The sequence below is a fragment of the Manis javanica genome, chromosome 6, assembly GCF_040802235.1.
Source record: "Manis javanica isolate MJ-LG chromosome 6, MJ_LKY, whole genome shotgun sequence".
Lineage (NCBI taxonomy): Eukaryota > Metazoa > Chordata > Mammalia > Pholidota > Manidae > Manis > Manis javanica.
The window spans coordinates 136,679,478-136,967,835 of NC_133161.1; the positions used below are offsets into that span (position 1 = coordinate 136,679,478).

The following is a 288,358-nucleotide window of genomic DNA, read 5'->3' on the forward strand; positions in this document are numbered from 1 at the left end:
ACTTGGTCAAAGGATGTTGGCCAGGGTACTTCCCTATAGAGTTACTGTATTTTTCCCTGGGCAATTAACATGAATCTGGGGAGAGATACTTTGATACTATGCAGATATCCTATTCTTCCTTATTCTTTGGCTTACTAATTTTAGCAGTTGGTTGTAGATTTCACCTTGAGCAATAATTACTGTGGTGTTCTAACCATGATTTCACTCATGTCTTCTACATTTGTTAATTGGGATTCCTTTGAAAGAATTGTCCCTTCTCCTTCTCCTATTTTGTCTCTCCCTTTCTCCCTCCTATCTTTCCTCCCTCCCTATTTTCCTTCCTTTCTTTCTGTATGAACTCAGGGATATTTATTTTATTGTTTGGATTGCAATCCATGACTATAATTTATTTTGTTGCTCAATTGTTCCATTTTGGGTCACTGGGGGCTCTCTCAGGTTGACTCCTGTATCTTTTTGACCTGTTCATCCTTCTTGAAGTTTTTCCTTTGGCATCTCCTTACTTGCCGGCACCTCACAACACTTCAGGATTACCAGCCCTGGAGTCATCTGCTTCTCTAAGGAGCCTTGTTTCCATGTATTCAGAATGGTATTTAGAAACCAAGATTCGGCAATTATTTGTGCCCCTTACTACCTGGTGTTACTGTCTCTAGGCCCTTTCAACAGACAGAGTGAGGAAATACATATATGCATATTAACTTAAATATACACACACTCTCTCTATTTCTTTCTGTGTTTCCCTACCTGTGTCTTAGTCAGCTAGGGCTGTCATAATAAAACACCATAGATGGGGTGGCTTAAACATCAGAAACTTTTTTCTCACAGTTCTGGAGGTTGGAAGTCCGGGATGAAGGTGCTGACTGGGCTGGTTTCTTCTGAGGCCTCCCTCCTTGGCTTGCAGATGGCTGTCCCCTTGCGTGTCCTCACATGGTCTTCTCTCTATTCAGGCACATCCCTGGTGTCTCTCCCTTCTTACACGGACACCTGTCATCTTGAATCAGGACCCTGTCTTTATGATCTCATTTAACCCCAGTTACTTTCATACAGGCCCTGTCTCTAACTACAGTCCCATTGTAGGTAGGGCTTCAACATCTGAATGATATAGTCCATAATAATCTGAATAGATATTTAAAAATGAGGTAATGCCAGTGTCTCCAAAGCCAGTCCAGTGCCATAAGGCTCATGTTTCCTCTTTGCTTATTTGTGATTTCTTTCTCCAACAGTGAGAAACCTGGCACTTATTATTTATAATATATTTATTTTTTTGTTCAACCATAATATACCTATGCAGTCATTTTGGGATTGCTAATCCATACCCTTGGGAGAAACAGATTCACCTAACTTAAAGTACAGTATTTACGTGTGGTTCTTTTTGGTTTTAGCCTTACAGTATCTGGTCAACACACTGCTTCCCAGAGTTATCTAGGGCATCTTTGTTCCTCCACCTTTTGGTGTGGTTACATCATTCATTTGTAGTTCAGTTGTCATAGTCTGCATTCCATCTAGGTTCCCCTGAAATTGGGGTTGAGTTTTAAAGTTTGTAAAAAGACAGATTCACTCTTTGTGGTGTTCATTTCTATGATTTTGACAAATGCATGGTGTCACCACAGAACTATAAAGCCATTCCATCACCCCCAGATTCTCCTGTGCTGCCCTTCCTCCTGTCTCCAAGCCCTCACAACCACTGGGATTTGTGTTTCATCCCCAGAGTTTTGCCTGTTTCACAGTGTCACATAAACGGAGTCATACAATATGTAGCCTTGGGTCTAGCTTCTTTCACTTTAGCAAAATGCATTTCAGATTCATTCACGTTGTGCTTTGAAGTGACAGCTGTCCTTTTCATTGCCTAGTACTATCCCATTTGGCCACATTTTATTTCTTCATTCACCTACTGAAGGACATTTAGGCTGTTTACAATTTTTGGTGAATATGAACAAAGCTATAAACATGTGCATACAGGTTTTTGGTAGTATGTAAGTTTTTGATTTGCTTGGATAAATGAAGTAGGTTTTCTGGGCTTTATGGCAAGGGAACATTTAGCTGTATAAAAAATTCTTAAACTGTTTTCTGAAGTGACTACTTCCCAGCATTTGGTTTTAATTTGAATATCCTTAGCAACTAATAATGCTGCACATCTTTTCATATGTGTGCTTACATCCATACATCTTTGGAGAAGTGTTTTTTCAAATCTTTCTTTATTTTCAGATGTCCGATATTTCGTTGTTTTGTTCTTACTGTTGAGTTTTGAGAGTTCTTCATATACTCTGAAAACATATCTCTATCAGATTTGTGTTTGCAAATATTTTCTTCCATTTTATGGCTTGTCTTCTCTTTTCATGAAGTTTTTCTCCAAAGCAAGAGTTTTAAATCTTGATACAGTCCAATTTATATATATTCTTTAATGAATCTCGCTTTTGTTGTCATATCTAAAAACTCTTTGCTAAACCCAAAGAGGTGCAGATATTCCTGTACATTTTTGTTCTAAAAGTTTGATAGCTTCAAATTTTACATTTAAGTCTATGATCTACTTTGAATTAATTTTTGTGTAAAGTGTGAGGTGTGTGTAGTGGCTTATTATTTAATTAGTTGATTCATTTTGCCTACAGATAGCTAAATGTTACAGCACCATTTGTTAAAAAGACTTTTCCATTTATTGAACTGCCTTAGTACCTGTGTCAAAAACCAGTTGACTGTATTTATGTGGGTCTGTTTGTGAGTTCTGTATTCTGTTTCACTCATCTATGTGTCTCATCTTTTGCCAATACCATGTTGTCTTGATTACTGTAGCTTTATAGTTAGTCTTGAAATCATAGTGTGTGTGGATAGCGTGAGTTCTGTGACTTTCTTCTTTGCGGGATTATTTTGGTTATTCGAGTGTCTTTACTTTTTTATATAAATTCTAGAATCACCTTTTTGATTTCTCAACAAGACCACTGCTGTTGTGATAGGGATTGTGATGAATCTATAGTAAAACTGAGGGAACTGATATCTCATCCATATTGAAAAACAGAAGCATTTGAGTGCATAGTTTAAGGAATTTATATGTACAGCCCTGCTATTCATTTCTGCATCTGATCCTGTTGTGCTATTTTTGTTCAACTTTGTCACAAATGGCTAAGATGAGCCATAAATAACAATATTTAACATCACATAAATGGTTCAGGACTGAGATATAAAATATAAACATAAATTTACCCTGGGTGATTAAGAGCCATAAGTCTCCAGAGATGTGAACGATCACGCAATGCTGCACACACACAGACTTATTTGTCCCTATGTTTTGATTATATTTGCAATGAAAAAGAACATCTTTCCTTTTTTTTTCCTACTGAAAAACTCCTTGAGGAAAGAAAGATATGTAGAAATTTGAGTATATATTAAAGGTTCAAAATTCATTGACAAACAGTGCTGTCAAGAATGATTTAATAATTACTGTTAAACCACCATCACTAACAGTACAGTGAGGTAATATAGTGTGGTGGTTAAGATTCCAGTTTTTAGTCAAATAAATATAGGTTTGTGTAATGGCTTTGCTACGTACTGGCTGTATGACCATGGCCAATTACTTAGCTCTCCTAAGCCTCAGTTTCCCCATCATTAAAGTAAGGAGAGTAACAAAGGATTCTAAAATGTCAAAGAGTTCTAATAAAGATTATTTTATGTATAAAAGTCCTTAGCACAATGTCTGGAACTTAATTCTCAAAAAATATTCGCTATATTAATAGACAGTTTTTATCTTAAGTGTTTCAAATATTTTTATTATAATTGATGAAATTTGGTTATACCAAACTCTAAAGAATCCAGCAGGGACAGTTGCAAAGCATACCTATTCTGAAATGCAGTAACATCCTGAGAACTTTTAATAAAAAGATCACTAAGTTATTTGCATTGAAATCAGTCTACTTGTAAGGGGTATATTCATAAATTGTCATTTATTAGAAAAACTGAAAGTAGAGGTAACTGAATGCTGACCGATTTTTAAGCAGAGCTAGGCAGCATGATGCTCTAATAGTTTTCTTGAACTAGTTATTAATATAAGAAAGCTCCCTTTAGTTTATGGGCGCACACATATACATACATACACACACATTGTGGTGGGTTGAAAGTGAGTTGTGTTTGGCTTTAGGAATTCATCTAGTGCAATTTAAAAACAAACCTGTTTCACTGCTTTAAAAAAATCCTTTACCTTCTTATTACTTTTGCATGATTGTAAGAAAATGAAAAATGCTGCCTCTACTGAGCCCAAATGTTCATCATCTAGGTGTAGACGTGTCGTCCTACGGCTCCCATACCTGTGCAGACGCAGATGTAGCACAGAAAAGAACCTTTGATTGTGAGGTGTTGGTAAAAGGTGTCTCCATCACCCCTCCGTAGGACTTTGTCCTTCCAATTTTAGATCCGTAATATGTCAGTGTTGGTAAAAACTGAGGACAAAAAGGAGAAGAAGTGCATTCAGATCTTTCCATTTGGCCAGGAGCGTGGCTGGACCACACCACCTGATTCTCAGCCCAGACTTTTGTGTGTGACTTGAATCTCTTGAGTCAGTGTTTCAGGAAGCTCAGGTCAGCCCCTCAATGGTGACTGGGCAGCGTGGCTAGTGGGGATCCAGACCCAGTTCACAAGGACTTCAGGAAATGCAATGAGCCATCTGAGCCCTAGAGGATTTGTTCAGGTGCAAGCCCAGCTGGGGGCTTTGGGACCTGGAAGAGCTTGAAGCACCCTGGGCTCTCCATGGTGGGTAAGTTTAAGTCTCTCTTCTCCGATTCCATTTCCTGCCTCTAACTGCCACAGCTTGATCGTTGACACTTAGCCACCCGTGACTGTTGAGGGAAATAGAGGGAAAATTGAGCTGCAGCATTCATCTCCTCTCCTGGCACAAGGGGCAGGGCTCCAGATAACTGACCCCCAGCCAGCGCTTGTCACTCAATGCCACCCTCTGTTTTAAAACCATTCTGCTAGGATCCTGGGACAGAGATTCTGAGAACCTTGAAGAAGAGCTCCTTCTGCACTTAATTTTTTTTTTTTAAACTCTGCGATGGGGAACTCAGATTGTGATGGAGAAAGGCAAAGCAATGCAGAATACAAGCATGATGTTTAATTCCAGGGAGGGAGCCAACGAGTGAATCTTGAGAACAGGAGATCAGGCAAGCCTTTGCCCTGGGAGTTACAGTTATCCAGGGCTGGTCTCCTAGACATTCACCTCTGCTCTTTGATCACTGGGAACTTACACAAGCCATTCTCCCCAGACCCGGGCCCCTGTTTTCTGGTTTCTAAGTGGGGCTACTACCTGCCATTGGAATGAGGTGAGGATGGCCGCAGGTAGCAGAGGTCCCAAATACACATTCAAGGCCCATGTGTAGAGAACTATGACTTAAAAGTGGACTCAAATAATTCACTGATAGCTAAGAATACCCTGTTGACACAGGCCTGTCTGCACCCTCTGAGTTTTCATTTTTACGTGCAAAAATTTATGTTTTTCCATTTTTGTTGGCTAGGGTTCTGTTATTTGAAGGTAAGGTGTGGGAAGTCCTTCAGAGCTTCAATGGGAGACAGGGAATCGGATATAGTTTTTCTCTCTGGAAGGAACTTTCATCAAGATTTAACAAAAAAATGTTTAGGTTCTGCTTGCTACTGTAACCTCTAGTCTTCTGCCAAATGGCAACACAACAAAGAAAGCCTCCTTTTCAAGTTTCTGGTTAATAAAACAACACAACGCAAGACAAATAAACAGAAACAGAAGGCTTGAGCTCACATAACTCAGGGAGCACATGTGTGGTGCGGACTGAGGAGGAGCTGCTCAGCTCCGAGGGGTAGAGGCTGTGCTCAGGAGGCCACTGCATCTCGGACCTGGGCCTGAGATCCACAACCCACTGGGCACATTCCTCAGAAGAAATAGCAGGTCTAGGAAAATCTCACAAACAAGTGGCTTCTTTTTGTTCTTTTGAATACCCCACCTCCCACCCCCCAACTTGGGCTGTTTTGCTCACGGAGCTTTGAGTTGGTGATTGAGTTTCTGGAGGATCTAGCTACAGACATGCTTGTTGAATGGTTCTTAACTTAATGTAGAAAGAGTGGATGTGACTGGAGGGGCGGTGGGGCAGGTGATTCAGGAGCGTTTGGGTAGAAATCAATGGGTCGCTGACTTATTTAGGCCAGCCTTCTCTGGCTTCTGTTCTTTCCTTAGGGATATTATTTCTCAGAACTCTCCCTTGACTGGGGAGGGCTTGAGCCTTGAGCTAGAATGAAGGGGAGGGGAAGGCTGCAGAGGAGCCCACTGCATGCAGGGCCGGGGTCTGGGGGTCCTACAGGGAAGGACCTGGGAAGCTCGTCTGCTCTTGCTGCTGTCCCTTCCCACCCATGGTGGGTCTGGGCACTGCTCAGAGAGTAATGTAGCAGCAAAACCTCCCCATCCACTCCATGCTTCTCTTCCTCCTCTTTTCTTCTTCAACTGCCTTCCACCAGGACAAGCAGGGCAGTGGCTTTCCCCACGGCATTGAACTTGATCCCTAAACCTATGAAGGAAGCATTTCCCAGTAGTCATTTGTCCTAGGCATGCAAGGAAGGGTTCTCAGCTCTTCATCTCTGTTCTCAGGGCACGTCTTCAGGCAATTACAAGGCAGTTTCTGTGGATCAGCTGCTGCTAAAACCTGGAAACAAAGAGTAACCCCAACACTTGAAGAGCTGCTGAGGATTTATGATGTTTCAGAGGAGGAACTGTTCATGAAAGGCTGATGAGCCATCTTCTCTGCAACGTGTTAAATAACAAACACAGGGTTAGAGCTGCTTTTTGTTACTTGGAAATGACAGGAAAGGCCACAAAGCAGTTGGTGCAAAGGCTTTGTCTTTGGAATCCAGCTACATGGGATTTTCATCTTCTTGAGTATCTCATGCATCTAGCTTCTCTTCCTTCAGACCTGTGGTTTCTCTTGTTTTAGATCAATGTCTCCGGGAGATCTTCTGTAGTGTACTATTCAGTTTTCTAACTCCCCAAACTGTACTTCCTTGTTGAGGGCTTTGTTAGATTATCTAAATCTCTTTTTTTGGATGATCACCACAAAGAAAGTAGATGCTGGACATTGCCCCCAATGGGAAGTTTAAGCCTTAGAAACTGTAAAGGGTTTGATGGCTGCCTTTTTGTCTTCCTTCCCTTCCGGAGCGAGTCTTAGCACACTGCATACCTCTTCCCTGTGCCTGAGCTTCTCAGGACAGTTGAGCCATCCTCAGCTCCAGGGATGGGCTATGATCTGATCACAGAGATCAGGGCAATTCCATCCTGCTTGAACACATTTGGGTCAAGAGTGGTCATGTGACCTTACTCTGTTTGGGGCAGAGATTGAAGAGGTTTCTGTGAATGTTCTTTCTCACTTTTAAGAGAAGCACTAAATAGCTACTTTCTTTCTCTGCCTCAGTTTCTGCTGGTGGCCATTTTATGACCATAAGGGAAGCTGCTCTGGGAACAAAGCTGATGTCCAGGGGAAGACAGCTTGAAAGGCTCTCTAGGAAATGTAGCCAGAGTCCTGACTGCATGTTCTTGGAATCAGGCTAACCCCTGGATATCCAGTTATATGAGCAAATAAAATTCCTTATTTTCAAGCCATCTGAGTCAGCTGAAAGCATCCTAATCAATCTAGGTAGGGGTTTAGACTCTCAGCATGGCATAGGGTGGGCCTGCTGAGAGAGAACTCGGGTAGGCACCCAAGGATCTTGCCTAGAATCCTAGGCCACCATGTACTGCTCATGTGTCCAGGAACAAATCTGGTCAACCCTCCATGTTTGAGGATTCTCTCCATGTTACAGGAGTGTGATAATTTCTGTATCTATGTCACAAGGCTGAGTGAGGATCAGGTAACTCAAAGCTTCACACTTGTATAAATTGCTGCTATTAGCATCATTTGTCACTTCAACCTGTTATTCCATTATCATGAAAATGACAGCAGCTAACTTACTGAGATACTATTAAGTATCAGGCCCTGTGCTCATTGCTTTAGTGACTTAACTCATTTAATCTGCATTGCTATCCTATAAAGTATACTATGATCTCACTTAGCAGATGAAGGAATAGCATTAGAAAAATTAATATGATTGCCAAAACATGTGCTTAGGAAATTGTCAGTTCCAAAAATGCCACCAGTCCCAACTTCTGCATTAGATTTACGCCCATTTTCGGTGTTTTACCACTGATGCCGCCGTTATCTAGCTTCTGCTTAAGACTTTAAGCTACTACAAATTTCCCCTTCACAATTAGCTCCTGGACTTACTTACTGCACTCAGAAAAGAAATCATTTGTGCTAGAGATGGTTTACACAACACTTCTAGGAGCTTGTGTGTGTGTGTTGCAGTATTAATGGATATAGGAGGTGCCTCAAATATTTTGTGCCTATTAAAATGAATGCACTTGCTGGGATCATGTCTGTGACAGTGACTTGCTGGTTACAAATTGTAGCTGTAAGTGATCTTAGGTAGAAACAGATTTAGAGCAATAAGGGAGGGCCTCCTTACTGTCTAGACCAACAGTTGTCAAGTGGAGACAGTTTTGCACCCCTCAACCCACAGAGGACTATTGGCAATGTCTGGGCCCATTTTGACTGTCACAGCTAGGAGGTCATGGTGTGCTGTCAGCATCTACTGTCCAGAGATGCTGCTTGACATTGTCCAGTGCCCAGGACAGTCACCACAACAAAGAATTATCCAGTCTCAAATGATAACAGCACAGGTGAGGAGAGTGCCTGGTCTAGTCCCAAGGACCAGTGCTGAGTTTTTCTTTCTATGCCTTTCCTGCTTGGTTAGGAGTCAACCAACCCAGTCTGCTCTGGGTGCTGTAGGAGTGTCCTGGGACATTCACATATTGGCACTCCCAGGGAGGCTCAGCAAAGTCTTGGAGCCTGGCCAGGTGTCCTTCTACTAGAAAAGCCACAGGCTTTTTGCAAGACACCGAGGATGAGAGGCTCTTACCTGAAAGAGTTGAAGTCAGCTGAGATGCACCTCCTGAATGGTGTGGGGTGGGCTTCAGACACTCAGGTTCTCCTGGGGCCCCTGGTACAGGTAGCTGCTGGTGGTGCCTGCTTGGCTCTGCCTGAGTTCCTCTCTCTCCTACTTATTCCCTTCATTTTACTTCTATGGTCTTGCCCTCTGACAATTCCAAGGTCCTGACCTGAGCATCTTTGCTTCTCTACTACCAACCCAAGTTACCGTGACCGAGTCTCTTTAGGGTAGAGAGTACGGTCATTTTTTTCTCATTTTAATTCTCTCTCTCATCTTTGCTCTGACCCACATCACGTCCTGTTACACTGAGGACTTTCCCTTTTGATTCCCAAGAGTTTAGATTAGAACTTTAAAAAGAATAGAATAATCAACTTTCTTTTTTTTTAAATTATCTTGCTATTGAAGTTCAAAATTTCCTAGCCATGTGGATACCACCAAATAACTGGGACACTCAGGACATACAACAAAGAAAGAAAACCACGAAGATGAATATGTCAAGATCTTATTTCACTACATCAGAGATTTCATAAGTTTTTTTTCCCCCTATACTTTGGAGTTAGGAAGGAGGTAGTGGTGGTAGAGGACAGTTTTATGGGTTTAACCAGATGTTAGAGACATCTGGTAACTAGATGTTTGTTTTCTAAGCATTTTTGAATGTTACGCTCAGAGGATGGGAACTGGGAGGTGAACAGTGGCTGCTGTGGCCACTCGAATAGACAGCATTTCCTCTGAGACTAGAGATGAGGGGCAGGAGGAGTACGGGTGGTTTTGGCCAGGCAGAAGGTCACTTTTACCTTTCTGTGCCTCCATTTCTTTATTTGAAGACAAGATTCTACCTATCCCTGATAGCTACCAAAATGATTCTAGCTATAATTTACAGAGTTCTTGTAATAAGACAGGAATTGTACTAAATGCTTTGCTTCTATTTTTTTATCTACATTCAGTTCTCATGTGCTAGAACCTGTGATACTCTGTAGAGATGGCTTCTAACTCTTGTAGACTTTACAGCATTCTCTTTCTCCATTATTTGGATGTATGTCATTCTTTAGACTTAAAACATACCGTTCACGCATTTAGGAATATTATTGTCACCAACCCCAGTATAATATTGTTTGTTTTCCCACATGGTGTTGATTATTTTTCTTAATTTGTCTAGACTGATTAGTCCAATGTCTCAGAAAAGTTGCTAGGTTAAGGGTATTCTGTGGACTGTAAAAGTCTTCATGTGAAATGAAATTTCCCATCCTAGAGTCAAAACTTGGGAACTTTGTTTTATAAACTCCAGGTTCCAGCAAGGTGAATCAATTGATATCTTTGAAGAAAGGGATAGACGTTTTTGGAGGAATTATCTCTTAGACTTGAGTCTTTGTTCCATCAAAGGCAGCCTTGGGGAATATACTGGATGTGTGGGTTTGAAGGACAATGGAAGATTGTGAACAGTATTCTAGTTCTTCCCAAACGCTATAGCCAACACCATGGGACTGTTGTCCCAGTGAACTATAGGTGACTTCTAATGGGAGATGCCTAGAGTTAGATGTGGTCATTGGCAACAGGGAGAAAGTTCTGAGATATACTGGAAAGAAGCAAAGATGGATGACATATGTTGAAGGAAACTAAATCCAGGCAGTCTTTCAAGGAAAAGAGTAGTGGGTTGAATATAAGTAGAAGGAAAAATTCAAAGGCTAAGAAGGTGGGAGAGGGGCTTGACCAGGGGACCAGAGCCCAGTGGCCCAGCTGGGGTCTAGAAGAATCTGAGAGATGCAGATCAGAATAAAACCCTTGTCAATGGTCCAGATAACACCGCCCCCCACCCCCCACCATCCTAGTTACCTAGGATGCAGCCCTCGGAGAATCCAGTACAGAACCTGGTATGATCTGTGATCCAGGGCTGGAGAATTGGCGACACAAATGAGCAAGCCTGTGCCCTGAGGGCTCTCTTGCCCTTTGAGCTCCAATAGGATCTGTCGTTTGAGGACTAGAGACTTACTGCAACTCAGAGGATTTGCAAGGCCACGGCCTTGGAGGAGGAGGGCTTACCTGTGCTCAGATGGGCACAAGCAGGCCACAATCAGTGCCTTGTTTTCTTAAACTGGTAGGAAGGATTTGATTTGTCAGGAATGTCCTCAGCTTCAGAGAATGGGGAGGGGTGCAGAGTGGGTGAACAAGACTAAGACATACAGTGCAAGGCAAAGTATTTTGGAAGTTTCTCTGCACAATGACATGTACATACCTCCTCTGCTTTTAGGAAAAGAAAGTGACCCTAAAACAAACAAACATGCAAAAAATGTCAGGAGTTTTGAAAAAGTTTATAAAGCAGCTCTGAAGACCAAAGAGACCTGAAAGAATTCACCTCTTACTCCCCCCATTTTTCTGACATTTGTCTTCAGTGTCAAGCGGCCAGGTAGATCGAGAACTGACTGCAAAGCAGGACCTCCTGGCTTTTGTCACATCCCATGAAGGGGAAGGCTTTTCTAAAACTTGGGAATCTTAAAACTTGGAAGGATAGTTTGTGAATGGATTGTTATAATAAGCAAAGAAAACAGAATGATTACCTTCTATGAGGTCAAATTTAATATACAGTTTAAATACTCTTACCACTTAGGATCAACCAAATATTTTCAACTCTATAAAGTTTCCATTATTTCATTTAGCCAGAGAAATCTGCCAAGTAATATTTTACTAAGCCTGAAAAAATTTTAACTAGCCCTTTCCCTATCTGTTAAGTTCAAAGAGATAATATAGTTCATGTTTCAATACTCCATAAAGTTTAGTCCTAGAAATGTGGATTATATTTTCAGTATTTATTAGCTTTTTTCTTTGTCTTTTGACTTATTTTAGGTCCATGGACATGTGCTTTTATTGAATGATAGGCTTAATTCATGAATTAAGTCTGGATGACTCTTGCGTCTTCTTATTCATAAAGATCGTTTAAGATGAAAGGCATTAAAATAAGGTATATTTCAGATATGTAAGCATCTGTTTAATACAGCCCCTCTCTATATTGCTTATTTCTGGTGCTGGGTATCAAAGAAAAAAAAATGAAAAGTTGGCACTGTTCTCTTAAAAATACGTCAGGGCCCCCAACTCTTTAACAACACAGGAAATGTCAAATATTATATGGATATAAATAACTCAGTAAAACAGGGTTACAAGAACATCTGGCTTTGCACAGTTCCACGCACTCGGCTGGCGCAAAGATATTTCAGTAATACTATCCAGTCGCTGGACTGTGTGAGACTGTGGGGCACAGGAGGGAATCTGAGTGTCGAGTGAAAAATGTGCTTGTAAAAGGGTCTGAGTTGTTATCTGTCTAATCCGTCCTAATCTGTTCAGTCATTTGCTCTGGGGGCTCTTGAGAGGGAACACTGACCCCCTCTGGAAGCCAATCTTTTAGACAGATACCCTGGAGCCCCAGGGTTAGGGACAGAGGGCAGAGGGTTAATGACCCTTGAGACACAACCCTCCCCCCTACCATCCCCGGCAATGATATAACCTAAGAGATCATTTTTAAAAGGGACATCTCAATTTTCTGAGGAACGTGAAGCTTTAGCTCAGTTCTAACGTTGTGGAAACAACCCGAAGGGGAAAAGGGTGACAAACGTCTCTTTCAGTTCTTTCCTGTTTTACCCTCCCCCTGCTAGTCTCTGCGCGTTAGCTGCCCTCCTCTCTGCTGCATCATGCTCTCCATGGACCCTAGGCTTTCCTTCTGTCCTTCAGACCTGACTCCCTTGGGTTTGGGCAAGCTACCCTTGGGGGAAAGCACTTTGTGCACTTCAGACTATTTGGCGTTCATTTCACTTATACACACTGAAAAGGGAAAGTAAAACCCACCAAAAATATACACAAAAACTTCACACAAGGCCCTTAAGGTTTATGGTTTTCCTGCATCTCAGTTACAATGTTTAGCATTATTAAGCATAAGAAAGAGCAATGGTACCCACCTCAAAAGAAGGCAAAACCAATGTAATGATAGGTATACTTTACATCCTTTTGGGCTCATTCCCAATAACTCTTTTATTTATATATTCTGCTAATATTGGGTAAGTACCATGTGTCAAGCATTGTAGCAGGAAAAAACTCAAGGTCAAAACTCTTTCCCTGCCTTCAAGGAGCTTACAATTTAGTGGAGGAGTCAACACATGGAAGTGAACAGTTGCAGTAGAATAGAATAGTATAGAATACAATACAATACAATGCAGTGAGCCACAACACGACATGACACCACACAATGCGATATGATACAATATATTCAAAAATAAAGTGAAGCAAAAAAAATAAAAAATAAAAAATAAATAAAGTGAAGCACTGTAAGAAAATAAATCACTTGCTTAAATATCTCCTACCAACCTTTTGACTATCTTTCTACCCCTTCAAAAGTCTTTCTGGAAATCACTTGATCATCTATCAAAATCAAGTGTAGGTGGGGGAAGCACGGGGAGCTTGACCGCTGAATGGCCATGCTGCCCAGCACTGGTACAGGAAGTGGAGGTAAAGCTGATTTCTCTCTGCTGCAGTTGGGGAAATTGTATTGAGCTGAAAGAAATTCCCTTGTTTGGAGTGCAGTGGGTGAGCAGGCATGATAATCTAGTTCTTGTAGTATTTCCTGAAACCCCAAAGTGCTACCCTTAAGGCATATCTTTCTGTGGTCTTTCTCAAATAACCTATTGTATCATGAATCAATCTGTTAATTTAACTACTGTGTATCTGCAGAGCGCCACCTAGGAGTAAAGGTCTGACAAGCCCTAGCTTTCAAGGGGCTCTGTCAGGTGCAGGGAAAGCCATGTAAATAGACAATGACAACACACTGTGGTAAGTGTTGGGGATCTGCGTCGGAGATTAGAGGAAGATAAAGAAAGATCTGGTTGGAATGCAAAACCCAAGGTGGATGGGTTGAAAGTCTTTCGTATGTATCAAAGTAATTCTCAAACTAAATATTCAGATGTTAATTGCATTTTCCATTTGAAATCATCCTGATTGGCTAGGTACTTCATTTACTTTCATTTTAAAAGGATGATTTCCCAGTTGTTTTTCACTGTGTCCTCTGTAGACTTGACTGAAAAGGAATGACCAATTAGTTCCCCTGAATTACAGACTCTACCTAGCCCCTGTGTTTAGTTCTCTACAACACTGAGAGGGTGACTGCTTAGGTTTATTTGTTGGCTGGGTCCCAGCCCTGGCCCACTGGGCCCAGCCCTGGATGAACACTGTTGAACATTGCTAAGCAACCTGCTCTTCTGCTGATTTCTTGCATCCACTCTCTCCTTTCTATTCTAGGGGTTTGAACAGAACAGACTGCCCCCCAGACACCATTGAGATCGTGACACAGGCCAGTACACTTCAGTAAATTCAAACTGACAGAATCCCCTGCCTTCTGCTATTGCAAAAGTGGCTTGGTGTAGCAAGACGCCAGCTCAGAGCCCCGGGCTGCCACTGAAGGTTCTTGGCCCTCTCTGCAGAGATGGGAGTGCCTGGAGGCTGAACGCCTTGGCAGGGTTGAGATAAACACTCAGGTTAAGGCATTTTTCATCTGTTTAACCAGATCTCATTATATTGTCAAACAAGACTGCAGTGCTCACAAGAAACAGCCACGGTATTCTTGCTGAGAGTTGGGATGAGAGGTAAGAATTTATTTTTTCCACTGAGGTTAATTTCCCTGATGCTGGGATGCCAAGGAAAGTTTTCACTGGGAGGGAAGCAGGGGTGGAGATGGAGGGGTGGAGGGGGTAAGCTGTTGGAGACTTTAAAGGAAAGCCTGATGGCATTTCATAGTCCTGCCCTGCCTGGTGTTGGGGGAGAAAAGAGGACTTCAGTAATAATCTTGCCCATATCCTGTGCGTAAAACTCCCTTGTCTAGGCCACCTGTAGAACCTATCCCTTATCAAATATTTCTTTGCTATATTAGTCTCTTATGCTCCCCTCTGTTGACACTGGGAAAACGCCGCTTTGTTTTTCTTGTTTTTCTTTTTTTAAAAAATAACTTCTCATCTTTTCCAGGATGAGTCATTCTTGATGATGCTCAAAAACCAGGTAAACTATCATGCGACGCAGCCAGCAGTCCAAATGTATAGGAGTAGTGGCGGTACACGTGAGAATACAGCTGGTCCTACAAGGTGGTCTCGCTGAATAATAGAACATCTGCATTTTAGAAAATCCAAACAAATGTCTGGGAAGTGAATCTTTTAACCACTGACTTCTGTGATAATCCCACTTGATACTTGCATAGTGCATTTCACACTTTTGGCTCATTTTTCTCTTAATCATAAACCTCTGTGATGTAAATAGAAAAAAATTAAACCTATTCTTTATGCAGAAAATATTTGAGCTACTAGCTTGTGTGCATGATCCTACTACACTCCTCTCCCACTTCTGCAACAACTTAAAACTTCTCTGCTGTCTCGAACCTCTACTACCCCCACTTCACCCCCACACCCTACAGTTGATCCTGGGTCGTAGTTCACTGAGGAACAGAAGCCAACAGCTGGCAACCTCTCTAACTTTCTGCCACCAATCTGAATTTTATATCTGCTCCCGTATTTCCCTTCCTCCTTCCTATGACAGTGGAGAAGGGTTTCTTAGGTAGCTGTTCTACAGAGCAGGAAATGTGCAGAATGACCTGAGGAACTGTCCGATATCTTCCACCTAGTCAAAGGCAGCAGCAGTATTTGAGCTTAGATCTCCTGATTTTTGGTCCCAATACTCTTTGTCTTTCCTATTCCACTTTTTAATAAAGTACTTTTTTAAGAGCAGTTTTAGGCTTACAATAAAATTGAGGAGAAGGTGCTGAGGTTTCCCATGTAACCCCTGCTCTCATAATTATCAACATTATCACCAGAATGGGACATGTTTCTTTTTAATCAAGGATGAACCTTTGCTGACACATCAAAATTACTCAAAGTCTATTATTTATCTAAGGTTTCATTCTTGGTATTATATATTCAGTGGGTTAGGACAAGTGCATAATGACATATGTCCATCATTATACATCATGCAGAGTGTTTTCCTTGCCCTAAAAATCCTCTGTGCTCTGCCTATTTATCCCTCCAGCCCACTCCTGGCAACCACCATCTTTTACTGTCTCCATAGTTTTGCCATTTCCAGAATGTCATATAATTGAAATCATAGTATGTAGCCTTCTCAGATTGGCTTCTTTTGCTTAGAAATATGCTCTTAAGGTTCCTCCATGTCTTTGCATGGCTTGATAACTCATTTCTTTGTAGTGCTGAATACTATTCTATTTCTGAATGTATCACAGCTTATCCATTCACCTACTGAAGGACAACTTGATTGCTTCCAAGCTTGACGATTATGAACAAAGCTACCATAAACATCTGTGCAGGTTGCTGTGTGGACATCAGTCTTCAATTCTTTCAACACCAAGGAGCATGATAGCTGGATTGCATGGCAGGAGTATGTTTAGTTTTGCAAGAAACTGCCCAACTGTCTTCCAAAGTGGCTGTACCATTTTTGCATTTCCGCCAGCAGTTAATGAGAGTTTCTGTTTCTCCGCATCTTTGCCAGCATTTGATGTTGTCAATATTCTGGATTTTGGCCATTTATTAGGAATATGGTGGTATCTTGTTGTTTTAATTTGCATTTCCCTGATGACTTATGATGTGGAGCAGTTCATACTCTTTCTTATTTGCCATCTGTATATCTTCTTTGATGAGATATCTGTGAAGGTCTTTGGCCCATTTTTTAATCAGGTTGTTTTTTTCTTATGGTTGAGTTTTAAGAGTTTTTTGAGTATTTTAGATAACTGTCCTAGATCAGGTGTGTCTTTTGCAAATATTTCCTCACAGTGTATGACTTGTCTTCTAATTCTCATATTGTCTTTCACAGAGCAGAAGTGTTTAATTTTAATGAAATTAATCATTTTTAATTATTTCCTTCATGGATCATGACTTTGGTGTTGTATCTAAAAAAGGCATCATCATACCCAACATCATCTAGGTTTTCTCCCATGTTATCTTTCAGGAGTTTTATATTTAAATTTATATTTGATTTTATACTTAGGTCTACGATCCATTTTGAGTTAATTTTTGTGAAAAGTGTAGGAGTCTGTGTTTAGACTCATTTTTTTTCAGCACCGTTTGTTGAAAAAACCGTCTTTGTTCCATTGTATTGCCTTTGCTCCTTTGTCAAAAATCAGTTGGCTACACGTGTATAGGTCTATTTCTGGCTCTATTCTGTTCCATGGATATATTTTTCTCTTCTTCTGCAAACCACACTGTCTTGATTATTGTAGTTTTATAGTCTTGAAATAGGGTAGCCCCAGTCCTCTAACTTTGTTCTCCTTCAGTATTGTGTTGGCTATTCTGGGCCTTTTGCCCCTCCATATAAACTTTAGGATCATGGTCAATATTCATAAATAATTGGCTGGGATTTTGATTAGGATTGCATTGAATCTATAGGTCAGATTGAGAAGGACTGACATCTTATCCACGATATGTCTCCATTTATGTATCTCTTATTTGGCTTTTTCTTAAGAGTTTAATGGTTCTTCATATAGATCTTACATGTATTTTGTTATAGTTACACCTATTATACTTTTCTTGGAACATTAATATAAATGATATTGTGTTTTTAATTTCAAATTCTGCTTGTTCATGGTTGGTATATAGGAAAGCAATTGACTCTTGTATGTTAACCATATATACTACAACTTTACTATAATCTCTTATTGATTACAGGAGTGTTTTCCTTGATTTATTTGGATGTTCTATATAAATGCTGATATAATTTCCAACAAAGATAGTTTTATGTCTTCCTTTCCAATTTGCATACTTTTCTTTCCTTACTGCATTAGTATTGTGTCCAATATGATGTTGAAACGAGTTGTGAGAGGAAACCTCTTTGTCTTATACCAATGCCCTCTTCACTGCATTTTAGGGCTTTTTAATCTTTTAAATTAGGAAAGCAAGTATTTTATGTTAAAATGTTTATAGCAGGCATGTCTGTCAAGCATTCATTCCCTCCTTGTCCATTTCCAACAGCCCTGAATTTGTTTGGTGGTCTGTATGGTCTTTGGGAATCTGACTGGACCTCCAGCTCTACCTATGGAGAAATTAACTAGCAGCATCCTCCAGCCACAGTGATAGGTTTAGAATTAAGTTTGTGCCCTAAACTGCTCCAATTAGAGTGGACCACAGATGCTTTCTCTCCTTTGTTATGGTATGATGTAAGGATGAGAAGCCTGGAGCCACTGCAGCCATTTGCCGCTATGAGGGAAGTAAATCTGGAGATGAAACTAAACACAGAAATTGACCAAGCATAAAATATTCACAGGAAATGAAATCAGGGCCCTGATTAAACCATAACCAAACAATCTCAGGTATGTCAGCCATAAATTCCTTTTACTGTGTAAACCACTTTGAGTTTGGTTTTCTGTAGCCTATAACAGAAAGCATACTTGACAGACAACCTCTTTTTGATTAACATATTTTTCTTACAAATAACTTAGAAAATTCTGAAAAATATAAAAAAGAAAATAAAAATCATAATTCTATTACTCAGAATAAGTGTCATTACATCTTGGGGATTCCTGTCTAGTTTTTATTGAAGAAGAGGTAGAAATTACAGTTTTTATTGTACAAAGTCTGATATCCTGATTTTTTCTCCAGAACATTGTTTTATGAAAATGTACATGTCCTTATTTAATCATTAAAAAAGCCTTTTTAAATGGCAGCATGTTTAAACCACTTATATTTATTTCAGAGTTGCTGAGATTGAATTGAACATTATTTAGGTTTATGTTTTGTGTATTTTTTTCTAATTTTTTACAAGTTCATTTTTTGTCGCTTGTGTTATCTAAAATAGTTTTTAGATTTACTTTTCATTAAACAAACACTTATTGAGACTTACTACATGCCAGTGATGGACCCTGGGACAATGAGTAAAATCCAACAGCCGTCCTTGTCCTCATGAGGCTCACAGGCTGGTGCAGAAAGCAAACGTAGGTCAGAGCTTTACAACGATGAATGCATTATCACACAATGATGCTTGTGTTAAGAAGGGAAATGTGTGTGGTGAGCCAACTGTGTAGAATACATCTAGACCTGTGGATAGACAGCAGGGAGGGCTTGTGAAGTTAAGGGGAGGTTTCCATGCAGAAATGATGGTCGAGTAGGTTAGGCAGAAAGCTGGAGTGAGGGAGGACATGGGGCAGGGAGATCCTTCTCTGCACAAGAAAAAGAATGAGGAAAGGCCATTGTGAGGCAGTAGCTAGGCACATCTGAGGAACTGAAGGTCACCACAGTTGGAATGCAGGGAGTGGGAGGAGAGGGTTGGGGTGGGCCTGTGGGGAGGGGTGGGGTGGGCCGAGGGAAAGGGTGGTGGGGCAGAGGTAGGGCGGAGGTGGATGGAGTTGGTAGAAGGGCAAGGACCAGACCAGAAAGGACCCTCTCTTTCTCTTTTTTTCTGTATTTCTCCTAAGACACAAGGGAGGGAAGTCATCACAGAGTCTGGTCAGGGTGACAGCACAGATCTGCAATTGGGGAACCTCACTCAGGACAACAGATGGGCGGGTCCAGCTGGGAGGCCTCTGGGGAGGCTGGCGCTGGTCTGGTGGGTGCAGGTGGAGGCAGAGGTGAGGAGGTGGATGACTAGGACATGGTGAAAGCCCCGGGAATGGGGCTGAGCCCTGGAGAGCTGTGGAGAATGGTAGTGAGGTGAGCAAGGGGCGTGGGTGCTGAGAGAAGGCAGCAGGTGTGGCCGGGAAAGACAGACGTGGGGATGTTGCGTGGACTGGGCTGTGGGCTGCACTACCAGGAAAGGTCTAGGCTAGAGAAACACATCTTAAATCACCAAAGAAGAGAGAGAAATTGCACTCACGAGCATGGAGGAGATTGTCCTTCACGAAGGAGAATGTGAGTGAGATTCCTACTCACAAAACGGACCCAGGCAGATCTTCAGGAGTACTGATTTTTTTTCTAAATGAAGTATAGGTGATATATAATATTATATTAGTTTCAGGTGTACAACATAGTGATTTGAGAGTTATATGCATTACTAAGTGCTCACCACAATAAGTTTAGTTACCATCTGTTATTATACAGTTATTACAGTATTATGGACTATTTTTCCTATGTTGTACTTTCATCACTGCGACTTATTTATTTTATAACTGGAAGCTTGTTGTTCTTTATCCCCTTCACCTATTTCACCCCTCCTCCCACAACGCCTCTCCTCCAGCAGCCGCCAGTTCCTTCTCCAAATTTATGAGTCTGTTTCTATTTTCTTTTGTTTGTCTGTTTTGTTTTTTACATTGTACATGTAAATGAAATCATATGCTATTTGTCTTTCTCTGCTTGGCTTATTTTACTTAGCAATAACACTCCCAGCAAATGGCAAGATTTCATTATGACTGAGTAATACTCCATCACACAAACACACACACACACCCCGCATTTTCTTTATCCATTCACCCATTTATCTATTGATGGACAGTCAGGTTACCCAGGAGCACCGACATTAATGGCTGGGTAGGGAGGGTGAGCGTCCAAAGTCCTACTGAAAAGAGTGGCAGAGAATTCAGAGAAAAAGCTGAACAGTGTGGAGTCTCAGCATGTTAAGGAAGAGAATGCATAAAGAAATGCAGCGTCCTCACAGGTATCTAAAGCTGTGTAAAGCCAGTGTGGATGAGGACTAAAAGTGTCTGCTAGATTTAGAGGCATTTCTACCTTTGGCGACCCTAGGGAGAATGATTTCAGAGAAGTGGTGCGGCAGAAGCTTGACTGTTGTGATTTGAGGAGTGGTTAGGAGAAAACGGAATGGAGATGGTTTTTATGAAAAACTTGCAGGAATTTTGCTGAAAAGGAGAGCCGAGAGGTAGGGCTACTGTGGTCTCAACCCTGTCTGTGTGCTAGAATCATGTGAGGTGCTTTAAAAAAATCCCTTTGTCAAGGCCACTCTCCAAACCAGTTACATTAGAACCTCTGGCAGTTAGACCCAAACATAGAGATAGTTTATAAAGCTCCCAGGTGGTTTTATTGTGCGATTTAGACTGACAAACACCACGTTAGAAGGAGATGTGGGTCACAAATAAATACAAATGTAAGGATCGCAGAGACTTGAACATGCTTATTTATTGATGGGAAGGTCCTGTGTGGGGGAGGGAAGAGAAGGCACGGTTGACTGTGAAATCCTGAGCTGGAGAGGAGAGAAAGGCCTTGGAAAGCAGTGGTTTATTCATTTGTGGAGTATAAAAACAAAGCAAAAGAGAAGGAACAGAATAGCAGTGGACATAGACACTGAAAAGGGTCTAGTGGTTACCAAAGGGGAGGGGCTGGGAGGGAGAAGGGGATTAAGGGGCACAATAATTCACAATCACAGTATAGGTAGGTCCCTGGGACGGTAGTACAGCACAGAGAACACAGTTAAGGACTCTGTAACATCTTACTATGTTGATAGACAGTGACCGCACTGGAGGGGGTGAGGAACTTGATAATATGGGTGAAAGTTAAACCACTGTGTTGTATATTTAAAATCATCATAAGATTGTAGATCAATGATACTTTAATAAATAAAAAAATAAAAAATAAAAATTTAAACATTAAAATAATATAAAATGTCAATATTATGTTGATAATTGTGGGACCTAGATGATGGATGTATGAGGATTCACTATCTTATTCTTTCTACTTTGTGTATGCTCAAAATTTTCCACAATAAAAAGGTTTTTTAAGTAAAAAAAGAAAGAAAGCAGTGGTTTAGAAGGAACATATTATACTTTTAACAGTATTATTGGTTACCTTGACATTTTTTTCAAAACAGTTTTAATCTACATTTTTAAAATTACCCAGAGTCAAGAGTGAAGTTGCTTTTTGAAGAATTTCCTATAGAAGGTAATGCAATTTTGCCATTTTAACTTTTTCTGAGTTCTTAATCCAGATGATGGTTACAAAATACTTAATTTTTATACTTTGTATTTTCTTTCTTAAAACCACTCTGACATTTATATTTAATATTGTAATAATGGTTTAAAGCAATTATTTAGGTTTAACTCTGAGTGTAATTCATTTCAATGCTGTTTGCCTGTATATTGACGCCGTGGCATCCCCATACTTGAGTTCTGAAATTCCTCCCTCATGTAGTACAGGTGTTCAAAAAAAAAAACATAATATGTTTTCTGAATTCTTGAATAACTGAGAATGTTTTCTTACTATCTTCACAAATTAGAGACAACATCAATGAGCATATCATTCTTTTATTTCGGTATTCTCCATAAACACTCTGCCAGTCTTGTTTTCTGTTCCACTGTAGGTAACATAATTTCCTACCTGCATTCTTACAGGGTTATTCTCATGTTTATAATCTGTTATTCATATGTTTACAATAAATTCCCAGAATGGCTACTTGTTGATTTAGCCTGAGACATGGTGAATACTTTTGTCTCAAGGGACATTTTTTTTATCCCCTCAAAAAAGTGTTCTTTAGTTATGATTCTGATTATTATTCTGGTTTGGGTAGTTTTGGTTCATTCTTCAGGTTCTCATGCTTATCCCAGCACTTTATTCTTTGTCTTCCTTGTCTGATATATTTTCCCTGTTTTCATTTTGACCATTTTCCTTTGAATTCTGGGAGAACTTTTAAGTTTATTCTCTAAATACCAATTGGTTTTTCTGCAATTTCAATTTTACTTTATTCTGACTTCAATGTAATTCTGCCACTTCTATTGGCCCTTGAACAACATGGGGGTTAGGGGAACCCATGCCCCATGTGCTCATAAATCCATGTATAATTTTTGATTTCCTCCAAAACTTAACTACTAATAACGTACTGTTGATGGGAAGCCTCACTGATAACATAAACTGTCGATTAAGACATATTTTGTATGTTATATGTATTATGTACTGTTTTCTTACAATAAAGTAAACTAGAGAAAAGAAAATGTTTTTTTCAAAATTGTTGCAAATCTTCAAAATTATTTCCAGCATATTTCTGAAAAGCAATGCATGTATGAGTGAATCGATGCTATTCAAACCCATGTTGTGCAAGGGTCAACTGTGCATTTTTTATTAATTTGTTATCTTCCATTATTCTACCTACTCATCTCCGATCTCTTTATAGCATTAATGTTTTATCATAGAGGCCATATCTTCTTCATATAAAAATTGCCATTTTAAAACTCTGATATTTTTCAGAGCTTTTAAGGTAATGTGCCCTTACTCATGCTCTGCAAATGTTTTTTCTCCTAAGGTGCATGGCTAACCAAACAAAATGTTTGCAAATATTCAAAGTGTGCAGATTGCCTGCATATGCCCTCTGATTCCTTGGGCACTTGTTAAATTTTCTTTCTATTTCAGTAGATGTATGTCAAGCTGGTACACATTCAGGGCTTATCTAAATTCCCAGTGTCTACCAGTTCTTTGTCTAGCTTGCCCTGTTGGCACAGAAGAGGATTTTCCTCTGCCTTTGGTTTGCTCTGCTCCATTTAACTGAACAGAGAGGCTACATGAAAGCCTGTAAACTCCAGCATTTATGGCAACCAGACTGTCCTTGCTTCTGTCACTGTACATCCCCTATTGAGCTTTCTGTCTGATGCTCATGCCTCACAGGAGGCAATGCACTGCTTCTAGTCCCCTGCGCCCAGCTTCTGTCCCATTTTATCCTTGGGTTTGCAGTCTCTAATTCATTGTGGAAGCTCGATGTGATGCTGATGTGAGCGTGGAGAGAGCTGGGACAGCAGCATGCTCTGGGACGGGAGTGCCCGTATTACCCAGGAGAGCTGACTGCTTTCCCCCACTGGTGCTGGTCTTGCAGCCCAGAAGCAAAGGCGAGTGACGGGCAGATTTGCCTTGCTCCCCACACCACCAACTGCTTGTCAGTCTAATTCTACCAGACTTAGAGCCAGTGGAAGTCATCTCAGATTCTCCCAAAAGTCTTGCTATTTGGTATTGTGAATGTTTGTCTTTCTAGCTTAATAAGAATGCTAAATGGGAGTCTGGCAAAGTCTTAAATGGCGGACTTAAATTGAAACCAGCTGCTATTTCTTACTTTTATTTTAAAATTTGAGTGCTGGGGCTACAGAAATAAATCTTAATCAATTAAGGTGGAAGCTTTTAGTAGAGGTGAGGAAATGGTGAGAGTCGTTGATATGCAGCAGGAGGTCTGTGGTCGTGGAACCCTCAGTGTTCCGTAAGCTTTTCGTTTTGCTGCACTCTGAAGGACTCCTACAACCTGATTCTCTTCTGCCTCTTAAATTGCGTAGAGCTCCCCTTTCTTGAGGATTCTCGTATCTCCTACATCTCGCAAAACTGTTCCATTACTTCTAGTTGGCTGTTTAAAATGTGCTTAAGAATCAGTGCTGCCAGGTCTAATTGTGTGGGAAGAAATCAAGGGAGGGGGTGCTGCAAACAGAGTCTTTTGAGCAGACATGTGCCCACCACACATTGCACTTAGCCAGCTCCCTCATAGATATACCTAAGGCTCAGCAGAAGGGAAGAGCCTGGGCATCTTGGTAGACTGTTCTCCAGTAGCACATAGTGCATTTGGAAGTCAGAGGTCATTCGATTCATTTAACAGTTAGCAATATTTACTGAGAACCACCCATGTGTCAGGCACTGATAGAGGTATTGGGGATACAAGAGTGAACTTGTCACATTCTCTGCCTATAAGCAGTTTGGAGTTTGCTGGTGGAGCTAGAAAAGTAAAGGGAATTACATGTGGTAAGGCCTGAAATTGACCAAAGTCCATGGTACCAAGGAAAAGCAAGGGTGGGACAAAGTACGAATCTCAGCGCATCAAGGAAGACTTCCTAAAGTGATGCATAAACTCTAGAGAGAAAAGGACATATAGAAGAGAATCAATATATTTGAAGACTCTAGTATAGGAAAATATATTCCTGAGTTGAAACAAGACCTAAGTCTACAAAATCAAAGAGGGCACCCAGATCCAGTCAAGCTGAATTAAAAAAAAAAACAAACACCTGCGGTGAGCAGTCAACAACACATACTGTGGAGCCGTACCTTTCAGATTTGAAGCCTGTCTCCACCACTTAGGAGCCGTCTGAATTTAGGCCATGTACTTAATCTCTGAGCCTCAGTTTCTTCACCTGTAAAATGGACATAATATTTACCTTGAAATGTTGTGAGGATTAGAAGAATTAATATATGAAAGTTTGTTTAGAGTAATGCCCAGCAAATAGTAGGTGCCCAGTATGTGTTGGACATTGATAGCACATTGTTGTAAAATAACAGAGCTTCAAAGTAAAGAGGAGAAAGAACACATTATATATACATGTGAAACATTAGGATTGGTATCTAACTTCTCATTCTGTAACAGCAAAAGTTCGAGGAGAAGGTCAAAGAATCCAACAACTAATGAATCTAAACAGGAACCAAATGGATTAATAGTAGACTGTCTAGAAATGTATAGTAGGTGCTAGATAACAATTCTTCAAATAAAGGTATTGGCCATAGAGACTGTATGGGAAATTCTAATAATGTCCTAGAATTAAACAATTTCGACAAAATAAGCTAGTGAAATGGGAAAGGTAAGATGCCATAAAGATCATTTTGGGGGTAAGGAGGAGTAGGGAAAAGTAGAATGTTCTAAATATCTCATATTGGAATATGGGGAGAGGTGCAGAGAAAAGACATGTTGGCAGAAAAAATAGTTGGTGTTTGTTCTTAAACAATAGTACAGAATTATGTGCCTGATTAGGGTCACTTAGCAAAGAAAGCTTTTAATATTCACTTTAATATTCACTTTAATTTATGGTTTTGATATGAAGTGTTCAAAATGTTCACACCTGGAGCACAATTTTAGTTTATCTTTCAGTAAGTGCTATCAGTTGCGCATGCATTATTTGAAAATCCTGATTATGACCATATAATTAATGATCTGACCAAACTGTAGGCATGACAAAGTTTACGTAACAAATATAAAACAATTTATTATTTGTCTTTGTCTTTATCTTATTCTCACCCAAACATTGTTCCATTAAGAGATCTATCAATTAAATTATTAATTTAAATAATTAAATTCAGTTGTCTAGTATTATGCTAACTTTCAATATTATAAAGACGATAGCATTACACGTTTTAAAAAAGGTTGTCATTGTAAAGGTTTGTTTATCAAATCAGGAGGCTAGAATATATACATTTACCAGTTTCTTAGCTTGAGTTAAACTTGTAAACATTTAGATGTTTGGTGCGTTGGCCTCCATTTGTACTCTAGACCTGGACCCTGTCACTTGAAACTTAGCTACCACTGTGCTGTTAATGTAGTGTCAGAGAGAAACTGCTTGGGTGAACATTTTAGAATTGAGCATCTATCAGTAATTCCCGTATCAAATGGTTATAACATATACTTGCCTTCCAGAAATCATTTTGTTCCTGTAACATGGAGATTGTATTTAAATTATTTATTTTTTTTCATGTATTGTGAAAAGGGAGATTTTAGCACAAAGTTGGAAAGAACAGAAGCCTTTAAATTGTGGGGGGAAAAATCTGAATTAATGAGGAATTTCTAGCACTTTCGTCCACAGAGCCGTTTTGCCAGCATATTGAAAAGCTTATTCTTCAGTGTTCAAGGTTTTGTAGAGAAAACCTCAGTTTATGAATATTTTGGAGTAGCTGTGACTGCTTTCCACAAGGTGTCCCTGTCAATCAGTTGCTTCAGGGCATCATGTCTTGCTCATCTTTCTACCTCCAGATCTAGAATAGCTGATACCAAGTAAATGTGTGTTGAACTGGAAGTTTCTAAAAGTTCCAAGAGGCAATACTGTGTAGTGGTAAGGACTTGGGGTCTGGAGCCAGATGGCCTTGCATCCAGAGCCTGTTTGTGACATTCATTTCCTGGCTGTCCTTGGGCAAGAACTCCATCCCTTTTTGTGTCTGTTCTCTTGTCTATAGAATACTAGTACAAACCTCAGAGGGTGAATGCAGAGATTAGATGGGTTAATACATCCAAAGTGCACTTTATCAGGAGGCACGCGATAAGCACGTGCTGTTATTATTAAGCATGACCAATATTTGAGTCAATTTGGCAAATAGTAATCAAATATCTGTTTTGTGCCAGGTTGATAGAGGGCAAATGCACGTCCATTTTATGTCAGGCATTGTGCTTTGCTGCGGGTATCTGAGTGAACAGGACCTAGCCTCTGCCTTGTTTGGGATAATATGGTAAGGGATTCAGATAAGCAATCAGGGGGGTCACAGAACAGTTTATTTATATCATGGTCCTGGAAGCTGGGGGCACACACAGAACGGGTCCCCCCAGTTTGGGCAGTCAGAAATTATTTCATAAGAAAGTGGAGTCAAAACCATGATAGAGTTTTTATGCTTCAGGAGGGAAGTGAGGAATCAAGATCCCTTCAAGCTTCAATGGCATTAGACTGTGTTTGCCTGAAAATGTTAGGTATTTAAGGAGGAAGCAATGGGGGTGGGGGGACTTACACATCTAGATCATTGTCTCGATGCTCCTCTGTGTGGCCTCGGAGGTGACAGCTACAGTGACCACAGTCTCTGGGGTCCCCATTTAGGGTGGCCAGTTCATGGCCAGCCAAGCACCATCTCTGGGTTTTCAGAGTGTTGATTTCTCCTCTGAAACGTTTTTTCCTCTTCTAGAGGCTTCCTCCCATTTCCTGTTTCCATCAGCACCAACGGAACGTTCAGCTCATGGAAGAAGCAGTTGGAACGGGGAGTCGGGTTGCATGAACACTCCCCAGGGGGGCTCTTTCTCCTCCTTCTCTCCTCTTGCTTCCTTCCTCCTTTTCCCTTATCTCTCTGCTCCAGGCCCCACTTGCCCAAATTCTCAGACTCTGCCTGTAAATTCCAAACGAGGATTTCAGAGACCTTGAGCTCAAGGGCCTCTAGTAGGGGCCGGGACCCCAGGGGTCTACTCCAGCTTTGGAGAAAGCCGTTATTTTGGTGCAGTCGTGTGCAAGCAGTATAAACCCTGTAGATAATTAAAAAGCTCTAAAATTCCCTTCTGCTTTACAAATATAGCCCCTGGCAGAGGGATCAACATTTTATAACCCCGACTCACTGGGGTTAAGGCACTAAAGAGTGCTGACATGTCTAATATTAAATAAGTGGTAGGCACAGTATGAGCTAGCCTCTCTGCTGCCACCCCACCTCAGGGTCCTGCAGGCATGGGACCCAAAGCAAGTGATTTTTATAGGCTCTTAGGGAATGAGAATGGAGGTATTGCCTGAAGGATGGGGATATATGCCACAGTGGAGGGTCCCTGCTGGCATGGGCTTTGAGCATCTGGAAATGGAAGCAGCCCAGGTTCCTCTCTCCTTTCCTTTCTTCCTATTTGTCTCTCTCTTTCTCTCTTCTCCCATTACTTCATCTCTCCATTTATTCATCTATTGCTCTAATGAGAATCTTGAGTGCATCTCCAGCCAGGCAATGCTGTGTCTACCTTCTGGGGACTCAGGGATGAATACCTCCCGGGGGAGCTCAGTGTGGTGGGAAGGATGGAGCAAATGGACATCTGACTGTGCAGTAGGAGGTGCTATGGAAGCTGGGGGCACCCTATGCCCTTTCTGGTGGGGTCAGGGACATTTTCACAGGATGCTTGAAAGTGAAGATTTTTCAGGCAGACTTAGTGTGGGAGGGACTCCGGCTGAAGCCCCCCGGAAAGCCTGCCATGGTCAGGAAGGGAGAGCAGCTCCCTGTGCTCGGGGTGCAGCCCGAGTGAGGGGTGGAGGAGATGAGGTGCGAGGAGGGCCCTGCATCCTGTCACTGTCTCAGGGGGGCAGAGGCACCGAGGGGCTGTAGCAGAAGGCGCAGGATGACACCCTAGTAAGCATCCCTGTGGTGTGGAAATCAGGTCTACAACACTAGGTTTTTTTAAATAAAATACACACTTTTGTGTTTAGGGACGAGGAAGTGACAAGGGGGATGTTAAGCCACGAGCACCGAAGAGGGAAGCACGTCTGAAGGGAGATGTGGGCTTTCCTCTTGGCTGGGCGTCTGGAGAGAACAGAGGGCCTGCACAGGGCCTCTCCTTCCAGCCTGGGGCTGCGGCACCATCAGAATCACACGCAGTGAAAATACGACAACTGTGGACACATTGTCACTGTGGTAATTAAAACCAAAATCCAGTTAATTCGGGTTTTATTTTTCTAGGATTTTCCTGTTTGGCTTCACAATTCCTGAGTGACCTAGTGCTTGTCACAGCCTCCTGTCCCTTTGGACTGCCTGTGCCAACCTCTGCCTCGTCGGAATTCATCCCTCTGTAGGAAGAAGGAAAGGAAGCTGAAAGCGGGTCCCCTGCCAGTGGCCGGCTCTGGGGAGCGGCTGCTGGGTCAGGCACAGAGATTCCTCGGTGGGTGGCCCGCTCTTACCTATTCCATTTCCCTTCAGACACCATGGACTCTTAGGAGAGCACCTGGGGGTCTTCACGGGCCCACCTGCAGCATGTGGGAATACGGCCCACGTGTGTCACTCTCTTGAGTGTGCCCAGCAGGCCCTCAGCTGGGCACACTCAGCAAGGTCCCATCAAAGCTGCAGGTAATGGGAAAATAATCCAGTGGAAAGGGGAGGGGAAGAAGCAAATGTATGTCTGGTCAGCGGCTCCTGTTGGTTTTGGCACCTCAAGAGTGAGATTCCCAAGCTGTCTGTGGCGGCTCCGAGGGGCAGGCAGGCCACGGGGACGCTCAGCAGCTCTCTCAGGTTCTTTTGCCATCCCTGCTAAGCTGTGTCATTTACTTACTCTTACATTTCAGTGGCTTCTAATTTATGGAAACAGGTGGGGAGAAAGGGAAAGGAGGAGGAGGTCTCTCTGAACGACAGCTCTTTCAAGCGGCTGGTAGGGGGACAGGGACCTGCAGGCAGAGCACGCGGCCACCAGGCGGCGGGCGGGCTCCGGGGCCGACGGAGCCCCGGGGCTGCTGGGCGGCAGGCAGTCTGAGTCCTGCAGACGACAGCGGTGCGCGGTGGGCGTGCCAGGCGGAAAACTCCCAGAAACGAGGGCCCCCGGATGCTTTATAACGTCTGGCACGTGGGAGGCGTTCAATAAGTGCTTGTTGGTGCTACGAGTAAATCCTCGAGCTCGGACTGCTGGTGGTTCAGGTTCTCCCAGGGCTGATCATTCAGACAATGAAACCAGAACTTGAATGTACTGGACTCGCTCCTCTTCCGGCAAAAGCAGGACACGTTTGTGCGGCTTGATTCTGTTTCTTGTTTTAGAGCCTGTCTGCTTGTGTCTAAAGCCTCTTGCTAAAATACTGCCCATGCTAGTCTGTGAGTTCTGAGACTAGGCAGTGTATTCACTTTACTCTTTCTGCACCTTGGGGCGCCACCCAGCTGAGGACGGTCAGTTTTGCAGGGTGGCAGGTCGCGATGGCCTGAACCTGCACGTCACCAAGCATGAGTGCTCCTGTGTTTTGTGCCCTGGGCACCTAGCTTCCCTGGTGACAGCCCTGGTCCCTCATCGCTGCTCCCAGCATGGAGACAGCTCATCCGGAGCAGATTCTAGGGGACAGAGCACATGGAAAATAGGAGGCCATTACCTGAGGGACAGAGGCAGCTATGATGGCTTTTTCTGCCAGCCCCAAAGCAGGATTTAATCCTATCTTGAGCCCAGGGCCACTTTGGGCTCCAAAGTGATTTGGACCAAAGTTCAGGTATTTGAGGTCAGCTACACGCAGCCGTGTTGCTCAGCCCTGTGACCCCAGGTCACTGCAGGCCCGGTGCCCTCCCTGCTCCTTGGCCCTTCTTTTCCCTCTGCCCCCTCAGCCTCCTGCTCCTCTTGAGGTTGCCCCCCCTCGCTCTCACTCTGCCTCCCCAGCACTTGCCACGTGGCCTCAGGACTCCTCTGTCCAACTTTTCATTACCCTCTACCATTTGGTAACTATATTAAAAACCCCTACAATTTTACAACTAAAATTCATGGTCTCCGAACCCAGCTGGGACTCCAAGTTCCCATCAACCCTCCACCTGACTGTGCTCAGCTCCTGCTTCCATGACCCTCCCTGCCTGGCTCAACCTTCTCCCCCTCGCCTCAAGTGTCCTTTACCTGGTTCTCACCACTGCTCCTGTTCCCATTGCATAGAAAACGAGTGAGGTTGTCTTTTCCACGTGTCCACAGACTGCTTAGATGTGTCCGTAGCCCTTGTCCCTACATATACTTCCCTCCTTCCCAGTCAGCTCCCAGCAGAAGGGGCCGAACCCTTACCTGTGTGTAGTTGTGCCCTGACTCTGTGAAAACCTGTCTCTTTCTGTGTCTTCCAAGAGCCACACTTCCTTTTTCTGTGTCTTTAGCGCCCCACACACTATTGCGTGCTTTCCTCAGCTTATGAATGTGCAACATTCCCTCTCATTCCTACACCCCCTCTCTCAACTATCTCTCACTCCCAAGTTTTCCTCTGCTTTTCATGCCCTCTTCTCCAGGGGGGTGTTCATTTGCTGTGTCCGTTCTCTCACCCTGACCCAGTCCAAACTATGTCTGGTCCCACTGATGCCAGCCTCTCCGGGAGCACCAAAGGGGAAACTACTGTAAAGATGTGAACTGATGCCCAGGAAGTTCTTCGATTAGTAAATTGAAGGTGAAGCTTAAATTCAGACGTAGGCTTATTGAATCTAATATCTATGCTTTTCCCATGACCGGCAGCTGGGAGGCACTGCTGGTGGGTACTTAGATGCCTCGGTGGATATCAGTAGAAAGTCAGGCCTTTGGGGTGGGGGTGGGGGTAGTGTAGGCATTAGAGGCAAGGACACTAGTTAGAATGGTTTTCTGGTTATAATTCTGGCTAATCCCTTTCCAATCCTCACTTCCCACTCTGCCCAGGAAAACTCACAGACACATACCCACAAAGACCTGCAAACACCTGCATGTGTTATGTTCACTATTCATCTCACATGCTTAGAGGAACACACCATAAGCCCCCAACAATTCCTTGTAAAAGGCATGAAAGACCAGGCTGGAGAGGAGAATGCCAATGATTTGCTCCCGGGTGTGTGAGTGGGTGGAAAGCTCTCTCCTGGCCTCACCACCCCTCTGGTCGTGAGGAAACCTTTCCTGAGGCCCCACTCCAGGGACTGCTGAGCCCGAGGTGACGGACAAGGAGGAGTCTGTGTTCGAGAAACAGCACCACGGTGCGCAGGCCGCAGATCAGTCAGGCTGGGCAGCCCACCTCCACCAGCAGCTGCTCCCATCAGTCCCTTGACCGGCCTGGAGAATGGGATGAAGCGGCATCCACCTGGTGGGGGGCTGGGGAGTTGTTAGGTGCAAATGCTGCAGCCGTGGGTTTGGGGATGATGGTGGTGACGGGATGATGAGGACGGGGACACCCAGTGAGCAGTGATTGAGCCCCTACTGCATTCCGGGAACTGTGCCAGGCAGGGAAGCATAGGGATAAACCAGACACAGCCCCCACCCTTGGGAGTGGGAGCCTGGCCTTCCTCAAACCTGGAGGTCACTGCAAAGCCCTGAGACTCTGTGGCCTGAGTACGCTGGTCCTTCCTAACAAGTGGACACGCCAGCCTGGCAAGAGCCTTTGAGGAGACACCCTCCAGAAAGTCAGGGAGCCCCAGTTCCTGCTCCTTCCCAGAAAGAGAACTGTCAGAGGCTTTGGAGTCTGTCTGGGGCAGCCGGGCTGTGAGAAGCCACGGGGTGGAGACCCGGAGGGGATTACATTACCTGACTTGGAGCCCCTGCTTGGTAACAGGAGTGCATGAGGCCATCACTCTCCTCCTCTGCTTGGAGAAGCAGGCACTGGAGGGGCGGGGGCTGGCAAGGCTGCAGGCTTTAGGACCGTCCCTGGGCTTGAGGTCAGTTCAGCAGCTCCCAGGGTTTTTAGGAGAATCGTTATGCTTTCTTGATGAGCATAGCAATCCCTCTATTTGGTCCTTTTTGCCAAATGGACTCTTTACTTCTTCTCTGTACCCGGGGTGCCCTGGTGACTGGGACCTGCTGCCCTCAGGGTTTGTTGGGACAAGTCACCCATGGCCAGGTTCCAAGTGGACTGGGCTTCAGGCTTCTGGATCCTGGTCAGTTATTCTATTTACATCTTATAGGGACCATTGTTTTATTATGGGCATTTAAAAAGAAATTACAGAGATGCTAGAAGTCTGGGCCTTTTGGGGCACAAATCATTTTTCACCTGCGCAGCTGTCACCTCTTCCATCACGAGGGTCACCCAGGATGGCTGGGTTGATGCAATTTATCTTTCTTAAAAACCTTATGTGCTCTAAATGTGAGTTTAGTAATGCCTTTCTTAACATCTTTGCTTTTCATCTTTTTGCCCCTGTTTTGTTGCAAGCCTCCTTCCAGTTGGATTCTAGTTGCCTCTAAGTCCCAGAGAAAAGTACAGAATTTTCTGTGCAGTGATTACGTGCTTTAAGTTGATATGGGCCTCTGTGGCCAGCAACTCTGGTCCTAAGTGCATCATACGGTCTTCAGGAAAGTGCTGATAAATGACATTTAGATAAAATCTAAGGCTAAAGGAAAATGTCATTGGCTGCTTGGGAGGCCACTGCCCTGCTGCTTTGCCCCTGTGTCATTCTAAACCCAGAGCAGGTGTGCATCTTAAGGGAGTCCCAGGTTTCTCTTGTAAACCCTCAACATCGTCTAAAACTCTAAGGAGGCCCTGCCTTGCAAACCCTCAGCCTGGCACACAGGGCCCTCTCACACCCCCTCCTCTGGCCTTTCCAGACTTGGCTTCCACTGCTTCCCGCTGCATGCTCCGGTCCAGGAAACAGCCCTGGCCCCCCACCCTGCTGCCCTCCCTCCCCCAGGCCTCTGCAGCTGACACCCTCCTTCTATCTCACTGCTGTCTTCCCAGTTCTATCTAATGGGTGGTCCTCTCCCCTAGTTCAAGAGCTCCTCTTCGGAGAAGGCTCTGTGTGTCTTCTGACAGGATGGCCACTGCCCTGCTCTGCCCCTCTGGCAGTGACCCTCTGCCCACATTAGAGCCACATGTGCCCAGCTCTCTACTGCAGCTGGCTCTGAGCAGCTCATGGAAAGGGACAGCCTTGTGTCCAGTTTTGTCCCCAGCAGCCCTCCAGCACAGTGCCTGGCGCCCAGCACAGGAGCCAGGAAGAGTTTGCTGAATGACACGGTGGTCCAGGGTGTGCACAACAATGAGGGACAGAGCAGCACGCTCTGACTTGTCAGAGGCTAGAGGGCCTGCCTGGGTCAGGGGTGGTGGTTTGGGACCCTGCCTGTTTCCAGCAGCTCTTGTGGCATCTCGGCCATGGGCTGTGTTGCACCACCAGTATTTGAGCAGAAGAGGTCTCTCTGGCTGCAGAGCACGGGCTCCCATAGCTGCAGGCAAGGGCAGCCTCTGAGAGGGGCATCTAGGAAGGGACCAGGGTCAGGCTTCCTTGAGAGTCTGGTGTATGTCCTTTTCCTGCCATACTGAAGAAACTGTACCTCTTTTTTCTCCAAAGAAGTGCCCCCTAAATTTGGCCTCGCTTTGGGAGACATGTTCCAAGACACCTTCTCTATAGAAGATAGCTTCTCTCTTCTCTGCTTCTACTCGTACTGTTCTTCAAAGTAAAGTATATAGAGAAGTGGTTTCTCCTTATGACCACATTTACGTGTGTGTGTGTGTGTGTGTATGACAGGTATCACTGGAAAGTCCTCCCTGAGCTGAATTGTTTTCCTCTTGTCACAAATTAATGTCAACAATAAGAATACCAAGACTTTATAGTTAAGAGTTCATGTAATTTTTTTTTATTTTTACATAATTTATTTGTGGATGTGGTATGCCAACTGCCCAAATACTGTTTACTGGTTTCTTTAGTCCTTAATTAGACACTTTATTTTCATTTGGTATTTCCCCCCATTGAGATATCACCTCACATCTGTCAGGATAGCCATTATCAAAAAAAGAGATGACAGCAAGTGTTGGCAAGAATATGGAGAAACTGAAACCCTATATGCTGTTGGTGGGGATGCAGAATGGGGCAGCCACTTTGGAAAGCAATGTGGAGGTGCCTCAGAAAATTAGAAATCGAACCACCATAGGATCCAGCAATCCCACTTCTGGGCATTTGTTCAAAAGAATTGAAATAAGGATCTTGAAGAAATATCGGCATTCCCCTGTTCATTGCTGCTCTGTTCCCAGGAGCAAAGATACAGGAACACCCTAAATGTCCATTGACAGATGAATGGATCAGAAAATGTGGTCCATACATATATATGATGGGATATTATTTGGCCTTAAAAAAGAAGGAAATTCTGCCATATGCAACCACATGAATGAACCTGGAAGACATTATGCTAAGTGAAATAAGCCAGTCACACACAGTAATCAAATTTTAAAATGCAGTGAGCATCCTCTTAATTATCTCTTTTTAAATTTTTTTATTAAGGTATCACTGATACACACACTCTTATGAAGGCCTGTTTCATGAGGTCTGCTCTGTTCTCCAGGTGTATGCAGTCTGGCCCAGCCTTCTTTCCTGTCCCTCTTTTAGGATTAGTTGTATTAACTGTATTTTCGTATTATATGTGGTTTTAGGAGGAGTTCTCTGTCTCACCTCTCACGCCACCATCTTTAATTCCCGCACCTTAATTATCTCTTTTAACCAATTACCTAAATATGTAGGAACTTTTGTTGCTGGGTGCTACATCATTTTATATTCTCTCTCCCACCTAACAGTGGAAAGTAGAGCTTAGCCCGCCTACCTAGAGATCCCATTGTACCCATGTACATTCTTTCTTCTTATGCTACCTCTAGCTGAGTGTGGGAGAAACATAAGCAAGATGTTATAGGGTGGACAAGTAAGCCCAGAGCATGTGTCAGAACACTAGAGAGCCTGAAGACCACCTCTCTGCCTGCAAGCCTATTTACTTACCACATTGTAAAGACTCCTAACCAGCCTTCCCATTAAGAAGGTTCCCAGAACCCACAGCAAGGGCATGGCTGAAGGGAAAACCCGAAGGTCTTGGTGTTCATGCCTACTGTCCATAATATTCTAAGTCTCTCTCAAGGGTTACCAGAAATGATTTAAATGTCATTGACCCATATATGTTCTTAAGGATCACTAACCACTTCTATTTGCTGATGAAAAAATGTCCTGAGAGTCGAAGTGATTGGTTTGTCTAGTAGATTCCATGAGAATCTTAGGTTGGCATAGTGCCTGGGAGGGTACTTCCGTAGACCTATTCTCCAGATGAGGAAACTGAGACACAGAGAAGTCAAATGTTCTGCCCTTGGTTGTGCATATGGAAGCGGTCCACCAAGAATCATAGCTAGTACTTATTGAGAATTTATTTGGTGTGAGGCTCAGAGTCAGGCAGGCGCCATTTTTCCTCCCTGTCCCCCAAGGCCCAGCTGGGGAGGTACGGGAGGCAGTGTGATGTGTGACCGAGTCCAGGCCCACAACCGCACCACCACGGTTCAGACCTGGTGCTGACAACTACCAGCTACTCAGTTTCCTCATCTGTAAAGGTAATAGTAATAGCACATGAGTCAGAGGGTTTTACAAGGATTATGTGGCCTAACACCTGCTAAGCACTTAGAACAGAGCCTGCCATGTAGTAAGTGACCCCAAAATTCTACTTAGCATTCTGCATTACACTCAGTAAAAGGGAATCTGAGTTAGAGAAGTTAAGTAACTTGTCTTTGCTGGAATTCACGCCAAGGCCTGTTTTATGCCAAAGCCCAATCGCTTTTCGACTGCGGTGGCACATACATAAACAGCTTGTTGGGTCCCATCTGGGTGGTAATGCCGCTGTTTGGTTTGCTGGGTCTGCCTCTGGGTCGGACAGGGCTCCAGGGCCCCTCAGTGCATCCTCTTCAACTGCGCCCTCCCCGTTCGCCTTTAGAGGGCGCCATTGAGCTGTATTCACCAAGGTCCAGGCCAAAGGACCTCAGCACGATTTGAAACAACCGCGGAAAGAAAGGAAAAACTCGAAGGCAGACTTCCAAACTGCTGAGGCTTTTGGCTTTATGACAAAACAGTTCTTAAACAGCAAAATTGCTCCCGTACAGGAATGAGAGGACTTTTCAGAAGTCAAGGGTAGGGCAATGTGTGTTGTTTCATTTCTTTGCCCCATGTACTTTCAAAAGAAAATGATAAAGCTACCTTCAAAACACTCACACGGACACCCGTAACGCGGGAGGCACTACAAGCGTCAGACGCTCAGCCTTAACCTTGTCAGGGAAGGTGTTTTATGGCCTGGCTGTCCACCGACAGCATAAAACAAATGTTTGCCTCTGGTTAATGCTAACAGGACTCTAACACGTCAGAGAGAGTGGAAGCTCTGGAAAATAATTGGGACCTATTTTTCCTTTGCTTCTTTGCCAAACCTGAGGCCCCAAGCTAGGTGAATTCCTTGGAAGCTTTCGATGGCAAAGCCAGGGGGTCTCAGTGTTTGCAGTACCAGCTGAGCTTGCCTGGGTCATTGCCCTGTCCGTGTCCCTGCTGCCCTGATGCCAGCCTCTGGGGTCAGCCTCCTTGGGGTCAGGGTCTGGCGTCTTGGAGAATTATCAAAGGCCCTGTGATCATTCTTTTATCCCATAAACGGTGCACACCTGTGTGGCCGCTTTTTCTCTTTCTCCTCTCAGGCAAAAGCCAAGTGTGGAAGAGAGCTACCCTGCTCTGAAGAAAACGTGCCCGATTCCACTGCTTCTGGAGGTCATTTGACAAATACTTTGTGACCACCTGAAAATGGAGGGGCCTTAAAGCGCATTAACCCACTTGGTCTCACCAGCAGCCTCTTGTGATCACCCTTGTTAGTAGGGTGGGGCGGGTAAGGGGGCTTAAGTGTCACTTGGTGACTAGAGGGGCTTTGTGGAGGTTCCAGCTCTTGAACTAAGCCCAGTCACTCGATGACCAGACTCTCACATGTTATGTGGCAGCCTCCCCATCATTCTTCTCTCCCTCTTTTCCTTTCCACTCATGGCTGCTTTCTCCTCATGCAGGGCTGCCCAGGGGTGTGCTGATAAGACCAGCTTTGCTCTGTCCCCCTTGCCGCAGCCCTGACTCCTGCCTTCTCTCACTCTCCAAGTTCATCTTCATCAAAAAGTGTCCTTGCTTCTGGCAGAACCATCAGGGCCAATCTGGTGGCATCTGGGGCACACTCAGCAGGCCGCTCTAGATCTTCCCAGGACCCCTTCCTGGTCTTAGCCTTCCTGGCTTCCTGCAGCCCCGATCTGAATTCTTCCATTCTGTAAAATGCAAATGCCTCCATAAAGGATGGCTAGTATAGTTCTTAATGTCTTCATGTGATCTAGTTCACAGCTTTTCTCTTCACTGAAAAAAATTCAGAGTGGAGCAGAAGGAGGAGGCAACCAGGAAAAGAAGGCATGAGGGGCTACCTTTCAGGGCAGACCCTGGTGCTGAGCAGGAGGGTTCTGTGATCTCCCCAGTGCCGTGAAGTGTGCTGAGCTCCAGGCCGATGAGGCTTGTTCCAGAACACAGACTCCCCACTCTCTGCACCTCCCACGTGAGCCGGTCTCTGCAGAGCAGGTGGAGGCCAGAGTGGAATGTTAATCAGTCACCCCACAAACACTCTGAGAGCACCAGTGCGTTCTGACAGCACGTTGTTTTCTGACATGCAGTGTGGGTGATCGTGAAACGTGCCTCAGTGATGCTGAAAGACTCCAATCTGATTCTAAAAAACACCTGATTCTATTTTCAGAAGGCTCGGTTGAGGAAATGGAGCTTACCTTCTAAAGGACTTTAGAGAAGGAACATCTAAACCTTCAGTATGTAAAAAGCCCGAAAACTGTATCTTGTTTCTGAAATTAACAGACATACAGTTAAGAGTTTACAGATTTTGGCTGGGGTTTCTCCTTTCATTTGCTTATGAAATGTTTCTGCTCCTAACCTTGGAGGAGAAATTTCACACCTGCCTCTGAACTGATCATTACTTTGGATGCTGACCTTATACCCAGTTCCATTTGAGGGAACACTTTCAGGATCTCTCATCAAGTGCGATCTTCAGGACTTAAATCCTGGAGACCTTCTAAGCATCACATGCCTCCCTGCTCGGTTAGTAACCCTGATTCAGAAAACACAGCCTCTGAAGGCCACCGAGGTGTGATCGTGTGTGAGACATCTGAGCAGTGCCCAGGGTCACTGGGCAACCCCAACACCAATGGCCTGGCCAGAAGTGGCCTGGTGTATTTTTTTGCCCAGGCAGGAGGCAGCTGGATTCCAACTTACTGCAAACAGGTCACACGCAATGACCAGGAGCACAGATGGGGCATCACAATGTCAAGCAGCACTCCGCATCCATGTCCCTATTTCTTCCCTAGTGTTCAGCCAGGGTGGTCCTGATAAGAGCTCCGTTGCCAATGGAGTTTTTACTTACAGCCTGTGTGCAGTGGTGGCTCCTGCGCTCATGGGGGTGAGGGCGTGGGGAACAGGCCCCACATGTTATGTGGCAGCCTCCCCATCATTCTTCTCTCCCCCCCTTTCCTTTCCACTGTTCCCACTTGGGTGGTTTTCTCTGTCAATCCCCCTTCCCCCTAGGTGATGAAGTCCCCACCATGCTTGCTCCTCATAACATTTTCAGTAAGGATGGAGGACCGGCCCACTCCTTCCAGTGGTCAGGCTATGCAGAACCCCAGCAGAGACGGTCACTCAGATTAGCAAGAAGAGCAGGGGTTTCTTTTGATCTCAGGGATGAGCGGGTGCTAGAGCCAGGTGCTAATCAGACTGGTCAGCAAGACCTGGCCAGGCTCACAGCCTCCGCTGGGTCCCCAGGCATCTCCAGAGCCCAGCCGATCTCCCTGCGCACGCCAGCGGGGCCAGCTCGGTGTGGGGAGGCTGGCTGTCAGCGGGGCAGGGGGCCTGGCAAACCCAATTTCTTGTTCTGAATTTCTTCCGTCGAATCTGCTGGATTAGAGCTTGGCAGCCAACCCCACCCGCTTAACAATTCATGGCATGTGATTGCTCTTTCCTTTTCATTTTATTTAGTAACTGGGTTCAGCCCAGGAAACCCTGGCTTCCAATCCTTGAGTGTTTTGACTCAGGGACCGTAAACTGTCTGATTTCTTGGACAAACACAATCTTGAGGAGTTTTACTCTTTTCACAATGGCCGGGCTATGTGAATGTCATGGCTCCCCATTCAGACTTTTGCAGTTTTTTTACCCCTTCCTACAGACGTCAATCTACTTAAAATAAATATTCCCTTTGGTTTTGGGGGCCCTTTCCTTTGAATTACTCACCTCTGTCTCTGGGGTTGGAAGGCAGCTGGGAAGCAGAGATAGGGTTTATAGTGATTTTCACACCGAGTGGGAGAAAAAAGCCAACACTGAGAAACCCAGCTCCCATTCAGATCTGGGCTTTACCTGTAACTTTGAAGATTCTACTCCTTTGCTCTTTGGGGCCATCTGCCTGTACTTTTCCTGTTTGGGGTGGCTACTAACTGTCTCCCGGCTCCAACTTCCCCTCCTCTGTGACCCCCACACAGCCAGGTGGCATTGCCTTTCTGAAGCAAGTCTGGTCATATCTCCCCTCCTTCCCTCCACTGGAGACCTCTGAGGACTCAGGAAAAGTCCCACGACTCAGCCAGGCAAAGCGAGCCCTTCACAGCACGGCCCTGCCTGCCTTCTCGGTCTCTTTTCTCGTCACTTCCCCCGTGCGCTCCAGGATGCAGGCCTCCAGCCCGCGGGGGCTCTCACCTGCTGCCGTGGCATGCGTGAGTTCTTCTGCCTAAAACACCAGTTCCTCTTCCTCGTTGGATTCCTCCTTGCCTGTAGAGACCGATGTCGGTTTTCATGGTGGGAGTTCTCTACCCCCTGCAGGAGAACACCCCCAGCTTTGCATTTTCACTTCTAGGTCTTCCCCATCCAACAGCTGCCATCTGACTATTGACATTGTCATTTCAATCCAAATAGACTGCCAACTGCTCTTCACTCTTTTTCTTTTTCTCCTTCTTTGTCTTCTTCTTCATCTCTTCCTCCCCTTGTTTAGTAGCTAATGATACTTTGGAATCTCTGCTGGGCTTCATTTGGTACCCAAAGTTCTACCAAAAAAAAAAAAAAGGTTTCCATGCTAATTTTTGCACTATCGTTTATCGGCCACGCCTAGGCACCTCCACTACAGTATCGTACCACCCTGTGAGTCAGATGCTATTTTCTCATTTTTACAGGGGAAAGACTGAGGCTCAGTGAATTTAAATTATTTTTTCAAGGGCGCACTGTTAGCATATCACTTGCTATAGTTCATACTTGGGTCTTCCTGACCCCAAAGCCTGGGCTTTGTGAGCTACTCCTTACCACCTGCCCAGTGACTCAGGGTGTGAACGCAGGCCTGGGAGGACCTGGGCCCCCCTTTTGGTTCCCCTGCAGCTCACTGGGTGCTCTTGACCTTTCTGTGCCTCAGTCCTCCATGTGTGAGATGGAAACTCTAAATGCAGTCTTCAGATGGTTGCTAAGTGCAACAGGTTCATAATAGATCATCTGCAAATTGTTAGGCATTATAGTAAAGTAAGACCATGAGTACTTTACCCCTTCCCCATTCTTATTCCCTATCCCACCCTGAATTTACTGTGTTTTCCTGGCCAAAGAAATTCACCCCTGGGGGAGGTCAGCTGCAATCAGTCTGGGTTGCTAGGTGCAAACCAGGGGTTTGCCTCTGTGAACTGTGGTCAGGCAGGAGCGGGCCAGGCAGATTTTGGTGTAGGAATGCTTAGAGAACATGTGGAGGCTAGGTAACACCGCACGCAGGGTGGAAAGCATGATGGAGACAGAGTGTTGGGTGGAATGGTAGCCCAAGTATATGTGTGTGTGTGTGTGTGTGTGTGTGTGTGTGTGTGTGTGGCTGGGGAGGGCCCTGGCAGGTAGGTAGCATGCTGTGGACTGGCACCACTAAAGGCCAGGCAGAGCAGGTGCTGAGTGGGCACCCAGAACGTGGGATCTGATGGCTGTGTGCATTCCCAGTACTAGTCGGCATAAACTGTGGAGGGGCTTCTCTCCCCTTGTTTCCTGTTCTTTATTCCTCTCTGTTCTTCCAGAGAATCCCCTGGAATCAGTCAGTGCACATTTATTAGAGTGCCTACTGTGTGCGAAGCAATAAGGGTGGTACATGCTGGTAAGACACAGGCCCTGTCCTTGAGACGCTTAGGCAGGGAAGGGATAAATTTCTACAAAGACTCACTCTTCTAAACACTGTTTATTGAGCGCATTACTATTTTTCAGCAGTGAGATGGGGGAAGTCCAATGGCAAACAAGATGTCTGGTGATGATAGTTGCTGTTATTCAGTAAAAGAACGCAGGACAGAGGGTAAGCAGGGTACGTACCGGAGCACATGTGCTGCTCCTATGCGGCGGTCAGAGGAGGCCTCACTGAGCACGGCGCACACCTGCCCCAAAGCCAGATCTCAGCTAGCCAGTGCTGTCAGCTAGCTAGTGTGTCCACGGTTACGGTGGCTTCACTCCCTTACTGAAATGGGACACGTGGCCTGACAGCTGGGTGCTCTTTCTGGACACATTGGGACTGGCGATTTGAAACAGGGTCCTGCCTGGAAACTCCAGGGTGCATTGTTGCCCTACTGACCTGCTGGCACACTTGGATCCCAGATCACCTGCTCAGAAGCTTCCCACTGTCAGGTCTTTTCCTTGGTTAAACAGGGAATGCAATACACAGTGGGAAAGCTGGCTCCCCCCATCAGCTAGCACGTGTCTCTGATTCTGTCTCCTCCTTCACCACTGCTTCTTTCTTCCATGCTGTGGAAAGGTGACTGAGGCTGCTCAGCCCAGAGGCTCACTAAATGCTGCGCCCGCCCTCTCCAGCTCCCAGCGCCTAACCCTGTGCCTTCTCTGCTCCTAAGCACATGGCCCAGCAGGTGAGAAAAGCTTCCAGTCGGGAGTGATCCTGTCTCACCCTATCTGCACCAGGTATGCTGAAGTCAGAAGAGGACTGTTTGTCAAAGCTCACTGGGGCCCAGAATATGTCTCTGAATTTCTACCCACCTCTTTTCTTCAAAAACAGGAAGTCATCTCAGGCCAGTGTAAATCAGCCCCACACCCAGGTTTAGATTTCATTAGTGCTCAGAAAGTTGGCTTAAGACTTGGCAAGTTTGGTATCTGGAGCCTGGGCCATTTTCTTTTTGTCTTCTTCCAGACTTCTAGATTGTGCATCCTGGCCTGTGGATCCTGACTTGAGCTTCTTGAGGGAGACCTAGAAGAAAAGACACTGGTGTGTTTGGAGAACCTGCCCAAGGATTTGAAGAGTACATTCATTCTGCAAGTAGGCAGTGGTCTACGGTGTTTGGAATGAAGGATAAGGCCTCGTTCCAGAATCCATGGTGGATTTAATTTCTGGAATCCATCTGTTATCTGTTTGATCCTCCCGCCTCACAGCCAGTGACACACACATTCATGTATTTCATCACCAAGTGTGACAATCCTGCAAAAATACCACTTTTTCTTTTTATGAGGAATGCTTCTAGGTTCATCCTAAACTGTTAATGTTGTCTGGGGAGATTATGACATAGACCCAAGGACCCAGGGCAGGAAGAAAGGCATGTGCCCAGGGAACCACTCCTGAAGCATGTTGGACTGTTCATGTCAAGATAAGCACAGTCTCAGAAGGCAGGAGAGCTCGGCCTGAGTTAGTGCCGCAGGCTGGGTGGTGAAGCTTTCCCTCTTCCCTCCACCATCTAGGCCCCTATCCTACCCCTTCCTCCCTCTCCCCGTCTCCATTCATTCTGATCTCTCTCCCATTCATTCTGAATTCCTTTCTGCGGAAATAAGAGACCTCCAGAACTGGGAGATGGAATGAGTAATGAATAGATGTGCCCCTTGCCCTGTCACCGGTGACATATCCCTGCCACCAGCCCCCCTCCCTTGGATTATCCATTGCTGAGAAATGCCATGGTGCTGAAAGGAATCCCAAGATGGAACTGGTTGTTGGGGAGAGAAGAGAGGCAGTTAGGCCAAGCCCCGATGCATCTGAGAAGGGATGCTACGGATGGGATTTGTGCTGGGGGCTTGGGGGCTGTCATCTCAGGTCCTGGCCATCTCCATCTCCTCTCAGAGGTACCCGGGGAGACAGACTTCTCCCAGCAGTCTGCTGCCCCTTGCCTGTCCCAACTCCATCTCTGGGACTCCCAATGTGTTCCTTCTTGGAAACACATGTGGCAAGGACTCTGGACCCCTCCAGGCCCTAAAATGCAGTGAGGCCAGGAGGAGGGTGACCTACTGGGCCCCAGAGCTCCCTCTGTGAAAGAAGCTGAGAAAGTTTACAGCTTTGTCTTGGGACATTCACTAAGTTTTAAGAGGCAAATCACATCTGATGCAACATGAACCCACCGCCGAGCAGTGAGACGCATAGGTTCCCAGGCTCTGAGACCCTATGGGAAATTGCCTATAGGGCCCCTCAGCCTGGGAAACTGGCCTAGGGGTTTTACAGAGTGACTAATATCCTACAGGGATCAGTTGGGTCCCAGGACTTGCATCGGGGTCAGCAGACCAGCCCCTCTGGGCAACACCCCTGGGATTATTTAAGCCCATCTGGAAGAAACTAGTCTCTGAGCCTGACTGAGGACTTATTTCTCTTTCCCACCTCTCACCCAGCTGTGTCAGTTATGCATCATTTTATATTTTCTGTTGAGAAATTCCACAGCACCTAAAAGGCCAGCAGGGAGACTGAAACTGCAGCCAAAGGTATGTGTGTGTTGGGTTGAGGGGAAGAGCGTGCTGCCGAGAGGGAGGCGGGGGAGAGGGGAGTGCAGAAGGGAATGGTCAGGAAGGAGCTGGGTCTCCAAGATTTAATACTGTAATATTACAATTAATAATCCTGTGACATTTGACACTACATAACCACATTATAGATATTGGTATTATAGAACATTATAGAATCGAATGAAACAGTGTCACAGAAATAAAACATCTTTCTCCCCCATTTGGGGACGTCCAGCTGAGGACGTTTTGTGTTCAGGTGTTTAATCTGTTGTCTCTGACCTGAGGCCTCTTCCCCACTGCTTCACCAAACATGGCACCTGCTTGGTTACTGGGGCCTGGAGAGCAAAGGTTCTCCACATCCGTAATCACTGTGAGCTTCTGAAATCCTTAATTTTATACCGCCAGCCTGCATCCCTGGAGTGGATAACATCACAAGACTTCGGTTGATGCTCTTCTGCATTAAGGACAGGTAAAGCTTGGAGCTGAACAGGTCCAGGGAGGCAGAGGGGCGAAGTGGAAATGCTAGGCATCTGGAGGATGCTAAAATGATTTTTAATTCAGACCCGTTGGGCATAGGGCTCTGTTAACCCCTCCTAGATTCAGTTTCTCCCTGTGGATGTGAGAGCACCTCTGCGGGTCTCATGTGTTGCACTGCATATACTGCAACAATGCAATGGGAATTGTTCTTATAGGCTGGGAAAACTGTCTCATTTTGTCAGCTGCCACTAGACCTGAGACTGGCACTTTGTACGAGGGAGTGGTTCTGTAAATACTTGAGCAGAACGGACAAACCACTCAGGACCCTAAACCCCAAGTGTCTGGACTCAGAGTCAGGGCTCTTTAGAGCTGACTTCACCTTGCTCCTTTCCTGAGCAGGCTTCTCTGCTTTCAGTCATAGACAGCAGGGACTCCCCGTGGTCCTTGCTTCTGAGATGGGCTCTGTGGAGGGGGTGACAGGGATTCAGGAGGCTTAGCTCGCCTTGCCTCTCTAGGAGCAGCTGCTTGTCTGACTGAGAAGCTGAGCTGGGGTTCTATTCAGAAGAGGAACCGGCAGATTAAGCTCCATCCCCAGCAGGCCTGGCCAGAGGTTGATAAGTGATCTTCAGAGATGTCAGAGGAGCTGTCTGTCTCTGCTTCCTTGCAAAACCATGACTCAGGAATGTTGCTCACATCCTCAGGATGGCATGGAGGCTAAAAATATACCACAACCAAAAAGAGCCTTGAGAGAGTCCAGAGCAAGGAGATGGGAGGTGGAAGGATGCCAGTGGGGCTGGAAGAAGGAGGGAAAGATGAGAAAGAGAGAAAGAGACCCTCAATAAGTGTGAGAGACAGTCAGCACCTTGACATGGGAGAGAGGAGATAGAGGACCGAGAGAGACTGAGAGAAGTCACGTGTATGACATACAAACACGCAATTCCCACTTGAGATGATGCAGCAGGCAGGCTAGATAGAGGCTTAGCTCCAGGTCACAGCTGCTCTCCTCGTCCCTAACTGGAGCACCCCCACTGTTCACGGCTGGGCTTCATCTTCCTCTGAGATGTTATAAATGTCTTTAGTTCTCTGCTGGGGCCCCTGATTCTATGTCTCTGGCTCTAGTCTCTCAGCCGATATTGGCCAGTATCTTCATCTGCCTCTAGCAGTGGGTTTCCATGGTAATTCTGAGGCTTCCTCAGCATCCAAAGGAGGAGCTGGGGCGCTGAGGGGCGGAGCTCATGGCACACCTGGTTTAAACATGTGCATGTCCCTTTTAATCTGCTGTGTGTATTAGGTTCCTCCTAAGATTCTGTTTATTGCTCAAAAATAGTTTGGCCACCATTGACTTTAAGGTTGAACCTGTCTGCTGAAATTTAAAAGCTCTCCAATTAAATGCGCCCATCCCCATTTGCTCCCCATCACCCCCTTTTCCTTTGGGATTGCAATCATACCTCCCTCCCCATTCAGACTCCAGCTCCAGGAGCACACTGGGGTCCTAATATGCCCGCACACAAGATCCAGCTGCTGCCTCCGAAATGCCTCCTAGGGGTGGCCCTCTTGCCCTTGCTGCTGCCGCCCCGTGGGTCCCACCGTCTTGGGGTCTAGACTGCTACAGCGTCTAACTGGCTGCTTTCTGCTGCACATTGCTGTTTCACTGAACTTCTTTTTCCACCTATGTTACTTTTGAGCTCCCCTGGCCTTGTCTGAGAATCCCCTGCCCAGAATTCAGAAAATCTTCCTGGGGCCCTGCCATTTGGAGCCATCCCACCACCACCAGGCTGTCCACCCCTCTTGGGGTACAGCCTCCCTCAGCCCTGCTTTCTCCTCCCCACCTGGAAGTGCTCCCCCAACTTTTCAGCTAAGCCAGTCTTTGGTTTTCCTCAAGTCCAACCTTCTGTTTCCCTTGCCAAGACTCCCCAAATTAGTTTAGCCCATGTTTTTTTGGGATCCTTGCAATCTTTCAGTCTGTGATACATAGGTTAGCATTTGTTTATGCACAGGTTAACCCAGCTCCTGCTCCCCCACTGATGCTACCGACACTGCCCCAGGCCCTGGCGGGGAGGCCCATGGGCCTCTGGTTCTGCAGAGCTCAACTCCCTTTCAAAGGCACCCAGGCCTCCTAGGCAGGCTCACTGGTCCCTGCCTCCAGCCTCAGGTGGGTGAAGGGCTCGCCTTTACACAGATGCAGATCTACAGCTTTGGATCACTTTCAATGTCCAGGGCCTTGACTCTACAAGCAAGATTAGTGGCCGCAGCCCTTCTGTTTTCCCATCCTCGCTGGAGCTACCCAGTCAAGGTCACATCACTGCACTGTAGCCACACTGACCTCTCTGTCTCTCGGATAGGCTGGGCTACTTCCACCAGGTCTTCCCATGAGACATTCCTTCCACCATCTCTGCCTGGGCTGCTCCTACTCACCCTTTACTTCCTAGGGGAACACTGAAAGTCACTTAGTAGGGACACTTCTCCTGACTGAGCCAGAGTCCTCTGCATATACACTCCAAGCATCCCAGGCTTTTCTTCCATAGTGCTTACCGCAGGTGCCCATCAGATGGCTAGGCCATCGTTTACCCACTTCTCCAGTGGCCCGTGTGCATGTTTTGGACAGGGACCTAGTCTCTATTGTTGTCTGCTTGGCTCCTAGCCCTGAGCATCCAGTGCCTGGCTCAGAAGAGAGTGTATTTGTCGAAAACCATAGAAAACGTACTTTGGACTTGACTTGGGAGTTTGGGGGCCGACCGGTCCAGAGGCCCGGAGGAAGTGCTCTGTCTCCCAGATACACCGCTGGGGTTGTTGGCCTTTTTGTTTCTTGCAGAGAAGACACCCCTGCCCCTCCGCGTCTCCCTCACTCCTTGCAATACGTTATCAGCCTCTGGCTTAAATTCTCCACTCCTCCAGTGTCCATGGCACACCTTCCTTTGTATCCCCATCCCTGCCTCCTACCCTTGCCCACCTCTCCCAGCCCTGGCACAGGCTGGAGGCTGGCAGACAAACATTGAAGACAATGTGTCTGCTAGTCCTGCCCAGCTATTCTCTGCTCTGGTTTCTTTCTGTCTCTTGGCTCCATGGGAGGCTTCTCACACTAAGCAGGTGGAGAAGCAGGCACAGATCTGGAGGCAGAGTTAGAAATCAGGAAAGGGAGAGGAACCCCAGCAGGGTGCAGCTCTGAGAAAGGCAGTGCAGAGCCCAGGGGGAGCAGGAAAGAGACCTGCACAGGACAAGTCTCAGCCGCCAAGCTCTGTGGTGCCTTCGCTCAGCCATGTGTCACCTCTGGCCAGTGGTTCCTGAGCACCCACCATCCTCCCTGTCCTCACAGAGCTCACAGTCTAACGGGGCCTCAGACCCCCAAAGAGGATGACAAAAAACAGATGGATCTTAGAGCCAGGAGGGAGCCGAAAGGGTCCTGCAGTGGGACCTGTGGGACCCTGCTTTAGGACATGAAGGTCAAGGGCAGGAATAATCACCCTCATCTTGTTTCCTGCCTCCATCCCTCTGACTGTCCCTCTTTCAATGACTTTTCTTTCTTTGCTCACCTCTGATCCACTCTCATTCAAGCCCATCCCTGTTTCCTGCTTTCCAAGTTCTCTCCCTGCTGGACCTTGTCAATCTTTGGTTTCTATTTATCAACAGCTTTGAAAACCTAGAAGCTTTCCTTTTCTTTTGCACTTGGCTTTTTCCAGCTGGAGTCCCAGGCTCTGGGTCATCCCGCTGATCCCCAGATCTCACAGACACGGCAGGTCAGAAAAGACCTTAAAAGTAAGCATGCCGGGTCCTTTGCTCTTTTCTCTCATTGTCTCTCTCCCCCTCATTGGCCACTGCCCCATTCTTTTCTCTTCGGATTCTCTCCTCACTTCCTGGTGTTTCTCTCCCATCTGTCCTGCAGAATGACAAGTGGTCACAAGACGGGAAGGAGAGTCTCTCTTAGGGCAGCTCATCTTGTCCCCAGGTACATGGGAAGAGCTTGTTTCAATTTGTCACGTGGGTTGTGTTGGTGTGCACAATTCTATGCCTGTCACTTCATCCTTCCCCACTTTTGTCCTTTGCTTCTTTGTTCTGTCAAACTTAGGGAGGAGAGGAACTAGGCAATTTGCTTTTCCTTTTCTGGTGAAGGGAAATGCAGGCATGGGAAGACCCAGAAATGTCTGTACTGTGCTTTTTGGCATGTGGTACCTAGCTCTGTGAAATCCTCCCTCCCTTTCTTGATTGATGTAAGATACTTCAGGTGGAGGAAAATTGCATGTAATGTTTGAATGGTCTTTCTCCCCCTATTGTTAAGAAAGCTAGGCTCAGTGGCTGGCTAAGTTGGCAAGCCTAGGGATACTAATACCTAAGGATTGTGTGGGCTGGATGGGAACCACAGTGTGGCCATTTATTAGCTGTGCAACCTTGGGAAAGTTACTTCATTTTTCTGAGCCTCATTTTCTCATTTGTCAAATGGAGACAAAGTAGTCATTATTTCATAGATTGTATGTGAGCACTGAATCTGTTGAAGTATCTAAAGTACTTAGCATGGTGCTAAATTCATATACCTCATTTCAATTTTTAAACACCTATGAAAGACCTCACATTTGATTCTGTGTTGTACAGAGAGCCTGGGTCATGCCTTTGCGGAGAAAGGGGAGAAGCAGCTAGGATTGGGGAGGTTGGATTACAGATGTGGTCCCCTCCCCTGCTTAGGGGGCCTGGGTCTGAGCCGGGGATTGGGAGGGCCTGCAGGCAGGCCCCTCTCTCCAGGAGCTGGGAGCACATGAAAGCCTGTCATACCTCAGGAACCCGCCCCGCTGTGCCAAGCATCTGGACGCTCTTAGATCTCTGTCTGGATTCCTTCTGCTTGTCTTGTGGAATCACTTATCAGCAGCGGCAGACCAGAGCTTTGGCTTCCCCCTCAGTGGCCCATCCCCGCTGCCTTCCTATCCATAAACACCATGGGGCAGGGGACAGGAAGGCCGCTCAGGGGCCTGCAGACAAGGCGGCCCTGGGCTCTCCCTGTTCGCCCCCCTGACCGTGCTGCTGTCTGGATGCTAAAGCAGGGCCTCCTTTTGTGTCCGGCTGCCCTGGGCTCCCACATCTTCAGCTGAGAGGTGTTTTATGGATCACACAGAGGTTTCAGAAGGGTTTGGGATGGGTGACCGTTGAGAGCCTCAACTCACCACACCGTTCCTGTCCAAATCCTCCTGCCGCCGAAGCCCTTCCCTCAGGGTTAGCGGCCCCTCTCCGGGGCTGGAAGAGCCCTTCTCTTCCTCACGTCAGTCATGTCCTGGTGAATCTGAGGGGAGCGCCGCCTCATCCTGGGCGGGTGGGTGCCCAGGAGGCGGCCCAGGCCGTGGCAGCGGCTCGGGTACTGCCACGAGCAGGGACCGTCTGGGGGGATGAGGCTTTCAGACACCCCTCAGGTCAGCCTGGGCTCACTGCTGGCTGTGGGGCGCAGTCCCTCTCCCTTGCTCTGCTCGTCTGTGGGCCTCTGGGTGCTGCTGCGCTTGGCTTTCCTCCTGAGACACAGGGTCTGCTCAGCACCTGCCGACGGCCTGTCTCCTCTCCTCTGCTTTGGAGGGACTGCGGCTCTCGGCTCTTTTCATTCTCCGCTCCTGCTCGGTGTCCTCATCCGGGCTCGTGGCTTTAGAGGCACCCAGCGGCTGGTGATGGCCATTTGTCACTCAGGCCCCCACTCCCTTCATGTTCTGGGCGCACACGTGAAATTCTCAAAACAGACACGGGATCTACAGCTGCAGGGGGACCAGTGCCCCTACACCCCTCTGTGCTTTCATCCTGGGCCCACAGCCCCAGAGTCGCGTGGCTTCTCTGTTCCTTGCAAGAACGTCCAGTGTGTCAGCAAATCCTGTTGGCTCTGCTTTTAAACTGTCTCCAGGGTCTGGCAGTGTCTCGTCCCCTGCTCTGCCACCCTCGCAGTCTAAGCCATGTCCTGTTGCACTACAGGGGCTTCTCCGCCCGTCTCCCCACACCCTCGTTCTCCCTGGCTCTTGCCTCTCAGAAGAAGCCAGAGTGGAAGGACCACTCTTCTTCCCCTCTCCCTGAAGTCCCCCAAATGTTCCCTCCCAATGTGGCCACTCTGACATCCTACAGGACAGTGCTGCCCCCGCTCTGCCCTGCCCCGTTGCCCTGCTTGGTCTTGCCCCTCGGTGTTGGCATCACTGTTCCTGATGCTTTCTGCTGTCTGGCTCCTCTCCCCCGGCTGTCAGCACCCCCGGAGGACGGACCTTTGTCTTTGTGTCCCAGGAGCCTGATGACGCATGACAGGCTGTCTGTAGTGGACAGACATTGCTGTGTTAGAAGGCTGGCTGCCTCTCACCCTCAGGCTGTGGCCTGAATGCAGCTTCCTGAGGGATATCCCGCACAGAATAGTGGCCTCTGTCCCCTCTCTTGGGGCTCTGTCAGACCCTCCTGCCGAGCTTACGCCACAATTTGTAAATACATGTTTACTCCTGCTCTGATGTATTGCCAGCTGCCTCCTCTCTGACTGCCACCTTATCAGAGCGTGTTTGCTTTATTCTCTATGGTGTTCCTGGTATCTGGCGTAGACCTACAGAGAGTACAGGCTCAGTAAATATCAATTGAATAAATGTGAAAGAAACACTTTTATGTGTCATCTTATTTCATAGCACTCTGTGACATAAGTACTATTATAATACTGTGTTTTTTTTGGATTGAGGAATTTGAGGCTCAGAGAGGTTGAGTAACTGGCCCATAGACACCAAGCTAGTGCGTGTGTGCATGTGGGGGTGAGTATATGAGCATCTGTGCCCTTTCTCCAGTACTGCACTGAGGCGGCTGCCTTGCCTGGCTACCCAGGCCCACTGAATGCTGCTTGAAGAGACTCCTCCACCCTTCAGGGCACTTTGTCCTCAATAGACCTCCTGTGGAGGCCCCAGGGCACAGCACCGTGAGGTCCCATGACTGCCTACTGCCCTCTGGGCCGTACCAATTCCATGGCTTCTCAGGGAACAAAGGGCCCAAAGTTCCTGGCCACAGAGCACATGGATGTGGGAGATTTGGGGCATTGCATGGCAGATGTAGCCCCTTGGCTTCCTCTCACCACGGGATCAGTCCCGTCTAGATCTTGCCACCGAGCAGGGGGCAGTTGCCCAGGCTTGACTCAGTGATGTGAGCCCACGTGGGCATAGCCGAGAGGGCCCGACTGTCCTTCCTGTTCCTTTCCACCCGCAGCAGGCATGAGGCCCATGTCTGCATCCTGCAGGGAATACACTGGTCCTTTCCACAGAAAGGGAAAGTGTGAGGAGAAAGCAAAACAAGGGGCTCATTGACAGCAGATGGGAAGACCAAGGCCGCACTCCCAAGCCAGGTGGAAAGGGTCCTGAAGCCCTGACAAGGGAGGCAAGGAAGATGCCTACCTGCCATGCCCACAGCCAGAGCCTGTTCCAGCTGCCTATATGGTGGCAACCCCCTAGGGCAGCCCCCTTTGGCAGCCCCTGCTTTCCCGGTAGGCTCAGGCCTGCCTCCTGGGTGTTCAGTGATGGCTCTGCATGGGCCTCATGAGGATGGCAGGCCTGTTCCTTGCTGCAGGGAGGGCCTTCCAGCAGCTGGACAGTGGGGCTGGGACTGTGACAGGCACCCGGGCTTGGAAATTGCAGCAGAGCCAGGAATCTGTTGGCCATTGTCCACTCCAGTTGGTAATGCCTGGCCTGATGTATGGAAGCTGACAGCTTATCTTTTGTCTCCCAGGACAGGCAAGGTGAGAAGAAAATGGCAAATTAAATGGATTCACTTTAAAAATTATACTCTCTGGATGGATGGTAATTATAGATTTGCTTTGTTTATGCCACCGTATTCCTATTATGTTAATATGTGTGTGCAAATTAGTTAGTAGTTTAAAACCTATACATACTTAAGGTACTCTACAAGAAGATATGTCAAAGAAATAATCAGTCCTCCCATGTTTCCTTCCATATGCTACATCTGTAGCTTTTCTTCTTTCTTCCTAATTACAACCCTTAAATAGAATTCGTGCCTCATATCGAATTTACCGAGTATCATAATTCCTCCAGGTGGTAAAGATACCTCAAGACAAATGCTGGGCATAGAAGCCACAGGGCATAAATCTGCAAAGAAGTAAAAAGCTAACCTTTTCAAACAATATGGCTTCTCTCTCACTTACCAACTTTACATTTCCCTGTATGGCCCCGGAAGATGACTGGTTAGCCAGAGACAGGTAAGATTCCTCAAGGGAGGAACAACCTAAGACAGGCACAGTCGCAGGGGGGCCATCAGGTGAGAATTTGGGGATCAACAGAGGTGAGGCTCAGAACCTCACCCCCCCTGCTTTGAGAGAAATCTTCTGCATCCGTGGATGTCTTGCTGCCCTTGTCTAGCCTGGATTAATACTTAGTCCATAGGCACACACCTGATCATCTACATTTGCCCTCTTACAGCACTAAACTATGTTTTCTACCTTTATCTTGCATCTACCTACCACTTCAGCATTTTATTAAAAATAAAAATAATAATAAAGGGAGAAATGTGGGATCAACATATAAATCAAGTACAAAAATCAAACGAATATTCATATTTGACCTGATTGTTTATAGGTCATAATGCGTGATCAAAACCGAAAGTTTCTGTGATGACTACCCTTGTACTGTTCACCATGTAAGAATTTATTCACTATGTAAGAATTCGTTCACCATGTAAGAACTTGTTTGTTATGCTTCAGAAGATTGGAGACTGACGAGAATTAGGCTTGAGATGGATTAATGATTGTACATTGAGCATTGACCCCCCTATACTGAATTTTATTGTTGTTAACAACCATTTGATCAATAAATATGAGAGATGCCCTCTCAAAAAAAAAATTATACTCTCTGAAGCTTTTCCCTCCATTTACAATATTGGACACAATCATTTTGACCCATTTGATGCTAAGCTGCTTTCCTCTTCTAAATTGTGCATGCTCGTGCTTCACTAGTTGCGTGCACTTTGCTCATCAGAAGCACTGCCGAGGGCCAGAACTGTTGCACAGGGGCTGGGAAAGCGTGAGGTGCGAGCCCTTGACTGAGGAGGGGACTCAGGAGCTGGGAGCACAGCCGGAGTATTCATTATGGCTTCCCAGCTTGGCTAACACACATACACACACACACACACACACACTCACACACACACTCTCTCTCTCTCACACATACATACTCACACACACACACACACACACACACACTCACACACACACACTCTCTCACACACACACACACACACTCTCTCTCTCTCTCTCACACATACACACTCACACACACACACACACACACACACACTCACATGCACTTTATTTGCAACAAGCAATCCCTAAAGCAGCCCATTCAATGCTGTTGCTATTCTATCAGATAAATACAGATCTGTAAATAGACTTGGCAGTTTGTTTCAAAAAGTGACAAGTGTGCAGAAATGATTTCACAGATGAGCTAAAATGCTGGCCTGCTCTGTGTTGTTTGCTCAGATGTTCCCGCATCTCCTGGATTGTGGCCTTTCAGGCAGATCAGGTGAGGGTTTTACAACTATGTAGGGATCGTCGCTCACCTTAACTGGCGTTTGGCTGTGTTGTCTTGGATGAAATGTTAACCTGTATCTTTTTTGTTAAAGTCTTTTCAGAGTTTACTAATACCAACTGGCATCTACTGAGAGAGAGGGAGTGAGAGACAGGGAAAGAGAAGTAGGAAGGAAGGGAGGGGTGCAGGGAAGGAAAACAAAGAACGTGAGCCTTCTCTCCTGGCTCCTGGCATGGCCAACCTTTGGCTGTGGGCAGGGCAAGCCACAGTAGTGATGAAGACAGGGTGGCTCCAGCCTCTGGCTCTGCTCTTACGTCACAGAAGTGGCACCCACCTCCCCGTGCCCGTGCAGTAGCTGGGCTAGCCGCCACTACCTTTTGATCCAGTCACAAGTTACGATGGACAGAAAACATGACAACCAGTTTCTCCCTGAACCTGCTCGGGCCATTCTACACAAACGGCGAGACAGCACAGTCACCGAGAGTCGGGCCTCGGGGAGGGTTCCATTCACCAAGTCCGGCCCTCTATCAGCCTTGTGCTGCTGGCCCCTCTCACCCTCACCTGTCCACACTTGTGCTTACAGGTGGGGTCCAGGGCCCATCTGCATCTGAGATGCTCCCGACAAGGGCACCAGCAGGCTATGAATTTGGCTCCATCGCCAATCATAAGACAGTAAAGACCGTAGTGTCTTGAGGCCAAAAAGCATGTGCCATAAGAGGCCAGTAGACACAGATCACCCTTTGTGCTCCAATCTCAGTGTCACACACCCCCTCACCTATTGTGCCAACTGCTCCTTGGCATCAAGAGATTGCCTTGATTTTTTTTTCCTGATCCTCAAGTCAGCTGCACTGACTGAAGGCTTGTCCTAGAGAGGAAAGGTGCCCTGTGCCTTCTCTTCCCCTGGGGGACTGGACCCAGCTTTCTGTGACTGAGTCTTGGACCTGTGGTTGAATGTCCCAGCTCCCAGAACTGCAGGTGGTGCTGACTGTGCCCAGCCTGGCCCCTCAGCCCACCTGTAGCCCTGGGCTAAACTCAGTGCTGACCTCCTGCTGCTGCACAGAGCCAGCCCTGGCCCTGGGCACCTTCCCAGACCACACCCCCAAGGCTTCCTTTTCCTGCTACCTTTGTTGCAAGGCCCAGTGGTTTTTGTACCAGTGCTTGTTCACATGAGCATAGCTTCAACTCACAGGTGAGAAGATAGAGGCAGAGAGGTGAGATGTCTTGCCAGGGATCCTCAGCTAGTTGGAAGCATCGTCTGGACAGTACCCCTAGTCTTTAGACCTCGTGTCTGGGAGTTTCCCCCCCGGAGACCAGCAAACATGATCACTTCATGTGCTTTAGCCAGGGGTGAGCCAGGATGCAATTTGCAATAGCCCTAATGAGGAGTTCAATTTCATTAGGTAATGAGCCAGATTCTCTCTGGTCACAAGCCCCTCCCTGGAGCAAGATCAGCATCTTCGGCTATTCCAGATGCTTTCTGGTGAGTGCAAACTCCCATGTTCTGTGCCACCTGTACAAGGGTGAGCCCTGTGAATGCTCAGACAGACCACAGAACCCAGTCAGACCTACTCGAGCTGACCTATTCAGGCACCCAGCACAGCTACACTGTCAAATACCAGCCACCCCACACCGGGCTCCTCATGTGGCTCTCCCTGCCAACCCACCACGAGACATTTACCGGTCTCTGCACACACCACACCAGCCTGCCACTGCAGGTGGTAATTTGCATGGGGTAGCTAAGCCGCTCCCATGAGGTTTTGCCTATCTAAGTTTCTTTTCTGATCTTGGGAGATGAACAGCCTCCTTAAAAAGAAAGAAAAACAAGACACTAGTCATTCTCTACTTGGACCCCGGCCTTAAGGTGTTTCAAAGCCTCCCATGGCTATTTCTGGCCCCATTGTCATTGGGGTCTGAGAGGAAGGCCTGATGGCAATTCTTTGCTTTAAAGGCAGAAACATAACATTGTTTCTCCTGGCTTTGATTTAATGACCAAAAACAGTTATAGGAAACTGTTCAGCAGATGTTTTATGAAACTCAGAAAAGATTGGGTCTTTAGAAGTGCTATTTTTAGACAAATGCTTCCTACCATTGGGGGTTTGGTGCTCACAAAAGGGCCAGAAAGTGGGGGGTGAGAGAGAGAGACTTGGCCAGAGCTTGGAACATTTGGATGATCACATTTTCTTTTTCCTTGCATTTCAATGTGAATTAAGTGTACCTGGGAATCTATGGAGGATGGGATGTAGCAGTGGTTCCAGGGAGGAAGGGTTGATGTTAGAATTTCCTTTCTAAAGCAAAGGTTTGCTGGCTGCAAGGGAAATCTGGATTTTACATGATTCTCCACCTCCTACTTAATGTTGCCGCAACACAGAAGAGCTTTTGTTCCCACACTTCCCTTTCTTGCCTCTCTGCCTGAATTAACCTCTCCACCTCTCATCCCATCCCTGTCTTCCTTTCCCTCCTGCCTCTTTTCCCTGTTTCCCTCTAAGTCATCATGCATGTTCAGGGCAGGTACTTCCTCCTCCAGGAAGCCTTCCCTGAATTCTCTAGGATGAATTTGTGCTCATCTTTTGCAACATGCTGGTCGTATTTCAAACACAGCATTTACTGCCTTGTTTTACAGTCTGTACATCAGGCTGTAAGCTCATTGAGGCTGGAGACTCTGTCTTAATTATCTGTTCAAATTTCTCATCTAGCATTGCTTCGTACAGTAACGGGCACAGAATAAATTGTTTAGTGAGCGAAGGGACTGATGGAAGAATAAATGGAAAAAGCAGGTTAGGGAATTCTATCTGATTAAAAAGGTTTTACTTCACCTACAGGAGCAAAAATTCATCTTATTTGGTCTCTGCTGTTAAAAAAACCCCCACAAAATCTGTGACTGCTATAATATAATAAAATAATCATTATATGTTGAGGTGGTTATTACCATTTCCAGGAAATTGAGGCTTTAGGACAATAAGCTAACATGAGGTGACATGAGTGCATTCAACTTCAGCTATTTATTCCCAATCTTTTGCTTTCTCCACTGTACTGGGGAGATGGGACCCTGGGGCCCTGCTTTAAGAAAGCTCTGGGAGCTTGGGCCAGGCGGGATCCCCTGGTAAGGGAGAAGGCCCAGGAAAGGGAGGTGCCTCCTTCACTGCTCTTTCTGGGGCTGCATCCATCCGGAACAAGAGGGCAAGTGTGGTCACCCCCAGATGAAGACAGGCCAATGGCCTTCCATGTGTCACTTGTCCTGTGGCCTCTGGCCAATGTCTCTAAGTCAAGTGAACAGAACAAAGGCCAGTCACCTCCAACTTTCTGGAATGTCCTGGTACTCAGCCCCAGAAAAATAAAGTGCTCACTGCATTTGATCCCCTCTTTCATCACAGTCTACCAGCTTTCTCAAGCTCTTGTCGAGCACTTTCCAGAGAGCATTTTTCACTGGCTGAGGTTTAGGTAAATTCTGCTACCTGGAAAAAGAATCATCATGGCTTGTATGAGGGCCAGTGGCAACCTCACTGTGCTCTGGGCAAGCGTTTGACAGTTTCCTGCAAGCTGAACCCAGGCAGCGCTGCCTTTTATTTTCCATGACCCTTAGTGAATGTTCCCATATCCTTTTATTTTCTTAGAGCTATTCTTCTTTTTGAAGACTTACTATGTTATAGTTACTGTGCTAAGTGCACCCGAAAATGATCTCATCTTTCTTTAAGACTATTTTTTAAAGTGTGTAAAATAAAAATGCTTCCTTATCATGAAGACACATTATTATCTTCTGTGTCTTCAATAATTCTAAGAGCTGAGTTCCAGTCTTACCCTCCTATTCCAGATGAGAAAACTGGAATGGTTCAAGAGGTTAGGGAACTTGCTCAGAGTCACCCAGCATGTGAGCAAAATGCTAGAATCCAAGCTCAGGTCTGATGCCAGAAGCCAAGCTCTGAAAGTCTTCAACTTCCCAGGGGTTTTGGACTGTGGTTGCCCTGAAGCACTCTCTCTGTGGGACCTTCTTTTTCCAATCTTTGCACCCTGTCTCAGATGAAATCTATTTTTAACTCTTCCCAAAGTTCTCTGCCCCATTCTCAGATGATTCATGGCATTTCTTCTTCTTACTATTAAAATCTGTAGGCAAAGACAGAGACTTTCACTGCTAAGTTAAAGTGACCTCAAAGTGGAAGAAATATCAAAAGATGTGACACACCACTGGCTTTGAGTGGTGCTTTTCTAGAAACAGGAACAACAGCATATTACAGAGAGCTAGCAAAGTACTGTCCAGTAGAGGTAGCTTTTCCCAGGGCATTGCCAACACAATTGATTTACCTCCAATGAATCTGCTATGATGGAGCCATTGGTACAAAGCTCTGTTTGCTGAGCACCTCTGTACCAGTCAGGCATGGCTAGGTTATGCTGTGGGGAAAGATGTCAGACCTCAGTGGCTTGAAGCAACCCTTTTTACTCATGCAACATGACCTTTGTAGGTTGGCAGGGGGCTTTGTTCCACATCTCTGAGTCACTCAGGGTCCTAGGCTGATAAGCAGCTGTCACCTGACACGTGCCAGAGAGAAAAACAGCATGGTTGAAACTATCCATGCGTTCTCCAAGCTTCTGCCAGAAGTGCTCTAATTTCATCTAAGTCCTAAGGCCCCTCTCAATTTCAAGGCTGCGGGGAAGTGAGATTCCACCACGTGCCCAGTTTGGGGAAGAACTGCAGCATTTGGTGAACAAATCTGATGTGCCCCATATTGGGTCAGGTTTTTTTGAACAAAAAACACCAGTCTTGTTGCTGCCCTCAAAGAATTTGTACATAGCTGGGGAACGAAGACTTTTCACTCATCCAATGATTGAAGAGCATTGTAAATTGGTATAAAATAATGCATTCTGCTGAACCACAAGGGAAGGAAGAGTAGGATTTCAGATACAGTGTTTCAAGTCTTGAGGAGAAAAATGAGAAGACTCTGATCTGAAAAAAAAATCCAAAAAGCCCTAGATAGTGTGATGTTCAAATAGAAAGAGCAATTAAACAGATTTAGGGGGATGAAAGGGCCCTTGGAGATGATCAGGTTTAGTTTCTCTAGCTCTTCCTTCATCTCACTCTTCGAAGCTTCCACTGAAAATTTACATCAGCTTGTTACTCATTCCCTGGTAAACTACAAGCTCTAAGAACAGGTATCACTTTATCTTTTATTTTCAGTTCTTATCAAATATCTGGGACACAAGAAGGGCTTATTACATGTTGTTTGGATGAGATAATCCTGCTAAGCCCATTTTATAACAGGTTTCTTAGAAGAGAGAGTGTCTGAAGACCACCCAGAGAGAGTCACCAGCTTCAGCGGCCTCACAGGAACCTCCTCTGTGAAGGCTTTCAGCCCTTCTGTGCTTTCCCCAGCAGAGCAGCTCTTTCTTATGCAGCCCCGCCACACACTTGCCCTTCTCTGCACATCTTCTTACCTACACCTTTTTCCTGGCCATCCCAAGAAGAAAGGACCCTGATCTTCTACAATAGCAACTGGTTAGAATAAATATACTTCTCCTACTCAGATCAAGGCCAGCATGGCCAAGAATCCTAAAAACACAGACTTGTTAATTCTGGGGCTCTCTAGGTATCCTCTGCCCACCACTGTTTCTTTTGCAGAAACTGAGGCTTAGAGAGTTGGAGACCCTCTCAAAGCCTCATTGACTTCGCTGGGAGATTTGGGCTGGAATCCATGTCTTTTGACTCACATTTCACTGCTCTTTATATTTATAGAGGCATATTTCTGTTCAGAGTTGTTGATAAGCTTTACATTGACACCTAAGATATTATATTTTTCTCTCTACATCAAGACAACATGTAAAGCAATGCAGAAGTGACTGAAGGGAATCAAAATAATGTGGTTTACATGCCAGGAGAAGACCCATCCCTGTAAATAGGAGATCTCATAGGAAACTTCTGCTCAGCAAGAAAACTGCACCTACATGAGTGAATCAGTGTGCACGGGGTGGATCCTGGATAAAGCAGACCATCTCTTTCAGATGGCATGAATGGACAGGCTACCATTTTCATTAGAAGTTGTCATAGTTGTATGGAAAACAGATTTGACTCAGATCCCAACTGTATCTGATTTCTGAGCTTCAGTTTTGCTATCTGTGAAATAGGTGAATAATTCTGCCTGGTCTAATTTATATGGTTGTCTTATACATCAAATAAGGCAGCGAGAGGGAAGGTGTTTGATGAACTATACACAGATACCAACTGTTGCTAGACCCTGATTCATAGAAGGCAGCACCCAAGAGATTATTTCCTCTTCTGAGCATGAGGCAGGGATAGGAAGAAAGCGGAATTTTCCAAGGACATTGACCGTGACCATGCCTACTAGTTTGGCCATCATTTAAGGTTTTGATAGGAAAGATGCTAAAAGGAGAAGGTCGGGGAGTGGGGCGGAGAACCAAGGAGGGTGGGGAAGGAAAACAACTGCCTTGCGGTAGAGTTAAAATTATCTGATGAATAACAGCAATGATATTGCCTCTCACTTCTCTTCTCTAAAAGCACTGGTTCTCCAAAAATAAACCAAGAACAGAGAGGCAGTATACATTGTGGCCAATAATAGGGGCTTAAATCAGACTAACTTGAACTTGAATTCAGATTCACTTGCATGTGACCTTAGGCAGATTGTTTAACCTCTCTTAACTTCATTTTTTTCTTTCAACAAATTGGGAGTAATAAAACACCACCTCCCTTAATGGTTGTTAAATGAGATAATGCATGTCAAATGTGTAGCTCAGTGCCAGACAAGTAGTAAGCATGCAGTAATGTAAGCTATTATTACTAGTATTAACAACACAGTGATTAGTAGGCAAATGCTTCTTGAATTTGAGCTGAGACATTATTCACCTAGGCTGCCCCCCATACAAATGAACCAAGAATCCTTATGTACTTTCTCCTTGCCCTCCTCCCTGATAAACTTGGGCTCCTTTTCAATCGGCCTTAGTTAATTAAAATTTCATTGAGCATTTCTTAACATTGGCTACAATCAAAGGCAAATGAGACAATTAATTTGCCCATAAGGAGCTCAGTGAATGAGGACCAATTTAAGGACTTCCCAAGTTAACAGACTTTTCTTAATTTCTGATGGCCCCGTGGGACATGACAGTAGGAATATGCTATACTCTCAATGTCCTGTTAAGGTTGTCACAGCTGCACACTTCAGCGCCCTGATAGTAGATGAGGTCCTAGCACAGCCTTGTATGGAAGTGCAAGCTTTGCTTCCTGAAAACCTCCTTTGCATTGTTATAACTGGTATCATAATTAACTAAGGTGAGACTCTATTTCCTGTTTTTTGAAGCCATGTTTGCTGTAACCTAGGATAAATAAACCCTGAAGCAGTCATTAGACCAGGAAGGGTTTTTAGGGCCTATATCCTGTCCTGGCAGGCAGTTGGAATCAGATGAGCTCATGGATCTTTCCATGGTAACTGCTATGACAGCTGCCATGTTAATAATGGTAGCAGCATCAAAACAGCAAGCTGTCCAGTGAGAAAAAGGTTGAATTTTAATTTCCATCAGCACAGGAAAACAAGACATCAAGGCAGCCATATTATTCTGTTCATCTAGACATTAAAATTAGAATAGAAGGTATTTGAACCCAGCTATTAGAGGGTGTGTAGCAGACTCATGACCAGAGGGGATAAGTAACACACACACACAAAGAAAGAAAACATAGTAATAATGTAACAATAAGCCCCTTGGAATTATATTTTAGATCTGAAGGAAAAACTTGTAGTCCTACACCTCCCTTTTTTGGTGGTAGGGCTTCAGTGAGATAGAAAATCTGAGTGGCAGCAATACATCGCTGAGTGTCCGTAGAAGAGGAAATCATCACAGTGTTGAGATTCAGTCCTCCAGTTCTGTGTAAAGAAGACAGGCTTCAGGTCTCTCCCATACTAGAGCAAAGTTGCCCCAAAACTTAACTCCCAGCCAGGTGGCTAGAATTTCTGTTGTCAAGCATTTGTATGCTGGTCAGAGAATGACATCTACTGGTAATGTGGTCTGGGGAATAGACCACAAAACAAGAAGACCAAAGAATAGAATGTAGTCCTATCTGTGCAAATTGGCTATGATCCAAATCAAATCTGAACTTTGATTTCGTTATTTATTAAATGGAGAAAACACACTTGCCCCACCAATTTATCTGGAGGACAAACCAGCTAAAAGTGCATGAGTTTTGAACTTAGACTCTACACATGTGGGAAATAATTCATCTTCCACTCTTTCCACCCTATGGTTTTGTCTCTTGGCTTGCCTGGGCTGTAGAACTTTCTGGCTGCCTTCTCAAGCTATGTTCTGGCTGCAGGGCGACTGGAAGAGGCAGGGTTGGCATTCAGAGAGAGCATCTGTCCCATGGATGTGGGTGGCATATAACAGAGCCAGGAGGGCTATTACTCTTGTTGGCTCCCTTCCTCTGTTCCCAGGTCCCTTGATGGGACCATTTTCTCATCTACTTTTGAGTTTTAGTGGGTGTGCATAGGTGCTGCATAGAGTTTTTCCCTTTTATAAGCCTGACCACAGAGGATCCAGTTGTGTGGTCACCCTTTCTAAATCTCCCTGGTCTGGTGGGAGGATGGCCATTGGGAACATTTTAAAGCTATTTGCTCTAAAACTGATGCTGCAAGTCAATCAGAAGCCTGAATTTGGCTTTCCAGGCAGGGTTTGCCGAAGAACAAAGATCTGATTCATTCCAACTCATTGGCTGCCTTATTTGTAATTTTCCCCCCTTAATATTATAAATGCAGGCAACCAGGAATGCAGGCATCGCAGATGAGTATTTGCACAAATCATTTTTGTTCTCCATTTTCTGTATATTTCCTGTCCATCCGCATCTCCAACCCAATGTACCCCATGGAAACACCATCACTCTGGGGAGAGGAACTGGAGGGCTCTTTGTTTAGAAGAGAGGAGAGCCATGCTTGTGATGATGGTGGGAGAGGGATTTTGCAGGGTCCCTTCCACTGTCTTCTCAGAGCCCAATGCAGTAGAATGGTGGTTACCCAGAGTCTGTTCACAATGCCTAAGCTCCGTACACATCACCCATGTCAGCATTTTTGAGGTGTGTTCTGAGCTGTGTGGGTGGCTGGCTGCAGAGTATTCAGGAAGTCAGTAGCTTCCTCAGATCTTGGTGCAGAAATCTGATTCTGCTATAGGGAGCATTGGAGCTGTTGACTTAGAAGTCATACTGAGTAATTTAAACAGCATTTGGCACATTCATTTGCATGCTAAATATTCATAAAAACCTTCCTGCTCATCTCCACAATTCCTGGTTCACATAGTCTAAAAACAACCATTGGCAGGGCTTCCTATAGCTTAGGATTTGAATTTCTCATCTCCTTGGGTGGGACACTGAATAAAGGAGTATAACATTATGGGCAAGGGCCTCATTGAAGGGTAGGAAGATGGAGGCATAGGAAATGTTTAAGATTTGTGTAAGATTATTGTTTCTTATTATTTCAAATTCTATAGTCCTTCCAAAGGTCCTCATTGCCTCCGTGTCAACCAAATCAGAAAAATAAAGCCAAATATTCATTTTAGAATTTCTTAGATTAATCTCATCCTGACATACCACATGTCATAGAGGAAAAGGTTACAGGTCAGCACCTCCTAATACAAATTGTATCCTCTTTTAAAAAGCTGAGTTTTTTTTTTCATTTTATTTTGGTATCATTAATCTACAATTACATGAAGGACATTATGTTCACTAGGCTCCCCCCTTCACCAAGTCCCTCCCACATACCCATTCACAGTCACTGTCCATCAACATAGTAAGATGCTAAGATGTTGTAAAATCACTACTTGTCTTCTCTGTGTTGCACAGCCCTCCCCATGCCCCCCCCCACACTATACATGTTAATCGTAATGCCCCCTTTCTTTTTTCCCACCCTTATCCCTCCCTTCCCACCTGTCCTCCCCAGTCCCTTTCCCTTTGGTAACTGTTAGTCCATTCTCGGGTTCTATGCTTCTGCTGCTATTTTGTTCCTTCAGTTTTCTTTTGTTCTTATACTCCACATATGAGTGAAATCCTTTGGTACTTGTCTTTCTCCGCCTGGCTTATTTCACTGAGCATAATACCCTCTAGCTCCATCCATGTTGTTGCAAATGGTAAGGTCTGTTTTTTTCTTATGCTGAGTAATATTCCATTGTGTATATGTACCACATCTTCTTTATCCATTCATCTACTGATGGACATTCAGGTTGCTTCCATATCTTGGCTATTGTAAATAGTGCAGTGATAAACATAGGGGTGCATCTGTCTTTTTCAAACTGGAGTGCTGCATTCTTAGGGTAAATTCCTACAAGTGGAATTCCTGGGTCAAATGGTATTTCTATTTTGAGCATTTTGAGGAACCTCCATACTTCTTTCCACAATGGTTGAATTAATTTACATTCCCACCAGCAGTGTAGGAGGGTTCCCCTTTCTCCACAACCTTGCCAACATTTGTTGTTGTTTGTCTTTTGGATGTTGGCCATCCTTACTGGTGTGAGATGATATCTCATTGTGGTTTGAATTTGCATTTCTCTGATGACAAGCGATGTGGAGCATCTTTTCATGTGTCTGTTGGCCATCTGAATTTCTTCTTTGGAGAACTGTCTGTTCAGCTCCTCTGTCCATTTTTTAATTGGATTATTTGCTTTTTGTTTGTTGAGGTGTGTGAGCTCTTTATATATTTTGGATGTCAACCCTTTGTCGGATCTGTCATTTATGAATATATTCTCCCATGCTGTAGGATACCTTTTTGTTCTATTGATGGCATCCTTTGCTGTACAGAAGCTTTCAGCTTGATATAGCCCCATTTGTTCATTTTTGAAAAGCTGAGGTTTTTTAAGTATGAAAAATAAACATAGAAAAATTTGCAAGATTGAGAAAAGTCAAATGGAGCACAGTATTATGAAATGAAATATGAAAGTCAACGGTCCCATCCCATAGCCAGTCACACTCTCAAGAGGCAAACCCTATTTCTAATTTTGTTTTTTTGTAGTTAATTCCATATTATATACACTTTTATTGCTATTGCTTCATTATATCAACTTTAAGCCATACTGATTGACCTTCAATACAAAAGATAAAATATGTAGCTCACTCGCACTAGAACCAATCCCAAGTTCCCAATCTTTAAGTCATTTTTCAGTTTTTTAGTTTTCTTTTAGTTATTACAGCTTTGAGTAATATGCCTCAATTATTTATTTCTTGATTCATTTTTAGACAATATCTCAGGTTTCATATCATGTGAAATGAGGAAATTAGCATTCTTGTGTTTCTACCTTTTTACATACTCTTTAGCTCCTGATATCATCAAAGTTATATTTGCATTCAATTTTCCAAGCCTAATGAAGTCATTCATGGTTTGTCTACAGAGTAGTTCTAAAAATTGAAATCCCACTTGTTTTAAAATTATTATATATTCGTATTTAGATGGTTCACCACAGAATCAAGTTGTGTAATTAGTCTTCATAGAACAAGATACAATTCTGTGTCACTAAATCTGTTTGTCACTGAAAAATATTCCAAATGTTAAGATCAAATGAGTTATCTTTCTTCTTTTTTTAAAAAAATTAAGGTATCATTGATATACAATCTTATGAAGGTTTCACATGAACAACATTGTGGTTTCAACATTCACCTATAGTATCAAGTCCCACCGCCCCCACCATTGCAGTCACTGTCTATCAGTGTAGTAAGATGCTATAGAGTCATTACTTGTCTTCTCTGTCTTCTCTGTGTTGTACTGCCTTCCCCGTGATGTACCTATATTGTGAGTGCTAATTATAGTGCCCATTAATTCCCTTCTCCTCCCATCCCATCCACTCTTCTTCTTTGGTAACTGCTAGTTTCTTCTTGGAGTCTGTGAGTCTGCTGCTATTTTGTTCCTTCAGTTTTGCTTTGTTGTTATACTCCACAAATGAGTGAAATCATTTGGTATTTGTCTTTCTCTGCCTGGCTTATTTCACTGATCATAATACCCTCTAGCTCCATCCATGTGGTTGCAAATGGTAGAATTTGTTTCTTTCTAATGGCTGAGTAGTATTCCATTGTGTATATGTACCACATTTTCTTTATCCACTCATCTGCTGATGGACACTTAGGTTGCTTCCATATCTTGGTTATTGTAAATAGTGCTGCAGTAAACATAGGGGTACATAGGTCTTTCTGAGTCTGAGAACTTGTTTTCTTTGGGTAAATTCCTAGAAGTGGAATTCCTGGGTCAAATGGTATTTCTATTTTTAGTTTTTTGAGGAAACCTCCATATTGCTTTCCACAATGGTTGGACTAATTTAAATTTCAGTGTAAGAGGGTACCCCTTTCTCAACATCCTCACCAGCATTTGTTGTTTCTTGTCTTTTGGATATTGGCTATCCTAACTGGTATGATGTGATGTATCTCATTGTGTTTTTAATTTGTATTTCCCTGATGATTAGCAATGTGGAGCATCTTTTCATGTGCCTGTGGCAATGAGTTATTTTTCTTATATTCCATAAATTAGTTAAAATTAGATCACATTCTATTTTTCATCATATGACTTTCTTATATAACGTTTTGTTTTCCCTGGTGTTTTTTATTGCTTTTCTTTTTTCTTATTAATTAAAGCAGCTTATATTTTCACCTTTCATCTAACATTTTTAAATTAAAGTATCATTAATATACAATCTTATGTTGGTTTTAAATGTACATCACAGTGGTTCAGCACAAGTCCCCATGATCAAATTATATTGTGGTTGAGAATTATTGCACCCTTTTATCCCTCTCCCCCTCCTCCCTGCCCTTGCCCCAACCCTTCCCCCTTTGTAACCACTAGTTGCTTCTCAGTGTCTATGAATCTGTTGCTGTTTTATTCCTTATGTTTTTCTTTGTTTTTTTCTTATGGCTGAATAATATTCCATTGTGTATATGTATCACATCTTCTTTATCCATTCATCTACTGATGGACACTTAGGTTGCTTCCATGTCTTGGCTATTGCATATAGTGCAGCAATAAACATAGGGATGCATGTATCTTTTAGAATCAGGGATTTTGTTTTCTTCAGGTAAGTTCCTGGAAATGGAATTCCTGGGTCAAATGGTATTTCTATTTTCAGTTTTTTGAGGAACCTCCATACTGCTTTCCATGGCAGTTGGACCAGCTTGCATTCCCATCAACAGTATAGGAGGATTCCTATTTCTCTGCATACTCACCAGCATTTGTTGTTTCTTGTCTTTTGAATAGTGGCCATTACAACTGGTGTGAGCTGGTACCTCATTGTGGTTTTAATTTGCATTTCCCTGATGATTAGTGATTTGGAGCATCTTTTCATGTGCTTATTGGCTATTTGTATTTCTTCTTTGGAGAAGTGTCTATTCAGGTCCTCTGCCTATTTTTAAATCAGGTGTTGAGGCATAAGTGTGTTTCTAGATTTTGGATGTTAACACTTTATCAGACAAATCGTTTATGAATGTGTTCTCCTGTACTGTAGGCTGACTTTTTGTTCTCCTGATGGTGTCCTTTGTTGTACAAAAGCTTTTTAGTTTGATATAATCCCACTTGTTAATTTTTTAAATTTTGTTTCCCTTGCCTGAGGAGATGTGTCTGGGAAAAAATTTCTCATGATTATATTCAAGAGATTTTTGCCTATGTTTTCTTCAAAGAGTTTTATGGTTTCATGACTTACATTCAGGTCTTTGATCCATTTTGAGTTTACTTTTGTGTATGGAGTTGGACAATAATCCAGTTTCATTCTCTTACATGCTGTCCAGTTTTACCAACACCAGTTGTTGAAGAGTCTGTCATTTCTCCATTATAAATCCATGACTCCTTTATTGTATATTAATTGACCATATATGCATGAGTTTGTATCTGGGCTCTTTATTCTATTCCATTGATCTATGGGTCTGTTTTTATTTTCCAGTACCAAATTACCTTGATTACTGTGGCTTCATAGTGGAGCTTCAAGTCAGGAAAGACAAAGCCCCCCATCTTTGGCTTTCTTTCTTGGGATTGCTTTGGCTATTCGGGGTCTTTTGTGGTTCCATGTGAATTTTAGAACTATTTGTTCCAGTTCATTGAAGAATGCTGTTAGTATTTTGATAGGGATTGCACTGAATCTGTAAATTGTTTTGGGCAGGATGGTCATTTTGACAATATTAATTCTTCCTGTCCATAAGGATGGAATAGATTTTCATTTATTGGTGTCTTCTTTAATTTCTCTCAAGAGTGTCTTGTAGTTTTCAGAGTATGTTTTTTTTCACCTTCATCCAACTTTTAATAATTATATGTTGCAAGGTTTTAAAATATATATTTCTGTTAAAGACATTCTCATGTTTTTTTTTTTTTTTTTATTGAAGGGTAGTTGACACACAGTATTACATTAGTTTCAGGTGTACAACACAGTGATTTAACATTTATATACATGATAATTCTAGCTACCAGCTATCACCATACAAAGTTGTTACAATATTTTGACTATATTCCTTATGCTATACATTACATCCCAGTCACTTATTTATTTTACAATTGGAAGTCTGTACTTTTTTTTTGTTTGTTTTTTGAGAGAGCATCTCTCATATTTATTGATCAAATGGTTGTTAACAACAATAAAATTCTGTATAGGGGACTCAATGTTCAATCATTAATCCACCCCAAGCCTAATTCTCGTCAGTCTCCAATCTTCTGAAGCATAATGAACAAGTTCTTACATGGAGAACAAATTCTTACATAGTGAATAAGTTACATGGTGAACAGTACAAGGGCAGTCATCACAGAAACTTTTGGTTTTGATCATGCATTATGAACTATAAACAATAAGGTCAAATATGAATATTTGTTTGATTTTTATACTTGATTTATATGTGGATACCACATTTCTCTCTTTATTATTATTATTTTTAATAAAATGCTGAAGTGGTAGGTAGATGCAAGATAAAGGTAGAAAACATAGTTTAGTGTTGTAAGAGAGCAAATGCAGATGATCAGGTGTGTGCCTGTAGACTAAGTGTTAATCCAAGCTAGACAAGGGCAATAAAACATCCACGGATGCAGAAGATTTCTCTCAAAACAGGGGGGGTGAGGTTCTAAGCCTCACCTCTGTTGATCCCCAATTTCTCACCTGATGGCCCCCCTGCAACTGTGCCTGTCTTAGGTTGTTCCTCCCTTGAGGAATCTTACCCGTCTCTGGCTAACCAGTCATCTTCTGGGGCCATACAGGGAAATGTAAAGTTGGTAAGTGAGAGAGAAGCCATATTGTTTGAAAAGGTTAGCTTTTTACTTCTTTGCATATTTATGCCCTGTGGCATTCTCATGTTTTTTATACCAACTGTACTATTATGTCCTGGATAAGGGATCCACTGTTTGTTTCTTTGATCTTATTTTCTCCTCTTTCATTTGCTATATTATTATTCAGAAAGGCTTCATGGGACATAATCTTTCACATTCTCTCTATGCCCAAAATGATTTTTATTTTGTTATTATACTTGATTGATAGTTTTTGCTATAGAATTTTAGGTTCAAAATAATTTTGCTTCAAAATCTTCAAAAGATTATTTTATTATCCATTAATATCCCATGCTGCTGTTTTAAAGTCTGATGCCAATTTTATTCTCATTCTTTGCCTCTTCTTTCTAAAATCTTTTTGTATCTTCTCTTATTCTTCAACGATACTTTAATTTTAAAGTATTAAAATCTCTCAAACATTTTCTTCTAATATTTTCTCCTTCTTATTTTCTCTCTTCTCTTTTGGGAAATCTCCTGAGGTGAATATTGGACATCCTGGATTGATTTTCTATGTCTCACAAAGTATATTATTTGATACTTTGTTATCTTTACATTTTTGTTCTTTGTCAAGAGACTTTTTTTACTTTTTATCAGGCATGTCATTAAATTTTTATTGGGAAATGATTTTTGAAAACATTTTCAACAATTCAATCATTCATTCATTCATCATTCACTTGTTTAGTAAATGTTTATTGAGTTCTGGTTATATGCCAGGCATTTTTCTAGGGAATACAGCAATAAACAAAACTTGCAAAGTATCTTTCCTTTTGATAAGAAAAGAGACAAACAATAAACAAATTAATAAATAGATAAACACTATGTCAGATGGTAAAATAAAGCAGTATAAGGTGAATAGGGAGTATGGAGTGTGGGGATGGATGGTTTTATTTTACACAGTATAGTCAGGCAAGACCTCACTGGTAAGTTAGTATATTATGTGACATGCATGAAGTGAAAGAGGGAACTGCATAGAACTGAAGCAGGAAGAGAAAGTGCAAAGGCTCTGAGATAGGAGCTTCTTTGCTCTCTCATCCTTTTACATAGTAGTCCAAAAAGGCACTTTAGGAAATTCTTGACTATATCTAAAATTCAAAGATACTCATAATTTGTTGCATTGGAGGCTGTCACAAGATCCATTTGCAACTAACATAAGGCTCTACAATAAATTAAAACCTATGCATATTTTCAATCATCTAAACCTGTACTGAGAAGACACCAAGTGAGATACTGGAGATAGGAAGACAAGTAAGTCACAGTCCAAAGAACTAATTTGTAAATTAGAAAATACTTATCAGATGGATTTATGTACAAAGTAATTGGGAATGTGAATAACTGGTTCCACAGTGATGTTGTTGGTAAGAGAGATGTCAGGCCGGGACAATTCAGAGAAGGGACATGGGGTTTGGATTGTGTTATGGACGAGGATAGAGGAGGATATTCCAAATGAGAGTAACCACAGGAATACCAATAACATATAGAAAATTCCCACCAAGAACTTTTATTCAGTTCAATCTAGTTTCTGGAGGTCTGAGAGCAGCATAAGTATATTAACTTACACTTCCTCCTGCCCCAAGGGAAAGAGTCTCAGAAAAGAAGGAATTAGAAGGTAGCAGGGCCAGAAGAGGACCCTCAGCGAATGGTCACTAGCACATGGCTTTCCTGTGATTTTTAAAACACAGAGTTGCCAAGTGTGTGTGGCCTTGGGTCGGACAGGGAACCCAGACAGGCCGATGCGAGACAGGGAACCCAGAACTGGATTAAACATCAGGAGTCTGTGGTCTAACACCAGCGGGGCAGCTTTGGTCAGATTACTATTCCATAGCTACATCTGCTGAAGTTTGAAACAACTAATTTTGTAACATTGCTAAATATTTAAATGCTGTTCCTCTGTTGCACCCAAGCTCACCTTCCTATGACTTCCATCAACTAGGCCTAGTTCAGTGCTTTGGAAACATGACACTTCCTATTCTACATTACAGCCTTTTACTATTTAAACATAGTGGGAGGATCATCATAATGCTGGATTCACAGCTCCTTAGAGCTGGATGGAACCTTAGCTGTTGTCTAGCCCAGTGCAAGACACTTACGTGCAAGCATCCCTGCTGGTCGGTCCCACAACTCCATTGCAATGTGTCCAGTGGTTTTCCAGGCATTCATTTCTTTTTTGAATGGCTCCAAATGTTCAAAAGCTTTGTAAATGTTCAAAAACCCTTAATCATTTTATCTGAACCATGCTTTCCTTAATGTTTATCTACTGATCCACGTTCTGTGACTCTTGCCTATTATAAGGCAGTTTCAGTCCCAACAATGAAATACTACATCAGACTGCTGCAGTGAGACAAGGCAGGATTCATCTGAGCTATCATAAACAAAATCTCCAGCTCCTTTCATATGCAAAGAGTTTTGCTTTCAAAGCATTCTCTTTCTCTATTATCTCATTTTATTTTTAAACATCTCAATGAGAAAAGACCTGTTAGGGGCATAGGCATTGGTAGAGCGAAGTGCCTCCTCCAATAAATATCACTGCTGTGTTTAGCAACATTGACAAGGATGAGAGAGAGTGATCAAGAAGTGAATGTCTCCCAAGATACCCAGTGATCTGAGCCATCATTCTTTGGAATCTTGCTCACTGATACGTGGGAATATCAGCACCTCCTGATAATGGAACATGCAGGGGCTATTCTTCACTCCCCTCCTATTTCACACCAGAATTACAAATGTCTGGGGTTCATGGAATTCATGATAAAAGCAAAACATCAGAAGCTTCTTCATATCTTCTCTATGGATGTGCTTCAGAGGACTCTGGTGAGACGTTGGCTCTTCTTGAGATACCCAAATTGCAGACTCCAAAATACATGCAGAGATAAAATTCAAATCTATACTTAGTCGCTTGATCTGTGTTCATCTTGCTCCAGTTACGTGAGCAGCTTGGGCACGTGAATGGGCAGGGAGTTGGGAGAAGGGTTTCCTTCCTTTCAGGCAATGGGCATGAAAAATACCTTAAGAACTCAGTGGTGCAGGATTGCACGTGGAAGTTTCAGGAAACCTGGCAAATCTCTGTAGGAACTACTGTATCAGACCTCGGAATTCCTTTAGATTTCAAACCCTGGGCAGACCCAGTCCCCATCCATTTTCATAGGCTACGGTGGAGAAACATTGTCTCTTCCTAGCTTCCCTTTGATGTGGAACACAAAATCCTTACTGGCCCCTTTAAAAGAGGAAGAGATTAACATTTCTGTTTTTGGTCCAAAGACAATGAATGTACCTTCTATATTTTCTCATGGTAGAGTAAGACTGAGTAAGTAAGTAAGGCAGAGACTTACTTGAAGCTCCAGGAGTCAATTTTTGTCAGTTTCTACACCAGGGGCATGTTGCTCAGATGAGCCTGGTGGCAGGAGCATGCGTGAAAGTACCTGCCTTGTGCCTGGAACTCAAAACAGACCTTGCCCTTCCCAGCAGGAGAGTGGAGCCGAGTTTGCAGAAGTGTGGAAGAAGCCGACCACCCATCTTCTGAAGAGCAGATCAAAGGCATCGCATTTCATTGTTCCAGGGGAAAGGAAATGGAAAAATAAAAAAATAATAAATCAAAGGATAAAGGGAAAGGGGAAATTCCTCTCATATGGAGTGTACATAGTAGGCAACGTGGAGCAGTTCAGAAACTGTGTATACTCGATTTATGTATCAGGAGTCCTCCTCCTGGACTTTCTAGAAATCAACTATGCAACCCTTGTCTTCATAGATGAGAAAAACAACACCCAGAGACCTTGCCTCGGATTCCAGGTCTCATGATTCTTTAATTACTAGAAGCAGCTGATAAAATGGAGGCTTTGTCCTATGCTACATTTATAGGCTTTTAAGTGGTACACACGAGCATACCAGGCAGCTTGTAAAAAACACTGTAGAAGGCAACCATTTAATGGCATTAAAAGCAGGTTAAGATTTACGACTATGAAGAAAATAGGTTAAAATACATGTGCAATATGATTTATTTTATTTTCTATAAAATAAAAAATACCTATTTACATAGAAAGATTGGAAAGAAATTATCCACTGAAATGTTGTCACTGGCTATCTCCGGTTGGGTGGTATACATAAATTTAATCTTCTGTTTTACTTTCCCATATTTCTCGAATTTTTAACATAAACATGTATTACTTTGGGATTAAAAAAGATAATGAGTTAGAAAAAAAAGGGTTAGAAAGCAGAATTTTTCTTGGATGCAAGATTAAAGTCCTTGAATTTCAATCTTGGAGAGTGATGTAAGAGGAAGAGCATAATTTTAATATAAATTCCTCCCTCTAGGCTTCCTTGGACTTTGATCACCTTTAGAGCTGACCTCTGCAGTCTAGACAAGCACCAGCCAGCACTTCCGCGCCTGATCCGTTAGAGGACTTTGCCGTACTTGAAGCAAGGACCTGTAATGATTGTTTGCTTCTACTCTTATAGTTTCTGTTGGCCCTCTTCAGAAGTATCTGTTATCTAAACACCCAGAATTTCTAAATACTTATTTTCGAAATGCCACCAAAATAAGATAAAAAAAGAAGTGCTGGACTGTATCATGTTGGGCTTTGGCCAGGAATGAGCTGTGATCAAGTTGCAGTAGCCCTAATTAGTAGCTCAATTCCATTAGATAATGAACCAGATTCTTTCTGGTCACAAGCTCTCCCTGGGAAGCAAGATCAGTGTCTTTGGCTATTCCAGATGCTTCTGGTTGGTGCAAAGGTTGAGTTCAAGTTTATGTGATTTCCTTAGCTGGCTCTTAAAGAAATGAAGATGTTTGTAACTGATTTTTATGTTTATGGGGGAGTTAAAATACTGGAATATACAACCAAAGTGTTTATTTCCATCTCTATGCTCATCCCATTTCAGATCAATACTGGGACCCCATTTGTACCTACCTGGGCACTTTGAAGAGTTTTCTGGGGTCAGTAGCCACTTACAAGAATGAGTGACATAGCTCAGAGGTTTTTCAGACTTGAAAACTCCTGGATAACCAGGAGGGACATAAAACCCAAAAGTCTAGATTCAGTACAGCAGTCACAAGTCATTTGCTTCTATTTTACTTAAGGAAAAATCAGATGAGGGATGTAGTGAGGCAACTGCTCAAAAACAGTAAGGGACAAACACACCAGGTTTGGACTGAACTACCCAGATAACAGACATAAAGAAATCTGGTGTGAAGTGGTGACTCATTCTTTCTGTTTACACAGTCTGAATTTTTTCGTTAATTGTCAGTTCTTCACTTCACTCTGTGCTACTTAAATGATGAATTATTTTCCTGGCAGGTTTATTTAGGCATTGACTGGAACAAAGCTCATGCTGTAACAGTTGTGTGATGTGTACTTCAGGGACAACATTGGGTGCCAGAATTCGGCACCATGTTTTGTGACAACAGCAGGAACAATGAAAGAAGAATTAAAGGTCAAAGGACCAAAGTTAAGAAATTATAGGTAAACTAGATAATATATTCCCAACATTCAAATATGCATCTGTTGATCTATTCAACCATCCATCCATCCACCACCCACCCAGCCATCCATCTATCCATCTAAGCATTCATTCATCCATCTATCAAATATTCATGTAGACTTTAAGTTTCAGGCACAGGGATAAGAGTTGTAGGAATAATGGTAAACAAGGTTGATCCATTTCTTACCCCCATGGTTTTACAATAAACAAAGGAGCAGACATAGAATTCAGGTCAAAGCCAGATACATATGAATATCTGAGACATGTGGATCTTCTTAGTTCGTCTCCCTGGTCCCTGAGTTTAGCAACTGTCTTGGCTCTGTTGAGGAAGGAAGGGGAATATCCAGGATAAAGACTTCTGCAGCCAACCTGGCATTTGGTTGGTGTGATGTTCCAAAAAAAACTCAGTGGCAAACCAGTCTACTTCTAATCATTCATCAGCACCAGGCCAAAATAATAAGCTTGTTAATAACTGATGAATGCAGCTTTCTAGAGATCTCTCAATGTGTTTATGGCTGTAGCTGACTGTGGTTACTGGACTTCTGGTCCTAAGCATGTTTGATGATCTTTTATGCAGCATTGGATTGCTCTTCCCTTTCCTTAGTTTACTGGGGTCTGAGCTCTCCACTGAACCTCAGGCAGTTGGTGTGAAAATGAGAGAATTACTCCATCAACAGTTCAATTAGTCTGAATGTTGCTTTTTTAGTACTCGTCACCCTAGCTCCAAACACAGGCACACACACTCACGCATGGGGATCAACACGCAGCTGACAATGGTTCCTACAGATAGCTGACCATGTAGCTTTGAAGAGATGTGGCGAATTTATTTATTGGCTTTCTCTTAGCCAACAGCCTAATCTCTGATTCCCTTTACTCACCTGAAAGGTGATGAGATGGCAGAACTCCTAAGATTCTTCCGAAATCACAAACTCATGGCTGCTAGAAATATTGGTCACAGCGAACCTGTTCTGGGCAGCCTATCTTGTCTGAACAGATGCTCTGAGTTAGTCCAGGCATTGGGCACAGGTAGAGGGGTGTCCAGGGCATAGACAGTGCCCACCTGGAGCGGAGGCAGTGGCTTCAGCACCCTGGGAAAAGCAGAGCTGGACTGCCTCCCAGGAGCCCTTACAGAGGCATGAAGGAGGGGGAGTTCAGGACCACTTTATCCACTACAGATCAGGAAATGTAATAATGGTCTCAGTGTCCCTCCACTGGAAGTGGTTTGCCTTGTAAATCAGAACTGGAAAGCATGCTTAGGGAAATTCAGGTCGGCCCTTTGGTCATCTTGAGGAGAAGGCCTGGTTACACCCATGGGCTCACCCTATTATCCTGGGAAGGTGACATGTCAACATCTCTTGGTGTGAGCCACCCAGACACGGCTGCAGCCGTCCTACAGACTCAGCAGGGCTCTCCTCGCAAGGCCGTCCTGATTCCATTGGTGCTGCCTTAGTCTCTTCTCTTTGGAACAGCAAACTAGAACTCCAGCCAGAAGGGAGAATGGTCCCCTGCTTCTCCTCTGGGGATTCCTGGAGTGTGGCGAGGATGACCCAGAGTTGGGAAATAGAAACCTTGGGCCTAGCCCTGGCCCTGCCATGGAAAACAAAGGTTAATATTTATTGAGTACCAACTCAAAGAACTAAATGTTTAGCACTCACAATCTCTTTCATCCTCACAATAATCCCTTTGGTGTATGTGTCGTTATCTTCATTTTACATATGATGAAACTGAAGATCAGAAATCTTATAATCCCTATAGTAAAAGGAAAAAGCAAGGCTGGGATTCGACTCGGGGTAGTTTAACCTATGAGTCTGTGCTATAATACTGTGCTCCCCTCTAACCCTAATTAGGCCAATAAAGTCCCATACTTAAAAATAAAATTCTGCTTTTTTCCTTCTTATTATAAATAAAACACACCATTGTATGAAATTAGAAAACAGTAATATACAACAAGAATAAAACATTCCCATACCACCAGAAAGGACTACTTGATATTTAAGGGTTTTGTACTTTTATATTTCAAACAAGTGGCGTCATACTGCATATACTATAATATTATAACCTGTCAGGCCATAACTTTATACTCATTTAGTTCCTGGTAATGTGCATTATTCAGGCCCTTAACGTGATATGAAAATGTTGAAAGCACAGACCCTGCTCTCCCAGAATCAAGTCTAGTTGGAGAGATATGGCAGGAAGAAAACATGGAAAATTAAATAGCATATCGTGGCCACAGATGAACAAGAAGATGTTCATGGAAAAAAGTGCAGGACAAGGAGACTGGGATGTCTGGGAGGGACACAGAGGGACAAGGACTCCAGCTGGAACTTAGCAGATACGACAGAGTGTTACAATGTGGCTGCTGAAATAAAAGAGGCACAAAATCTCAGTCATAATGTAAATTAGCCATGGGGATGAAAGTACAGCATAGAGACTATACTCATTTGTCTGTAACATCTTTCTGTGTTGACAGTAACTACACTAGCTGGGATAAGCATTTACTAATGTAGGTAACTGTCGAATCATCTGCTGTATACCTGAAACCGATATAATATTGTATATCAACTATGCTTCAATAAAAAAGAGAAAAGAAATGAATGAGAAAGTTCTGCTAGGGCCGACGTGGAAAGATGACACCAGTAAACTCCCGGCCCAGAGCTTGATAGCAAGCCCCTGAGTGATACATATAACATAATCCCATGAAAAAGCTGTAGGAAAAAGTCTGGGGGCGGTGGGCGCTGCATATCAAACTGTAAACAGGAGTTGACCTTTTGTGTGAAATTGGTTGAGAGGGGGCAGGGATGGAGGTTTTGTGTTTTTATTTCATCCTCTTCTGGATTGTTTGAATAGGTTTTCATACATACTCATTTTGTAATTACAATTAAGATGTAAGAATAACTTTGTAGGATTAGATTGACAGAGAGAAAAAGTAAAGGTATTTTGAGGGAGTGGGGAGCAGGGGGAAGAATGACAAACATACAGAGAAAGGCGTGGGGTCCGAGCAGGAGTGGCTAAGATGGGTTTCCACTGGCTGTATTTCTCCCCACAGTCATCCCTTCTGGCTCTGCTGGAATTTTTTGAATTTATGGAATCTAAAGGATGTTCAGCAAGGCCAGGAAGGGAAAACATCTTTCTCAAGCCTTATCTAAGCTCCTTTCAGGGTGTCCACTGGGGGCCCTGACTCCAGCCCGCTGTACATGGTAGGGAGGAGGACACGCAGCCATGCAGCACACGGCACGGGGGCCTGGGAGGACCGTGCCACGAACTCGAGCTTCTCTGGCTCCCAGAAGCACCAGCACCTGGGAGCCAGATGTGCACGTGTGCCACTGTTGCTCTGTCTGTGGCTCAAGACAAAGGCTTGGCTTTTGATCATGCAATGGAGATAAATTCATTACAAAGTACAGGATAAGAAGTTCCAGAGCTGGAGCGAGAATAGACAAAGGTTCCCTGCTCCTAACTTCCCTTTCATCTTATCTTCTGGGGCCTCCCGATATTTGGTGATGACTACCCTTGTGACGGTATCTGGATTTCACCCCCACACAGTTTTGATAATTGGTTTAGATACCGCTTCCTTGAGTATATATGTAGTGCTCTGAAGCATCAGATGTTTTTTCTAAGCGGGATGGAAGGGAAGAAGAGATAATACGGGAAATGCAGCAAATGGATGTTTTGCTTTGTTTCTTATTAAATGTAATGCCATTGTTCAGTCCAGACTCAACTTTTTTGCTGAGATGCTTTAAAGAGTCATTAGAGATGCTGTGAAGGGGATCCCTACATTTTGGGCAGTTGGGTGCAAGTGTTGATGGTTAGAAGGGTCAGGTACCCATGCGAGGCTAAGACTCCTGGAATTCATCTTCTCCATTTTTCCTCCTGGGAGATATTGACTTGCAATGTGGCTTGTAATGCTGAGAGAAGGAAAATGATTTCTTTACAGTAACAACAGCAAGTAGCTTAGTGGTGACTCTAGAATTTCAGGTCTGATTCCAACTGTGTCTAAGCTATATTGAAACTACCCTCCTTTAGGATGGGCTATGGAGATGCTCTTTCAGAGAAGCCAACAACCCTTTTAATGTCACTCTTTCACATGGGAGTCAAATGGTATACTGTCCTCTAGGTTTTAACATTTTTTCTTGAGGATCTTAAAATACATAGTCCTCTCAATGGAGGTCCTTCTCTGCAGAAGTTAATACCACAGAGCATGGAAAAGAACAACCAGTATTGCCTTTTGAGTTGCATTATATTGTCATCAAATTGAACAATAATCTCACTTACCTTGAGAAGCTGGCTGGTATTGTTGGCTCCGCTTTGACAGATGACACAGTGAGTGGCTCCATGCCATGGTTGAGGGGAGAGGGGGGTCTTGTGCTCCCCTGTACCTGTTAATACCCTCTTCTTATGCAGGACCCTTTTTCTTTGCTGTGCATCATCCCTGTGGGCCTTAATGCATTCCTTCTGCAGAAGGCCTGCTTCACCCCAGTGCTGTACATTATTTTGTCAGGATTTTGTTTCCTTTAGTAAAATACATGTAACATAAAACTTACCATCTAAACCATGTTAAGTGTACAATTCAGTGGCATAAGTAACCATCACCACCGTCCATCTTTAGAACTTTTTCATCATTGTGAACTAAACCTCTGTCCCCACCAAACACTACCCCCACGCATTCCCCCCTCCCTTCAGCCCCCAGTAACTTCTATTCTATTTTCCATCTCTATGAATTTGACTATTTTAGGTAACTTGTATACATGGAATCATATGATATTCGTCCTTTTCTGGCTTATTTCATTTAGTATGCTGTGCTCAATGTTCATCCACACTATAGCATGCATCAGAATTTCATTCCTTTATAAAGCTGAATAATATTCCATTATTTATATACCAAATTTTGTTTATCTATTCATCTATCCATGGATATTTGGGTTGTTTCTACATTTTGGCTATTGTGACTATTGTTGCTATGAACACTGCTGTGCAGATATCTGTTTGAGTCCCTGCTTTCAGTTCTTTTGGGTGGATACCTCGAAGTGGAATTCTGGATCCTGTAGTAAATTCTATGTTTAATTCTATGTTTCTTTGGTGGCTGCGACATTTCACATTCTCACCATCAGTGTGGAAGGGTTCCAATTTCTCCATAGCATCACCAACTCTTATTTTCTGGCTGTTTTGTTGTTGTGTTGTTTGGTAATAATCATCCTTATAGGTGTGAAGTGGCATCTCATTGTGGTTTTGATGAGCATTTCCCTAATGATTGTGATGCTGACCGTCCCTTCAGGTGCTTAATGGCCATTTGTATATCTTTGGAGAAGTGTCTGCTCAACATATCTTGCCTGTGTTTTAATACTGGTGTTTGTTTTTGTTTTTGTTGCTGTCACTGTTATTGAGCTGTAAGAGCTACTTGTATATTCTGAGTTTAATGCCTTACCAAGGATTTGAAAACATTTTCTCCCATTCTGTGTCCTTTGATGTACAAAAGTTTTTAATTTTGATGAAGTCCAGCTTATCTAGTTTTTCTTTTGTTGCCTGTGCTTTTGGTGTCAGTGCCAATAAATCATTGCCAAACTCAATGTCATAAAGTTTCCCTTATGCTTTCTTCTAAGAATTTTATAATTTTAGCTCTTATGTTCAGGTCTTTGATCCATTTTGAGTTAGGTTTTGTATATAGTGTAAGGTAATGGTCTAACTTCATCCTTTTGAATGTTGGAGACAGACCCGAAGCTATATTCAAGGTACTGTTTAAAACAAAACTTACTGCTGTCTTGGGCATTCTCCAAGCAAGTTACAGCAGTGGGCCTTACTGTGCATGGTTAAGATTTCTAGCCTATGCACATCTGCACCAAGACAGGCTGTGGCAAAGGATGGAGCTGAAGGCCTAAAGGGTTGTTGTCTATATGAACTTCATGCAGACAACGCCAGACCCTGGATAGCCTCAATACACTTGCAGGGCAAGAATCCAAGTTTTCTCTACAATGTTTTTCTTTTAACTCTCTTGCAAACATAGTGAATATAATTATAATTAGTTGTGATTGGTTTAATTGGCCATGGGCTTTTTAAGTGGGGCAGCATGCAGGAATTGGCTACAGGGGATCAGCTGAAGCTTCTGTAGTTCTCTTCATAGACTTGTCTCATAGCCTGGATTGCCATTGATTGGTATGGTTGATTTATGCGTCTGTCTTGCTGCTATAGTATGAACTTGTTATACTGCCTGGCACAGACATTTATTAAAGATAACCAAACCAATAGCACTATCTCTTCTTTTCTTCTAAACCATGTTAATGTGCAGTGGTAAAAGATGAGTAGTAAAATCTTACTGTAATCACATCACCCTCTGAACTGCATTGCTAGCTTTATACAATGAAAGATAATGATGACGTTGCTCTGGGTGACATATATTAGGTTTTCACAGACTTTCAAAGTTGAGCATTTGTGTCTTTCTTAGGAAGATATCAAAGCCATCCATAGTAAATTTTAAGCCCCACCCATTTCTCAAAGAAAATGGAACCTTTTATGATAAAAGTCTTAAATTAAGCAGCCAAATACTGACTTAAAAAAAAATTGTGATGAAATCACCCCATTCAAAGAAACAATATTACACTGTAACATTCTGACCATGGTTCTAAATATGTGAATATAAGATGCTGTATATTTTCATCTAGAACAGATACAAGATTTTCACATGTTACATTTTCTCTCAATGAGGCATATGTGAATATTTCTGCCCTTTTATTCCTGCCTCATGGACTATGTATCAGAGACCCTAAATCTTTTTTAGAGATCTATTTTAGAGATCTCCTAAAACCAGACTTCTATTTTCAGAAATCCTCACTTTCTGTTTTATAACTATTTCCTTTTTCTTAGGAAATGCCACATTTCACATCAGGTTAATAGAGATAAACAAGAAGCTTGAGCAGGTGACTGGGCGGTTAGACAGCCTCCTTTCTGCCAGCCTTTTCACACCTGATTCTACAGCTGTCTCTCCCTGTCCCCACCCCTGGCCTAGGTTCAATGGGGACCCATTGAGAAAGTCAAGAAAGGCAAACCATGAATATTCACATATTCAGCAGAGAGTAAATCTGACGCATCAGCAAGGGATGAGATACAGTGTTCTCCCACTGGGCTAGTTACCTTTGGCTCATCTCCCCATCACTCCTCACGGCTGAGTTACATTTAATTGAAGGATAATTAGAAGGATAGAAAATTAGGTATGATTTGGTGTTACCGCAGTCAGTAACGACATTTGCTTTTGCATCTAGACCGACACGCCTGCCCCGTGGTGTCAGGGGCTGGAGGAACACTGCCTTTTTCCAGCTTTCCCTGGCTTGACCACACCCCCCAATTTAAGGAGGCAGCTCTATTAGAAACATTATGGTCTTTGCATCCTCTCTAGCCACCGAGCGGTGGATTCCCTCAGGTAGTTGGAAGGAGACCACAGACATTGAGCGGACCCCATTCAGGCTCTACTCTTCACCCGTCTCCCGGCAAAGTAGTAAGTGAGGTGTGAGTTTCTGCCAAAACCTTTATGCCGTCTATTTTCAATTTCCTTTTTTCTTTTGTTTCTTTCTGTGCAATTAAACAGTAAGTTGATGGGGGATTTTGGGGGCACAAGCGAGTTTTCTCTCTTCAGATTTTTCTGTGTTTTCCATTTAATTGTTTAATAATTCTCCAAGACACTTTCTAACCTTGTTAGTGTAGCCTGAGATTAAGACTATGTTTCATTCTTTCCCCTGCTCTATAAAAACAAAAACATGCATGTTTTAGATACTTGTAGATTGTCAGAAACTCTGAATTTTCTTTGCATCCTGGAGCAGTTCCAAAGAAATAAAGCTGTAGTTAAGCAGAGAGATTTCTCACTTTTTCTCTTTCATTTCTAGCGAGCCTACTGCTTTACATCTTTTTTTTTTCTTCCTTCTGCCTAACAGTTTAATGAACTGCTTTTATGAAGAGGAAATCGCTTTAGGTTTGAATTCTTGCAAGCCCAAATAGCCTTTTCGGTGTGGTTTTCCCTGCCGTGACTCCCAGTTCTCCAAGCTAAACCTTGTGCTGCAGACTTTAGTGGAGGCAGGAGGTTGATTCAAAGTCAGGGGGGCATTTTTTCCTTTCACCACTGCAGAACTGGACTTCAGCGGCCTTGCTATGGAAAAGCAGGGGTTGTGGATGCCCATTCCCCCCAACTTGATTTTATCCGGCAATCCCACTGTATTTGTGGCTTCTCATCTGCTATTAAAACGTCTGTGTTACTCCCTTTTTACATGGACAGACTCTTTAAAAAGATGCTAGGTTATCGAGATCAAGGTATTCAATTGTAGGTTTTCCTTATTACCTTTTGGGTTTTTTTTATTAATTCATTTTTTTAAAACCTCAAGGCCATTTCCCCCCCTACTTCATCCCACTACTGGGCAACTGAGAAGAGGTAATCTGTTAAGCAACAAAAAGTGCAGGTTCTAGAATGATCACTGCACCTCCCTTTGGATTTGGGGATGACTGACACTTAAGTTCTTTTATCAGCTGTGGTTCTGGATCGCAGCGCCTCCTTTTTCTCTGAAGAGAAAGCCCTTTGCGTTTGCTTGCGTGGGCTCTGCACAGAGGGATGCCTGGTGGCTGCTGCTACTGCTGAGACACTTTAGGTACCTGTAGATCCTGAAAGGAGGGAGGGAGAGCTAATGAGTTCATGTCTGCAAAGTGCTTTGAAGATGAAAAGACCTTTTCATGTGTTCAGCATTGTAGTTATTAATATTAATATTTGAAGAAGCATGCTGCTTCTAATTGTAAATCAACAACTCCCATCCTTGCCAACTCAGTAGTAAAAAAATAAACAGCAAAGACAGCCACGCAGCCTCCTCCATCCGGGTTCCGCTGCTGAGGATTTGGGAAGTCAAGGGGCTGATTACAGAGGGGGCATCTTTGCTTTACAGGCTTCTTGCCCCAAGGTGCTAGTTGGTAGAGGGAACAGCAGGGCCACCTGGGGGAGGGTGGGAAAAAGAGTGTAATCCTTCAACATCTGGTAGTCTGTGACCTTGGAGAACCGCCTGAGAACATGGACCTGGCTGGCCAATGGGCTACCTCAGACTTTAATGGAGCTTAAAGGCAAGTAGGGTCACAACAGGAACTGGTGCTAGATCTGGAGTCAGGGAAGTGACTGGCGACTTGGGTACTGTTAGATTGATTTTCTGGCTGAGAACAAATTCTTTAATATAACTGGGTCTGATTTGCTTCATCTCTAAAATGTGCATAATGATTTGCACCCCACCTATTTCACAGCGATGAGAGAATGGAAGCATAAAAGTGTCCAGAAGGATGACGGACAGTCTGAAGTAATATTGTAACAAATCTGGTGTGTGTAGGTACAGGGCCCCAGGACAGGGTGAAGCAGAAGTTAACCAAATGCTACAACTGGAAACAAATAATTGGCCCTGACATTTCTCTCCGATCACACACACAACCTCAGTGTCCTTGCCTCATCTCTGATGGCGGATTCAAGTTCTGCCACACCTCATAATCTTGTTTATTGTTTTCCGCAGCAACTGTCTTTTTCTAATTAATTATTCAAAAGTCCCAGTTCTGCATCAGATAGCAGGGAGGCTTACAGCTCAGAGGCTGGGGCCTTGTCCCTCCTTTTCTTCCCTCCCTCTTACCCTTGTCTCTCTTTCTTCCTTATGGAAATTAAAAAGTATTTAGTATTTGAACAACATGAGGTGGCATGCAGCAATTTATTGGCATTTGAGGCAAATCTTGTGAGTTTCTCCAATTCTGGGCAAATTTAAATATGAAAACAGCAGATTTTTTGCCTCTTCATCTCCTTTTTCCATGCTCTGCTGAAATTGCAGCTTTAGGGAACTCGACCTTTTAATCTTGATGAATCTCTGGATATAATCCACTTCCCTGGAGGAAGGATATGAATCCCCAGGGTTTACTGAGCACTTAGTATGTCCCAGGGCCCTTGCTTAGTTGCTTTGCACAGACTAGTTCATTTAATGTACAAAGAAGTCTTTGAGGTGGACCCTCTTGCTGTTCCCGTTTAACAGATGAGGATGCTGAGGTTTGACAATATAACCAGTCGAGTGGTGGGACTCGGTCAGAACCAAGGGAATGTGAGTCCAGAGCCTGTAGTTGGAGTTGTAGCTCACAGGAAACTTAAGACACTTAGACAAGGTTAGTCTGGGTTTTCTGCTCAGACTGGTGATTTGCTTCTTTCTGGGAGAATATTGTGCATTAGGCCTTTTTCCCAAAGGCAAACCTGTGGATTAATTATTTGTTGTTCAAAAGATACTGCCTCTGGAGAAAGGCTACAAGGTCTGCTTGACTGAGTCAGTGAATCTCTCCTGCATTCCCTCTTGTGACAAACATCCATCAGTAGAATTTCTCCGCTGTGCCCAGCCTTGTGTTGGGTGCTGCGATGGATACAGAAGGACCAATAATGTAAGTTCCATTTTTAAATTAACCTAACTAATTTTGGGAGGCAAGATCTTCCTGAAAAGAGATTAAAAATAAAAGAGAATATAATTGTCAAGCAAGGTGATACAGTCTCTAACTGACTGGGGAGTTCAGATGGAAAAAATGGCAGCAGAGCTGTGAGGAAAGGATGTTTCTGATCAAGTTTTTCTCAAAGAAGAGGGTAGATGAGCTTCCTCCGGCTGATCAAGTCCTGGTGCCGTGCCATCTCAGGGACTTAGAGGGGACCGTTGGGGTGAATGAAAGGTAGCAAACATACAATGAAGTAGACAGGAAAATATTCTCAGCAGGGGAAATAAAGCGTACTTTTTATTTTCACATTCAAGAGATGTGGAAGAGTAGAAAACCGCAGTACTGCAGCCTTTCATTTTTAAAGTTCTTTAACTTTTCATTCTGAAATAATTTTGATTCATAAAAAGTTGCAAGACATAGTACAAAGTTTCCAAAAGATGTAAGTTCTTTAAAATTGTGAAAAACAATCATGTAAATTATTCTCCTTAATCATCTTTCGGCGTCTGCAGTGGCCCTGCATCCAAAAGGATTCCTGTCAATAGGGTTTGAGCAGCAATGACAGTTCCTTGAGCTTAGAAGTAAATAACTAAGACACCGGCTTCTCAGTGAAGGCAAGGAGCCCTGTCAGATATGTCCCTCACCGGCTGCATGCGCAGGCCCTGAGCAGCACATTCTGCCTGAGCGGGCTCATTTTCAGCCAAGTTAAAAATCGAACTTCTGATCAGCCTGTGGCCCAGATGTGTTCTTGCCTGTTCCCCAGTGGGCTCTGCCTCCTGAACACCTGCTTTGTTATAATTACTCATGAACTTAACCAAGGTAGTCCAGGCACTGCCTACCTACTCATAGTGAGACCCTCTGACCAGGAGCGGCAGCAGCGTGCGGGATCTTGTTAGAAATGCAGAAGGTCAGATCTGACCTCAGACTTGCTGACTCAGCCCTGCAGTGCGAAGTGATTTCCAGGTGATTCCTATGCAAATCAGCTTGGGAAGCAGGGCTCTGCAGAAAAACGAGAAACAAACAAATTTTTAAACTGAGCAAACAGAAACCCTCGTGCAAGTTTCCATAGTGGCTGACTATTTCCTTCTATCTACATCTAATTGCTTAAGTGTTACTCCACAGAGTACTGACATTTATATCAAAAGACGTTGGTTTAACTCAGGAAGCTACCATATTTCCCCATTTGAGCTATGCAATCTTTCAATGAGTTTGTTCCCCACTGTAAGAAAAATGCTTACTTCTTGGTTTTATGCATAACAATGGCACAAACAGAGTGCCATTCAACAGAAATTGTGGCTCTATTCTCCTGTGAAATTCTTGACTAATGCTACTCAGCCTATGATTATGAAAGGGAATCCTTTTCTGAGTATTTAAATGCAAGTCCTTTAGAAAAAGAGGTAAGGGAGTTAGGCCATCTGGATTCTAGCTCTGATACCTGAATAAATAACCTCTGCCACCTGGGGCCGTAAAAATAATAATTAATAAAATCTACTACTACTATAATTAATAAATATTTACTAATGCCAGTCACTGTGATAAAGCGGCAGTGATAATAATCATTACTTATTGACCATTTTATCACGTGTAAAGCACTCTGCTAAGAACTTTTTACAAAACCCCCTTCAATAATCCTGAAGGGGTTGGCATTATTATCTCCATTTTATAGTTGAGAAAATGAAGACTGTGAGGTTAAGGAATTTGCCCATGGCCATATTCTCAGTGTGGAGCCCCAGGTTAATGCATTGTCTGTAACTCAGAGCTCTTTACCACTCTGGGAAACACATAATCAACCTCTCTGAGCTCAGTTTATCCAAATAAAAAAAATGGTAGAGGTGATGAAGTTTGTCCAAATCCAAAATTCTTTGAATTTGCCAAATCCCTCTATATAAAAATGCCAGCAAGCTGTTTAGTATTATGCTGAGAAATTTGAACCTTACAATTTGGGCAATAAAACAAACGGAACTCTGCCATGAAAATCACAATCAGACATAGTCCAAGAAGTTGCTTGCTGGATCTGAGAGATCTAAGGCAGCTGGTGTCCTTTAGTTCAATTTTAAACTGGCATCGTTAAAACTATACTGTCCCCATTTGTTCTTCTCTTAATATCTGTCTCTTTTTATGGTGTCTCTTGGTTTTGTTGAGAGCTTCTTAAGAACCAGAACCATATCTAAATTCTAGATAGTTTCTGACTTGCTCCACATGCTGCGAGTTGAAAAGTAATTATGTAAAATTCTAGGTTCTTTAGGGATTTCTTTGGCATCAACAATTGGGTTAAAGTTGACATTTAAGTCTTAAAACCTTTCTTTGGGTTTGACTTGTCCAGGAATTTCATATACCATGACCTCTGCTCCATCTGTCCTGTGAAACAAAGAGTATTTAACATCATTCCCCCACTAACTGTTTTTTTCCAAATTTTTTAGTAAAATACAATCCTAATTTATTTATTCAGTTATTCATGGAGCAGCTACTATGCGCATGTTACTGACATGTGTCTGAAGGCCAGTAGTCATCATTTACTGAGTTTCATGGTTAATTAATAGGATTTGAGGAATAGCGTTTGAAGACAAGGCTGTGACCACTTTCATTGTAAAAGTTTCTTGAATGTTACCTTTAGTCTTCTAGACGATGTTTCCATGATATTGACTAGAGTGTTCTCTGAGATTAGGATTGGCATTGTGCTCATAAAATTCTTGGACATATAAGTGCAGGCAGGTTTTGATGTAGTCCCTTGATGTTTATGAGAGACAACACCATTCTGCCCATTATTCACAATGCCATTCCAGCAGTGGGACTGGGAAGAATATGTTTCCAGAAGGAGGAAACATAAAATAATCTACAAGGCTCTCCTTGTTTCTTAATTGCAGTGATACAGCAGACCAAAACCATTTCATATTCTCTCTGTTTTTCAGGACATATTTATGAGTTACTCCTTGAGAAAGGGCAACACAACATACTCTTATTATAACACATGGCTCCATTTTTAGGATTCCAAGAACGACTAGTTGAGCTATGTCAGTTCATACAGAACTTGAAAGTGTTATGCTTAATTAGGAGATGGGACCTTTTTTAGAGTAATAGGAGATGGATATGAGTCATTTCAGGCCTCAGTTCAAGTAACACTTGTTGGATGAACTATTGGTAAAGTTGAGAAGAAACAAGGCTGAATGTTTACTGTGAGTGGCTGCTTTGTGAACTGGTGAAAGAGCTGGTGGATTTAGTTTAAGACACAGAAGCCAGTAGCACATAAATCAGAACACTGTCTTTATGGGTCAGGGTTGCCTAGTTAAAATAAAGGAGGAAAGTTTATCGTAATGCTGGAATACTTAGTCAAGAAAATGAGATTCTTCCAGATTTAAGAGTGAGACACTGAAACCATCTTCACATTTTCCAATCATTTTTCTTTTCTACTTAGTCTTACCACAAAATTTCCTCGGGAGAGTGAGGAATGGCCAGTTACCGAAATACACTTAAATTTGAGTTCTTGGGGGATTGGTCTTGGTGGCTCTTGAAACACTGCCAGCTCAGGGGAGAGTTCTAGTGCGATGATTTGAGAAACACCAATGGACTAGGCATGAGAACTAGAAAGAAAATGATGGAAGAGGATAGATAAACTCATCAGTCTGGTACAGCCCTTAGTTTAGAGAAAAATATGATTCTGCCTGCAGTTAACATTAAAGAAACCTAGCATAGGTTTTCATATGGACACATGTCATCACAGGCGATGGCTCTTTTTTGGTCCTAGAGAGGTCTTCACTCTCTTAGATATACCCAGGCTCTGAGACATAGCTCTTGCTCATACCAACTCCATTTCATGTACAGGCTCTTCCATTTAGTTAACAAATGTGTTTCATGTATGCTATATGCTATTAAATAAGCATAGTCCCCACTCTCAACCAACTTGAGATTCAGGAGCAGAAATGGACATATATTGCAGGAAATACTATAAACCAAATAGCAGATACCAAAGTAGGTACATTGTTAGAGTGAATCCCATGGAGGAGGATCAAGGATGCCAATCTAACTGCTTAGGAGGTTCAGGGAAAGCTTCCTGAAAGAGGTAGTGAACAGTCTCAATGTTTAAAAACAGATTTATATGGCATTCAGAAAGAAGAAACTCAAACTCTATTCATTGGAGATTAAAGATGTTGCCCGGACAACATGGACAACAGTAGTATCTTCAGATTTGCAAAGGTGCTGTCACGGGAATCATGTTTCCTTTAATGACTAGTCCTTTTGGAAGCCAAATTCTTTTTCTTCTGCATTCCAGAAGGGCATCTACCCTTTTAGTAGAAATCAATAAGAATCCTAAATTGTTGATATTAGGAGAAACACTCCTTGCAAATCTATTTAAATTTTGCATACCTTTCAGAGAGGAAAGACATTGGAAAAAACTACATTGTGTACATTTTTTTGGTCAGAGCTCTACTGCACTGCTGTATTCCCCATGTGCAATCTTCACACACTTAGGATATATTGTAGCTATAATTCCTGACCAATGACACCAACACGGAGACCAGGGGGGTAAGGTCAAATTTAAAACACAATGCCTTTGTTGGCCACGGTATAATTTTGGCTTCTCTGGTATGGAAGACAGTTTGTCAATATGTATTCATATAGAGAATGTACACATTCTTTGTCCCAACAAGACCACTTTTAGGCATTTAATGAGAATAGAAATTATTTTAGAACTTCTATAATGACAAGGAATTGGAGACAAGTTAATTATCTAATAATAAGAGGCTCATTGAAAAAAGAATAAAGCATACATACAACAGAATACTGGGCAGTTGTAAACCTTGGGTATAGATCTATATTTATTGACATAGAACATGTCCATAGCATTATGTCAAACAAATGCTGATGAAAAAAGCAGATTACAAAAGAGTGTGTAAAGAATAATATTGTAAGGGTGAAATTATGGTCAGGGGTATATGTTATATTTATGTTGGCATAGATACACTAAATACCCAGGAGAATGTTAACCAAGTATTAGTACAGTTATCTCTAGTGATTGGTGAGATTTCAGGTGATTTGGGCATTCATTTTAAACTTCTTTGCATTTTCACAGAATTTTTTTCAATAAATATGGATTTTGGCAAAAGCAATGATTTTGAAAAGAAAAAAAAATTTAAGTGTAGTGTATTGGGTTATTTACCTAGACATAGTCTTTCTTGAAGAGCCTGTAACCCAAATGAAAAATCCTTAACTGACGTCACACTTATCATCCAGAAATGCAGCCAAGCAGGGACAGAGTTGGTGTGAACTGGATTCAGCATCCATTAAGGCCTTGTCTGTCTGACATTCCCTACTCTTCGGTGGCCTTGGCCTGAAACACCTCCCTCCCTCCCCATGCTGTCTTCATTCTGGACGTCTCTCAACCTGCCCCTGGAGAGGCCTGGGTGGAAGGAAGCATCAGCCTGCAGATCCTGGTCCTATTACTAAGCTGATGCAGGGGGGAAAAGCTCCAGAGTGGGCACATGCATTATAAAGACTAGAGCTCTCCTCAGGGCCCCAAGGAACACTAGTCCTTTAAAGTGCTTTACTGGTTGTGAGACCCCCCCTGCAGAAACCAGGTTGTCACCTTTTTTGTTCTCTGCACAGATGGCCCATTTTTATTTTGAAAATCCAGGATGGTGAGGACAGAGAAGCACAGGAAAAGTGGCAAAAGACCTAGAGACTGTAAACAGCATTACCTGAGTTTTTCTCCTCATTGATGATAGAAAAAAGGGGCATTAAGTGAGTTCAAGGGTGTGTACAAGTTTTCTAACTTACACTCCTTCATCCAACAGTGATTTGGGGGCCATCCAACTGCCCACACTGATCTCCGGATACAGAGAAGAAACAGGCTGAATCTTTGCTGGAAAGGCTTCCCTTCTAATGGGTGGGAGTGGGGGAGACAGTAAACCAGCAGTCAGAGGGTGTAGGGTGCTGCTGTTTGTATGGGGTGGGGGTAAAGGCTTCTTTGACAAGGTAGCATTGAATAGCTCGTGAACCAAGGAAAACTTCTCATTTTGAAATGGAACAGGAAGCAAACCTATTATTTCAAGTGGATTTTTATGCAGATCCACAACCTCTCAGATTCTCTGATTTGAATCATGTGTAGTTACTTCTGATCCACCTCTTAACATGTTCAGTCTCAGGAGACCAATTCATTCATTCATTCACTAATTAAAAAAAGAAAAGAATTCTACTATGCCCCATAGTCTTTCTAAATTCTGGAGAACAAAGATGAAAATGATGAAGTGCCTACTACAAATAGCTCAGAGTTCAGTGGGAGAGGCAAATAGAAACAGATGTTTGTAAAAAAGTACGTTATGCACAGTGGTAGAAACACAGGTGGGGAGTAGAGAGACGGGGCAGCTGGCCCTGAATGGGGTGAAGGGTGGTTTTAGAAGGAGTCCTGGTGGTGAAAACTTCTGAGATGAGTCTAAAAGCTTGAGGTGAGGGGGTTCAACAGCTGAGGAGCAGGAGGATAGCCGGACATTTATCTCAAGACGATCACAGGAGAAGGGCAGGGAAGTAAGACAGCACCACGTGCGTAAGGGAATGACAGGTCGTGTCACGGGAGTGGACAGTGCACTGGTGCATGGGGATGGGTGGGGCTGGCGAGGCGGCAACCCAGATGGCAGAGGCTGAGACAGACCATGACCGGGAGCTGGCAGCCTCCTGAGGATACAGTCACTTCAGACACATTTATTCTGCTGCTTGCGCATCACCGGTCTCATTCATGAAAAATGGACCGAGCTCTTTACAGCTCTGTCACCAAGGGTTCAGATCATTTCTGTATTCTGTCAAGCCCATGGATGCTGCTAGGCTGGCGAGTAAATCTTAAATCACACAGTTGTTTTGCATTTAGGTAATAAACATGTATAATGCCAAGACAAAAAAAAAGTTGGTCAGGCTGACGTTCAAATAGCTCTTGTGTGGGAGGGAATTCTCTTTGGCCAACACGTCAAGAAAAAAAGAAAATAAAAATAAAAAGATCATCCAAACACTTCTTTTGCATTTTCTGAAAGGGTTTACGTCTCCAGCAGCTGTTCTGTGTCACAATCTACAAGTGGGAAAAGGGTGGGTTCTTTTTTTTCTGTCTCCAAAAAATAATAAAGCAGTAATCCATTTCTGTCCCAGAGTTATTTCCTGAGATGAGAGCCCCGGCAACTCCTTCTTTTCAGCTTCCTCCCTGGGCGAAGGGCTTTTCCCCCAGGGAAGTGTCATTCACATAGAATGTAGCTTCGAGAACACAGCCCAGCACAGAATCTCCATATGTGGGGCCACAGGTTTCCTCCCTCACCCCGTCAATTGCAAAGAGAAAGCATATTTCCACTGGACCTTTTCCCCAGCTGTGTGGAGTGTTGCCGTGAGGAGGAGTGTGGTCTGGCTGGCAGACTGAAGCTCTCGGTGCCTTTGGGCTGGCTCCAGGACAAGGCTGCCAATTCCCAAATCCTTTCTCTTACAGATATATATGTAGAACAGGAATTCAGAAGGCTAAAGGTCTTTTGCTGCTTGAGGGAGTCGAGGGGTGATTTACAGGGCCATATGGTCACACTTCACATTGTGCAACCTTCTGTGATTTCCTATTGCCCCAGACCTGCATCGCTGACTGCTTATCATTTCTTTCCATCTTACCGGTAAACTACTCATCACATGATACATCGTTATATGTAGGTTTGTCTTTCCCATTGCCTGAAGATAACTCAGTCTTTCTCAGCTGTCTCCTGAGTCTGTTAAAACGTGAAGCCCATGAAGTCAGGGATTTTTGTTCACCCGTGTGTCTCCGGGGCCCAGGACAGCGCCTGGCACATAGCATACACAGAGCCATGAATTACTGAGCAAATAAACAAGTTCCTAATAAAGGAAGCCTTCAGTGTTTTTGTTGAAAAAATGACCAAGGTCTGTGATGACTCAGGAAATTCACGGGACTCTTCCGGATCAAATCAAAGAACTGTGTGGCTTGCATAAAGCAGCATTCCTATACCTGGACGTTTCCCAAAGGTCTAGGTGGGCCTGCAGGGCCCTGGGGGGGATGACCAGCTTTTCCCTAGGGAATGTCATCATGGTTAGTCTTTAGTTGGTCTGACGCCATCCATGCTGTTAACTTTTAAGTCTGATCCATGAGTAGATCAAAGGCTTTGAGCTGGGTGTGTAGAAATCAATGATTCATTAGGACTTTAAAACTCGGTTTTAAGATTTTTTAATTTAAAAATTAGTCTTTAGCAGCTCACTATTTTTTAGAAACACACAGTGAATAGGTGACCACTGATACAGATGTTAACCATATCTTTGACCAGAGTTCTTTGATCTTTTTCTACTTTTCAGCTTCACCACTGGGAAGTTCCTGGGACCATTTGACTGCACTGGAGATCAATTCCCCGAAAACACAAGGACAGAAATCTTGATGAACATAGCCTAGCTATCCTTAGTCACTTTGTTTTTTAGAATTGTTATTATTTGGCTGCGTTCCGCTTTTGAAGGAAAGACATCCTAAGAAGGTAAAATTGTAGTTAAAGACAATAAGCCCAGTTCTGATTAACACTGTTATGTCTTCAAAAGGTTTTCCACTTAATTCTCTCAACCACTTATTAGTTGCTCTGTGATTGTAGCCCTTAGTGTAATTTTATATTGCTGAGCCTGTTTACGCCATTTAAATACATTTCATATGAAAGTAGACATTCCCCTTAGCTGTCATGCTGTATCAAGATGGTGAATTAAAACTTCAAACTGAACATAAGACATACAGTACTGCTTATTTATCTTGAAATGTGTCAGCGACTTTAAATATTAGCAAGAATAAAAGAAAAGGACAGACAGACAAACTGAAAAGCAGTTACTTTGGAATTAAAATGTCACTACTTAGCAATAGGAATTTGGCCTCTGAATGATACGCGTAGGAATTTAGTCTTCTAAACCATTCAAGAAAGACATTTTTCAGTGTGTAATTTTGAATTTATTAAAGTGTGTGAACTGAGGCACTTTAGAAGACATTTAGATAAACAGAAAAGTTTGATATATAAACGATTTTCTGGTGACCGACAGCTCGCTGGAAAATCCCTTCAAGCCAGAACATTCCTCCATTGTTCCCGTCATGTAGGCTTTCGCTGTTGATAATAGCTCTCAACAAGGATTATTTAATAGTCTTCTTTTCCCCTGAGTGAATGATGTTCAACCCCTGTTTGGGGGCTCCTCTCTCTTGATCTGTGTCTTGGGGTCCAGGTTGACATGTCCCTTGGGTAGAGCTTTTCCATCTTTCTCTTTAATCCTTTTTCTACTTATTCCTTTATCAATTAAGTTATTCCACAACTCTGCATTGAGTTCCGGCTGTGTGCCAGGCCTAGTTGGGGTGGAGGGAGGGTATTACCCCGGTGGAGATGTTATGCTAAAAACCTCACGGGAGAGAGCTCGTCCCTGCCCAGACGCCCTGCTCCAGGGTCTTTTTTTGTAGAATCTTGTAGAGCTTTTTGTTGGCAGCATGCAGAGGCTATCCATTATCCATGCCACCTTGCAGTCAGGGGATTGGTTCTGTCCGGGGTCTTTATCTTTCTGAATTTTCCTTCCCTTCTCTGTAACACAGAGAGGTGAATGGGAAGGCTCCTTAGGAGCCGTCCTGGGGTTTCCAGCCTACACATTGGCACCCGCAGTGGCTCAGTGAAGGCTTGCTCCCCACAGGTGCTGCAAGTACCATGAGCTACTTCGTGGATTCCTCAGTGAGTGGGCCTGGCCCCTACGCAATGGTGCGTCCTGCAGTGGTGGTAAGTGGGGTCCTTCCCCTGGTCTCCCCTGGCCCACCCATCCCTCTCTCCTCGCCTGCGGTCCCACACTCTGAGGTCTGCTAGACAAAGAAGCCAGGGACCCGACTCCGAAGTTAGAATCAGCTTTGAACCTTTTGGAGGACCTAAATTCTGAGATTATCCATTCTTTCATCAGCCTATAAAGTAGAAATCCAAGACTGATGGATTTTCTGGGAAGACTTTTTAGTATGTTTGTGTTTCAGAGAATATGAGTCAAACACGATTAGGGGCTAAAGCAAGGTGATTTTTCACTGCTCAGTTCATTTGGCAAAGTTGTTTCACATATTGATGGACTTCAGACTTATTGTTCACATAATTTAACTTATTTTTGGCCTCATACATAGAAGCTAAATAGCACAAGCTTTCTAATCACAGATTTGAAAACTGGAAATGAAATGCGGCAGTAAGTTTATAGGGACATTTCATGAATCCTAGAATAAGAGGAGTAAGTAAAGGAGCTTTAAAATAGGACTAGATGAAGTTTTTTACCCTTAGGGAAGAAGAATCCCCTATGTGCTGATCTATAGAAATGCTTAGATAAATTTCTTATATACTGTGTGAAATAATGTCCCATAATAATGTCATTGATCAATTTCAATGTTTAATGAAACTTGTTTGTTAACAGATATACCATTAACTATTCATCCTAAATTCTGTATGTTTTTATACAAAGGTGGCCATCATAAATGTTGAACTTTTTTTACTTACTCTGGAAATGGACAGATAAGTTGACCTTTAACCCTTATCAGTTCATTTCAGGGTCTAACTAGACATTGATTGACCAGAGTTCTTCTCTGATTCTGTCATTTCAGTGCCTTCCCTGAGGTTCTGCAGAATTTTTCATACTGATACCCTTAAATTAACCATACGACTCACTGTCATTACATATCGAAAGATCTGATGTGTTTGAAAATGATATTCCATAGGTTTGAAAAAATAATCAAAAGCCCTTCTATGTTCATGGGATGATTAACACATCTTTCTTTACTGGCTGTTCTGTGACACATATGTCTTCTTTTTTAAATGGCTTCTGTTTTCATATAAACACCATGCACTATTCTCAAAAATTAGAATCAGAAAAAAGTTTAGATTACAGTTTATATCAGAAATAATATTTAAAAACACACACATAAACACACAAGTCCAGACCAAGAGTCACTCACTCAGTTTTGCTTAATACAAATTGCCAAGGGACTTGGACTTTAAGATCATATAAAGGGCTGGAAAAGTTGCCAAGGCAAGTTTCTGCCTGCTTCTTGCAGAGGTTATCATCTAAGCTCAGCACAAATTACACTAATTTTTCTTAAAGATGATATTGTAGAGGTTTGTTAAAATAAATAAAGATACTGTGATTTCAGGGCAAGATGTGTCATTGGCTTGGGAAAGTAGAAGTAGAAGCCAGGCTGTTAATTCTCTTTACCGAGGTTTTAATCAAATTAAACGAGATTAATAACTTCTCTAAAAAAAGCAATGCCATGCAAATGTGTACTTCTTTATTTTAGAAACAAATATATTTTATTATAAGTGTACAAGCTGCAGGTATAATACCAAATTATCCTAGATGGGGTATCGGAAATTGCATGAGATCAAAAAGACTGAAAACCAAGTCTAAGTGCATGTTTTCAACTAAAGACCCCATCCCAACTGAATACAGTGGGTGTTTTTAATGCATTTTGAATGGTTTCCACTGGTTTCAAAACAAAGAATCCATTTACCCAAACCACCAACAGCCATATCTGAAAAGCATTATCAACATGTGGGATCCTTTTCACAACAAATTTCAAAATTGCTTGGGTAAAAACAGAAGGTTGCATACAAGAACTGCTAAGTCATTCTAGCATTTTCATTCCTGACCTCTTTCTGGGCCTCAGTGTCCCCATCACTGGACCTAGCTAGGAAACCTTTCAGAACTATAGAGTAAGCTGAAAAGTGCTTTCACTGCTTCACATATGTGACTATCTAATAAAAACAAATAAATAAATAAAATTTATTGGTACAAACTCAAGTTCAGTAAACCAGCTCCTACAGATAACCTTCCACTTTAGGCTGGGCTATGATAAACAGTCAGAGAAATCTGTAAATTGCAGAATAGAACCTTTGGGGCATTGGCAGCAGAGAAACTGACAAATATCATGTTCACCATCCCAGTTTGAGATTGCATGCAGGAGTGAGCACAGCTTTATGACCGTTCCCAGACACGAAGTTCAAAGCCCCCGGGTCCTGAGTAGTCCCCATTCTCTTGGAGCCTCTCTGTCTGGAGCAACCAATGGTGCTTAATCCAGTGATCTAAGTCCTGCCCGGGCCCTGGCCTCTGATTTAGTTGGACTGTGCCACCAAGAAACTCTGTTCTGGGTATGGGAAGTTGGAGGGTGGCAGGAAGACCATAAGATCTGTGGGAGTTCAGTGTGATGACTTTGCCCCCTCCCCCCAGGGGATATACGATGATGTTTGTGATCGTCAGTTTGGGGGTTGGGGTGCTTTTGGCATCTAGAGGGTAAAGGCCAGGGACATAGCTAAACAGCCCACGGTACACAGCACAGTCCCCTGCAACAAAGAATAAGCCAGCCTCAAATGTCAGTAGTGTAAGACAGAGAAGCCCTGGCCTGGAGTAGCCATGGATCAGGTTTGAAGGCAGGATGATATTATGTGTGCAGACTGGTCTGAGCAAGTCTCTGTTGTCTATAAACTATTGCTTTAGAAAGAGGAATGTTAAAAAAAGAAGAAAACTGATAATATATTTGTGTTCTGAGGGGCTCTGCGTAATACACTGCTTTCATTGTCCCAGTAGCAATCTTCTAAATCTGATAGGGATATTTTCTTGCCCCTGAAGATTGCTAAATCTAATTTGTAAATTAGGGGTAGCATTAATTGGTAATAACTGATCACTGACTGTACCAGATGAATGCTTAAAACTAATCACAGCAACAGATTAAAATTCATGCCTCTGCCAGGTGATCACCTGGCGATTTACACAAAACTCACATTATCTGCCTCGGGGTCACTTTGTCCAAACCAGAACACATGTTTCCCCTCTTCTGAGATCAGCCCTTCGGAGAGACTATAATGAATGAAGTGATGTCACAGGCGGGAAGGGAGAACAACAACACTTTGGGAAGTTGTCTGGCCATTGTGTGGGAGGGGGCCACGTTTCCAGGTACTTACATGGGCTGTGTGTCAGGGGCTGTGTCATCTGAGGGGAGGAAGTGCTCTTTCCTGTTATGCTACCTCAGCAAGCCCCTGGCCAGCCCTGGAAGTCCCTCTCAGCTCTGGTCCCTTCGTCCTCCCGTGCGTCATCCTCTTTCGTGCCACCAAGCCAGCAGAGCTGGGGGAGGGTAGGAATGGGAGGGGTGAGCCCTAGTTTTGACCAAACATGTCCCAGTCCTTGGCTACCTTGCAAGCAAGGAGGATGTGTGGTGGAGGTCCTTGGGGACTACTGACCCCAGGGCCATGCGAGCTTTAGGAAGCACCTTGAACTGTTGAGAGGAAGGGAGTGCCACGGCCCACTCACTCCTCTCAGAGGCCAGGGCCTTGGGAATGTGGTGTAGGCTGGGGCAAGAGGGCCACTCAGAGCACCAGGCCACAAGGGGGGCAGCGATGCCCAAGAGGCTCAGTGGCTGTTCCAAATGTTTGTAGGATAAGACTTGGGGAGTAGGGAAGATCCCTTGGAGTGTGAGGTGGAGTAATTGCATGCAAGGCTTGCCACTCTTTCACTCTGTAGGTCAAATGCTCTTCTGTTGTCTTCTAATTGCGGTGACTATATTTCTGAATGAAAACAAGGGTTTCAGAACCTGCCTGACAGAAGATTTTTTTTGATTTGTGAATTTACTATGTGAAAGATTTCCAGGTTGTTTACATGGCGTCACAGTTATTAGAACCTTAATTGCTATGATTGTATGGGTAACGTGCTATAAAGTCAGGGCTATTTCAGGTGTGCGATCACTGAATGAATAGGGTGATGGAAACATGGCAAGCTGGAGGTCAGCGTGGAGGTGGCAGCCGGGAGGGTGTCAGCCACCGGCTAGTTGTAGGCATCGGCCTTTGTCCTTCCTTGGCTGTTCCAGTGGGCCTTGTGGGGCTGCTGGGCCTTCTGAATCTCTAGTATGGTGTCTGCAAAGGGGAACCTCATGGCCGTGGGGCTTGGCTCAATGCCTTGTGAAAGTGAGCTCCAGACCACTGCCCTCAGACGCAGCTCCCGTCTCAGATTTTTGAGACTGACTGGATCTAGCCAGTCACTTCCTGGTTTGAGTAAATCTTCTTTTGTACATTTTCTTTCTTCCTTCCGTCTTTGATTGATTGATTATTTTTGGACCCATAACTCTGTTTCCACTTTGTGATTCTCTGGTGAGATGGAAAGGGGACCCACCTTGCTCCTGCCTTTTTCACAACAGACACTAGACAGAGCCTTCAGTCCTGGGCCAGGCAGATGTGGAGTGCAGCCCAGCCAATTAAATGGAAAGCACTCGGGCTCTGGAGTCAGAAAGACCAGCCTGGGTTACATTCTGGTCTGTCACTCCTTGGCCATGTGACTTTGGACCAGTTACTTAACTTCTCTGAGCCTCAGTGTCCTCATCTGTCAAATAGGCAGAGTGTGTGAAGTCACTGTGATGGTCACATGAGAACATGCTGTACAGCACCTGCCGCTAACATGGCCTCTGTTACTCCCCTTTCCCTCATGTTCACCATCTCTTTAATGTTTTTCTCTGGATTTTTTTATTGTGTTGGATGGATACATGGGAGGAGGAGTGGAGAGGATTCCAGTTATGGTCCACACAGGGGTGTTGCCAGAATAAGATAGGTCTACTTGGGTAAAGATGGAGACATTCTGATTGGGAAACCTTGCTTCGTCACTGCGCTGCGCTAAAAACAGCTCCCTTGCCACCAGATCAAAGTTTTCTTGTAATGGGCTGGTGGTTTACAACGTCACTGTGTAAACAGACCTGGTTCTCTTATCTTGAGTAATTGCAGTTTAATTGGGCCTCCTTGGGAAGCAATTCCCTTCTTACCCAGGGCTGTTCACACACTCTTCATGTCCACCCCACATGCCTCAGAATCCTAGTCTTGGAGTGGTCCCAGGGGGGTCTGTGCTGTCCCTGGGCTTCTTGGGAAGGGCCTGTGCATCTTACTGTGCGGCTCGGCACAGACATCCTTTCCTGCTCTCTGGGAATCCTGGGCAATAATCGATAAAGCATTTTGGATTAAGAAGTAGGGATACACAAAAAGAAATTGGGAATGTAAATGGAAATTAGAAAAGAAAGTTTTTTCTTGTTCCTTGGTATGGTGATCGCTTTACTGGAGAGATTGCAGGAACCTATGTTTAGGAAAATTATTTGTAGTTATAATTTTCAGTGTTCATCAGAAAAACTGAAGGAAAAAGGAGTGGTAAGTATATTTTTCCAGCACCTTAGAAAGTGGGGTTTTCCTAGGATAACGGGTTCAGTTAGTACCATCTAGAGACTTTTGTAGCCAGACCGCAATGTAAGGGTATCATCCAATATCAGGAAATTAAGGTCCTAAGGGGTAAAGTGAGATGCCTTCAGAGCTGGCAAGAGGTACAGCGTGGTCCTGACCTCCTGACTCCTGGCCTAGGAAGCACCTTGCTACTGAATTCACCTTAGTCATTTGTTAGCTCCGTGGTGATCTGTAAGAACTTGTAACTGGCTTTCATTTGGGCATCTCTAGGCCTTGTTTATGGTGAACTGGCCTCCCCTGCTTTAAGAAAGAGACACGCTCCATTTCCTAGACTGCCGAGCAACTGGAACAACTGCCCAGTCTTAGCCAGGGTGCCTTCTCCCCTCCAAGTCCCACGGTCCCGGACGAGGTCTGTGTCTGTCCTACCTGCCATGTCCACGCAGTGTATTACTGAGCTGTCCCCCCGCTGTCACTAGGAGTTGGAAGGCTTCACACTAAGTGAGAGATGCTGACAAATGACACATATCTGCAGATCTCTCAGCAAGAGCGCGGCACCTGGGCCATGTGAGGCTCAGAGGCTCTCTGCCCTTTCCCGGCGCGAGCACCAACCAGGTGTCACTGCACGCTTGGTGTGCGGGCAGGGGCTGTGGTCTCAGGGGGACGTGAAGAGCTGCTGAGCTGGTCACACCGACTTGGGGTGCTATCCTAGGGGGCCCGCAAGGGCGGCCTCAGCCGCTGCCCGTGGAGAAGCCAAGCCAGGCTTTTCCTGAGGAGCAGAATTCCATGTTCCCGTCTCTGCAGCTCGCTCTGTGCCTGGGACGTTTTTCTCTCTCAGAAACTTGTCAGGCCCGCCCTTTCACCAAGGCCCAAGCCCATTACTCTTATTGTTTTAAAAAGAATTTCCTGGCCTTGAGACTAAAATTAAAAGTCCCCTTTGAGAGTTTCCTCTTTTGTCTGTTCCTGCCCCTCCTGGTGGCTGCCCCGCCCTTCCCTCCCACCTCCTGGGCAGCAGGCTCCGGAGGGCTTGGCACTGAGGGAGGGAGCATTTCTGTTGGCTCCGCCCCTCCCTCCCCTCAGGGGGCAGGGCAGGTGTGCCCTCCTGCAGCACAGGGGCCCCGGTGTCCCTCCAAAGGCCAGGTGCCCTCTACCCAAATGGTTTCCTTGACATTGCCAGTAGCGCCCTCGAGGGCACGCTGGACTGCAGGGACAGGAGGCGCTGGCTCATCTAGCATCTTCTGAGGAGGGGGAAGCCCAGACTTGACTCGGAGTCTGCAGGGTTGTTTAGCCTGGTGATGGGGTGAAAGGTTTTAAGCTGAGAAACTGACCATTTATTGCACAAACTTTTACTGAGCACCTACCAGACAAGAGCCCCTTTCTCTACTGAAAAACGGGGAATTCCCTAAAATCAGCGTATGAGCCTCGTTTTAGGGAAGAATTCAACAATATAAAGCTTTCATAAATTTTAAGAGGGTATCATGTATCCTGAATCCAAATCATGACTGACAACTTCTGGCTCTGTAGGCTTCTGCACCCTGGGGTGTCTGTCTATCAGATGAAGATTGTCAGTTACGAGGTTAGGGGTAAGAATGTGGATGGATCAGCAGAAGGGGGCTTCAAGCTGGAAAAGAACTTGGGAATCATTGAGGCCACCACCCTCCCCAGGAAGCAGAAGCTTAAAGAGGTTAAGTGACCGGCTGGAGGTTCCGCAGCTCCCCAAGGGCAGAGCAGGACCTGAATCCAGGTTCCCAGATTTCCAGGCTTCTGTCTTCCTGCTAGAGCACATTGGTATCGATGACATTCCTGGAATAACACAGTTATCCGAGGGCTGGGGGATGGCACACCACTGTGCCCGCCCATCCAGTGTTAACGCAGCTTCGCCTCTGGTGTAAAAAAAATGTTTTTCAAGCAGCAGCATTTAGAAATATTTATTGTGTATTATATGTCAATGGCTCTGCACTAAGATTAGACCCTAGGATTCGGAAGCCAATCAAAAAAAAGACAGATTTGCTCCCACAGAGTTTTGCACTGACACACAGGAAGTGAGGAGGGCGTTAAAAAGCAAACAGCTGGACATTTAAGGCTGCTTGACTAAAGACCGAAATACACTTGAAAAATAGATCTCACATACGCTTGTAGACATGCAGACTCCAAGTGTTTGTGATTTAGTGTTATTAAGTATTCCCCTATTCCCTCTTTTTCAATCTTGGGGTGGTAGGAGAGAGGCAGAGAGAAGGAAGTATCTGAGCGAAGCCTCTGGCTGAGAGACTGGCAGGGCTGGGTAGCAAAGGTGAGGAGACACTCAGACGGACAGACGCATGTGTGGAGGGAAGCTGGAGGCCCTGGTTCTGAAGCATGGAGGAGGGGCTGGGGAGAGGTAATGGACTGGCCAAGACCTTACCTGGAGGGCTAAGACCTTACCTGGAGGGCGAGTGGAGGGGGTCAACGGTGCTGGTGACTGTTGGGGCCGGCTCGCTGTTACAGAAGAGCAGGGATAAGCCTGTGTCCACTATCCTAATAACTTCCAAGTTTCAGCAGCTTCATTTCATTCCTTTCCAGGATCAGAGAGGCAAAGCATTTAGGCTGTGTCCCCTGATAGCCTCTGAGAGGACAGAGAGAGCAGTGGGGTTCCCTAGGTGGCCGTTGCTGTGTGTGACAAAGCAGAGCAAAGATGTGTGCTTTCCTGAGATGCCTGGGGGACCCAGCCCCTCCAGGGCTGCCTGGCCAGCACCCTCTTCTTAGCGGCCGCTTGCTCACCACCCTTGTTCCGAAGCTCTGCCCTTGACTTCTGAGACATTCTGCACTTTTCTGTGTTTCCTCCTATGTCTTGGTTGTTTTCTCCCCTCATTTCTCCTCTTCACTGTAGGTAATTTCCAGACCCAGTTTTGATCCTTTCTCTTTTGGGACTAACTGCCATTTTTCTTGAATCTACACTCTGAGTAGATCCTTCCTGCTCCAAGATCTAATTCCACCTTTCCTGGCTTTTCCCATCAGGCACCCCCACCAGGGACCCCACCAAGGGGCGCTGCCATCCCCCCCATCTGGATGCAACCCGAAGTGAAATGGACCCCCACCACTCTGAGTTACGTCCTTACACTGTTTTCATTTACTGTGGTTAAAGCAAGCGACCTCAGCATTGTCTTGGGCTCTTGGACCCCCCTCTTTCCTTTCTTCCCGTCAGTCCTAAAATCCTGCTGATTCTTCCTTTCCAACACCTTAAATTTCTTGTTTCCTCTTCACCTCTGCACTCATGGCCTTAATCCAACTCTGTCTTCACAACTGGACTCCTGCCCAGCATGGGAACCTGGGGACACGAGTGAGACACTCACACAGGGCCAAAACATCAGGGGCGCCCCAAAGCAGTAATCAAGCTAATGACACCTTAAGGGAATATTTTCAAACATCCAAATTAATGCAAAGTCACTATAAACAATAAAGACTTTAAATACATTTAGGGTTAATAGAACTGGCTTTCCCGTTGTGCTTCAGCCTCCAATATGGCTCTGCGCCTGCTACCACCGGCGTCAGCTTCCTCCCCCCAGCTCCTGCCCCACCAGTCCACCAGTCCCACTTAACACGGTTAAAGGAGCCTTTCTAGAGCATCCTGTTGCACAGGTCACTTCCTCTAATGTGACCTTGGAAGCCTTTCTCCTGAAGCTGAATCCCTGTCTGGTATTCATGACCCTTGACTCTGGGATCTTGCCCAGTCCCTCCAGCTTTACTCTGTTCCAGTTATCCTACATTCACAAGCCTGCTCACTGCCAGGAGCACACTTTCCCCTCACACCTGTCACCACCTTTATTTCCCCATGGCACCTCTGTCCATCTTTCTCATCCTTCCCTACACAGCAGTATGTATATTAAGGGTCTCATCTTCTTTGGCTCTCTAGGTCCATCACCAAAAGTTGAGGCTACATCTTACTCAGCCTTTCAGTTATTATCTTACTTGGCTTCCTCCAGGATGTTGTACCTGCTGCTCCCCTCCCCTTGCATATGGGTACTTAACCCTGTCTCAGACCCTCACAGCAACTTCCTGTTTACTTGTCAATATGCTCCTAAGGGTAAAGTTTGTTTCTTGCTCATACTGTATTCTTAGCCTCCAACAGAATACTTGGCATAGACCGGGTGCATGGTATATTCCATAAGCACTTCATGAGTGCTCGTTGCTGCCATCCATCTAGCACCTACCATGGGACAGCAGACAGCCTTGTTGAGCACTGTGTACTAGAGCCACACAGGATTTGTGGTGCACATGTAAGAGAGAAGACAGTCTGAAATTGAACATGCCTGGTTAGAATTCTATCTCCACTCTGTTATTAGCCACGTGGACTTTGGAAATTTACATGCTCTCTTAGAGCCTCCGTTTGCTCTTCTGTAAAATGGAGATAAAAATCCTAATCTTGTACCACTGTGACTCTTAAATGCAACCATCACTGCACAATGCTTAGCACACCAAGTGGTATAGAGCAGGTGTGCAATGCATGTTAGTTTCCTTCAGTGATCGATCACCTGTGGGATACTGTGTGAGGACCTTTCAGGGGGTTTCCTTAAAACTGTGATGGGGATTGGAAGTGTGCTTTGCATCTCATGAGCTTACCTGCAATTGCAACCAGGAAAACAAGTCAACCGAGAGACTCAGACTTGTTTTGGGTGGTGCCCTTTGAAAGTAATGAGCTGGGGGGTTGTGTTGTCCATATACCTGACCTGTTAATAACCTGCTTCTCTCTACTCAACGGAGACAGTTTCGTAATGAATTGGAACTAGCTGTGTGGTTCTCTTGAGTAAAAACGTTCTTTTCATACTCTATAAAATAGGGGTTCAGTCAGTTTGTGAAACGTCTAATAAGCAAGCAGGGGTCTAGATAACAAAAATCATGCTGCTCCCAGGAACCTCCACTAGCAAAGGTGTCTGGGGTTCATGGTAGGCTTGGGGCCTTATCTCCTGCTCCTTAAGCACAGTGTCCTCTGGCTCCACTGAGAACAGCCAGAGAGGCAAGGCAATAATGCATCTTAAAAATAGAGTTCCACTCATAAAATAAAAAGTGAACTATCCCTGACAACAAAGAGCCTGGGTCAGGGGCAGGAGAGATGCCAAGGAGAAGGCCCTCCAGTAAACTCAGGCTGATGTGGCCTGTGGTTGTTGATCGAAGGCTTCAAGGTGACTCGCTGTACAGCCATGTCATTGCTCAGGTCTGGAGCCTCACTGCTTTATCCCTAACCCCGCAACCTCTCCTCTGCCTTCTATCTCTCTCCTGCATGTTGTATCCAGACCATTTTCCTGCAATACTTTTTTGCATGCTTCCCTTTGCCTCCAGTGACCTTTCCTTAGCAGAGAAAGCATTAACTTTCAAACCTGGAAGAGGCTCTCCTCAGGTTTCCACCACCTTCTCAGGGCCTGTAACCAACTACCCACTACCTACTCACAAGGATCCTACTTGTACAACCTACTGCCATCTTACAAGGAGCTTCTGGTTTAGGCAAATCATGCCCACACACCCCCAAAAGAAGACAGGGCTGGACAATGTAGAGTTTCCCTTCATACCATTTAGAATGAACAGGTTTTCCCTCAAGACCCTATTCCTATAGCTCTGAGGCTGGACATTGAATTTTGAGAAAGACTCTAGAGAAATATGAAAAGGTGGGGTTTGATATTGAGAACACACAGCTAGTCTAGGAAGTGCTTTTCAAATGGACTCCATTGCAAAGTATTATCGAAACCTACTTTTCCTTGGGAATTCAAAAGAAAACCTTAGTGTAGTTGCTTCGGGAACTTACAATATTAAATACAATGCCAGCTAGAGGGTTCTAAGCCAGAACTGAAGGCATGTTTTTGGCGGAAGCTCAGTAGAGTGTTCTTGACAGTGATTTCTCTGAACCTCTTGGTCCCAAACACAAGCGGCTAGCAGAGGTGTCTCTTCCACTTCATTCTCCTGCTTCTCCCAGCATGCCCTGCTACAGAAGCCAAACATGTGGCTCTATGACAAGTCAAGGTAACTCCGTTCAGTCCTGGGGGTGTCATTACATTCTCAGTACCTTTACTCCAGTTGGAAGATGAATTGCCCCAAAGTCAACTTCATCCAGTCCAAGTTTGATTGGTTTATTGAATATTATGGAAAATATGGCCCAAAGTACTGTGCACAAAGCACCTTCTATAGCTTGGGTCTGGTTGTCATTGTTCTCTGCACCCATATACTCTCTTCCATTATTTTTACTGAGCTTAAGTGAATGGACAATTGCAAAATGTGGACAAGTGCAGAGTGATCGAATCTATCATAATGGTGTACTGCAGCTCAAGGGATGGAAGGGTTAGCAAGCTACTCTTTAGGGATGAGAATAGCCCCTGAGGAGTTACATTTAATAATTAGTGCCTTAATAGCAATAAATTTAATCATATCACATTCTAGCCAAGTTTAATTATCTTAATAGAGATTTTTTTTTTTAAGGTGGAGGGTCCATAGAGGAGAGAAAGAATATATAAGGAAAAAAGAAAAGTAGAGGATGGGTCATTGTAGACTCCTAAACTCAGAAAATCTCTTTTCTATGAATCTGCTGCTTCTTGTTTTGTGTCTTAATTTTTAACCCTCTTGACCAATTCCAGGAATGTTAGGCATTTCTTATTAAAATAATACCTACTTAATTAGATTTTGCATACATGATTTATTACATGCATTTTATATACTATAATTTCACTGCAAGCATTTCATGTTTTATTTTACTTTATAAATAATTTTCTTACATATAGTATGTCAACTAATCCTTTTACCATATGGGGTAGGTATTGTTATTCCCATCTTAGAATTGAGTAAACTGAGGTTTAGATAAAGAAACAGGCCTAGGTCCCCCATTAGTAAGTAGTGGAACCAGGATTTGAATCCGTGTCTACCTGGCTTCAAAGAACAGGGTCTTAAACACTACAAAACATGGCCTCCCACTTTGGACATCTGTCTTCCTTAGAGAGTATTGGGTGGATACTATATTTTATGGATTTCATAAAACTGATAAGAAATGAGCACAAGTCTCCAGATATTGAGAGAAACAGTATCACTAAAACCTAGGCACATTGATTAACTGAAAAATGATATAGGTCCATTTTGCTTTTCCTTTGGTATCTGTTACCTATTGGTTCTGTCATATTGGAATGTCATGTAAGAAAACCTTTCATGGTGTTTTTACAGAATAAAATAACATACAAAGCTAAAAGCCAGAATTGTATAAAGATGACAAAGACTCTGTCTTGCTCTTAACCATGGTTCCTTATTTGAAAATAAGAAAAGGTAGTCCTCCAAATGCTTGAAGAAATGGATGAAACAAATATATACATAGTTTAAGTCAGAAATCCTGCTCACTCCCTGTGTCTTTTTTTTGGGGGGGGGGAGTGATTAATAAATGATTCTATTCTGTTATCATCTATGGACGATTTCTATTTATACATAGCTGGATTATATCAAGTCATTGGTCCATGAGAGCTAAACTATAGAAATTTTGCTCTTGATGTATTTCCTTTTTTTCTCTGGCCACAGAGGCAGGGACCTATCAATTCTTATGAAGATCCTCGGATCGCCTGTGGTTTCCAGTCCAGTTATCACCCACAAAGAGCTTGCTACCCCTTCTGGGACGAGATGGCTACTCAGGAAGTTCCTACTGGTCTTGAACACTGTGGCTCAGGTAGGAACATAAACAAAGGCTGAGAATGAGGATAGAATTGAAGGACAAATGGGGATTTGATGAGGGCTGCATTCTCTGAAATAACAGCCGCCATGGCTTATGTGGGTACGAGATGCTATTGTTCTCTGGTGGAAAGTCCCAGGCTGTCTTGATAAGTTTGAGTTACTTTATTTTCTAAGGACAGGAAGACTAAACTCTAGGAATGTGCCCAAGAGAGGTTACTTCAGGTCTGCAATTTGTAAATCTGTCTAGTGTGCGTTTCCTCAGCCTGCCTGTTGACACAGCACCTAGAAGTTTTGCCGTCAGAGTATGAGCTGTGTAAATGGAGGGTGTGCGAATTAGCCTTCTTTTCTTTCCACCGTTCTCTGACCTCTGCTTGTGCCCACCTGCCTCTGGCTTCTTTCCCCCCTCCCCTCTGTCTCTCAGCAACATTCCCTTCACTCCTGATTCTTTGGGCACAGTGCTGCCCCCTGGGGAAGGCATCATGCTCCTCTAGAGAACTAACGGACCCGTGCTCCCAAAGACCCTAGAAGTTCCAAGTCCTTACTTCCCTTCTCTTTTGCAGGAGTCACTGTTTCTCACAGACTCCATTTGTCTTTGTTTACCTGCTAGCTTCTTTTGTTTGTTTGTTTTTAATACAGAATATAAAACTTGAAGTTGGGGATTCTGAATGAGACCAAGTTATGATAATAAATCCAAATTCCAAAAAAAGCCAGTTAAAATCTGTGTTTTCTCCCAGGATGAATTCACAGCATAAGAAATTTCATTTCTATCATGTTTTGAAAGTATGTAATTTCGAGGAATTCCATAGGGGGAAAGCCATGGAAACGAAATGCCACTTTTTTGTTCAGTGTCTCTTTATCCCATAAAATTATACAGTAAACTACTTTTGTAATAGTGGTGAAATAAAAGAAACATTTACTTTTTTTCCCCACGCGTTGTCTTTGGCCAGAAATGTACACAGAGGTAGAGAGCAAGAAGGAGTTGTCCTTGATGGGGCTTGGGGAAGGCATGGGAGTTGCTTTCTAGCTGCTTAGCTCTTCCTCTAGGGCAAAATGAAATCGATTCCTCTGTTCAAAATTCTCTTGACTCAATAGCCATTTTGACCTTTGAAGAATTCTTGGGCACTGCCCTGGATTCCAAATACCATAACATTAATGTTGTTACTTTCTGCTTGGTATCTCAGTTCCTCCCAGGCATAAACACGAATGTCTCAGCTAGCTATCCACGTCAAGAGGAGGCGAGGGAAGATTCGGCACCTGTTTACAGGTTACACTTAAGGACTTAAAATTTCAAGAAATGAAAAAAGTAATCCTTCAAAATTCTAAACGAATTAGATCTCATTAGTATCAGCAAAAGGTCAGAATAGTTATATTTGTCTGATTTTTGAAACCTATTAATGCCACTTGGCTCAAGTCTTGTCTCTCCCAGCGTAACAGAGGTTGAAGCTACCAATTACTGTGACACTTGCAGCTGTTGATGGTGCCTCTGTGTGCTACAAGTTACATCTTACTAGTAGCTGAGGTCACCTCCACACCCGCCCATAGCCTTAAGATCAGAATGTCTCTTCTTCGCAGCAGAAAGACATGGTCCTCCTCTTTCTTAGCTCAGAGGTACATAAATTCCCAGGTGGAGGTGACTTTTCATTCTCCTCCTTGTCAGGATTCGCAAAGGCAAAAGAGTTATTTCAGGGCCAATGAGACAGTGGCTGTGATGCATGTGAAGAACCTCTTAGGATGAAGCTGCTTTAAAATGCAAGGACTAACAGCAGGGCAATACCATCCTCTTCTTATAGGTTATTTTATCGTTGCTAGAAGGAAGCTGGGGTCACCCAGACTAGTGGTTTGGGGGTAGGATGGGAGGATGGGGACGCATAACAACCAGTTCTAAAATGATCTGGATTGTCATCAGCTGCAGCTCAGAAATGCTAGAAATCTGCCACGGGGGAGGATTGCCTTGGTGGCAAAGGCGATGTCTGTAGTTCCATCCGTCCTAGGCTTCCTCTGATGGAAATATCTGGCAAGATCCCTGAGCTCTTCCAGCTCCTCTGCCTTTGCACTGTCCAGATGAAGGAGATGCAACATTATTTCCGGGCTGTGGTCCAGCCTCCTGTGATGGGCGTCCTTTGGAAGGAGTCCGTGGGGTTAAGGGGAAGGGAGATGAAGACACGGACCAGCCAATGATTTCTCCAGCTGCAGTGCATTTCCTTGGAGATGTGTGGAGTAAGAAGAAAGAGAGAAAAAAATACTCTACATTTTTTCATCTTCTTTTATCCTATTTATAACTTCAGCTTCCTTCCCGTCCTCCGTCTCAGGGCCACTCCCCACCCCCGCTCTCATCTCACGTTTTGTGCTCTAGAAGGGATGAATGAACTTCTTTTCCAAGTACTACGCATCTCTCAGTGCCTGGAATGCCCGACAGGAGGGGCCGTGGAGGACTGGGTAGGCCCCTTAGTCTGAATGTGGTTCCTATTTAGAAAGGGACAGAGGTGAGGAGAAGGAGGCGGAATGCAGGAAGGGAGAGCATAACACTGGAAGAAAGCGTGAGCCGGGGAGAGCCTTAGCAGGTGACTGGGAGCCAATGCTCAGTAACCAGGATGAGTCCAGACCTGGGTACAACAGAACAGATGGTAAAAGAGATGCTGGGGAAGGAAGAAGAGGTGTGTGAAAAAGAAAGTAAAGGTGGGCGGTAGCAGAGAGGTGGAGAATAATGGGTAGAGAAAATGAAAGATGAATGAGAAGGGGAAAGAAGGGGAGCCTGGAAAAAGACGAGGCGAGAAGGGGAGGGGAAGATGACATGCCACAGCAGAGCAGATGAATCTGAGGACATTAACTCCACGGCTATAAAGGGAAGGCACATTTGCATGCGACTGCCTGTGCAGCTGTACTTGTCTTCATGACAATCTTGTAGTCATCATTTTCTTTCATTCCTACCTCCTCCTCTGTCCGCCCCTCTCCCTCCCTCCTCCCTATCAGCCTGGAGCCATTAGCAAGAGCCAATGGGACGGAGAGCCGGTGTTCTGCATGAATGAATGGCCCTTTCTGTCTCAGCTTCTCAGCATCCCTCTGTCAGGGCGTCTTGTGAATCAATGGAGCCCCTTACACAAGACAGGGCTGTGAAATGTCTGTTACTGTTTATAGTGTTACTGGAGGGGAGCCACCAACCCTGCCTTCTCTCTGTTCCCGTCTCCCAACCTCAGCCCCTTCTCTCAATCATCATAGCAAGAATCATTTTTTTAGGCCAGTCTCTTGCTCCTTGTCTCTAGAACTCACTAGCATTTCACTGCCATTAACTATTAGAGCCAGTTCCTTTCCACAGCCCCATTGAAAAGGGATAGAGTAGATGGAAAACCATTTTTAGATAGATGCAGTGAGTTGAGAGTGGTGCTAGACCAGCTGGAGCCACACAATGCCTGTTTCCCATTGAGAATGAGAAAACTGACATCAGAAACCCAACTGATCACCCAGATCACAAGACCAGAGTCCATCTCATCCACTGACAGCTGTCCATACTTGATTTTAACCTCATAGTTAGGATGATTATGAATGATAGTCGTGTTATCATAAAAATGATGCGTATGTGGCACCCTTCCAGAGCAAAACACTATCAAATTGTTTTTCACTTAAGGGATGGATTTGTCTTGAATGGGCCATACTTATGGATATGATGTCATAACCAAACTTAACTTTTACAAAATAGTTGCTTGAAGCTGGAAAGCAGTTTGCAGCTACAGAACACAGTAAACCCAACTGAACTGCCTGGAAATGAACCTATTGTCTCATTACCATGGTCCTTGTTTGAGAAGCAATACTTTTTTTCCTTTTCCTGCAATGCTATTTGGTATGTTTTTAGTTACTGAACATAGTAAAAAGCTCATCTACCCATATTCAAAGCCTCCCCTTCACTTCTCATTCTTCATGAGATAAGAAGTATATATACATATTAATGGTAAAGAATTCAGGCTCTGGAACCCAGATTGCTTGGGTGTGCACATCAATTCTTCCTAACTGCCTGACCTTAGGGAATTTACTGCAGTTTCCTCATCTGCAGCAGTAGTTCTCAAAGTGTGTTAGTCACCTGGCGGGCTTCTTCAAACACAGGTTGGGGGTGGAGGGTCCTATCTCCATGGTTTCTGATTCAGTCTGTCTAGGGTAAGACTCAAGAATTTGCATTTCTTACAAGTTGGTGCTGCTATTGCTGGTCCAGAGACCACACTTTGAAAACTACTAGGTTAATATATATAAAGCTTAAGTCAGTGCTGTCACTTAGGAAGCATGATAAGAATGTTTGCTATTATAACTCATTATCCTGAAGTGCTTAGGAGTCCAAAAATGGCTGGGTATCCCTGAGTCAGAAAGCAATCCACTGATTGGTTGAACACTGCTGGTGACCAGAGCCACATACTGGAAACAGAGAAGATAAATGGTGAAAAGGGGATATTCATACCTTGTTTCTGAGCAACTTTTGTACGTGAGAATACCTTTATAGGATGGAAGAAATGGTTCTTACATGAAATATTACCCTTGTTTATGAGCTAAAGGTTGGCAATATAAATGTGTGATTTTGGTTTCACTATTTAAAATTCAAAATCAATTTACCAGGAAAATGGTGGAAATAAAGAATGTCTTTCCAAATGAACTTTGGAAGTTCAAGTGGAAGAGATATTGAGAGTCCAAGCCCATTGTTTCTCCTGTGGCTTTCTCAGACGACCAGGCGGCTGGGAGAGATCAAGCCTGGCCCAGTGTTTGGAAAGGTCTCTATCCACAACCAGGTGGGAAGTTTCAGTGGGAAAACAGATGCCTCCAATTTGGCTTTCAAGTGTTGAGAACACGGAGGGGATGCCAGAGAGACCTGTTAAACGGAGATTCACCTTGCTCTGAAACGTTTATTCTCATAGCAGGTTTGTTCTTTCAACTAACCATCTCAGATGTCCCTGGGGTTTGAAAAAACAGTATTTTAACCTCTATCTGCTGCACATATCTGCTCTTTCCTCATTCAGGGTGTGTTTTCCTTTTCTAGAGGACCTGTTTCAGTTTCTTTGTTCTTCAATCAGTTCTAATCCTGTGTGTGTGTGTGTGTTTCTGGGGTGTTGTAATGTGCACTATTCCACTCAGGGAAAACTGTGACCTTCTCAGATTCTGACTTGATAGTTGCGGCATTTGGGAAGGAGGAGGCTGCAAGCCCGTCTCAGGTTTTGGCCGTTCACAGAAGGCTGTGGCTGGGGCCCAGCTGCTCTGGCAAGCTACTGCCAGGGGACTAAGGGAAGCTTGATGCAGGAACACCCTCTCCCCACCCACATCCCATGTCAGAGAGGGCCAGAGGTTGAAGGAGGAAACGCCGGAGGAATGAGAAGCAGGATCTGCCTCGCCAAGTAGTGCATTAGGAAGAGAATCCATACGCAGAACACCCCTCCTGCGTCTCGCCGTATCACAGTGTTCTTCTCTTCCTGAGATTTCCATGAATGCCTGGCCCCCTTCTCCATAACTGAAGGACATGCTTCTGGCTGTGGACTGAATTTGCTTCTATTTAGCAATGTGACAGGGCCTCCTTTCTACTCCCACCTCCTGCTCCCTTGGTAGCTTTTGAGCCTGCACCGTCTCATATTCAGTTTACAAGACCTTTCAGTGTCAGTTTTTGAGTTTAAGCAGAGGGGTGTTGATTCCAAGCAAAGGGTTTAGCGTGGAATGGTGATGAGAGCAAGGACACGCCTGGGGTCTTTTCCCGCCCCTTGCAGCGGGGTACTTACCCTTACTTCAAAGCAGCCTTGTGCCCATCAAGCAGACTAGTGCACTAACAGTTCATGGCCTGGAGCAGGTGAGCACGGAGTGCTACATTCCTCCTTCCTTTCAGCCTGACTCGAGTGTGAATTTGAGTCAAAGAAACTGGACCACCCAACCCTTATCCAAATGTGTCTTGCCCACTCTCATCCTGCCCAAGGAATGTGTAAAGGTGTTTATAGACCCCTGGGTCCTTGGGAGGGAAGATAACCCAGGGGAAGAAACCCAGGCCCTGCCGGGCTGGCCGAGTTACAATCAGAAGGTGGGCATTCTGCTGGCCGCCCTCCGATTCGCCGCTTCTCAAAAACCCTAGGAAGTAACAGCATTGCTCTGGAAATCCCAGGGGGGCAGGGAAAAAAAAAGTTCTCCTAACTTTTTCAAACCACAAATATTTGGGCCGAGTTGGGAAAAAGTCCCCGGGGCACCGAGTTCTTATTTGATTCAAGCAGTTTGACCCCTCCCCTGGACCTCCGGGAGCGGGGGCTGGGGAGCGGGATGCGCGCCTGGCGTCAGCCTGCTCTGCGCCCCCGCGGCCCGCGGGCCGGACTGCTGCGCACCGGGGTGGGGGAGGCCGAGCTTGGGGGCCGAGCGGAGGCCAGAGGGGGGATCCTGGGGGGGCCGTGTGGGAGCTGCGGCCGCTGGAGGAGAGGCCGGCGGGAGAGCGCGGGGGTGGGGGACGCGCAGAGCCGGCCTGTTTTTCCCAGTATCTGGCCGGGAGAGACTTCGTCTCTCTCCAGATGTTCGCAGTGTTTATAGCGGCTGAAGCAGGAGCCCCCGACTCCCTCGTTAATACGTTTCTTTCCTGCGCTGCAGCCAGGGGTCTCAGCCCGAGCCTGCAGCTGGAGAGGCCTGCCGGGGGAGGGCTCGGGGAAGGCGCCCCGCCTCTGCATCCCGCACCCCGCACCCCGCCTCCCTCCTCTGCAGTCTCCCAAAATACACGAGCACACAAAAAGAAAAACACCAGCAGATTTTTTATTTCAGAGAGTAAACACTTGGGCCGTGGGGGTCTGGAGGTTATGGGAAAAGAGGAAACCATCAGGCTAATCAGGCAGGCACACACTTCCCCTGCTGAAATAAAACAGAAAGCATTGCTCCGCGGGGCGGGCAGGTTAACCCCGGCGCTGCCAGCGGCGTGGGCGCGGGCCCAGCCAGCCGGGGTGGGGCGGCCGCCACGCGGGTTTTAGATCCGGATCCTGGCCGCGAGCGGAGAAGAGAGGAGTCGACTGCCCTCTGGGCCTGCCTGCCTGCCTCCCATTCCGTGTGCTGGCCTATCCGGCCCCAGCAGCGCTTTAGGAAGAGACGGTTGGAACAAGAGATTCTGGGCTTAGATTTAGTTTTGCAAGAGGTTGGAGGGAGTTCTAGATTGGTTGGGGAGATGGAGAGATAGGTGAGGGGGAGGAACAATCTGCCCCTCGCACGTGTGGACCGGGACGCACCCTTCAGACGCTAGTAGGAGCTTTCTTGGGGCTGATTTTGGCTTAACGTTTTAGCCCTGCCGCCTACCAGCTCTTCAAACAGTCGAATCACAGACCCCTTCCGAGCCTCAGTTTCCTCATTTGTAACAGAAAGGTGCCTACCACACAGAATTGTGGTGAGGAGCACAAAACAATACTGAGTGTTGAAATGGCAGGCCGGCACCAAAGCATGGTTGCCAATTTATGAGTTGATAGATGACAGTGGCCAGCGGCCTCTTTCCCACCCCCCATTCACTTTTCCTCCCTTCCTTTCCCTATTAAATGCCTTCAGCCTCCATCTTCACTCGCCCCCACCTTGCTGCCTGTCTGGAGAGCATAAATATCTCATGGACCAAAAGTCATAGGTCAAACATGAGACCTAATTGCGCCCTGAGAGAAACCACCTTTCCACTGATAGAGAGGGCAACCTCTGGCCCTCTGCGAGGCCGCCGGTGTGCGTGGTCCTTCAGCTTTCCGTTCACACCCCCTGTATCATGATGGCCATCCCCTTCCCACATTACTTTTTTTTAAAGTAGGGTGTGCTTCTCCCACTCCATTTCTGAACATCCCAATTAGATTCACTCATGACCCCCAAGGAAATGTTTGATTCCTTGGGATTTTCTTGCTCTTTAAGAAAACAGACTTTTGAAACTTCTGTTCGCCTTGCAGGTGGCATTAAAAACCAGATACAAAGCTCCTCATTTCTGAAGTTGTTTTACCAGTGTTTCTCAGCAAGTCTGAGGAGACTCACTGAAGTGGTGCTTGAGAAACAGAGACACCAATGACCAAATACCTCCAAAATCAGTGTTCTAGCTGACTTTCCATTTGTCACTTGCTTTCCTATCTGCTTCATACACTTTTCAAAGTCAATCCTGACAACTTTCTGCCAAGTCCAGATTCTCATGGAGAAGGGGTGCTTCACCCAGATAAGTCTCAGAAATAGGTGAACCCTCTGAAATTGTGTGCAAGGATTTTTCTAAGTGTGTAGCTTTCTTCTGATTCTCAAAGTGGTCCAGGAGTCCCAAAAGGTTAAAAACTACTGCCCCAAGGGAAACGGGGTCTCTGTACTTGTAGCACCTGCCTGTTGCACTCACTGTGCCAGGCATAGTTGTAGGAGTAAATTGAACTCAGATACTTACATCAGTTTCCTTCCTATCAATCCCTTCTCTCCGCTCTAGTCAGTCCCAAGAATGTATTTTAATCTGGGAGCTGTTTCCATACCCTTGTCTGGGAGACTCTGGGCTTTGAAGCCTTGCCTGAAGTCCAGCCACCTCTCTGCTTTTTCTTTTCAACTTCTTTTGTTTCAGGTTTTTCAGGATGATCCCTCCAAGGTGGGGGTGGGCCCACTTTGGGCCACTTCTGAGCTCCAGAGGAAAGTCACTGTGATCTGCTTCTCACAGCCTTGCCAGTGAACAGTGGAGTTCCCCAGCACTGCTATCATGCTGGGCGGAAAAGGAATGGTAGAAACGATGCCTCTGAAGCGGGCCAGAAGTCCAGAGCTAACACTCTCTGGCAGCAATGTATACAGACATAACTAGAGCACATAAGCCTCTTAGAAAATTGCCACTTACTTAGACCACCTTTGGAGTCCTAGCCCTCACTCTTATGTTTAGCTTCTCTGGGAACCATGAACTGTTATATCACTGCCACAAACTAACTTAGGCAAGTGGAGACCATTTTCAGAAGTCTCAAATCTCGCCGGAGAGCTTACCCCACCCTGGATCAGCTACTTAAAACTGCCCAGTGACATCTTAGCATTTCCTTCTTTGGTCATTACAGATGGATGTTCTTAACTGAGAGGGCTTAGGGCTTGCATCCCGTGGAGGGGTTGAATATTGGGTTTTGTAATGGCAGTGGCTGAAATGCCTGTGGTCTGTTCCTGGAAAGTTGAATAAAGATTGGAAAGAACAGAAAAGTTGTGTTTGCCTCAACCGTATCTGAAATACGTGTTTCATCAGTACTTTGTGCTTTGAAAAAGTCTGAGTTTTAAGTTCCTGGACAAAACCAACCTGTCATGATGCAAATTCATCTGACTTTGAGTGGGTTTATTTTCAACATGGTTCAGATCCCTCAGAATTTCCATGTAGATTTCCCTGTTTATCTCTGTTTCTTGTTACTTCTCTACAAATCAATAAAAAGAAATTAAGGCTATAGAGTAAAAATAGTTCATATCTCATTCTTCAATTTTAAATAATCTTATTATAGAAAGTCCAAGAGAAGGGCTTCCTTCTTCCTTGAACAGCTTGAGAGGTGGAGTAATTGCTGTTCATTTAACGCTTTCTATGTGCTGATGAACACACATATGGTAGAATCTTTTACTGTTATAATATTCCCAGATGGGTGATGTTATTCCTATTGTATAGATGAGATGAACAAGGCTTAGAGAGGTAAATTCACTTCCCCCAAAGAAGTTGAACTGTAATTCTGGGCAGTAGGCAGAGGGTCTGTTCAGCTGGGACCTCTTCCAAAGCCCATGGCCTTCAACTATGCACAGCCTTGGCCTGCCCGGACAGTTTGTAAGGTCTTCGTTGTTGTCTCATCCCTGCAGGCTGCTGTCCATCATGTAGGATAAGAGTATAAGCTTTCCTAGTTTTCCCACAAATCAGAGACCCATGAAAATCTGCTGAAGATGGAATAGGGCAAATGGACCTCTGTGGCTTATCTTTTGGACCTTTTCTCCGGTTTCTTTTGGTCCAACATTGGTTATTTAAGGGCCTGAAAGGAACTCAGCAAATTGCAAGGCTGCTTCATAGAATGGGTCTTCCTTTTGTTCTGGGCATTCCCTTAGGGTCAGTTACCCAAGTATTGCCCTCCCTTTGCCCCCTTACTCCTTCTCCACCAGCTAGTTCTGTGAGCAGACACAGCTGCTGAGCAAGACTAAATCCTAAGAAGTTTCTGGAAGGTTATACCCTTGAAGCTCTCCACAGTGTACACAGCACGTGCTGAAGTTTACACAGACTTCTCAGACCTCTGAATAGAGAGACTAATTGTGGGGAAGCTGCTTTTCAGCACACAGGATGGGCTGTTCTCTGTGGGTTTTACTATCAAAAGGCTTTTAAAAGTGCAGTGTAGCCATTGTTGAATATTTCACAATGAATTAAATACCATTTCTCTCCTCGCAGCTGTTCCATGTGAGTGAGCGTAGAGTTTTTTTTTTTTTCCTGGCAGAAGCCGTCTGCTGTATAAACCTAAGCGCTGGGGTAATGAGATTATTTGTGTGCGAATTCTTTAGGAAAAGCATTTCTTTATTTTAAACTCAATGTGATGCCTGGCTGCTGCTCTGGAGACGGGAGAGTGAGTGAGCTTTGGAAGAGAATAGAATTGAAATGTCTCTGAGCACAAATGGGAAAAGGCAGGGGTGAGGGGTGAGGGATGTGGCTTCTAGCCACAGCACATTTATCCACATTTCCCCTGGGCTGTCGGCATCTCTCAGCCCTAGTGACTGGGCTATGGAGGAGGGAAATTCCATATTCTTTTTTTTTTTTGTAAACAATTAATCACTTTTCCATCTCCCTTTTCAAATTCCTTCCTCGTCTCATGAGTTTTTGTGTTTTTCTGTCCACGTATTTTTATATCAAAGAGCATTTACAAACTTTAAATTGTCAAATATACAGATAAACAGCTTTCTGAGAACATTTAGGTTGGTTTCTGCGATTAGGACATATTGGACCTTACAGGTGCTATGCCCAGTAAGTGCTGTACCAAGTACCCACTCATCTCCCCTGGCTTAAATTACTTTTCCTCTTCACATTTTTCATTGCCTTTTGTAGAAATTGAACTTCAGGTAAGCACTGAGTTGGAACTAAATATAAAACCAATTAAGATTAAGTACTGTGTAGCCTTCACTGTTCTTAAAGTATCATTGGGAGTTACCATCTGTTCTTTAGATCTATTGAAGACTAAGAAAAAGATGGGAATAAATGGGAGAAGAGGGATTTAAATTAGCTATGGTGAAATTCAACTCGGAAATCCATTATTCAAGGAGTTTGTGAAATTGCCTCTCCCCTCAGATAACTTTCAGGATATTTCATAAGTTGTTTAAATAATTTTTATTAGCCTTCTACTTCTATCACATTAGATATAAATATCAAAACCTTTTAAGGGAACTTCAGGGGGATGTTTTAGGAGATTATCAAGTGGGAAAGAGCAGGTCAGGTATGAAAAGAAAGCTACAGACTTTGGGGATAATCTTTCACTTCTGTCTCTGCAAGTGAGGAAAAAAGAGGTCTCGGCTAGGCAGGCTGATAGGGGAACTCAACCAGGGAGATTTGGGGGAAAAGGTAGAAAATGTGCAATGTAATTCTGCTATTGATCACTTACTCTTTGCATTTCCCATCTGCCAGTGTCTATGGCAGAGTGGGCAGGTGGAAATTCTTCCCTCCCTGTAACAAAAGTAAAAGATCTGCTGGAAAGGCAACAGAGAATCTATGCAGTTTGGTTGCTTTTAAACACATTATTACTCCCCTCTTCCTGGCTGTCTACTAGTACTTTGCCATGTGTATGATAAAGTGCATATGCCATGTTTTTTTTATTATTTTAAATAATTATTATAAAAATAATATGGCTCTTAAAGAAAATTTGTCAATCACAGAATAGTTAGAGGAGGAAATGGCAGTTTTGTCCCATTAGTTACTGGTTAACATCATTGAAGTCTCGTCCATGAATTTTTTTCTGTGAATAGTTCATTGCATATCACAAAGTTATCTCAAAGTTGGATCTGAGCTCACCACTTTCTCTCTGGCCACTGCAACCTATTCTTGACCTCTTCCTGTCTTGGTGAGTGTCCAGTTGTCTCCCAATCACTAGGTTAGAAAACTGGTAGGTTTTATTGACTCCCTCCTTTCTGCCTTAACGTTGTGTTGGATAAGGTTCTTTTTGTTTGCAAGTGCCAGAAATCTGGCTCAACTAGCTTAAGTTTAAGTGGGAATTTATTGTCTTATAGAACTGAGATGTCTAGGGAAAGAGTCCAACTGGGAAGCTGTAGGAAATCGAATAGTCTTGTCGAGTCCTTTTTACACCCCTCTCTCCCTGCTCCTCTCCCCCGCTTCCCTCTCCTCCTGTCTACCTTCCCCTTTCCCCTCTCCTCCCCCTTCTCTCCTTCCTCCTCTCTTCCTAGCCCACTCCTTTACTTTAGTAGAGGAAGGGAGGTGGGAAGGGTCTATACTGGAAGAAGAGGGAAAAACTAGGGAGAGAAAAGCAGTAGATGATTACCATATCATTGTGTTTATTTGGCCATAAGTCCTGTTAATTTTATCTTCTAAATATCTCTTGAATATATAACATCTTCTCTGTTATTATCTTCAGTACCTTAGTTCAGGCCCCAGTTGCATTCCCCAAGTACTGGGACTACCTGTGTTAAAGAGATGATCACTGATATGTTGCAATCACTGATATGTCTCTTTCCTGTTGGTCTGTATGCACCTTTGTCCTGTCATGTTCCTAGTACCTAGCAGAATGCCTGAATTGGCATAGATGCTCAGTTAAGTTATGTTGGATAAATAAACCAGGGTTCTTAAATTGATCTGTAAGGGTGATTGTGATAACCACCCAGAGTTTTAAACAATCAAGAAGTTACTGGGCTAACGTCCAAAATATATGAAGAACTCACATGACTCAACACCAAGAAAACAAATAATCCAATTAAAAAAACGGGCAGATGACCTGAATGGACACTTTTCCAAAGAAGACATACAAACTGCCAACGTGCAGGTTCCTCAAAAACTAAAAATAGAAATACCATACAACCCAGTAATTCACCTTCTAGGAATTTACCCAAAGAAAATAAAATCTCTGATTCAAAAAGATATATACATATATGAACATGGAATGCTCTCCAGAATAGATCACTTATTAGGATCCAAAAATGCCTCAATAAATTAAAAAAGATTGAAGTTGTATCAAATGTATTTTAAGTTCACAATGATATGAAAATAGAAATAAATTACATGAAATAACCCCCCAACACATGGAGGCTAAACAATATGTTCTAAATAATCACTGGATCAGTGAACAAATCAAAGAAAAAAATCTGGCAATATATGGAGACAAATGAAAACAAAAATACAATGGTTCAAAATATGTGGGATGCCACAAAAGTGGTTCTAAGAGGAAAGTAATACAGGCCTACCTCAAGAAGTAAGAACAATCCCAAACAAACAGTCTAAGTTCACAACTAAGAAACTAGAAAAATAAGAACAAATGAAACCCAAAGTTAGTAGAAGGAGGGACTTAATAAAGACCAGAGCAGAAATAAATAAAATGAAAAAGAATAAAATAATAGAAAAATCAGTGAAACCAAGAGTGGTTCCTTGAGAAGATAAACAAAATAGACAAACCTCTAGCCAGACTTACCAAGAAAAAGAGAGAACACAAATAAAAATAATCAGAAATGAAAAAGGAATAGTTAAACTGACACCACAGAAATACAAAGAATTGTTATTCTATGAAAAATTATGCACTAATAAATTGGACAAATGAGAAGAAATGGACAAATTCCTAGACAAGTAAAACCTTCCAAGACTGACCAAGAAAGAAACAGAAAATCTGAACAGACCAATTATGAAATTGATGAAATTGAATTGGTGATCAAAAAACTCCCAACAAACAAAATTCCAGACTCAGATGGCTTAACAGCTTAATTCTACCAAACATTTAAAAGAGAGCTAATACCCATACTTCTTAAAGTATTCCAATAAGTAGAAGAGGAAGGAATACTTCTGGACTCATTGTATGAGGTCAGTATCACTCTAAAATGAAAACCAGACAAAAACACTACAAGAAAAGAAAATTATAGACCAATATTCCTGATGAACATAGATGCAAAAATCCTCAACAAAATAGCAAAACAAATTAAAAAATACATTAAAAGGATCATTAATCACAACCAAGTGGGATTTATTCCAGGAATGGAAAGATGGTACAATATTTGTAAATCAATCAATGTAATTTGACACCACATTAACAAAAAGGGGGATGAAAACCACATGATCATCTCAATAGATGCTAAAAAAGCATTTAACAAAATTCAAGATCCATTTATGATAAAAACTGTAAAAAAAAATGGGTATGGAGGGAAAGTACCTCAACATAATAAAGAGCATGTACAACAAACCTACAGCTAACACCGTACTCAATTGTGAAAAGCTGAAAGTTTTTCCTCAGATCAGGAACAAGATAAAGATGTCTACTCTTACCACTTTTATTCAACATAGTGGTGGAGGTCCTAGCCATGGCAACCAGACACAATAAAGAGATAAAAGGCATCCAGATTGGTAAAGAAGAAGTAAAACTGTTACTATTTGCAGATGCATGATATTATATTATATATAAAAAACCTAAAGACTCCACCAAAAGACTAATAGAACTAATAACTTGATTCAGTAAAATTGCAGGATACAAAATTAATACACAGAAATTGGTTGCATTCCCATATTAACAATGAATTAGCAGAAAGAGAAGTCAGGAAAACAATTCCACTTACAATTGTATCCAAAAAAACTACAAAAAACCTAGGAATAAATCTAACCAAGGAGGTGAAAGACCTGTACTCTGAAAACTTACAAGACACTCATAAGGGAAATTAAAGAAGACACCAATAAATAGAAATCTATGCCATGCTCATGGATAGGGAAAATTAATATTGTTAAAATGTCCATCCTTCCTGAAGCAATTTACAGATTCAGTGCAATTTCTATCAAAATACCAATGGCATTTTTCAATGAACCAGAGCAGATAATCCTAAAATTCATATGGAATCACAAAAGACCCTGAATAGACAAAGGAATCCTGAGAAGAACAAAGCTGGGAAGAATTGCACCCTCTGATTTCAAGCTATACAACAAAGCTATAGTAATAAAACAGAGTGTTATTGGCACAACACATCTACAGCTCAACAGAATGGAATAGAGAGCCCAGATATAAACCCACAAATATATGGTCAATTAATATATGATAAAGGAGCCAATGGGAAAAAGACAGTCTTTTCAATAACTGATGTTGAGAAAACCAGACTGCTATATGCTAGACAATAAAACTGGATTACTGTCTAACCCCATACACAAATGTAAACTCAAAATGTTCCAAAGATCTAAATGTAAGACATGAAACCATACAACTCTTAGAAGAAAACAGGCAAAACTCTCTTGAACTTAAGCATGAGCTATTTTTTTTCTGGACACATCTCCCTGGGCAAGGGAAACAAAATAAAAAATGAACAAGTGGGACTACATCAAACTAAAAAGCTTTTATATAGCAAAGGACACCTTCAGCAGAACAGAAAGGCAACCTATAGGGAGAATATATTCATAAGTGATTTATCTGATAAGAAGTTAACATCCAGAATATTTAAAGAACTCACATGCTTCAACACCAAAAACACAAATAACCTGATTAAAAAATTGGTGGAACAGAGAAGACAAGTAGTGACTCTATAGCATCTTACTATGCTGATGGACAGTAACTGTAATGGGGTATGTGGGGGGGCACCTGATAATATGGGTGAATGTAGTAACCACAATGTTTCTCATGTGAAACCTTCATAAGATTGTCTATCAATGATACCTTAATTTAAAAAAATGGGTGGAAGACCTGAACAGACATTTTTCTGAAGAAGAAATACAGATGGACAATAGGCACATGAAAAGATGCTCCACATCCCTAAGCATCAGGGAAATGCAAATCAAAACCACAAAGAGATATCACCTTATACCAGTTAGAATGGTCACTACTGAAAGGACAAGAAGTAGCAAGTATGGGTGAGGATGTGGAGAAAAGGGAACCTTCATACACAGTTGGTGGGAAGGTAAATTGGTGCAGCCACCGTGGAAAGCAGTATGGAGATGACTCAAAAACTAAAAATAGAAATACCGTATGAACCAGTAATTCCACTTCTAGGAATTTACCCAAAGAAAACAAAATCCCTGATATGAAAATATATATGCCCATCTATGTCTATCACCTCACCTCTTTATTTATAATAGCCAAGATATGGAAGCAACCTAAGATATTTTCATGGACACCAAAGTGTTCATCAGTAGATGAATGGATAAACATGATGTGGTACATATACACAATGGAATATTATTTAGCCATAAAAAATTCCTGTCACTTGTGACAACATGGATGGACCTAGAGGGTATTATGCTATGTGAAGTAAGCCAAGAGGAGAAATACAAATACCATATGATTTCATTTATTTTGTGGAATCTAAAAACAAAACAGAATGAATAAAATAGGAGTAGACTTACAGACACTGAGAAGTGACTTTTGATTACCACTGGGGAGGGTTTGGATGGGGAGGTAGATGGGGAGGGGGATAAAGGGGCACAAAAACTTGCCATCATAATATAAGTCGGTCAAAAGGATGGTACTACAGCATGAAGAATATAGCCAATGTTTCTGTAACATCCTTCTGTGTTGACAGATAGTAACTGTACTAGTGGGGGTGAGGATTTAATAATATGAGTAACTGTTGAACCACTGTGTTGTATACTTGAAACTAATGAAAGCTTGTATACAAACAATACTTCAATTAAAAAAAGAAGTTACTAAATTAAAAATGATGACAAAAAAACACACAAAACCCTTCAGAACAAAATCCAAAAATTATTCTAAGAGGCTTTTGTGTTCTGGTTCCTATCCCTCCAAGACCAAGGGGCTCTCACATTTATTTCTATATCCCCAGTGTTTAGCCCAATACTTTCCACAGAACAAAGGATGTGATAAGTATCTGTGTCCTGGTTGTCCAAACTCATCCTAATTCCTCAGTTGGGTCAGAGGTAATTCAAGGTGTTTGGCTGATTGAGGGTCTCAGTTACATCAGAGTCCTTTTATTCTGTTCCTTATCAATCAACACATATTTATTGAGACCTTATTCTGCATGAGGTATTAGGGCCATAAGCTGGGGAGCACACTTGTCTTCAAGGAGCATCAGCATATCCTTGCTGGGAAGTGAAGACAGACATAAGCACGCTGGGCAGTCGGTGAGCAGCAGTTACCACTGTAAAGAGAGTATTTCCGTTGCAGAGTAGAGGAGGAAGAGATCAACGCAACCTGGCTCCCATGGCCTCTTTGCAGATTGCATGGAAGAGCAGGTGGAGGGAGGCTGACTTGGGGGTCATTAATTTGCCCAAACTTGGTCAGGAGAACGAGAGCAGAGTTTGATCTGAAAGGAGTCGTTTTACTGATGTTTAGAATAGTGGTCTTCCTTGCTCTGCTTTATGTACCCAAGTTCATTGTTACTCTTTTCTTCTTTCCCCTGTGTTGATTTTCCCCTCCCTGGCTGTAATCTGGCCCTTCTTGGACCTTCCTGCCTCCCTTCAGAGATGAGTTTAGATACCACTCGTGCCTCCCAACCTGAATGAAATGTTCCATTCGCTAGTCTGCTGCTCCTCACTTCATTAGCGTTCCTGATGTTTATAAAGCCAGGAGATAATATTTTTAGGTTCCATTTGGAGTTGTGCAGGCAGCCTCTCTCTAAGCCACTTAGGAAGTTTAGAAAAGAAGGTCATGGAAATGTTAGATGTTTTTCCACTGAACTCGAGTTAAGCAAATCGTCTTGAGATGATGCTCACAGACTCCACTAGACAAACTTTCCTGGATGATAAGAAATTCATTCTCTTTGTTTTATTTTTCTTGCCTTCACCTCTGGAAAAGCAGAGTTTTGGGTTTTTTTTAAACAACTTTATTGAAATAAGCTTTATCGAGATACAATTCACATACTATACAACTCACCCATTTAAAATGCATGATTTAAGCTTCTTTTTTTCCAACATTTACAGAACTGTATATTAAATTCACAATTTAATTCTAGGACATTTTTGTCCCTCCTAAAAGGCATCACATCAGCATCCACAGTCCCTCCTATCTCTAGGCCCTAGGAACCACTGGTCTAATTTTTGTGTTTACAAATTTGCCCATTCTGGACTTTTCTTATAAAGAGAGTCATACAGTATGTGGCCTTTAGTGACCAACTTCTTTCACAGGTTCACCTGTGTTGGGCATATATCTGTACTTCATTCTTTTTTTTTAACCACTGAAAAATTCCATAATGTGGATTTCATTTATCCATCATTTGATGGACAATTGAGCTGTTTTCACTTTGTGTCTGTTATAAATAATGCTGCTATGAACAGTCGTATGTAAGTTTGTGTGAACATACATTTTCATTTCTCTTGGGTTTATGCCTAGGAGTGGAACTGGAGCGTCATATGACAACTCGACGTGTAACTATTTGTGAAACTGACAAACTCTTTAGAAGTGTTTGCACCATTTCTCATTTCCACCAGCAATGTTCAAGGTTCCAGTTTCTACATGTTCTCATTAATAGCTGCTATTGTCCGTCTTTTTGATAGCTCTCTTACTGAATGTGAAATAGCATCTCATTGTGATTTTCATGTGCATTTCCTTAATGATTAATAATCTTGAGCATTTTTTCAAGTGCTTATTGGCCATTTGTATATCTTCATCAGAGAAATGTCTATTTAAATCTTCACCCAGTTTTCTTTTTTTTTTTTTGAGAGGGCATCTCTCATATTTATTGATCAAATGGTTGTTAACAACAATAAAATTCAGTATAGGGGGGTCAATGCTCAATGTACAATCATTAATCCATCTCAAGTCTAATTCTAGTCAGTCTCCAATCTTCTGAAGCATAACGAACAAGTTCTTACATGGTCTTCACCCAGTTTTTAACTGGGTTGTCTTTTCACTATTGAGTTGCAAGAGGTCTTTATATAGTTTGGATATATAAGTTCCTTATCAGATATGTATGTTTCAAATCAGATATATGATTTGCAAATATTTTCTGCCCTAATGCAGACTGTCTTTTTATTCTCTTGATGTTAAAATGGGCAGTGCGAAAGTTTTTAGTTATGATTAACCCAATTTATCTGTTTTATTTTGTTTCTAGTGCTTTTGGTGTCATATCTAGGAAATCATTGCCTAACCCAAGGTTAGGAAGATTTACTTTTATGTTCTCTTGTAAGAGTTTTTTATCTTTAGCTCTTACATTTGGTCTGTGACCCACTTTGATTTTTCTTCATAGTGTGAAGTAAGGGGTCCGGTTTCTTTCTTCGCTATATGTATATCTTGTCCCAGCACTATTTGTCAAAAGATTTTTCTTTCCCTATTGTCTTGGCACTCTGGTAAGCATATTTTTAAATACATAGGCCACCTATATTCTGAACTGCTTTCTTAACCTATGACATAAATCATCATTTGTATTAAGTAGTTCTTCACCACTGATCAATATGATTAAATGAGTATTTTTTAATGTGTGGGGAACTTAGTGGGTTGAAGATACCTGAGTTTGAAAGTCTGGTTTGGAATGTGATATTTTATTTTGAACCTGAAAAAAAACCCAAATTGACATTCATTATTTATTTTGAGCAAGATGCTGTCAAATATTTTACATACATTATCTTATTTAAATCTTACCAAAAAATCCTGTGAGTTATTATTAACTCCATTTTATAGATGAATAAGCTGAACTTTACAGTTGAAGTAACTTGCCAAAAGTTACACTGGTAAGTTTCAGTCCCTGAATTTTGGCTCAAGTTAGTTCAACTGTGTAGCCCAGCATTAAAGTACTGTGTTGGGTTTGAGCAGGTTATGTAATATAATAGGAAACAGGAAAAGGCACCAGGAAGCAGCTACTATGTGTGCAATTTGTAAAGCATGCAAAAATCTGAGAACCTAATTATGCTAAATGCTTATCAATTTCCTTATCTCTAAATAGGAACATAACACAATTAAACCCAAACAAACAATATTTAATTTTTAAGTTACTTCAGTGTATTTTAACTCTAAGAAGAAAAAAAAATGCAGACTTTTCTGAAAAATTTTTATTAATTCATTTTATTAGTAAATTGTATAAATCTCATTTAATGCCAGTATTTTTGCCCAAGTCATTAATATTGTATTACTCCTTATTTTGTTTTCAGTCTTATTTCTGATAGGTTTCAAAAAAATTCACTAATATCTGTCTGGCAGACATCCTGAATCTATAGAATTTGCCATAAATAGAAACTTTTAATAAAATAAATATATTTAATGTGGGCATCTTGAAGGAATAACCACTGTGAAGCCAAGGGAAGCAGAAATATCTTACATTGGAGGTGTCAAGACGTATCATGCCTGAAATCAGCCCCTTGGGTCTTCTTCCCCATCTCTTTTTGTTTTCATTCTTTCAGGTGCTTACTTGGTTTTTGGTAAAGAATTTGGGGTATGTGGCCTTAGAACAATGGAACATTTCTCAGAATGTATTGTTTGTGCATTTATAATGCCATGTCCTACTTGAGTCTATATTGGAACATGTTATTGTAAAATCCCTATATATATATATGTATATATATATATGTGTGTGTGTGTGTGTGTGTGTGTGTGTGTATATAAATGGAAAAAAAACAATTAGAAAAATGCATTTTATGACCAGCTGCTCTTAGTTCTAATGCTTCCCAATTTTTTCCTGCTGCAGAGAGAGAGGTGTGGCCGACTTGAACACTCGGAGCACAGGAGTTTAGTTCATGTCAGTTTCCCTTGCCTTGTAATTCCCATGGGAAAGGGGCTGAGTCTTCCTTCTTCCCTTAATCTCCAGTCCCAATTTTATTCCTCCTCTGCTTCACTCTTGAGCACAGGCAGATGCATCACTGGGGATCCTACTGTATCCACCTCCCAATGGCATCTTGGCTTATTCTTATTTTGAGAGAAGATGGGTAGGAATGAATGCTTTAATACTTTAACAGTCTCTTCTCCACCACACCAGTCCTTCCCTCCTTCTCCCCCTACCTGCACTTTCTTGGTGGGAAAATAATGACTCAGATGGCTTATGGTACATGAGTGAGAAAAGGTCTAATAAGAAATCCAAGAAATGATGACAAAATACTTGGCAGGAGAAAACCACATTTAAAGGTCTCCGAGTGGTAGGTGAGAGTGATTTGGGACATGTGAATAATTGGAAAGAGTGAGCGGATGTGTCTCTTCAGTGTTTTGCACAGCTGACTTGGATCCGACTTGTGTGAAACACAGGAGAGACAGACACTGCATGCTCAGGGCTGGGATGCTTGCCCTCCGCCGAGACATTTCTCAGAGGTGCTGGGAGATGGTGTTGATGGAAGTGCATTGTGACCTCCCAGGCCAGAAGAGGTAAAGCATTGTGTTATTTCAATCACAGGAAAGGCACTGTGCCCACTTACATTTAGTTCTGAGGGCAGTTTGGCACATCAAGGATTTAAAATGACCTAAAGTCTATGAAGATAGTGGGAAATAAATGTCTCTTAATTGCTCTTCTAAGGGATCGCATTTGCAGAGCTACATGGCCAGCTTACCCTGAAATCATTGCTTAAATACTGGAATGTATTGACGTGAACTATCACAGCTATACTCTGCACAATTCCAAGTTCTTCTTCCTTCTATCGAGAGCCTTCTTATTTGTCTTGATTTGTCCTTATTATGCCTTTTGATATTGCTCAAAACTTCACTTGGGTTTAGAAAGCAGCTCTTTCTCTCCCACATAAACGATGTTATTTTTCTATTACCCAATGTACTTAATTCTTATACCCAGTATCTTCATGACAGTATTCACATTTAGAGTACATACTTCTTATCTGATGTTCCTACTCTTTGATTAAAGTGCTTTGATTATATGCATCTGATATTTCTATTTGAGTAATACTATGGCCTTCATTTCCAATCATTCTTCTCTTTCTACAGTGTTTTCTGCTCATTTTTGTCATAATTGCTTATTTCTGCCATGTAGTTTATTTTATCTGTCCTTGATAAATTAACAGGTGTGATTTTTACATGCTTACTACTTCAATGGCTGCTTTGTATTCATAGCAAGTTGCAACTCGAGGAGACAGATCTATATAAAAATGAAGACCTATTTGTCTTCATTTATTATCCTCTTTTCTGCATATCTTAGAAGTCTTGGATGAGTCTTCCGCTCAGCAAAGTCTGAGAATGGAGGCGCACCATGGTAGAAGTAAGTAATAAAGAGCTATTGCCAGCCAGAATCCAATTTTACAGCCTTCAATCTATTATGATCATTATAAAATGGGCATTCCACTTTAGCAAGTAGGAAGCTTGCCAGAACAAAGTGACTGCCAAGGGAATGACAGGGCTTTCTCCCTGAGTCTCAGGTTGGAGACGCTGGACATTTTTGTTGAAACGATTACGTTGGGCTACAGTGTGGTCATGGATCTTCCTCTCCGTCTTTATTCCTTGGTATCTCCCTCAGTGGGAAGGTGCCCTTAGGTAGTAGAAAACCACATCTTTTTAAAAGTCGAGACTCCAAATGGCATTGTGCATAGAAGGGAATTTACGCAAGCATCCTTAGGCAGTAACTTTTGCTACAAGGCTTTATGTTTTAGGGATGGGAATCATTCAATGACTTGAGCTGTTTTTAAATGTTTGGGGATTTGGCAGAGCTCAAAATCTGTTCTGCCAAGTACTTTAACTTTTTTTTTAACTGCTAATCTTGAGGCCCATGAGTATTTCATGGGAAATTTAATTGAATGTGGGATTACTTTATAATTTAGTCATCCACTCATCTGTATAGGACATTCAAGAAGATTGGTGAGTCTTCTTAAAGAACATGGAAGGAAAGGTTTACATAGTCTTCTAATGATTAAATGAGCTAGAAACCTCAAAGACTATAGTTGGTTTGAAGCTTTAAGCTTTAGAGCTATTAAGTGGATTTAGAAAATGGCTAGCCTGGTCTTCTTCCATTTTATCATTAAAAAAAGAAATTGTATCTGAAAAACGTGTGTGTGCGTGTGCGCGCGCGCATGTATAGGAGATCTGTCAATTTCAAGGGGAGAGGACCATGTCTCCATAATAATAATGCTCTTTTCCAAGCACACAAGGCCATTTAGGCTTAGTTTCGCCATCTCAGATCACATTTAATATCAAACTGTTGTTTTATTCATTCCTCAGTTTATTCATTATTTCATTCACTTATTCATTTATTCAGCGCTCTACTCTTTCAACATTTATTAATCATTTACTATGTCACTATGTCCAAGTCACTGTGTTTTAAGGTGGAAATTAAAATTTGAATAGAATATGGTTCTTGCTCTCAAGAGCTGGGATTATTTTCAGCCATGTAAAAGGTGCTCAGTTGGCAGCTGGTATATGCTGATTTGAAGGCAGTTCATTGAGAGAGCACAGAGCAGGAAGTGACTGATTTTTTTTCCAGGAAGACCCAGAAGCCTTTGGTGGAGGAGGGGAAGTTTGCTGCTGTGTCCCGGCAGATGCGTGGGACAGGTGAACCAGGGCTGTCCAGAAGGGAAGGGCCTGTAGAAGCACACAGAAGCACAAGGGTGTGTTTAGGGACTCTAATAAGTCCAAGGACACTTTCGGCAAAGAAGGTGAAATGTGGTCCGCAAGGTGGGCAGGGGGCAATTTTGGCCTCTTGGGCTGTGCTTGGATTTCATCCACTTAGCAACAAGGAATGGGGAAATTTGTTATTTCTGTATCAGGTTTTAAAAATTTTGGTTCAAGTGGCTTTCTTCATCTCTCTTTCCTCTGTCAAACCTTTTGGAGCAGTTGTGCGTTGTCCTTGGTGCATGCCTGGGCACTTCTCCAGTGGGTAGAGAGCTGCCCACAGGGCCCTGCCAGTCTCAGTGACCTGATGAAAGTCCTTCACCAACGCTCCGCTCCGCTGCTGGTGGCAGCAGTTAACGCCAGTGCTGTGTGTGATTCCCACCAGAGGCTTTACATTGTCACAGAAATGCTTCCTTCCCAGTCATCTATTTTTGAAATAATGTAAATTGCACCTGTTCCTTTGAGCTGGAGTTGGCTAAAGTCTGAGCTATGGATGAATACAGAGCATGAACAAATGCAATTGTATTGATAAGATGGCTTTTTAGAGGCTAAAGATTGGCAACAGGGATGTTTATGAGAAGGGGGACACGGGCTTGTCTATCTCTAGGCGCTCTGTGGAGGTTTTGGACAGAGGAAAGCTAATCAGGAGACCTGCATGGGGAGAGAGGCGTGTCATTTAATTAGCTTTACAATGGGCTGACTTGAAGGCACGTGGTGGTTTTAATAGAGGGAGATAGATGTCCTTTTTTGCAGGGCTAATTGTTGGGAAAAAGCAGGGTCTTTGTTCAGGCCCAGCATGAGGGCTCTGATCTCTTGAAGCCTAGGGCTGCCCCTGCTTATAATTTTAGACAGGGCTATTCAAGGCTGCTCTGTAAAGAAAAGAAGAACAAAAAGAGTATTGTGTATGCAGGATCAGTGCCCAAACCTCCCCAAAGTCCCTAGGAAAAAAAAGAGAGGACCCAGTTTTGTGCATTTTGGAGTCTTTCCCCATCATTTATTTGCTACGCTTGTTGGAAAGGGCAAAGCTACACTTTAATCAACTTGGAGCTGAGGTGGGGTGACTTAACTAAACACCCCCCGAAAACCAATTAAATCCACTTTTCCAATAATATGGCACTAATCCTGCCAAAATGGAGCAGGAAACTAGTGAGGAGACTCTGTGTGTTCTGAGCTGCCAGCCCCAACGGCTAGGTGCCAGGCCCTGGGAGTGCCAGAATACAAATTATGGAGCTGGGATGGCCCCTAAATAAGTAAAATCTGTTCTGCTAGCGGGCATTGGCAGAGCTACGGTGGTTTCTGACTGGTGGCAGAAGAGCAATGTGAGATACCTTTCCCTGGGGTTCTTTGAGCAACTGGTCAGCACAGGTATTTAACACCAGCAAGTAAAACACTTCATCTGAATTCCCAGTGGCAAGTCCAAGCTCAGAGGGAGTGTTACGTGGGTCCAGAATTCTGTGACTAAAATGCACCTGTGTGGCACAATTAGAGATGGTTAGAGGTTTCCAGATTTACAGCACAAGTTGTTAGAACATTTTGGCTGTCAGAAAAAGAGATAGCCAGGGAAAATGCAGGAAGTGGTAACACAAGCAAGGTCCTTTGCTTAAGGTCTTACTTTGTGCAGGTTGTACAAAATCACCAAATGGATATCAAACTTGCAACCCGAGTGGAGATAATTCAACATTAGAAGGAATATTCCAGAAGGCAAATATTTCTCTCTTTGTTGCTAATGTGTAATGTAGCTGTGAATGTATGATTAGAACTTCCATAACTGTATGTCGTGTTCACATAATGGGAATCCACTCTCTTTCATCCAAGTGGATGGTGTCAGGATTTGTGTGATATGCATACTTAAACCTAAAATTATCTTTATTTTTATGCCATGCTTTAATGCCACACACCAAGAGGGACCACCATTTCCTAATCTCTTTGTGAGAACATGATACACCACAGCTGGGATTAACTCCCAAGGAAATTTTATGTTCCCTAAATCCAAAGTCACAATTCTGATTTTTCAAATTCATACATAATAAGAGCAACAATGTTGAATGCTCATTCTGCATCAGACACTATGTGAATCACATGGCACACATTCATTCCATCTTTAGTTCAACTCTGTGAGTTGAGCACTGCGATCAGCTCCATTGTATAGATGAAGAAATGAAGGCTGGCTTTGTGAGGCCAAGGGACTGGCAGCTGGAGGGGGCCAACCCGAAACCCAATCTGTCTCTGCTGCCAAAGCTTGTACTTAACTGTTCCGCCTCCTCAGTTATTTTAGAGTTTGAGTGCATTCGGCGTAGTTAGGAAACCAAAGACTGAAAGTCGTTTTGGCAAGAAAGCGTGGGTCTTTGTATGGGCTCTTTGGAAGCAGGAACATTCATTTGGAGTTGTCTCTGTACCTCCACACCTCGGTTCAATTCAATCCAATTTGAAAAATACCCTCCGCGAGAGAAAATATGAGTGCGCTGGAAATGAGCAGTAAACGTGGACGTTGGGTCGTTCCTGGATCTGGAACGGTTGTGGCCAGCCATCTGGTCTCTCTCAAAGTTGTGGAATCCCCTGAAAGAAAAGTCCATCATCTTTCTGATTTTTAAAAATTCACAACATTATTTAGAATTTTTAATTCCTGGAAAGGGATCTCTCCGGGGAATCTGCCACAAGAGAGTGGAGGTCCCTTTGTTCTTCCTCCGAGGTGGTCAGCTGCCAGCTCCCAACCCAGCTGCACCTCCCCTCTCTCCCCCCACCCCCCGGTCCCTCGTGGCCCTTCCCACCCAAGGCCTTTTTGTGATAAAGTCCTTCAAGATGCTTTCGCAGTCTGGGGAAAACACATGTTTCTGATCAACCTGATGAAATACATTTCCATGAAGAAGTAACTTCAGTGTTTTCCACTTTGCTCATTCTCCACGTTACCTATCATTACCCATCATTTTGAGCCCTGAATACTTGAAAGGGTTTCAGAGGTCCGACTGATTAAATGGCGCCTTCTTGCATGTCACACACGCCGGATTTGCTTCTCTCCTTTTCGCCAACTCCAAGGAAGAAAGGTCTTGATTGTATTGGAGCCAATCCAGATAGATGAGATGTGAGCTGGGGTCTGCTCCACCTCATGCGTCAGCGCCACGATCATCCACTGCTTTCTGACTCCTTCACAAGGGGTGATGCAAGATGCAGAGCGAGCACAGCTGGCTTCTTGTAAATGAAGGAAGGCTTCATTTCTTTTTGGCTCTTAGGAACAGAGAAGTAAATGTGAGCTGTCACCCCAGAGAAGCTGACATATCCCTTCTTGAGGTTGTTTTTCAACCATCAGCTTCGTATCATCCTTGGTATATTTGGTGCTCGGTAATTGCTAAATACGAATTATTACACTGGACACCCTAGATGTGATTTTATGGATTTATGTTCCTGCATGTTTATGAAGCTCAGATCCTGAGCACATGTTCTAGGACAGTACAATGCAAAAAGAGACTTGAAAGAGCAAGGGGGCTTAAAAAATGCTGTGCGCTTCCCTTCCTCTTACTAGATTCAGCAATGGCAAAGGCAGATCTGTATTCATTCACTATGACCCGGGAATGCTGAAGGTACTTCCTGAGTAAGGTGTTGTAGAGGGCCACGATGATGCACTCAAAGAATGTCATATTTACCGGTTTGTAAGATGTTCTCAGTGTGACCTGTTCAATTTTTTTCTTGGGCCTGTTACATGGACCTAGGTCTGGAGGATGTGACGTATGATAATGTGTATTCCTGACCCTTATCGCAGCTCCGTGGCAATGGTGGACCCTAACCAAACCCATGGTTTAAAATCTGCCCTCTTTTCCATTGCAGCATGTCCATTATCCATTAGCAGATAAAAGCGTGCAGAGTAGCAGTCACTCACAGCCCAGCCTCCTTTATGTGTTTTGTGCCACTTGTTAGGTGGCAGCAGCTCTGTGGACTGTCCCTGCTCTCCGTTGCCATCTCCTCTCCACCCATGCCCTGCCTCACTTAGTCGGGGATGCCTATAGTATGGCCACAGGATAAGAAATGCAATGCTTCTGGGACCTGACAGTTACAGCAAATTAGAGAAGGTGGCTGGGATTTGTTAACAGGCACTAGGTTCACTAGAAAGCATCTAACGGTCTATTCTTCCTTACAAAGATGGAGAAAATTGGGTTCACTGCATGCAGTACAAATAACAGATAGCAATTGTACAACTTACCTTCATGAAAATAAAAGATCCCACTTAAAGTTCAGAAATCCTGAGTATTGCTTCTGAGCAGCAGGCTGAGAACCTAAGCGGTGCTAGATCAAAATTCAGAGGAAGACAGAACAACTGGTTTGCTTTGTGGTAAGCCAAATGCCATTTTTTTTCACAAACAGATACACCCCTACGTACTCAGATGAAAAATAAAATGAATGTGGTGGCCTTAAGCAACGTTTTCCTTTAAGGGCATGGGAGGTAGGAGAAGAGAGGAACAGACTAAAACTTTACACAGATCTTTTCAGTTGTAAAAGAGACATTTGGTTAGCTCTTTAATCTTAAGCTTTGGGTGGCTTTGACAAAACAAACCAACAACAAAGTCCCACAGAAATAAAACTGATATCTGAGTTAAAGATCCATCTTTGGGATGTTGGGAACTTATCTGTTTGTAATAAAATAATCAACATAGTTTATCAAGCTCCTACCATCTGGAGCTGAGCAAGGGAGGTTATAGTGACTGAAACCAGTGGCTACTGTAGGCAGCCCAGGAAGCAGATATGCATATTCAAATATTCACTAGGGTTGTGCTCCATTGCTGAGCACACTAGGGGCACCTTGCCCCATTGGGGAGTGAAATGTTTGCATACAACAAATGTCCTTGTCTGGGAAGGACTGAGAAATACCCTGTGTGTTCCCTGTAGATTTTTAACTTGACCGTCTCTTGCACCGACTGTGACCTTCTCCTGATGTCCTTTCTACTCTTTTGCAACTCTTCCAGCTGGGGGATCTCCCGTTGACTTGTTTTATTGTCATTCCATGACTCTTGGCCAGGTACGGCAATGAAATTGGCTCTGTGAAGGTTCTGGATACCTTACCAGGCCTTAATTTCATTTTGGAATCTTGGGTATTGAAGTCCCAGAATGACAAGGACATAGAATCAGTGTGATGCTACCTCCCTGTCTTGTCCCTCCTTCCTGCAAATTTCCTTTCCACTCTTCTGAGAGGAGTCTCTTCTGCTGCTTCCTGCTGTACCATCTTCCCTTTTCCTATCAGGCAGGGGTATTTCTTCATCTAGTGCTGTATGCTTCCTCTGCTTGACTTCAGCAAGAACAGGATGGAGAAATTCTCTACCCCATCTCTGCTCCTATCATTTCTAGGGTGGTAAATGCTCATCCTTTGGGGCAATTGACTTGGCATTTCAAAAGGAAAGGGGGAGGAGGTGGGGGAAGATTGCATAATGAAATTATCTTAAGATTCAGACCACAACTGCAGAGAACATCTGTTTTGAAGTCTGGTGTTGTCTTTGGAACCCAAGAGAAAACAGGGTAAGAGAAAAGCAGGGTAAGATCAGAGGAAGGGCTTAGCCTTCTACCAGATGAAACCACCTACAACCTGGGCTGGAGTTGGGCTTCTGTTCTGGGGTATGGAGCTCCTTGCTAGGGGCCGGGTTCCCTGCTTCTGCCATGTTACTAAAGAACATCGGTTCTCCTGCCATCGTGCCAATGCCATCATCCCTCCACTGCTTCAAGAGGCCAATTTAGGGCAACTTAAATTGGGATACATATTGCAAGATCCCCCAAGGCTCACAGGGGAGCCTGCATTCTGTGTTATCCAGACCCAGGAGGGAGCCACACTCCCAGGAAATATGCTCAGTCTGCTTCAAGAAAGCAAACTGACCCTGGGTGTGGAGGGAGCCTCAGAACCCTGTAGCCTCGAAGGGCAGCTGCTCACCTCTTTCCATGTGAGCAGCGCCTGATTCACTGTAAGAGAACTACATGATGTCTAAATTGGTGGATTTTAAAGTGTCACTTGGTCTGTGGATTAGGCCAATCCATCCCACATTGTTGGGGCTGCAGATGCAGCTGAATGGCTCATAATTACAGTCTAAAGAAACTGCAGACAGCAATAGAGCCAACCCAGACCCTTTCCCTCCTTATAGCCCATGCCAAGCTGTCTCCCCCGGGGAATGGTAGTGTGGCTGGCTGTGTTGCAATGTAAATGCCCAAAGACAACACATACGGTGCAGAGAAAACTGTTAGATCTCTGGAAATTGAGTCTGATCATTTATCTGTTCCTGTGTACATTGTTTCCTGCTTCATACCTCAGGAGGGTTCAGTAACAGACTAAGCTGAATGGCAGTAACTTCTGCAAATGTGGTATCTATAAATGCAAGAAGATGCCAAGGAGAGAACTGCCATTAGGGGACCCCATTCTAGCACTGACACTGCCTTCTTCGGGCTGTAGCTTTGGGCAGAATGATTCACTCTCTCCAGCTCCTTTTTCCCTCTGGTAAATAGAGGGCTGGATCTGACTATCTCTAAGAGATTCCCAACTAGCTCAACATGTGACAAAGCCTGAGACCTAAATTTTTGTCTCCAAAAGAGGCACAAAAAACATTGTCTTCCTTCTGAACTTGAACTTCAGCTATTCTCTGACTTAAAACAAATGCAAATTTGCAGTTTCTCTTGTAATCAGGTAGTGCTGGAGCTTCTCCAGGGAGGCCAAAGCTGAGCATGATCCCCAAATCAGTACCTGAGGAAGGGGCTTGGAGAGATTGTTCAATTAAACCTGATCATTCTCCCTCTCTCGCTGTAGACAGTTCAGGTAAATAGGGTTCAAGCTTCTCTGCAAGGGGGATGACCACAGAAAAGAGATTCAGATGATTTCTCGCATATTCTGCCTTTTACTGGATCTTCATAGCGGTAACAAAGACTTAACTGCAACTGAGCACTTTTTCTGCCCTAGACGCTGTGCTAAGTGCTTTGCATGCATTATCTCATTTAATCCTGCAAACATCCCTGAAGGTAGGTGCTTTTAGTCCCTCTAAACATGGAGAAACAGAGATTTGCGGTCATTGAAGTGTTTTATGTGCAGTAATTCAGCTGGCTACTTGGTAGAGCTAGAATTAGAACCCGAGTCTTTGTTCAGAGCCTACTCTACTGTCTCTCATCCTTGTTTGATTGTGGAGAGGCCCCTCAGGGCAAACAGGCTTCCCAGTCCTCCCCTCTTCCCTCCCAATTACAGCTCTTCTTATCGCTCACTGTTTATTGTACCTTCCAAACAATAGCTAATGAATCTGTATTATATGGTAGGATGAGCCAGGGGTGATTGTATTCCCTGAAACAGAGATGAGGTTGTGACACAAAAAGGTTAAGTGACTTTGGTGAGGTCACAGAGCCAGCCCACAGTTAGTGACAGCAGAGCTCTGAGTCCCCAGTTGGGTTCTTGAACTGACCCCACAGCCTTTTGGCACCAGCATTTAATTAAGAGAGTTGTTTTCATTTTCCTTTCGATCTCCACTTTTCCATTTTATTGCCTCTGGATAACGGTATATATCGAAGCCCCAGGCATTTTTCTTCCCCAATGTGCTTTTTAATGACTCAACTTATCACGTAGAAACCACTTGCTGTAGAGTTAAGTTTTTAGAAGCCTGTTTGTGTGTGACAGGGGCTGTTGCCTTTTCTCGGAGAAAAACAACCACAAACGCAACTCAGACAGGTTGTTAATAGAGGACTTTTTTTTTTTAATCTTACATTTAAACCAGTAAATCAACATCTGTGAGTCATAAACTTGTTCTGGATCAGCCGTTAGTGGTCTGAATGTTTCTGCACCTATCTGCAATAAAGCATATTTTAGCTCAAAACTCAGAGATCCTTTGGTGTGTGGAAGTTCAAGATTCAGGAAATAGAAAGCTTACTGTAGCACACTTTTGCAGAGGAAGTCTGTCTACCATGATCGTTTTAAATTAGGTGTATTTATATTTCTTTTATACTGAAGTTGGGATGGAGTTGAGGGAGGAGTATAAAAGAGAAAGTTTATGTTTTTTATATACTCCATGTGTTTCAGGGAATTCTTGTAAAGACGTGACTATTTTCTAGATAATATTAACGTGCACACCCCTATCATCCCAACTCCCGCTGCTTTTTTTGGCCCTTATTGGTATGCTGTTCCCAGTTTTAAGAAGTTTCAGCATTGGCTGAATGGAATTCCCTGTCTTAGGAATGTTTAAAAATACACTTTGTTTTCTCCTAAATACAGGAAGAGCAGACCGTTGTATTACAGCAAAAGCAAAGAAATTATTTCCTTGGTTGATTTTTCTTTAGCGCCTTAAGAATCAGATAGAGACTTGACACAGCTGTCTTGTGGGACAAAGGGCAGACCTTGAGGTGGAGTCGCTGACATTTTTTAGTTCATCTTAACAAGCCATAACATATCGAAAAAACTTAACCTTTAAATTAAAAAAGAGCTGGTGGCAATGTAGAAGCCCGTCACCACCAGGAACTTCACAGTTTATTATTCAATACATACTTATTGAGCAGCTTGCATTGTAAGATACAAATGCCATCCTTAGATGTTCTAATCTACCTGTGTCCTACTAACAAGAATGAAAATTTCCCTTATCAAAACTGATTAATCAAAGAGGATACTCAGAAGCCTGATTGGATTAGTATCCCAAGTATGTAAGAATTATTTAAAATTTTCTGTGTTAGTGTTCCTTGACCTCAAACTGAAGTTTCAGCCAAGTCTGAGGTTAGATGCATAACTTCTGGTAACATCTCTATTCATAATTTGCCTCAAGTAGAAGTAACTGTGATGGAGGTGGTGAGTGGTGGTCCCTGGCTATCTTGCCAACACTCCTGTTTTATCCAACCCCATTCCTTGCTTTGGACATTCAAACATTTTGAGCTTCTGTGCTACAAGTGAGCTGTCATTGTTGAAGGGCTGAAGGAATAAATTCCCCCGGTGCCAGTATTTACGTGTAATGATGGCAGGCTCTTTCAGTGTCTAATGTGGCGGGGGGGGGGGGGGGGGGGGGGGGCGGCGGGGGGGGGGGGGGGGGGGGGGGGGGGGTTGTCAACAGCAGTGTTTAGGTTAGCCTGGGGATGAAAGCTGAGGGGCGACCTGGGGTAGGGAGAAAATGATTTGCTGGGGAAAAGCTCTGTTTGAAAATAGTGAAGTATTCACACTTTGATTTAAAAATACCAGCATTTTCTTAACACAACATCAATAAAACAAAATTCCCCAAGCAACTCTTGATTTGCTCCGTTTTCTTGCTGATGTATTTATTCATAGTGGGTAAGGCAGGATTGGTTCAAGATCTGTTCCTTGCTTCTCATTTGGATGTGTAAATGCACAATTCATTCATCAGCTGTTTCCTCCTGCTTTTCCCAGGATCAGAACTGTCTGTTCTAGTCATCTGGAGGCCCGCATTGTTTTCTCATACCTTTTGGAAACACAGCTGGCTTTCAACAATCCTTCAAAAATTAGGATTAGCACATACAATATTTTCCTCTGGTCCCTGAAAGAGGGGCACAATCTGAAGTTTGAACCAGGGGCTGGAGATTTATTTTCTATTCTTGGCTCCTTTCTTCTTCATTTGCTGTGGAAACCTGCATGTTATGAATGCTTCAAGGAGACAAAACTGGCATTAAAGGTAAGCAGGTGATCAGAGGCAGAGGTCACAGCTCCAGGCAAGTGGTGGGAGCTCAACATATGCTTAGAAACCAGGAAACAGTATTAAAAATAGCTTTCTCTAAGGTTGTTCATAAAGATTTATGTTTAATCTTTTAGTTAATCACAGATCTTAATGCCTGGCTCTAGGTGTGGATATATGTCTATGTGTTTAGTCTCTGTCTGCTGGTTGATCTGTTAATGAGAACCAACTCTCTTCCCTTATGATAACCAATACATCAGTGGCAAAACATTCATTATTCGGGATCATGTTGTAGTATCCCAAGGGTCTGGAGTTCCTAAATGGAATGGAGGCTTGCACTGTGATTCTGTCATGGCTTCCAATGATGTACTCCAGAAATTCAAAACCGCAGAGCCTCTGCTTCACTTTTTTGGTGGTGGCAGTAGTGGGGTTGCCAGTTTTATCTAGTTGAGGAGAATCCGTGGAAGGAAAGACTTAACTCTGGTCAATAGTGATCTAATTAGAGGAAGGAACAATAACTCCCCCACCCCACCCCCAAACCCAACCACTGCTGTAAGTAAACGGGAAGCTTATGGCAGCCCATGGTTGAATTCTAAGTTGGGGGTCCTTTTCTGGACTCTTACAATATGATGCAAAAGAATTGGGCCTCTGTTTCAGGGTCTCCACTAGGCTGCCCTGGGCTTCATCCTTGGAGGGCAGCGAAACAAGATTTCTGCTCACGAATGATGCCTCCGTCATTTCTTAACTGCTTTCTTTCTTAAGGACGGCACGGGTGGGGTCTAAAAAACCGAAGGCTCCTTTGGAAACAAACACAGCCCCCATTTCTGACTCACGACCCGGCTAGAGTCCAATATCCATAAAGCCCTTCGAGGACATTGGCTCCAAAATCCCCCCTGCGCCCGATCGCACGCACGCCCCTTCGTCCGCATGCCTCACGTCCTGTGTGTCAGTCTTTGTGAATGAATGATGTACACGCACTCAGAAAACTATGCTGCTGCGGGGAGGGGGCAGGGCGGGTGACCAAGCCCTCAAGAATGCGTGGAGAATCGGCCGGACTTTCCCCAGCGTCGCGGGCAGCCTCTGCGCGCAGCCCGTCGGCCACGGCCCTGCCCGCCCGGCTGCGGGCTCGGCGCCCCGCTGCAGGGTCAGCGCCTCAGGCCCGACAGCCCGCGGAGGGCGCGGGGCGGCGGAGCTCCGCCCGGCTTCCTTTCTGTTTGGGCCGCCGCCGGCGATTGGCCGCGGGCCGCGGGCCCGCCCCGCCCCCTCTGCCGCCCCCGCGGCCCCTCCCCTCCCCCCCGCGGAGACCCGGGGGCTGGGGGGCCGGGCGCGCGGAGCGGGCGGCCGCGGCTCGGCGCGCGAGGCACGCCCCGAAGGGGAGGGCAGAGCGCGCGGCGAGAGGGCGGGCGACAGCGCGGGGAGAGCGCGGGCGAGCCGGAGCTGCCTGCCGGCGGAGCGGAGGCAGCGGGCCGCGGACGCGGAGCGGGAGCGGGGCGAGGCTGGGACCCGGGCGCGCGCACTCCGCCGCCAAGTGCCAACTTCCCCGGGGAGAGGGCCGGGCGCGCACCGTCTGGGCGCGGCGCAAAGTCAGCGGAAACTGCAGATTTTAGGGAAGAAAGTCGGATTCCCCCTGTCCCCTGTCCCTGGTTACGAATCCCCATTAAAAAGAAAAACAAGAAAAACAGCAAACTTGCTATAATCCTGTCCCCCCACTCCTGGCACCATGAAGGCGGCCGTCGATCTCAAACCGACGCTCACCATCATCAAGACGGAAAAAGTCGATCTGGAGCTTTTCCCCTCCCCGGGTGAGTGGTGACTGCCGAGGCCCCCACCCCGGCTCTCGACCAGAGGCCGGCGCGGGGCGGGGGCCCTCCACTGCTCCCCCTCTTTGCTCTTCCCTTCCAGGCAGCATGTTTCTGCCTGAGCGGGGCGATGCTGGCGGCAGCTGGAGCAAGGTAGAGATGAGGAGGGCTGTTGGTGGCCCGATACCCTTGCTTGGGGGCTATTTATTTTCACAGCTGTGTGTCTGTGAGTAGTGGGAAAACGCTTATAGAATGGCCACCACCCCTATTCGTCTTTTAAAAATTTCTTTAAATGAGCGAGAACCTCTGGCCTCAGTAGTTAATGTTAGAGGGGTGGGCATTGTCCAGAGGACATCCTCCCCTGACCCTGCGCTCCCTTACCCAGAATTAGAGCTGGACGCAGGGGCCCTGGCAGTGAGAGCGGAATGGGGTCTAACTGCCTGGCCTTCAAGCACATTTTCAAATGTCTTGCCTTTCTGAGCTACACTGTCACATGTCCCTTCGCCGTTTACCTCCTCTCTTCTGGGTTGAGGGTGAGGAGATGGGAGGAGAACTGAAATTAACATCCGAACTTTGGGACGCATCCCGATTCCGTTCAGGCAGATCATTCACTTTATCCATTTTTCTAATCTGCCATAAATTTGTCCTCTGGTACCAAAGATATGTTAGAAGAGGGAAAACATCCCAAAACCTGATATGAATTTGGGTCTTCGATTGGTGGTTTATCCAGCTCTTTTGACTGGAAGGATTTGAAGAAGAAAGGGGTAGGAAAGAAATTTAATTTTGTCTCAGACACAGTTTTTGAAGTTAAGCAGTTTAATGGAGTCTGGCCCTCCAGAATTCCTGGAATAAATGCAGTGTGAGAAGAAAAGATGCTTTCTTTGAGGAAAGGGAACTGCCCGCTGTCCTTAGAGATCAGTGATTTGGGAAGTAAAGGTATAAGGAAGATAGAGACAGAAGGTGACATTGTGATACTTTCTGGAAAATAATTAATTTTAGCAACATGTTCTGTTGTATCCGATTATCAGTAAATTTAGTTGCTGCTCTCTGGTTAACACTTCTCTGGTTCTTACTTACTTTAACCCTTTCTTAATTTGCTTAAACTTTCCTTGCAAGCCAAGCTGATGTTTTGTTTGTCGTTTGGGGATCCTTCAGAAATGTTAATGAAGACAAGGTCATGTCCTCCCCTCTTAAGACCATCTAATCAACCCAGATATTGCTCTCTGGGAAGTGCAGAAAGAAGGCTCAGCTTGTTTGCTGTCACAAGGATGGTGATGGTCAGAGCAATGCTGAGACCAGCTGGAACTGTAGGGACATTTCAGGCACTTGGAACTAGGATTCAGAAATGGTGTCCCGACGGTGGGTGCATTTGGGGCTTCAGGGAAGCCGGAATAAATTCTGTTAGTCACAACTGATTCAAACCATTTATAAAAGAAGTGAAAAGACAGTTCCCAGCAAAGATATAAACTCAACTAATGGGTTCTTTCCTTAAGAATGGCTTGTTTATATGTATGCTTATGGGGACGAGACAGATTTTTGGTCATCTGGGATATATCGTGGAGATATGTCAGTTCACATACCTACAATGGATTTTGTGTGCTGGGAATGAAAAAGAGCCCCTGGCAACACATGTTTTACATCAGAGGGAACAGCTAAAGCAATTTTTTGGGGGCAATTTAATATTAAATATTAAGAGATTTTAAGTATATGGTGCTGTTATTTTTGGTTAGTGATAATGGTAAACCGTGGGCAATTAACTTTCCTTAGCTTTCCCATATATAAAATCGGGGCAGTTAAGGCCTAATGCTACAGTCAACAGGCACCATAATAAGCACCTTTATTGTGCCTCTGTTTTTCAGAAAGGTTTACAAGCCACTGAACAAGTTTTGTAAGCAATCGTCAATACAACAAAATTTCAGCTGAACCAAACAATTGCAAAAGATCTTCTGCCATTCATTGTAATGAAATTTGATTTCTGGCACTATCTTGGGGAAAATAGAGAAACGTGAAAATATATAGAAAGTATAATAACTAAATTTCAGTTTATTTTTTTCTGCATGTTTAGTAGCATGTATGTGAATATTACACCCTGCCTCAGAGAGGGGAAATAGAGGCACAGAGAAGCTAAGTCACTCACCTAAAAATATCTAGTGAGCCAGCAGCTGATATAAAATTAATCCCTTTTTCTAACTTCTCATTGTATGTTGCCTTGAGCAATACTGCAAGTTACCTTTGGGAAGCTCAGCAAAGAAACGTCAGTTGAGACTTAAACTTGCAGGTGCAAGGATGGAAGAAACATTGGCCAGGGCTGCCTGCTTTTGTTGGTGGGAGGAGAAGACATTGGCTAAATGGGGGTTTGCTTTGCCCATCAGACCATATAGGATGTGTGTTTAAAGTTTAACTTCTCACAGCGTGGCTTTGTGTCCACAGCTGTGACTTAAATATTTGTCAGAATGATTCTTTGGGTTATTTAGTTTCATATGTGTGGAGACAACTACTTTGGGATCTTATCTGATTTAAATGATTAAACCAGGTTCCCCCCACCCCCAGCCCACCCCAGTACGGGTGAGCCAAAGTAAGGCAGTAGGGAGGCGGTGTCAAAACAGGAGTCCTGGATTTATTTGCCTGTCTGTGGCTTGGACCTGGCGAAGAACATTTACTTACTTTTGTCCTAGATTGAGACCTCACAAGATTTTCGACGACTTTGAGAGTACCAAAGTAAAAATTATTTGAAATGACGTTGGAATTGAATTTTCTTTGTAAGTTGAAAGCTGGATACGCCGTCTTGATTGCAATAGGTGACTGCAGGGGTCTCAGATCTTAAATGAGCTAAAATGAACAAAGCCACCGAGTGTCCAAGGAGTTTCTCCTGGTGTGGAATTTGCTGAGAAGGGGTGGAGGCTGAGTGTCAAAGCAGAGACATTCTCAAGCCGCTTAGTGTTTCTTGTCCTTCCCCACTACACCTTCTTGGTAAGGTGAGCATAAAGCCCAGGGAAGGAGTGGGCGTTCTAATTCTGGATGTTTGCTATTTTACAAGGGTACATGGGTCTGTCTTTTAACTGCAGAGAAGGTCCATCGTCTGGGACCTGAATTGTCCTTAGGGATAGGAAGAAGCTTTACCCCTTTCCCAGTCCCTTTGGTCAGTCTTTGTATTTTCATCAGCGTGGACAAAAAAGAAGGGTGGAGCTACCCAGTCTATTAGGATCGCTTTGTCACTGTACTTCCTGACCCCATGGACCACACTCCCAGTAGTGACCAAAGAACCCAGAGGCTCAGAGCAGGTACTCTGGAGCTAGCCTGTCTGGGTTTGCATCCCAGCGCTGTCACTTCCTAGCTGTGTAACTTTGGACAAATTACTTAATCTCTCTGTGTTCCAGCATTTGCATCTATACAATGAGTATAATAGTTGTTCGACCACATAGGGTTGATAGAATTATATCTACGAGTGCGTGCAAAATCTTAAAATAATGCTGACCTATAGTAACTTCTATTTAACAGTTAACTCAAAAAAAATTAACAAAAAATGACCCTGACCAGTGCAGAATTTTCAGGGGTGCTTGCAGTATTTCATGGGGGCCACCTCTGTGTTATGAACTCCCCCTAATTTCTTATTTGAGAGGGAAAGAAGAATAAAGTTAAAGAGAGCCTTTTTTTACCTGCTTGGTTGAGATCACATGCTGATGAAGTTCCATTCTGTGCCCCAGGTAGCTTTCAGAGTGCCAGAGTGTCTCGAGGTCCCAAATGACAGTTAAGGGCACAGGAATCAGTCAGTCACTTTGGGTGATAGAGGCGGTCAGCAAGAAGGCCACCACGATCAGGGAGCAGAGGGACATTTGAAGGGTGGATGGAAAAAAAGAGTGTTTCAATTATGCAGACTTGAGAAATGCATCATGTCCAGTTATTATAAAGTATCTCACATTTTATTTATTTATTGGGTTGGCAGAGCTTACATTCCTGGCATTTTTGTTTGGTTTGTATTGCTGTTTTTTTCTCTTTTTTTGGTCTGTAATTTTTTTTCTTTCTTAAAGAGACCAGACCACCCTGTAGGAGGATTACCTCCCTCTAGAAGACAAACCATCCCATGGCCAAGCTCCCAGAGCCCAGCTTGCTGTGGACTCCGTTAAAATCTCTGCAGAACTGAGAGCTGGTTAGTGTAGGTCAAGATTTTTCAGGAAAGCGAGGGGCCTGGTTTCAAAGAGCACAGATAACTTTGTAATGGCTATAGCGACAGCATAGTTACAGATGTCTCTCTCATTTGTAGAATGAATACACCCTGGCTTTGGTGGCATTCCATGAACTTGCATGGAAGTCAGATTCTTGCTGTTAACAAGTTGTAGGGGTGTTTCTGAAACATTTAGTGAACCTGTATTATCTGCCTACACTTTTACATAAGCTAGCACTTTTACACTTGACACTGGTTCTGGTGGGGAGAGGTATTATTTGACCCATTTTTCAGATGAGAAAAGTGATATTCAGAGAGATGCATAATTTGCTTAAGCCCACATTATTAGACATTTACAAACTGATGAGCTGTTTTAGGCATTGTATACCTCAAGCGAGCACATGTTATTCATATTACTTGCTGAAACTCTGGAAATGAAAAGAGGGGCATGAGGAGGCAGCGATGGCTGGTGCTTTGGGGGTTGAAGAGGTGCAGAGGCTCCCTGCCATCTTGCGTTACCCCTCTGAGCTTGGGCAAAGGGTATGTTCCATGGCTGTTTCCAGGCCTGGCAATCCAGATGTGTCACTTTTCAGAAGAAACTTGAAGGTTTGAGTAATGCTTGTTGCTTCAGATCACCAAGCAGAGAACCAGGGGTCTTACTTTCCAACATCTTCCAGTTGTACTTCTCTCTTGCACAGGTGGGGAGGTGGTGATGCTCACTTCCAAGGTTACATCCTTCCTGGAGCCTTCTGATCCTGTCCGTTTTACCTCTTTCATCACGGACCCGGCTCTGCATATAATCTTGCTCACAACCTGCATGATGAGAGAGACATAGATCAGCAACAGTGTGTTTTCCTAATACAGTTGTAGTTTAATTATTTTTGCTGGCAAAGAGGCCATGGGTACCTACATCTGCTCTCTACACAGCAAATAAGTGTTTTACTTTTCCCACCTAAAATTTAGTCTTTTCAAGTCCATTTCATGGGTCAGGGCACATTGCTCATAGTTATTCTGGTACAAGGAGGGGAGGTGAGCCCTGGGTTTCTACCCATCAGCCCTCCGAGGCCCATGGCTAGTAGAGAAACAAGCAGACACCCTGGCTACTTGCCCGTGCGTAAGGTATTTGCTTCCCATCATTGTGTCATGGGGATATTTTCTATAAATAATTAACATCTTTGGGTCCACACTGTCATAGAGTGATTTTGTGTATTAACAACATAGTCTCCAAGTTTTATTTTTATTTTTACTTTTTTAATTTTGCTATAATTAATATACAATTACATGAGCAACATTGTAGTTACTAGACTTCCCCCATTATCAAGTCCCCACCACATACCCCATTACAGTCACTGTCCATCAGCATAGTAACATGCTAGAGAGTCACTACTTGTCCTTTCTGTGCTATACTGCCTTCCCCGTGCTCCCCCTACATTATGTGTGTTTAATCATAATGCCGCTTATTCCCCTTCTCCCTCCCTTCCCACCCACCACCCCCAGTCCCTATCCCTTTGGTAACTGTTAGTCCATTCTTGGGTTCTGTGAGTCTGCCGCTGTTTTGTTCCTTCAGTTTTTGCTTTGTTCTTATGCTCCACAGATGAGTGAAATCATTTGGTACTTATCTTTCTCCACCTGGCTTATTTCACTGAGCATAGTACCCTTTAGCTCCATCCATGTTGTTGCAAATGGTAGGCTTTGTTTTCCTGGTCTCCATGTTTTTAATCTGGCTGTTCTAGAATGCAACGTTACTCCCATTTCACCACTCAGATGGGATCTCTAATGGCATTGATCCTCATGATCACAGCATTCTAGGTCTACTCTTTGCTTAATTTTGGTAAGCTCTTCTTAACTCACGGTTAGGAATGTCAAGACTATTCCTACATCTGTCATTTTTTACTTGTCATGGTCGACAGCTACCTCCTTTCTCTTTTTCAGTTGGGTTGAAGATATCTTTTTCCGAAATATCAGTAGATGTTTTTCAGATTGCATAAACAGGCTATTTCTGTTTGGCTACTTTTCTGAAGCCCTGTGCCTATCTTGTGTTAGCTTTTTCTTTTAATTGTGTAGTTTATAGCCTCCATGCACATACAGAAAGGAGTTGGTCTGTAGTGTAGGTGGCAGTAGATCCAGTTTCATTGGCAGCGAGCCATGCTTACAGACGCACTCAAAATATTGCTGTTCAGGCCGTAAATATTTATTGATTATTTGGCCAACTTCATCATATTTCCCAGGTGCTTTCCAGTTTCTGTTGCTTGGGTTCAAGCCTGTCACTGGACTCTTGGAATGTGGCTTCTTATTGCCCTATCAACTTTGTTCATTTGTCCTTCTCTGGAGCATTTAGTTCTGCCACTGAGAATTATAGGATACTGACCCAGATGGTGCTTTAAGACCCAACCTAGCACTGGGAAGTTTAGGCTATTGGATTTCGGATCTTGATGGGGTGGAGATAGCAAAGTCATATAATTTATAATCCAAACTAGAATACTTTTGAGTGTGTAATGGGAGCTATGATTTACACCAGAACTAGACATAAACCAGGACTCTCCCAGCAAACGAGGGTCACACTACTTGGATACTGAATTTGGACAGTAATACTCTTTACATCTACTGTCAATTGTTAATCTTAGGGTTTAAGCCATCCAAAGTAATCTAAGAAGACCAGATTAAGAGTTTGAAGCGATTCAAGTTCAATGCGGTTTCCCCCAACCGTGAGTTATATTTTTAAATGTGTTTTTGACGCATAATATAATATTTCTCAGAGCCTGAGAAACAAGTAAAAATCAACCTCAAACAAGTTCATTTCAAGCATATGAAACCTCATGGTTGCTTTGGGTAGCTATGCTAAGCTGTTGAGTTTTGCTTTGCAAGGCTGTGCAGAGTAACTGTAAACTTTCTGCATGTAGTGTGTGCGTGTGAGAAAAGGAACTTTAGTGGGACATGCCGTCATTATACAAGTGAAGACAAATTGTTTTGTTTTAATGGTTAAGATGAGGAGTTACACTGGAGTTTTATTATTGGGATCAAAAGGGGCAAAAAAGAGGTTTTTTGTTATCATTAAAGTGGGTAGAAACAACAAAAACAATAAAAAGGATGCCCTTGATTCTTTAGATGGGGAGGAAGGGAATGGTGAATTCAATTACAACCTCACTTTTGGTTACAAAAGAAGAAAAAGAAGAAAGCGTGATGACAGGGAAAGAAGAAGAAAGTATGAAAGACCAAAAGAAATAATGGCAAAAAGGAATGAAAGAATTTCAGTGATATTTCATGGAGTTTTGGAAAAACCCACATAGGCACCAAGCATTGCTTTTGGGTAGGAATTCCAGTCTCAGGTGGCCAGATGGGTAACCTGTTGTTTCCACTTTTTGACCGTGCAGTTGTTTCTGAGTACGTTAAACCCCTCAGTGCATGATGGTCAGGATAACTTAGATGAAATATTCCCTCTGTTTCAGGTGCTTCCATGGCTAAAAGTGCAGGAGGACCGTTGTTTTGAATTTATGGAAGTACGTGTGGATCAATGATTTATATTTTCTGTGCCTGTTGGGCCCTTCCAACTGTTCTAGGCTAGCCTGATTTCATGGGTCATCTTCAGGAAGAGCATGGGTTATTTCAGAGGCATCTGCAGAAGGCGTAAAAACAGGGAAAGGATTATTTTAAACAGGGAGAACAGCGTGGGAAGAACCCAAAAGTTTGGAGTGAAAGAAGGGCTTATGTAAATATGAAGAAAAACACCATGATTGTAGAAAGGGGAGAGAGAAAGGAAGTGGGAGGCCAGGGCCTATGTAAGAGCATTTTGAATCTCAGGATGAATTTTGCCTTTGAGAGTAGGGAGATTTTAAGGACAGAGCAGTGTTATTGAAAAGGCTATGAGAGAGGTGGTTTTTCTTTTTTTGCTCTTTTTTTTTTTTTGGTAGCATTACTTTACCTCCCACTCATATTGTTAGTTGTTAAAAATCTCTTTATCAGTTTATAAGAATAAGCGTTAAACTTCAGAGAAGATGACAGAATCAACCAGGTATCTTCAAGGTACAAATGGAAAATAAAAAATCTAGGTTGGGCAAGGGAATTCCTGTATCTGGTGAGTGTTTGTAGATATGTGACTTTTGAAGAATTTAGGAATACCTACTATGTGCCAAGTACTATATCTGCTCCCAGTTAATGATATTTCTATGCAATTACAGCTTTGCGCTAGGGTAGTTCATTACTTATCATTCATGTTAAAAACCAGAGTGTGTTGTGTTGTGTCTGATTGTATAATACCCTTGAGAAAATCTGTCATAGGAAATTTTCAGTGGAAGAGTTTCCACCTAATGGCTTTTATATTTCAAGTGTTTATACATTTTTCCTATCTATTTGATATTCCTTGCCTAAGTTAATACTATGCACTATGCACAGGTTGTCTTATATCATTGAAATACTATTGAAAAGCATAGAATGCAATGAGGATTCATGAGTGATAAAGGGAGATCTGTCAGTATAGTAGGGATAAATATTGTGGACAATAAACACAGTGTATATTCTAGGGGGCCCATTGCTGGCTGAAAAGTCAGGAGGCCTGGATTCTAGCCATGGCTTTCCAACTGTTTGTGTGACCTTGAGGAAGTCATTTCATTTTTCTGGACCTCATGTTCTTGATTGGTCAAGTAAATTATTTATTTAGAGAAGATGACCTATAAGGTTTCTCTTAACAAATGATTAGGTAGCATTTAAAATAATTAAGGCTTGTAGAGAGCATAAAATGTCATTCATAGGGATATTTTTCTTCTAATTGCCAAATTCTATTAAACACAAGTCAGTCATGGGGAATTTCAGGTACATTTGGAAAGGTTAACTTTTTAGGAGAGAGATGTTAGGAATGGTTACTGGCCTTGCTTACCATTGGAGAAACCGGGCGCATTGTTTCAGGGGTGATGCTGGGCCAGGATTCATACCTTCCTCTTGGTCTTCCTCAGTGAAACAGTGTCCCTTTCCCATAAGCCTTTGCTACAGTTGCAGCAGAAAGCAGCTCCAGGGCAGGCTGTGCTCTGGAGAAAGGAGGTGTAGATTGGGGGTCCAGTAGGTGTAGCAGCCAGCCCCCGCTGCATCCTCAGGGCTGAGCATGTGTTCTGAGCAGTGAACTTACTACATCCACGCTGGTCCATCTCTCAGCATACTGCTTGGTGCATAAACAGTCCCCTCCTTCAGCAGGAGTGCATTCTGCAGAAAGCCACCTGGCTGGGTGCTTCCTCCCGATATACCCACTGAGTCCAGGCCCTGCGTCCTGTTTGTACCAAGAGAAGGGCCCAGGCCCCCTGGCTTCTGGCTGCTCACAGAATGGTGTCTGTGCAGCAACCAGCTGGCCCTTCAGTGGGCGCTGGCTGCCCAGCCACATCAGGGACAGACAAGACACCACCTGCTTTGATTTCCCCTGCCGTCCAGGAAGCAAGTGTGTGCTGGGGTGTGGTGAGAACAGGCCGCCTTGCTTTTCAAAGGCTGCTTTTGCAGCAGAAGAAAAGCGTTGCCTGCTCACTGTTATCTGAAAATCATTTTCTTGATGTTATTTCTACATTTTGAGAAAGGTCTGTCACACTTACTGTTTTCTTTCAGCAGCAGGGACCTGAGATCAACACTCCGGTTTGGGGGAAAAGCCAGAAAGCTGCCATCGATGTTAATGTAAAGTTTATCTCCTGGGACTCGTTTCCTCTCATCTTTACCTCTCTGTTGTGTTGCCTTTCTCTTAGTTATTAGGTACTAACTTATTAATGAGTTACCTTCATAATGTCTAAGAACCTCATTATTTTGCCCTAACCCCTAATTGGCTAAGTATTATTCCCATTTCACAGATGAAGAAACAGAGAGGTTAAACAGCTTGGCCAAGGTCATAAAGCTGGTGAGTTGGAGGAGTTCCGTTCAAACCAAGCTGTAACTGACTCCAAAGCTCTGTGGCCGCTGCTTAAAAAATTCCTGGGAACTATTTGGATGTTTGTTGAATTGGGGGAAACACTTAGGTCTGGGTGTGCATATTCATTTACCAGTTCACTTAATAGTTAGTTATAATATGGTAGAGTTTTGCAGTTCGACATGTGACGTGGCCATATTGGGTAATTCTTCGAGTTATCAACACTTTACAAGCGGGCAGACTGCAGAGCGCTGACAGTGTTTCTTTCCCAAGGGTACCAGTCAGTAAGTGGCAGGGTCAGAGCTTGGAGCAGGATTTCTCCAACCCCTCGCATTTCCATTCAGCCACACACATTTCCAATATTTCTTTGATTGATGAGTATGTGGTGTGTGTTCATGTCAATAATAATAATTATAATAAATATTACCTCGAGATCAGAAGTGTCAAAAAGGCAGTCTTCTCTTTTGGTTGAGAAAGATTTCCCCCACAGGTTTTTTTGTGTGGCTAATGGGTCCCAGGAAGTTGGCTGATAATTGGGATCTGAGTGGGTCGCACAGATCGGTGCAACTTAGGCTCTAGAAAATTTGCATTGCTTTTCAGGATGCCAAACCACCTGCCAAACTTTAAGTAGGATTGCAAGTTAATTCCCTTTCAAAAAGTAAAACAAACAAACAAACAAACAAACATGAGTTACTCCACAGACTGCTAGACAAATGCAATTTCCCTCTGCGGTAGGTTGCTCTTAGACTCTGAGAAATACATGTTTTCATCTAAAGAGTTTTGAAAAGAGTTCCTGCCCAACCTCTGTTTTTCCTATGTTGAAATACGTGATGCATTGCTTTAGTCTTCTGTGCCTCAGTTTACCCCTTTTCAGCAAGTGAGGTCTGCCTCAAGAAAAAAAAGTAAAACAAAAAACAAAAACCTTTGAATCTCATGCTGTGTATTATGGGAAAGATTGTGCCAAAGAGGCATACGAGAAGTAATGACATCGTAGATGAGTGATTTTTTTTCCCCTTTGTTAGGAATCTTCTGGGGAGGGGCATTTGCTATGGTAGCACCTGTATACCCTCAGAGTTCAGCAAACTTGTATTTTCTCCCTCATACAATGCGTTGTCCCTTAGCAATAAAAATGAGTCCCCTCTCCCCTAGTTTTGGTCATTCTGGAAGCTAGAGCTCTCCAAGGCCAAATAACGGGTTGTTAAACTGAGAAGGATCCTGCTGGCATGTTTCCCTGGGAGTGGGCGTAATCCCAGATAGCCAGCTGTGCCCTTCGGGTCTCTGGGTGATTGGGGAAGAAGAGGTGGAAATAGGAAGTAGGAGGTGGTCCACTTGATGGCAGCAAAAATGGAGATAGTAGTTTTAAGTTTGTCACTTTTGAGTCTAGGCACCAATGTTAATGCTTGCCAGGAAAATACAGTCTTGTAAAGCAAATTGTAGTGTGGCTGCGAAGTGTGTCTCCTCCTCAAACTGGGGTTCAGGCCTCTGGCTTCTTGCCCTCCACCTGTGAATAGTTTTGGTCCTAGTCTTGCCTTTTCCTGGTTTAAACATTTTCTGTGCTATCTATAGATGGCCATCCTTTTACCTTATACTGTCTGGTGTGAGAATCAGGGTACCTGAGTGTGGGTTTACTGTGAGCTGCCAGATAATAGCCCCATCTCTGCATCATCTCTGTATTCTTCTGGAGGAAGGTGCTCCTTGTGAGGGAGCTGCCTGTCATTGGCAGAGAGCGGGAGAGATAGTGAGGTCACTTTCAGAGAGGACTGTGGAGTCACTGCCATACAAGGAGCATTATTAAATTAGCGATACAGTACGAAGTGGCAGTACTGAATACATAGGAACTTTCTAAGGGTGAGTCGTGTGCATGTGTACAGGAAACGCATCCTTGATTTCACATAAGATCAAAAGTTCAATGTAACACCTTCCTCACCTAATGGAAGCCAAATGTTCTTCAAAACTGCTGGGTGCCTGCTTTTGCTCTCTGTTCCTATCTGTGCTTCAGTTTGGAGGAGTAAGAAGTGAAGCTAATATTTACAGAGCGCGAACTATGTAACAGGCATGTTGCCATGTGCCTTCCACAAAGAATCATTCTTCAAACAACCCAGTGAGGTTGATGTTTTTAATCCCCATTTTGAAGATAAGAAAGTGAGCCTCAGAAGGGCTCCAATAATTTTCCCAGGGCCACAGGGCTTTTAAGTCACACATTTGAAACTAGATCTTTCTAATTACAGAGTCCTACCAACTTAGAATCTGTTCAGAGAGAAAATTTGCTAACATTCTCATCAGAGGCCTTGGTTCTCGGAACATCCTTCTGTGGGGTGTGCTGTTTTAGACTCCGCATTATTGTCAGGGCAAGAGAGAAAACATTCAGTGTGTCTATAAATATCTGCCATTGGGATGCGTCATAGGAAGCCAAAAAAACTAGTTCACATAATTTCCACTGCATTTTCAAATTTAAAATGGAAAAATGAAAAATGGCTAACTAATTTTACTAAACTTGAGTACAGAATTGGTGCTTTGTCCCCCATTTTCCCGACTGGGGAATCGAGGAATGAAGTAAAAGCCCCACCTGTGCTTGAGAATTCTCCTGGGAGAGGATATTTAGAAGCACAAGTCTAGGCCTTGAAGCCACTTGATGCAACAGGAATGTTTGTAGAAAAATAAACACACACATGGAATGAATCAATGTCTACATAGTGGACCTGGAGTTAATCTCTGATTCATTTGGAGTTTTTTGTTTTTTTTAAAATAAAGTTTGTATTTCTGTATTTCTGAAGGCTCCTCTTAGGGGAGGGGACCTTTATGGCTTTTCCACACTTTCACCTATACTCTTCCATGATAGATGGACTTATGGGAGAAATTTGAAATCCCAGGCTGGCTATAGTGTCTCCAGAGGATTTTGGGTGCTAGTGAACAGAAGAATCAACTTCTTTTTTTAAATGAGATTGAGTCTTGGCGACTTGCTGCAGGGTTTGATCAGCTTGTGCTGCTCACAGGTGTGCTGCGGACAGCTAGCGAGGAACAGAGATAAGTCCAGTCTCCAGCAGCCCCTGCCAACCACCTGGCTTTGAAAGAAGAGAATATTCTTCAGTGCTTTTATGGCCAAACCAATTCTTAGGAAGTAATATTTGAATTTTCAGGAGTCGGCGCAAGATACACGCTAGGCTTCTCCTATGCAAACCAGTCACAAACCTATTTGTGACTTTCTCAAAATTCCTCTTGTAATGGAGCCTATATGTAGTTCACTTTTTCTTTTTTTAGTAATTGGTACTTGGTTCTTATATTCATCAGGAGGCTTTGTTTATGGTGCACATTTCTTGCCATAATCTTAAAGTGCACGTAAATTCTCTTTTTCCCATTTAGTAGATGAGGCCTCTTAAGTCAGAGGGATTTGCATTTAGGTTACACCACAGTCATCTTTGTCCCTGAATCCACAGCCTCTCATTCATCATGTTGGTTAAAAATAATGCCCCTTCCCTGAAGGCACCAGGTGTCCTGGAAAAGAGATTTGGGGGTGAGACAGCCCTGGGTCTGAATTCAGACTTTCTGCTTACTAATTTGTCTTTAGGCAAGTCGGTATCTAACTTCTCTTAGCCTGGCTTTTCTCATCCTTCCAGTGGAGATCATCATAAAGAACTTTCCTGGCTTGGAGGATTTCAGGCCTTTGTAAGAACTGAGGTAATGCCTGTAAAACACTTTTGCATTGCCATAGGTCCTAGTAAGTGGTATTTTATCATTATCTCGTAGGCCACTGTGTTCTGTACAGATGTTCATTGCTGACAGTGCTGTTACTACTTCAGTGGTTGTTAAAACTGTGGTTACTGTTAACCTGGTTACAGAAAATTTTCCACTTGACACCCTCATAACCAAGTGGGCCAGAGCCGTCCCTGTGGCCAGTTATGTTCTCTTCCTCTCACGCATCTTTACCAGACCTGCATTAACTTGACTCAGTGGAACTGCCTGGCTCAAGTTCCACTCCAAAGCTTTACTTTTAGGCTTTGCCTTGCCAGGTGCCCACATCCTTGGAATTGCTGTGATCAGGGTGTAGAATTATTTTAATTGCCGAAGTGCTCTCCTCTTTGCCCTGGAATCCTTTTTTTTTAGGAGGAAATCTCTACAACCTGTTTATACAGCTTCCATTCTCCTACTTGCTCTTGCTGAGCTTGCTGCCTTCCACGTTAAATGGGTGGCAAAGGTCTGGGTCGGTGAATCAATTTGGTAACTTCCTGAAGACAATAAGCCTCAAGGCTGAAAAGCCCACTGTCCTGTCCTTTCTTCTTCACCCTCCTGTCCCTTCTGTCCCCAGAAAATGCCTGTGAGACCTTCCCAGTTCTAGAAGACAGTCTGTGAACGTGCTTTGCAACTTCAGACGTCTGTAGGAACTGTGTAACTGGAGTATGCCAGTTGCCAATTGCCGTAGTTGATGTACAGCCAGAGTCAGGCACCTAGAAAAGGGGATCCTGTGTCTTTAAACAGCTGTGTGCCAATATGTGTAAATGTGCTTGCTAATCCAGTGACTAATTCAGTATATTATAACGCAGCAATGAGCAGGCTGCCAAGACAGGGCTGTATCCCAACTGAAGTAGTGTATAAGGCTCAGAGAATCATTTCTTGAATTCTGCCTCACCATCCGTCTCTGGAACGGACTAGACATTTCATTTGTCTGTTCCCTGAACCAGCGTCAGCACTCGCCTTCTTCTGGTTCCTGCCTTTCTCTCTGCCGGCCCCCTCTTGCCTCCCTCCATTGCTTGGGTCAGTGTATTTACTCATCTGAGGGTGGGGCTGTGCTCAATCTGAGTCAGGGCCAGGGAGCCAATCAAGACTGCTGTGGGGCATTCCAGGGGACGAAACTCATGATCCCTTTTGGAAAAGAATTTTCCAAAAGATCCCTTTTGGTCACAGAGTTGTGACTGCACCTTTCTCGGTTCATGTCCAGTGAGCCTGGCCCCGTGCTTGTCTTCCTGAAGCCCCTGTTCTATCTGAGTGAGCCCCAGGGGTTGGGAGGGAGACATCCACAAAGAACCAGGTCTGGTGGAGCTTTCTTCCCACTGAAAGTCTTGTACGCAGAAATATGAAAATGCAAATATCACTCACTTTAAATGAGTGCTTCTGTGGCCTCTTCTGGGGACATCCGCAGGTTAGGGAAATTGTTGGTGTGTTGCTTGTCTCCTGGAACCTGTGACTGTCCCTTCTCCTCACATACGCAGCCTCAGAAGACGTGGATGCCAGGTGTCTGTCTCTGGAAATGGGCGTCGCCCAGCCTCTCCCACCGTCCCTCGGTGAGTGGAGCCCTGCAAGACTTCCACGCGGCCGAGGTCTGGAGCTGTCGTGACTCTGTGGCCCCTGTGCTCAGGGCTCCAGCAGGCTTCTCCCTGTCCCTTTCCCCGATGCTTCTGGAACCCAGCCACAGCTCTCAGTGTCCATTGCAAAACCTCTGTCTTAGTCATCACCATGCTCATCTCAAACCAGGAGTCTGTAGCTATTGTTTGTGTTCTTACATGGGGTTTGCTTCCCCTGCTGGAAGGGAAATTCCAAGTGGAGGGTCCACGACTCACAGTCACCAAGGTATTCCCATTGCTCAGCCCATAGAAATCACGATTTTAAAGTACAGTTTGGTGGATTTTAGTATGTTCGCAGTTGTGCAATTCATCACTGATCTCTAAGTCCAGGGCATGTCCCTCACTCCCAGAAGAAACCCCATACTCATGAGCAGTCGGCAGCTCTTTTTGGGTAAAGAAATGCTGGTAAGGCCGTCCTGCAGGGGATGTGAGGAGGTGGGCCCCTTTGCTGATGGAGACCCACCATTCCCCTCTGATGCTCCGAGCACATTCCTGGGGGGTTCCTTGCATCTCTGTAATCTTTGAAGTCCTTTTCAACCCTTGCTGCCTTGCCAACTTTATTCCCGTGGCTCACGTGGTCAGGCTCCACTGTGGAGTGAGCCTCTGTACGTCTGGGCAGAGATAATGAGTGCTTTCACCAGCTGTATGCAGAGCGTTCAGTGCGGGAGCTTGGGGCTGTGGTGGCTGCAGCTTCCTAATGGCTTCCTGATGAGGCAGAGCCATTCATTAGCAGCGGATGAGGGCTGTGCACCCGCTCTCCCCTGCCCACCTGATGCAGGCAGATGGAGAGCGGCTTCTGCTCCCTCCCTCTTCCGCATTGATCACTCTCCCTCTGCTCTCTACCCATTGGCCTAGCATGCCCATTGATCTGGAGACTGGGTCTGCCTGGCGACTCCTCAGCCTCTTGGGTTTGCCGCCGGGAGAGGCATCCGATGTTGTCTGCACTGGGTGAGACTCTGGGGCAGCAGTGGGATTGTCAAAATGCCCACGTCTGGATGTTTGGGGCCATTAGGAGAGACCCATTCTGAGAGGAGAGGAAACAAATAAACCTGTGGAGGCTAAAAGAGATCATAATTAGGTGTTATTTTCCTTGAATCCATAGTTCCTGCACTGCAAATACATTTGCTGTTGGAACTGAAGCTGCTGGTATTGTTTGACGAGGCGGCCTTTTTGTATTAGACACATGACATCAGGTTCACCTTACAGGCCAACACCCTTGATTCTGCATTTGGCTTCATCAGTAGGGTTTGCTGTGTCCCCTCAATCCTATGCCTGTGTCCCCGTTATCCTGGTTGAAATGCCAGCAGGACTGGAATGGTAGTGTTGTAGAACCTTTGACTTGATGTAGCACTTTAGAACACATGGTGATCTGTTCCCCATTCAAAGCATTTTAAAAGTCAATAGATCGCTGAAATGAACTGCCGCCTTCTCTGTCTGGATCGACAGGAAGAGCATCTTCAGATTTTAGAGCTGTTGTTCATAGTGCCAATGTGCAACTGAAGCTGGGTATTGAAGACTGCTTGCTTTATAATGCCTGCTGTTCAGCTGGCATTTCTTCTTGAAGGAAACTCTTCTGCGGTAGAACCTGATCATCGCTATTGAAAACTTGTAACCTGGAGTGAGAGCAGATGGCATCCTGGTTCTGTAAACTCCCGACTCATGTGTGCCAGGTCTTTGGATGGGTTAGACCTCTGTGGGTCTTACGAACTTGGGGAGGACTGCTGTTTGTCTAGAATTATGTACCAGGGCTTGTTAGTAGCAAAGATGCGAGGGAGATGGTGCCCCTCCTACTGTCCTGCTGTACATCAACAGCAATGGTGTTGGGGGAAAAATACTGGAGAAGGAGTCAGGAGGTCTAGAATTAGTAACCATGTGACCAAGGGCAAGTTGATGTCACCTCTGTGGGTTTCATTTTCCCCGTCAGTAAAAGAAAGGGCTTGAAACTAGATGACGTCTAAAGTTCCTTCAAGTTCTGTGTTCCGGGAATGGTGTGGGACCCCTGACCAGGAACAGCACGGCCACTCCTCTCTACTTACAGTGCACTTAGCATTCATTCATCTTGTAATTACGTCGAGTTGTCAGGAAGGAGAACATGCCTCCCAGGAGTTATTAAAGTTTGATAGCAAATTCTGTAAATTCCTTGTTCCTGCTTTTTGGCCCCGGTGAAGGCTTTGTGTGTCATATAGCCATAGAGAAGGCAGCACGGGGGAGTAGACAGGGTAATGTGTGAGCACACAAGCAGGCGGTTTGGGATGGTGGCTACTGGCCATGGCTGTAAAAAAGACCAAAGCTGAGGAGGCATAGGGGCCAAAATGATAGATGAGGAAGGTCTAAATAAACCCTGGAGTAGCCTCCGGTGATAGGCGCAGCAGTGAACCTGATGGGTTAGGGAGAGTAGAATCCTTTTAAAGCTCTCTCTCTGAGTCCTAAGTACTTCCTGAGCAGCTCAGCAAATTTGAGCTGGTCCTCTGAAATCATTACCTAAATCCCTCAAAGCAACAGGATTTCTGAGTCCTCATTAGGGATGTACATTTGGATTTACTGAACTGAGTGGGGCCTTTATTTCATGACTTGTTGGACATATAAAGCCTGATACTGTAAACTCCAGATGTTCCATGTTAGGATAGTGCCCTCGGTTTCTGGTGTATTTAGCTGGTATGCAGGCATTTTTGAACACTGATATAGGTCCACAGAAGGGCTGTCTCATGCACTTGCCAAATGCACAATGGGTGGGAATTCTTGCATCTTCTCTGAAGTCAGCCTCCCTTTAAGGTGAGACTGTGATGTGTGTCTCTGCCTTCTCCCGCACCCTGCCATGTGGCTCCCACATGACTCTTGTGAATTACACTGGGACGACTCAGCAGGGCCCTTGGAGAAGATGGGGATGTGCAGCCTTGGGAGCAGGGAGTGGAGCACAGGTCCAGGAAGCAGTGTTGGAAGGCCGTGTCCCATGCCCCCTTTCGTCTCCACGGTCTGGTATATTTTAGATCGTCAGATATTTCCTTTGGGTTTCTGTCTTCACCATCTGCTTAGAAAGAAAGATGTGCAGGAGTGTTTGCTTGTGGTGGCCTTGTACATAGTATCTCGGTTTTCCTGTAATTCAAGTTTATTAGACCATCCTCAGATGGTCTGAAGCCTGAGCGTCATGACTCATGCATGCTGCAGTCAGCAAAGGGAGAGCGGCAGTGGGGAAGGAACACAGCGCGTCACTTTTAACCACGTATTGGTTACATTGGCCCCAGCCATGCCCAGCACTTGCCCGCTCTGTGCTTAAGCTTTTACCTTATAAAACATTTATATACTTGCCTCTTGTCCCCTCCAAGTCTGGTGACATTATCTGGGACATTCTCAGCGAAACATCCTAAACGATTTAAGTGAAAAGGAGGAAAATGATATTACTGAGGTTCCTTGTCTATTTAGTGTTAGTTTTCCAGGTGTGAGGAGGGCAGGGATGGTAGGCATTTGCAGGCCACTCAGGAAAGCTGAAGTTACTCCTCAGGGGGGTCTGTGCATTAAGTCCTGCATTTCTGGCCTTTGGGATATTTCAGGTTCACACCTGGGGTTGTTAAGGCTGTAAGGTTGGACTGGATCCAGGGGTGCAGTTGGCGACTCTTTCAGTTGCCTGTTAATCATGAGGGCTGGCGGGGGAACTCACAGTGAAGGTGTGCAGCAGGGTGACCGTCTGCAGGACTCACTCCTCTGTCCCCACGCCTTCCTCCCTGGCCCACGCTCTGCTCATTTTCAGTCTGATGTCGATCACAGACTTGTGTGACCACTGCTGGCCCTCTTTAGTAAGCCTCTAGGAGGATTAAGAATATAACACAGTTGGCAAGGATTAAAATCGACTGTCACTTCAAAGTTGTGTTGGAGCAAAAGTGACATTTCCAGAAAATAGAGAAACTGTCCAAGGGGCGGAACTGAACAAGGACAGGCAGAGATTGTCACTGAGACATGAGGCACACTTACCTATGAATTTCAGCTCTTGGCCTCTTTATGTTAGTTCCAAAGAAGTGAGGAGGGAACTTTCCCATAGCAAATTCTTTTACAGGACCCCTAAACATATGTCATTAACAGACTTGCTAAGACTGTTGTTCCAGGGATGATAGTGTTGACCTCCGTCTGCTGGTTCACCTTCTGTTGGCATCCCACCTTTGTCCTCTGTACAGAAATGCCTAACTGCTGGGACTGGGTTGAACAGCAGTTATATTTCTGGCCTACCCCTACTCAGCAGTGGCTGTATTTTATTTTATTTTATTATTTTTTAACTGAGGTATAGTTGATCTATGATCCTATATTAGTTTGAAGTATACAGCACAGTGATTCAGCACTTACCCACATTATTAATGCCTCACCTGCACTAGTGCATTTACTATGTGTCCACATAGGAAGATGTTACAAAATCAATGACTGTATTCTCCATGTTCTCCATGCTGTGCTGCCATCTCCATGACAAAATTATATTATGATTGAGAGTTTTTGTGAGCAGTGGCTGTGTTTTAGCTGTGGGCAAGCAAACTTCTTCACTTGATCCTTTAGGCTAAGAAGAAACTATGCCAAAAAAAAGGAGCCTGTTCCAAGCAGGCAGCAATGTTGGTGACCTCATCTTCCTCCCAATTCTGGGTGCAGTTGGAGCTGTGCATGCAGGGCAGACTTCCAGTTCCTCCTGTCTGGGACTAACAGTGGCAGATATAAATAGACCAAGACTTTGTCTGTAGCCATTGTTCTCTAACTGCCCATTGTTTCTGGAAGCAGAGTGGCTGTGGTATGCTCAGTCTCATTCTCTCTCCCTCCCTCTCTGAATCTCTTTCTCTGTCTTTCTCTCATGGTGCAGAGACCCACATTCCAGCTCCACCGCTTCTCTTGGCTGCCTATATACTTGTGTGAAGCTTAGTGAGAAACTGGAGGGAAGAACCACCTCCACGTCAGATCGATCATCTGAGTATTGTAACCTCGTGTTTTGACTCCAGTGAAGCTTTGGCCAAGTCTGTCCGTGATATATTTGTGGTCAAGATGAGGATACGTGGATCCAAGGATAGCAAAGTCAGGAGGATTTGTAACTGGTTAAGCAACTGCACCCAAAGGCTCTTGATTAACGTGTCAGTGTCAGAGTGATGCCTGGTTTCTGGTGGTGTGTTATGGGGCTCCCTCCATACTTGGTCACTGCCTTCCCAACCCTTTTTTTCCAGGGCTCAGATTAGAGAGGGCTGCAGAAAGCATGCTGAGTAAATTGCAGATGGTGCAAAGCTAATAGGATGAGAGCAGATTTGTGGTGTAAAAAAACATCTCTGTGCTTGGAAACAGGGATCAAAACAAACACGGTCAAGCTTAGCAATAAACACAAAGCCCTACATTGAGATTTTAATAACATTTAGTCAAAGGTGCAGAACTGGCACAGCAGCAGTTCCTGAGGAGAAGGCCAGGTGGTGCACCTCGTGGCTTTTGTAGTAGGGTGGCTGTTCCAAAACTCAACATTCGTCTGCACTGGCAGAAGAGCATCATCTCAGTATTCTCATTCCACTCCTGAGAAGTGTGGTGTTTCCCTCTGAACGCTCAGCATGCTCTTCAGGAATGCAGGCAGACAGGGATGCCTCTGGGTGGGGTGGGCAAAACCAACCCACCATGAATGGCTGAAGGAACCAAGGGACTTTAAAGCCCGACCGAGGCGATGACAAAGGGATGAGTAAAGCAGCTGAAAAACAGAGATGAAGAAAGATTTACCTGGTACTGCACGGCTTCAGCCAACAGAACTAGGTAGGGCCAGTGAGTAGAACTCCGAAGAAGGCAGATGGTAACTTTATGTATGTAATCATTTAAAAATAATTGCAGACCATAAGTGAAACAGAGTGGCTCAAAATGTAGAGAGCGCCTGAGTGTCTCATGTAAGGTGGTGTGCTAAGGGACCTTTGTCCGTCTTTCTGGGAAGTCTGGGGACTGTGTCCCAGGTCCCGCCTGGCCTCTTACTGTTATTACTCATTAGCAGGTGGTCCTTCGTTGATTTGGAAAGCCTGGGTGGGTTACGTATGTAGAGCGTAGAGCGTATTGCTTCAGTGTCTGTGGTTGGCATGTTGAGAGTATTTGTCCCTGTACTGGGAAAATGAACTTACATATTTTTATTTTTCATTGTGCTTTCTTGGGGTTGAAAACAGTTGCACTGTGTGAGTGGCTACGGGTATGCCTTTTCCTTCTCTGTCCAGATTTATTTATTAAAAGAAAAACACATCTGCATAAAAAAGCCTTAGAACACAGGAAGACTGTCCACTTTGTTTTTCTTTCTGCAGCTCCAAGACGTGGGGTTTCAGCTTCCTCTAAGGGATTTTTGAAGACTGGCTTTCATCTCAACAAGGCTTTTTCCCATTGGAAGCAATGGTCCTTTTTTGGTTTAAAAATGCATTTATATAATGTATAAATAAATAAGAAAGTGGAGAGAGAATTCCCTCTCAAAATTCATGGAGAATTGCTGCTTTCTGAACATCATTCATTGGGGAGTAAGTCGCTGGCTCTTCCCAGCCTACTTCCACTCAGCCGCCTGGCTGCCTATCCTCCTGTTTTAAAATTTTCCGTTGTTCGCTTCCTCTGCGCCCTCCCTTCTGCCCCTCTCCCCTGCCCTCCGGGCTGCCCCCCGCCCCCACGAGCTCCCGGCCCCGCCCCTGCGCCTCTTCTCGCAGCTCCGCCCTCTATGCGCCCAGGTGGACGCTGCCGCCCACCCCTTCCCTCAAGACCCCCTTCCTCTGCTGCCCTGGGCGAGCCCTCAGCGACGGGAGCCCTCCCTGGGAGAGGCCTGCCTCTGGGTTTGTTTCCTGCGTGGGAGGGCGAGGCCGCCCTTGAGAAAACAGTTCAGAAGTGCAGAAAAACTTCACCTCTTCCAGCCTAAATACACGGGCTCCACTGCATTTGTTTGCGCAGATTTTTTTCCTCTGCCCGTGGGGAAAACATCTCGTCCTCCACTTTGACCAGCTCGGCCTCTCCAGTGATCCCCAGGAATTCCCCTGCTCACCCCCCATGCCTGTGTTGCCCCCAGCCAAGTGGCAGGTGGGCTCTAACCTGGGCCCCGAACTGGGGAGGACGCTCTTGGAGCCGGAAGCTCTGACGCTGCAGCTGCTGTCCGCAGAGTCCCAGGAACCAAGGCGCTTCCCTTTTCCAGAAAGAATGGGCTCTATGATGGCAGTGATGGAAGAAACGAAATGACCTTGTGTCCATCACTTTTTCTGCCTCCCCTGCTTTTCACTCTGCTAATACGTACGGGTAGGAAACTCTTAGCTTTAGTGTCTTAGGATCTGGGGTTGAGGTCTGGTTCTTTTCACTTGACCGGCTTGATCATCTTGGTTAAATCACTTAAGGAAACTTTGTAAGCCTCCATATCCCCACCTGTAGGGTGAGAGAATACTAACAACTTGGTTGATTCCAGGATCATGTTAGCATAGGGGAAAAAACATTTTCTAAAATGTAAAATTCTGTTCAGATAGCAATACTGAAAATTGTAGGGGGGCACCAAATGAAATTAAAATGAATTGGCTAGCCCGATTATTTTAGCATCTTCAGGATCTCAGAGAGTGAAGCATCAAACGCTGATACATAAACCAGAAGTAGTGGAACCTGGGATCATAGCAAGATACAGAATGTCAGGTATTTTCTGTGTTCTTCTTGAGTGGGGTTATCCTATGCCATGTTGGTACCAAAAGCCTTCTGACCCTGTCATGAGTATTCTAACTGAAGGCAGGGCAGCACTTTGCCCTTGCTGGGAAGGGTAATATGGGAAGAACTGATCAGAATCAGTGCAGTTATCCACAAAGCTTTGGAGTTGAAAGGGCCCAATTTGAACTTCTCTCCTGGACAATATGGAGTCTTGATTCTGTGTTTTCCATGACAAAGAAGTCACACTGTTCTGGGACAATCAGGACTTGTAAAATGCACAGTGTGGTGGGAGTCAAGTGTAATCATCTATGTGGGAAATGATTTGAAACATGTGAAGCACTCTGTAAATGGCTTTAAATGATCATTGTAAGACCTTTATTCTTTCAAGTATTTCACTGAGTAGAGAAATCCTAATCTCAGTTAAAACGTTCTTTTCAGCTATGAGAGTGTCATCCATTTAAGGGCATGCGATGACTAGGGTAAAAAGCAACTCGCGTTTTGGCAAATAGCAAACATACAGAAAAAAGTTTTGAGCACAGAATCACAATTTTGTTTTGTGCCATATCTACTCTCAAATGACACTCTTAGGAAGTTCTTAAAACCAAAAGGTATCTTAGGTCCATGGGATCCTGCAGCTGTGAGGTGTTGTCATGGCAAAACACATATTTAGATGATTATTGCTACAAAAAAGATTTCCCCTGTAGCAGATTGGAGGATGCAGAATAGGTAAGAAATCAGTCTATTCTGTGAAAACAAAGAGACAGATTCAGATTTCCATTTCTATCTCAGAATCAGATTTTTGCATTCATTTTTTCTAATTTTTTCAGTTGCTTAGTTGTACTTGGGAAATTGCCAAGATTCCTTCTCCTTGCTGTCTCTCTAAGCATTTGGAAATAACATCATACATTTTTTTTAGTCTTTCTATTTTACAAGACACCTTTCAGTTCAGTTTGAGTCACTGATAATTCATTGAGCACCTACTAATACAAAGTATTGGGCTTTGGCATCGTAGCACACATCTAATTTAATACCCACTGCAAGGCAAGTCGAGAATCCTAGAGAATGAGAGAATGTGCCATCTCAGTGGTCTTTGACCTCATCTCATGCACCTTCCCTTGCAAGGATTGCTAGAGAAAACACACATTTAGGTCATTCCTATGACTTTAGGGCACATTCATTCAAATATTTCCTCTTGCAGGCATTATTCGCCCATTGTTTAAGTGGGAGATCTGAACTATTCTAAGGAAAGAGCAAGAAAATTCAGCTGCAGGACCTGGGGGACAGTTGTACTTTCTGGCTCAGATTCTGGAACGGAAGAGCCTCTCTGGGTTTCCCTGAACACCTGGAGCTGATTTGGGTTTTGCTCTGACTTCCAAGCATTTGCTAAGGTGGAGGATGGTGGAGGGGGTAGGAAAGAAATAAATCCAGCGATTAAAAATAGCTTTTGCATGTCAGGTGCCTGAACGGATTTGGGAACATGCCTGCAATCCTTTTTGTCTGGCAGATCTGAACCCCGGCGCTGCCGAATTACAACTGCTTTCATTTGTTTTTGCTGCCCCCCTACCATGTAATGGTCAAGGGCTCATTGGAACCATGTGTGAGCCTGGTGAGTCACCAAATCCTCAGGACTTTAGTGGTTATAATGTGTTAAAACTCCTTTTGGGGGATGGGGCAGGGGGTGGATGAAGGGAAGACGTGAGAGGGCTGAAGTCACTTCCTACAGATGTTCGGTGGGCTCAGCCTCTCTGTAGGCTTCTTTCCCAGGCCTGGCTGCTGGACTGGCCAGCCTCCGGCAGAGCTTGGACCATGCTTGCCCCTCAAAGGACCGCCTCTTTGGTCCTGGGGCCGCTTCCCTCTGTGAAGAGGCATTTACCTCTGTGCTGGCATGTTGTACCCAAGCAGTGTGCATTCCCTGGTGGCCGTGTGCATTGGCAGCAGAATTGAGCTGCTGAAATTGGAGACTGGATTGCATTTTTGGTCAGTCAGGTTATTGAAGGGTGACTTGGGGATTTTCTATGCAGCTTCTTTCTCCCTTCTTGTTTTTTTTATTGGCTGATGAGTTTGAGGGGTTGGGTATCAAGAGATGTGCAGGAGCCCAGTTGTATGTGTCCCTAACATAGTGGGGATTCATGGTGTCCCATTGTTAGGGGCAGTGATGGACTGCGGTTGGGATGGGTGGCCCAATGAGGGCACCAAGCCTTTTCTTACTTAGTTTTCACTGAGCCAAGCTCCTGTTTGTCCCTCTTTACTCTGTTCCATCATTAGGCTTATGGAAACAGAACTGGGGGGGGGGACACTTACTTCCCTTTGCATTAACCTTAGCTGGAAGCTCTGTGGATTATTCCTGCCCCCTCAGCTGGAAGTCCTGCCTGCCACATTTCTAGGATCTTCAACAGGACTTGGAGTCTGAAGTATAGGACACAGAGGGCCTTTCATCCCTAGTTCTAGAGCACTCTTCCTTGAATGAGAGAGGACCATAGAGATAGTTTTTGAGATTTCCCTTCACATTCTTCTGAGATATTAATGTCTTCATTGGGTAAGCCCTCTTTGAGATGAATAACAACTTTCTGGGGACAGTCAATCCTGGAGTCAGAGTTATTTGGCCACAGCCATTTTTCTATTTCTATTGATCTGAAGGAATTAAGGCACCTTCTCTCCTTGGCTGGGACTTGTTTTAGGCAGTCTGGCAACTGTCCTTTGGGTGCTTGCCAGAATCCCCAGCCCCCCTTTTTTTGCACGCTCCTACCTATAGTTAAAAGTTCATGAGGACATTAACAGTAAGGAAGAATGAACCTGTGGTCTTCTGCTTGTAGAACATGGCTATCATAGGCCTTGGCTTATCACTTGATTTGAAATCATCTCTCTCTGATCCAAGTTCATTTTCTAGATCATGATTGTGTTGCTTTAAGAGCAGTTCTGTGGTGCAGGTGGGCCAATAAATGAAATGTAGACCTAGAATTGAGCACCATGGACAATAATTTGAAGCCTTATTTTCTTTTACCATGAGTTTATCTGTCTCATGTAAGCTTTCATAGTATGATCTTCCTTTATCTCAAAAATATCCTTGTCATGAAAAACACTTGTAGGTACATATCTGGGATTAGCTTTACAGTTCTTCAGTGTGGGGAAGGAGGAGAAATAAAAACTAGTAATGTTGATAGATTTTGAATACTCTTCTCTGTACTTTGGTGTATGTTTGAAAATTGCCATAATAAAAAACTTTAAAACTCTATGAGGGATATAGACATTGCCTATTAACAGACTTCTTTTTTGCAATGCCTTAATTAATCAAGTGACTTACCCAGTGTGAGTATATTAGTGGCAAAACTGAGAGGGGAATCCATGGATTTTGACCAGGGAGCCAAAATCAAGCCCGATGCGTGTCCCATTATGTCTTTTTTCTTTGTCTTCAGAATCCTGTCTTTTCATTTGGGACAGTTGTTCCTCTTTCCTCCTTGCATGCACTCGAAGATTTCTTGTGCTCGCTTCAGCAGCACATATAATAACATAGGAACAATACGGTGAAGATTAGCATGGCCCCTGTGCAAGGATGACACGCAAATTCATGAAGCGTTCCTTATTTTTTATAGCATCTTGCTATGGTCATGGAGGGTGGCTGTCATGGGGTATGTGGTGGGGACTTGATAGTGGGGGGAATCTAGTAGCTGCAGTGTTGCTCATGTGATTGTATATTAGTGATACCATAATAAAAAAAAAAGATTTCTTCTTGGTTTTCTTTCATTTTGAGAAACAGATTTCAGTAGGACTTTATGGAACTAATTAACTTTATATTACAGGCACCCATCAGGGTGACTCGTGTAAACACAGACAGGGAAGGAAGCCGGGTTGTCATTTAACCTGTGTCACTTTGTATGGAAGGAAGGAAGCCTCACTACCCTTAGTCCCAAGACAGGGAAAGATCATAGACGATTCTGTAAATGGCTTTTAATTATGTCTTTGTGGAGGTAGGCATATGAAATTCTGGGTGTATTCAATCCAGGAATGGTTTTGTTTAAGGTTTTCATTATTTCTATTGAAAAATGTATCTAATTTCCAAATCAAGAACTACAAGTGCCCCTATCTCTCTCTCAGTTGTAAAAAAGTTTAGTTTTCTTGAATCTCTGATCTTTTCCCAGCAGTGGGATAGAGTAGAAAAACTTTGGGTTAAAGAGTTAAAGTCACGGCCCTGTGGCTTGAGGTCAAGCTTTTGGTTTCTCTCAGGCTTGGTGTTAAAGGGATCCCGTGATACCTTCCCGGGCCCCTCGGAAGCTTCACGTTGTGAGGATATTGTGGAATAATACATGAAGAGTATTGGTAAACTATAAAGTGGTTTTCAGATGTAAAGGGTATGTTAATTCTTGGTGGTGCTTTCATGCTGCATCAATGGGGACAGTACTCACTACATGCAGCTAGTTATCACCGTAATCATCTGCAAGGGTTTGGCCTAATGGTCACATGATACACCTTTTCTGTATCACTCATCACCTGGAATCCCAGATGCTCCATCTTTTTAAATCATTTATTTCATAATGGTGAGAGCAGAAACTTCCCAGGTGAAAGGCCTTATGTCTGGAACTCCTACTGAACAAATGCCACTTCAGGTTTATATTCTATGCAGCATTGCTGATTTGAGCCATTGGGTTTCGGACAGTTTGAAAGAATGCTGTGAAAGGTCCCATGAAATGGCCTCAATGGGATCTTGGACATTGAACAGCCCTTAACTGTGAGTTACATGTAAGGGAATCAAAACCTTTGTCCTACATTTGACTTAAAATGTCTGTGGGGTGTGTCTAAGCTTTTGTTCAGGATTAGGCCACAATGAAAATGAGCAGATGTTTCCCTGTATTGAATGCCACTGGCTCTTTATGCCCCTACTGAAGCTACCTGCTCATTTCTGCCTCTGTACTGGGCAATCTTGGTAAGACAGAATTTGGTAATTTATTCTCCGCACAACTCTCTTCTCAGAAACTTAGGGTGAGCCTTACAAATATTAACTCAGATTGAGGGTCCTGAGGAATAATCAGGGGTACACTTGTATGGATCTGATATACTTGTAAGATATTTATGTTTTCAGTTTCTAGTGCACTGTGTTTACAGTCTCCACTGTATTGGCATAGTGTATCTCCAGATCAGATTCTCAGCATTGAGACAAATGTTTTATTTGAATATAAGATACTGAAATTCTAATGATTAACATAAAGACAATTTTAATACTTGTCCATAAAATACACTTAATTAACGCCTATGGAAGCATTGGTTAATTTTTGCATGCTGTTCCTAAAATTAGAAATATTTGGTACTTAATTCAAAAGGCAATAGAGATAAAGTATGGTAAGAAAAACAGAGAATGCCTGTTTTGGCCAAAGCACATCAGATTCTCCACCTGTGTAATGATTTCATTACTGTTGTCGATCAGTGTGACTAACACACTGCTACAGTCATAAACCAGCAACACAGAGGAAATTTTTGCATTCATATTTTACATGAAAAAGTTTAATATTTTAAATTAACATTCACTTTTGAATGTGATTATTCAGTCATTTAAATGCATTGCCTGTGTTACTTAAAAAGATAGCCTGGCTAATTGCTCACTTACTTTTAGAGGAGGTTTGATTTTTTTTTTAAACCAAAATCACACATTTCATAAACGGATATGCTCTGACTTTCTTGTCTGACTCCTTTGTGTCCATGGCAGTGATAGACCTTCTCCTGAGCTCATCAAGTCCAAATACAGGTATCCTAAGTGAGTGGGATTTGCTTTCACCAGCTGGGCTGTGAGCACTTTTTCTACAAGTCCAGTCCTTTGGGTCCTCAGACAGGCAGAGGCAGGTGCAGCTGCCCATGGATGGGCTTTGGGTGATGGCTTTGAGGTGGACGGACAGTCATTCCAGCATCTTCCTTTGGAGAGAACTAGTGAGAACCTGGAAATGCTGGCCCCTGACAGGAAGCAGAAATGAGCACAGAGTGTTGTCAGCCCAGTGGTCCTGTCCAGACCACGCTCGCATATGTGGAGCTATAGCAAGCTGACTCTGGGAAACCTCTTTCTCAGGCTTTTTGCTGTCGCCCTTGGCCTCCATGTCACCTTGGTGGTAGAAGACTGCCCATGCTTTTCAGTTCAGAAGATTCCTGGAGCCTCCTGGCTGGTCTCCTTCAGTTCCAGTTTGTAGCAGAACCACTGCTCGTCCATTTGGCCTGGCCTGTAGTTTCCACATGTGTTGTCCTGGCCAATTCCGCCATCAGTAAAGTCCTTTTCATCGAGTCATAAATCTAATGAAGGGAACAAACACACAAAACAAAACCCACACAGTGCAAGTTCATGAATTTATGTTGGATGAGAGTGAAGGGAAAGCAAGTTGATTCAAATTTGGAAAACATTTAATTCACTAAACATTCGCTGATTGGTCCCCCTGGTCCTTCCTGTGCAGGGAACTGGGATGCTGTCCTGATCACTTGTTTCAGAAGCAGTTCTCTCCTGTTAAATACGGTCTCTTTCTCTGGGGTAAAACTGACTTCTACTCTAACTAGAGGCATTTCTGGGCCTGCCACTTCTGGGTTCTGGAGCATGTAGAGGGGGAATGGGGCGGGAGCATTCATGTCTTTCTTAGTGATTCATTTGATCATTACTCCATTGTTTGGAGGGCTGAATGTTATGTAATCAACATTTTATTCCCTCCCCCCATTTTTCCCTTCTAACAATCTGGGATTTTCCATCATTTTGTCAACTTTCCTGGAAGCATGTTGATTTTTCCACTAGACTTTTTTGGGCCTGTCCCAGGGCAGCCCAAACTCTCCACTTTCCTGAACTTCAGATTGCTCATTGGTAGCAGGGCCTAGGGAGCAGCTGCAGTGAACTGTTGTTCTTCCAGGGTAGAGCCGGGATTCCAAGCAGGTTCCTGACAGCATTGCTCAAAGCCAACTAGAGGGAAAGTGCTGCCTGCCTTTTTCTCGTGCAATGTAATTTCCATTCATTTTGATATTCAGAGGCAATATATTTGCTCTTCTTTTTTTTTCAGATTTCATCAGTTGTCATCTTTTTCCATATATGTATCCATTCTTTTCAGCCAATAACATATTATGTATGTCCAGGGAATTTTTTAACTAGCCAGGGTTTATAGATGGCTAGGTGAGGAACTTCTCCAGTAACCGTGCTTGGAACTCAGCCATTTTATAAGACAGTTTCACATGAGGTATATCCAGAAAGGTGAGAAAGAGGGCTTCTAGAAATTACTGCAGTAAAGTGTATATCACTGCCTAAAGGTCACAGGTTGGCTAGTTGGTTTTTCGTGAGAAATTGTGCTGGAGGTGAACTCAGAGGATTTTTAGCTTGACCCATATTTATGTATCTTTACTTTGCACATGGGCTGCAAGTACAAGAGGGATTAAGACATAGCAGAGATAAAGACACACATGGGCGTAGCGAAGGATGACACACTTGAGCCTTTGCACATTTTGATACTTCACTCTTCACCGCCAGTGTAAATCATGTTTTATGGGTAGGTATTACCTTTGTGTGCCTTTCAAATTAGTCCATTTGTATTATCTGCATCGCCCCCTTCCTGGTCAAAGCCACCATCACCTCTCACCGCAGGCAGTACAACAACTTTTTAACAAGTTTTTCCACATCCATTCATGATTGCCTCCTAAGCCATCTTCACAGAACAGTTAAGATCTCTTTTTCCCCCATTTTTTATTGCAGTTAACAACAACAACAACGACATAAAATTTACCACCTTAACCATTTTTAAATGTACAGTTCAGTGGTATCAAATACATTCGTGATGTTGTACAGCCATCATTACCATCTCCAGAGCTCTCTTCATCTTGTAAAACTGAAACTGTACCCATTAAACGGTGACTCCCCATTCGTTCCTTCCTCCAGGCCCTGGCAACCGCCATTCTACTTTCTGTTGCTATAAATTTGACTGTGCTATACATGACATATTTTGTCTTTTTTGTGACTGTCTTATTTCACTTAGTAGAGTTTGAAGATTCATCCATTTTATGGTATATGTCAGCATTTCCTTTTTAAGGCTGAATGATATTCAATTGTGTGCATGTGCTACATTTTGTTTATCCATTCATCTGTTGATGAACACTTGGGTTGCCGCCCATTTTAGGTATTGTGAATAATGCTGCTGTGAACATAAGTGTACAAATATCTCTTTGAGACCCTATTTCAACTCTTTTAGGTATTAGACAACTCCTAAAACTCAGCAACAAAAACCCAAACAACTTTATTAAAAATGAGCAAAATTCTTGAATGGATGTTTCTCCAAAGAAATGTGCACAAATGGCCAATAAGCACATGGGAAGAGACTAAACATCACTAATTGTTTAAGGACATGCAAAGCAAAACTATAATGTGATAACCATTTCACATCCATTAGGATGACTACTGTAAAAAAAACAGAAAATAGCAAGTGCTGACAAGGATGTGGAATCCTTGTGCACTATTGGTGGATAAAACAAAATGTAACCTTGACATTCTTCTGCCCAACACTCTCGGTGACTTTCTGTTTTACTTAAGATGAAATTATAAATTCCTTAACCTCATCTCAAGCCATTGTCCTTTTGATCCCTCTACTCTGACTTCCTTGACTTTTTTGATACTAGAACAGGCCAAGGTTCCCTTCCTCCCCATCTCATGACCTTCATTTATGCTCTTTCCTTTAAGTAGAGTCATGGTCCTTGAACTTTAATGGTCATCAGAATCACCTGGATTCTGTGTGAAAAGCACAGGTCTTTGAGCTGCACACCCAGAGGTTCTGATTCAGGAGGTCTGGAGTAGTGCTGGGAATTTTCATTTCTAACAGTTTCCAGATGATGCTGATGCAGCTGGTCTGGGGACCACACTTTGAGAACTGCTGGTCTGCAGTATTTTTTCTTTTTTGAACTCCCTTTTTTCCTTTAGATCTCAGGTCAAACATCTCTCTTGTCCTAAGGGGTGGCCTTCTCTGATCCCTTCAGACTTGCAGGAATTCCTCTTCTATGTTAGCATTTCATATTCTGCTTCTCAAATGAAGCCCTTATTGACATTGCAATTGAATGTTTACTTGTGTGAATAATTTTTAATGACCTAATCCCCTGCAGAAGCTCCTTGAGGATAGGAATCATGTCTGTGTTATTCACTGTTTCCCTAATTGCCTGCACATAGCAAGTGCTAAATAATTAGTGGTTGAATGAATGAATATGGTGATTTCCTTCCATAGGTAACTGGAGGTATGTAGTAGCATAAATACTCTCAGTGAAAGTGGAGGATAAGCAAGAGACTACTGGTGAATTAGGAGAACTATGCAGAGAGAATAGGCATATTATTTTGTCAGGGGTGAAGAACATTCTAGGCAAGACTCAGGATTATGCACACTGTGGAAAGCCCCCCAAATTTTACCTGTCCTGGTAAGGATGTTTGTACAGCTATTTCTCAGCTTGTCTTTTTCCTGCTGTGTTGTATGTTATGGGTGGTTAATTACCTATTTAAGTTTTTTTAAATTGAGCTATAATTGACTATTAGGTGTACAATATAATGACTTGATGCTCACAATAAGTGTAGCTAACCACCCATCACCTGTGTAGTTTTATTATTCATATGCTATTTTTTTCTTACAGATATGGAATGTGCTGATGTCCCACTCTTAACTCCAAGCAGCAAGGAGATGATGTCTCAAGCACTGAAAGCTACTTTCAGTGGTTTCTCTAAAGAGCAGCAACGACTGGGAATTCCAAAAGGTATGTTTTGTAGCTGGAGAGGATGGGGTTGGACTATTAGGCCCCGTTAGTTTTCTCTGGACCTGTAGTGTGAGATAGACATTATATTAAGCACACTTTAGTCAGCAGTCACAAGTTGTTGCAGACGTCTCTCAGAACAGTCCTAGACACCTGCTAATGCTTCTCCGTCTCCCAGGTTTGTCGCCACCAGCTTATTCTTAGGGCGGTGGTTCCCAAACTTGTTTGCACATTAAATTCAGGATCTTTAAAAAATTCCACAACTCAGGCCATATCCCAGACCAATTCAGTCACAATTACTGGTAGCATCAGCTGTTTTGAAACTCTTCAAGGGATTCCAAAGTCCAGACAAGTTAGGAAAACCATGGTCTTAGAGTCCATCTAGGCCACTGTTGGATGAACTCAGCGAGCTACTTTTCTTGGAATTTACTGATGGTTCTTTTTCTCCCATGTGCTTTGGTGAAATGGGTTCATACTTGGGTGTTCTCACCTAAAAGGGTTTGCTCAGAGACTAGAGTTGTCAGAAAGGAGAAATGCCTGGAGAACACTGGCCTTTACCAAGTGCCGTTTCCTGAACAAGTGAGAGCAGAAATAACCCTTTTCTACTGAGTAAGAGTAATGCTGCCTTCAGACCAGGCCAGTCTTTAGATTGCTACATAAGATGCTTCCAGCCCTCATTGACTGAAGCCTTCGATAGAGACTGAATGTAGCTGTAACCCTTTTCCCAGGTATGCTACCTGCCACGCCCCTCAGCTGACAGCAGTGCCCAACATGCTTTTAGGGTCTCAAGGCAGAATAAAATGAATTCTGGCACCTGGATTTTCCCACATCTCACAAAGTCATCTGCTAGGTTGAAGGGGTAACCTTGAGAGCAGGTGTATTGTAGGCACCACAACCTGCCATGATCTGAGCTTTATAAATGTCATTGGCTAGTGTAACCACATTAAACTTTGGACCACACTTGGAGAGTATGTCTGTTCTTCAGAGCTACTCATTGCGGGCTTGTGAGACGTGTATACTTTACATGACATCTGGTGTAATAAATAGAGGCACCTGATAACGTTGTTATTACTAAGTGCCATTTGAATGACTTTTGCTAATTGCTATGATTATTAAACCATAATTAGCTCAGATAAAAATAATTAAGAATAATGGTCTCAAGTAAATTACAAGTTAAGAGTGGGAGGGGTGAGTGCAATCTCTAGAACATGCTTGACTTTGTTATTATTGCTGTTAAAGAAGTCATTTATTCTCTTGTCCCAGGCTTTAAAAAAAAGGTCTAATGGAAATAAGGCAGCGAGAGAAGAAATTCATGGGAACTTTGTCTGAATGGAGGGTAGAGAAACTCATGGGTTACTTTTTGGCTGATGATAGTGATCTCCTAGCCGGCAAGATAGAGAATGTGGGGATGTTGAGTGCGGGGAGAAGGCTATGCAAGGGCCCCGTGGCACGCATTTATAGGCTGGTGCCTCCTACCTCTGTAAGTCGGAGAACATCCTTGGTGAAGTTCAGATCCTTCGGTGTGGTGTCTGAGGCTCGGGTGGAAGTTAGGAGGCTCACCTGCTGGCTCTTCATCTGATCTCTCCCCTCAGACCCCCGGCAGTGGACAGAAACCCACGTTCGGGACTGGGTGATGTGGGCTGTGAATGAGTTCAGCCTGAAGGGTGTGGACTTCCAGAAGTTCTGTATGAACGGAGCAGCCCTTTGTGCCCTGGGGAAAGACTGCTTTCTCGAACTGGCCCCGGACTTCGTTGGGGACATCCTGTGGGAACATCTTGAGATCCTGCAGAAAGGTAAATGTGTGGGCTAGAGTGAGGTGGACACTTGTGTGGAGTTGCTGGGAGAGTAGGTGGGGGACGTGCTCTGCTGTGGGACATCGATGCTATTGTCTGGGGGTGTCCTATCACAGCATATGTGGCTTGTGGAGACATGTGTTCACCAGGTGCTCCATAAATGCTAGTTTCTTTCTCTTTATGTTTTGGAGTTTTAAATTTTAATCTTCAGCAAGGTTGTATTTCTGAAGCTTCTTGGGATGCAAAATTCTGATCCCAATCTTTATCTTAGACTCACGCACGCTTTGAATAAGACAGGGCCCATAGCCAGCAACAAGATAGTTTGTTGTTTGGTTTTGTTTCTGGCAAACTTAATACCCACTCCCTTGATCCATGGCAGTGTGGTACCTGGCTGCATCTACAACAGAGCTTAGTTTCTCAGAACTTATTAATAAGACGGGCTTCTCTGCCCACTGGGTTGGAATTGCACGAGTGTGGAGCACCTTTTTCATCTGGGACAGAAACTAGGGTTATGTCAGGGCACCATGTGTTGCAAACTTGTAGTGACATGACCTCCCCTGCCAGCCTCTTCCAACCTTTTTGGACCAAGTGACTCACGTACCACAGTCCTGGCTGAGTATAGAAACAGCAGCAGGCGGCAAACTTGGGTGTTTTTGTGCGTATTTTTCTGTATTTTTTCTTAAAATAAATTGCAGTTACCAGCAGTCCGCAGTGCCCTCCAGCTGACTGTAAGCCTAGAAGCCTGCTGCCCTCCCTGACCCAGGCCCACCCTTTCTCTGTGGTCACCAGCTCCAAGTGTTGGCACAGATGCTGGGGGCAGGGAGCACAGCTCACGATTAGCACTTTTACTCCATATAATACTTTCCTTTGTTCAAGGATATTTTCCACTTTGCAATGCTCAAGAGAGACCCAAATTAGATTCCTCTGGGTACAGAAGTGTTATCTTTCTTCCTTCTCATGAGCTTCTGCTGAAAAATAAATAAACCAACAGTCAAGAACTAGGTGAATCTCACAGCGGCTGCTGTTGCCCGGGATTGTGGGGCAGCTGCATAGGCTGCCCCCAAGCACCTGCATGTTCTCTGGGTAACTGCACGCCCACTCGTACGTGTTGACATGAGCGACCTGTTTACAGAGGGAGAAGATATGGCAGGCTCATGACAGATTGGATGTAACTGTTGGCTTATAAACACAACAGTGGATTCTACCAGACCATGCTACCCAAACACATTCTGTTAATGTGTTGCCCTGGACCACGTGGAGTGGCCCAGGTGTTCTGGAGTGACTGAGCCTGCCTCTGATTGTAGTGGTAATTAATATCTACATAGCACCTCCTTGTTGACAAAGTGCTTTCAAATACATTTTCTCTTTGGATTCTCAAAACAACCCCGGGAAATGGGAAGGGCATGCCCTGTTAGTGTCCTCATATGTAAAATGGGACCGGGTAGATAGTTCCCTCAGCATCACTCATTTCCTTAAACCTAGTCTTTACAATTTAACTTCCTGCCCTTTGTTCTTTGTGTAATAACATGGACTCATGGGGGAGCTTCTGGGCCCCGAAGACAGGGTTGGCCTATATTCCTGCAAAGGCACAGTTTAAGCCAATTCAGGAGTACTAGGAAATAATGGAGTCTGGTTGAGAACTGAAATCCTGTCATCCCACCTATTTCCATTTGAGAGAGGTAGTAAGAGTCATTTCTCTTGAGATTCTTGAAGATCTGAGCAAGATGTTTGTATTGAGGCTACAGCTTTTGTTCTGTAAGTAAACGAGAGCAACACAAGCACCGAAAGGACATAGCTATTTGGGGTGGGGTGGGAGACCAAAGGTGCAGGGGATGTTTCAATCTGATAAGTTACTAAAGCAAAGTTTAATCTTCTTTTTTCACAACTGGAACTGTTTGTCTGTACAGGCATAAACTTGTTTTCCCAGCAGCCTGTGCTCCCAACATGCTCTCAAATACCTGAGGACAGACCCAAACCAGGACTCTCTTTTCATGTCTGATTCTTAGAGTGAAATATAATCAGACCCCTCCATACCATGATCAGAGGCCACACCATCTGATTGCAGTGTAATTAGAGGATCCTCAAGCTCACCTTAGTTCAGTGGGGAGTGTTTCTATGCTTATTTACCTTCCTCTACATTCCTTTCTCATTCCTGAGGAAGTTGGCACCTGGCAGCCGTTAGGTTTCATTGCTCGTCTCTTTCTCTGTAGCAGCCCTGCCATATTTCACCAAATAGAATCACCTAACCAGTGTACTGCTTCTTATCTGGGCTCGAACTTGAAATCTGAGGGCAATGGGAAAAATAACACAAACCAAACATCTGTTAGAAGAAGTGGAGGCTCTAAAATCTACCTGCCTAAAGAGATCGTTAACATATTTCTGAATACGTTATGTTTTGGAAGCGATCGGTTTGGAACTCAAGTTTTGTAACTGATCAGCTGGAGTGCTGGGGACTGATTTTGGTGACTTCCCAAGTGTTGCCAGGCCTTAGATGCCTGTGTAGTATCCGTGCATCTGAGTGATGGTGGGAAGCCTTTCTAGCCCTGGGGGATTATTACTCCCAGGTGCACTTTCCAAGATATGAAATTCCATTTCATAGCTACTGAAATAATAAATTTAGCCATATTTTTTGTGATCTCATCTTTAGACAAGGCCCCAGTCAGAGTAGATTCAGACACCAACTCTTTCTTAGAAGAGGGGCTGAGATCATCACGGTCCTTGCATTCAAGATCCTTTTCAGCCACAAGCGTTACTTATGTGTTGACCTCTTTGTTGGGTTGCCTACCCTGTCTGTTGCAGAGGACGTGAAACCTTATCAAGTGAATGGAATCAACCCTACCTATCCAGAATCCCGTTATACCTCGGATTACTTCATTAGTAAGTCCATCTCCCTCTTTTCTGCCTTCACCTTGACCATTATAAAGGGAACTTAGCAAGGACCCCTGTCCCAGTTGATCTCGGACGACTTCGTGGCAATTTTTACAGATACTAATATTTTCTTAAATGGAGACCCTTTGCTATTTATTTTGTTATTTGCACAAATTATGTCTGATTAACCTACAAGCTCATACACACTAGGATTCCTCTGATGGCTTCATCATGAAAGTACCAAGGGGAGACTACAGTGTGACCCCTCAGCTTTGATCCTGTTTGATCCTGTGTACTGGGATGGCCGTCAGACATTTGGGTCAGGGATATGGTTGTGGCCCTCATTGCTCTGTCCCTTTTACTAGTAGGTGCGACCGCACTTCTGCTGAAATCCTTCCTCAGGAGCGTGTCATGCAGCCTTAGATTGTGTCACAGAAAATAAAGGCTTCTCCCTTTCAGCGTGTGATGTCAAACTGTACTAGAGAGGTGGCTGGAGGAAGAGGACTAGGGTAGGGCTGTTCTTATCTGATGGCCTTGCTTTTCAAAGGGAGTCTTAAGCAGATTTGTTTCCGTTCTATCTTTTTACATGATTATGATTTTGAGTGGAACAACAACATTAACTGCTGTGTTGCAAGAGGTTCCCGTGTGCCACAATGCTGGGCATTTTACATATATGCTCTGGTTGGATCTTCATCATACCACTCTGATGAAGACTGCAGTCAGCCTGATTTTAGAGATGAGGAAATCAAGTCAGAAAAGGGAAGTATGTTGTCAAGGGCTATAGCTATTAAGTCATGGGGTAAGGTTAAATACCCAGGCCCTTTTGACTTAAAATGTTTCCCATTCATTCTCTCAAAGGTAGGCAGCTTGCTTCACATCGCAGGGCCAGTGTGAGTGGGGACGAGCTGCTTGTTTTAGGTACAAATGTGTCCTTTCTCCAACTGCTCACACTGTTTGTTGCAGGCTATGGTATCGAGCACGCCCAGTGTGTTCCCCCCTCGGAGTTCTCAGAGCCCAGTTTCATCACAGAGTCCTACCAGACGCTCCACCCCATCAGCTCGGAGGAACTCCTATCCCTCAAGTATGAGAACGACTACCCCTCCGTCATTCTCCGGGACCCTCTGCAGACAGACACCTTGCAGACTGACTACTTTGCTATCAAACAAGAAGTCGTCACCCCCGACAACATGTGCATGGGGAGGACCAGTCGTGGTAGGTCAGATTTCTTCTCTAGAAGCTCTTGGCTTTCCAAGAATTACCTAACCTTGTGAGTTTTTCTGGTCCCATGTATTTTTTTTCTCACTGTGGGCCCTGTGCGTTCCTGGATGTTCAGCTCTTCCATCTTAGGATGTCTAGGTACTGACAACTTCCTTCCCGTCATGGAATTTTAGCCATGTCCATCCTGATGACCAAGACTGACATCAGGCAGGACGATCAATCACATTTCTTATTTGGGTAAAACATTTTACCAAATAGTTACTTGAGTTGAAAATGGTTATGTTTAAAGGTTTGCTGTATTTCCTTTGAGAGGATTTTGCTTAAGGAGGACACAATCAAATAAAGACGGCTCAGGTGACCCTCCCGGAAAGCCCTTTGCTTAGCATGACTCCTGGTGGTCCCCTCTCAGAGTATTTCTGGTCAGACGGCAGGCCCTGGCACGGTAGCTGAATGACCTGTGCTTCTCAGCCTGGGCTGTCTGGCCTCCTGTCACTTCTTTGGTTTGGGAAGATATAAGATGGTTAACCAATGGTTTATTTGGAACTGGTCATCAGCAGTGTGGTGAAAGTGTGTATTTAACCAGAGGATCAGGGAAAGAGGTGGCCAGAGGCTTCCAAAAGAAGGTACTCTTGTTGACAGGGCTACCATGACAGTGATAAACTATTCAGACAGTGAAATGAATGCTTCAGAATAGAGCTGGCTGACTTTACAACATGAAAAAAGTTGGGGACACCCAATTTTTAAGTTCAGGACATAAGCACTCAGAGGCCCAGCCCTCCTAGTAAAGTGTCCCAATTTTTTAGTTTCTGAGAAAAGTGCAGTCCATTATAAGGAGAAATTTGTTCATCCAGGAAGAACTCACTGGCTTCTAAAAAGTTGAGGAAGGTGACTGTTCTCCTAGATAAATGCGAAAGAATTACGGACAGGAAGAGGAACAGGGGAGAGCCCATCTAGGAGCTGTGTGGAGGGATTTGGTCCAGAAGTCAGGCCTGGCGGGTCTCCTAGTGACTTCTGCTCAGTGACCCGACTGCCTGGTCTGAGGCTCCCCGGGGAGCCCAAAGGCATCTGTGCTCTGGAGGATCACTCGGTAGGCATCATGGGCCACACACATCGTCATCCTGGAGTGTTCGGGCTCCCACTTCCTCCCAGCAGGCCTTAGGGTAACCAGCAGGCCCTGCACAGGGAAAGTCCCAAGCAAGATCTGAACCTTCAGTCTTCCTTCTTAGGGCCCCTGGCTGTTTGTGTTTCAGACTGAAGGGGATGGGTGGGACCAGTTTTGTCTTCCCCTTTCTGACTCTTTTTATTTTTGGAGGCATGTCTATTTAAATACATACACACATGTGTATGTGGATCTTTTTGCTCAGGCAGGTCAAAGCAAAAGAACAACTTTCCTTCTCGTGGGGCTTGCTGTGCATACATGAGATGAGGCCGAGTCTGTGGCTTGGGGCGCAGCCATGTCGTAACTTTGGGTAGATCTTCTGTCACATTGTTTTTCAGTTGCGTCTGGCTTTGCATTTGTGTGATTGTTCCTTCTCCCTCTCCCGCTCGTGGTGCTTGGTTTTGGTCTCCACTGCCTCTCCAGTCCCCAGTTAATGACTATGGACCAGATAGTGACTCGTACAAAGGGATGTGCAATATTTCTCTCTGGCCTTCTTCTCCCTCCCTCACATCAAGCTTCAGACCACACAGACTTGGGGGAAGACCATTTTGTTCACAGCTGCTTTTTGCATGTTAGAATTGCTGCAAACAGGATGTATCCAAAGGGCTGATTAAATCTGACATGGCATGACTGGTCTAGACTAAAAGCATTACTGTCGGCTGATTATTATTAATCACTCTGGTATTCACATGCTGCATGGTGGTATACAGAGTGCTTCTATGTCCCCCGTATCTGGACTCTGAGAACTCTCTTTGTGCTAGTCTGTTCAGCGGGTTGCTGTGGGGCTACCCCATCTGCTGTCTGAGTGCTCTGAGGTCTGTTTGGTGGAGTCAAATAGTTTTGGAAGGACCTTCCTGAGACACTTTTCAGCAAAGCTGGCCAGTGGATGTCTTAGAGGATACATGCTTCTCTGCATGAGCACAGTAGCATAACTCAGTGCCTGATCCAGTTGGACGTAACCCATTTTTGGAGAAAATACCCGTAAATGAAGGTTCCCAGCTCCAGGATTGTGAAATCGAGCTAAAATGAAAGCAGCCTACTGCTACAAACCGCAATTCTCAGCAGAGTGCATTTGGCTCATGACTGGGAGGCTGCCAGGGTGGTTCTGGCCCAGTTCAGGGCTCACTGCGACTCTTGGAAACTCAGCTATCTTGCTTGTGGAAATTACAGTCCCCATGCCCTCCAAGTACAAAAATCACTGGTAGAGTCCTTTCAGAGACAAACGCCTAAACACTGCTTAAATCTCAGTGACTTGGTGGAGTTTTCTTCATGAAAATATAAATTCTCTTGCTAAGGGTCTCGGTGGGTTTGCCTCACAGAGAAACTGAAGGACCATTAATTAAGTGGGATAGCTGGTAAACACCTTTTTATGAGATGCACAAAATTTCCTGTTCTGTTAAAAAGAGGCTGTGGCATTCTGGTTGTGGGCTATTTTCTTGAGTTTTTTAATGTGAAGTTCTGGGAGGGACAATTCCTTCATTTTTAATAATAATGGAGGGTTACAAGTGTGACAGTGGAGTGGTTAGGCATGGCCGATGACTCCATGAAGCTCTTCAATTAACTACCTTTCTGTTATACACAGTATTGGAAGGGTAAGAGGATCAGAGAGTCTCCAAATGTGGATTTTACAAAAATTATTTATTTAATACCTTTAATCTGATATATATGTATATTTAAAAAGAATTTTGGGAGCAACGTATCTTCCTAATTACTATGTGTTTAATTTTTGGGTTGGACACTACAATGAAACATTTGAATTTCGTTGTTTTAACCAACCCTAAGAGGAGACTACACCAGAAACACTAGTATTCGGTTGGGTAGGCCAACCTCCCTGTGAAATTTAAACTTTATAGTAGATCAGCTATCCTCGAACAATTCAGAGTGACTTACAGGTATTTCTCTATACACCTTTTGCCTCTTGACTTGTGCTGAATTGAAGTGGCTATTTAGTCTCCCATGATTTAAATGATGTTACCTGAAAAGTATCTAAAACTAGTACAGAGGAAATATCCCTCTGAACCTTTTCAGCTCTTGGATGTACTTATTTTCCTCAAAAAAGAGCTTTTTTGTTGTCTCCTTTTTAATGGCATTTTTGCCAGTGGAAATTTCTCTAGGAGCTCTTATGCAATCATAGCAGCTGTTTATAACCTGGTTTGGGAAATTAATGAACTTGCATGATCTTGTGGTCAGTTACGAATGCCTTAAGCAACTCAAAGAGTAAAGGATTTCTGACACTGCTATTTAGTGGGGCCTTAACTCTTTAATCAACCCCCTTGTTTTTAATTGCCCACCCTTCCACAATGAAGTAAAAATTTTGAGGGCAAAATTGTAGTTGGAGAAGATAAAGAACATGGATTTCTGTGTTGGAAGAGTGCTAGCATTTTTTTTTAATCTCCTGGAAAAGGCATCATACTTCTTTTTTTATTTGAAAAGGCATAGAAGGCAGTGCATGTATTTCATTTAAAAATAGTATTTGGAAAAAATGCTAAAAAATATCACTTTGGTTCCAAGGTCAAGGAAGGTCAATCTGCTCTTAGTCTAATGGAATTTTTTTTTCTTAAAACCAAAACATTTTGCCAAATTGGCCCTTTTGAAATCATCTTATAAGCTGACTTGGAATGGGGGATGGAGCCTGACACTGCTCTGATTTCTTCCTCTATTCATGGGGTCTAACACATCAGCCAGAAAGTCTTTAATAACGTATACGATTCCCAGCCTTTAGTTTTCTGGCTCTAGAATTCTTTAGGTCCCAAATACTGGTGTCTCCCTCTGATAGACAGGAGCCGTGCTCAACTCAAATCTCTGTTCTAGATGCCATATGACAAGACAAGGCAGTGGCACTGGGCCCTCAGCTCGCACCCCAGCATCCCTTTCCCCAGAAGCTTCCATGCCCTTTGCCCTCTCCCTTCTTCCACCCCTCCTGTGGATCTGATGAGCAGCCCGACCTCACTAAGAGGGTTTTCACAGTTGTCTTTTCCTGATCCCTCCTCCTCTGCCCTCTTCCCACCTCCTCCTTTACCTCCAGGTAAGCTCGGGGGCCAGGACTCTTTTGAGAGCATAGAGAGCTACGATAGTTGTGACCGCCTCACGCAGTCCTGGAGCAGCCAGTCATCTTTCAACAGCCTGCAGCGAGTTCCCTCCTATGACAGCTTCGACTCAGAGGACTATCCCACCGCCCTGCCCAACCACAAGCCCAAGGGCACCTTCAAGGACTATGTGCGTGACCGTGCTGACCTCAACAAGGACAAGCCTGTCATTCCTGCTGCTGCCCTGGCTGGCTACACAGGTAGGCGCCCTCCTGGCACCTCCGCAGCCTCTGTGCGCGTTGCTGTGGGTGGGCTCAGCGGAAGGCACGGTGTGCATATTCCTAGCCTCTTTCTTTTTGGGGAGCGTGGGGAGAAGCAGACTCTAAGAGGTCTGGTCAGGCCCTCAAGCCACTCTGTGAATAGCCATTGAGTTTTGGAAGCAAACAGTATCCTTCTATCCCAGGGCATCATTTCCAAGAGTGGTAGGAAAAACATAGTTTGGAACTTTTTCCACATCTGGGGGAAGGGAACTATATTGATTTGGTGTTTCTGGGAACTGCCTAGTAGCCTAGCATCAAGGGACTTTTCTTAGCCTGCTCTTGGGAGGTCTTTCTAAACCAAACCAGCAACAGCATCTCAAAGGCGTCATTGAATGGGCTCCCCCCGAGCCTCTTCAGTGGCAGCACGCTCATGGGGCAGTTCTTCAGTGGGAACAGCACCCTCGTTACCCGAACTCCAGATCCTGGCCTATCTGGGAAACCCTTTTTTTCACTTGTAGCTTTAGTATTGATTTTCTTCTGGTGAAAGTTATGGTAGTGGTGAATACAGAAATATAGAGGAAGGAAGGTGTATGTTGAGAGCATGGGGCTTTAATTGAGAATCTGGTAATAGAGCAAAACAATTCATTGTCCCAAGTGAGTGGTAGCATATAAGCTGCCTAACCTTGGAAATGTTTGCAGAGTATATCTGAAAAATATCCAGGGGTCCCTAATGTGTTAATGATTGGATTCTTTCTGTACAATTGTAGTGATTCCTAAAAATTAGACATTGTGTTGTAGGTGGAGCTTGTTTTAAGCTTTGATTGCTCAGCTGTGGTCTAGGCCTCTACGCTCTTATAATTTAGTCCACCTTGGACTTGTTACCATGCAGGGCCCCTTTGTGTAGGTGGAGACAAACAGCACAGTCTGTGTTTCTGTTAAGCTGTATGTCTGATCATAAAAACACGCAATACCCTTACTCTTGCATCCATGAAGTCTCAGGTTTGTACCAAGAAAACTAGCTGACCTTTTGAGTCCTAACTCCAATGCTTAGAAAAATTACTTCTCCTTCCATGATCTGGAGCATGTCTTTTATGTTGCATTCCACATAGCTCCTAGCAGTTCATTGCAGGAATAGGTGCTCAGGAGTTATGTCTTTGTTTCGAAGTAGGGCTATATATAAAGCCATGTGCTGGAAGGGAACTTAAAGGCCCTCTGCTCTGTTCTTTCTACACTAGCCCCCGAAGTCTTTGCTTGAATGTACTGGTGTGAGGGAATTTGCTACTTTTCTGGGGAGTCCTTCACCCTCTCCGGATAGCAGACTATTAGAAAGTTGGCCATTTCCATGCATGACATCCAGATGAAGAAAACTGTATTAAGTCTATTTCGAGATGTGCCAGAGTCTGGCTCCTGCATTACAGCTCCTAAGTGTTTTAAGAACTAGACTCCAGTTGCTACACGGATGAAGTGGGGGAGAGTGCTGCTTTATTAGGAAGAGAAAGGGAAGGCTTGGAGCTCTGAAAGGACTGTGGCTTTGGAGGGGCGACCCACATACCTGGCTGTGCTTGCTTCCACTCTGTGGCACAGGGATAATTTGGCTCTGTCATTTGTCCCTGTACAATGGCCATGTCCCTACCTTCTCCTCTACCCTACCTTCCAGTATCAAGTCCTTCACTTAGTGTCCCTGTATTAAGGGGAATCACCATATAACCACCATCAGCATCTTTGATCATAATTCTTCCAAGACAGTTTTCATCCTTCTCTCCTAGTTAGGTATGTGATTCTGAAAACTGCTAGTTAGGGCACTTTTGTAGATAATGAGATTAAGTAACCTGACTTTTAAATTCTAAAGTTTGGGTTATGGCCAAAGAAAGCCTTACAGTTGAGGTCAGCCTTCATGGGGTAAGATTCTGGTAAGGATCCGTGGCTATACCATAAAAGGTCTGGAAGTTCTAGAAATGGTGAAGGCCTGACCACCACCTCCGAAATCAACTCCTCTGAGAGTATGACATGTGTGAGTTACTGGATTTCCCATGTGGGAGAAGCCTGCATAGCTAGGAGTCTATGAGAGTGACCCAAAGGATTTTGGCTCAGAGGATACCGTGCCAAGAATTATTTGAGAGTTGAGGAATAATTCCAAGCATCCCAGTTTCGAGGATAGAAGGAAAGGGATGAATTGGAAGGTCTAAAACCGAGCAATGAGTGTGAAGCAAAAATTAGGGACACGAAGTGCCATCAAGGTAGCCAAAATCAAAATGCTGCCTCTAAGTCTTCTCTGGTAATGCCAACTCAGAGCCAGACACAAGTGTATCCAAAGCTCTTTCCAGCTCAAGTACAAGTATGTCCTGGAGGTCTGAGTTATAGTGATGTTACCCTTTATTGTTTTTAATAGGCGCTCTTTAAAACATTCCTCCCCTCCCCTCCCTCCCTCCCTCCGTCCCTCCCTCTTTCTCTCTCTTTCTAAGAGAAACATTCAATGAGTAGAAGAAAAGGGAGGGCAACCCTCAAAGGTCTCAAAGACTAAAGTAATTTGAATTAAACGCCATTTTTTAATCATCTCACCGCTCGGTGGTTTCTCCCTTATAAATGGGGTCTAACTTTTCATATTCTCTCAAATGCTGGTGAGAACAATATAGCCCAGAAAAACAGAAGTCCCCTCTGCTACCTCCCAGCTCCAACACACTGGGTGATTTTAGGCAAATTTCTCTTGTACCCTTTGCTACTTTTAGTGAAGTAGAAGTGTTCATCCTTATCTTGGTGGTAGGAGATGTGTGAAAATGTAATTGAACTGAATCAATTAATTAAACAAATGAGTGCTAGACATCATGCTAGACACAGGGGGGGAAAGCTCAATTGCAAGAAATCAATCATTTCAGCAAATGTTTCCCAGCACGTGCTGAGTGCAGATAAGTGCTAGTAGCCCTTAGGATGCACTGTCTTGTCAAGTTCAAGATCTTATAATTGTCCTTAGATTTGACCTGGATTTTCTTGTAGCTGTGGTCTGAATGAAGGTCAGGATTTGTCAGGCAGGTGGGGTGCACCCCAAATTTTAGTGGCTTTTTTCCTGTGCTCAGTGCCTGGTGAGTATCTCCTGCCCACTCTGCAAACTGATTCTGTGTGGTGCTTCCCTTGCTTGCACACCCTCACTGTGGCCCCTTAACATTTCAGGTGCATACCTAGGAAGGGGGAGGGGATGAAGCATACGTATCCGGCCCCCTCTGCTCTGCCACCCAAGTGCATGTGGTGGCTGGAGTTCTTATAAATGCATCTCTGACTTCATGCAGACATGTTAAGATAAGCTGCAGTTGGGAAAAAGACTTTGGAAAGTAGATATAATTGCCTAAGTGTTGCAAAACTTTGTTGCGTCTAAAACTTACACCTATTTTCTATCTCAAGTTCTGCCCTCTTTTTTTTGTCTGTTCCCTAAAAACTCCATCACACCAGAACATGTGTGGCTACAGAGTAGAGCACTTTACCTTCACATCGCTGGTCCTTGGCCTGAAGTGAAGAGTGTGTGCAGAGATTGTCTGAGGTGTGAAGGGAATCGTTTTCCTGCCATTACACTAGGAGCCTAAGTCTTTAGCCATCTCACCTTCAAAGGAGTACATTTTACTTCTTCATATGATGTCTTAGTCACTGCACTGTAAGTGTGGAAATCAGTTAGAAACTGAATTTTCACATTCTCTTGCACAGTTACATTCTTCCTCCAAAGATAAGAAAATTGCATCAACCTTCCCTGGGCTCCCATGGCAACTTGTTAAATTAGGTCAAGATGCGGGGGCAGATAACATGGCTTGAAAACCTGCCTGTTAGCCGAGTTAAGAATACATCAAATGCAATGCTGGCTTCCGCCAAAATGCACCTTCTTACCTTACTGTGAACTGCTTACGGTTATCAAACTGATACAATCAGAAGCTCCATTTTCTCTTGTTCGGAGATGCATTATGAACCCCATCTAATTACAAAACTCTCTGAGAGAAGTGGCTCAGTGTTTTCTATCTATTTGATAGGCCTAAGAAAAATGCTTTCCTGATCCTTAAGAGACACAGGCTTCTCTGGTCTTCTTTTTCAGTTTCGGTAGGTATAGAATAATATACTGGATTGTCAGATTGGATGCACCCTTCCTCTCTGTCCCTCTGGCCCATTTTATAGATGATGAAACTGAGGCCCAAAGAATGACTTATTGAGGACCATGTAATTGCAGTCTGTACAGAAGGTTCTTCCCAAACTGAATCTTAAGTGCCAGATATCTCACCTGAATCCAAAATCTTCCTCCATATTAAGGAGTGAGCATCTCAGTTGCTAATTAATACTGCTTGTTGCTAATGACTACTGTCTGTATGTGGGTTAGGAGTATTTAGGGGAAGTAGTGCTAGCTTTTGCCTCCAGTGTAGAGTTACTGGTCTGTAAATCACCTTTATCAAACTTCATTCCAGATTGCCAGACATTGCCACAGATCAGCAATCCATTCCTATCACTTCTGCAGTTGTAAATAAGCTGGCATGGTGGTAATGCTTCTGAAGTCAGTGACCACGTGTAGCCCCACCCTTCAGGTTGCAATATTGAATGAAGTGGTTTGGGTCATTGTTTTCATCCTGGAGCCTGAAAAAAAGCTAAGCTCTGAACCCTTCTTAACTGTCACAAAATTATGTTTTATAGTGCTGTGCAGATTTGTGAATGTATTGTCCCTCAGTTTCCTTAAGGCTAATTTGGGACTTTCTGGAATTCAACTTCCAAATATTTTTGTGTGAGATGTCACAAAAAAGAGGTAGCAGTCTTGTAGGAAATAAAAAGCCCCATACATTCCCCTTGTAGGTCCTCAACCTGCTTCTGGCCTGAAATAAATCTTGTTGCCGTTTTGTAGGTGGCATTAGAGCCAGTCGAAAGTCACACAATAAGAAAGTCCCTGGGCCAAGCCCAGAACCTTGGTGTTCTGGCTCATAGTTGAGCTTTAGGGTTCAGTAACCCAAAGCTAAGGCTAAGGCATGTTTTTGAAAATAAACAACCTCACTGCAGAAGGAAGTGCTTCAGAACCCTTCAATTCAGAATGAAACCTGAGATTTGGCAGCATTACCTGAAATCACAGTTTTCTGAAGAAAAGCAGGATTGCAAAATGATCTCAGTGTACTGGGGTGCAAAAAACTGAGGACACTTTTGGTATGAGCCTAAGTCACTGATAAGGAATGGGGAAAGGGCTCACCCAAGCCAATTAGTAGTGCAGGGTGACTTTGTGCAGAAGAAGATTTTAAAAATTCTAAATCCATGTTATTAGGAAGAGCATGGAACTCTTTAACGAGGGGGGAACTATTACCCGAGCCAGACCCTCCGTGTAAATGTTTTTGGTGTAAGACTGTGTGAATGGACTTAGGTCTAGAAGAACCCTTGTTGGCATGAGCATAGAACTCTGGTACCCATTTTGTGCAGTGGCTCTCTTTTCAGGGGGCCCTGACGTTCTTTGGGCCAGGCAAAGCTGGCGCTGGCCTGTGGGCTGGAAAAAGTCAGTCTCAACATAGAGCCTCCTTGGACGGCCGCTGAATGGACAGGAGGTTTAAGCTTAGGGAGAAGAAAGGCAGCGACGGGGAGTGTCTTCCCTTTATCTCAGAAGCCCCTGGGATCAGCAGGTTCCTGGACTCAGGAAACCAGGCAGACCCCCTCAGCCTGAACGGACCCTTGCTGCCAGCCAGCTTCTCAGAAGCTGGGAGGGATTCTGATTCTCTGCTGTGTTGACAGTGGGTCCATAAGGGGTGCATGGCATGGCATGGTTTGGGGGTCTCCCCAAAGCAATGAGTTAACATGCTGGTCAGTTATGAGACTGATGGGAAAACACACTGGAACATGGAGGAAGAAAACTCCTGAAAGATGTGACCTGGATGGGGGGTGGAGCCTCTTTCTGTTGCCTGCTTCGCTGTTTCACCGCTTCTGCCTTCTTAACTGATTGGCTTCTGGACAGATTTTGTTAATCATCTGCCGTCGGTAGAAAAAGATCACAAGGTGGGAGGAATCACCCTCGCTATGAATTTTTTTTTCTAAATGCCTTTTAAAAATATGAAAGTGGACATTCCCTGTTTCCCCTGGTTCCTTTGAAGGCTGCAACTGGCTGAACTGCCTCCCTGCTTTGATTCAGTTACAGGAGTACCTTGCCAGCTATCTTTGGGGCAGAAGAGGCTCATTCCTACTTTATAAAATGTATCTCAGACCCTGATGCTGTTTACAGCTCTCTGAGACCTAGTGGGTGCCTGGATTTTGGATGGCAGGGGAGTCACACATTGCCCCCTCTTTTCTGGGCCGGCCCCCTGCCTGCTGTAGAGGTATCTCTGGGTCTCACCTTTTTTGGGTCGCTGTTTCTTTAACAAGTGATGGAATTGGGTGGTTCTGGAATTGCACTCTGCCTCCAATTTGAAGCTCCACCTTTTTGTCTTTGAAGTAAAATGTTTCCACTGAGCAGAATTCAGCCAGCATGCTGCTGAGGCATCCACACAAGTTCTCCTTGCCTTTCAACAACAGGCCCTGGAAACTCCCCGTAGCTTCTGTTGGGAAAGGCCCTGCCAGATGTGCCTCCTTCTGTCCTTTGGCATCTCTCTTTTCCCTGGACTGCCTTCCCTGCTCTGGAGGAGCAATGGTTCCTCAGAGTGGAGACTCGGTTTAAGAGAGGCCATACCCCTCCTTGTCTTCCCTGTGAGGACGTTCGTGTGACGCCTGCAGGTGGATGGTGGTCAGCCTCCCGTCTGTCACTTGGGTTTGCCCTTCAGATGTAAGTCCAGGTTACACCCATGAGAGGGGCACCATCCAGGCTGTTTAACCACTGGTTATATTTCATGTAGGGGTTCAGAGCATGGACTCAGGAGCCAGTCCAGGCTGAGCGTGTTCCAGCTTTGCCAGTGGCCAACTGTGTGACCTTGGGCAAGCTAATATCTCTGTGCCTCAGTTTTCTTACCTGCAAAATGGTAATAATTATAGTAATAATTATAGGATTGTTGTGAGAATTGAATGGTTTATGGAAAGCACCCGTAAACAAGACTAGGTCCATGAGAAGTGCTCTCTAGGTTCTAGTTGTTTTACCACTGTTTCATATTATTCTCCAACCTTTTGTCTTTCCAATATAATTCTGCATTCCTTTGGTCAGGGGCAGTGCATTTTACTTATAGAAGTCTGTTTGTTCCTGGCAGTGTCTTGGGGTACAACAGATATTTAATATCAGATTTGGTCACTTTAGCTATTCAGCTCAACCTGCATATGTGTTAAGCCCCTACATTGTGCCAGACAGTTACATATTAAATTTTTGTTTAACTGTCACCAGCAACCACACAAGGAGTTTCAGTTGTTCTTATTGTACAAATGAGGGAGTTGAGGTTCAGAGGAGAAAGGGTCTAGCTCAGAGTCACACAGCAAGCAACAAAGATGCTTGTCAAAGTTTTCCACAGTGGCAGACAGTTAGTAGGAAAATGTCCACTCTTCATGGACATGTTAGGGTATTGGTTTGGCTCTGAGAAGTACATGTTAAGACATGATTAGACTTTCAAGAAATGCATTGGCAGGAGGACATCTCTGAGGGACGAAGTGGGAGGGAACAGGAGAAGGCAGTGGAGTCTTCAGACCATGCCACAGCTGTCACCTGGGAAAGGAGAGCGGGAAGGAAGGGATTTGGGCAGGAAGAGCCTCTAACCACAGCTCAGTTCCAAACACGCTTTCGCCGGGTTGACAGGCCATCCTTGCGTCACAGTTGCCCAGTGGAGAGCTCTGCATCGCCAAGGAATGGGCCTGCTGCCCAACTGTGCGTGGTGCCTGGCTGGAGCAGCCCCCAGGGAGCGTGGCCTTGGTGGGGACGGGGGAGTCCAGTCAGTCATGCTCCCAGCAGAAGGATGGGAGAGGCATGTTGTCACGGCTGCCACAGGTGGTGTGACCTCCTCATCAGACAGGTTGACAAGTCGGGGATGTCACATAGGCCAGTGCAGCTCTTCTGTCTGGCTGGTTGTGTTGCAGGCCTCAGATCATGTCCCAGTGCTCCTGGCGGCCTAGGGTAGGCTCCTGAGCAGGCTGTATATTGTTGATACTAAGTAACCCAACTGCATTGTGTTGTGTGTGACTCACGTCTCCCTGAGAGATAATGAGAGTGAAAGTTCTCCTAAGGTGAGTGAATGTGAAAGTTTGTACTCTGGAGAGAGGCTGGGACCTGCTTGGCTGGAGAGGTGCTCAGGGCCCAGCATGTGGAGGTGGTTGACATTCAGACCCAGGGTGGGTGCAGTTTCTTGTGAAGGCCCCAAGGCTGGGTTCCCGTCCTTTCTTCTTTAAGGGCGTAGGTAGGACATTTTCAGCTCTCATCACATCGTGGTGGAACAAAGTGTTTTTTCTGCTCCCTCTGTGCTGTTAATATTCTATTTTGTTTCTCAACCCCATCTGGCCACAGTGCCTTCCAGGTGAGGGGTGTTCAGAAATTATTTGCTAGATAAGTGCTTGAAAACTTCAGTGCTCAAATGATCACAGGGGCTGTAGTTCACCTCCCCAAGAATCCTAATAGGTTTAACTAGTCATTTAACTCATCCTTGAGATGCAGGGGCAGCTACCCCGAGGATAAAAGAAATTCCAGACATGGCGTTCAGAATCTGCTGAGAAAAGGCACCAGCTTCTGACTTATCAATTCCTGTTTTCTAATCCTCATTGGCAACTGTATCTTCCTCCTTGTTACCTAGATTCTTAGGAAGGCATTTTCTTTAGATATTTACATTGATGAGAAAAAGCGTTTCTTTGGTTTCTAACAAATTTCTCACCCCACACCCTCAAATCCAAACCCAACCTATTTCTGGTGATTTCTTAAAACAATCAGTTACCTAGAAGACATCAGGAGGAAAAAACTCTAAAGAAACCCACTTCCTGACCTGAGTCTCACTGGCTCTCCGTCCAGGTTTGCGTCTGAGTGGCCTGTTGAACATGGTTAGACAAGAGTTCTTGGGTTTAGAGGAAGGAGGTGGCTGCATTTGAGTACAGGCTGCCCCCTTAAGCAGGAACAGTCCCCTTTGTCCCACAGCCACCCTTGCACATGTGTGCTTGAACACTTGCAGGTGTGAGGAACCCAAGCAAAATCAAGGGTCTTCCCTCCATATGCGGAAGTGTGTAACTGTCTTGTTTCAGGCCCAGCGCAGACTTGTCTGTGGTCCTCCCTACATCTGTCCCCTGTAGGGCAGCCCAGTGACCCGTCGCCAGCCCCATGGGCTAGCTGCCCAGCCCATCTTGGATGCTGATAGTTGGACAAGACTCTTTGCTTACCTGCTTAATGCATCAGTGAATGCTGATGGGATCTGATTCTAGGGACAAACTACTGACCTCTGTGGGGAATGTGCCTCTCTCGTGGTCTGTCCTACATCATTATTAGGTGGACTGTGCTTGGTGAAGAAGAAGCATAAATGATAAGGGAGAAAAGGCGCATTGTGGGAAAGAGGATCTAAGTCTGTCTGTGGCCATGATTTCCCCAAACCATAAATGCCTGTGATACTTTCACTTGCAAAACAGTGTGTGTATCTGCTCTTTTTTGTGTTGGGCCTGCTTTGAATTAGAGCAAAGAGGGTCAGAGTTATTAGTAACTTTAAAAAATCAAAACTTGTTACTCTCATTATAATATTTAAAAGATTTTAGATTTATATGCTTTAACCTTTGTGTTAGTCCCCAACTTTCTCCTTTTTTGAAGTTGGCCTTATTAAAGGCCAGTTTAATTCTTGGAGGAATAATTGAATTTTACCTTATGTTTTGCCATGTTCCATTTTTTTTTCCTTTAATTCCATCTTCTTTTCTTGTCTTTCTTTGAACAGCCTGCAGTCAAAATATATTTTCTGCCTACTTCCACTGCTGTATTTTATGTTGTTCTCAAACTTTTCTGCACTGTGACCTCTTCTTTTTAGAGACTTAATTTACATCTCTATGAAGTAGGGCGGAGCAGGAATAACTCTCTCCAGTTAGGGATGGGAAAACCAAAGCCCAGAGAGATTAAATGAGTTGTGTAACACCAGGCAGTGAATCAGGGAGGGCCTGGGATCAAAGCCCTGGAAGCTTGACTCCTTGTTTTGAGCATTCCCTCAGGCATATATATATTTTAATTTTATAGGATACTATCTGCTGTCAGATCTCAATTGCTAACTGCCAGACATAATTCTTGTTGGTGTTTTTAATTTTTTGAAATGATTCCTCCTTTCTTTTGGTCTCATGTGTTACAGACATGGATTTGACATCAAAGGCTCTTTCTAACTGATTTGAGAGCTGTTTTTTAGTTTGTTTCCATTGTTAGAGACTGGCTATTTCAGCACTAAATAAATGCACGTTCGTGAAGTTATTCTCCATCCTTCTGTTCATGAAGTGTGTGTTCCAAGCACCTGTTAGAATGTTCTCTGTGGCTATGAGTTCAGTTATTAGAACTTCTTATCCCCATTTGCTGCCCTTGAGTTACTAGCTACTGATACAGGAACATATGCATCAAACCTACTGACTCTATAGTGATTCATTAAACCAAGGCATTGTTACAAATGGCCCATAGATGGATCATGTTGCCGTTGAGGAGAGACTGGATCAGGGTGGGGAGCCAAAGTATGAAGTGGTCCCTACCTTCCTTTTGTTTGGAAAAGCTTCCCAATGCCCTGGTTGCCATACAACCCAGCAATATGATCTCTTGCAATGTTCATCGTCAGGCAGAAGACGTGTGCACTGTCAGGTTGCGTTTGGTCCAGAGGGCAAGAAACTGTCAGGATGTTTCTGTTTAATTTGTCATTAATCTTCCTTTCATAAGGACTTAATAGAAATGGAGAGATTTTGGAATCTTTAGTGCATGATGATTTAGAAGGGGGTTGATAGGGAGGGCTAATGCTTAGACTCTGGGGTTGCCCCCTGCACCCCCCAGAGGGGCGCCCCTGCAGTAGTATAATGGTAGGAAGATACACTTGTGAACAGATGGGTCATTTCTGGATTCGCGTGTTCTGTTTTTGCCATCATCGTTTGGCTGTGGGTAGAGACACCTGGGTGGAAGGGAGGGGCCAGCCAGTCCCTTTCCTCTGTTTAAGGACCACCTGCCAGATGTGTGCCCTCAGAGCAGAGTCAGCCCTGTTGGAGGGCGACCAAGCATGAGAGTTTCATAGGTTAAAATAAATGTGGTGTCTTGCCCACACTGGGAGGTATTTGATTTGACTTTGAGAGTTGAGGTGAAGAGATTAGCTTCTCAAAGTAACAAATTAATCCCCAAAGGACAGGAGGTGTGGTCCTTTTTATTTTGGGGAGCATGTTGATGAAACATAGCCTGGGAGTCACCCATATTGATTAGCCCTAAATATAGTTTAATAGAGAGAAGCAGTCTGGGTGGCTTCTTAAATCCTTACACCTTGCTTCAGAGGCAGATTGTTTCAGTAACACAGTTCGGTGAATGTTTACTGTCAGAGACCAGACACGCTGTCTGACACTGAGACCCTATCCCAGGTTGTGGAGCATGACATGGAAAGACACAGTCCCTGCCCTTGGAGCATATATTCTAGTGATGAGAGAGAGGGCATAGAGCAATTCCTCAGAGTTGGCCTTGGTGTCAGGAAACCACAGGGGAGGCTGCCCGAGAGAGGGACTGCCCCGGCCTGTCCTCCGTCAGCATGGTCGACACCTATATGCCAGCCTCCCACTGCAGCACAGATGGCAGAGTGAACACTCGCAGTTGAGATGAAGAGGAAAAGCTGAAGTCCAGCCCTGAACCCCATTCACTTGCAGTGAGTTCTTGCTAGTGGGGGTGAGCACCCTCCAAGCCTAGAAAATGAGGAGAAAGGTACTGACAAGTAGCCAAACAGCAAGGATTCTTAGCAAGAGAATCTTACTGAAATTTCCTCCCAGCCACTGCTCTGTGCTCCCTTAATGCTCACTTCTCAGACTCAGAAAGGGAGTGAAAAAGCAGGGGATTTTTAATAGCCAGCCTTCATTAAGGTAGAGGGTGGGCCTTCCGGTTCCTAGACGAGGAGATGGACTTAAAACATAAGCAAAATGAGTAGAAATTTACTTGGAGCTTTGCCTTAAAAAAAAAATGAGATTGTAGCCTTGGATGTGAAGCATCTCGAGAGAGCCCCTCTTGAGGGACGCACCCTTGTGTGATTTGTCCTGATGGCCTGGGACCCATCAGGTACCTGACACTTCTGAGGTTGTACCGTGTCCTTCAAATCAGGACTCTCAGTGTTGTACCAAGAAGTGTCCTCTTACCCAGAAGCTGAGAAGAACAAAAGCAGTTAGAGGAAATTCCCCTGCTCTAGGAGGGAGCAGACGGCAGGGGGTGTGGAGGCCCAGTGAGGGGTGGGGGGCTTGTGTGTGGTGTCCCCTCCCACCCACCCTTCTTTGGAGAGAGACTTCCTTCTAACAGGGACCCCTCTGTTGTTGTGGCTGAGAGCTTCGACTTAAGAAGCATAGTTTCCCAGTGATACCACCAGATTCCTGATGTGTGACACCCCAGGGCAGCGTGGTGAAGGATGCCGTTGACTGCTTTGTGGCCCCCAGACAGGGACACCATTGTGAGTCACATTTAGTATGTGAGTTCCCCCTCCCCATGACGGGCACTATTCTTAGTACCATTCTCTGCTCCCTGGGACAGAGGTCACTGGGACCACAGTCCAGTTGGGTGGGTGGATGGGCTGGGCCCCGGGGGTGAGAGGAGGCGCATGGAGGCCTGAGGAAGAGACTTGATAGCTTTAGGATGTATCAGAACAAGGGCGAGGATGCAGCCCTGCTGCCCTGGGGACTGGGCAGACCTTCCGCTAAGCAGCAGAGAAACATCATTTGGGGGACTATAACCAGGAGTGCCAGGCTCATTTCAGTGTTTCAACAAGCCCGGGGCATAAGCAGTTCCATGGGTCTGGCCTGGGATGTTGCTGGCCGGCCTTTGTAGCCAGTGTTTTTTCCAGCCCAGAACCACCTCCACTCGCTCTGCTTCCATGTGGCCCAGATCGCCCTTCCGGGCCTGAAGTGCAGGCCCGACGCTGCGGGAGCAGGCTCCTGTGTCAGGCCAGCCAGGGAGCGGGCCCACCTGAGACCAGCACGCCCGCCCTGACCCAGTGTTACTCCATGTTCTTCCCATTCCTCTTGCTCCCCACAACTGAAAGGGCAGGTTAGGAGTTTGCAGAAAGGTCCCAGGGAGGAAGGAATCCTTAGGAGGATACATGGAAGCTTTTCATTTGCTACCAAAATGTAGGCTTTCTGAAGGGTGAGCAGCGACTTTCAGACAACCCGGAGCGAGAGCACCGCCGTCCGCCCTGGGTGGGCCCCCAGGATGGCTCCTCAGGCCCTGGGGGAAGGACACTTGAGCTGACACACCACTGCTTTGACTTGCCTGGTGTGAAGCTAACCAGAGACATTTCTCCCATTCAGGCATCTGGGTTTTACATTTATGCCCCCTCTTCCCATGGGTCTAAATAGAAAAAGAGAGAGCCCTGCATTTAGGGCCTGCGCTCTCAGGTCCCGAATTTCAGTTTTATATTCCTTACAAACAAAGGTAAACTCACAATGAGAAAGAAAAAAAAGTAACCCACAGTCAGACTTACTCTGCCTGTGTCCGTATACACAGCATCAGGGGTCAGATACACACAGGGAGGCCTGGAGCCAGGCAGAGAGCCTGCAACACTGACATGCGATTTGGGAAATGACAGTGGCAGGAAAAACAGCAGTAATAATTCTGTCTGAGATTTTTTCCTCTATCAGCTGGTTCCAGCGACATGAGTTGGAAGTCCCCTTCTCTGCTTTCTGGCCACCTAGTCCTAAGGGCCAGAGAGAGCCTCTTGGACTTTCCTCTTCGGGACTGGGCGTGTGTTCCCTGCTCCCCGGCCAGGTAGAAGAAGCCCTTTGCTCTGTTCCCTTTCCTCAGCTTGGTATGATTAGCCCTCAACTCCCCATAGAGGTTTTAAGAGAGTGTGAGAGAGGTTTCAGTGTAAACAGTGGTGGGAGAAATGAGGAAGTAACAGCCTAACAGCCACCCCGGGGGACCTGGATGATCGGGCTGGAAATGTCACCTGTGCAGGTGGGTGTCTGTCAGGGGCACTAGTGTCAGACAGTCGGGAGGCTCACTAGCTATCCAGTGTCCTGTGGCTGCTGCGATGAAGAGGTGTCTTTTAAAAGCCGGACCCTTCAACTAGATGTCAGCCTCTGGGCTGGTCTTGTTTAGGGGCAGTGCAGTGTTGAGATGAAGAATTTAGGGGTCAGACTCCACCTCTGATCTCAATGGCCTTGGACAACGCCAGTGGACACAGCCACGCAGCGTATCAGCTTTCTCAGCTGTAGAGTGTGGTACACACACATATAACAATATTATCTGCCCCATGGAGTTACTGTGCGGAATCAAGGAGATGAATAGAAAGCATTACACACACAGTCGGCTTCATCATAAGTGTGCAATAACTCAGAGCTCTTGTTCGCACTTTTCTCCGCCAGGGGTCTTAAAGCGACTCCTCTCTCTGTCTTATGTCCGTGAGTGATCTTGACCCAGCAGAGCCCAAGGTTCAGTTACACAGTTTTGGGGTAGTTGATTTTTCTTTATATGTCTCTCTTCAGGGGCTTGTTGGATGTATAGCCGTTTTGTACTTTTTAGGAAATCTGTTACATCACACATATTCTTGCACCTGCCTTTTCTTCAATTTTCACCCCCGGAAATCCCATAGCATTTCTTAGTGGAGACTTGTTCTTACTTCTGCCCATCAGGATGGCTTCTCAGTGGATTCCTCATGTAATGTCCCCTTTAGACCCCTGGGCCCAGACAGGGAGTGGTAGCTGGTGACTTTAACTGAGCTCCCAAGAAAGCTACACATGTCTGTGTTGTATAAACGGTTTATTAACAAGGAGTAGAAACTGAAGGGGGCAAGGATTTACTGTTAACACTGTGTGCTGTTTCTCTGAATGTTCATTTATTTTGTAGGCATTCCCCAAATCATTTTATTCTAGAGTGTGTCTAAGGTTTTTCTTGCAAGATGGTTTTCAAGAGCTCAGGAGCTTTCTTGGAGGGATGAGGTAGATTCCATTTTCCGTATTTAGCTTGGGATGTGCTGAGGAGGTGTGCTGGAGACCACCTGGGACACAGTGGCTGGAGGAGCGCCTCCTGTGGTGGCCCAGTGATGGTGCATGTCAGTGGCAGTTTCCCTGGTGTGTGGAGTTGAAAGGCCTGGGCCCTAGACCCAGCGCCACCAGGTCTAACTGTGCCCTGTAGTAAAGTCACATCGCTTTGCTGAGCACCTTTTGCTACACCAGTAGGATTTAATGGTACGACTGCTTGTGTCTCACTATAGAGGAGGAGGATTTTAGGAACAAGCAATATGGTGCATGTGAACACACCTTGCAGAGGTATGAGCTACCACAAGAGATTGCCCTGATCGATCATAAAGGACATTTCTTTTTTAGATTGAGGACAACCTAGAGCTTGTTTCCTATTGCATCTCAGTTTACTTTAGATCAGACAAATTGAAACTCAGGTTAAGGATTAGAGCATTGAAAAGTCAATTGTTTCTATGTGAGTTAGAGCATCCTAGGCTTCCTTCGTCTCCACGCACTGGGTCTTTCCCTGTCCCACCCTGTCCAGGTTGCCTCTGACATGGTATTATAAGGTACAAGGTAGACATAGAAAGGGCAGCATGGACGACTGAACCTTATTTGTCTCTGGCTACCCCCATAGATGAGGTGTAGGACTCACTAGCAGCATTGACATTTCTGAGTGAAAAGTTACCTTAAAAGGAAATCTATGTAGTATAAATCCTTTAGCTTATGATAAGTTGACTATCAGAGCATGTTGGGCTTTCAGGAACTAAGATCTTGGCAGTATTGATGGCTAATACAAGAGAACAGTGTATGCGTGTGTGTGTGTGAGTTACAATATACTGAACAGTATTCTTCAGAATTCCTGAGACAGTCCTCCCTAGTCCCTGGGGATTCCCTGGGCGGGAGTTAATCCCTCACAAAGTGATGAAGCTTGCCTTCCTTGGTTTGGGTGCCTGCTTGTCAGTGGCCTGGGAGGATGGGATGGTGGTGGGCAGGGATATTAAAACATGATGATGGAAACAACATCCAGCTTCTGTTTCCTTGTTAGATGCCCCAGGGTAGTGACCTCACTGGTGAAGCAGGACCCAAAGGTCCCCGGCTCTGGAGAAGTGCTTATGAGCTTCGGCTTCTGATTGGAAGTAGCAAGGACATCCTTAATTAACACCTTTATTACTCCTTAAGGCAGAAATAATGGTATAGTTTTTGAAGGCACAAAAGATAATGTGGCCTTACAACATCTCAGAGGATAGATCCAGTATTTTCCTTCTAGTGTTTGCATAGCAATAAAAAGGGACTGACCCTTAAAGTCAACCAAAGTAATATTGGTAAGACAATGGTATATTGTATTTGATCCTTTTTTTTTTTGATGGGAAGTTATTCACCTTTCCGTCTATTGAAGCTCACCCAACATACGTGTTTATATGTCACCTTCATTTTCTTCTGGCTAGAGGGACAGAGAGAGGAGGGAAGAGGGGGAGAGGGAGGGTTGGATGATGGGATTAGTTGCTGCGAGTGTGAACATCTGGTGTGATGATTCCCCATGGCTTGTGTTTCCAGGCAGTGGACCAATCCAGCTGTGGCAGTTTCTTCTGGAATTACTCACTGATAAATCCTGTCAGTCTTTTATCAGCTGGACAGGAGATGGCTGGGAATTCAAGCTTTCTGACCCAGATGAGGTAAGGAGGGCGTGCCTTGGGAGAGCCGGGTGAGCCCTGGAGAGGACTGTGTGGGCCTGGATGACGTTTCCTAGGATTTCAATCCTAGCTCTCCTTTGCCTGTATGACTTCGAGCAAGTATACAGCCCTTCTGAGCCTTAGCATTCATCACTTGGAAAAACAGAGAAAGTATCTGTATCGCCCATTTGTTTTCCAGGATTAGTTGATGTGATGCACATGAAATGCCTAGCACACAGCAGCCCTTCATGAATTGGAGTTGCCTTCTCTGACTTAGCATGTTTCCAGGCTCCATGGCTCTGTAAATCTGAACAGGGTCAGACAATTCAGGGGGCCTTGGAAGATGGATAGAACATGTTCCTTAGTTCATTCTTTTATTCAACAAATGCTTGCTTATTGAGGGGCTGCTTTGTGTCATGCCCAGTTCTGAGGATAATAAACAGTGAACAAGAGACAGCATCTCTGTTCTGGCAGACATGAGAAGATACTGTGCCTTGGCACAGAAAACATGCTTCCCCCTGATAAAAGGCAGGTATGATTGCAGGGCATGGTTGCAGCTCAGCTCTCCTCCACTCCCTCACATTAAATGTCATGATTTCAAAGCAAGGATATTCTACAAATAATATAGGAAAAGAAGGGAGGGTATAGTGTTTCTTTTCTTTTTTCCCCCAATATCAGATACTTTAACTCCATTGCATAGAAGTTCAAGGTCATTGTGTTTTCATTAACTTAATCCACTTGACTGCCATTCTTGCCCAACTCTTGAAAACTAGAATTCAGAAGAGACAGGCCAGAAAAATATGTTCCATGTACATGAATCTCTAACCATCTTACTTAAACGTCATGGGTCACCATGAATGAATGGGTGCAGGATATAAACATGTCTATTCAAATTATCCTGTATATTTTGACTCCCCCTCCTTTTTATTTTTTACTTTTTAATTTCAGGTGGCCAGGAGATGGGGAAAAAGGAAAAATAAACCGAAAATGAATTATGAGAAACTGAGCCGTGGCCTACGCTACTATTATGACAAAAACATCATCCACAAGACAGCGGGTAAACGCTATGTGTACCGCTTTGTGTGTGACCTGCAGAGCCTGCTGGGATACACACCCGAGGAACTCCATGCCATGCTGGACGTCAAGCCCGATGCTGATGAGTGATGGACACCAGAGGGCTCGGGGGAAACTCTGATGAGACATTTCAGAGAACAACCGCGTCGGTCGGACTCTTTATTTTTAATTGTTATTCTATTTTTAATTTTCCAGAACTCATTTTTTACATTCAGGGGTGGGAGCTAAGTGAGCTGCAGCTATAATCAATTGTGCACAGTTGGATAAAGAGAGCCAGGACTTGCGGGGTGGGTGGGACAAGAAATTCTTGCGCAAATTTTCTGGAGCAGGAGAATGAGAAGGGTTTGCTTAGAAGCTTGAAGAATCTGGCCTAAGGGAGGATGAGACTAATGTGTCCAATCATTTAAAATAATCATCCAGGAAAAAAAAAAGGTGTCTTGATTTATGGTCTAATAGGAAAAGAAATTGACCCATCAGGAGTCATGAGACCAATGAAAGGCAATTAGTTTGCTTTTGATTTTAGGTCTGGGAGGACAAAAACAAGGAAGGTGGGATAAAACATTTTGTTTGGGGGATGCTCTAAAAACCAAGGACTATTCACTTTTTACTCTATTTTCAAAACAAAGATGAACTTCAGTGGGGAAGGGCCAACACTGTTTTTGTGTTAAAACTTACTTTATTAAAATTTGTGCCAGTATTTTTTTTTTCTTAAAAATCGTCGTAAGCTCTAAGGTGGTCTCAGTATCGTAGTATCATGAAAGTTTGTTTTTATTTGCCGGCTGAGGAGTCTGTCACAGTGCAAGAAAACTGTTTATATAGACCCCACTGGAAATGCAAAGTGTTGTCACTGAGATGGGGAATCCCATATTCATGTGACTTATATATGAAGGAAAATCTAATGCTGATTTGGGTACAAGGGAACTGTACATGTGACGTTCATCTATGATTTAAAAAAAAATTATTATCACACCCCTCTACTTACTTGTCATTAGTGGATTCTCGGGGTTTGTACTTAACCTTGAGCTAAGAAGCATTAAGTCTTTGAACTGAATGTATTTTGCAGCCCTGGTTTTGGACCACAGTAAATGTAGGAGCACTGTTGAAGTCATGGAAAGGAGGTCAAAGGAGAAAGATTCAATTGTTTGTTTATTGGTTTTACACCTGCAACATGTATGACTTGGAACAAAAGCTGTAGGAATGGGCATTACCCCTCAGGGCTTAAGAAATAAGTCCTGAACACATGTCATTCCAAACTAATGCTGTACACTTTCTCCTTTATGTCTTATTTTCCCAGCAGCCCACATGTATTGCTTTTCCCCCATTGTTATTCAGTGAGAGAAATGTACAGCTTTCTGATGGGTTAGTCAGAGAGTAACTGCAGACATGACATGAGTTAAAGAGCATCTGATCAAGCTATTCAGACTTACTGGGTTTGCAGAGAGATGGAAATTAAGGGAACCTTTAAGTATAATGTGGCTTGGCTGTCTTTGGGAGGAGAAATGCAGGGCTTTCTTTTGAAGAATTTAAGCCAGTTGAGCAGGGTGTTGGGTTAAGACTGTGTAGGTAGAGAGAATAGTGCAAATGCTATTAGGGTCTGTGCCTCTTGGCATGGGGTAAGTGAAGGTCAATAATTGCAGAAGAGAGGCATAACTTGAAGGCAGAGGACACAAGAAAAGGAGCCCGAGTGAAGAAAATAAGGTGGTGATTTGAATATATTTTTAGTTCCCCCAAACTATACAGACTTAGTAAACGGAGGCAACTGTGAAGGATAATAATGAAAACAGGGTTAGGGGTTATGGGGGCAACATCTACCTAGTGAGGAAAAGTGTCTAATACAACTATAATCACCCCCACCATATAGATGCCTGATTGAAAAGAGGGATGGCTTTATGGACTTGAGTGAAAGAGGTGAAGAAACATTTAAGATGGACTTCTCAGGGCTAGCTCTTCTTGGGCTTTCGCTGAGAAACTGGAAGTACTACCTACCTTCTGGAAGCATGTCTTCAAGGAAGTGGTTTGTTTACACCCAGGTCCTCCTGCAGATCCTGAATTACCAGGGACTGAGCTCTGTGATTCATGAGTTTCCTCAGACTGATAAATCAGAGCATGCACTTGGAAAGCAGAGACAGAATCAGCCCAGCTGTGTATTTTGATCTTCCGGATGCAGGTGCCTTAACGAAGCTCTCGAAATATTTTAGGAGCTGCTCAGGGAGTGTTAGGCAGAACTGTTGGACTACATTGTTTTCTCTTAGATTATGTGATCTTTGTTGGGCACTGGCAAAGGGGCACTTGTGTGTGTGTGTGTTTGTGTGTGTGAGTGTGTATGTTTGCAGACATGCAAAACTGCAGCTGAGGTAATACCTGGATTTTCTAGTGAATTCTTTCCACATTTCAGTCATGGGCAAGAGTAGAGCCAAGGCAGGGCATCAGTCATTGCTTGCTGTTCGCAACCAGGAATAAAATGACTTTCTCAACTCATCAACCTTTTCTTTTGCATTTATGCTGAAAACTCCCCATGTGTGAGTGTGTCTGAACTCCTGCAATAATTCCATAGCAGATAAGACACAATAAAGTGCCTCCTCATGCTCCTCGGCCTGCTTGTTTGCAAAGATGCCTCTTTGGGTCCTCCATTTTCAGTATTTGTAGATAGCTTATTAAGACAGCTTTGTCGATCTGGCCAGATGCTTTTTCTCCTTCTGTCCAAAGGCCAGAGACCATCCCAGGAAGAGTGGTGGGTGGTTTATACACTGGAAATGTAGCAGAATTGTTGCATTTATGCTTTTTAAAAACACATGTTAACTTCAGAGGAAGGATGGGCAAATCTGGTTTAGCTGGGTGAAACCTTTGTTTTCCAAGAGATGCCCTCACCTCTGGGTTTTGGCTGTAGGGTTCAGAGTCAACTTTTGTTCCTGTCTCCATTCAGGGGAGGGACTTCCCTACACAGAGCCCTGGCTTTGTGGTTATGGGGACTGGAGGTGGCATTCAAAGATCAGATGTCCTTTTCCTCACTTTGGAGATGAACACTCTGGGTTTTAGAGCATTAACCTGCCTAATCTTCATTGTGAAATTATACCTTCTCTATTCTAGACATGCTGTGCGTGCTGCTTTCTCTGTTGGGGTCTATATAAATGTGTTGAGCTCATACCTACATTCCAAAGAAGTTTCAAGGAATCATAAATATATGTATACATATACATATATAAAGTATATATATTAAAATGAAATTATATCAGGAATACTGCCTCAGTTATTGAACTTTTTTTAAGAATAGTTTTGCTTTGTTTTTTAAGCTGAGAAGTATAGGGGTGAAAAAGATGTTATATTGTGTTTGACTATTTTCCAACTTGTATTTTCATATAATTTATATTTTTTAAGAGTTGAAAATTTAAAAGCAAGATGAAAAAAGGAAAAGCAGGTGCTTTTTAAAAATCAGAACTGAGGTAGCTTAGAGATGTAGCGATGTAAGTGTCTTATGTGTTTTTTTTTTTTAAACAAAAACATTTCTTACGGGGGAGTCTTTCATTTGTTTATTTTAGTAGCTGATGCTGGCACATCATTTTGCTGGAGAGTTTTTTATATACTGTAGCCTGATTTCATATTGTATTTTAAACTGTGTGAGATTAAAAACAAAGAAATTCATTCCTAACAACATGGGTTTGGCTCAGTCCTTTCTTGCCTGGTGCATGTGTGGAAGCAGGACAGATTCACCAGCCAGAGACAAGCACAGGAGGAGTGCCCTGCAGCCTTGCTGACGTCAGTATCTCAGAACCAATGCAGATGAACATTTCTCAGTAAAGTTAGAACAGTAATGACAATCTAAGGGACTATAATCTAATACTCCAATCCATGAATACATGGTGTCACCCTTTGTGGAATGTCCCTGGCCTTACATTACCTCATTATGTCCATGTCTGGAAGGCTAAGAACCCCGTCAAGAAAATTTTTAATGACTCAACAGATAAACATTTGACTTCAGCCTAGGTAAAGTTCCTGATATGAACACAGGAGGTTGAGCATCTCTAGTCAGTCCTTGTACAGAAACAGTATTCTTGCTTCATCTTCTGGTTCTAATTCTGTGCCAATTTGGACCCATCACATCCATCTCCTCGGTCCCAACTCTTTCACTGGGGCTGACAATTGGGCATGATAATATCTGTCAGATCCCCCAGCAGCCCGTGCTATAAATAAAATTATATTTACAAGTGCTTTGGGGAGGAGGGCTTAGGAACACATCCTGCATGGTATGTTTCTCTTGTTGAAACTGTAGGAGGTGGATGTTTTTAATTAACACCAGCATCTGCAACATGAATCCCAACTCACAGCTGGAAAGAGAATTTTTGCTGAATTGTTCACAAAGAGCTCTGTTTTTGGAAAATCTGTTTCTTCAGGCCTGGAGCTTGAGGTTTGCTGAGTGCATGTTAAACACTGACTGTGTGGTCTAGTGGTCAGGGAGCTGGGCTCCTGCAAGGAGGGTGCTGGATCCTACATCCAAGTCAAGCCACCTCCACTCAGTGGGAGACTTTGGGAAGATGGCTTGAGGTCTTTATTTTTTTTAGTCATCAGGGCAAACCTGGGCAAAGCCACAATTCCTGTGCCAAACAGAGACACATCCAGGCCATTTTCCCCCTGAATAAACAGGATATAAAAAACAGGTTTCTGCCTCAGTCAAGGATTTGGTTATAGAGAGCTTTCCTTCAGCACCCAAGTATCTGATTTAATGCTGACCAGGTTAAAAGAAACAAGATATGCTTGAATGAAATCATCTTAGACCCCTGACTGTCTCTCCACCTAGGAGCCAGAGTTTAGAGGTGAGCTTTCAGACAACTGGGTGCTGGTCCTGCCTCTCCTGGTACAGCTGAGACCACCATACTGAAGCCTGGGAGGTGGGAGCTGGGAGGGAGGTAATAGCTTCTAAAACACCTGTAGGGTTTGGGGTGAAAATAGGAGACCCGGGGGAAAGAGTATTTGGAAAGAAGCAGGTGGTCAAAAATCTATAGATCTGGCAGGCCTTCAGGAAAGAGCTCCTGGGAGGAGTTCTGGCTGCCACCGCCTTGGCTTTGGAGCAGTCTATAGGCCCCATGCCAAACAAACAACAGCTGCCCCCAGGGCTTTCCTATAATGAAGAATAACTATTTTAACCTAAAAAGGGGGATGACTGAGATTTGTAACATGGGTAAAAGGAGGCTGGCAATGTAGGTTGGAGGTGACACACGGGGTACTGTGGGCTGGCTCTGTGCCACAGAGATGTTCAGTCGGCCTACACAGCATTGGACTCGCGTGTGCAGTTCTAGTGAATGGTGTGCACAGTAAGGCCATGGTGTGGTCCTTAGTTCTGGCATTCCTTCAGACGCCAAGGGGAAGATGCCCCCTAGAGATGAAGATGACTTTCCCTTTTTTGTCTCTAGTAGGTCAGCCTCACCCATTCACATTCCAGCCTAGTCGCTGTAGAGTTTGAGTTTGTGACCCCTGTGAAGATAGCTATCCACATTCCATGTTTACTTGGCATGAAGCTCATTTTATTTTAGAACCTACAGGGGAAGAGAGCACAGCAGGTCATCAGGTTTATCAACACCATCTCACTTTTAAGCCCATTATGCCATGTTGCCACCCAACAAGTCTGAAAGGTCCCCTTGGACGATGCTGGCCAATGGCCCTCCATCCACAGGGGCCACAGCCCTGGTTACTAAGAACTGCACTTCATACACCACATACTGGACAAGGACAGTCTTCTTTGAATAGGGAAGTTTTCTTCTTCCACAACCCGTTTTCTGACCCCTGCTTTTCCCCAGTGGCTGCTCTGGGAAGGTGATGTGTGATGCAGTTTCAGTTGTACGGAGCCTTTATCTAGCTCAGAGAGAGGGCTCCTTGACCTTCTGGGTAGCTGACCGTTGCCATTTTATGGGTATTATTGGCTCAGCTTGCTGCTGTTGATCATACCCGACCCTTGGACATCTCTCCATGCTGGAGAATCCTCACCTAGGAACAACAAATGACAGAAGACAGAAGCACTTTTCTGGCACCTCTAGCAATGAGGCAGGGATTTAAGGAGTCGATAACATTAGGTGTTGATCAATTGGTGATTGCAGTTGAGGGAAAAAGGCTTGAAGTTGAGGGAAAAAAACTGTTGAGAACTCAGGACTCCAAATTAGGGAGTAAGGTGGTAGCTCTGACCTCTCTTGCACCTTGGCCAGTGCTAGTTCCTGTTTGATCCAATGTCCCAGTGCCTTTCTCTTTTTCCATTTTCCTGGAAAATATTCCTATCCTGGGAAAGCCAGTTTCATTCTGTTGCCTGGCCTATCTCAATGTGCTGACGCCCAAAGCAAGACAGCAGCAACACTAGGCAATCAACAATAACCAGGTCTCGTGACATGCTGCACAATCCCCAAGCCCTTCAGAGTTTACAGTCCTGCCCCTAATCTCTCATCCCTGCTGTTCAGGCTCTAGTGCTCTCTCAGCCACAGCATTTTTAGAGAGCTTTGACGTCAGGTCAGCTCTGTTCACGCCATGTGATACCACGTGGAGGACCACAGAGGTTTTCAGCGGCCACTTGCAGGAATTACTGAGGGTCAAGAGACAGCCACTACCTTCTCCCCCGCCCATTCCACTCTGTTAGACTGAGCCACTGGCTTGGGGCAGAAGCAAGCTATTTTTAATTTTTCTACAGGCAGATCAGGAAATTTTAGCTGTGACTCTTCCTATACCCTTTCAAGGGCTGTCCCCCAGATGTGCCTGGAAATTGCAAGTGACTTGACGGGGTGGCAGCAGTCTCCACTGGCTGGAAAACTGATGATGACTCTTGGCTTTGATCTGGGATTGCCTTTTTGAGGCAAGAATATTCCAGATGCTAGAAGGAGAGATGGGACTGAGATCTACATAAAGACTTTGGGAATTGTGCAGTGTTCACTTGCACAGGTTGCTGCTCTCACAGATCTCAGGAGAATTAGGGAATCCTCTCTGCTAACTTGTTTCTCAGGTAGACCAGTTTTGTCTTGTTGCTCTAGTTTCCATGGTAACAGGAAAGTTTACATGTATAGTGCAGCCAGTGCCCGTTTAATCTGAGATGTGTATACATATTAGAGGAAACGTATGAGTGATGGTAGATGCAAGGACCATGTTTGGAGGGTACTGGATATTTCATTCCAGTATCTGTTTTCTCTATGGCCACGTATTCATGAAGACAGCACACAGCTGTCTTGAGTCCCAGAAGACTTAAAGGTTTTTCTTCAGTGACTGACCTTGGACCACTGGAGTAGGCTGTGGATTCATCAGGGTGCAGTTGGGAGGCTGCTTTAACTGTGGGCTCAGGCTACTTGTTCAAGAACAGATAGGGGTGTCAGGTGGGTCTTGCATGATGCTGGGGCATGTTAGCTGCTCTGGCCACCCATGCATGTAGCCTCTTCGAAATCCCAGAACTGGGCCCTGACCACAAATTCCAAATAGCCTTCTCTGTGACCGCAAGTAACAGCCAAAAACCTGAAACGCAGCCAACAAAGGCCGAATTAAAGCAAGGGCGACCACAGGTCCTGAGGTACCAGGGAAAGTTCCAGTGTCCTGGCATCCTTATGCACAATAGCCCCTTTCCCTTTCATGACACTCTGCATGGTCTCCTTATAAAACCCATCAGTGGCCTAGAGGACGATGAGCAGAAGAGCAAACACTAGAATTCTAAGTTTACATTTTGAATCAAAAGGGGTTTAAAGCTTATTGAGTCCCACTTTTTCAATCAGGCATGTGTGATCTCCAGGTCCAGAGAGAGGCTTGCCTAAAGTCACCCCATTAGGGACAGAACTGGGACTTGAATGCAGAAATGATTCTATAGGCCCTCCCAGTCCTATCGCTCTTCCTCTACTATATTGAGTCTCATCCAATTTCCAGACAACACATCCTAGTTTAAAGTTGATCCTAGTTGATTCAGAATTGTTCTTGATGATTATTTCTACTAGTTCTGATGGATTCCAACCCACTGCTAAGTGTGCTGTTCAGGTTAGGAAAGGAAGACTAAGAAAGGTGGGTCCCCAGGTATTGGAAGCTGTTCCATCTCCTGGTTTTCAGAAACCAAAAGTGCTAATCTTTCCCTGGCATCCTGGGCACCTACCTCCACCCCGGGCTGCCATCTCTAAGTGCATAGGGCACGGGGCTATAGGATGATATAGCTGGAAGGTACCCTACATGATGACATTACCAAACATATTTAGTCAGGAAACAAATATGCGTCGAACATCTATCTGCTCTTGGAGCTCAGTAGTAGGGAAACCATAGGAGGAAGGGAAACATGACTTTTTTCCTTTACTCTGCTGCTAGTAACTCAAGGGTTATAGGCAAGTAAAGGGAGAATTGCTATCCAGTGTAGCAACAGTATGGTTTGGAGAAGCACCTAATCTGGAAGAATTTGCACCCAAAAGGTGAGTAGCTGTTAGCTAGGTGGAAAGAAAGAGCTCAGGTTGAGGCTTGGTGGTGAGAAAGTTTTAAGTATTAATAGGGAAACTGGAAGTTGTTCTGTGGACTCAGCACAAAGTAGTGGTGAGAGCCAAGGATGGGATGGAGGGAGAGATGAGTCAGGACTTGGAGAGCTGGTGAAGAGCGAGGTGGGGCCCCGAGGGTCTTCCTGCAGGCTAAGTCACGCGAGCCAATCGCTCTGGTTGTACCGCAGAGAACAGAGCAGAGGGGACGAGGATGGAGGCAGGGAAACCAAATGGAAAATGATTTCATTGGTTCAGAAAAGCAGCCTCCAAGGGAATCGGTAGTGAGCAGATCAGAGAGATACTCAGGAGGTTTAATTGCCGGGACTGGGTGACTGGTTGGTGTGGAGGGGTGGTGAGCCAGTGGGCTGGGACCAGGACTTTGGGTGGGAAGCAGAGATGACTATCACAGTCCTAGTCGTTGGTCACAGGATCACCAGTGCGTGAGTTTTAGACCTGGAAAGAAACTTAAAGTCCAATCCCTTCATTGTGTAGATAAAGTGGTTAAGGTAAGAGGGTTTAGGTGGCTGGTCTGAGATCACACTGCAAACTGGTGAGAGGCAAACTTTGGCTGTAGATCTAGTGTCTCCAAGGCCAATGGTATGTATGTGATGAGGATGGAGGGCTTGCCCCTCAAAACACAGGCAAGAAAGAGTCTATCTCTCCCTTCCCTCCCTCGTTTCCTCCCTCCTCTCCCCCCTTCCTCTTCCTCTTCTGGAGACAAGAGCTGTTTCACTACCGAATGGATGTGACAGCTCTCCCTGCATGACTGACCTGGGCTGCCTCTTCTCATCACGGTGCTAATTTTCTCCCTGGGGCCCTAGGCATCTACCTCCACCCTGGGCTGTAATTGAAAGAGAAAGGGAAGGTGGTCCTTTCTCTGCTCCAGCTGCCTGCTTCTCAGCCTCCCTGAGCGCTGGCAGAGCCCCATGTGCTGAGCATTCTCTGAGTATCATTCCTAGGATCCTATTCAGGGCATAGGACAGAACAGGTGTCTGTCTGACCAGTGCTGTGAGGGCTTCCATTCCCAACTCAGCATCCCATGACATCTCTGTATCTCTTCTCCTAAGCTGAGCACCTCCTTCCTTTCTTTAAAAATCTTTCTGTCACTGTAGTCCTTGGTGATTCTTTTTCTCATTCTCATCCATTCTCTTTATTCTCCATCTGAGTTTCCTCTCTTTGTGTCTCACATCTTATATTCCTAGAGATGAAATGTGACAGGCTGAAGAGAAAAGGCAGTAACATTTAAAAGAGTATGGACTCTGACACTAAACTACATGGTTTTAAATCCTAGGCCTGCCAATTCTGGGCTGCGTGACCTTGAGCAAGTTACATAACCTCTCTGTGCCTTAATTTTTTTCATTCATGACATAGGGAAAATAGTACCAACCTCACAGGATTGATATGGTGATTGCCATTAATTAATTAATTCATTAATATATGTTGGCGCTTGACTCGTAGTAAGTGGTATGTTAGTGGAAGCTACTAGTAAATCTGAAACCACAGCTCCAGAAAGTCCTTTTCTCCTTCCTTTGAGAACCACTTCCCTCATCAACCCTGGGTTTCTGGAACAAGGAAAAGACTTCAGCATTCAGTGCAAGGACTCTGGAGGGCCAGTCCGAAGAGACAGGAGTGTCTGCTCCCCACCCTCCCGGCGCTTGGCCTGGGCTCTGAGTGCCGAGGCCTCCCTGCCTGCGGTGGGCCTGCATGCTCTTGCAGCTGCAGGTGGGCAGAGCGGCTGGCTGCGGGCGTGGAAAGGCCAGAGCTGTTCCGGCCAGCTCCGGGACCCAGCATTTTCCACTGCTCCTTGCTCGTTTGCTTTCCTCGCCAGGCCCCACCAACGCCCCGCTGCGTGGAGATCTCTGAACGGTGTCCAACAGCAACGCCGGGCCTGCCCGGAGTCTCTCCCACTGCCGAGCTCCAAGCCCCCCTCTTGCCTGCCCCTGTTGGCCGGCAGAAGGACGCGGGGCCTGGCTGGCCCACGCAGAAAGTTCTCACACAAAGTGCCATTGTGTGGGGCTGGTCTGTGCGAGACAAATGGAAGGGATTTCAAAATCAACGGCAAGTTATTTTTATCCATGGAAAGGCTGAAATGCCTTTATTTTCCATCTTGGGAAACAAACCTTAAGGGATCATTGTGCTGCAGCGTGTTTTCATTTACTCTGGTCTGCAAGCATTGAGGAGGGAGGCTTCTGAGCGACCTGGGTTCAGAAAGGATGAAAGCTAGAAACGTAGGCTGTTGGAGTCCTTGCGCCGCTCCTAGGATGGGGGCCTGCTGGGGATGGCCCAGGACCCATCACTGGTGTGACCTTCAAGCCCTCGAACTTTTTCTCCTGCCAGAGCTCTGAGCACTTCCTGTGGTCCTCCAGACTGGGCACCTTGTTCTACTTTACACCCACCCACTAACCCTGCAGGTTTTCACCAGCTACTTTTCTCATCCAAACCCTCAGCCTTCTGTATCTGAGCAGGGTCCAGTGCAGGAATGTCCTGTCAACTTCCCTAGGGCAGGGGTCTTCCTTGGACACAGTGCATCCTTCAGGGATTACATGGGATAAGACATGGGGTACAGGAGGAGACTGTTAGAACGTCTCTTCATATTTATTTTTATATGTCTTCATATTTAATATTTTTATATTGTTAGCCAAACAACTCTCATAAAATGGACAAGAGACTGAAAATGTTTCCTGCAGTGAAACTGGGTGGTAGACAATAAGAGCAATTCAAGCACACAGAGACAAGAAAACAAGCTGGGTTACATCTTCTACTCCTGGAACAAACTATTTGTCAGCCATATATTAATATTAAAACAACCATGATTTAATTATATTGGGTAAAAAGTATTTCCAAATCACCAATACTACATTAAAATACAGATTTACTCCATTATCATGAATGACAATTAGTGCCCTGGGGTGTTGTATTATCAGTGAGTGTTAATAGACATTAGTGCATCTAATTTATAAATAAGTGAGCATATATTGGAAGTGTTATTTTAAGATATTTACTGGTGGGAGCAGAAGGTCAGAAACATTTTGAGATGACTGCTCTAAAAGAGTATTTGCTGTGAGCCAGTCAGAATTGCATTTTCGGTGGAGAAAGCTCAACATTTACAATCAGTTAAAATCGGACTTTAAATTCTGATCCACTACTTAACAAACAATGCAATTTTGGGAACACATTTAATCTCTCTGAGGCTCAGTTTCCACAAAATCACAATAAAGACAATCACAGGTCTGTTCTGAGGATCCATGAAATGCTTCATGTGAGGTTCAGAGAACAGTGTTTATTGTATAGTAAGTGCTAAGAACTCTTGTGCCTTCATTCCTACCTTGCTTCTGCTGGGAAACGGGGGGTATTGGAGGGTTTAAGGTGGGACCCTCAGAGAGTACTCCCTTGCAGCTGAGAAGGTAAGCCTATGTTTTTCAACACGTCACTGATTGGCTGTTCTTGGCTCTAAGAGGTGAGGAGGCTTGAGGGTGTATGTGTTTACAAACAACTTCGGGTAGGACTTTCTGGTGGCCTCCTAACAAATGTGCCATAAATGGTTGCATGTTGGTTTTAGTCTAGTTCCCAGCAGAGGTTTTTTTTTTTACGTCAGAAGGTATAACACAAGAGTGTCACAATTGGCAGTAATTAACCCCCCATAATGCAACTCAGGTAAAGGTCTACAAAGTGAATGAGCCACGGAAACTAGGAAGTCCCCACCGAGCCTGGGGCCCGGGCGCTTGGCAGAGGATTTGGCACAGCCCAGCCTTGTTATAAAAGAGGCAGTGTGTGTGTCGCGGAGGACAGGGGTGGGTGGGTGTGAGACTCAGGTCTTCTGGGCCTCCCCAGCTCCCACTTTCCACACAAGGACTCAAGATAAAGGACGGTGAAGCCATTGAAATGCGAGAGCCCTTTCTTCCTCTCTGCCAACTCTCATCCATAACTGCTCAAACTGGGATTAGAATTTCTTCTAAAAGGCGTATGCTACTTTTGACAGAACGTCAACCAGCTTGCACATATGGACTCTCCTTACCCATCAGAGCTCCGCATTCTAAACAGAGCTTCAGGCACAAGTCAATCCCAGATCCTCTGTCCCTTGCAGTTGGACCTGGGAGAGCTTTGTGGATGTCAGGGACTCCATTCCAAGCTTTAAGACAAGAATCAATGAATGTGTCATTCACAGTTCTAAGCTGGGAGAGGCAAGAGAAAGCAAATGAGCTTTTAAAGCCCAGCATTCAAAGTATGTTGTAGATACTGAAAGAGATTCACCTCACAAAGAAACAGCCTGCAGATCAAAAGGGGGAGTGAGTGGGTGTGACCTGAACACGGTTGACAAGGAAACTGCTCTGGCCCATTGCTCTCTGGGTGACCTCACTGGTGTGCTCCCCTGCAGTTCATTCCAGACAGGTGACCAACCTGTGAGTCAGGTTTGCCTGGGCAGGAGGCAGCTGATACAGAGAATACACCCATTCCTGTAACCTGACAGTCTTGACCTTTAGCCTTTCAGGGGTTACCTATTGGGACAAAGCAGCCTTTGTCCTTATAAATTGCCCACAGGACGTAGGGAAGAAAAGCATTCTCTCTCCCATCACCTGCCATGCAAGGTCCTAGATCTCTTGCATTTTCTCTTCTTATCTCAGGTTAGACTTCCTTGAGTTTTAGATTAACTACACTTGATTCATGACTCTGCCTTCACGAATAATTCACTTTGTCTTTTTAAGAGTGAACTCCCAGAGTCCGGTGTGGCAATTCCTAAGCCTGTAGACAGTGACATATTTCTGGGACTTTTCCATCCTGCCAAGCATTCTTTACTTTCTGAATTTCAAAAGTCCATCTCAGGAGCTTAATTCTCTTTTTAGTGTCAAAACATGGACTTCAGAAACAGATTGACTGAAGATTAGTTGGGTACCTTGGACACATAACAACCTATCTGAAACCACCATTTCCTCTTTTGCAAATAGGATAGTACTTAATAGAATTGTTATGCTGATCAAATGGAATAATATAATAGAATGCCTTTTTAAGGGCCTGACATGTAGCAAATGTCCAATAATCATTAGTTTCCTTTCCTTCATCCATTCTACAGGGCAGAGAGCCCCCAAAACACTTTCATTCTTTTTAAATATTGGTTTTATGTATTCTTAAAAAGGTTGTATATTTACTGAAAATTTAGATACCTGAAAAATATTCAGAAGATTAAAAAAATCACTTAATATTCTTCAATATTGAAATTCTTTCAGAATTTATACATATGCATGTGTATTTCATACAACACACTTTTTTATTGAGGTAAATTTTACATACAGCGCTATTCACAAATCTTAACTGTTGAAGTTGATAGATCCATATAAGCAACACTCCAGAAAGTTCCCATATCCAACCCCTGCAATCAATTACTATTCTGATTTCTGTCACCAAATGCTAGTTTGCGGGTGTTTAAATTTCATAATTCATGGGGCATTGGGTAGAATACTGAGAAAGGTTTTGAACCAGTCATGGAACAAAATCAGCCTTAGACTAAATGCTGTTCTACTCCTGCCTAATAAAGCTTTAAAGCAAGATTCAAAAGGGGCAACTATTTCCAAGTAACTTAGCTCAATAATATTTTTAGGAATACAAAAATATCCAGCAAATCTACAGTGCATGACATTCAATAAAATATTACCAGGGATAGAAAGAAGCAAATATGACTCATAATTAGGAAAAAAAATGAGTCAGTTGGAAATTTTCCAGAAAGGAAACAAATTAGAGAATTAGTACATCAGGATTCAAAAGAAAGTAACAAGTCATATATTCAAATAACTGTAAGCAAGACCGAACTTGCTAAGTAGAGATGTGGAACATATAAAAAAAGAAGCTGCTCAAATTTCTAGAGATGAAAACTATAACATAAGAGATGAAAGATACACTGGTTGGGATTGCTGGCAGATTTAACACTGCAGAAGAAGAAAATTAATGGACTTGAAGTCATAGCAATAAAAACTATCTGTAATAAAGCACACAGAAAAGAAAGGCTGAAAAAAATATGAGCAGAGCTGCAGGGAGTTATAGGAGAATTTTAAGTGTCTAAATAAATGTGTAACTGAAATCCCCAAAGGGGCAGAGTATGATAGAAACAAACGTTTGAAAATGATTAATAGCTGAAATGTTTCCAAATTTGATTAAAACTACAGAGTTATAGATCTAACATGTGGAAGCCCAACAAAACCCATGCACATGAACTTTGAAAAAAATTATGCCAAGCATATGATAGTCAAATTGTAAAAAGCCAGTAACAAAAAAGAAACATTAAAAGTAACCAGAGAAGAAAGACATATTATATACAGAGGGCAAAAAGTGAGAATAACAGCACATTTCTCATCAGAAACAATTCAAGCAGGAAGACAAAGTACAGAAAAAAAAAGTCAGTCAACCTAGAATTCTAGACCTAGTGAAAATATCTTACAAAGACTTTTATCAGGTATAAAGATTTTTTAAATAGATTTTTAAAGATTTTTAGAGGTTTTATTTCTTTTATACAAAGAAAGATTTTTTTCACTAGCAAAATTGAACTGTAAGAAATCATAAAGTCATCAAAATTGTCATCATAAGAAAAAGAATTTGTAACTGTGTGGTGATGGATGTCAGCTGTACTTATTGTGGTGATTATTATGCAACATACAGATATAAATCTTGAATTACAAATAAAATAAAATAAAAATCAATGAACAAATATATCATAGAGGATAGTCTTTAAGCAGATGGAAAATAATAATGGAAATATGAATATACAACATAAAATGAAGAGCCTTAAAAATAGTAATTGTATGGGGATATATAAAATATGTATATTTTTAATTATCTGTATCTCTTTGAAAGAACACTGATTATTCAAGGCAGACATAAGAGCAATGTAATGTGGGATTTGTTACATATGTAGAAATAAAATGTACGAAATTCAAGAGGTAGGGAATGGAGGTATATTGTTATAAGTTTCTTTTAATATATGTAACATGACATAATATTACTTAAAGGCTGAGTGTAATAAGTTAAAGACCTACTCTATGAACCCTAAATAAACCATTAAAATAATGCAATAAAAAATTGAATAATAAAATATATGCAGTTAATCCAAAAGGGAGCATAAAGAAAGGAGAAGGAACAAAAAGTAGAAAAAATTATCCAGTTGGTAAATTTAATAACTACTATATAGTATATAATCACATTAAATAGAAATAATTTAAACACCCCAAAATAACTAGAGGTGGCATAGTGATAAAAAGGAAGACCCAATGCATTTCAAACATAAGGATACAAATAGGTTAAAATTAAAAGATAAAAAAATGGTATACAATACCAGTACTAGTCAAAATAAAGTCATAATGGCTATATGAATATCTGAACAAGTAGATCTTGGAACAAAGAATATTACCAGGGATAAAGAGGGTCATTTGATAATGATAAAAGTGATCAATTCATCAAGCTAAGGTAACAGTCTTAAATGTTTATGCACCTAATAATGAAGCTTCACTATACATGCAAAACAAACCCATATTATAGTCAAAGATTTTAACTGATTGAAAATATAGACAGAAAATCTGTAAGTATCTAGAATTGAGCAACACTATTACTCAAATTGACTGGATTGACAATTATAGAACACTGTAACAGCAGAATACACTTTTTTCAAGTGTTAATACCAAGATAGATCATACCATATCTTGTGTTATAAAACGAATCTAATACATTTTATAGGCGTGAACTCACAGAAAATCTGTTCTACCACCACATGTAATTAAATGAGAAATCAGTATCAGAAAGATAGCTGGAAAATCCCCAAGTAGTCTCAAGCTCATATTCATAAATAACTCATGCATGGGTCATAGAATAAACCAAGAGAGAAACTACAAAGTATTTTGAATTGAATGTAAATGTAAAGACACCACTGAAAAATGTGGATTCAAGTAGTATTGAAGGGGACATTAATAACAAAGAAGTCCTTAGAAAAGAAAAAGCGACCTTATATCAATGAACTCAGGTTCCTCTTTAAGAAACTATAAAAAGAAAAGTAAATGAAACCTGAAGAAAGTAAAAGAAAAGATATAAAAAGATCAGAGCCAAAATCAATGAACTCGAAAACAGACAAGTAGTAGGGAAAAATCAGTGAACTCAGTAGACAGTTCTTCAAGATCATTAAAATCAATAACCTTCTAGCTAGACTGATCAGGAAAAAAATGGCACAAATTACTAATAGTAGGAATATGAGAGGTGGCATAACTAGTTTCTAAAGATGTTAAAATATAATAAGGAATGAAATAGTACATACTGCACGATTCCATTTATGTAAAATTATAGACAAAACCAAATTATTCAGTACTGAGAGAGAGCATATCCCTAGTTGCTGAGTATGAGCTGGGGAAGGGGGCGTGGATTAGAGGCACAAAAGAAATTTGGAGTTGATTAAATATTTGTCATTTTGATTGTCTCATGTCCATATACATATTTCAAAGTGGATCAAACTGTACATTTTACATATGTGCAGTTGAGTGTACTTTAATTAGGTAGAAACCATTTTTAGAAAAAAGAAAACACTGTGCTCTCCACTGTAAATTAAATTCTATTGCCTATAAACAATTTGCTTGGAGAAATTAGTTTTTTCTTATAGTCGTTATGGGCTTCCTTAAGCCATTAATCTAATTAAGTGACCTTAAATTTTAGGAAAAATACAGGTACATTTTTTCACTACTGAAAATAAGCTAACTGGCGTCTGAATGACTCAAGTTCATGGGCTTGGTCTCGGACTCAGGACATCAACCAACTGGTGACTCTACAAATAGAGTTTATTGAGGCTTTTATTGAAGTTTTCAGCTCCTCTGGGTAAATATCAAGGAATGTGGTTGCCAGATCATATAGTAAGAGTAAATATATGTAACTTCACACATTTGCAAATATTTCCTAGGGCCAAACTCTTAGAAATGGAATTCCTATTGTTACCGTTTTAATTGAGATATAATTGACATACAACATTTTATTAATTTCAGGTATACAGCATAATGATTCAATTCTGTATATACTGTGACATGTTCACCTCAGTAAGTCTAGTAAACAGCCATCACCAGCACCACATAATGGAATTATTTTTGAGATTTGCTTAGTTACAAGAAATAGGAGACATCTTGAGCCCTCTTTGGGAAATACATATTTTACAGATTTAGGACTAAGTGATGAGTCCCTGTGACTATCAGGAAGTCAGCTGGAACTGAGAAGGTTCCAGAACCAAGGACTGAAAATTGTTGGGACTTTCTCCCCATTTCTTGTTTCTCCTTCGTTTACTTGAGCAGTATTCTCCCTTCACTCTGCAGGCAGCTTTCCACTGTTCCGCTTGTTTCATACTGTAGGAAACATGGCCTTGAGAAAATTCCAGAGTGGAGGTGGCCTGGGTCCAGCCACACAGCAAGAGATCAAACCTCTTTCTTTCTCTCTTACAATTTAAAAATCCCAAGGAAAGGACTCTGGTTAGTCCAGCATGGGTGAAATACTTACCCTGACAGTGTAGCTGTGGGAAAGTTACTCTCCCTCTGGGTGTTTCTCTTGTGGGTAGGGCAGGCGGTGCCCAGAGATAGATGTCTGGGCAGGCAACTCACTGTTTCCATGCTATCGGGTCCAAGTTTACACATGAAACAATTTTTATGTGCATTATCATGTTTTTCTCCAAAATGGTCTATATTCCCACCAATAATGTGTATAAGCAACTGTTTCTAAATCAAAATAACAACCCTGTAGTCTGTTGCACTCCATATAAGTCTTTCAAATGTAATACTCAATTTAGATAATTAAAATATTGGTAGAGGGAGCATTAATTTTGCATCTTTTTCCCAAAATGGAACATCTGTTCTATATCTCTAACTCATTTCTATACTTATTAGAGTCTCCATTTCTTCTGTCCCTAATTTGGGTGGCCTCAAAGGATCTGGGCACAGCACTCAGGGAGTCCTCTCACTGAACTTACCAATTCTTATCATTTCATTTAGCACTATTGCAATAGTGGTCTATAATATCTGCATTGCCTTCCTAACTGCTCTTCTATTCTCTTACTAGCACCATAATTCATATAATATTTATGCCCAGAAACCAAGGCATCAACGTGGACTACTCCTTTGCCTTCCTTTGCTATATCCAATCTATTGCCAAGATATTTGGCCATGTATGTAGACATCTTGTTTTCCTATAAGCTCACCATCTAGCTCTGTTATTCAGCCCGTTACGAAGGCAATGGTAGGCAGATCCTCAGGTCCCAAGTTTAGATTTTACAGCTTAAGTCACTTGCGAGGATGTGACTCTTCACCCATTCAGTCCAAATTCCAAATTCTCTGCATAGGTCAAGTTCCTGGACCAATTTGGGATAGCTACGGGTCAAGGTCACACAGCAGAAATATGAATGGTTATTAGCCTTGGTGGGTGGGGTGTGTTGTTCCCAGAAAACAGAGTTCAGAAGGAAAGCTCTGTAGGTGGCCATTGCATGAGTCATTGAAACATCATAGAATGAGGTACACGTGTTATCTGAAATCAGAATTTGGGATATATTCCGCACATCGCTGGTGAACTTTAGGTTCAGATAAAGATTTCCTGAGTAAATAAAGCTTAATTTTATGCTGGAAATTTTCATATAATTATTTCATGAAAAAGAAAATTCTGGAAATGCAAATAAAGAAAACATCATCCCATTTTCCTGGTTTTCATTTAAATGGAAAAATCATACCATCTGCAACCAGCAGCCTCTTCAAACTCCCACTTTTCATCATCTGGACATGTAGTATGTGATTCTCTTGATGCCAAAGTTTGTGGCCTCCAACTCCCTATTGCTTCACACTGCTGGAGTGACATAAGCATTCTGGGTTTTCCCAGATGTGAGCCTGGAGGCTTCTAATACTCTTAGTATGAGTTGTTTTTGGACTAGGAAGAATAAGCAGACAGGTCTAAAGGAGGCTTCCTTATAGCTGAAAATATTGCTCCTATTGCATTCATGATTGAAATTAAACTCAAAAAAAAAAATTAAACTCAGGTTGAGAGTCACTTTTTTGGCTATTTGATTTGTAGGTATTTCAATTAAGTATTCCAGGGTGGAGAAATGCAGTAAGTCCTTCCTGCCTCATTTCCTACATTCTGTCTACATTCATACAATATTTTTTCATCCAAGGACTTCCTCAACAATAAACTGGCTTATGCAACTTTTCTGTGTAGTAAGAGTCTACTTACTTCCAAAGTTCAGCCCAAATATTTCCTCCTCTGTGAAGCCTTCCCCCCAATTTTTCCTTCTCCTCCAGTTTTGCTGATAGAGCTGTGCCTTCTTAAATGGGCCCACCATATTTTGGCTCTTCATTCCTCAACAACAGTTAACAAATAGGTTGAACATTTACTTTGCGTTAAATATGAGTATTTGAGTTGTACTTATACAGAATGAAAGTATTTTAACCACATGGAGAGACAAAAGGAAAATCCCATATGGCATGACTCAGAGTGATAATGTGTATGCGTGTGTAGGGGAAGGGACAGGCAATTTTATTCTCTCTTCCTGGAGTTTCCCTTAATGTGAAAGGAGCTCTACTACTGTTACATACATTCCTAGCCTTCCTCTGCCTTTTACTTGTCTACTCCAAGGGGTGATATATTTGACTGGTGAGTTTTTGAAACAAGAAATTAGTCCTATTCCTAAGGGATTTGTACTCTTTTCTGTTAGCTCATGCCATAAATCTTGCCCTGGTAGGCCCTCCAGTGGGGAAGTCTGACCCCGTCCATCTGAACCTGTGCCTTGGAGGTTAAGTTAGCCAAGTTCTGGAGGTCATTATTAGGAAACTCCTTTGTTCGGTCACCCATAGGTGTAAGTGCCTTACTATTATGTCAGCATTATCAGTAATAAGGGTAATATTTTGATATCCCATTCCATCTGCTTTTTTTTTCTGTTTATTTCAGAGCTCAGGTAGGAAAAAGGGATGCTGTGTTCTGACTCAAATCCTTCCCATCACCATGTAGACAGGTGCAGGCTACAAAGAACTTTAATAAAGGGCAGCCTAGAGGAATCAGACAAGTTGTTGCAGAGGAGGTCAGGCATGAACTCAGAGGGCAATGGGTTCACAGAAAAAGCATGGTCATTTCATGGAAGAATGGGTCACCTGGATTGAGGGACTGAGGGTGTCCAGAGATATCACTGGATAGGCAAATAAGAATCTTATCCCAAAGGGCTCTGCTATATTAAGAAATGCAGTTATTTTTCTATAGCCAATGGTGATTAAGAAATTTTTAATTGGAGAATGCTATGAGGAAATTTGGGTGCCAAAAATATGATTCGAGCAGCAGTAAGACCCAGACTTGGTAATTAAAACAGTATGGTGTTGGCATTGAAAAGACACTACAGACCAGTGTAACAGAATAGAGAGACAGGAAATAAACCCATGCATGTATGGTCAACTGATCTTCAACAGGGGTGCCTAGTATACACAATGGAAAAGGATAGTCTTTTCAACAAGTGGTAGTGGTAAAACCGGATACCCACATGCCAAAGGATGAAATTAGACCCCATCTCACACCACGCACAAAAATCAACTCAAAATGGATTAAAGACTTAAAAGTAAGACCTGAAACTAAAACCTCTAGAAGAAAACATAGAGGAAAAATGCCATGACATCGGTCTTGGTAATCATTTCATGGTTATTAACACCAAAAGCACAGGCAACGGAAGCACAAATAGACAAGTGGGATTATGTCAAACCGCCTGTTTGTTTCTCTGTCTCTCTTGCTAGCTTGTGAGGTCTTTGACGGCGCAGTATTATGTCTAATACATGTTTGTGATCAGAGAGCCTAGCATTCATTTGTTCTGACTAAAATCAGACAGAAATGACCTAACAAGGTGGAAACCCAAATGGCAGGGTGCCAGGAAAGCTCTTGAGAGGTGGAGTACCTGTTGGTCGGGGGCAGGAGGGAGGTGAAATGCAGGTCGAGCGAGAGCCCTTCTAATCTCATGAAGAGAGGGGGTCGAGGTGGAGGATTCCCTGCCAGCGAAGGCTCCAAACATCTGTTTCTCATCTTACTATCCGTTTATGATTTTCTCCCTCTTCCTCCCTCGGACTCTTGGGGTTGGCTGCAGCCGGAAAGCCCATGTGGAAGTAAAGTTCTCGGTAAATCACCAAGAAGGCTCTGGGGCTTTGGGGCTCATTTTTCACTGTAGAGAACCAGACCCATCAGAGGCTGGAGGCTGGTGAGGGCTGGTAAAGAACGCCTGGCCTGGGATAAGTCTGTGACCTGGTTCTCAAAGAGTGGAGGGTGAGGGGCTGGGGGCGGGTGTGTGTGTGTGTGTGTGTGTGTGTGTGTGTGTTGAGTCCAGGTGATGGCTCAGACCCTTCCTTACAGCCCTCAGTGTGTGTGTGTGTGTGTGTGTGATGAGTCCAGGTGATGGCTCAGACCCTTCCTTACAGCCCTCAGTGTGTGTGTGTGTGTGTGTGTGTGTGTGTGTGTGTGTGTGTGTGTGTGTGTTGAGTCCAGGTGATGGCTCAGACCCTTCCTTACAGCCCTCAGTGTGTGTGTGTGTGTGTGTGTGTGTGTGTGTGTTGAGTCCAGGTGATGGCTCAGACCCTTCCTTACAGCCCTCAGTAGGAACAAGAGAGTCAAGCCTCTTAAGTGGCTGAGCTTTCAGGGTCCTCCCAGCACTAGCCTGTCCTATCCCCCTAAGGACAAGCGTGTGTGCCCCATGAGAAAGTCTCTGCAGAGGCCAGGTCTGCCCCAAGGCTCCTGCTCCATGCTGGCCACCCTCAGACTTCACAGGAAAGCAAACAGGGGCGGGGAGAGTGAGCCCAGATGACTCGAGAGTACTCTGTGGCCAGTTTGGAGCAGACCAAGGCAGAGGAGAATGCGAGAGCATACAAATTAAGTAATAGGAAATGCCATTTCTGGAATCTGTAGGCTGGTAGTAAAACTGACTTTCTCTATAACAGTGTTGCCTTTTAAATTTAAGCTGCTTTTTACTTAATTATGCTATTTCATGTTGACATTTGGTGAAAGCCAGGTTAGGGCACAAAGTTTCACAGGCTAAGGAAATCACAGATGAACCTGTCAGGACGTCAAGTTCCAGTCTGATCTTTCTGATAGACAGTGAAACTTTGTGTAGATCAGTTAATACCAGGTCTTTGTTTCATCAGCCTTGATAAGTCAAGTGATGCTGTATTAGGAATATGTAGATTTTGGGTTGAAGTTCCCAAGGGATGGTGTTGATAAAAAATCTCCATTATGAACTCCATCATTCTTGGGGGGAAGTTTTTACTTCAGGAGTTGGAATTACTTGTGGGAGCCTGGGAATAATCTAGAATGGGCCTTTGCAGTAGAGTACTTGGTTTTGAGTGTCATCTGTGGTCTCCCCCACTTCTTAGCCCCTCAAAGGCCTAGAGTGGGACTAGAACTGGTGCTTTTCCTTCATGAATTGGCTCACTTCAAACAGACTAAATTTGAGACTCACATGGTATAAAAAAGGATTTCTGTACCATGTCCAAGTGTGAGGAAAAGCCTGGGAAATGCATTTCCCAGAAAACGGTGGTGGTTTATGAGCATAACAGCTGAGATGATTCGAAATGGAGACCCTTCCTGACAACCTAGGACTCAAGGTTCCCACTGCACCAGTGCTTTTCCCATTTCTTTTTTAGGATTCCAGGAAAGGAAGGACCTCGTGTTTTCCATAATGCTTGCCACAGTCTTCCATTTCACCCTGAGAATAAGTTTCCTGTACTACTAATGCGAGGGAGGGATAATAGCCTGGTGGAATGAAAACTAGGAGGTAAATGACTAATATTGGAGCCTGAGGGCCATGCAGAGAGGATTTGCGTGTTTGAATGGAACAGATGGCCTCCCACTCCTACTATAAACAAAGGTACAAGGTCCCATTAGAGGGGCCTTGATTCTATTTATAGGAGTATGTGGGAATCTCCCCGCAGCTTTGCTCGACTAAAGCTTTACCACTGAGACAATTCACTCTACCTGTATCCAGTTGCAACTTCCCTTAGAATGAAGTGTCTCCCAGAGACCGCACAGGACTAATAAAAGTACAATTTTTGGGGTGGCCTCAACTATGAATGGGACAGAAATTCACAACCACGTTTGAATCCCACCCTGTCCACAGCATAGACTGAATGATAACAGTAACAATAACAGCGTCTAACATTTGTCGAGTCCCTGCTATGTGCCAGTCACTGTGCCAATCATGCTGCATACATATGTCATGTAATTGTCACAATACCGCTAAGAGAAAAGTATTCTAATTGCTCCCATTTTGCAGATGAGGAAACTGAGGCTTGGGGAGAGAGGTTAAACAAGCTGCCCAGACTCACACAGCTAATAAGGAGCAAGGTTCCCAGGCTGACTGACTGCAGAGTCTACCGTCTCTGGAAACAGAGCTCTGAGATAAAGTCAGCATTTATCCCTGAACCTCCTTAGATGGTCCCTTGACATGCCCACAAAGCTCTAACTAGTAAACGCCACTGGCACGTGGAGTCTGACAAGGGCAGGTCTCCAAGAGTTGGATATTTTGTACCTTTGTTCCTCTACCTTCTCAAGAAAAATTGCTGGTAAAATCTCTAGCCCTGGTACTCATGTTAATTCCATTTCAGTTTTGGCATGTGGGTTTGAGTGGGAAAGGGTGAGCTTGGTTTTTATTGCATTACCGAAAATATGTAAAGGAGTGCTAGTATTAGTGGAAATGTCAGGATACTAGTTTCCTTGAACAAATCCAAAGGAAAGGTGAGAAGGCGATGGGTGATCCTCCCCCGGCCCCCCACTCTCCCCTCCACTCTGAGGTGATGGGAAGAAAAAGAAGGCTGAGCATGACAGAAAATGGTAATAAATGTCCCCAAGTCTGGGCCAGCCAAGGAGAAGTTGCTCAGCTCAGCCAGCTCAGCCAGAGGAGGCTGCATTTCTTCCAGAATATCCTGAGCCCAGTGGGCACCTCCAAGTGGCTGGCCCTGTACAGGGACCTGCATTATCCTTATAATTTTGACTATTCTTGTGCACAAGTCTCACACTTCAGAGATGGGAATGCCCCCCTTTCCTTGTCTGCTCCCCAGTCGCCCCAGGGCCTCCTCTCTTCCTGCCACCTCAGTGCTCCATGCTGGGATGGGAAACACCTGTTGACTTTTTGGAGGAGAGAGAAGGAAGTGAGTTGGTAGTGGGTTCTAAACCCTCTTCTCACTGCTGTAGGCAAGCTCTGCATTCTGGGCCCCCAGAGCCTGCGATATGCATATCTCCTAACTGCCTTAAATAGACAGGGCCAGGGTGAGGAGGGGAGGGCCTGTGGCTGGGAGGAAGCTGCTGAGGTGGAAGGATTCTGTGCCCTAGCCCGTGAGTGCTGCCAGATGTTAACCAAGTGACGCCATCAGAAATGGCCCATCTCAGAGGTGGCAGGAACTCGAGTTTTGGAGGCGACCAGAGGGTCATCCCTCTCCTACCTGCCACTGGGCCTGAAATCCCTACCTTACCTCACTCTCCACGGGCCTCTTGAAGAGGAGAGACATAATTTTTTCCTGGTGTGAGACATCTTACGCGAAGGCAGGTCATATGGGAGGCTGAAACTTCGTCTCGAAGTTTGAAGGCCTAGTTTCATGTCTCAAGCACCATCTACAATGAGAGCAAAGCTGGCCATGTCGTAGGCGAGCTGGAAGACTCGTGAGGTATGAACGTCAAAGCGTCCCACAAATCTGTAATGGGCTGTTCTGCGTGTGACGCGACTCTTATTACTACTACCCACACAAGGTAGTATGTTATTAGTTAATGACATATATTAATTATGTTATTAGGTACTAATAAAACCAGCCAAGATTTATTTAACAGACATTGTATCAGATATTTTGATTTCGTTTTATACAACAAAGGTGTATTTAGTGCCTACTATGTGCCAGGCACTGTTCTAGGAATTGGTAATATACTTGGAAACAGGATGGTGCTCTCCTGGGGGAGATGAGCGATAAACTGCCATGTGAAAGGAACGAAGACAGTTTCAGATGCTTATCACTACTGTGAAGTAGATAGTATAGAAAATGGGATGGAGTGTCTCTGGAGAGCAGTTCCATAGAGATACCTGCCTTCTGAGGAGGTGACTTCAGTGCCTGGACTCGGGAGAGGCAAAGAAGAACCAACTGTGTGAAGGAGGGGACGTGATCCTGGTGGAGAGAAGAGCAAGGTCCTGAGGCAGCAGCTACCTTGAGGGCCAGAAAGAGGTTGGGGGTTGGAGCAGATGCATGAGTGGGCCCCGCGGGAGCAGCTTCACGGCCGCCAGCGCGCATGCTCTGTGTTCCGTGGTAAGAACGTGATTCCCCACGGGAGCCACTGGAAGTGTTTAGTGGAAGTAACAGAATCTGATTACATTGTAATAGCAGCTCTCTGGCTGTTGGTCAATGACAGAATGAGGCAAGAGGAGAAATCTGGGGGTCTGTTAGGAGGAAGCTACCTATATTATCTCAACTGATCATCTTAACAAACTGATGACAGATGACAAGTTATTATCTTAGTTGGGACACCAAGGTTTTGGGGGCCCGAGTGGCTTCTGGGAGGCCATACTGCTAATAAGCGGTAGAGGCAGGATTTGAACCCAGGCAGTTCTATGAATCCCCAAGTCTAATTTAAACTTTCAGTGTGGTGTTTCTCCCATCAAAAGCCTCTGTAAGCCGCTGCAAATATGGCTGGCAGGGGTGACTCATCAATGACTGGAGGGAGCCAGTGGAGCTGGGGAGATGGGTGCAGTTTGGGCAGGGCAGGGGCTGGGGGTGGAGAGAGGCCAGGCAGCTGCTGTTTGCATCACAGCTGGGGCTGGCTGGGCTCCCTGCCGCTGGAGGCTGCACTCCGCCCTCCCATGGGGGTCTTGTCTCTGCCACAGGGTCTCCACTCCCACCACGGAGTGTCCTAGAGGTTGCGTTTGTGCTTGTCCCCAGAGCCTGTGGTCACAGGATGGCCGCCCTCCTTTGGCTTCAGGTTGTGAACCACAGAGCAAGGATGGGACCGCTCTGTTTTGCCGTAACAGCTGCCTCCATGGCAACAGCAAGGGATATCACTGGAAAAGTGATCTGTAGAGCTACCCAGCAGGAAGGAGGGACACAGGGCTGGAGAGAGCTGGGTCAGAAGCCGAGAGGGGCGTTCCATGCCAGCGCACCAAGGGGTTCCACGCACACGTCTTAGCTTCTGGTTTAGGCTTAGCCAATGCAGATGTTCCTCAGATATTTCAGCATATTCACGCACTTCTCTTAGTTTTTCAGCCAATCTGACAAATAACTGTAATAATCTCACTCTGTGAGTACTGGGGCACCTTTAGGCTGCAGGGGGTTAATGAGAACCAGCCCTCCCAGCGCAGCTTCCCTTCTGGTGCTGTCCCTGGGCCATGCCTAGGCCAGCAGGACTTGCTGTCCAAAGGACCTCATAAGACATCCCAGCAGTCTTTTCTTAGAAACAGGAAACTGTCTCCAGCCAAGTACAAATGAACTGAAGCACCCAGAACTCTGAGGATTGCTCCAAACTCGGGAGGCCCAGAGGCAGACAGGGAGGGTTGAGCTCCTGGCAGGATCTCCCTGACTCATTTGCTCATGAATGGGATTGATCTCAGCTGTGGTCTCAGCCATTATTCATCGCGCTCAGACCGTTATGTAAGTGCTGGTAACAAATTCATTGAAACACTTTCAGCAAATCTTTTTCAATCCTAAAAACTGCGAATCAAGACAATATTACTTGCTATTTCTCATAACCTCATAACCTTTCATTGGACAGACAGTAATCGCCCCTGTGACTGAAATGATTACTGACACGATGCTTATGGAGTTATCTGAGTAGAAGGGGTTGAAATAAAATGAAGATTCTGTTTCTTTTTAAACCGAGCAGGAGTAATGGGGATCATGGTGTGGAGATAGGTATTTGGCTGTGTCCTCCTCCCCACCCCCACTTTTTTTTATTGCAGCCACTTCAAAGCAGTATACCATTCTTAGTGTACAGCTCAGTGAACTGTGACATGTAATACACTCATGTAACCAACACCCAGATTCGTGTCTTATTTGTGGAGCTGCTTCACACGTCTGTAAACTATCTTTTCAAGGGATAAATATATGTCTCTGTGCTTCCTGAGGTTCAGGAGCATATTTTCCATTCACTGTGGCAGGTCCAGCACCTTGCTTGATGCCTGAAATTTGGTAGCTACTTAACAAATAGCTTTTGGATGGATGAGTGACTAAATGAATTAATATATTAATGGAATTCGTTCTTGATTCATTGAAGTCATGATAAGCCAGCCTTGGAGTGGGGAGTATTACTTGCCAGAGATTGAGTGAAAGGGATAGAACAGGGGAAGAGAGCTGGTGTGGTGGCGGAAAAGAACTTTCTCTGGGGTGGTGGTGGTGGTAATGGGACGTTAGGGAAGGAAGATTAGACACTCAGAAGAGCAAGGCTCAAATCCTGACTCTGAGTGACTGTGTGACCTCAGACAGATTGTTCAGTCTCTCTGAGCAGCCTCCATTTCATCTCTAAAGCAAGACTTCTAATACTATAATGTTATCATAATAACCCTGGGGTTAAATGAGGCAAGGGTGGGAGGGAGGATTACAGAGCATCTGGAGCACAGTAGGGCCTCGGTATGCTTCGGGTAAGTTGGCATTTCAGCAGGTGTGGCTCTGCAGCTCCGTCTCTTTTCAGTCTGCTGGTAATTCCCTTTCCCCCTCTTGGAATTCATATGAATTTTCCCAATCAACCAGTGTCTTACTCTCCTCTCAGCATTCTTTCTGCCAGGCTGCACAGCCAGAAAGCTGCATCTCTTGGGCGGGTCACTTCACCCTAGGGTGCCCCACCTTCCTTCCATGGCCACTGTAATTATCAAGGCAGGGAGTCGGCATGGGCGCCACAGTGCACCCTCGTGTGTCTGGGAGCCGTGGAGTGTCAACCGCTGGTGGAATTTGCGTGTGAGTGGGTGCTTTATCTATAATCGGGCCTTGGCCCGCACTCAGGACTGTGCTGGGTCCACCCTTCCTTTATGCCGCCGTGGCCCTCGGGCATTCCGAGGGGTGTGCCAGCTGAGGGAGTGGTTTCTGTGGTATGGTCTGCAGCCGCTCATTTTCCATCAGGGTCACTAGGCAACCACCAGAAAGGGACAACTCTTGACGCAAACTACTTCAGCCCAGTGAGAAGCTCTGGATCCCATTACTCAGCCAGGATTGGCTCATGGCCCACACGGGCAGATGGAGGGGTCCAGAGTCAGAGCTCCGTGGTGCTCAGGGGCCAGGCAGGTGAGGTAGGGATGAGTGAGGCAGGTTAGGGGCAGACACTGGTCCCGAATGAAGCTTCTTCTTGTCCCTTCTGACTGGAGCAGCTTTCTCTTAGGATGTCACCCAGGAAATAAACTGCTGTACTACTTTTAAAAAATGACACTAGCGTCTCATTTTTATTTGGTGATTTAGTGCTCAGAGCAGATTTATTTCCATAATTAAAGTTTATTTCCCAAGTAGTTGTTTGAGATGAGTATGGTCTTGTCTCCACTTTAGAGATGGGAAACTGAGGCTCAGAGGCCAAGTAACTAGTCCCATGTCACATCAGCAAGACCAATCTTAGGACTTCTTCCCACACCAAGCTGTCGTGTTATCTCTCCCTCTTTCCCAAGGACTCAGCCCTCCCCAGAAATACTAGCCAATTAATCCAGTCATTTGCTTACTTATTCATTTAACAAGTATCTAGAGTGCCTACTACATGCCAGGTATTAGTGAATAAAACATGTAACCACCCTGTCTTCATGGCACTAACTTCTGAGAGGAGACAAATAAGTATGTGTGACTTTCCAGGGGGAGATGAGAACACAGGAGAAGAGGTGGGGGACAGAGAGAGCAGGAGTGTATTGGGGACGAGGCTCTGCATACACAGGGTGATCAGAGAAAGCCCGTGAGAGGTTGCCATGTGATCAGAGGCTGCTAGAAGTGAGGGGGTGCAATCTCCTGGTGTTTCCTTGGCATGTGCCAAATGACAGCATGGATTAATGCTGCACCTTGTTTCTCCAATGTAGGTAACATTACCCTGGTGACAGATGGAAAACCTTCAGAGAGTAGCTTGACCAGGTCCCACAGCTATGAGTAGGGGAGACAGGAAGCAGACCAAAGTCTGTCTTCAAAGATCTGCTCTGTATCACCACCATTCAGGCAGAGGCATCTATCAGGTGGGGAGATCTTTGGGGCAGCGTTCTCTTTACCCATATTGTCCCCAAAAGTACTTGATGCCGGTCAACACCATCTTGGCAATTGAAACAAGGCACATACTGGCATAATAAAAACTGACATTTGTTTATTTGACTTCCCTTTTATTTCCTCTTTATATCTCTTGTCAGGCAAAGGAGCAAAGCCCAGAGATTGGAGTGCAGTCAATATACAGTGTGTTGTAGCTGGAGAGACTGGTTTGAATGTCACTCTATGCCAGACACTATTTTGAGTCCTTTATACATAGCATCTCACTTAATTTTCACAAAAGTCTTATGATGCAGATATGGTTTTTATCTCCATTTTACAGATGCTGAGCTCAAGTTCAGTAACCCAGCCAAGGTTACGCTACTGAGAAGTGTCTGATTTACACCCCACCTGAGCTCTTGAGCCCTAAGGAAGAGTCGAGGGAAATTGGAGGTGGCAAAAGAGTTGGGGGAGAGGAGGCATTAGGGTCAAAGGTGGTGGTGACGGTGGGTCTGCTTTGTTAGGGTCACATATTTACCAAATCCACCTAAGTGGAGCAGATTAGGATTGGTCATATCCTAAGAGAAACCCTTTATCTCCAGAACCGCACTATAGAATTATATTCATTAATATACTAAGAACATGGTGGGTGGGTGGTGGGGGGACTTCTGGCATGCTTAGCATTTGATTTTTAAATTTCCACTTTTTTCTGATTACTAAAATAGAGGCTTATTGGAAAACAGTGAGAGCCTCCAGAAGAGGTTAAGAACATGAAAACATGTCTAATCTCCCCACTCAGAGACAATCACCATTACCATTCTGATATCTTAGCCTTCACCCCTCTTTTCTTAAGAGACTTATGTAATTGAGTCAAAGAAGTTCTTTATAGACAATGATTTAAGATCACCTCTTTCTCGTGAACTGAGCTCTACCCCAGCCCCACTTGCACATGCAGAAACAGCCTCAGGTTCCAGTGCCCCTTTTTCCTCCATGTATCATTTTTGAACTGCACTGGAGTTTGTGGTAAAACCAGGCCTCTACTGGGCCCTGCTGTCCTCGGAAGGTTTTCAGCTGACCCTGGGCTCTGGCACATCCAAAGGGCATCGCCTCTGCTACCGAGCTATATGTTTCCTCTGACAGGAGCCCCACTCAGTCCTCCCTACACAGTGAACATTTGCAAGCAGACAGCAAGATTCATGGCCATCTAGCTTCTCCCTGTCCTCCCCCAGAAGAATTGAAGCCAGATGACAGAGCATTAGATAGACCCCAGGAAGAGTGGCCTGAGGATCGATCGCAAGCGAAGCAGAAATGAACAGTATCTGGTCCCAGCTTGGGCTATGGCTTAATCGCAACCACATGAACAAAATCAGGGCTACAGAGCGTGGTTGCAATTAGGATAGCGTTTCCTTGGGGATGAAGCTGTTACTGCTGAGACAATGTACTGCTGCAGACATCATCCTCTTAGCCATGGAGGTAACGGCACCTGACCTTCATCCACTGCTCATCATTGCCTGGCCCGCAGTGCAGTGCCCTGTGAGGATTCCCTCCCAGTTCTCCTAACGCACTGGCAAGGTGGGTGTTACTCCTTTCTCACTTTGGGAATGAAGATGCCCAGGCTCAGAGGGTAAGGAAGGTGCCTGAGCTCTCCCAGCCAGTAATGGGGCTGTGATTTGAAACAAAGCTGTACTTCTACTGTAGATCTTCAACCTCTCACCCGAGGTTTAATTTCAATCATTCACTTATTCATTCACTAAGTAACCATATTCATTCAAGCTACTGTCATCTCTCACCTGGACAATGGGTGATAATAACTTTTAAATCTAGTCTAATGAAGAGAGGCTGAACACTGATATCACCTGGGAAAATTTCACTACTACATGTACCTAGTCCCAGAAATACTAATTTACTTGTTTGAGATGCTGTCCAGGCCTAAGATAGGATAAATATATATGTAAATTCTGATCATGTCCCTCTTGTGCTTAAAATCTTTTCCTGGAGAAAGGCCCAGATTTTTAGCAAGGCTACACAACCTGGCTCTGCCCCAGCGGGGCCCTCCCCCTTCACCAGGCTCCTTTCACACGGCTCATCCTCACTGTCAGCACGCTGCCACTGCCTTCCTGGAATGTCCATGTCTCTTCCTGCTTCAGGGTCTTTCCATGCTGACCACAGCTCCCTTCCCTGTTTGTCTGCTTGACTCCTACTTTTTCTGGAGGTCTTAATTTGGTGCAGCTGATTACAAAAATGTCTGCAATCCTGCACCCTCCTCATCTGTACTTACTGCCATGTGACTGTAGTTCTTTGCACCCAGGGGAAGAATTTCTTTTCCCACCCACTGAATCTGAGCTAGTTTTGGACTTGCCTTGCAGAAGGAAATTGGTCCCTTCTGAGCCTGAGCCTTGGCAGGGTTTGCAGGCTTCTGCTTACTCTCTTGGTACCCACCATCTCCATGTGAACAAACCTGGTCTGGCCTCCTAGAAGATCCTCATTGAGGCCATCCCAGCCCAGCCAATCCTAGCTGACCTGTAACTGAACACAAACCCCTGAGGCAGTGCAACTGAGATCAGAACCTGGGCCAGATCAACAGAAGCTCTTAATGGATTCACAGACCCATGAGCAATAGCAAATAATGGTTGTTTCAATCCACAAGTTTTGGGTTGATTTGTTAGGCAGCAGTAGATAACTGATACACTTCAATATCACTTCTTATTTCTCTATTTCTCTTTTAGTCTAGAGCTAGTTCTTGCATTTATCCAGTCTCGTAACATTTGTATCTGTCAATTGTAGCATTTATGATAATTCTGTCTCGCCAATGGGTTTCAGCCCCAGGCAAGTTCATTTTTGATTCAGTGAGGCTGAAAAATGACAATGGAACGTTCTTGGGGTGAAATGGCTTATACCCAACTTTATTCCCATGGTGGCAGGTCAAGCACTAGAATCCCATCTGCCTCAGAGCAAGTCTGTATGCAACAAGCACACCTCTGCCTCTGGGTCTCTCTGCCCCTGCAGTGTCTTAGTCTCTGTCCTCAGCACTGCCACCACTCCAGCCTCTGCTTTCCTGCAACCTTGCAGCAGAGCAGCCGTGCAGCCCAGAGCACTGGGTGGAGCTCTTTATATAGGGTCAATAATAACTATTGTCCACATGCGTGTAGTGAGAAAGCTGACCAGGCTCAGGTGAGAATCTTGGCCATAGGAACTTTCATTTTATTTACATTATCAAAGCTAAAAGTTGTATAATTATTACTTTTTTCTTTCTCTGATTAGAATTTAAGCCCCATGAGATCAGAGACCATATCTGATTTGCTCCTTGAAATGTTCCTATTATCTAACACTGTTTTGAACATAGTAAATGCTAAATAAATATTTATTATAAAACAAATGTAAGAACAAACGAATGTTTGTTTTGTTGTTTAGATTCCACATGTAAGTGAAATCATATGGTGTTTGTCTTTGTCTGACTTACAAAAAAAACAACAAACAAAAAATAAATAGACTCATAAACACAGACAATAGACAGTTCATTACCACAGGTGGGGGAAGATGGGTGAAATAGGTAAGGTAATAAAGAGGTCCAAACTTCAAATTATAAAATAAAGTGGTACAGGAATCTTGATATAGTGACAGAGGGTAACTACATGTGGTAAATATTTAATAATGTATATAATTGCTGAATCACTGTGTTATACATCTGAAACCAATATAATATTATATATTAACTATATTCCAATAAAAAAGTGAATAAAAATGAATGAATGTATTCACTAGACATTTATAAAGTTCCTTCCATATATTGGCTTCTATGCAAGATTTTAAAGATATAAGAATGGATAAGGTGTCATATTTGCTCTTAAGGTGTTCACAGTTTAAAAGCTGGGATGGAAACATGTAAATAAAATTAGTAGCCAAAGTTCATATGTGTAATTGAGGATGTTTTTATTGTTTTTGAGAGCAGGTCAGAGTAGTGGATTTAATACACCTGGAGAAAAGAAGTTTCTGGAAAATGCTTTATGGAGGAAATATTTGAGATGATGGTCTTATGTCTGATGTGTGTGGCAGTGGGTACTCAAATGTCCTAAGTGGCACTGCCATTGGCAATATCAATTTTCAGAATGATTAATGAAGCTTATTAAATTTCCATATAAGGCAAATGCAAGCTTTCCTTGTTTTTTTTTAAATTTTTATTTATTTATTTTTTTTTTGATTTTTTTTTTTGAGAGGGCATCTCTCATATTTATTGATCAAATGGTTGTTAACAACAATAAAATTCCATATAGGGGACTCAATGCTCAATGCACAATCATTAATCCACCCCCAGCCTAATTCTCGTCAGAAGCTTTCCTTGATTTACATAGCAGTTGCATTTATGGAAAATTCAAACCACATAAAACCTGTTTCAAAACTACACAAATTAAGTCCTAGATGTTTACGTGTAAATGTAATAAGTGTTAGGCTCTGATAATTATAAATAGGTTTTCACCCACACCATTGCCTGGAGGGATATTTGAAAACTACGTGGAACATGGGGTAACTTTCTATTGCACAGCAATGTCCTGTGCATCTCAGGACAGCCAGCATCCCTGGCCATTGCACACTAAATGACAGTAGTATTTCCACTATTGTGACGACCCAAAATTCGCTTAAAACTTCTAAAGCTTTTTTGCCACATCTGCATCGAACTACTGATGTAAAAAATTTGCTTTGACTAATTAATATTTAATGTTTTATGAAACAGTGTTATTTGAAAGGTCTACGTTATCCATACAAATTTCTAACACTTCCAAATTACTTTCATTGCAAAGATGATTCAACAGACTTTCTTGAAGGACGAAGAAAGAATCTAATTACTCCATTTCTATCTCTGAGAGCAAATAACCATAATGTCTATGCCATTCACAGGAATGATGTGGTCAGGAAGCCCAGCAAGCCTGTACTGCCAGCTAAAAAAGCTAAAAATCTCATTTTTTGGTTCTGGGTCAATAGCAGCACAAAAACGCATGACATTTCCTAGAGACACAGTCTGAATATAGCAAGTCCTTAATTTTTTATTGATAGGAGAGTTGAATTAGGGAAGAATCCTAGTTGTTATAAATTTGTCAGCATCAAACAAATCACTTTAAAGGGTATATAATCAATGAACAAACATAGGTGCCACCCACATTATGTGAACTCACTGCACTAGTTGTTTTGAGACCAGAAAGAATGCCACTAAATGTTTCTGATCTCCAAGGAGCTCAAAATCTAAGTTTGGAGATAGAATATAATGGTGCAAGATTTATAGACAACATAAAACTGCAAATGCGTAAGGAGTGGTACAGTCACTAAATGAAGACCTGAGGTGTGCAAGGACGAAAAGGTCATTGAGAACTGAAATGGCTGAGGGAATTTTCAAAGGGTAGATACAAATCAAATAAGAAAATTAGGGAGGGCATTCCAGGTGGAAGCAATGGTCATGGAAAAGGAGGCCGGAATATGAATGTCATCTTCTAGAGAGTATGGAGACTCACCTGGCCAGAATCATACTAGGCAGTCACTAACAGTAAGATTACAGTGGCAGCTTAGAGCCAGATAGCTAAGCATCTTTAATACCAGACCAAGATGTCAGAATTGTTGCTCTAAGGAAAGAGGGGTCACTGAAGCTTGTTAAATTTCCATACACGACAAAATGCAATCCTGTGAAATCAGGAGAGTAAAAGGGTCAAAGGTTCTTGGAAGAAATCCTTTCTCTCCTGTCCCAGTTTATCTTTCATTGTGGATAATTCCATGATATATGAACACTCGTGGCTTCAGAACCCCCTATCTCAAACCTCCCCTAGGAAGGAGGAATTATTTTTTCTGAATGAGAATTTGGGACATAAACCTGCACATGAATTATTCAGCCTGCTCCTTACTCCTCTCCTGAGAGATTCCTGCAAAGTATATATAGTCTTCCTACTTGCACTCTAACTTATCAGGGATGGGGCCATATGGAGAGGCCTGTGTCCAGATGTGCTTGTGATTACGTTAGTAACTCTGCTTAATTCAGAATGAAGTGTTAACATACCCACTTGGCTGCACACCTCAGCTGCATTCTCCAAAATGGATTTTATCTGTGATAAAACTGACATTTTGATCCCCCCCTGTCTAACTCCTGTGTTTCTCTCTTAATTAATTCCAACTTGGTGGAAGATGGCTGTGCTTCTTAACCTTTACCACACTGGAGATGAAATATCCATTAGACAAAGGTGAAGGAAAAGCCTCACCGATCCAAAGGCCTTAGAAAAAGATTCACCAAACAAAGCCTGTGCCTGGTCTACTCATGACTTGAAAATTAGGTGGGCACTGGAATAGTCAAGGGCCTAGGATAGCAAACAGAGAAATTTCAGGATGTTTCAGATCAGGTGTTGACAAAATATGCCCCATTGGGTCAAGGCAGGCTCCTCACCTGTTTTTGTAGACAATATTTTACTGGAACACAACCATGTTCATTATTTGCATATTATCTATGGCTGCTTTAGTATTTAGATATACTTATTACTATACTTATTTAGATATATTCATCGAAATTGAGTAGTTGCAACGGAGATGAAATGGCCTGCAAGAAACAAATTGTTCCTGAGTTCTGAGGAGTCCCTGAGAATCAAGTATCATTGACACATGTTTAATTTTAGTTTGTAAAAGCATAGTGTACTAACTTGAAAGTTTGAGATACATTCTCAAGGAAAAGGAAATGCCTTCCTTATTATTTTCAGCAGGATATTAAATACTAGGAGATAAGTAATCTGTCAAATAAATAACCATAACTAAATATCACTCATCAATTCATTCTGTCCAGGAAATTAATTCTTAAGTTGCTTGATTCTGGATAAGAGTGTGTGTCCTTGAATTGATCTGCTTTGAACTAGAAAGACCCCTAGCAAGCCCTCCTTAGTCCTGTGGTACAGCCTAACAGTGTGTTAAGCATTGTCTGCTTTAAGCTGTGAAGCCCTTACTTCCAAATATATACTCCTTGGAATATCAATAGTTAAAAGTACTTGGTAGAGTCATTTGCACGAGGCTCTGAGATGGTCCTTTGTTGAACACAGAAAAGGCTGTGAGCCTTAAGGTGAGCATCAGAGGAAAGTAGAAAATATTTGTGTATGGAATTAAATTAACCATAGTTTATGTCCTTAATTTATTGCAGTCATCAGTAATATCTCAACAGAGGAGTACAAAATTCTCTATTGGAGGGTAATACATAACTACTTCATAAAGGCTTAACAAATGTTTCTTCTGAAGATGAGAATATATAATAGAATGAAGACATTAATAAATCTCCAGGTACTTCCAATTCATAAAGTGTACCATCTCTGAAACATTTATATTAATGACATTTCACCTACATAAAATTACCCTTTAACAACTCTTCAACGTAGCTCTGGAAACATCACCATGCTAATTAAGAAGTATAGAGCATACAAAGTATATCTATTTTTAGTATTTGTCTTTATGTTAAATGAAAGAATAAATCTTTGTGATTGTTCAAGTCTTCCAGGAAAATCCCAACATTGGTCTTGGCTATAGAAAAAAATTGTATTTTATTTTTTTCAAATTTGGGATATAGTCTTAGGAAAATAAATTCAAAAGAGTTCTCAAAGTAGATCTGGTGGCTTATGATAGAATTACAGGTGCTTGAAAAAAAATAGTGTGATAGTTAATTTTATGTGTCAACTAGGCTGGGCCAAAGTGCCCAGATAATTGGTCAAACATTATTCTGAATGTTTTTGTGAGAGTGTTTTTGGATGAGATTAACATGTAAATTGGTAGAATTTGAGTAAAACAGATTACTCTCCATAATGTGGGTGGGTTGCATCTAATTAGCTGAAAGCTTGACCCAAACCACGGCTGGCCTCCCTGGAGCAAGAGGGAATTCTACCAGGAGATGAACCTCAACTGCAGCATCAGTTCTTCCCTGCTAGTCCACTGTCACCTTTTCCTTGATTAATAATATGCATTCTTTCACTAGGCAAGCACAGTGGTATTTTCTTCCCACGATCTCTGCTGGTATAATATTAATGACCCATATTAACTATAACTTGACTAAATTAAGTAACTTCTACTTTCGCAGGAAAAAACTGGGAGGTAGGTGATTGGTAATTATCTGTCCATTCCCAAGCATTTTTAATAGCCTTGCAAGGGTATGATATACATGGACAACTGCCTGGTAGTCATACACAGTCATTATATACCTTTCTAAAATGGCAAAAATTAATATTTCCATTAACATGACCCAAAGGTATAGTCACTCCATAACATACAAAAATAAAAAGCAAAAGTATATGGATTATGCCAACGTTTTGATATTCTGTTTTACCTAGGAATTATTCAGATGTAAAAAGATTAGCCATTAATTAATTTATATTGGTCCTAAAGTTAATTAAGAATCTTGAAAGGTATTTTTAAGCTGAAACATTATAAAACAGGTTAAAACTATTGAAATTATATTTTTAGTTAGTTGAACACCTAGTGTTACAATTTTCAGAATCACGGTGATTATGGAGGAATAATATTGGCTAATTGGATGAGTTAGCCAATATAAGAAATTTAGGAAACGCAGAATAACTAGTCTTTTAATGAGAAAAGAACTCAAATATTATAAAAATAAAACATATGCTTATATCATACTAAGCACCAATAAAATCAAAGTTTGAAAATCTGGCTATTTTCAAACATAATGACCAATTCAGTACAGATTCACCTTAATTACTTAAAGTGGGAATTTTGCATAAAAATTCTTCTGGTCTAGTAGTTTCTATGAAAAGGACTTTTTATTCCCTGAAAAAATATATTTAAATTATTAGGTGTTTAGTTTCTTTATTTTCTTGGAAAATATAAGTACTTACTCTTCTCTCTAAACTAATTAAAACATAGCTCCTTTAATTTAAAGTAATTTTGGCCTACTTTCTTAATATACTACAGAGGAAGAAAAATACTTTACATTCACACGCTGAAAGGTAAACCTCCCTCACTTACAGATACACAGACAGTCACTGGCTTCAGTCTTCAATGTCAGCCATGAATCAAAATAAACACAAAAATGCACTAGACTGGACCTCAAAGATTCTTCTCAAGGGTGTGTATGATTTATCTGAGTTCATAAGCAGCCAGCCAGACAAAAATTAACAAACCAGTTTCTCTGCTGTTTCTCATCTTAGACTAGATCCCCATCACCCAAGAAAGATAATTAGATGATAAAACCAGATTCCCAATCATTGCTGCCATCTATGGGGAATCACTCATCAGCCATGCACAAGTCAGACCCAGAAACAAACTTGGCTGGGTATAGAAACAACAAAAATATAAAACCAGGTTAAAAATACTAGGAAAAGAGTCCAGACCAGTTAAGCTGTAGTGCCACTTTAGAATCATTCCAGGAACCAAGAAAAGACATTTGGACTTCACTCATGAAACAGACTTTTAGATAATATGGTTTAACCGGCTCTGTGGGCATCTCAGTGGGACCTCCAAAACTGTTGGAGTAATTTTCAAAAAGTTAGCATCCTGACTATTTATTCAAATAGAGAAAGACTATTGCTCAAACATTATTTATAATTATCTTTATTAAGGGAACCAATAAGATTCTCAAATCTTAAATTCTTAAGATTCTAAAGCTGGCTTAAAGAGGATAGCTTTGAGGAACTGGGTCTCATAGGGATTGAAACAAAGAATGTTAGAGTAAGATTGCTAAAATAGATACCAAATCAGTTAATGTCTCTCCTGGGCAACAACGAAACTGTAACATTTGGGATTATCTTCGCTACCAGACAGAAATATGCTGGCTAACATGAAACTTCACAATGTCTGGGCTCTAATCAAATTATAGGAAAGTCAAACATAAACAAATTCCCCAGGAAAATGAAAGAATCCTTGGGCAGGCCTATTAAACAATGCTTCTGTATGATATTAAAAGAAAATACCATCCTGCCCTTTGATTTTCCAGGTTTTGGCCAATGTCTCATAATATTTTATTGCCCACTATGTTTGTATGACTCAAGCATGTTTTGGTTTTGTAAGTATCTCAGTTCCTCTTGAATTTCCTGAGCAGGCTTGATTCCTAGAGATTAAGCATTTTAGACATAGGGATTTAAATTTCTTTTCTAGCCTTTGGATTTATAATAATTGCATTGCTTTCTCCCTCCCTCTCTCTCTCTCTCTCTCTCTCTCTCTCTCTATATATATATATATATATATATATATATATATATATATCTATCTATCCCAAGATAATGGCACATTCATTGAATAATAAAGACTCTCCTTCCTTTTTCTTTGTTTACTAAAACAACCTACTATTTTTCTCTGGGAGAAGCTATAGCTTGGGACTCTGAAGTCTAAACCCTCCTTCTAAACTTATGCTATTAACTAAGTTACCCTGAGGTGATTCTTGAACCTGCAGATAAGCTACAGGATTCAGTTATTCCTTCCACACTTCTCCTTCAAAATAACATAAAGGATGAACAAATTTATGGGTTGCTGATCTAGGACTAACTGTTCTTGCTTAAAAATTTTAAAGCTAGCATCTCACATAATGATGATCCTTTGCACAAATGGAAAGTAGCCATGTTTGAAATTTAAAGTGCAGACCCACTTTCTGGACGAGGAAACAGCTGAAGGAGCCATCATGGTTCTGCAGGCTCTTCATACTGGTCTACCTCTCCTCCACGTTCCACCACGATGCCTCAAGGCGCGTATTAGCAAGACTCCTTTTCCTTGGATCGAATGCTTGCCAGAACTGGCACAGCTGGCACATGTTTATTATGTCTCCCACTTTTATTTGGCATTTTACTAAGGTCTGTGGGTTAAGAAAAGCTGCTCACCTGCAGACAAAACTGCCATAAAGTAGAGTAACTTACAAAGGTCAAAATCCCATATGGTGTACTTCTAAAGCCTAAGTCCTAAATTGGCCTTCACGAGCTGCACTTGTTAAAAGCCAACCACACAACTGTAAAAACCAGCCCCACGGCATAAGGTCAAAACCCCACAAAACACTCTGGTTGCTGACATCTATAGCCTAAAGACTGCAATCAAGGCACCACTGGGAGCCTTAATCTATAAGTGCTATTTAGCTTTCCAAATTGCAGTCCTTTTCTGAATCAGATGTTGGAATTCATAGGGAAATTAAATAGTATCTAAATTTTTTTAAATCTTGCCCCAATTTAGATATTGAAAGACAGCCTATGGTGTCAATAGGCTGAAAATTAACACATTGTCTTTTTTACCAAGGAGACACATGGAGTGTGAAGGTTACGTGAGTTTTATTGCAAGAACATTTCCTACTCCCAGTGGCAATAGGGATCCTCTCTCTGTAATTCGCTTCTACCATTTTCAGAAGGTTCTTGTACATCCAGTAGCTCTAGATCTTACATCTCAACTGTAAGTCCAGTGGAACAGAATAAGACTCTTTATTCCAGCATTCGCAGGAAAAAGGCTGATTGGGTAATAAACTCATCTCTGTATCAATCACTTCGGCTCAGGTCTGAACCATGTGGAGCCCCACTAGAGTAAGACAAGTGACTTGTGAGTGAGGTGGACCCTGTTTCCCCAGGAAGGACTGAATAGGCTTATTTAAGTGGTTGAATGGATACAGGGTCACAAAAGCCACATATGTTCACTCTGGGAACAACAGAGAAGGCTTCTCTTTGGAAGACATGGTGTCTCTCTGAGAAGGATGTGTAGAGGTTGGTTATATTTTAGAGAAGGTGAAGAGCATTCCAGATTGAGGGAAGAGGCATATGAAAGATTTCTAGGGAGTGTGGTAGGGAAGAACATGTAATTCAGGCCAGAATGATCAAAAAGCAATAAAGAGCGGGAGGGACTAGAGGGTAGGTTAGGGATGAAACAAGCACCAGGTCACATCAGGCACTGCAGATCAGAGTAGGGCCTTCATCCTTCTGGTTTTAATCCAGCCATATGGATCAAGGGATGATGACACGGAGCTATACGAAAACAAAAATTAAATAAATTCACCTGTATGACTATAATATTCCACAGACAATATTCCATTACAGTCTTAAGGGCCTATCCACTTTTTAAAATGTCCTTAACTGTAGAAATATCTAATATTTCTTGAAAAAAGTGGTTGCCTAGTTGGGCATTAGAAATCATTATGCTCACTCAATAAGGACGCCTGATACGATGGTCCTTATTGGGAATGGGATATGACTTAACATAGGAAAAAAACAATATTATCAGCGTTCTCTTTTAATTTAGACTCACATATCCTTCGAGTAACATTTTTATCTTTCAGTGGTTGGAACCAGGCCAGTTCTAAGCAATAGTTAAGTTTTAATATGAAGAGAAGAAGAATGCGGTGCAATGTGTCAGCCTAGCTGTGATTCCATCCCGTGTGAGGCGTGGAGGTTGAATCACAGGGTGAGTGCTTGGCTCCGTCCCCCTGGATATCAAGGAAAACCTTAGAGAACAGAAGGCAATAGAAACAACAGCCAGAGAATTCTCTTCAAAGTGCTGCCAAGCCTTTCACCTTACCTCTGTCCAAAGTATAAAGCGATCAAAAGCTACTGTGGAGATAAGGGTACAAATTGAGAAATTTTGCTGCCAACACTGCAGTGAGAAAACTAACAGCTGAAGAATGTGTGTATCCCAACAAAACTGAGATGGAAGAAATGTCCCTTTCTAAGGGAAATGAAAGAATAAGAAAGAAGTGTTACGGAGGCAGGCTAGAAGGAGGTTAAATCATGGGGTGGATCTTCTTGCTAAGATACGATTAGCAGCAGTGATTTGACAGTAGTTTCTTAAGCTTTCCTTTATGGGGGCAATAGCAGAAAAAATTAGGGGGGATGCTGAGATTGGCAGAATCTGCAATCTCTCAGAAAAAAAAGTATAGCTTTGTGAAGTGATGGATAACTCAAGTTATTAGGGTGATCATTTTGCAGCATAAACACAATGAATCAGTATGTTGTACACCGTAAACTAATACAAGACTGTGTGTCAATTACATATCAATAAAGCTGGTGAATAAAAAGAAACCTAGGAAGTGACAAATGAAAAAAAAAGCCTTGTTTATGCCAGATGCATACAGCTGCTGATTCAGAATATAGGAAGTCTTACACTTAAAAAAAAAAAGGGAAGAGTATGTATTAATGGGTAGACGTTTTTCTTAGGCGTAGGAAGATGCTGAATGGAGTCACAGCTTCCTGAAAAATCAAAAGTGTAGAAAATGTAAGTGGACATCTTAGAGACAGAGATGCAACATGGCATATGTGAGAGCTATCCTCATACTCATCCACTCAGAGAAAAACGTTAAGATGGTCCTTGTTCCTTGGGCTTATGTCTGCTTAAGGTCTCAAGTTCAGAATGTTTCTGGCAAGGAAGCTGTGGATGGCTTTAGGGCTTAGGGTTGTGTGCAGAAGCGGTTTGGTTTGATGACAAGGACATCTAAATGTATACAGCCAGTCTCCTTGCTACTTAGGGTAAGGCTATCTGCCTCCTCCAACTTGTGCAATAAATCAAGGAACTAGAATAGCATCAGGCCACTTGTTCAAAGTTAGCTGGAAGAAGAGATGGGAAAACATTAGGCTGGACTGAAGGAAAATCAGGCTGTGGTGCTTTTCACTTTGGGTCAACTTTCAGAGCTTTAATACCGAACCCCTTTGGGCAATTCCTATCAGAGATATATATCATTATTGGCCTGTGTCTAGTGTCAGGAGAGATTTGTAAGCATTCTGTGGGCTGACAGAGTAGAAAAATTGCTAGGAGGTTGTTTCAGCCAATCTTTTGAGGATGAGCACTTTTTTTCATATTTTATTGGGGATCCAAAGGCCATGTAAATGACCAGCACTGGTCCCTTAATTGTTCGGGCTCAGATGAAATCTGGCGGAGCAGCAATGGGCTTTGGTTTTTGCAAATTGATGATTGCACAACTTGAGGAATGGGTAACAGTTCCCTCTTACAGAAAGGCTTTCTCAGCATACGGGAACCACAGCAGTTAGGAAGGTCTTGAAGCGAACTGGCTAGCGTGAGCCAAATTCCTAGGAATAATACAGTGACTCGCTGGGGGCTCGCTCTCCTGCCCACAAGCAAGGATGTCAACCACAGCTCATATAAGCTAATTCGCTGCTAATTGTTAATCTTTCTTCTACTTCTTCTCAGCCTCACTTGGTTGCTGGGTCCCTAAAAAAATAGTTTCCCACCTACTATTTTCCTTTTTATCATCAAAAGAGATTGAAGCAGTAGAAAGAATGAGGTCTGTCTGTAGTCAGCATGACAGTGAGAACTGTTTACATCTGTGTAAGTATATGGCACAGACACTGTTTACTTACTGGAATAGTTGCTCAGAAACGGAGTAGGTTGCTGTGGGGGCGAAGCCGCGGCCGAGCCAGGGCAGGGGAAGGGAGAGAGGCAGGGGTGGCTCCTCTGGTCATGGTGAAGGCGGATCGGCTTTCTGCAGGCCTCATGTCTGTTTTGAGGTTGTCTGTACAGCACAAGATTACCTTTTCTGTCCTGCCCACGAAGGGGAATTTTTCCCGTAGCCTCCCTCTCTTTCTCTCTCTTCTTTACCTCTTGTTTAGCTAATCATACATTTCTCTATCTTTAACCTTTCTTCTTTCTTTTCCCGGCATTGCCCAAGGTGTGTTTAAAGGCTATTTAAGAGGCGTGGTCAGGATCAAGGCATGGTGGGAATAAGGAGCTCAGTGGTGAAACAGGGACCCATGGGGCTTTTGTGCGTGGGGACGTCCCCAATTTTTATTCCTTTCTTTTTGTTTTTCACCCCTCCATCTATAACCTTGCCTTTATGCTCTTACATTTGGGTCATTGTTAACTGGATGAATATATTTCTTTTCTTACCTTCAGAGGCACACAAACTTACCATTGTGGAAGAATAAAGAATTATTCATGTCAAACATTTGAGGGGTTCATACTCATGGTGTGTATTGTTACATGCGAATATATCTAGGATGTCTGTGTATACGTGGTACTGCATGGAATTGCGCAGATTTTGACCATGCTGCTTTGTGCCCCTTTCTTCAGAAGTGGGCACCATCTCCTAGGCTGCTGGGCAAAGGCATGCTGGGAAATCCAGTGCCTTGGCCAGGGATGCTTTGGAGAAGTGCATAAGGCAGCTCTTACCTCTTCTCACAGAACTCCCTGATTCGTGAAGCTTAAGAACAGTGCAGATGCCTGGAGGTCACGGAGCCCAAGCCTTTTCATCTGACAGAAAGAGAAGCTCCGCATGAAAGCAGAGTGAGTTGCCCAGAACCTCTAGCTGTGGTCAAACTAGCATCTGCACCCCAGACTCCTTGCCTAGTGCTCTTTAGTCAACAGCTCTACGCTCAGGGGCCCTTCTTCCCTCCTGCCACGCCCTGGAGCTGTGGGGGGATGGGTGTGGAGACTTTCCTCTGGTTGTTCCCTTCAGTTCTCAGACCCCTCTACTTGGGACGTGCATTTGCAGTTTCTTCTCCTGTCTCTTGCGATGCCGGGTTCGGGTTCAGGCTAACACAGAGAATTCCTCCCCAGGGACTTCGGGGCATGTCAGCAGTTTTCAGGTTCTTTGGGACAGAAGTGGCAGGACCTCAGAACTCTTGCTTCTGAGACTAGCTCAGTGTTCCCTGACTCAGCAAAGGCTTCTGGAACCTCCCTTTCGCGCACTAACCCTCAGACGGTGCTAACCAGAAGTGGTGGGTTGCCTCTCTGTGTCTGTAACGAGAGGACCACAAGAGCTGACGGTGACCATTGAGAAAGAAAATGCCCAACGTGTAAACACAGCATTCTCTGCTCTATAAATAACTCAAATGAAAATGCAAACACCCGCATGTCTCATCTTTTATTTTTTTCTGCTGGACATCACGGGAGGTCCTCACAGCAGAACCTCTGCCACTTGCCAACAATAACCAGACTCTGAGAAAGAGAATGCTCTTTTCTTGCGAGCTTGAATCTGACTCATTTCTGAGGCTAAAGGCTGGTCCTCCTCTCTTTCCCCTTCTGCCTTGTAAGCTGACTGTGAGGGTCCCCATTGGGCTCTATCTTCCCCACTAAAGTTCCAAGCATTATCCAGCTGATTTATGAAAGCAGTTCAGCAGGGCTTAATTCGTCATGCAGTTAAAATAGTGCCATGAGGGTTTCTCTTGGAGAGGGGAGTTGTGGGTATCCTAGTCTAATTTTTAAAAGGGGCCAGATAACATTAGACACAGCACAGAAGTCTCTTTCTCTTAGAAACTGTGGGAGTGGGGGAAGTGGCTCAGCTGCCGGGGGGCTGAGAAGAGTCCTGGGGCTTGCAGGGAGGGCATTGAGTGGCCGGTCTCTGTACACAGAGCAGGTAGAGTCCCTGCTGCCACTGACCTGCAAGCTGACTGTGTGCACAGAACTTACCAAGGTCCCTGCCCTGGACCTGCCATCTCTCTCCTGAAAGAGGGGACTGCGGTGTTCACATCCTGCCCTTCAGGCTGGGGGCATTACATCAAGTTACACTCTGCAGCTCCAGAGCCCAGGGTCGGGAAGGCAGTGAGAGAAGGCTCTGGAAACCAAATAGATCACGAAATCTCTCAGCGTCGAATAAGAGTTTATCACAATTTAGGCAGAAACTATTGTCATTCAACTCCTAATTTTGTAAACAAAAGAGAGTCTTCCTTGCTCAAGTTTGCATAGGTCATCAGAGGTGGGCCTGAGCCACTCATGGATGAGCAGAGTCTAGGTGGTCTCCTCAAAATCACACTCTACTTTCGCCAGCTTTAGATCTCCAAACACCCCCACACAGTTAGGCCACAACCATTTATCGAGTATAAATATTTAGTGCCCCCTGGTGCTCCCAAACATCCAGGGAATAACTCTATGATCTTTCTCCTGACACTGAGTCATCTGGTTCTCACTGCTTCTGCCACTAGTTGTGAAGATTGAAACCACGTCATATTCTTCTTCATATTGCTGGGACCTGTGTTTGCTGAATTGTACCAACTTTTTCAGACCAAAGTCTGTTCTAGATGTTTAAGAAGGCATAATAGATATAAAATATATTCCCCTTTACTCCAGCAGCTTACAGCCTGATGAAAGGTTTAAGGAAATACATGAGTGAACTTTTATTCTCTTACATAGAATATCTTCAAAAATCACACTGACTTATTAAATAAAATTCAAAAGCTTTAGCATGACTCACAAATGGATCCTTTTCTTGGTCCTATCATCCTCTTCCTCCCCTTACTTGCCTGCAGACGTGTCAACTGTATGAACAAGTATGTGTCCTACAGAGTCCCTGCCTTTCCCCAACTTTGGTCACTTTCTATATGGAGAGGCCTCCTTCCTCATATCCTACGTTAAAATCTCACCTGTCCTTTAAGATCCATTCCAAATGCTAACTCATCTTGGTCACTGCTATCCAGGAGTGGCTTTGAGAGTCCTTTGGTGTGCTCTTTGTCCCTTTGTCGTGACACGTATTCTAGCGCCTTTTGTGTGGTGGTAGCTGACTGTGTAATGTGAATCACATCTGATTCCTTCCCCAGCCTGCATCTTTCTCCTAACTAACTCAGTAACTGTCAATGCCTGGCGTAAAGGAGGGCAAATAACATGCTCAGCTCACATCTGTGGCGTGGATAAATAAATCTACCTTAGTAGACTGAAATTACTGTAGGCTGGGAATTGTATCTTGCAATTGCCTCCCGACTCCAGCTAGGCCAAGGTCTTTTTTCTAATAGTACCAGCTTACTCCGTGTTTGTTGACTGAAAGAATAGCTAATAATTATGAAGTAGCCGGTCAAAGTGCAAAAGTATAGGGTCCTTCTTGAGGGTGCTGGTTCAGGTAGAAGAGTTAAGCAGCAGGAACACTCAGGAACTCCATTGAGAAGGTGTTTCTGAGCCAGAATCAGGAGAAGGCTGGGTGGAGGTGGGGACAGGTGGGAGGAGCACACAAAGATGGAGAGAACAGAGAATGATCAGTCAGGAGAAACCTTACTGATTGAACTGTATTCTGAACAAAGGGCCACATCAACGTTACATGCATTGCTCACTTGTCAGTTCTTCAAAGGCTAGGAAAGTAAGTGGAGAGATACTGGTTTGGGAGTGAGAAGACCTTTGACAAGTTGTTTATTTACTTTGAGCCTCCATTTTCTCATCTAGAGAAGGATAATTTGTTTCAGACGTACTGGGTATGTCCAATGAAAGAATACACAAATACAAGTTTGAACTGTTACTCTTGTGAGGTTTGAAGCAGCTTCTTGCATTTCTGTTCTGTGGCTTCTCTTCCATTGGATTTATTGTTCTTGTTTGTCTCTGCTCTCTGGGTGGAGGCATTCTGTTTACTAGTAAAAGGAAAGCTTGTAGAGCAGTGTGCTAACTGTTGATGTTACTTCTGGGAATTCTGAAGTAGATAATCATGGATGTAGCTATAAAATTGTTCTTGACAGTGTTGTTTATAATACCTGAGAACCAGATGCAATCTAAATATCTGGTTATATAGAGGACTAGATAAAATATAAAAGGCCCATGTAATAAAGCATCATACAATATTAATGTCAGTCAGCCTCTGAGGTAAAAAATGGTAATTACATGTTTGCTGTCTGTTTATATTTATTTAATTGTTTACAGAATTGCTGAGCATCTTTTAATTGACCGTGTGTGTGTGTGTGTGTGTGTGTGTGTGTGTATGGTTTGTTTTTAGTGTGCAAATATCTCCAAAGGCATGGAAGTCAAGAATAGGTAACCATTGCTTTTATCACCCAATCAAGACACTTTCAAGAGTGGAAATTGATGCTATTAATAATATAACAGAAAGATAAGCATAGACACTGACTGCCAGGGCCAACATGAGGGACATAGGACTGCCTTCACATACTGACTTATAGCTTTCCTCTATGTTCCTTTATCTTTTCCCGGATTCACTATAAAAAAAAAAACTAATCTTTTTATTTTGTAATGACTTTAGATTTACAGAAGAGTTGCAAGGATAACCCAGAGTTCCCACATACCCCTCGCCCAGTTCCCCCAACACTAACCGTCATACCTTATTATCATGGTGCAATTCTCAAATCTAAGAAACCAACACTGGTGCACTGCTGTTCACTAGGCTGCCAAATGTAATCAGATTTTGCCAATGTTTAGAATAATGGCTCAGGATCCAGGGCAGGAAACCACATTGTATTTAGTCATCATGTCCCTTAGTCCTGTGTGTTTTGTGATAGTTTTTTTTCTTTCTTTTGTTTTTCATGTTTGTCATTGCTTTGAGTGGTACTGGCCAAGTAATTTAGTTTTGACTGCTGATTTTGTCATGCTAGACTGGGGTTACTGGTTTAGGGAAAAGTGAAGTTCCCACCTTATCACATCATATTAGGGGGTACATGGTCTGAGCATGTCTTATCACTGGTGAGATTAACTTTGACCAGTTGGTTAAGGCAGGCAGCATTTTCTGGGTGTTCCCACCATCAAGGTATCTCCCTTTTTAAAATGGAATTTCAACCTCAGCGATAGAACACTGATGTGTTTGAGCTGGTGTTTCTCATAGATTTTGCTTTGATTTGCAAAATGTCAGGTCTATGGCCCCAGAGTAAAGACTAAGGCTAATTACCCCTTTGTGATTCCCCAAACTCCTTCCCTGACAATCATAACCTATGACCTCTGAGTATAATTTATCTTCTAAAAGGGGATTCCATTAAAAGTTTAAAGGGGAAAAAGCTGCAAATAGAGGCTGGTCCAGGAAATACGGGCTCTGTCATCACTAGGCCAACAGTCCGTGATGGTGTGGTCCACAGTCCAAACAGAATTCAGATTTAATTATCTTAGCAAAAAAACAAAAAAATGGCCTCCCACCATTCTCAGAGTCAATCCAAGGTGGAGTCTGGGGGAGAATGAAGACATCTATCTGCTTTGGATACAGGTAACAAGAGAGTGCATTTTTCTATAAAGAATTAAAAAAAAATAATGGAAGTCAATCTGCTTTCTTTATTATCTCCATGCACTGGCAATTCTAAACAATATAAATTATAACAGACTCCTCCTCACCTACTGCCCCTACCCCCACCCTTGGCAAGTCAGCATTCCTGGTCAGGAAGCTTTGGGATGGAAGGTTCCAGACATTTTTAAGGCACCTCAAAGGCACCATTGGCATGATGCGCAAGTGCCTGACCTCATCCAGCCTCTGTCATTTCCCAGTTTTGTGTCTTTAGCAAGTTACTTATCTGAAATTTTTTCCTCAACAGAAATGTGGAACTAACTTAATATAATTTTTTTGTGAGGAAGAAGTGAGTTAATTTGCGTAAAGGGTTTAATGCATATGGTAGAACTCAACATTTAAAGGAACATTACTACTTCAACCACTTCTGGCAACTATGCTAGAATAGGTCAACGTTGAGGATAGAAAATCTTTGTCTATCTAATGCTCTCTGGTTCCAAAATGCCTTTGGCTTTCAAACGTGTATACCATGTTCCCAGAAAGTAACTGACTTCTGGGCAGAATTGGCTGGGAAATTGGGTTCTCTGGGTCTTCTGGTCCAGTTCTAAGGTGTTTGGCTTCCCAAAAAGATGAAATTCCCTGAAGGTCCTTCAGAAACACTGCAACATAGGAAAGTGACAGCACAAAGAGCCCCTGCAGTCATGGGTCAGGAAATAACCATCTAAGGAAGAATCCTACTTAGGTTGAATGTGAAAGCCAAGCCTGAGATCAGTGAGTTGGGGTTTGTATACAAGCTGTACTCAGGTCATTTTATTTTCACCATCATCACTATTATCTGTGATTCTGAGCACATTGCATGAACACACTCACTCAAAGCTTAGAAACCATAAATTCAAATCATAAACTCACCTTCAGAATGAAAGTTTCTGTAAGGTTGACAGTCAACAGCATTTCTAAGGCTGACCAAGTTCTCAGGCTAATAGTGTACAGATACGACAGTTGAGTAAATTTGTCTAGTGGAATAAATGGCACAGACCCTTATATCTTTCCATGCCCATCTTGCAGTGCACTCCAGCCTGATAAATCAAGTCATGCCACACAGATTCAGGCTGACAAATCTCATTTGCCTCCCGACTCCTCACTGCTGTCACCATCAACCATATATCCCTGGAACTGCTTGCACCCTGTTGAAGCTGTTAAAACTGCCTGTTCAGCAACCCTCAAGTAGCAAAACTCTTAGATCATCTGCAGTGCTCTGAGGATGAACCAGTCCTTACAAGAACCAGCAGATTTTGGAGTTTACAGTGAACTTCCTGTGGCCTTCTCATCTCCTATGAAGAAAGACCATAGAGGGCAATACCACTCTGGGATTGGTACTTGAAAAGATGACTTAAGGCCCTGACATTCTAGATCTCCACAGAAGTTTTACCATATAAATTGGAAGAATGTTCTAGTGCAAAGATATGTTAGTCTTCTCTGAGTGGATTTTTGGCTCAGTGATTATAGATATCTATTAAGTAATATATTAGCTCTTTTTTTTTTCCGACTTTATGTTACATTGAGGCTGTAAGATTAGCATATCATCTAGTAAACTTCCATATCTGAAAAATAAGTCAGTGTATTAACCCTTTTGGGTCCTAATTGGATTTAGTGCCATATGCTTTTCGGTATCCTAGTTTTGTGACTATACCAGGTAAACAGGAGCTCTTCTGTGAGAAAGGCCCTTGCATATCAGTTTAAATTGGATGAAAAGGGGATAAAAAATTATATCTAAACTCTCCCTGTAAATGTTTAATTAATGCACTATTGTTTATCTACTTTTGCTATAACATGGATTACTACCCAATATTTTGACCATTGGCCATCTCAGTAAATCAAATAGAAAAGTTACAGCAAGCTAATCATTCCAATTTTGTTACATGGTCTGGTTGTTTCTGTTGGACACACATAGTGAGTATAGGGAGAGGGAATAGAGAGGGAAGCAGCACAGAAAAAATAAGAAAAAATGAATTTCCATATATAGGTGGAGAAGTAAAAGAAAATGAATTCCCCTATATAAGCAGAGAGGAGAGCACGTGAATAGTGACTTAATTATGTACTCATTGCGCTAGAATGATCTGAAACTCCTCTCTTGTTCATCACTGATTAATTGGGTGTCCTCTCCAGTCTGTGAAAGTCCCCTCCCCGATGCCTGGTTTACCTGAAGTTGGTGAGAGAGCTGGAACCTTGCCAGCGCCTGGGCAGGGTGCAGTCTGGTTGTGTGGCTTAGTGCTGAGAATGCTGAGATCCAGAACCTTCTCTGTTAGCTCACCCCCTGGGTCTGTGCAGCCTAACTTAGAGACTACTCCATTGAGTCAGGCCATTAGATAAAATGCAGCCAAGAGTTGTAAACTCTGGGAAAAAGACGCAGACACAAGGAAAGTGCTATTTATTGTCAAGTTCAATCCCCCATTTGACTTCTGAAGTGGAGAAAGTCATAATTCACCAAGTTTGAACCAGAGGGATTTTTCATGAAAGGATTCCAGATAGCGTGTTTGCTTATCGGTCCCCTTGGGAGAAACCAGCCTAGTCCCTCTCAAGCTAATAGATCAGTTGGGTAGTTGGGTCTCTCTTTGCCTCCCTCCTTTCCTTCCTTCCTCTCTCTTTTTTACTCTTCATTTCCTTTTTTTTTTTTTTTGATTAACTTTTTCAAGAATTTCCAAGAATTCCATTAAGAATTAGGGCCAGTGTGTCTCGTTCCCACTCAGGAACATTCCCAGGCAGCTAGCAATGGAGGTGAGAAGGCATGTGATTGGAGTGGTCAGGTAGATGCACTTTGGAGTCTAACAATGTGTTCTTAAGCCCCGTTTTATCCTTAAAATGTGTCTGAGCTTGGACAAATTATTAATTTCAATAAACTTTGATTTTCTCATTCATAAATCAGGGTATTGCTAAAATTAGCACTCACCCCAGAGGGTCGTTATGACGGTTAAATGAAATAATGCATGCAGTGCTCAAATGTATTAGTTTTGTCATCACAATGCTATGCCATTAGAGCTGCTCTTGCATCATTATTTCCAGATATTTTAGCTGAGGTTTAGATTTGACTTTTATAACTAGCATCTGCAACTTCTCACTCAGTGGAGGAGAGTTCTGGCACCAGCGTACACTTGTGGTCCTCAGACTGCCTAGAAATCTAGGAAGACCTCTTTGAGGAGCCCCAAACTTGTTTATTCAGGCTCATTGCACTGTGGTTTGGTTGCTGTTGGTTAGCAGTGAAAATAGGACCTATTTCCAAGGCAGATAGATACCCTAGCATAGTAACAGGGTTGGAAAAATTAGCTGAGTGTTTCTTGTGAGTCAGCAGTGAGATGTGATATCAAAAATGGCAATGTAAACTCAGATGGTAATAATGGACATCGGAGACCTGGAAAAAGGAAGTGATACCCCTGTGTTTTCCCTCTTGTCAGAACTCCTCATGAGTAGCTTAATTATTTCTGGGCATTGGACTTTAAAAGGAACATGGACAAACCAGAATAAGGTCAGAAATGTGGAATCAGTGTAGTAAAGAGTCTTGAAACAATGTAACGAAGGATAGCTGAAGGTAATGGACAGACAAAACTAAGCCTGGACACCATCATTGTCTTCACATATTTAAAAGGGAGAATAATTAAGAACATTCTTCCCCCTAAAAAGAGGACCCAGAAGATTATAAGTAGCCTACTTGGGTAGACATTTAACCACTTGTGGCTTAAAATAGAGAACGTAACTTCTGTGAGGGTAGGGCTTTTTGGGGGTTTGTTCACTGCTTTTCACTAAAATAGGGCTTCAGTACTTAGTTGCCACTTAAATATTTATTGAATGAATGAACAATGGTTTTTCAAAGAATTAAGAGCTGCCTCAAAATGGACAAGGTTTCTTCATTCTTGAAATTATCCAGACATGATCTTTGGCGAGACATGATAGAAGATATTCTAACATGAAATGCAGGCTGGGCCAGGTGATTTTCCAAGTCTACACCAACCCTGATACAGAATTATTCCTTAAGACGTGGAAAGAACCAGTGCCCAGTGAACATACATGGTGTCTGGTGCCCTTCCAAAGCAGTCTCTCAACAATTCATTTGTCCTCCAACACCCCATCACCCACTCCGAGTTTTGGTTCTAATGAACTCATGGCTGGCAGAGGGGTTCATTCATTAACTGAATGATTGTTATGGCCTCTCTGATCTGACAAGAACACAGTTTTCAGCTCTGACTTCCATCATCTTCTCCTAAGTGTGTCCCTGAACGGAGTCTGGGAGTCATCAAGAACAAGGAAGCATATACTGCTCACTCGGAATCCAAGATTGGTGAGTTCCTACTTTACCCATCACTGCCCACCCCTACAGCCAGTGAACAGCTTGCAACTCCCTGCTAAGCTGCTTGGCCCCGTCCTGTCCACACACCCAACCCCCACACTCTATTTAAAAAAAATTTTTTTTATCAGAGCCGGAACCAAATTCCCTGAGCCCTTAACTGGTGTGTAGACTCCGAGTATAAACACGATCTCTGGCATTAATCACGGGTAATAGAAACCAGAGATGAACTGTCACCTAGCTGGCTATCCTGTTGCTGAGTCAATGCAACCTTTTAAAAAAACACTAAGAAATACACGCACAGGCTGGGAACAGAGCATGAAAGAAATTTCAAAGAATATTTTCCTTTTTTCCCCTCTTGCTCTTCTTTTTACAATTGCACAAGAATTCAGTAACCAGAAAAACATAAGGAATAAAAATAGAAGCAGGACTTCTAAGGATCTGCAATAGAGAAATATGTGGAGAAAAAGCTTTTTACTATTTATATGCCTTTCTTGTAGGAAGGGATTTAACTATTCCAACATGGAAAATATGTGCATCTGGGGATTACCTCCTCACTTGAGTTGCTGCTCTCAGCAACGCGGTGTTGGGTACATATTACAGAGGACAGAGAACCAGTTTTGACGTTAGGAGGTCTGAGCTTAAATTTTACCTCTTTCCTTTATTATTTCTGTAACTTTGGATACATTATTTACGATTTTTTCTGAGTTTTAGTTAACTCATCTGCAAAATGAGTATCAGAACATCCACCACACAGGATTTAAATGAAGCCTGGCACTCCTAAGAGCAGAATAGCCAATCTTCACTTAAACTACATGTGTATCTTATATAAAATATAGGGTTCTTGTTATGGTATTTTACAATGGCAGAATAACATATGCAGTGACATGGAATTACTTTATTTGGTCGTGCTAACTAACATCCCTTCACAGTTAGGGTCAACAGATGCTGATACCACAGAAAAAATAACAGCACCCAGCCCTATTGATTCAGGGTTGATACTTTCTAAAGAGGAGACACTTAGAAGATATATGAGCAAGGCAGTAAAAATTAGAGGTGTTAGTCACTTTGTATTCATTTGAGCATCAATCAACCATAATGTGCTAAACTATACTGCCAATTAGTGCCTAAGCATATTTCTCAGTTTATATCCAGTTGCTAAGCCTCATTACCTCCTAGGCCATTATTTATTGCCTGGTATGGTAGGATTGATGCAATTATTCCCATTTCACAGTTATATGAATAAAGAATAAAGGATAAGTAATTTCCAGAAGCCACCCCATGTCGGCTATGGAATTAGTCTGAGGACTCAGACAGGCTTTGAGTTATTTTAGTATATGATGACTTTGGTAAAATGAAGCTAGATCTGCTTAATAATCTCTGTTAAGCCTTGAGCACAGGGCCATGTGTGAGAAAGGCTCACTAAACGTTGAATGTTAAATAAGTAAATATACCCCATATGGCTAGGCTATTTCATAAGTTATTGTTCAAAGCAGAACACTCTTGAGTGTGAAACGGGGCACTGATGAAGCAATATGTTCAAATAAGGCTGCCATGGAAAATCCAAGACATATGATCACCCAATTGAAAGCACCCTCCTTAAAGGCAGCTGTCTGGAGCTCTTGATACTAGGGAGTCAAATCTCACAACACGTGGTCTCCAACTTGACCCTGAAAATTGCAGCCCAGGCTTCCATGGAGATTCTTGGTTTAGAATCATAGACTTGACATAATACCAAGTCAACTGGTCATATCTGGGTTTATATTGAATTTAGTAGTTACCAAGTTGTGGGTGACAAGACTATTTCATGTAATTAGAATTGATTATGTAAATAATTCTTGTCACCTTGGGCTACATAACTGGAGTCAAGTTTTCTTGAAGGTAACATAGAGAATAATAAATATTTAGTAAATGTCCATAACATGCTGTTTCTTTCTTTGGTCAAAAGTTGTATGTCGATCACTATAAATGTCAAATGTAAACCTTAGCTAAAGTATCTGGAAATGATGAAGTGAGGGCAGCTATAACTTGTGATCAAATGCAGAGGACTCATTTATAAAAGTTACATGTATGATGATGAAAGCTAATACATTCTAAGCACTGAATACATTCCTTTTTTCTTTTACTTTTCAACACATTTTTTTGAAGAAACTATTGTCAAGCTTCAGAATCAAATACAGGCTTTTCTTAAGCAATTTGTATCTTTAATTTTCTCTTTCAGGTCTTCATTTGCTGTTCATGTAATACTTCAGTAACTTTAGGTCCTTATATGCGATTTGAATTGAATTATTTTGCATGGTATTATGATACAGTGGAAAGAACACATGGTTAGAAAGAATACTGGTTTTAATTAGTTAATTAAGTTTTAAGTATAGTTGATGCACAGTATTATATTGGTTTCAGGTGTACAACATAGTGATGTGACAGTTACATATATTTTGATGCTCATCATGATAAGTTTAGTGTTGTGGTTTAATGTTGAATTTTATGCTGATTCTGTGAGGATCCTGAGGTAGATATTAGAGTTCCAGGATATATTTAATTAGCCTGATAGCCTCCTATTTGTTACAGTCTGTCTGAATTCACTCTTAACAATGATAACCATAATTCCACTTCTAGAAATCTCCTTACTGAAATAATCCTAAATTTGAAAACCCAAAATCTTTTGCCCAGAGATGTCTATTGTAGTATTATAAAAATAGTGAAATTGTCAATTACCTAAAATAACCAACTAGGTTAAAACAAAACACTCAATGGTGTTTTTTTAGCCATAAAAGTCATGTTTGTGAAAATATGTATTTACATGAAAAGTAATTTTGATGTAGTAAGAAAAAGTAGATGGCAAGTATTTATCAAATTGGTAATTTTCTTAAAAATACATAATGTATTGGGAAAAAGACTAGAGGGAAATAGAATAAAATGCATAGTGAATGTTTTCAGATGATTAGAACTGTGAATGATTAACAGCAAAACAGGACACAAATACATCTTTATTCTCTTTTGTGTGTAATGAAATTAAGCAAAATACTGACGCTTGATCATCAATATAATCATTTCTTTAGCATGGCAATGTGCATTTTCATTCTTTGCTGTCTAGCATCAATTGAATTTTAGAAAGGTGTGAACCTGCAACAAAGAATTTTGTAAATCAACTTCAGTAGGCTCCAATTTTATTGAAACTTTTATAAATGAGTCCTCTGCATTTGATCACATTTGTTCCAAAATCAGTTGAAAATCCTCAGCTGAAGAATTCAAAGAACAAGAAATTAAGAGTCATCTTTGTAGCTTTTAGAAAATTTTAATTATTAAAAATTGCTTGTAAACAAGACTGTACTCAGAAATGCAATAAATTTATTACTCTCAAAGAGAGAGAAAACCAATTTAATCATTGATGAGAGTTTAAATAAGGCACAGGGTTTACTTCTGAAATTCTAGATTTGCTCCTTATTATATATTTTGAGAAAAATATTTTGATATAGGTCCTAATTTGTATTGGATACATTTATATTCTATAGTTGAAATGGAATTCTTCTGAGGTGGCCTAAAATTGACCATCTTCAAATGCGGCAAAACTCTGAAACTAAATATTAAAAACAGTTTATTCAGGAAATTTTAGATTGAAAATATATGTTTTAATGTTGTTCTCAAAAATTTTAACTGACTATGAAAACCAAACAGTTATCTTAGTACAAGGACTTTCAGAATGACTTTTATGTGAGATTGGTTTCTGTGGAGCAGCAAATGAAAATACAAATGAACCCAATTTCAAGTATTCTTAAAAATTTAGAGGAACACAGAAGATGAACACTTTTCCAAGAAACAAATAGCATCTACTCTAAAAAGGTTCACTCTCTACGAGAAATCTTTCTTATTTCTGGGACCAATATCCAGCCGGCATGTACTTAACAAAGTGGAAGTTTTGATTGGTTGGGAGTTCTGAGTGCTTGGCATCTGTGCTGATGGGTTGGTACTTCTTTGAATAGTTCCTCTGTTTTTTTGTTTTTTTTTAATCAAAAATGAGACATTTTTCTTCTACTAGTATCTGTTGCGGGAGAAACATCTGCCTAGACAGCCATTATTGAGACTTGATGTTGTGTCATCAAGACTGACCAGAATGGGAAGCAATGTGAGACAGAGCAATAGTCCCTGGGTTCCTTCGGAGGACATGAGAGGGGGGGTCAGTAACATGTTTATCTATGGTGACTCCATGATCTTTGCTTTACTGGCTGAGCTGAACTTAAATATTCTGTTCTATTCCCATGAAGCTGCTTCTAAACTTCATAGCTCTTCTTAGCTTATTTCATAAAGTCTACAATTCAGTGTTTTTTAGTATATTCATAGAGTTGTGCAATCATCATCTCTATCGATTTTAAAGCATTTTTACCACCCGTGCTGTGGTACCCATTTGCAGGCACTTACCACATCCCCTCTCCATCCCCCTCCTCAGGCTAGACAGCCACTAGTTTACTTTCTGTAAAAATTTGCTTATTCTGCACATTTCATGTATATGGAATCATGTATGGTCTTCTGTGCCTGGTTTCTTTCATTTAGCATAATGTTTTCAAGGTTTATGCATGTTGCATTGGCACTTCATTCCTTTTTAGGTCTGCTTAATATTCCAGTCTACGTATATACCACCTTATATGCATCCATTCTTCAGTTGATGGAACATTCAGGTTGTTTCTACTTTTTGGTTTTTATGAATAATGCTTCCATGAATATTCTTGTATAAGTTTTTGTGTGGATGCATGTTTTCATTTCTCTAGTTACCCATGTAGGAGTAGAATTTTTCTGTCATTTGGTAACAGTATTTAAATTTCTGAGAAACTGTCAGAGTTTTCCAAAACAGCTGTACCTTAATTTTCTACTCCCATCAGCAATGTATAAGGGTTCCAACTTATCTACATCCTCAGCAACACTTATTATCTATATTTTTGACTCTAGTCATCTTAGTGGGTGTGAAGTGGTACCTCACTATGGGTTTGATTTACATCTCTCTGATGGTTTCTGCAATATATATTATATTGTTAAAGGAGAAACCAGGGTACATTATGATACTCATGAGTTATTTTAGTGAACATCAATTTGAATTGGGCTGTGCTGAACTTTAAGTGCTCAGGAACACTTCACCAGCAGGAACTGGGGAAAGGCTTTATAGAGCAGCACAGCAAGGACATTCTTTGATTGTCTATAGCTCAAGTGGATGACTGATTTGGGTAATCTTCATTGGATCTTTGTGGTTGGTTGCTCTTAAATTTCATTTTCTTGGATACAAGTGCATTTACAGGAATTGACTCTGGCTTGGGTTTTGGTTTGCTTACATAAGCAACTAAAACATTAGAGTCGCCTAAATCTAGTGGCATCTTTGTATAATTATTCCAACAATACCCACACAATTATTTGTCCTGACAGGAGCTAAGAGTTACAGAATATTGCAAAAGTATATCAGACATTCCTAGACCTGGACTGAGTGCACAAGTGACAATGAAAGATATGTTTTGAGTTTAGCTTTAACCTATGTATAAAAATTTGATTAGCAGAGTCCTTGACGGTACCAGAGGCTAGCAGGCTCTGCTGAGGAAGAACTGAGTGTAGGGTATTCCCTTTAGGCTGAAGCTTTGCCTGCCAGCTGGCTGATGTCCATCAGTGATCAGCACATGAGTAGATTGTACCCAGGCCAACACCTCTGCATTTGCCCCCATGGTTTGTTTGTCTAATGGCTCTTCACCAACTTGAGAAAGAGAATCACATCTCCATTGAACACGCATCCATCTTTCAGTTCCCAAGACGACATTTACTTGCTCTGACCTTGGCGGTCTGTCACACTCAACCTCCTAATGGATCAAATGGTTGTGTTAAAACCTAGTTTGAGAATAAAGTAAGCAACAGAAAAATGTGTCATTTTGCAAGACTTGAAACCAATCATTTTAAAGTAACTAGCATATTAGTGAAGACAAATGATAGGACAAAGGACTCAGAAAGCATGTGTTCTCATGGGCCCAGTTTAGTTTTCAATTTTTGTGTGTGCTGGAATTACCTGCGAACATTTTTTTTGAAGTCTGCCTGCCTGCACACCTGATGTCTGTTGATCTGATTCAGAGATGAGCCTAAGCAGAGGGTTTTTTTTTTAACTAAATTGCATCATTTATTTAATGTTGCTGGAATTGCATAAGAATATTAATAATCAGTGAATAATCCAAAGCTGTATCTGTCTGGTTTCAGAATAATGTATAGATTGTTGTTCCTATTAGATTTACTTTTCATGTTGTGTTGTGGGTGTTAGGACACTATTAGAGTGATCTTATGTATATATGCTGACAGGGAGAAACATTAAAGAACATGCTCTCTATTGCACGCCATGGGAAAAATGCAGACTTCTTATACTTCTATACAAAGCCTTCCATATCTGCTCCATGCCTCTCTCTTCAGCATCACATCTTGCTATTCCCACTTGATAACCTATACTCTATCCAAATTAGGGTACTTATTTTCTTTGAATGCCTGTTTTCTTTCTTTAAGGCTTTGGATATGTTGTTCCCCTTGGAAATTTCTTCTGCAGTGTTGTCCACTTGGCGACTTCATGTTACTTCTTCAATCCTTCTTTTGTTCTGTATTGTATATACCATAAACAAAAACAATTACTTTCTCTTTTCCACATTTATTGAACACTTGTTATACATAGGACATTTTGCTAGGCTCCCAAACAATGGTGCCCCAAACATGGCCCATTTCCGTCTGAACTTTCTTGATGGAGTAGAAGGGACAGAAAAATATACAGACATTTGGCAATGTCAAGTATGTAAAAGCTGTGTCAGGGAAATTTAAAGGTGCTCTGGGAGGAGGTAGGAGGGACACCCAGCCTATGGGAAGAAGATGTCATTGACGGCTTTTGAGTAAATCAACATCTGAGCTGAACCTTGAAGAATGAGAAAGAATTAACTGAGAAAAGAGGGCAGGGTAGCGGCCTAATAGCAAAGGAGAAACAGTGGACACATCTCGGTGGGGAGAGAAGCAATGGCATAATTGTAAGGCTGCAAGTCATCAAGTAGATTGGGGATGGTGTGAAAGCCTTGCAGGAGTGTAGACTAAGATACATTCCTAAACAACTGTTTATTTACATGTATTACCCTTTCCTGTCCCTAAGAGAAGGGTCTTGCTTTATTCAGGCTTATATTTCAGTGACTAGCACAAGATAAATATATGGAGGGCATTTTTCCAAAACATCCATTGAATGGATAAATGGATGAATGAATGAATGAATGAATGAATGGGTAGATGTACTTTATGGGGCTGGGACCACACTTGACTGTGAAGAGGCCACATGGAAGTAACGTGGTTTTCACAAAGCATTCGGTTGACTTTGAGAAAGGATGTGGCTTTCATTCTTCTTACTCCCCATTTCATCCATTTTATAACCATTTATTTCCTAAAGAGAAGGTCTGGCCAATATCAAAACAAAGCACACGACTCTGTTTTTAATTACCTTTTTCAAGGCTGCACTAACAATGCAAATGCTGCCTGGTCTAACTTGAGCAGCGAACAGAAACGTTTTGTCTGCTTTCCTTGAAAGCGCTGAAGAGAGTGCATGAAGCTTATATTGATAAGGGTTGAATTTCAGGTTTTATCTTTTAATAGGGGTGATAAGATTCTAATGCCTCAGCCCTCTGTGCTATCTGGATGCTGATGGTGGGAACAGTCACCAGAGTGATGTACTGGGCGGTGGTGGGGGGCCCTGGGTTAACCTCAGAGAAACACAAATATGAGTGGGTGGAGTGGCTGCTTTCCATGAGAATCTCTCTCCCTCTCTTTCACAGCCCGGCCCACACATTGGGCCTCTTGCCAGTAAGCAAAGCAGTGGATTATTTTTTCCATTGGTCAGAGGAAGTTTTCTTTCTCTTCCTTTTTTTCTTGTGAATGGAGATAAAACCTTTCATTCTAAAGGGGAACTTTAGGAATTTCATTTTAGTAAAATGAGAGACTCCTCAGATTCCCCGGAAATGTTGGAGGAAAGTGCAAAGCCTAAGGCAGTAAAGGTTCTTGGAATCCTACAGATGTGGGTCTAAATACTATCTCCGTTGCAGGCCAGCTGTGCAGCCTTTAAAGTTGCCTTACCTTTGTGAGCCTCCAGTTTCTTGACTATAACATGGGGAATATTTTAGGTAAATAAAATGTAACGAGTGCAAGTACAATATTTAGGAGACACTCAATGATTTGTTACTTTTCTTCTTTTGCTTTTGCACTAAGACAAAGGATTACACCCGCTTCCCACCAGCCTTCCGTATACTTGGGAACAAAGTCATGAATACAAATCTAAGAAACCCAAGGGAAAGCTTTGCATACACAATGTCTTATCCTGCCGGCTGATCTCATTCACTTCAACTCACCAAATATTTATTAAACAAATGCTTGTGCTTAAAATTGCTTGAGACTGAGGAGTTTACAGATGGATGAGAGATGGTTACTGACTTTTGTCTTCAAGAAACTTGTCTGTACTACTAGAAATTTGTATGTCGGATGGGTTAATAGTATTAGGCAATATGTGTGTGTGTGTGTGTGTGTGTGTGATCATGCACATGTATGGTTTTGGGAGATGAGAGATCAAGAAGGGCTGGGAGAATGAAAGGAACATCGAATTTTTTTTCTGTGTCTCAGTTTATTCCTCTCTATAAAGGGAATGATCTCTAAAATGTGAAAAGTGATCATCTAACTAAAAGTGACTTGTGACCTGGCAAGGTCATAGGTCATAGGACCGTGGCATATGTGTCTTTCAAAATATCCTAAAAAATGAATGATTCCAACAGGACAGCTGTAATCTGCTAGAAGACATGGGGTCTTCTGGTATTTATAGAGCATGTTTGGGGTGCATACTTTCTAGGGGAACCCAGAGGTTATGGCTCAAGTTCTTGCCCAGTTTCTGATAGTGCTGAGGTCCACTCAGGCCACACTCACAGCCCGCCATGCCCCGGCTCACCCTGTAGGCTACAGATGTGCAGCTGGGCAGTTTGTCTTTGTGGCAGAAGAAACATGGGGGCAGACCTGTTCTCAGCTAAATATCATGTGCTTGGCCTGTCTTCTCTGAGATTTCAGTTCCTATCAAGACTTCTTTTCAGCCTTTTATCAAAAAGAACTCCCCTGCTCTTCATGCAATTTGTTGAGAAAAGGGTAATATTCTTCCCTTTTCCTTTTTTTCTTTTTTTAAATTTGAAGGCAGCTCTGAAGTGTTTGAAGGGCATTAGACATCTGGGTTTTACCATTTGCTGACCGAGTTCATAGCATTTTCTTTGCCCCCACCCACCCCAAACCAACCAAATCAAATGGAAATTCATTGGCAATGATATGAAGCATTTATGTTTTCTCCACTTCTCTTTTATCGTGAAAAACATTGGAAAAACAGATTGCATGCCCGGGCTGTTCCCTCTTGAAGTTCCCTCCCTCTTCAGGCCGCTTATCTCAGTAAGAGAACAGTCTAGATAACATAAACCTACCAGCATTCACTTCAATTTGCCTCTGAAACAAGTACTGTGGGCTCTCCCTCCTCTTTGGGGATAGGATCTGAGCTTTTTTTTTTTTGTTTTTTTAAAGGAATTCAGCCATCAGAAATGGAGTGGGAATTTGAGCCATTCTCTGTCAGTCATTTCCACATGACATGGACTCTTCGTAGGATACACATCCGAGAGGAGGGGAAGTTGGCACCATCCGAGTGCAGAGCATGGGGGCTGGTTAAACAGTCCTGCTCTGGCTGCACACCTGGAGCTCTTACCCCCCATTCTGGGTCACACGTGGCCTTGGAATTCCTTGCCCAAATGGCCTCTTCCTCCGGTGTATTCTCTGGAAGGTAGATGACGTGTGCATCTTAAGCCATGAGAGTGGCCAAGTGGTGACTCTTAATGGGGTGCAGATGGAGATGTAGCTTCCATACTGGTGGACAGAAACCAGGCTGGGAGGAAGTGGGGTGTGGGTGGGAGGACTGTCTTCGTGCTTCCATGTTTTGGAGCAGAAGTCAGAGGAGACTAAGAATTTTTAATTTGATTCAGGTCTTGCGGCTTGTTTTGAAGGTGAATCTGAGCCGATAGGAGGGTGGGACAGTCAGTCAGCTGGATACCCCGTGTTTGATTATATTTACACTCAAGGAATGTTGCTCTCCATTTCCATTATTGCCCAAGGCCCCAAGTGTTAGAGAAGCCCCTGTGGGTTACTATGTCTCTGGGCTCAGGCCTCTTGATTTAATGAACTAAGTGGGGAAGAATTAATTGCTGGGTGGGCCTATCTCTTTACCTCTTCATTGGGAGTAGAAGGGAGATGCTCTGTTGTGCAAAGAACCAGAGATCTGAAGCTCAAATGACCTGGATTCAACAAACATATATGAAGCACCTATTGTGTGTCAGCAACTGAGATAGACACCTGGATGGATTAATCACAGCCAAAGTTCTCAGAAAACTCATAGCAAGAAAACAGATGGCTGTGCAAAAAACAGTAACGAGACGATGTGTTAAAAATCACTGTTAGCCGATTTTAAACAAACACGGTGAATGCCTAAAAGAAAGACCAGGTTCTCGGAGGAAAAGCTGATGAAGACTTCACAGAGGTGACATTAACCTGCTTACCCAACCTAGGATTAGCAGCTGTTTGCCAGGAGAAGGAGGAAAGTAGGCCTGGAGGAAAAGAGTGGTAAGGAAGAACGGAAGCAGAGAGGGCTCTAGTCTCAATGTTAGAATGAACTTGGTCACTTACTTGTTGAGTGACTGCTGGGTAAATTACTTAACTTTTCTCCACTCCAGCTTCCTCTTGTGTATAATGGGGATAATAATATCATATCATGACAATCACATGAAATAGTAGATTTGTAACACATATTTTGAATTCTAAATAAAGCACTAACCAAAGCTTAATGGCTGTTGAAAGTGAGTCTTCAGTCCTGAGTCCCTCTAAATCCCAGCTGGTAGTACTTTATGGATTTTGGCATTAGAGTTGGGCTGTGTCCTGTTGGCATGCATCCTGAGATTCATTAGTAATATCTGGCTTCTCTTGCAGAAGGAACATTGGGTAGAGGGTGGGCTGGCCTAGGAAGGGTGCAAGGAGAAAAATCAGGTATGGAGGGGCTGCTGGCCCTTCAAGGCTTCCTTCTTTCTTCGAAGCATGCCTGTGCTTTACTACAGCCCAGGAGTGTGACTGAGGCTCTGATCTTCTACGTTTGTGTTCAGGCCTCTCCCATTCTCCCTCTCAGAATCCTAAGTCCCCAGATCCTGTCTTCTTTATCATTCTCAGGTAAGATGCTGCAATTTTGGATTCTGTGGCACTGGTGTGGCTGATAAATAAATGACCTGAAGACAAAGACTATGTCTTACATAATTCAGAATTCCTGGGATCCTGCACCAATCATGAGCACAGCATACATTTGTCCAATGAATGAATTAAGGGGAAGGAGGCAGCTCCTCCAGGCTTTAAGGGAGCACCCTCCCCTCCCTGCTGATTCGGAAACACAGAGTGTCTTGTGTGCTCTGGTCAGTGACTGCCTAGCCCTAGCTGCCAAGTGCTGGCCCCATGAAGACATGTCGGTGACAGTGCATCTTAGCTGGGGTCACCTCCTTCAGGGCAGACCCCTGTGGCCCACAGGACATTGGAGGCTTCTGTTTCACATCTGGTTTTACTTCTGGCTGGGCCTTCTGGGTCACTGCCTTGGCCCAGAGACCTCCCCTTTCACCTTGGTTCCCACTCTGGGTCAGGAAAGGAAGACCTCCTTTTCTCTTTCCATCCCCCCAGGGCTCTCTGCTCCCTGTCAGTCGTCCAGCGGCCGCAAGGTCCGAGGCTGTCTCCCTGCCCCAGGACGCTCAGCTTCCAGCAGCCCGGCCCCTCCACTGTGGCCCAGTGAGTGCCTCTCTGCTACTCACATGTGCTCATCCTGACCTTTGGGTCTCGGAATGCCAGCACGCACATGTAGTGAAAGAATCCAGTCTGCTAGAAGCATTAGGTCTTCAAACAGGCAGAACTCAGGAGGCTTTGTAACGTTAGTATTGTATCAGCTGCATGTTTTCCAGATCTATCACCCTCCCACCCGCCCACCTAATCATTTGCGTCAGAGTCGAGGGTGTAGGCCTCTTTTCAGGGCTGAATTGTTTGTAGTAAAAAGGAGACAGAAGATAGTCTTCTACTGTCTCCTTTCCCTTTTTGTCCTTTGCAGTACATACTTCATCCCAGGGGACTTGCATTGGAAAAACATGTTCCCAGCAAAAATGTACGGGCCGAGGGGTAAGGGAGCACACCATAGTTACACGAGTGATTACTGAGGAAACAGTGGGGATAAAGGATGCGGTCTGTGAGCTCAAGGGGCTTATAATCTAGTTGTGAAGACAGAACTAGCCCACGTGAAACCATGGCACACCATTTGAAAGAGATTATTGTTAGGGTTCCTAACTGGCACTTAATAATAAGTGATCATGACAGCTGTGAAGATCTGAGAAGGCTGCTTGGAGAAGATGGAGCTTGAGGCAGATCTGTAAGGATGGAGGGTGTGTGTGCGCGCGCGCGCGTGCGTGCGTGCGTGTGTGTGTGTGTGTGTGTGTGTGTGTGTGTGTGTGTGTGAGAGAGAGAGAGAGATACCTCCAGCATCCCCTATGGTAACTGGCAACTCACAGATGCTCAATACACATTCTATGTAAAATTAATGCCTTAGAAAGAGAAGAATGAAGGAAGGGGGATGTGAGCATGGAGTTGGAGATGGCATGTTTCCCATGACCAGGTGCCGAGTGAGTGGAAATCAGGCATAATATGCAGGGTAAGGGAAAAACAAAGCAAACTCTAGCTGGTTGTCCACGTTTCTATTCAGGGGAAATCTGTGATGTCTGATGTCGCTGGCCGTGTTCATCAGGGCAGACAGAGCGTGTGACGCTCGGATTACTTTTCACTTTCTGAGCCAGTTTTCTCATTCCAGGGGGTTTTGGGAAAATGTTGCTGGTATCACAGAGATAAAAAACGTGGGGTTGCAGATAAGGAAGGTAGGGTGACTGCAGGTAAGCAGTAAGGGTCACTGCGATAGGCCTCTGCTCCTGAGCAAAGCCAAACAATTCAGGCCTTCACACCCACAGACTCAAACCCAAACAAAACCATAAAATGGGAGGGAAGGGCAGTAGGAAGGGAATTATGTGCCTAATGTGCAGAAATGCAGCTGGGCCAGAACGACTGGGCAGGACAACTTCGCTTTAATATTATTGCTCCTCTGGTAAGTGTGAAAGTCTGTGGAAAAATTTTCCTAGGTGTGAGCTTTGGAATATAAGCCCAGAATATATCTGGTGCCCTTTGGGACTGTACATGCATTTGTTTGTACCATAAACATTTATTGTCTATTGCGGTCTAGGCCTGTGCATGTGTATATTGATGATGGTATTTGAACCATGGGCTCTGTCCTTGTGGAGCTTATAGTCTGTTAGGGAGAGAGACAAACAAACAAAACAGAAACAGACTCATAAATACAGAGAACAGACTGGTGGTTATCAGAGGGGAGGGGACTGAAGGGATGGATGAAATAGGTGACAGAGATTAAGAGGTACCAAATAAGTTATAGAATAAGTAAGTCACAGGGATGAAAGTACAGCATAGAGAATATAGTCCATAATACTATAATAACTTTGTATGATGACAGATGGTAACTAGACTGGTTATGGTGACTGTTTCATAATGTATATAAATGTCAAATGACTGTGCTGTATACCTGAGATAAATATAATATTGAATGCCAATTATTCTTCAATAAAAAATAAACTAAGTATTAGGGAGAGGGATAGGAAAGAGGTCAATGAAGAAATAAGACAAAAGATAGATTTCTCCTATCAAGAATATTCAGATGAATGAAGGATAGGAATTTAGGAGTTCCAAAATATAGCAAACTGATTCTTTCTGAAGAAGTTGGCCTTTTCTTGTATCAGATGTAAAAAAAAAAGCAAAAATTTAGGGTATCATGAGACTGGTTGACTTTCAAGTAGGTTATTTTTTAAAATATGAAGACACATGGGCCAGCATAAATGTGCTGATGGAGAAAATGGTGCAGGGCATTTGAGAGCAGATATGCCCTAGAAAATATATGTTTGTTGAACTGATGGGTATGCATGAATAAATAAGTGAGGTTGCAGAGAAGCAGTGCTGAGGAATAAAGTCTTCAGAGTCAGAAATACCTGGGTCATAATCTAGGCTCTTGCTTTCCAGCTGTGTAATCTTGGATGGTTTTATCTTTGTGTCAGTTTTCTCATCTGTAAAATTAATGCCTCCTGGGTGATTAAAATAGATTATTATGTAATGTATCTAGCACAGAGCCTGGCACATAATGTGTGCATAATAGATTGGAACTGTTTTAACCTGCATCCCTTGAGATACAGTGGGTGGGGACTGGATAGAGATGGAAAGGATTGGGCAGCCAGGAACAGAACATAGGAAGCACGAGAGTGACATTTTATAAATGAGAATTGAGAGGAAACAAAACTCACCAAACCTGTTTGTTGGCTGAGAAGCAAGTTTGAATCTTCCAGTATTCTGGATCCTTCTCAAGGACTTTATGTAGCAGCATAAAGTTGTTCTTACCTGAAAGTGAAACAGATTAGTGTCCTAGGAGCTCTAAAAAATTCAGCCCCAAATAGTGTGGCCCTGTTTGATAGCATGGCCGAGGGATATGTCACTGAATATACATTGCTGTAGGAATGCACATACACACGTCTAATGAATCTGAGTTACACAATGTGTTCTGATGTAACAAGAAAATATTTCTTATTTTTCTGCATGAGTTACTGTCCATTTAGTAGGGTCAGTGATGTGTGCATGTATTTCTTACACTTGCCAGAAAACAATGCATCAAAATTCTGGTTTAGAGTCTTCTTGATAAATAATCTTCCAGGTGAATGATTGGTTTTTCAGGTCAGATTTTCTTTTCCTATCCTTGTTTCTTCCCAGCCATCTGGTCTGATTGCTATTTCCACTAGTTAGGAAGAGACTCCATGTCCGTCCTGTCCAGGGATCTGTGGGGCTTTGGGTCTTTGTGCATTACACACACACATACAGTTGAGAGCCAGAAACATGACCTCAAAGCCCGTATTGCTAGCCACCTGCCTGCTCAATGTTGTGTGCTGTCTCTTTCCCAAGCCAGTTTGGAAGTGACACTGGGCTGATTTCCAGTCTTTTCGAAGAGCAGTAGTCTTGATCTTGGCTGCACATTGGACTCAGCTGGAAAGCTTTCCAAATATGGATGCCTGGATCCTGTGTCAGATATTATGCTGTAAGTAGACTGAGCATGTGGAGATGATTCTGATGTGCCGCCAGGTTTAAGAACCACTGCTCAGAGATGTGCAGTCTCCCAGGCTCGGAAGTGGGCCACTAGCCTTTGCGTTTTTGTAGTCTTTCCTGTCCAACTAGATGTTTCTATCATGCCCAGTCCACTACTCAAGTCTCCTCACCCATGGAAGGGAGTGGAAATTAGGACACAGGCAGTGAATTCTCCGCCCCACTTCTTCCTTTCCCCTTTCTGAAACCAGAAAGAAGGACCTCTATTTTTCTTTCCTTCCCCCAACTCAAAGAATATAATCAAAGATTATAGAATTCTCACTACTTACAGCTATCAATTTATATAATGAGTTTTAAAAAGATTGCAAAGTAAAGTCTGAGAAATTTCTGTAAGTGTATAATTAAACGCAAAGAGATAGAAAATATGAGGACAAAAGCTCATAGACATGGGTGATGAGACCAGGAAGTCAAGTATCTCAGATTAACAGATTTGCATATAAAAAGAACTTCATAAAATAAGGGGAAGTTTAATTATCTGGATCTAAAGGATGCATGTCAATTATGACACATCTGAACATCTAGCACAAATGAAAAGAAAGTCATAATTAAACATATCTTTGTGAAATCACAGAATACCATCTAGGAAAAGGAGATTCTAAAAGCCTACTGAAAGAGAAAATGAGGGAGAGACACAAAGTGAGAAAATGAATAGATTATCCAAAAAAGAAAGATGATAGAAAACACTGGAGCAATAACATTAATAACATTATATTTCCTATGGAAAATGAGTTTTCAACCTAGAATTCTATACCCAACCAAGCCATCACTAGGTTTTTCTGATAAAATAAAAACAGATTTTCACTTGTAAGGACTCTGAAAATTTACTTCACACACTAATTTTTAGGAAACTTCCTGAATAAATGCCTCTGTTGGACAGAATATCTTTTATTAAAAGAACAGAAAACTCCAACTTAGCTAGTTTACACAGAAAGATACTTATTATGTCAAATGGAAAGAACTCTAGAAGTGGGTGGTTGACTCCGTTATATCACCAAAGTTCTGAGTTCTTCCTGTTTTTCTCTTCTGTCATTCTTGGTGAGTTTCATAGTCCTTGGATAGCTCCCTTCTTTTTAGAAGATGACTTCTGCAGCTACATATTGCACACAGATAGGATAATGGACAGAGGAAGAAATGGCATTCTATTCCTGTGGGTCTTTTTTTTTTAATTGAAGACTTCACGAGAGAACCTTCAACAAGTTCCCCTCATACTTTATTTTCTAGAATGGAATAAATGCACACTTTTAACCAATCATTAGCAAGCTGGTAATTATTAACACGATTGACTTGGAAAAGTACAGAATCATTAAGAGAAGGATAGGATACTGGAATACGAACACAATTTTGTTAGAAAGTGGACTGTGTCTACTACCATGCAAGAGCAAATCAGGGGTTAAACCAATAAGGAAGACAGGATCTAGATATGTTGGAACTGATCCAGGGAAGGAGAAAGTAGAAATCCTAGGAAGAACAAGGTACAAGGCCTAGAAAGCACAGGTCTGGATTAGGTCAGAAGGACAGAGGGACCAGGTAGAAGATACCTGTGTAAAAAAAGGATGTGACATTTGGTAAAACAATTTAAATGAAGATCAAGACAAAAAATTTGCAATTCAAGAGAAAGCATAAAGCATTACAAGAAAGAGTGATAATCATAAAAATAAATGCTACTTAGTTCTGCTGTGTTCAGTACTAATGTGGTCATAATAATGGAGACACGGTCGGTTGGCTTTCAACTTCTAGAACCAACCCATCAGTGAAAGCTGATAATAGAATAAAAGGTCACTCACATCCACTTTGATGGTATAAAAGAAGAGTGCATGTTTTTGTGAGAAATTAGGATACAGGGATGCTAGAATTCTTATCTGATGGAGTGGCCAGATAAGCAATTAAAAGATACTCTCTTTACTTGGTTCAACAAGAAATAAGAGATTAATAATAAGTAATTACAAAAAGGTAATGAATAAAGGACATAACAATTTTGATATTGGGTGCTGGGGAAGACAGGGTGAGGCTGTCTGAACTAGATGCTAATTTACTATAGCTGGAATTAAAAAGATAATATGTAAAGGGAATAAGAAGTAGAGGCCAAACATATTTTATCTAGAGATACAGCATGAACTCCCAGGAGAAAAGACAGCCAAAAGAATTAAAAATGGTTTCACTTGGGAGGATTTGGCCATAGGTGGGATGAGAGCAGAGGCCTTTTGTGTGTAACTCATTTTTGTGATTTTTTATTTTCTTATTTCAATCATGTGCACACGTAACACTTGCTAATTGAAAATGTGTTTTAAAATGATTTATTTTTACTTTCTGTCGTAAGCTAAGACTATTTTGCATTATGTGTTTTCCACTTCCAGCTGCCTCATAAGCATTTTCCTTGAGATTACATAGTCTTTATAATGATTCAATTAATGGCTATACAATATTATGCATTGTTTCTTGGGAGTCCTGATCCATTCACATCTGTTCTTACCATCTCAGTGTCTATGAAAAACCGAAAGATGTGGAAGTGGAGGAAGTTTGGGGGAGCAGCCTGTGGCCAAAGAAGAAAGTTGGTTTTTTTCTTGCTCTGAAAAGGACTAAATCTTGAACTGGCCTTCATGAGCATTGTGCATTAGCCAAGTTCAAAGCCCAAGCAGAGCCGTGCAGAGGCACTTGCCCATTGCAGCAGTCCTGGGTGGCACACATACGCATCAGACTTACAAGGCCAGAGAGTGCCTCATGACAGCCTGGACAACGTCAACCCAAGGCTGCCCTTTGCACTGACCCTGCCCTCAAGTTCATTTGAAACTGGGGTTGCCAGAAAGAAGATGGGGCTTCATTTGCAAAGGAGAGGCATGGTTTTAATCATCCTTTAGATCCACAAAAAAGCAAGGGGTGGGGTGGGGATGGATTTATGGCTTTAAATTCTCTTCTTTGCCGTTTATAAAACAGTATTTATCAGGTGTGGGGCACATGGCAGCTCTGGGATTGCCAGACCGGATCAAAAGCAAAGCATAAAAACCTTCCCCTTTCAACATAGCTAATCTACTCCTTCTATCTATAAATGGCCACATTAACCTCACAGCTCAGAAGTGAGATTCATTCTGGCATTTTTCTGTCTGACGTATCAGGAGCAAGTGAGAGGCTGGCTTCTGTGTGCCAGGGCTGTCTTGTCTCCCCTTTGAAGTTTCCTTCAGAAGAACCAAATCGTGGCCAGCATGGCTGGGGCTAGTGCTCTGTGCTGCCATTGTGTCGGACAGTGTCCCTCTAATCGGGAGGCATTTGCATTTCTTCTAGAAATGCATCCGATGGGAAAATGGCTGGAGAAATAGCAATTATTCATTCATTCAGTGCTGTTTAGTTAACTTCTATATGCCCCACACTTCCAGGAGATGGTGGATTCTATTGAAGCGTAAGGTGCGATTTAATGATTCCTTCCTTCAGAAAACTTCAGTGTTAGTTGGCAAGAACATCCTACACATAATAGACTCATTGGTTATTAAAATAATTTTTGGTGTTGTCAAGTTTTGGGAAAGACTTGGCCATTAGTGAGACTTCAGACTGAGTTGGGTTTTGCGAAGGAAGTCATGATGTGGGCTAAGTCTTAAAGGATGGGTAGGACTTGAATAAAAAGGAGGAAAGGAGAGATGGAGGAATCCGTAAACAAAAGCTCCAAGGACAGCCTAAGTATGGTATAGGGATGGGACAAGAGGAGAGAAGAGGAGAGAAGAGTTCATATTGGAAACATCTTTTTGGCCCGAAGACTTCTGAGTGTGTGTCCCATTCTCTTGAATTGTGGCTTGCTGACCAACCCTAAAGTATAGAAGGCTGATTTAGGAAGCATAAGTATCTTTGCTTCTAGAAAACAAGAGAACTTTTCCTTGCTTCTTCTGCTTCCATAGCTCTAGAAGATATTTTGCTTTTCTGCTTTCTGCAACTTAGGAATGTGCCTTTCCTGAATTAGAGTATCACAGTGTAAGATGGTAGAAGTGTAGAAACCTTGAGGTTATCTGGGGTGAGAGCTCCATGACAGTAGGAATCGTTGTTGGTTTCATTCACTCAGTGTCTACCACAGTGCCTGGCACACAGTAAGAACTCCGTAAGTGCTTCTTGACTAAATAGGTGAATGAAAGCCTAGCCTCTCACCCAATTCAGGAACATCTAGATCCTGTATTGGGGGTCAGAAGACTCAGTTTCCAGTCTTGACTTTGACTCTTATTAGGTTGGTTCACATAATCACTTGTAACTCAGTTTTCTCACCTTTAAAATGAAGATATTAATGCACATTTTGCATACCTCACCAAGTTGTGAGGCTCAAATATCCACTCAGTGTATTTTATTTTATTTTGTTTGTTTTGTACTAGGCTCTGGGAATACGAAGTGGGTTTAGCTTTCAAGGAACTTCATCTAATGGAGAAGGCAGAGAAAAACAGAAGGACTTTGAGTCAATATGACTGTCTAAGATACATAGGGTATTGTGAACACACACAAGTATACATACAGAAGAGCAACAGCTAACAGCCACAGGGTGCAGGGAAGGCTTCCTAGAAGTGACAGTTGTGAGGGTCCCTTGGATCAGGTACGATTTATCTGGGTGAAGTGAGGGCAGCAATACCTTCAAGGCAGAGTGTAGGTGTGAATGTCCTGATGCTTAGAGGTTAGACAATTGAAGGATTGGGTGGAGATGTGTATCTGTGTGCAGGTGGGCACAAACTGAGCATGTATAGATCTGTGCAGGGACTGGCAATATAACCTTCTGGTGAAACCAGGCAGTCGCAGGCACATAAAACATTTTTTTATGTAATTGCTATTTTGACTTTATTTATATTCAGTAACATCATCAGGTTTACATTTTAGAAAATTCACTGGAAGCATATATAGAGGATGGATGGGGAGGAGATGAGACTGAAAAACACTGATAGCAGAAGAAATCAGGAGCTACTGAAAGAATCTCTGCCAAGATGAGCAGACTCAGTACCCGAAATTGAAGGGGTGTAAATTAGCTCTGAGAGATTAAAAGAGATGGAAAAGATGGACTCAGTAGTGACTGGCTGCACGCTCACGGTGTGGAAGAGGATAATCGCCAGGTTTCTGATTTGGGCAACTCACTGGGTCATGGTACACCGCACGGCAATAGCTGGATATCTCCAGGAAGTAAATAATGTAGCACCCTGTCAAACAGATCTATTTTAGACATTTGTTTGATATTTATTTAAAGAAGTCTGCATTGGGTGGGGAAGAGTACCTTGTATATGCTCTCAGCTTTTCCTCTGCTGTCGTAAGCAATTCACCTCTTCTTCAACCTTGCTTACCCCACCTAAACGCACACAAAGACTAACAATGAAGCCGACTGTCTTCGGAAGTAAGTTTAATGCACATCTTCTTTTGCTAGGACATACTCCTTCGAAACTTATTTTCCTTTCTCCTAAGGGAGTTTTATTTGTCATCTCTCTGAGAGGAAATTTGGAAGATAAGGATTTTCTCCATTTGTTTCTGGCAACCTTCTAGCCATCACAATAGTTTCCCTGAGCAACTTTCTGTCTGGTCTACTCCATAGTGCTCTGAATGAGGATGACAGGGACTAGAGGATAAGGAGTAGGTGTGGAAATGTGGGTCAGAGATAGGGATTGGGGTAGTCAGGGAGTTCGGCTTTTGACCCGTCAGTCTTAAGGAGCGTCTGGGACATCCATCACATGTCAAGAGGGCAGTTACATGCTTACATCTGGAGTTCAAGTTGACAGACTCAAAGTCTGCAGAGAAGTCACACAAAGCTGCAGAGTGCTCATGTCCTTTGGCCTAAACAATAAAATCACTGGAGATTTTTGCTATTGATAAGTGTGGAAGCCACATTTTAGTGCTGAAGTATTAATTAAAGGAAAGTGAAAATTGGACCAAGTGAGTGTAGAAATACAAAATATAATGCTTTTTCTATGATGTTAAAAAACTATTTTGTTAATTTCCTACTATGAAAGATGATCTAGTTCTCATCTCCTCTCTCCCTTATATACATATTTCCCTTCCCTTTTCTCTCACTATAATTATATGATAATTTTTTTAGCATATTTTCATGACTGTGCCAAGGCTATGTGCAGCTGAGCCATGTGGACTACTATATTCCTTTCTTGTATAATTTTGCTTACCCTAGACTTTGAGGAAAATTTCCTACTTTTTTCCTTGGTTACTTTTCTACATGCCTAGAGCAAAATCAACCCCAAGCACTGTCAAAGTGTCAATTTTCCCTCAATGTTTACAAACATATCAGATAGTCTATCATTTTTGTCTTCTTGGAAAATATTTCCTGTGATCCTCCATTCTCCTATTCCAGTGTAGGCTGGTCATCTTTTTTGCCCAGGACACACATGCCATCCTGGCCTTTCCTGTGTCAGCTTGGGGATTTCCTTCTCTCTGCTTTGTTGGTGTAGCTGTTTCCTTTATCTTATCTCTTCCTGCCCCCCTTTTTTTTCATTGAAGCATCTTTGATACACAATCTTATATTGGTTTCAAATATACAACACAGTGGTTCAACAGTTACCCATATTTTATTAAATCCTCACCCGACTAGTGCAGTTAGTACCTGTCAGCATAGGAAGATGTTACAGAATCACTGGCTGCATGCTCCATGCTCTGCTACCATCTGCATGACCGACTTATATTATGATTGAGAATTTTGTGCCACTTTATCGCCCTCACCATCTCCACCCACCCACTCAGACTGTGCCCTGTGGTAACTACCAGTCACTTCTCAGTGTCTATGAGTCTACTGCTCGTTTGTTCATTTTGTTTTGCTTTGTTTTTATGTCCCACAGATAAGTGAAATCATAAGGTATTTGTCTTTCTCCACCTGGCTTATTTCACTTAGCATAATACCCTCTAAATCCATATCCATGTTGTTGCAAATGGCAGGATTTTTTTAATGGCTGAATAATATTCCATTGTGTATATGTACCACATCTTCTTTATCGATTCATCTTTTGATGGACTTAGGTGTCTTAGGTTGCTTCCAAATCTTGGCTATTGTAAATAATGCGACAAAAAACGGAAGGGTGCATATATATTTTTGAATCAAGAATTTTGTTTTTCTTGGATAAATTCCTAGAAGTAGGATTACTGGGTCAAATAGTATTTCTATTTTTAGTTTTTTGAGGACCCTTCATACTACTTTCCACAGTGGCTGCATCAATATACATTCCAATCAATAGTATAGGAAGGTACCCATTTCTCCACATCCTTGCCAACACTTGTTATTTCTTGTCTTTTCGATAGTGACTATTCTGTCTCCCTCCCTTTTGGTCTATTCTCTCATTTTGGAAGAAAAAGATAGTCCCATAGATCCTGGAAACGTATTTGGAAGTATTTTGTTCTAAATTGAATGCTGAATATGTCTTTACTCTTTGCTCACATTTAATCAACAATATAGATGATATAGATTTCTAGGTAGAAGATAATTTTCCCTCATAAATTGAAGGCATTTTCCCAGTTGTCTTCTAGCAACTAGATTGGCTTGAGAATCACTGTGCTATACTGACTTGAATCCTTTGTGTCGGTAAACTGTTTTGTATTTTTTTTTTATTGAAGTATCATGGATATACAGTCTTATATTGGTTTCAAATATACAACACAGTAGTTCAACAGTTACCCATATTATTAAATCCTCACTCCCTCTAATGTGGTTACTATTTATTAAGGTTACTATTTAAAGATATTACAGAATCATTGACTATATTCTCTATGCTGTATTACTATCCCCATGACCAATTTATATTGTGATTATGAATTATTCTGCCCTTTATCCCCCACATACACCATCCTCCACCACCAGCCCCAACCCCTCCCACTTGGTAACCACTAGTTATCTCTCAGTGTCTATGAGTCTACTGCTGTTTTTCTCCTTCTATTTTGCTCTGGTTTTATATTTCACAAATAAGTGAAATCATATGGTATTTGTCTTTCTCCACCTGGCTTTTTTCATTGAGCGTAATGCACACTAGCTCCATCCATGTTGTTAGAAATGGTAGGATTTGATTTTTCCTTATCGCTGAATAGTATTCCATTATGTATATGTACCACATCTTCTTTATCCATTCATCTACTGATGGACACTTAGGTTGCTTCCATAGATCCATTCATGTTGTTACAAATGACAGGATTGTTTGCTTCTTATGGCTAAATAATATTCCATTGTGTATATGTACCACATGTTCTTTATCCATTGATCTGTTGATGGATACTTAGGTTGCTTCCATATCTTGACTACTGCAAATAATGTAGTGATAAACATAAGGGTGCATGTATATTTTGGAATTATGCATTTTGTTTTCTTTGGGTAAATTCCTAGAAGTGGAATTACTGGATCAAATGTTATCTATTTTTAGTTTTTTGAGGAACCTCCATATTTCTTTCCACAGCAGTTGCACCAATTTATATTCCCACTGACAGCATAGGAGGGCTCCCTTTTCTCCATATCCTCACCAACACTTGTTATTCCTTGTCTTTTGGATAGTGGCCATTCTAACTGGTGTGAGGTGAGATGTCACGGCGGTTTTAATTTGCATTTTCCTGATGATTAGTGATGTGGAGAATCTTTTTTTATGTCTGTTGGCCATTTGTATTTCTTCTTTTGAGAAATGTCTGTTCAGGTCTCCCGCCCATTTTTAATTGAGTTGCTTATTTTTTGGGTGTTGAGCTGTTTGAATTCTTTATGTATTTTGGATGTTAACCCCTTACCAGATGAGTCATTTACAAATATATTCTCCCATAGTGTAGGTTGCCTTTTTGTTCAGCTGATTGTGTCTTTTGCTGTACGTAAGATTTTTAGTTTGATGTAGTCCCACTTGTTCATTTTTTAATTTTGTTTCCCTTGCCTGAGGAGATGTGTCCAGGAAAAAAATTGCTCATTGTTTTGTATTTTCTTCTCTAATGGTTATTAGAACCTGTTCTTCACCTCCAGCATTCTAAAATTTCACTCATAATCATGTGATCTGGTGTGTGTCTCTGTCTACATGGTTCTCCATGGACCTTTTCAATTTAGGAACTTCATGCTCTTTGTTTCTATGTAAATTTCTCAAATGTTTACTTTGATAATTTTCTTTCCTCCATTTCCTCTTTCTGCATCCCCTATTATGAAAATCTGCCTTTCTGGGCTATTTTTCAGTTATTTTCCATTTCTGTTGTCTCTTAAGTTTATATATTTTACTTTGGCAGAGAATTCCTCAGTCTTATTCAATGGTTCATTGATAGTCATGGTATTTTTGAAAATATAGTATAGATATTTTTAATAATCTAAAACTTGTTTTCAGTGTCTCTGTATATTCTTTTTATAGCTGTATGTTTTTGTTACATTCACTTAATTTTTCTCTTTCATAGGATCTCAATTAGAGAATAGCTTTTGTTGCCTTTAGTTGTTAGGATTGTTTTTGTTTATTTGCTATGTCTTTCATATTATAGAATTTCCTCAAGCTGTGGTGGTGTTCCTTGGTTTTCTGTTCACATTTAAAAATTATGCACTGAAAAACTGTTTGGATCCCTTTGTGCTGAGTGGGGATTGTTGACTCCTGACTTCTCTAGGGTGATTTGATAGGTCATTTTCTTGAAACTCCCCATATATCAGAATGTTTTTTACCTGGTTAGGCAAGTTTCTTCCAAACAAAATCTCTGGTCTTTTGCTTGGAATACAGGGAGGAGTCTTATCATTTAGCCTGATTTAATTGAATACTTCTACTGTCCCACACTCTCCCAAACTTCATGTCTTGAACTTTAGAATGTCCTTAGTTCAACTTATCTAGAAAAGAGCACTTTATTCTCCTCTGGATGGGCAGATGCCTAGCTGACTGGAGGAGCAGAGATTCAGGGATCTGGGAATCTTACTATTCCCACAAAACTGAACTATTCCCACCAAAATCTAACTATTCCCACAAAAACCTCTAATCAATTATCCTATTTTGAGTCTTATTTCCACTGCTGTTCTTCAGAGGTATCTTATCATCTCAGATTCCTGATTTTTTCTCAGATAGGCTAAACCAATCTTCTGGTACTGCCCGGGGAATTTCTTCTTTCTCTGCCCTGCTGTGTCAGTCTTACGTTCTGCTTGTCGCCTACTTTGCGTGTCCTCTTGATATGTCCCTTACATCTCAAACTTAACATTCTAATACCTAACTCTTGACTCTTCCCACCCATACCTGCTGCTCTCCCATCCATATACCAGTAAATGGCACAACCCGTCATCCAGTTGCTCAGATCATTTTAATTTTTTTCTTTTTTTACCCTCCTGTTTAATCCTTCAGCAAATTCATTGACTTTACCCCCGAAGTATATTTTAATCCTGACTTTCCCTTGCTTCTACAACTATTGACTTAGACCAATCTACCATTATTCCTCATTTGGATGACTCCTAATCCTTAACTCTTAATTGTTTATTTCTGCTCTGCTAGCTAGGGATGTTCTCTATGTAACAGTGATATTTTTAAAATCTAAATCTGATCATTTATTTCCATTGCTCAAAATACTCCACTGATTTCCCTTCATCTATAGAATAAAATCCGAGGGTCCTTTCTTAGTCTTATATGCTCTGCCCATTCAAATTCTCTCTCTCATCCTGATCTCCTGTGCTTCTCCATCTCAGCCATATTAGCCTCACTGTTTATTGAAAGTACTGAGCATTCTCTTGCCTCAAGGCCTTTTGCTTGCTGGTCCCACAACCTGAAATTGTCTTTCTATAGATATTGTGATTCTAAAATAGCAACTCTTTCCCTTTTCTATACCATCACACATATCACAATGTAAGTTCCTCTATTCCAAAGACTGCGTTATCCACTGCTGTATCTCCAGTGCCTAGAATAGGCCTGACACAGAGAAGTTGCTCAATAATTGTGGGATGAATTATTGAAACTCCAATTTAGTGGAGTGTCAAGTGGATGTGTCCATAAATGCATAAATACATGCATTTAAACAGTCATCTATAACTGGACCATGAACATTTTTAAACACAGGACACCAGTTAAATTAACACAGGGCAATAATTTCACCTCCTGTTTGAACACTTCAAATCAAAAGAATTCACCATCTCAGAGGCAGAAAATTTCACCATTAAGGAGAGCAAATGATTTTTAAAAATTGTGTCAGTTTACAGTTCAACAACTAAAAAGATAAGCAATCTGATTTTAAAAAAATGGGCAAAGTACTTGAACAGATATTTCTCCAAAAAAAGAAATACAAATGGCCAATAAGCACATGAAAAGATGCTCAACATCACTAATCATTAGAAAAATGCAAATCAAAATCTTAGTAAGATACTACTTCACACTCATTAGAATAGCTCCTATCAAAAAAAGAAAAAGCAGAAAATAACAAGTGTTGGTGAGGAGTTAGAGAAGCTAGAACTTTTGTGTGCTGTTGGTACAGCTGTGTTGGAAATAGTATGTTGGTTCCTTAAAAAACTAAACATGGAGTCACCATAAGGTTCAACAAGTCTACTTCTGGGTGTAGATAGACACAAAAGAATAGAAAGCAAGGACTCAAACTGGTATCAGTACACCCATAAACAATAGCAGCATTCTTCACAATTGCCAAAATGTGGAAGAAACCCTCAGTCCATTGATGGATGAATTGAATAAGCAACATATGACATACACATACAATGGACTATCATTCAGTCTTAAAAAGGAATTAAATTGTGACACAGGCTAAACGTAATTGAACCTTAGGGACATTATACTAACTGAAAGAAGCCAGTCACAAAAAGACAAATATTCTGTGATTTCTATTAGATGAAATACCCTATAGTCAAATTCATAGAGACAAAAAGGGGAATAGTGGTTGCCAGGGGCCGCGGGGAGGAGGGGTCTGGGAGCTGTCACTTCATTGGCTTGGAGTTTCAGTTTGGGAAGATGAAAATGATGTGGAGATGAATAGTGGTGGTGGTTGCACCGCAGTGGAAATACACTTAATGCCACTGAACTGCGCACTTGAAAATGGCTAAGATGGTAAAGTTTATGTTATATATATTTTACCATAATTAAAAAAAATGTGTTTAGGTAAACTATACCAGCTAGGAAATTTTACCTAAAGGACATTTGTCCACCTCTCTAGCTACAGAAGAAAACTTGTATGGTATTAATGGAAACATTTCTAGACAGTGATCAATGGTGGATTAGAAGATTTCAAATCTTCTCTTTTCCAGACTTATCTCCCCACTCAAACACCTGTGGTCTTTGCCTACTTGGCCTGGTTTCCTCACCACCCTCTTCTGTCTGTCATCCCATTTAGGAATTCCAGAGAATCTTGAACTGCTAGCCATGCTCAGCTGCGGCAGGTAACTTCCTCTGTTCGTTTCATGGAAATGTTAGTACTTTGAGACGTTATGAGATATTTTTGGAAATGTTGAGATTTGTGGTCAAATGAGCTCCACTTGTTTAGTTTTTACAGGATTTTCCAGAGCATTTAATAGGTTTATGTGCATTGTTAGTATTCAGAGGAGGACAGAGTATTTGGTGCTTAAGCATTTTGGGTCACAGCCTTGTTTTCTATATCAGCAGTTTTCCATGGAACGTCATTTGGGAAATTTTTCACTAGTGTAATTGTTAACTATGTTGCATTTGCTGAGTCCCATCCAGTCATGAATTTTTATAAGGGTGTGCTTCAAGCCCAGGAATTACTTCTGGATCTAGGCAATGGGGTTTTTCAGTTCTTGGAAAGAATTTCCCTGAATTGTCTGCTGAGAAAGTCAGATTTCTTCTAGTATGTTACAGAAATATGTGCTTCATGTACATAAGAGGCACTGCCACCTGGAATAGATTCTTGCCTAGCTGTCGGACACAAAATCGAGGCATACCCTTTCACCTGAGTGCCACAAATTGTGTTTTGAATTTTTCAAGGCTCTGAAAGCACACGACTTTCATATACAGTTCTATAACTTTTATTAGAAATCCCAAACTGTCAGATGTCTTGTAATCGGGGACTTTGTGAACTTTACAAATATAATATAATGCCTATGTCATTATATTATACCCCAGCAGGGTCTAGAGCCACATCCTGTAAAGAAATGCATCAATAGTTGCTGAATAATCGTGCTCACTAAGACCAAAAAGACTAGAAATAAACGTATCAGTCTATATCAGCTGTTGTTGCCAAATGAGTTTTAGTGACTCACTCAATGTAACTTCTAGTTTCAGATTTTTTTTTGGATTTCAGAATGGTGAATAAGGGATCATAGGCACACCAGGGAGAGCAAGGCTGGGTTAATGCTAATAGACTTTTGCTAATGACAGGGCTCATATTTCTCAGTTTTCTAACCTTCAGGGGAATACTGGGGAAGGTTCCAGGGAGAAAAAAGGGCAGGGCAATAGCTCTTAAATCTTTCCTCCTGGGCATTTCCTGCTTGACTCTGTCTAACATAGTCTTAGAAAGATGAATTCAGTTGTCCAGCTCCCCACCTTCACCTGAGGAAGGTGAAGGCCTACAGGCTCTTGGAAAACACAAACAGCAAAACAAAAACTCCAGTGAGAATCAAATGATTTTGAGACTTAGGTTCACACAGCAAATCTAGGACGGTAGACTGATAATGGAGCTTTCAAAGTGAGTGTCGTTTAATTGATGTAATGGAATAAACCAAGGACCAGGAGGTAGAAGGTACGACGATGTCACCTCCCTTTGACAAAACTCAGACCCTTCATGTTTGGTTTTCCCATCTACACGATGAGGACCAAACAATTGTGTTTTTGGTCCATTTAGTATCTCTAATCAAAACAACATTATCCACCAACAGATTAATTATAGGTGAAGTAGCCATATGGTAGAAAAACAAACAAACAAACAATGGCATCTGCCTTCTCTTGGAGGCTATCCTTCCAGAAAAGAATGCTACCCTGAGAGACACGCATGGAAATTACCTTCCTCCACCCTTTGGGCATTTTACATTTCTCATAGCATAGTGCACTATAAGTTAAATGTCTCCAATAAGGATTTCATTTAGATTTAATAAGACAGAATTGCAAATGTCAATGAAATGCCAATACAATGATTAACAACATATGCTTTGAAGTCTCTCAAATATGCACCAAAAACAAAAAAGAGAAGAATTTATAAGACATATGTCCAGGACATGGAACTTTACCCTGTAGGTTTTTTTTTTTTTTTTTTTTTCAGAATTGAAATCTCTCTCAAATGCTCAATTCTGAACAAACAGAAAAACAGCAGGAGGATAAAAAAACAAGGCTGAATTTCAGTCACACAGATCTCAGCAAGAAGCAAAAATAAACTCTTTGAATGATGTTTCCCTTTCCACAGTTCCCAGATGGAGGTTTGAAAACAGATTCATCCTCCACCCTTGCCTCCCCCAACCCTGGTGCCCACTTTTGGCCTCTGCCCTGACTCTGCTGATCCTATAAACTTAATCCATGTTAATTAAAGATTGTTGGGATTTTGCTCTTCTTTTTTCCCTCCCCTTTCCCTGGAGTACCTACGAATACAAATATGGAAACAGAAAATGTCTGTTAATTCTTGCCTAATTCTAGTTTCAGAAAAATAGTACGGAACCAACACCTTGGAGTTTAGCTGGGCCAAACTCCTCCTTTATGGATGAAGTATATGTTAATGAAGTGATCCATGGGGTGTCACAGTCCATCTGTGAAAGAGATGTGACAGTCATGGGTCCAGGACCAGTACATTTCCTCCCCTGTACTGCATGCTGCCTGCTGTCCCAAATTAAAATAAGATAGTTGTCTTTGTAATTCACTGTTGCAATAAATACTTCTGTGGTAGGGCACAGAGCTAAACAGCTTCAACCATGACATGAGTTCCATGTAGCTGGGTCCTTACAAGTTCAGCACCTGAGAAAAATTAAGGGGAGAATTGAAAATCACATCCATCTGGCCGTTAGCATGTGTTAAATAGGGTTTTGATGTTGAAGGGTTTTAAGTGCGTGACTGGTACACCTCAGGGCAAGGCCCAATCTTCC

At 43.1% G+C, this 288,358-nt stretch overlaps 1 protein-coding gene and 1 non-coding gene across 9 annotated transcripts; both read left to right on the forward strand.

Moving 5' to 3' along the window:
- Positions 1-82,573: 82,573 nt before the first annotated feature.
- On the forward strand, positions 82,574-207,946 carry ETS1 (ETS proto-oncogene 1, transcription factor). Of its 8 annotated transcripts, XM_073239494.1 has the most exons (11): positions 82,584-82,702; positions 93,991-94,163; positions 95,338-95,420; positions 108,384-108,528; positions 176,098-176,217; positions 177,807-178,007; positions 180,807-180,884; positions 181,839-182,087; positions 186,278-186,538; positions 203,108-203,226; positions 204,172-207,946. In XM_073239494.1, the coding sequence occupies exons 3-11, from the start codon at positions 95,352-95,354 to the stop codon at positions 204,385-204,387; spliced, it is 1,458 nt and encodes a 485-aa protein (XP_073095595.1). In that variant the 5' UTR covers positions 82,584-82,702; positions 93,991-94,163; positions 95,338-95,351; the 3' UTR covers positions 204,388-207,946. The 8 variants fall into 8 exon arrangements, with proteins under 8 accessions (XP_036856706.1, XP_073095596.1, XP_073095595.1 ...); XM_037000811.2 differs by lacking the exon at positions 186,278-186,538 and having other exon boundaries at positions 82,574-82,702; XM_073239495.1 differs by lacking the exon at positions 180,807-180,884 and having other exon boundaries at positions 82,574-82,702.
- Positions 169,970-170,076, forward strand: LOC118968826 (U6 spliceosomal RNA). Its single transcript, XR_005056676.2, has one exon. It is a non-coding gene; the product is annotated as a U6 spliceosomal RNA (small nuclear RNA).
- Positions 207,947-288,358: the final 80,412 nt, after the last annotated feature.

Coding starts and splice junctions, on each gene's coding strand:
- ETS1 (XM_073239494.1), top strand. CDS start 95,352: ATGAGCTACTTCGTGGATTCCTCAGTGAGTGGGCCTGGCCCCTACGCA. Junction 95,421..108,383: donor TGGTGCGTCCTGCAGTGGTG/GTAAGTGGGGTC, acceptor CTCTGGCCACAG/AGGCAGGGACCTATCAATTC. Junction 180,885..181,838: donor TACCTCGGATTACTTCATTA/GTAAGTCCATCT, acceptor TGTTTGTTGCAG/GCTATGGTATCGAGCACGCC.